This window comes from Nycticebus coucang, chromosome 18 (genome assembly GCF_027406575.1).
Source record: "Nycticebus coucang isolate mNycCou1 chromosome 18, mNycCou1.pri, whole genome shotgun sequence".
In the NCBI taxonomy this organism is placed as follows: Eukaryota; Metazoa; Chordata; class Mammalia; order Primates; family Lorisidae; genus Nycticebus; species Nycticebus coucang.
In genome coordinates, this window is record NC_069797.1 from 38,480,251 (window position 1) to 38,763,632 (window position 283,382).

The 283,382-nt window shown below is 44.0% G+C and overlaps 13 protein-coding genes, 1 long non-coding RNA gene and 2 pseudogenes across 24 annotated transcripts; 7 read left to right on the top strand and 9 right to left on the bottom strand.

The window, feature by feature from the left end:
• The first annotated feature begins 4,181 nt into the window (after positions 1-4,181).
• C18H17orf50 (chromosome 18 C17orf50 homolog) lies at positions 4,182-7,988 on the top strand. The gene is made up of 4 exons (XM_053570355.1): positions 4,182-4,194; positions 5,915-6,227; positions 6,315-6,478; positions 6,859-7,988. The coding sequence occupies exons 1-4, from the start codon at positions 4,182-4,184 to the stop codon at positions 6,891-6,893; spliced, it is 525 nt and encodes a 174-aa protein (XP_053426330.1). The 3' UTR covers positions 6,894-7,988.
• A 139-nt stretch (positions 7,989-8,127) lies between these two features.
• On the bottom strand, positions 8,128-34,101 carry MMP28 (matrix metallopeptidase 28). 3 transcript variants are annotated; one of them, XM_053570353.1, is made up of 8 exons: positions 33,445-34,101; positions 18,140-18,219; positions 17,795-17,982; positions 14,453-14,677; positions 11,907-12,152; positions 10,347-10,496; positions 9,527-9,664; positions 8,128-8,673 (listed from the first exon to the last, which is right to left on the bottom strand). In XM_053570353.1, the coding sequence occupies exons 1-8, from the start codon at positions 33,553-33,555 to the stop codon at positions 8,279-8,281; spliced, it is 1,533 nt and encodes a 510-aa protein (XP_053426328.1). In that variant the 5' UTR covers positions 33,556-34,101; the 3' UTR covers positions 8,128-8,278. The 3 variants fall into 3 exon arrangements, with proteins under 3 accessions (XP_053426328.1, XP_053426327.1, XP_053426329.1); XM_053570352.1 differs by having other exon boundaries at positions 9,527-9,694; positions 33,445-34,099; XM_053570354.1 differs by lacking the exon at positions 11,907-12,152 and having other exon boundaries at positions 9,527-9,694.
• Positions 34,102-41,666: 7,565 nt separating this feature from the next.
• Positions 41,667-45,390, bottom strand: LOC128570850 (MAU2 chromatid cohesion factor homolog). The gene is given in 1 exon segment (XM_053570384.1): positions 41,667-45,390. A coding segment is annotated over 1 exon segment (1,836 nt). The 5' UTR covers positions 45,385-45,390; the 3' UTR covers positions 41,667-43,548.
• A 1,456-nt stretch (positions 45,391-46,846) lies between these two features.
• Positions 46,847-108,629, top strand: TAF15 (TATA-box binding protein associated factor 15). 3 transcript variants are annotated; one of them, XM_053567735.1, is made up of 16 exons: positions 46,847-46,963; positions 55,895-55,934; positions 59,454-59,505; positions 59,594-59,678; positions 59,762-59,864; positions 62,575-62,768; positions 64,305-64,425; positions 96,429-96,463; positions 97,085-97,117; positions 99,065-99,174; positions 101,111-101,240; positions 104,744-104,836; positions 105,787-105,868; positions 105,983-106,071; positions 106,179-106,719; positions 108,298-108,629. In XM_053567735.1, the coding sequence occupies exons 1-16, from the start codon at positions 46,957-46,959 to the stop codon at positions 108,335-108,337; spliced, it is 1,755 nt and encodes a 584-aa protein (XP_053423710.1). In that variant the 5' UTR covers positions 46,847-46,956; the 3' UTR covers positions 108,338-108,629. The 3 variants fall into 3 exon arrangements, with proteins under 3 accessions (XP_053423710.1, XP_053423711.1, XP_053423712.1); XM_053567736.1 differs by lacking the exons at positions 59,594-59,678; positions 59,762-59,864; XM_053567737.1 differs by lacking the exons at positions 46,847-46,963; positions 59,594-59,678.
• Positions 108,630-114,231: 5,602 nt separating this feature from the next.
• HEATR9 (HEAT repeat containing 9) lies at positions 114,232-126,914 on the bottom strand. 2 transcript variants are annotated; one of them, XM_053567738.1, is made up of 15 exons: positions 126,827-126,914; positions 125,720-125,770; positions 123,718-123,898; positions 123,314-123,419; positions 123,047-123,103; positions 122,808-122,864; positions 122,079-122,136; positions 121,560-121,690; positions 117,871-118,053; positions 117,416-117,508; positions 117,218-117,337; positions 115,830-115,903; positions 115,338-115,389; positions 114,820-114,906; positions 114,232-114,585 (listed from the first exon to the last, which is right to left on the bottom strand). In XM_053567738.1, the coding sequence occupies exons 1-15, from the start codon at positions 126,912-126,914 to the stop codon at positions 114,232-114,234; spliced, it is 1,692 nt and encodes a 563-aa protein (XP_053423713.1). The 2 variants fall into 2 exon arrangements, with proteins under 2 accessions (XP_053423713.1, XP_053423714.1); XM_053567739.1 differs by lacking the exon at positions 123,314-123,419 and having other exon boundaries at positions 123,705-123,898.
• A 606-nt stretch (positions 126,915-127,520) lies between these two features.
• Positions 127,521-136,515, top strand: LOC128569578 (uncharacterized). Its single transcript, XR_008375427.1, has 3 exons — positions 127,521-127,644; positions 127,852-127,887; positions 136,161-136,515. It is a non-coding gene; the product is annotated as an uncharacterized LOC128569578 (long non-coding RNA).
• CCL5 (C-C motif chemokine ligand 5) lies at positions 129,606-135,186 on the bottom strand. The gene is made up of 3 exons (XM_053567740.1): positions 134,969-135,186; positions 132,990-133,101; positions 129,606-130,106 (listed from the first exon to the last, which is right to left on the bottom strand). Exons 1-3 carry the CDS (start codon positions 135,042-135,044, stop codon positions 130,019-130,021), a joined length of 276 nt encoding a protein of 91 aa, XP_053423715.1. The 5' UTR covers positions 135,045-135,186; the 3' UTR covers positions 129,606-130,018.
• A 14,715-nt stretch (positions 136,516-151,230) lies between the features above and the next one.
• LOC128571086 (cytochrome c oxidase subunit NDUFA4-like) lies at positions 151,231-152,650 on the top strand. The gene is made up of 2 exons (XM_053570747.1): positions 151,231-151,244; positions 151,421-152,650. The coding sequence occupies exons 1-2, from the start codon at positions 151,231-151,233 to the stop codon at positions 151,728-151,730; spliced, it is 324 nt and encodes a 107-aa protein (XP_053426722.1). The 3' UTR covers positions 151,731-152,650.
• A 17,814-nt stretch (positions 152,651-170,464) lies between these two features.
• Positions 170,465-174,757, bottom strand: CCL16 (C-C motif chemokine ligand 16). Its single transcript, XM_053568978.1, has 3 exons — positions 174,585-174,757; positions 171,717-171,837; positions 170,465-171,309 (listed from the first exon to the last, which is right to left on the bottom strand). The coding sequence occupies exons 1-3, from the start codon at positions 174,658-174,660 to the stop codon at positions 171,168-171,170; spliced, it is 339 nt and encodes a 112-aa protein (XP_053424953.1). The 5' UTR covers positions 174,661-174,757; the 3' UTR covers positions 170,465-171,167.
• A 2,501-nt stretch (positions 174,758-177,258) lies between these two features.
• CCL14 (C-C motif chemokine ligand 14) lies at positions 177,259-180,053 on the bottom strand. The gene is made up of 3 exons (XM_053568979.1): positions 179,871-180,053; positions 177,912-178,026; positions 177,259-177,498 (listed from the first exon to the last, which is right to left on the bottom strand). Exons 1-3 carry the CDS (start codon positions 179,956-179,958, stop codon positions 177,411-177,413), a joined length of 291 nt encoding a protein of 96 aa, XP_053424954.1. The 5' UTR covers positions 179,959-180,053; the 3' UTR covers positions 177,259-177,410.
• A 7,961-nt stretch (positions 180,054-188,014) lies between these two features.
• CCL15 (C-C motif chemokine ligand 15) lies at positions 188,015-198,358 on the bottom strand. Of its 5 annotated transcripts, none has more exons than XR_008375524.1 (5): positions 198,204-198,358; positions 194,825-194,884; positions 194,241-194,352; positions 192,275-193,830; positions 190,687-191,882 (listed from the first exon to the last, which is right to left on the bottom strand). XR_008375524.1 is itself a non-coding variant. In XM_053568977.1 (4 exons), exons 1-4 carry the CDS (start codon positions 198,277-198,279, stop codon positions 188,219-188,221), a joined length of 363 nt encoding a protein of 120 aa, XP_053424952.1. In that variant the 5' UTR covers positions 198,280-198,352; the 3' UTR covers positions 188,015-188,218. The 5 variants fall into 5 exon arrangements, 3 of the variants coding, with proteins under 3 accessions (XP_053424952.1, XP_053424951.1, XP_053424950.1); XR_008375523.1 differs by having other exon boundaries at positions 190,687-190,755; positions 191,793-193,830; XM_053568977.1 differs by lacking the exons at positions 190,687-191,882; positions 192,275-193,830 and adding an exon at positions 188,015-188,333 and having other exon boundaries at positions 198,204-198,352.
• Positions 198,359-239,895: 41,537 nt separating this feature from the next.
• On the bottom strand, positions 239,896-241,716 carry LOC128570637 (C-C motif chemokine 18-like). Its single transcript, XM_053570003.1, has 3 exons — positions 241,551-241,716; positions 240,681-240,795; positions 239,896-240,327 (listed from the first exon to the last, which is right to left on the bottom strand). The coding sequence occupies exons 1-3, from the start codon at positions 241,612-241,614 to the stop codon at positions 240,237-240,239; spliced, it is 270 nt and encodes an 89-aa protein (XP_053425978.1). The 5' UTR covers positions 241,615-241,716; the 3' UTR covers positions 239,896-240,236.
• Positions 241,717-250,511: 8,795 nt separating this feature from the next.
• LOC128571087 (C-C motif chemokine 3-like) lies at positions 250,512-252,044 on the top strand. The gene is made up of 3 exons (XM_053570748.1): positions 250,512-250,587; positions 251,283-251,397; positions 251,789-252,044. Exons 1-3 carry the CDS (start codon positions 250,512-250,514, stop codon positions 252,042-252,044), a joined length of 447 nt encoding a protein of 148 aa, XP_053426723.1.
• Positions 252,045-266,853: 14,809 nt separating this feature from the next.
• LOC128570304 (NAD-dependent malic enzyme, mitochondrial-like) lies at positions 266,854-268,545 on the top strand (annotated as a pseudogene). The gene has a single exon (XR_008375546.1). The product of XR_008375546.1 is annotated as an NAD-dependent malic enzyme, mitochondrial-like (transcript).
• Positions 268,546-274,423: 5,878 nt separating this feature from the next.
• LOC128570247 (C-C motif chemokine 3-like) lies at positions 274,424-276,478 on the bottom strand. The gene is made up of 3 exons (XM_053569197.1): positions 276,155-276,478; positions 275,339-275,450; positions 274,424-274,922 (listed from the first exon to the last, which is right to left on the bottom strand). The coding sequence occupies exons 1-3, from the start codon at positions 276,228-276,230 to the stop codon at positions 274,832-274,834; spliced, it is 279 nt and encodes a 92-aa protein (XP_053425172.1). The 5' UTR covers positions 276,231-276,478; the 3' UTR covers positions 274,424-274,831.
• Positions 276,479-279,513: 3,035 nt separating this feature from the next.
• Positions 279,514-281,788, top strand: LOC128570583 (forkhead box protein M1-like; annotated as a pseudogene).
• The last annotated feature ends 1,594 nt before the right edge of the window (positions 281,789-283,382 follow it).

Genomic DNA, 283,382 nt, shown 5'->3' on the forward strand with positions numbered 1-283,382 from the left:
AGATGAATTTAGAGAATGTTACAGCTGTGTTGTGTGTCTCAATATAGACTCAAAAGACAGCCACTTCCAAATCCCCAGGACCTCTGACTGTCATCTTATACTATGTATAGCAAAAGGGATTTTGCAGATATAATTAAGGATCTTGAGATGGGGACATTATCCAGATTGTCAGGATGAGCCCTAATTGTAATCACAAGTACGGGGCAGAGGGAGATCTGACAATAGCAGAAATTAGAGTGATGGGGCCACAAGCCAGCAGTCTCTAGAATTTAGAAGAAGCAAAGAACAGATTCTTTTTTTTTTTTTTGAGACAGAGTCTCACTTTGTCACCCTCAGTAGAGTGCTGTGGCGTCACAGCTTCATAGCAATCTCCAGCTCTTGGGCTTAGGCGATTCTCTTGCCTCAGCCTCCCAAGTAGCTAAGGAACAGATTCTTTTCTTGAGTCTCCAGAAAGAACTAGCATTCCTGCTGTCACCTTGATCTGAGCACCACAGGACTCGTTCCAGATTTCTGAGCTGCAGAACTGCAAAAGAATGACTTTTGTGGTTTACTGTGGTTAAACTGTGGTTTACTGTGAACCTCTTGTCAGAGAGAAGATGAAGAGAGACTGACATCGTGCTCAGTGGGGCCTCCTGGAGGTGAACAGGACTCTGTGGAGGGGAAGCTGGAAGTGGACCCTCCTGCATCCTGGGGATTGCAGAGGGAAAAGGGGACCCCAGAATTCAGTGTGTCCTGGATCCAAGGAGCTGCCTGGATTAGGGAAGGGAAAGAGAGAGACCAGTGTTGGGCAGCTGAGGAGGAAGGAGAGGCAAGGAATGAGGGTAGAGGGATCATGTCTTTGGGCCCTGGCATCATCCTATTAACAGGCCACTGGCCATGGCAGGCCCCAGCCAGGAGGAAGGAAAGATGTAGTACATGCTAACTTTCAGTGACCACAGGGTTTTCTGTGTCCTAAGACTACTACTCTAAACAAGTCATAAGGTCTGTCTGAGTTGTCCGTCAGGGATGAGGGAAACCCTTGAGCAGGTTTAAAAGGACAATTCGAGGCAAAACTGAAATTGTTTGGGGCACACCTCTTGGAGGCAGGACATAACTATGAGATGGACTCTACCTAACAAATCCAAACATTATAACCTAATTCTTTGTACCCTCAAATTAACCTGAAACAAACAAACAAAAACCTGGAATTGTTTTTATAACTATAGTCCATGAGTCTTGATCAAAGGTATCAATTACAACCAAATAACTAGTCTAGGCCAATCTTGGCAATCCCTTTTTTTGCCATTGGTTGGTTTAGGAGTGGGTTTGTGCCCTAGTTCTGGCCAATGAGATTCAAAGAGAAGTCTGCTGGAGAGCTCCTGAGAAGTCTCTGCTTGGATATTTTTCTTATATGTTATATTTTTTTGCTCAACTAAAATTAATATTGCAGGCTTGGCACCCATAGCTCAGTGAGTAGGGCACTGGCCAGGTTGGAACCTGACCCGGGCCTGCTAAACAACAATGACAACCACCACAACAACAAAAAAACAGCTTGGGAGGCTGAGGCAAGAGAATCACTTAAACCCAAGAGTTGGAGGTTGCTGTGAGCTGTGACGCCACAGCACTCTACTGAGGGCGACATAGTGAGACTCTATTTAAATAATAAATAAATAAATAAAATTAATATTGCATATCTGCATTACACCTGGATATTAGAAGTTAGTGAGGCTGGACACCAGGGCTTGTGCCCATAATCCTAGCACTCTGGGAGGCTGAGGTAGGAGGATCCCTAGAGCTCAGAGTTCAAGACTAGTCTGAGCAAGAGTGAGACCCTATCTTTACTAAAAATAGGAAAATTCAGCCGACTATTGTGAGTAGTCCTAGCTGTTTGGTAGGCTGAAGAAGGATTGCTTGAACCCAGGAGCCTGAGGTTATGTGAGCTGGGCTGACACTACAGCACTCTAACCTGGGCAACAAAGTGAGACTCTGTCTCAAAAGCCAAAACAAAACAAAACAAAGAACAGAAGTTAATGAGCTATTTATACTATTCATTTTTAAAGTGAAGGGTTAATATAAAAACAATTGTAGGTGAATTTTTGATACCTGACCTCATCTTGTCTTCTAGGTATGATTTCTATGAATGGCAGAAAATAATGCTTGAGCTTGCCAATAAAATATATCTCATTCTCTTCTGGTTTAAAATAGTCTCTTTTGTATAGAGATATGAGTCTACATGCATCATCGGTGTGGTTTCTCCCCACTCCAGGGGTCTGCCAAGGTGGTGTCTGAGGGCAGGGGGCATGTGTATGTTCCCAGGGATGGTGGGATTACCCGCATGCTCTTATTTTCACTGAAGACTGTATTACTACTCTGTGAGATCAATTTCCAGTGTGCTTGTATGCTGGTATAGGTTTGTTAAGGCAACATAACTTTTTATAAAGATCCTACAAAACTCACAATAGCCCTAAGCAGAGGAAATGCACATCCTAAGAATGGATGGCAAAGGGCTGCTGAGAAGACTGGGGTTGGGTAGGCAGGTGAGATGAATGACTGGGCCAGAGGGACACTCTGCTGTGGTGACTTGGTGAAATGCCTCCTACAAGCCACAGCACAGTCTTACTGATTCAAACATGCCTGCTAAAGCACTACATATTAGGGAGTGTCTCACGGAGATTGCTCATGGTGCCAGTGTCCACTTGTGGCCCCCACAGTGGCCTCCCCACTGAATTGTTCCTATAAGGTGATCTTGGTTGTGTTTATAGTCACTTCTTTGATTCCTATTCAGTTTACAGGGAAGAAGGCAACTTTGGTCCCCTTCTGGTCATTCTGTGAGCTCCCACTAATCTTTCTCTTTAACTTAGCCAGTGTGAGCTTTTGAATTTTGCAGTAAAGAGCCATGGTAAATATGTTTGAAGGAGAATGGGTTTGTTGGGAAAAAATTCTCCACGGCATTTACTTTTCAAGAATTTTTGTATAGTAAATAATCTTGGAAGATGGAGTTTATATCTCCTTCCAGAGCAAAGAGCAGGTCTGCTTACTGCCTGTTATAAAAGATTCAGGTTCCCTAAGCTCATGGTTTCTCTTATAATGCAAACCATTGCTATGCAGGTATCCATTGGCACTCATTTATGTCACATTCGTGGGACACTGAGGCAAGGAAAATCGACACAAATACCCTGATGTTTCTGTGTCAGGAGTAATGAAGTCTTTTGTTTCTGACCTAGGAGTCTCATGTTTTCTAGCAGCACCCATGAAACAACAGCAGATTAATTTGGTAGCTTACAAGTAGCGTAACATTTCACAGTTCTTGACAGATTGCCCCCATGTGACTTGGAGATTCTTAGGGGCTGGGTTCTGTGTTCTCCATCCCACCAACTTGCCTATGCTGAACTGAAAGATACCCAAAAGAAGGGACTCCACAGCCCTCCACTCTGAGTCTTAGATGAAAGGTCATATCCTATTTCCCTCTGAGACTGGGATCTCCTTGAGATTAGCAACACATCCTATCAGACTAAGGGCTTTCCAGAGTGGAGTCTACAAGCACATTTCTGTCTCTGCCAACATACCTCACTTTAACGCCAGGAAAGGAATGGATTTTCCTGAATAGCCATAATTTTACTACCACCCTCCACACACATAAACAACATTCAGTAGCTACACCTGCCTCTTTCCTGAGCTCTGCTTCCTACTGTTCTTGGCACCCTTCCCTTCTGTTCCTTGGAGCTAAGGCAAAGAGCTGGAAATAGGAATTGGAAATATGGGGTGAGAAAGGACAGGGATAGGACAGAAGAGGGAGGATAGACTATAATGATACAAGTAAACGCAATGCTTTTTATGGGCTAGGTAAAGTCTGATACTGACAGAAGAAGAGACTGAAGGTAGATGACATGTTGGAGATCAGATAATGTTTATATTTATGTGGTAAAGCTGAGATTTAAATCTAATCTATTGGGGACCAAAGCCACCTTCTTCCCTTTAATGCCTTTTCAAGAGGGAAGGTAGGGGACACCTGGGTTTTGAGTGCTTCTGGATGCTGTAGAAAAGGAAGTTATTACTGGGTAGAACCCTATGGGAGGTGAGGTTCTAGCTCCGCCCCTTTGAGATCCAATACCTAGAGACCAGACCAAGTTCTACGGGTTCAGAGGACCCCCTCACATCCTACTCCCTGATCAGGGGAAGCGGGCAGCACAGCTTTGGTGAGAATGGAAAAGCATGGTAAGTTGGACTGCAGGTGGGCTGGAAGACAGAGCCTCTTGATTCTAGCTTGGACTAACCAGCCAGTCACCATGAAGTTGAGCCTTTTCTCAATTACTCATTCAGATCGCTTAGCTACAAGGTCTCTCCTTTCTCCTTCCTGATATTCTTGACATCTGCTCCTTCATCTCCACTTGCTCCTGTTCAGATCTCTGTCCCCTGGACTATAATGACTCCTAAGTGGGTCTTCCTCTGAACATGACACTCCCCAGTGCCGAGGGACAAAGTGCAAACTTCACAGTCCAGAACTTAAAATCCCTTTTCTTGTTCCCCCTCCTCCTGAAATGTTCCCATGACTCTTTTCTTGCTGTGTACTAGGCCTGGTTTTCCACAATTGTAAGGTTCCCTATTGTGTTTTCTTAAACAAAAGTGCAATTGGACCCTGTTTCTCCACCTTTAGCAATACCAAGAATTTTTGAAATAACTTCTTTCTAAAGGTTTCAGATGTTTTGAATCAGATTCAGAGGCACATCTATTGCCCGTTTATGAAGATTAAGGGATACAATGTACAAAGAGAGTTGGGCACAGGGCCTGCATGCAGTTGGTGCTCAATATACATGGGCTGGGACACCAATTATCATTCTCTTTGCTCTCGACCTCTTTAAACAGGTTGGACTGGGACCTATAGAAAATTTTCTTGACATTTCCAGAGCCAACTCCACAAGTTGTGCGTTCCTTCCTCACCTCCCTCCTATTTCCATTATAAACCCAGCTACTGGGGTGTAGCAGACAGCAGGCACGTGTGCTAATGGGTGGGGGACACGTCCCTGATAACACGGCTTAGCTTCCACGACAGCCTGGGAACTTCCCATCTGCCAGAGGGAGTGCCTGGAGTTGTGGAGTCTGTGTCTTCAACAAAGGCACCAGCAAGGGGGAACCTGGTGGCTGACATCCAGCTGACAATTGTGATCAAGCTTGGAAGGAGGGAGAGGCTTTTCCTAACTGGTTCACCGGAAGGGCAGCCTTTTCCCATTTGGTCTGCGCATAGACGCGGCTTTTTCTATGCAGCTTGCCCAGAAGAAGGGAGACTTTTCTAATCCCACAGAGGCGCTGTAGGCCCATCCGCCTGCCCACCACCAATGATGCTGGCTTCCTTAAGGCAAGACCCACTTGGAGGAGGGAAATCTCATTCAGAAAATAAAAGACCCTAACGACCACCTATTCAAATGATGATCAGGGCAGTTAATGATTTTTGATAGCTTATAGAGATGGGTAAGGCCCCAGAGCCAGTTAGAAGGAAGGCGGTGATGACCCATTATTTCCACCCGGTTGGCGCAATCCTCTTCTGTACCTTTTGTTGATTGATTCCGGATCGCTGAGCCCTGGGCTGGGTGATTTACACAGACATGATCTGATGTGATGTCAACCTCACAATCCTTGAGATAGACCCATTTTAGAGATGAGGGATCTAGGCTTGACAGAAGTGAGGTGACGGGCCCCGAATGACCTGGGTAGTGCAGAAGCCTGGGAGGTTGGGAGCAGCCAGGGAGGCCTCCCTGGCCCGCCAGGGTATCCTGCGCTCTCTGCGCCTCCCACGGAGTCCCCGTGGCCCGGTGCGTCTCCTACACACTGTCCTTCAGGCACCTGCCTTTTTGAGGAACCGGATTGTGGGCAACAGTCGGGGTACCCAGGCCTTTCACTGGGGACAGCAGGACTGCGCTGACCTCCTGCCCCCCCGCAGGCGTGAAGGCCCCCTTGTGGAAGAAGGAACTGGAGGAGCCCGGGGCCGAGGAGGCGGAACAGGAGAACGCAGAGCAGGAGGCGGAGGACGAGGACCAGGACGAGGAGAGGCCGCGCGAGGAGAGCGCGGGCGGGGACGCGGAGCAGCGCCCCGAGGCGGAGGGGGACGAGGGCGGGCGCTCAGTGAGCTACAGCCCGCTGCGCCAGGAGTCCAGCACCCAGCAGGTGGCGCCGCTGCGGCGCGCAGACAGCAGCTTCTGGGCCTGGTTCAGCCCCTTCGCACTGCTGGGCGGTCTGACTGCGCCCGCTGACAGGTGAGGAGGACGCGTCCCTCTGCTGGACGCGCCCCAGGGAGGGCAAGCGCGGCACCCGGCACTGAGCTCTCGGGTCCTCGCCCGCAGGAAGCGGATCCTCCCGGAGGAGCCGTGCGTGCTGGAGACCCGGCGGCGACCGTCGCGTGGTGGGGTCTGTCCGCGCTGCGAGATCCTTTTTTGCAAAAAATGCAAGACCCTGCACAGCGACCCGGCCTACGTGGCGCACTGCGTTCTGGATCACCCGGATCTGGGTAAGGCGGTGGCGGCTGGGGGCTCTTGGGCGCCCCCATTCTCTGCGTCTGTGCTATCCATCCTTGCCTGGTCCCAAACTCCCTAACACAGAGCCCTCTCCCCGCCTCAGAGCCACAGAACTGTCCCGTCTCAGAGCTGCCGGCCGGAGAGCAACCCTTAGGCAACAAGACCCACTGTCGATGTGGGGTCTAGCGCTCCCCTTACCCAAGGTGGAACCCAGTATAAACTAGAGCCCCGGAGCTCTACTGGCGGCCTCCCCACTCCGTGATCCCCCAGGGCTCCCGCCCCAGGTGGAACCAGCGCCTACTGCCCACCTGACTCGTCTCCCACCCTCCACCCTGCACAGCCTCATATTCATTTTTTTTTTTTGGTACTTCAGGTCCTTCTGGTCCAGTGGACAGGAGCATCGCCTAGAGAAAAGGACCTCCGGGTTCCTTCATCCCTCTGAGAAACTTGCCCTCTTTTCCCTGAAATCATTCAATAAAGCCTCCAATTTAAGTGTCAGTGCCTCGAGGTGGCGGCAAGGTGGCGCCAAGTGGGGATGGTGAAGATTGGACCCTCCCGGGATTCAAGCCAGAGGGAAAAGGGCTGGCAAGGGGGTCCCCGCCCTCGTGTCTCCAGAACAGTAGGAGGACTTGCATCCAAGGGCAGTCAAAGGCCATCTCCCTATTGCACAGAGAAGAAGATGAAGTCCCTGGCCTAGGAATGCCCCTGGGGAACTGAGGGCTGACCACCACCACCCCACTCCCCAAGCCCTGGCTTGCTGAGGTTACTGTGTGTGCAGAAGAGACCCTGGCAGGTTTGTGTAGGGGGTGCTAGAGAACCAGATGTTAAAATAAATGCTGAGACTGGCTAAGGCAGAAGACTGGGAGGCTGGGGAGCTGGTTCCTTCTTCTGGAATCCCAGCTATTCTTGGCCAGACAGCAGGAGCCTTGGGAATGCTGCGTGTGTGGCCATTGTGAGCACAAGGCTTCCCCCCACCTGCAGAGCAGCAGTTGTGAAGGCTGCATCCCCAGCCTGCGGCATTGCCCACCCCCAGGGAAACCCCCCATGCATGTGGTTCTCCCTCTGGCCTGGGGGACAGAAGGGGAGGCAAGGACATTTAGCTTTTTGAGGAAAGGAAGGCCCCCTCTTTACATCACAACCCCACAAGCACAGCTGGTTGGTCCTGGCTTGGATGGAAGAGCACAGTCCTGGTCTCCCCCACCTGGTGCCATCTGCTCTCCCTGGAAAGACGAAAGAACCATTCCAAGGAAGGCTGCTTCTCGTCTCTAGGCGCACCAGCTAGAGGCGCCTCTTTATTCCAGCCCCAGACAAACAGCCACGACCCGGGAGGCCTGCATCAGTCTTCCTCCTGTGTTCTGACCCCACAAAGAGCCTCTGAGGTTGGAGACACCACGCCCTCACCCCCATCCAAGCTTCCTCATGAAATAGGACACAAGTCTCCAAGAACGGAACCAGGAGATCCTCAGAAGGGAACCAACCTCTCTGTTGAGTTTTGCATCCGCCTGGTTGGATCCCAGTGCTGTCGCCTCTGTACACAATCCCCCAGGCCTGCAGAGGAAAGATGTCTTTGGAGAAGGGCTGAGGAGTCTGGGATTCTTTTTGCTTCTCTTAGGATGGATCTCACCCCCACCTCTATGTGATAGAACAAAGGCAGATAAACCTCCTGGTGGAGGCCTTGCTGCCTGGTCTTCTGTAGGGAGGCTCAGAGGCATCCAAGACAGGTTCTGCCCCTGGGGCAGGGGAAACACGTTGGCTCTGAGGGCACCAACAGCTCATCAGGTGGGGAGGTGCCTTCAGAACAGGGCACCCCCTGAGTTGGCATGCCAGCAGCCCATCCAGGGCAGCTCAGTGGCCCAGAGGCCAGAGGTGGTCACCCGCAGTTTGGCCTGGTCAAGGTGCCAATAGCGGTCATCTCTGAAGAAGATGATGGAGCCATCAGGCCTCGGCAGGGCGCCGCTGACCTCTTCAGGGACGCCGCCCCAGTCCTGCAGGCTGCGAGGGTAGTAGGGCTCCACTTGAAGTCCCCCTCGGGCCAGCACGTAGTAGTGGGCACCCTTGAAGAGGATGAGGCGGCGCAGAGGAGTGAAGAAGAGGGCTGCATTGGGATGGCGGGGCAGGCCTCCTGCCCTGCACAGCTGAGGGAAACCCCACACTAGCTTGGGGCCCCGGAACCTCCAGCATCGGCTCCCTGTGGGGCATTGGGAGAGCCAGAGTGAGCTGGAGGTGCTCACCCATTGGCCCTCCATCCCACCTCTGCCCCCCATGCCGCTCCTCCTCCTCCTGTTGGAGCCAGCGGTTGTTTGTAGTTATGACTTTCAAAACAGATTATCCAGTAATTATAACAGTAGGGGAGGGACTGTTATGGGGTAGACTTCCAGCAGGTGTCAGCAGAAGGCAGATTGAGCAGCCCACTTCTTGGTGGGGGGTGGAAAGCCAGAAGGTACAGATCTGTCTTCGTTACCCTTAATATTAATATTTCCATGTTTTGTTCACTGCTTTATGCCCAACAACACCTACCATGTCTAGTGCATACAAGGCACTCAATGTTGGTCGAATGAATGAACAAATGAATACTACTTACTGAAGGACTGCCCTGTATCTAGTAATATATTGCCCACTCTTCAGTCATCATTCTCTTTTAATCCTCCTTCACCAACAAACCTGAGATATTATGTTTCTCATTCAAGAAATGCTTGCTTCAAAAGTCAAGTGACATGCCTAATCTCACACAGCAGGATTCCAAGGAAGATTGGCTCTTTTCCCTGAATTGCAGAGATTAAGAGCAGTCCTCTGATCCCTGTCTAGACTCTTCTCTGAAACTCTCCCAGGGACAACCTTGACACCCACTGCTCCCCACTTCATCACTGAAAGGGGTCTTCTGGTCATGTCTTCCCTGGGGTCACAGGTTCAGACTGGAGCAGAGACTCCACCATGGACTCATTTGTTGTGTGAGACTCCTTCCCTCTCTTCTTCTTTTGACCGTGGGCAGGACACATGCCCTCTCTAGGTCTCAATTTTCCTAGCTTCCCCAGGGCTTGTACCTTTGAAGAAGTAGAAATCTCCATCCTCCAGGGACACTGCAGCAGCCTCAATGTTGGGGGGCAGCCCCACCCACTTCTCCTGTAGAAGGTTGGACTCTGAGACGTTGCCATCAGCTGCCACCTCCCAGAAGTGGCTCCCTTTAAAAATGTACAGTCGCTGTTGACCATCTGCCCAGACACAAGAGAGAGCTAAGGAATGACGGTCAGCCTCCTGCCATCTTTCCAAGGAAGGTTCTATTGTAGAACCTGTTTCCTAAACTGGTAAGCATAGCACATGCCATGCATAGTTAGGATAGAGGGGAAAGTAGGTGGCAAGAAGCAGTGATTTTTGTTTTTTTGGGGTTTTTTTGAGACAGTCTCACTCGGTTGCCCTGAGTAGAGTGCCATGGCATCATAGCTCACAGCAACCTCAAACTCTTGGGCTTAAGTGATCCTTCTGCCTCAGCCTCCCCAGTAGCTGGGACTACAGGTGCCTGCCACAACACCTGGTTGGTTTTCTATTTTTAATAGAGATGGTGTCTCTCTCTTGCTCAGGCTGGTTTTGAACTCCTGAGCTCAGGCAATCTACCTGCCTCGGCCTCCCAGAGTGGTAGGATTACAGATGCGAGCCACTGTGCTAGGATTAGAGGCGTGAGCCACCATGCCCGACAAGAAGCAGTATGTTGCTTGCTGTGGGCTTGCTACTTTGCAGATTGTTTGTGGCTTGGAATTACTGAATTTTATAATCCATCTGCCTCCTTCATAGTCCAGCTCTGGAAACCCCAGGAGATGTGGGGAAGAAGGGAAGAAAGAAGTTAAAGCACAGGCAAGACCATCTTACCTACAGTGATGGCATCAAAGGAAGAGTGGCAGTACTTAGGGCCCTGGGTTTCAGGGTGCCTGCCCTGGGGACTGTGGGAGTCCCAGGCCTCAAAGTCAGTAAACCGCTTTCCTTGGAGCTGGATGGCCACTGAGTCCCCCAGAGGTTTCCCTTTATGGGGAAGGAGAGAAGAAAGTGAGAACACATAGGGGAGGGGACATTGTTCACGCAAGACCTCCCTTTGGTTCTTTTTATGATTATCTAATACAGCGGTTCTCAACCTGTGGGTTGCGACCCACAGGAAATGTATTAAAGGGCCATGGCATTAGGAAGGCTGAGAACCACTGATCTAATAGGAGGGGGCAGAAAAGGCAAGTGGAATGGGAGCTAAAAGTTGTCCCTGGTTGTTGGTGTTAACTGTAGAATGAAACTCAGGAATCTTCTACCCAACAACCTGAGGAAGAGGGTCCTACAGCAGTAAAATTGGAGTGGAGGACCAAGCAAGGGTTTGAAACTAAGAAGGGCAGAGGGGCCTTTTCCTGGAATCCTGGGCAACACAGGTATCATGAGGACAGAGTTCAGGGACCTGTGTGATAACTACAGCAGTTCTAATAATTGCATCACTGTCCTTCACTTATCAGGAGAGTCCATCAGGCTTAGAATTTGGTATCAGTTCCCAAATCCTGATCTGCAACTTCCTAGCTGTGTGACCTTGGGCAAGTTACCTAACCTCTCTGAACCCTATTCTCTTGATCTCCGGACAAAGATAAGTACTTCATGGGTGTGTGGTGAGTATATTATGTGCCTAGCCCATATGAGACTGGCAGCCATTACTAGTATGTTGCGTAGTTTTCTCAAGCTACAATGCATGCTCATACCCACTGGAAAAACAGCCCTGTGAGGAAAGCAGGGCCTCAATTATTATCCCTTTTCACAGAAGATAAAACTGAGGGTCCTCAGAGGGAAAATGCTTTTCTCAATAGCAGCTGCTAATCAGGGATGGAAGGTGACTTGAACCCAGGCCTCCTGGCTCTGCCCGTGGGACTCTGAGGGAGGTAGCCCAGGTTGAGGCAAGTACCAGGGAAATGACACTGGTTCATTCATCTGACTCTAACACGAGCCAGACAAATGAGCTTGGGGGAGTGGCACCAGGGTCCTTGAGGGAAAGGTTAAGGGGAGAGCTAGTGAGGCTGGGGGCAGAAACAGGCCCTTAAGCTACATCATGGGGAAAGAGGTGAGCCCGAGGATTGGGTGTGAAAGATGGGGCTGGAGTATGATGTGAGGGGAACTGCCAAGGCTGGGAGTTGAGGGGTTTGAGGGGGAATCCAATAAATGGAACGCGGAGTTGGGGGGGGGCATCTGTGCACAGGAATTGGTTGGGAATGATGGCGAAATTGGGCAGAGGAACCTGAGGTTTTACTATTTGAAGGATCCTGGGGCTTTAGGATTGGGCAGGGCAGCTGACAAAGAGGCCAGATCCCTGTTAGTGTGGGAAATCTTATTTGAGGAGCAGGTGCCTAAGACTGGAGGCGGGGGCGGGGGTGTGGAAGGCAAGGGTGGGAGGCGTGGCCAGGGGCTCACCATACAGGCTCTGCACAGCCAGCACGTCGTCCCAGCTGAGCAGCGCGTCGCGGCCCAGCCTCTTGTAATAAGGTGCCATGAGCGCGCGCGGCGCGGGCGAGTGGGTGAGGCCGAGCGTGTGGCCGATCTCGTGCGCTAGCACCACGAACAGGTTGCGCCCGCGACGGCGGCTCAAGGACCAGCGCTCGTCTTGGTCGAAGTGCGCTTCACCACGGCGGGGCAGGAAGGCATGTGCCAGGGCGCCCCCTGCAGGCGGCGCAGAGGATCAGAGAGAGCCGCTGCCCATGGTGCACCCGAGTACTCAGGGCCCAATGCAAATGACACTGGGGTGTGTGGGCTGTTTTCGGCTGCATAATTTCTTTCCTAGTTAAGTCTTGCAAAAGCTAAAGCATCCAGAGGAGATGTCTAGGTAGGTAGTGGGACATGAATGCCTAAGCACAGAGTGGAGTAGATACAGCGTGGGGCCAAGCTGCCTGAGTTCAAACCGTAATTTTATCATTTACTAGCTGAGTGACCTTGGTAGGTATCTTAACCTCTCTGTGTCTTACTTTCTTGATTTGAAAATGGGAATGATGAGGGCGGTGCCTGTGGCTCAGTGAGTAGGGCGCCGGCCCCATATACCGAGGGTGGCGGGTTCGAACCCAGGCCCCACCAAACTGCAACAACAACAACAACAACAACAAAAATAGCCAGGCGTTGTGGTGGGCGCCTGTGGTCCTAGCTAATTCGGGAGGCTGAGGCAACAGAATCGCCTAAGCCCAAGAGCTGGAGGTTGCTGTGAGCTGTGATGGCACAGCACTCTACCGAGGGTGACAAAATGAGACTGTCTCTAAAAAATAAAATAAAATAAAATAAAAAAAAGAAAATGGGAATGATGATCATGAGCTTCTTCCTTACAGGAAGTAAGGGGTATTGTGAAGAATAATTATGTATGTGTGTTTACATTTATATTACAAACAATGCTTGGAACAATGCCTTACAAAAATCCTACATAAGAATTATTTTCAAAAATATCTGGGAATAGATAGTGTTTACCCCTAGAAGTGGGCATGATAGGACCTTTAGTTCTGTTTTTTGATCTGGATACTGGGATATGTTTGGTGTAAGAAAGTTCAGCAACTGTAAACTTATGATATGGGGCACTTTTATGTGTCTGTATAATTTAATAACAAGCCCTCCTCTGCCAGGACTCCTCTGTGAGCCTCTATCTCCCTGCTTGTAATAGGTAATAGAGAGTTGGGTTGGCTCAGTGATTCTCAAGCTTTTAGTATGTCCCACATGGAGCTTATTAGATGTGCAGTTTCCAGGGCCCCACCCTTCACAATGCATTTTCCCTAAGAAGCAGGTGACCCTGACACAGGGGTCAGCCAACTGCACAGTCATAATGTTGGCCTAGAAGACTGTTGAGGGTCCCTCCACCTTTGCCTTCTCAGAGCCCAGGCCCACTGGGACTGACAGGTCAGAAGGCTGGCATTATAAGAAGAGCCTTATGGGGCATGGAGAGTTGGCCATGTTAGGAGGAATTCATGTGTCTCCTATTTTGAATAGGCCTTGAGCTGTTTCAAGCACTGTTCTCTCCATTCAGCTCTCGCTGGAAGAAAGGTGGGTAGGTTTCAGAGGGAAGAAGACCTCACCTCAAAACATAAAGCATCTGTACCAAATCAGAATGCTGCTTGAGGAGCCCAATGTCCTGACATCCAGTGTAGTGCTGCTGTCTTAGCGACCAGACTCTCCCTAGGTATGGACGTAACCATCTCTATAGATATCATGGGTGAAGTGAGTTACATACAATCACATGTGGATCCTTGTGAAGCTTAGGTTCTCCCAGTGCCAACTCAGGCCCCGCAGCAGGGCCTGGAATTGGACTGTGCTGTAGATGGCTTTCAGGAGGGGGCAAAGGGTGGATGGTGGTGGTGCTACATTCCCAGCCACCCTGAAGGGGTCTAATCTGGTTTTCTTTCCTCTTTAGGAGAGAGGAAATGAACAAATAGCTCATATTAAGGTTCTGATGGCCAGTGTTAGGCAGTTGGGAATAGAGTGGTTTAAACTGCAGCCAGAAGCCTCAGGTTGAGGACAGACACCTGTGGTGTGGGTGTATGAAGCACTTCTGTGGTTGTCAGAGGGTGGGTGCCTCTTAGGGCAGGGGAGGGGAGGCAAGAGTAGGGCAGTTGGAGGAGGAGGAATAGTTGGGGCGTGGGTGGGTGAGTTTTAAGGCTCTGATGTGGAGAACATCTACCCTTGGAGAACAGGAGAAGCACAGGCCTGTCTAGAGGCAGGGGGTGGATGATGGGACCTCTGGAGATTCTCCCAGAACACATACTACTCTCCAGAATTTGCAAAGCACTTTCTGTGCAGACCCTTGGACCCATGGCACCTGACAGGGCAGGGACCACATTCCCATTTTATGATGAGGAGACTGAAGGGTTCTGCAGGGGAGGTCACTCAGCCAAGGCCACAGGGAAAGTGAATGCTTCATTGCCACACCAAACTGCTTCTCCTAGTTGGGATCCCCTTTTGCTATGTGGGGAGAGGCTTTGTGTCAGCACCTGGGCCATCGAACGCGTTGCTCAGTCCATCGTTGTGGTCCCCTTGGAAGAAGGTGAGGCGGATGTCAGCAGGGCCCGTGGCTGGGGCCTCCCAGAACTCCAGTGCGGAGACGTTGCTCCACAACTGGAAGGCGGCACGCACGGCCCCCCGAACTGCGGGCTCAGGTAGGTGCTCGGGCCAGTTCACCAGGCGGTAGGAGAGATGCTGCTTGTACCATTTGTTGCCTGCCACCCAGAAAGGCCACATCAGTCACACCTGCTGCAGAGCCTGAGTCTGGTCCCCACAGACCCAGTGTGATGGGGAGGTGGGCCCTCCCCACGGGAGCCCCTGATCTGATGGGAAGACATGGCCCTAGCCCCAGGCAGCCCCCCATTTGACTGAGAGATACCGCCTTACGGAGGAGAACCCTCAGACTGAGAGGACTGCCCTTAGCCTGGAGGGTGTCCTGTACAATGCTTTGGGCTGGCAAGGTCCCAGTGTGATGGAGGGTGCAGCCTCCACCCAGAAAAGCCCCAACCTGAAGGAGCTGTGTGGACCTGGTCCGGGGTCTATTCCTTCCCACAGCCTGGGCTGAGTCTGAAAACAGCTCTGTGACTCTTGTTGCCAGCACATACCAGCCCCGGCCTTACAGTGTCAAGGTGGAGGAAAGCTGGGGTCACGGAAGCCACAGCTGTGACCCTGCCCCGCCATCATGCCTCACACCCTCCTGTCCCCTCCTGATGGCTTCATTCTGCCCTTTCCAGGGCCTCAGCCCGCTGCTGGCCAACAAACACAGGACCCATGTATGTGAGGTCCTTTCCTGACCCCTTGCTTCCCTCCTCGCTTCCTCAGGGACTCTGGAGAGCTCTGAGGTAAAAAAAAATAAAAAAATAAAAAATAAGAACAAAGGGTGTGTTTTGTCACTGATTGAGAGAAATTTTTCCATCTGTGCCGCAAACTGTAATTCCTCCCTTAGAGCTGAGACTCTGGCCTCTTGCTGCAGCCCCGGGTCAACTGAGTCTGGGTCCATCTGCAGTTCAACACGCACCCGGGAGCAGGGTGGCCAGGAGGTCCAGATTGCAGAGTTCTCATGAACTATTTCTGAGCCCAGCAAGCTCAGGGGTGGAGATTGTGACCTCAAGCCAAAGACAGGATGTGTAGGTAGATGTCAGGTAGCTAAAACCCACGGGAAGATGCCCACCCTGGCTCACAGAGTGAGTAGCTGAGGTAGGCCTGATTTAATCCCACACACTGCACAGAAATAGGCAGGCCTATTTGCTCATCTCCAGCTTATAAACCTGTGTTTTGGGTCAAAGCATGAGCTGAAACTCTCCAGATGGAAGGGAGGGTCTTAGCAGAGGAGCTGGACTCCCTGCCCCTCCTTGCCCGTGGACAAAGCGGGGGGGTGGGGCATGTCTCTTCTCCCATCCTTGAGCCAAGCTCCATTCAAGGCAATGCTGCCTCCCTGGGCCTGTGTGGCCTGGCAGCCACCCAACCTTGCCTCCCAGCCAGTGACCAACCCCTAGGGAGGGGAGAGGGAATGATTCTAAGGAAGGGAGAGAGACAAGGAAGGTGGAGGGAGGGCCTGGGGTCCAGAGCATGGCTGAGGGTTCGTTTTGTATCAGTAACACGGCCGCTAGTCACTCAGTCTTCACTGGGCACTAGACTGGCTGGTGCTGGGCTCTTTCACACCCTGCTGTGAACGACAAACTCCTAGCCTCTTTCCCCTCATGAAACTTTAATCCTCTACCATAGATGGCCCCTTCTGCCTCTGTGCAGCTAGGGGAACCCCTCATTCCACAGGTGAGGGAGAGAGTGGACAATTTTTTAATTCTTAGTAGCCAGTGAAGGTGACACATCTCAGAATAAAAATCCTCTGTGAAACTCTGTGTGTGCGTGTGTGTCTGTGTGCACAGGAAGGATAGAGAGGATGACAAGGAACAAGAACTGAGAGGAATGACTGTTTTCCTTGGGAGGGGAGCAGGGAAGGAGTTGCTAGTGTGCCTTCCAGGAAGGAAGGAATGGCTGGGGGCCAGGAGCCTGGGCCACTCCCTGTCTAGCCCCAGACTGCTCCCTTGGAGAAGGTTGACTGCTTTGGGCCCCAAATCCTGGGTGAGCAGAGCTGGCTTTATGGCCCCCTTAGGCACTCGTATCACCTGGCACCGTACCTCCTTCCAGAGGTTGCTCCAAAATCCAAAGAGGAAGAGGGAAGAAAAAGGAGTGGAGGGGCGAGGGGAGAACAACTAGAAGCTTCTCTTGGGCAGGACCCTGGAGTTCTGACTTCCAGCAGGCCCCTGCTACTGTAGGAAGAATGTGTTACGTCCACTTGCAAACTTACACAGCAAATTATAGAATCTCCTGAAGCCTCAGCAGAAGCTGCAGTGTGTAAAATGCGTTATGATGAAATGTTGAGAACAGGCAAATGGGTAGAGACAGGAAGCACATTAGTGGTTGCCAGGGGTGAGGGGAGGACAGAATGGGAGTGCCTGTTAATGGTGTGAGGTTTCAATTAAATGTACTGGAATTAAATGGTGGTAATGGTTGTGCAATTCTGTGAATATTCTAAAAACTGCTGAATTGTATACTTTGAATGAGTAAGTTGTATGATACATGAGATATATCTCAGAGCTGTTAAAAAATATTTTGCCAGGTGCAGTGGCTCATGCATTTAATCCTAACACTCTGAGAGGTCAAAGCAGGACGATCACTTGAGGTTAGGAGTTGGAGAACATCCTGAGCAAGAGTGATACCCTTATCTCTAAAAAAAAATAAAAATAAATGAGCTGAGCATGGTGGTATGCTCCTGTAGTCCCAGCTACTCAGGAGGCTGAGGTAGATGGATCACCTGCACTCAGTAGTTTGAGATTGCAGTGAGCTATGATGACATCAAGGCAATCTAGCCCAGGTGATAGAACAAGACTCTCTCTCTCTCTCTCTCTCTCTCTCTCTCTCTCACACACACACACACACACACACAAAAGCACTATAGACAAAATAAATCTGATCAATGGAACTCATCTTTGTTGAATGATAGTTACAAAAAAGAATTGATTCAGATGAAACTAACCAGTAAAATATAGACTGCTCTGCATTGAAAATTGATAAAGGAATTAAGTGGGCTCCATTGGGTTTAATCTAGAAAACACTTGCACAATGAAAATTCATCAATATGTGTATCATTCTGATTTAAATGTCTGTATTTAAATCATGACCTTCAAGTCAAGAGGTCCTGTCAACCCATCTCTCCCTATCCTGGAGAAGAGAGGTTACTGACAAAGCCCAGTCCAGGCCTGGCTGTTTTTCTAGCCGTGGGCTTTAAACTTTGGGGAGCCTCAGCCTAGCTGGATTTTAACAGTGCTCACCTTGCTTTGCAAAGCGTTTCTTACGCCTCATTTTGGCCCGGCGTCCAGCAAACAGGACACTGATCCTCTCAGTCCAGGCCACGTGAGTGTCAATGTCTGCAACCCCACAGCGGGGGCGAGTCATCTGGCGCAGGGTGGCACGGTCCAGCACACCACTGACCGGTAGCTGGGATACCCACTGAAACTCTCTGTTGGGAGGAATTGAAATAAAGGACCACAGAGGGAGGGTGGGTAGTAAGCGTGAAGGCAGGGAGGGAGGCTGGCCAGCCTTCCAGGACAAGGGAGAAAATGTTTTGAGCTTTGCATCCCCAGGACCCCCCAAGCCTCCATATCCCTCCATCCTACCTGATGGCATTGCTGAATCGAGTGGAGATGGGACCTTTGAGCCGGTGTTCACTGAGGTATCCATACTTCTCCAGGAATGCCTGGCAGAGAGAGGAATATCAGCTTTTCTTGCCATGCAGTACCCTTTCCCTGCCCTTAGTCTCCAAGGGCCCATGGCACGTACATCTTGCTTAATCTCACCTCTTGTCTCAAGAGGGTCTGTAAACCATAGTAGAAAGAATCCTGAGATTAAAGCCAAAAGGACCTGGACTCAATTCCAGGCCACCACTAACTAGCTGGATGATCTCAGGCAAGCCGCTGAATATTTCTGAACCCTAGCTTTGTTGTCCCCCAAACTGAGCCAGCAGTATACACCCTGTGAATCTCATGGCACTGTTAGAAATCTGGTCAGGCAGGCAGGACAGCAGAGCTACATGCTGTACAATCAGGAACACTAAGGTTTGAATTCCAGGAAACCCTCGTTTTCTCAACTGTAAAACAGGCTTAACACTAGTACTTACCTTACAGAGTCTTTTTTTTTGAGACACAGCCTCACTCTGTTGCCCTGGGTAGAATGCTGTGGCATCATAGCTCATAACAACCTCAAACTCTTGGCCTTGCACAATTCTCTTGCCTCAGCCTCCCAAGTAGATGGGACCACAGGCATGCACCACCACACCCGACTAGTTTTTCTATTTTTAGTAGAGAGGGGGTCTTGCTCTTGCTCAGGCTGGTCTCGAACTCCTGAGCTCAAGCAATTCATCCGCCTGGGGCTCCCAGTGAGCTAGGATTACAGGTGTGAGTTACCATGCCTGGGCTGCCTTTTTTGTTTTTTTTTTTTCTATGAGAATTGATCATAATAGTGCTTATAAAGAACTTAACACAGTGCGTGTCACATAGGAGGGACTCCTTACAGGTAGCTACCGTATATAATACACATACACACTATTCATATGCATCAAATTTGTTCCTGAAACAACTAAAGGCCTAGACAAACTACCACCTGGCATTGGTTAGGAGCTAATCAGGTGCTGGCTCTGCCATGCCCAGACTGGGAATTATCTAATTCTGGCTTTTGCCTAAACAATTCTCCTTCAAAATGCAGACATATTGAAGGCCCTATGAACGACAAATGTACTTACCCCCAACCTTATAATGGGTATGAAAAACTTAACTCTCTAAGGATGTATTCTTTGAATTAGAAACCTACAACTTCCTTCTTCCATCCATTCATTATTACTTCATGCAATGCTCTGCTAAGTGTGATGGTAAATAAGACATCCCTAAACCAGCGTAAATGCTAATGGGTAGAGACAGACGATAGAAACAGAAGTAACAAATAAATAAAGGAAATAAACTGGTACGATGTAGAAAGGTAACTGAGAATGATTTAGAGAAACTTCACATCAGGAGGTCAGGGAAAGACTGTCTGAGAAGCTGCTATTTGACCGGAGTCCTAAAGAAGGAGAAGCTAGCCATGCGATGAGGTGGGAAAGGAAGTTCCAGGCAGAGGGAACGACAAATGCAAGAGCCCTGAGCTCAGAATGACGTTGACATGTTTAAGGAACAGAAGGAAGGCGGGAGTTCAATGAGTGTAAAAAAGTAGTGTGTGTGATGGAGTCAGAGAGAGGCAGGGGTGTCAGCCAGATTAAGAAGTGCAGGCTTATTTTAATCTTACTGATAGATTAATTGTGCAGAATGAAAGAAAGGAATCTGGAACAGCCCCTAAGCTTTCTGCTTGGAAGGGTGGGCCATTTACTGGATGAGAAAGCCCAGGGAGGAACAGATGGGGGCTGGTGGGAATAAGATTAACGTGGCAATATCTAAGTGGCCCTGGCTGTTATCACCCTAGAGCTGAAAGAAGCAGCCGGAATCTTTCAGCACATAGATAATACAAAGCTGTGGACCTGGATGAGATCCTCTGGGGAAATTAGGGCAAGCGGAGACCATCCCACGGTCCAAATGCCTTTGACTCCCTGCCTGCCCTTACACACCTGGAAGCTGCTCTCCCAGAGACCAAGTTCTGTGAGGCCACTTGTCACCTGTCCTGCCCTTTGGGGAAAGGATGAGCTTGGCTCCGTGCTTGCCCGTCTCACTGATAAAGTCATACAAACATCACCTTAAATAAAAAAAGAATGTCACCTCAGCTGCTTAGTTCTTACAGAGACATACAGTAAGTCTCTTACTTCTTACCCCTCCTTGTTATGTGACCTATCCAGAAATAACTTTCTGTCTTCCTTGTCCTCTTGCCCCCACTTTTCTTTTTTGAGACAGAGAGTCTCACTCCATCACCCTGGGTAGAGTTCTGTGGCATCATAGCTCAAAGCAATCTCAAACTCTTGGGCTTAAGAGATCCTCTTGCCTCAGCCTCCCAAGTAGCTGGGACTACAGACACCCGCCACAATGCCCGGCTATTTTTTGTTGCAGTTGTCATTGTTGTTTAGCCGGCCCTGGGCCGGGTTCGAACCCTCCAGCCTTGCTGTATGTGGCTGGGCCCCGCCCACTGAGCTATGGGCGCCGCCTCTTTGTTGTATTTCTTAACTCAAAAGAATTCCACGCACAGCTGCTGCCTCAGAGAAAAGGCACAAGTCAGGAATGAAGATAGACACAAGGGGCAGGATCAGTAAGCTCCTAAGTCTTTGCAAGGCCCCAGCTCTTCTTTGTGGATTTAGAAGTGTCTTGGGTGACTTCTGCTTTCTCTCCTCAATAAAGTCGCTTTCCACGAGGAACCTTCATCCTCGACAACAGAACACTTTCCAAGTCCACCTGATCGTTTTTCTGCAATAACTTATCAGTATTTCAACACTGTTTTCTTTCTCCTCTTTGCACATGTCCACTGGTTTTTTGATGCATAACAAATTAAAGGGGTTCCAGTGGCTTAACTACTGCTTAAAGGAGTGTGGCACAGGGGAATAGCCACTAGGCTTGGGATTGAGAATCTGTTTCCAACTCTGACTCTGCTGGGTGGCTGAGGACAAATTATTTAACCTCTCTGAGATTCCATTCCTTTACCCACAATAGGAGAATAAGATTAACCTCACAGGATTCTCAGGAGGATTAAATAAAGCAACGCCCATCTGGCATACATGAAAAATGGTCAATAAACAGTTGATCTAATTGATTCACGTTAGAGAGAAAATTAACAACAGACTTTTGGAATACAACCTATCCGTAAAATGGGAACTGCTTTGAACAAGGCACTTACATCTCTGTTCTCAATTTAGGTGCTTCTATCTCCAACTTGTCTCCCCTCAGCCAGGTACCTCCTTCCCTTCTCCTGATGAGGATGGACAGAGGGCTTTCTAAAGGTAGCCAGAGCAATTTGCTGGGAAAGTGACTTGGGAGAGATTGGGGGGGGTGTTGAGGGGAGCTGGGGTGGTGGAGGGTGGTCACAGGTCAGCATGGCTGGCATTCCTTAGTGCCTCTTTCCACAAACCCGCCCAGCCTTATCAGGGAGTTGGCTCAGATATTCTGGAACTGTGAAGCCTTGGACAGAGCAGGAGGGAGGGGAAATTGGCTGGCGGCGTCTCCTGTTTCCTGGCTGGCCTGCTGTGCCTGGTACTCTGGCAGGCGAGGGGAGTGGAGGGCAGGATGAGGGGTGGGAGGCTTTCTCAGAGGTCCCTTGGAGGGGAAGTCCTAGGCCTTTCTTCCTCACTCTCTGGGACTCTGTAGTTTGTAAGGTGGAGTTGAAGTCCTAGCAAGTGGAATTGAGCACGTGCCCAGAACACCAGCCAGTGAGAGGCACAAAAAGAATGAGAAAAAGAAATTTTGAAAACTTGACATTTTATATTTCCATAAAAGTGCTAAAATATTATAATGGAGATTTTCAGGATTTATGGACTCCTTTATTCTCGTTTTACACTTACTACGCATATATTCAAACATTTTAAATTATCTATAGGAAGGGCCTCAATACCGTCAGTGCTGAGGCCTCTAAAGCTCCATTCAGTAGAGGCAGATCCACATCTTTGCGTGAGGAGGAGATGGAGTTAAAACTACCTCTGCTCCTGGAGCGGTCCCTAACACTCTTCTGAGTCCATTTGCTGTGCCTCCATCTGCAAAAGCGAGATGCCCTACTCTGCATGGGAGAAAGAGCAGAGGGGTGTGGTGAGGATACAGGGGCGGCAGCGTGGCAAATGGATCCCAGGAGAAGATGTAGGACTGGGAAGCAGAACTCCAGTGCTCCTCCCAGCTGAACCGCCATCCCCCGTAGGGAGTCGTTTCCATTCTAGGCTTCCATTTTCCTGGGGCCTTGTCCAGTGTTCTTGGAGCTTTACCTGGGGCTCATCCCTACCCCACTTCCTGCTCTTCCCTACCTTGAAGTTCAAGCCCCAGGTTTTTTCTCTTCCCTATTCTCCACCTATCCTTCTCCTGGGGGAGCCTAAGGCTTAAACTGAATGAAGAGGAAGCTGGAGGGCTGTGCCCCTTAGGTGACTCACCCCACTCTGGCCTAAAAGCTTGTGCCAACATGCCTCACCTACTTGCTTAGGGCTGGGGCCACTTTCCTGGGGAGGTGCCCCTGAACGTCCCTGGGAGTGGCTGTGGTATGTGAGTAAAATGAATATGGTTCTCCCGGGCCCAGCCAGCCATGTGGAGTAACAACTCTGGAGGTTCTACTCCTGCATGGGTCCTGACTTGCCCCGGGAGGGAGTGTAGAGCCTGGTCCATGGGAGTGCCAAGGGCAGGGGAAATTCTGGCTATTTCTGAACAGAGCAAGACTAGTGATGAGGTGTAGCAAAATTAACAGTGAGTCACTGGACTGGCAGAGCAAGAGCAGCAAACTGACATCCTTGAGTTTTATTTTTGGTGCTGCTAACTGCATGTCCTTAGGCAAGATTATGCTTCTCTGGGCCTTAGTTTCCTTTTCTATTAAATGAAGAGTTTGTATTAGAGTGCTAATACATATTCCAGCTCTCCTTATTATTCTAGCCCTACTTCTGCAACTGGCTAGCTGTGTGAACTGCAAAATTACTTAACCTCTCTGTGTCGCATAGCATAAAATGAGGGAAAGAATACAGTTTTACTTTTCTCACAGAAGCATCATGAAAATCCAATAAGAATATGTTTTGAGAAGGTTTTTTTACAGTTGTCCCATTTAAAATGTTATTTATTTATTTATATTTTTTAGAGACAGAGTCTCACTTTGCCACCCTTGGTAGAGTGTCTTGGCGTCACAGCTCACAGCAACCTCTAGCTCTTGGACTTAGGTGATTCTCTTGCCTCAGCCTCCCGAGCAGCTGCGACCACAGGTGCCCACCACAAAGCCCGGCTATTTCTTTTGTTGCAGTTTGGCCAGTTGCCAGGTTTGAATCTGTCACCCTTGGTATACAGCGCCGGCGCTCTACTCACTGAACCACAGGCACTGCTCTAAAATGTTATTTTTTACCTCTGTAGTCACAGACCTTTATTGCTGGAATGGACCTTTGGTAGATGAGTCTGGGACTCACCTTCCTAGACATCCTCGTCAAAGGATTTTAGCAGCAGAAATGAAAGCAAGAATTTAAAAATTGCAAAATGACAAAATCTTGGCTGGGTATGGTCACTCATGCCTGTAATCTCAGCACTCTGGGAAGCAGAGGTGGGAGGATTGCTTGAGCTCAGGAGTTCAAGACTCCATCTCTAAAAAATAGCCAGGCCACAGGTGGCGGGTTCAAACCACCCCTGGCCAAAAACTGCAAAATAGAAAATAATAATAAAAAAAAGCCAGGCATTGCTTGAGCCCATGAGTTAGAGGTTGCTGTGAGTTATGACACCATAGCACTCTACTCAGGGTGACAGGGAGACTCTGTCTCAAAAAAAAAAAAGGCAAAGTCTTCTAAATTCTTCCCCTTGTAGGTGATGGTTTTCTTTCATCTGGCTGCTTTCAGAATTTTCTCCTTCATATTAACTTTAGTGAAATTGATTATGATGTGTCTGGGGGATGTCTTATTTGGGTTGAATCGTGCTGGAGTTCTAAAACTGTCTGCTATCTGAATTTCAGAATCTCTTGGCATGTCTGGAAAGTTCTCCTTCATAATCTCATGGAGAAGAGACTCTGTGCCTTGTGAAGCCACTTTGTTGCTTTCAGGGATCCCTGTAAGACGAATATTGATTTTCTTCGAATTATCCCAGAGCTTTCTGAGAGAGTGATCTGTTTTTGCCCTCCATTTCTCTTCCTCTTTGAGAGTTTGGGAGCGTTCAGAAGCTTTGTCTTCAATGTCAGAATCCTTTCTTCTGCTTGCTCCAATCTGCTACTGAGGGATTCTACTGTGTTCCTCAGATCTTTGAGGGATGCAACTTCTTGTCTCAATGTGTCAAAATCTTTGGTCATTTGGTCTTTGAATTTGTCGAATTCTTGAGATATCTTTTGGTTTACTGCTTGGAGTTCTAATTCCATCTTATTTGCTATCCAGATTCTGAATTTGATTTCTGACATCTCAGCTATTTGTCTGTGCATGGGATCTTGTGCTGTGTCTTCCCCATTGATCCTTGGGGGAGTTAATCTACTCTGATTGTTCATATTGCCAGAGTTTTTCTGTTGATTTCGCCTCATGATTGTTTTTCACCGTTGCCTCTGGCCGTCCTCAGAGTTGGGGAGGTGTCTCTCCAAGATTAGACCATAGCGGGATCACTTTATTGTTGCTGGATCTTTGTAGGGAGTGACCCTGTGTAGTTCCTCTGGGGCTGACCCAGGTAGGGAGTTCTGTTTGTTTGTTTGTTTGTTTTTTGCAGTTTTTGGCCAGGGCTGGGTTAGAACCCACCACCTCTAGCATATGGGGCTGGTGCCCTACTCCTTTGAGCCACAGGTGCCACCCAAGGTAGGGAGTTCTGGTTGTGGAAGCAGCTCTGGCATGTGACAGACCGGGATCCAGCAACAGGGCGGGAGGTGGTGCACACAGTTCTGGGAGTGCCTGGCGCCCAGTGACTTTGGCACAGAGAGCCCAAGGCTCCAGCAGTCTCTGGCCAGGAGAAGGGCTCTGTGCAGAGGCAGGGAGGGCTCCAGAAGGCACGTGGCTACCAGTATCCCTGGCCAGATGAATGAGCCAGTGCAGAGGCCTGGAGGACACAGGAGGGAGGACGCAGGGTTGCGCAGCTCCTGTAGTTCGTGGTCAGGGCATGCGGAGGCCCGGTGGGTGCGGGTCGCGGGTCGGGGGTCACGGCACAGCTCTTATGGGTGGCACCAAGCCCAGGAGTTTGAGGTTGCAATGAGCTGTGACACCACAGCACTCTACCCAGGGCAACAGCCCCAGTCTCCAGTGTGCCAAAACCTGGTCTCACTCTGCCTCTGAGGGTTAAGGCTGTAAGGCAGCTCAGTCCCCACCTTTAGGCTGCTGAGTCACTAGGTTACTAGGTCCCACCAGATCCTTGCTCTGGGATCCTGAGGGCGGAGCTTGCCAGGGCAGTTCTCTCACAGTGGCTCCCTGTGACCCAGCTCAGTGGCTCAGTCTGGGGCCCTAGACAATGCCCAAAGTTCTCTGCACTCCTGCTCAAGCTGTCCCCAAGGCAGTTCAACTGAGTGCCAAGTCCAAAAACACCAAAACAGTTCATAGGTAAGGCCTTTCCGGTTTGCAGTATCACTGCTGCTTGTATTTACGGTTGCCGGCGGGATTAGGTCGATCGAACACATGCAACCACTTGCCAGTTTTCCACTGTTTTTGTCCTCCTCTTGTGGTCCAGAAGTCCCTTGCTGACTCCCTGTATGCTCAAAGCGATGATTATAGGCAGATCCCACCAGCTAGATATGCCTGGAGACTCACTGTGTCCAGTTGCAGGGAAGCTGTTACTCGGCCGCCATCTTTAATCCCCGATCAAAAAAGGCAAAGTCTTGCAGAAACTGTGTTGCTTAACTAGCAAAACTGTCCATCTCGTATTATGTTTCATTATGATTTTAGTCTTTCTGTAATGCTGTAGTGACTTTGTGAGATTTATGCTTATTCAAGTACATCTTTAGCATTATTATCTAAGACAAGATGCATAAGATGATAGCTAGTTTCTGCCTCAATATGGCCTAGACATAAAAATATTTCCAGCTAATCAGGAGCATAATAAGCCCTTAAAAACTGCAGGGCTGCTGGGCTGACACCTATAATTCTAGCACTCTTGGAGGCTGAGGTGGGCAGATTGCTTAAACTCAGGGGTTTGAGACCAGCCTGAGCAAGGCTGAGACCCCATCTCTAAAAATAGCTAGGAGTTGTGGTGGGCACCTGTAATCCCAGCTACGTGGGAGGCTGAGGCAAGGGACTCACTTGAGCCCAAGAGTTTGAGGTTGCTGTGAGCTGTGACACCAGAGCACTCAAACTGATGGTGACGAAGTGAGACTCTGTCTCAAAAAAAAAAAAAAATTGCAGGACTTTTAAAGGTATTATAGCTTCTTTGACCCTCACATTCACCTTGCAAGAACATAAATAGGACAGGTGGTGTTATTCCCATTTTTAAGGAAATTAAGTCTCCGGGGAGTGCAGTATTTTGCCAAAGTGTCCCAGTATGTGACACAACCAATATTTGAATCTGAATTCTCTGACACTTACCCCAAGATGTTTTATTGCACATATAAACCAGCATCTCAGAGGCTTTAAAACCAAAGGAGCAGGGGACAAGTTGCCCTCTCCACTGAAGAGCTGATTCTCAACTAATAAAAAGGTAAAAATGGGGTATTTGTAGCTGGGTCTCTCCTGTCTTCTCTGCAGGAAGCTGCTCTGGCAGTGGACTCTGGCTTTCAAATAGAGTCGGGAATCACTTCTTCCATCACACCTTAGACAGGTTGTCTGACAAGCCATGTACTCAACAGGAGTGAAGCATATTCCTTTATAAAGACAAATATCTGCTTCCAGAATGCTTCACTTTTGCCCCCTGGCTCCTGGGGCCAGTGAAGGCCTTAGAGTAGTGGAATCAGCTCAGCTCCTTTTTCTTATTTTGGGAAAAGGGTTCTCCTTCCCTTCTGACTCCCTTTCTCCTCTCCTTCTTTCCTCGTCCCCAGTCTTATATTCACAAAGTTCTGTCTGGGTGTAACCTACATATCTCTTGCTATAATTCCTGTTCCTTCTTTCATTTTCTGTCCTTAAGGAAAGCCAAAGACATTAGCTGGCCAGTCTTCATCTACACCCCATCTTGTACTCTTTTTCTAATCCACCATACTGTGTCAATTCATGGTTCTTACTAGGCCTGTGGCACTAAGTTTAGGGTACATAATAATACCCCCTGACCAACTCTGGGTTTAGGGAGAAGTTGTCCAATTGTCTCTCCCTGCCATTGATGTTCATGCTTTCACTACCTGGGCCTTGTTAGATTTCTTTCTTTCTTTCTTCTTCCTTTTTTTTCTTTGGCTAGTTAAGTGAAGCAATGGGAGTGGAGCAGGAACAAAGGAATCTATGAAGCTGTGATCAATTAGTTAATTAGTTGTAAACACCACTGCACTCGGACCAGCCTTGCTAGATTTCTTCATTTTCAAACTGCCTTAACAAATGCTTCTCCACCAACTTGTGGTCCTTTGGGACCCTTCAGATCCTCTTCTGTACTTCTATCAACTCTGTGCCCATGAATCACTAACCTGAGCTCTTGGGAATGGCTTCCACACCCAGACTTCTGGGTTTCTGACTCACAAAAAGTCAAATGAATGGCTCTGGGCTATGAGAAACAGCACTGCATACTCCACGGAAGCTCCAACATCTCCCTGGAGGAACAGACTATCCAACTCCTTATTGTACTGATATACTGGGAGTAACTACACAGATGTGGATAGACCACCAAGTAGAAGCCAGTTCCAGGAACTACTACCTGGTTGTTCTAAAGAAGGTCCAAGCAAAGCAAGTGGTAGATAGAGCCCTTGAAACAGTCCGTGTCGCTGAAGCATAAGACACAGCCTGTCTGGGAATGAGAGGGGGCCCGGGCAATGATGTCATTCCTCAACTTTCAATCTTCCAACTCAGCATCAGCTGCTCTTCCTACTCACTAGTGTTGGGAGCAGCTCTAGTTTTGCTAAGTGGGCAACAATGAACTTGTTCATAATGCAACTTGTAAGCAGTAAGTCTCCTCCCCCACAAAGCCTACTCTGGAAAGCTCTCAGCTTTGTTTCTTTGTGTGCACACAGCAGACACAAAGCCATGCACACAGGGTACAGAGATACACACAGTGACTTGGGAACATGAATACATCCAGATGACGGACAGACACACAGGCAGATGATATGCACAGAGGTACACACACACACACTGGCACAGGCATACAAACACTCTAAAGCCAAACAATGTTACAGCCAGAGAGACTCTCAGAAGTTTCAAGATTAGCACCTTATTTTACAGAGGAGGAAAGTGCAGCCCAGAAAAGAAAAGCCTATCATCACACGGCCCATTTTTGCTATTTCTTTCCTTTTATGCTCTTTTGGTTTAATATATTCTTTTCTAGCTTCTTAAAGTGGAAGCTTAGATCATTGACTTTTTCTTTACTCCTACTGACATTTATTTATTTTATAAATGGACAACTTCTCTCTATGGTCAGGGTATTATTTCATGCCCTAATCTTAGTGCCACAGGCCTAGTAAGAACCATGAATCCACACTGTGTGGTTATTTGGCATTAGAAAAAAAGTACAAGATGGGGTGTAGATGAAGACTGACCAGCTAATGTCTTCTGCCTTCCTTAAGGACAGAAAATGAAAGAAGGAGCAAGAATTACAGCATGAGATATGTAGGTTACACCCAGACAGAACTTTGTGAATATAAACTACTACTGACATTTATTTATTTACTTTTCTTTATTCTTTTCTTTTCTTTTCTTTTTTTTTTTTTTTTTTTGTTTGAGACAGAGCCTCAAGCTGTTGCCCTGGGTAGAGTGCTGTGGAATCACAGCTCACAGCTACCTCCAACTCCTGGGCTCAAGTGATTCTCTTGCCTCACCCTCCCAAGTAGCTGGGACTGCAGGCATTAGATACCTTATTGTTACAATTTCTAATGTAGTTCTGTTGGGTAAAGGAACATAATCTGTAAGATTTCAACCTTTGAGATGTATTGAGACATATTTTATGGCCAAGCATATGGTTTGTCTTGGTAAATGATTCACATGCACTTGAAAAGAATATGTACTCTGAAGTTCTCAAGTGTAGTTTTCTATCAATATCAGTTAAGTCAAAAAGGTTGACAGTGTTGTCCAAGTCTTCTGGCCTTCCATATGCTTATTTGATTTTTTTTTCTACTTGTTCTATTTATTATTGGGAGAGGGCATTAAAATCTCCAACTATCCACATATTATCATGATTCCATTTAGATAGAATGTCCCAGGTATGCAAATATATAAAGACAGAAATTAGTCTACAGATCTAGGGAAGGTTTGATTTTTAAGTTTTTGTTTTTGTTTTTGTTCTGTTATGACTCCTGTAACTTATCTAAGTGCATCCTTAACCTACCTTAGCCCACTTAGACTTAATGTTATACCAATACTAGAACATTTTACACTTCCTGCTTGACACCCCATTTCCCACTTCACATCTGACATATCAATTACATGATTGTATTATTGTTTTACTTTAGGTAGTCAGCTGTCTTACAAGGAAAGTATGACGAGGAAAAACGTATTTTAGGTTTACCCGTTTCCAAGCTTTGTTACAGTAGGTCTTACTTTACTTCGTGATCCTTCCCCCTGAAACATGGGCTCACTGGTGTTTCCAATGGATGCCTAGGTCTGAAAGAGGTTTGTTTGTTTGTTTGTTTGTTTCCATTTTGGCTGGTCCAGACTATCAACATCTTCCTGAATGTCTCAACCTTTAGAGTCTTTTTTCTGTTCCTAATCAATTAGGAGCTGTTCTCTGATAAGCCTTGCATAGTCTCACCATATATGAGCCGGCATGGTCCTCAATGAACCCCCATACAGACTTAGGGGAACCCCCTTTAGTGCAGCTCTCTCTTCTGTGATACATTGCTCCACAGATTCCAGCTGCTTCAATGGCCCTAAACTCTGACCTCTGCCACTGGTCAGCAGGACTGCTGTGCTCAGTGTGGTGTCTAGCTCTCTGCAATGCAGTCAGGGAATTGTCCCTGAGCAAAGAGCTAGGGTAATCATGGGGTCATGTTGTGGGTTTTCCTTCTTTGTATAGTTGTATTTCCCTAAATGACCACAGTGACATCTCTCTTTACTGTGCTCTTCCTACAGTGTGACTTCAGCATTCCTCCCACCAATTGTGGGGTCTATGGTTCCTCCCCTTGAACTTGGGTTGGAGCTTGTGACTGACTGTTCTAGCCAATGGAGTGTGATGCTGTGGACCTCCCAAGACTATCTAAGTAATAAAAAGGATCTCTCTCCCTCTCTCCCTTCAGAACACTTATCCCTGGGACTTAGTTACCACATTGTGAGGAAGTCCCAACTAGCCCACACAGAGAGACCATAAGGATAGGCCTACATGGGGAATTGAGGCCTCCAGCTGACGGCCAGTATTAACTGTCAGATATGTGAGTAAATAGCCTTCAGATGATTCCAGCCCCAGACACCGTAGAATCATGACAAGTTACCCTGATGCATCTGATTTGAAATTTCAACCCACAATATCTGTGAACTTAATAAATGGTTGTTTTACTTTACTAAGTTTTTGGGCAATTTATAATGTAGCCATAGTAACTGTAATATTGTCTCTTTGGAATCTGTTGTCCCATGCTGAAAATAGTTGCTTGCATATTTCATCCTGTGTTATTGTTGTAGAGAGCTAGTCTCTAACCCAGGACTTTAATCTGCAACTCTGATCTTTAGAATATTGGTAGAGACAATTATAATGTTAATGAGGCCAGGTGTGGTAGCTCACACCTATAATACGCCAGGCACAGTGGCTCACCCATAATCCCAGCACTTGGGAAGCTGAGGTGGGTGGATTTCCTGAGTTCACAGGTTCCAGACCAGCCTGAGCCAGAGTGAGACCTCGTCTCTAAACATAGCTGGGCATTGTGGTGGGTGCCCATAATCCCAGCTACTTGGGAGGCTGAGGCAAGAGAATTGCTTAAGCTAGGAGTTTGAGGTTGCTGTGAACTATAAGGCCACACCACTTTACTGAGAACAAAGTGAAACTCTCTCCAAAAAAAATAATAACAACATCAACAACATTGAGAGCAACCTTTTTTTTTATAGACCACTGTCTATAAACTAGGCACTGTGTGAAGCATTTTACATATACAGTAGAACCTCTGTAAGCTGACCACTGAAGGGACTGTAACAAACTGGTCAACAGATGAAGGTGGTCAACATAAGGAACTAGGCCTACTGTACAGATACGTACAAGTGGTGCACGGCTGTCTATGAAAATTAGGTTAATTTAAGGGGGTAGTTTATATAAGGAGGCAGTCAACTGTGGAGGTTCTACTGTATAATCTCAATGAAATCACACAACCGTCTTGTGAAACAGGCATTATTAATTCCTCATCCTACAGAGAAGTAAACCGAGGTTCATAGAGGTTAAATGATTTATCCATGGTTTGCATTCAGGTCTGTCTGGCACTGGAACCCATGCAATTAATCATATCTAGAACCGAGGCTGGGCGAGGTGGCTCATGCCTGTAATCCTAGCACTCAGGGAGGCTGAGGTGGGTGGATTGCTTGAGTTCCAGAGTTCAAGACCAGCCTGAGCAAGAGGGAGACCCTGTTGCTAAAAAAAAACCAGGTGTTGTGGCAGACACCTATAGTCCCAGCTACTTGGGAGGCTGAGATAAGAGAATTGCTTGAGCCCAAGAGTTTGAGGTTGCTGTGAGCTATGATGCCATGGTACTCTACCAAGGGTGATAAAGTAAGACTGTCTCAAAAAAAGAATCATATCTAGAATCACATATATACACAGACACACATGCACACATACACACATAACTTGTGCATATCATGCATAGACATACAGAGACCCGTTCTTTACACATTTCCAGAATTTGTATACTTTCAAATTATTTTTTGTTCTCAGAGTTAAAAATTCCCTTCCCCAAATTTATGTTAAGTAGACTGAAAGAGATTCAATCTGCTAGATATGAAGTTTCCCAAGCATACCCTAAGATGAAATTCCCTCCATCTGGGGCCACCACAGGCATGGGCAGCAAAGATACTGCCTCTGTTCCCTTGCCAAGGATTGTCTGCAACCCCGAACTTTGGGGTGGTGGAGTGGGACTGTTAACAAGACTTGGCTTGGTAGACAGAAGCCTCTTCCTGGGGTTGCGAGGACTCCATACTTGATGCAGTAAGAGTCTAAATTCAGAGAAACAAAGTGATGCCCTGAATATGCAAAAGCAGAGAGCTCAGAGCAAGTGTGTGTGTGGGGGGGACAGCCATTCAGAGGGGGCCCTCCTCATTCTGCAGGTTCCCCAAATTCAGCTGGCCCCTTCTAGGGGAGGGGAGAAGGGAGTTTTAGTTCAGATATGATGCTCTTAGAAGAGCAGGCGTCTCAGAGCAGAGCCTTGGGCTCAGTAATTTATAACTCATTCACACCCCTTCTCCTTAAGATAGTGGAGACTCCTGTCCTATTCTTGAGAGGAGATAAGAACACAAACAGAGGTGCTTCTCTGGGGAAGAAAGAAATCATACGTGGCCTCACACAGCTCACAGCAACCTCCAACTCCTGGGCTTAAGCGATTCTCTTGCCTCAGCCTCCCGAATAGCTGGAACTACAGGCGCCCGCCACAACACCCGGCTATTTTTTGGTTGCAGTTCAGCCGGGGCCGGGTTTGAACCCGCCACCCTCGGTATATGGGGCTGGCGCCTTACCGACTGAGCCACAGGCGCCGCCCGGAATGGGAAATCTTTAAGGTTCGCCTCTCTGCCTCCTTTTCTCAAATTCAGTCCTGAATCCCTATTTGAAAATCCTTAGAAGAACCTTTTGCGAGTGCACCATTCTTACTCATTTTTATGGATGAAGAAACTAATGTGAACAGTTTAAATGGCTTGCTCAAGCCGGCCAGCGGCAGCTGGAGGCCGAGAAGCCAGCGATCTGTCCCGCGTCTCAGCCAGTCCAGCAGTACCCTCTCCACCACACCAAACTGGGGGCTCCCACCGCGTTGGGGGATCATCTGACGAATAAACGTCGTCTCCGCAGTCTAGATGGTGAGGGACTGTGGCTCCGTGCCAAACAGGGGTGGGGAGTCCCCGTCAGCTCCTGCCTTCTGTCCGTCCCCGACCCCCACCCCTGCCCATCAATGCGGGTCCGCGTGGCGGTACGGTTCCAGCCCTGGCATGGGGAAGAATACCGCCCTGACTCTTTGTGTGCAAGTGTGAAGCGGTCAGAGGACGAGGGGAAGGCAGCGCAGAGTGTCCGCACAGGGGGACTGCCGAGAGGCCTGCCTGTGAAGTCTGGCGGGTCCCAAGCAAGCGGACAGCTGTCCTCCGGCGCCCATCCAGTACCTCCGCCTCCTCGCGCAGCTCCCGGCCTACGTGCTCCGCGGGCTCGGCGTCCAGGCGGCGGCACAGCAGCAGCGGCAGGGCGCGCAGCAGGAGGACCACACGCGCGACCATCTCTCCGGCTCCCCCGCCGCCAGCCGTCAGCCCTGCCTAGACCCCGGGATGCGCCGGCTCTGCGCCGCCTGAGCGCGTACGGGGCCGGTCCCAGGAGCTCGTCGGCGGCCCCGCTCTTCCGCTGCGCTTCTCCGGGAGCCGGCCGGAGGTCGTCCAGTCTGGGCAGGGCCTGCCCGCGGGTCCGCCGGCCCGGGGACCAAGGGAGGGAGGAAGGAAGGGCGGGAGGAGGGAGAGGGAGCCGGGCACTCCCGCCCCACCCACCCGTCTCCGCCGCTGGCACGCGCGGCGGTGCGGGAGCCTCTCCCGCCGGCTGTACGGCCTCGCCCTGCGCTCGCCGCCGCCCCGCGGACCCGGGTTCTCGCCCGCCACCTACGGTCGACCCGGAGCTGTCCAGGGAGGGCAGGTGAAGAGAGATCTACTGGCAGTTGTGGCTTCCTGAGCCTTCGACGAAGATGGGTCCTGGCCTAGCTGGAGGTCGCCGGTTGCTTCGGTCCGGCGGGGAACAAGGCCCTGGAGTGTGAGAGAGGAAGTCTTGGGCTGGGGACAGAAGAACTGGGTCTGAGTTCCAGATCTGCTTTTTTGGCAGCTGAGTGAATCCTGCCTCAGCCTCCTGCTGGCTGCATGTTCTTGGGACAGTCATGCATCCTCTTTGAACACACTTTTCTACCAAGTAATGAGGATAAGAATACAGACATCATGTGATTATTGAGAGGCTTAAGGGAATAACAATGCCTGTAAATAACTGATCTTGCCGTCAGCACTTAAAAAGTGGTAGGCAGCAGCCTGTGACATTGACAAAGGATTTAACTACTTCAAGCTTCAGTTTCCTTGTTAATAAAATGAAAACATATAATGTTTAGTTTTCAGAGTTGTAAGAGGATGAGAAGAGAAAATGAGTGTTAAGTGCCTTCCTTTATATATTCCATACAATTATTGTAAGGATGAAATGAGGGACAGAGGCATGGCTCACGCCTGTTTTCCCAGCACTTTGGGAGGCCAAGGGAGGAGGATCACTTGACGCCAAGAGTTCTAGATTAGCCTGGGCAACACAGCCAGATCCTGTCTCCAAAAAATAAATAAATAAATAAATAAATAAAATATAGCATGGCATGGAACAGTTTAATAATCAACCCTAAATTTATACTGAACCAAAGTAAGCTGTTTTCATATCTATTGTCCTACCTAATAGCAGGATGGTTTCTTTTAACTTCAATTCATCAATATGTAAAGTGCAAATGGAACAATGATATTGACCTCTTGGGCTCCTCATGGGATGGGATGAGTTAACCTGTGTAAAAATAATTTGAAACATAAAGTGCTAAACAAAAGTAATGCAGCATTCTAACCCTCAGTAGCATACAATGTTTTTGTGCCATTTAGAAAAAAAGACTCCACTGGGGTGGAGAAATTGGAAAAAATTCTTTGAATAGACATTCTTAGAAATAGGCATTCCTTGGGGGGAGATTAATTGGAAACAGGCCCAGCTTACTTTACAACCAACCAATGAAAAAAGGGCACCCATCCTGGGTGGACCAATTAAAAGCAGGTGCTCCTCTGGACAGCCCAATGAGAAAAAGAATGCCCAAACATTATCCCTGTGTCAGGAATCTCTGCTGGGTCTGTATAGTTGAAGATGGGTGTCTTTGCTGATTTGAAGGTGCTGTTATGCATATTTGTAAGAAGCATCCCTGACTGAGTCATTGCCCTAGAGATCAGGGACTCGAGGACTGGGCCTTGCCCTCAGAGAGCTTCCAGTCTAGCCAGGCAGACTAGAAGAGGTAAGGAAGGAGGGGAGCTTGCTGTGTACACACTTGAGGGGATTGGAGGGGAGTGGGGGGGTGAAGAAAGAAGAGAAAGGCAAAGTAGTTTATTGGAAAGAGGCTCAGTTCATAGTAAGTGCATCTGGAGAGTGATTGGAGAGCGGCTTTGTAGGAGGGATTCTCAAAGTACAACCTAGAGATTACCCGCATTCAAAACAATACTGTGGTGACAAGACCCTATGTTAATCCAATGCCATTATTTCTTCCTCTGGTGGGAGTGGACGTGAGGATGAAAATGAGTAGTTAGAACAAATGATAATGATTAATACTCCAGAAATTAACACGTGCCAAGTATGTGCTATGTCCTTCATGTAAATCATGTCATTGAACCTTTGCAACTCCCTTATGAGAAAGCTACTAGTATAAGTACCCTTATGTGAAAGATGAGAAAACTGAGACAGGGAGAGAGATTATATCACTTGTCCAAGGTTGTGATTCTAGTAATGGAGCCACTAATTCAAACCTGGATGATATAACTGTACATGTTGGGGCCTTAAATATTACTCTTCCTTACCTCAAATAGAATTTCTAAAATGTGAGTGAATCTTGGATTACTTGCATTGAATCACCTGGGGACACCTGTTAAAAATTTGGATTCCTGAATCCTACTCCAGACCTACTGAATCACAGTGGTATCTAAATACCAATGTCCAAAAGGAAGCTAGCTCTAGATTTTCTAAGATTCCTTCTTTCCCTCTGCAGCTTGGCCCAGCAGGTTCCTGACCCAGCTTGGCTGGTAGCCCTCTTCACACCTCCTATTCAAAGAAAGCTGCTTCTCCACATTCTTGGCTCAGATCCACAGTGTCTTCCAGCTCTCCCAGAATTGACAGGACTCTGTGGAACTCATGCCAGGGCCTGGGCATGCTGCCTGCTCAGGGCAGTATCTGGTGGCTGCCCCTCTCTGGCCATTCCTCCTGTTCTGACAGAAGGCACCAGCAGGACCCCTTGAATCAGGTAGGATGTGAACCTGGACAAGGCTACCCTGGGCCTCAGTTTCTCTCTTCGTAGTGTGAGGAACAATCAGCTTTGTCTATGTCTCTTCCTGCTCCTCAGGAAGTATGCAAAACACAATGTAGATTTTATCAGAGAGAATTCTGGGCTCCAGAGAAAGGCACTCATAAGAAGACCAACCTCAAAAACCATAATGGTAGGAATAATAAAAGAACTCATGAGGACATGAAATTAGCTTGAAAGAGCTGGAGAGGAGGCTTTCTCCAGAGTTGTGAGGACTTTAGCTGTGATAATTTGGACCCATTTACTAAAGCCTCTGCATTTTTAGCTCTGATTCAGTTCCAGAAGCCCCGACTTTCTAGTAGGCATCTCTGCTGCTGCAAGAGAAATTTCCTCTCTTTTGTACACGGGGATGTGGTCTTAGCAGTTTGGGTGACATTTGTAAGTATACCTAGCTATCTACTTCCCTGTCCATTTACACGCGCATGTGCTCGTTCAATGGGACTAGAAAAGGCAAGCAATTCAGAGCAAGACAGACCTGGCTTTCAATCTTGACTTTTTCACATTCACTGTGACCTTTGCAAGCCAACTAACCTCTCTGAGTTTCTGCCATTTTAAAATGAGAGGAAATGGGCCAGGTGCGGTGGTTCACGCCTGTAATTCTAGCACTCTGGGAGGCCAAGGCAGGTGGATTGCCTGAGCAATCACCGTGTTTGAGACCAGCCTGAGCAAGAGCAAGACTCCATCTCTAAAAATAGCCGGGTGTTGCGGCAGCTGTAGTCCCAGCTACTCAGGAGGCTGAGGCAAGAAGATCACTTGAACCCAAGAGTTTGAGGCTGCTGTGAGCTATGATATCATAGCACTCTATCAAGGATGACAAAGGGAGATTCTGTCTCAAAATAAAATAAAATAAAATAAAATGGTAGGAAAATAATCCCTGCCTTTTCTACCACCCTATGTGCTATGCTATGTGCTATGGGGAGCAAGCTAGGCAATTAGAAACTATTAAATCCTACAGAGTGCTGGATATTGGGCATACAGACCCTAAAGTGCACCCATGTGTTCTATGCACAGGTTCACACTCAAGCACGCTCACCTCCAGATGACATACACGAGCCTATCCCAGGACAATCTCACGAGCACCTCCTCACCAGACAATGCTCCGAGCCACCCCGTCTATCTCCCCTAACTCATGGCTCAGCAGGACATTAGCTGATTCTGTTTTGTTTTTTACTCACATCAGGACCCAGGGGACTGGCAAGGAGCACAATAAAAGCCTGGCCAATCTGGCGCTGTGCCTCACTTCCCTTCAACATAAAGGCTGTCTAACCACCAAGCATCTGGCCTGAAAGGCTGGGCCAGGACCTGCTCTGCATCTGGTGCTTTGCTTAAAAGACTTGCTAGCAGGAAAGCGTCTGGTTCCTTTCCACCCCAAACAGGAAGCGCCTGCCACTGTCAGGAGACTGGGTAGCCCGGTCATTTACAAGGATATTGCCACTGTAGCTCTGGAGCCTCAGAGTTGTCATGTTGGGAGGCCTGCTGTCTAGGAAGGGATGCCTCCACTGGGATGGGGATGACATGGTGACAATGGCTACACCCCGTCTGTGACACTTGGCACAAAGTAGCTGTCAGTCTTTCAACAACAACATGCACTGAATATTTGCTTTTTGTCCCATGGGGAACACAGGAATGTCTCAGATAAGTCCTGTGAGCTTGAGGTGTTCACAGACAAGACAGATAGACAAGTCATGCTCTTAAAACATTATTTATTCATTCATTGAATATAATTTTTTTTCCTTTTTTTAATAAATGCCTACTGTCAGCTGGGCGCAGTGGCTCATGCCTGTAATCCTAGCACTTTGGGAGGCCAAGGTAGGAGGATCCTTTGAGCTCAGGAGTTTAAGACCAATCTGAGCAACATAATGAGACCCTGTCTCTACTAAAAATAGAAAGCTAGGTGTTGTGGTGGGCGCCTGTAGACCCAGCTACTCAGGAGGCTGAGGCAGGAAGATTGTTTGAGCCCAGGAATTTTAGGTTGCTGTGAATGAGGCTGATGCTACTGCACTCTAGCCTGGGACAACAGAATAAGACTGTCTCAACAATAACAACAAGCCTGCTCTTTCAGGCACTGAACTAGGCACTGGAGGTTCAGAAAGGAATTATGCAACCTAACTAGACACCAAATAAGCAAGGCATGTGAATTATGTGCTCCAACTGTGAGTATCACAGGATTTCAAAAGGAGCAAAAATCACTGTGGTCTGGTTTTACTCTGGTCTGTCCAAGTATGGGCAGCTGCCAGGTTATGGACAAAATAGGTTCTATAGGTTTGCTCTTAAGTTGAATTTGTACATAAGTTGGAACAGGTGCATTTACCTATTATACTTGTAATATCCTCCATTCATAAATGTGAGTCATACATCAGTTGGATGTTGTAACTTGGGGACTGCCTGTATTAATAATAACCTGTCCTTGATTCTGGCCTTGCCCCTTCTTTAAGCAGCAGCCCTATTAATCCTGGTAAAACAGGTCAGATCATGTCAGGCTTCTGCTCTAATGGCTTCCTCTAAGGGCTTCTCTCTCACTCTAAGTAAATTCAGTTTTTTGTTTTTTTGTGTGGGTTTTGGTCGGGCCTGGGTTTGAACCTGCCACCTCTGGCATATGGGACCGGTGCCCTACCACTTTGAGCCACAGGCATCACCCAATTCAGTTTTTACAATGTCCTTACAAGGGGAAGTCAAACAGGGGATGGAGGCAACTCAGAAATTATCAGTAGCAAGACCACTTCACAGGCCATAGATGGAGGGATAAAGACAGCCAGGTTACCTAAGCCAAAAATCCAGGGTCACCAGTGGAAGCTGGAGCTCTGAGACACCACTGAGGCAGGCAAGGAGGAGGAGTAACAACTCTCACTCCTCTCTTTCTCTCTTCTCCCATCTAATTTCCCACCAGATCTCCCATTGGCCAGTTTTAGCTGGAAGCCACTGCCTGAGGGAAATTCTAAAACTGCAAAAAGGCAACCCTGCTCCTCAAGTGAGGACATAAGGAATGGATCAGGGGCCAATAGGCCAAGCCCTTCCCAGATACAGTCTGTTAAGCTAATGTGTAACATGTACTTGCTGTCTTCCCTAAATATACAGATTGAGGCCAGGGTAGAGGATGTAAAGAAAGCAGGATTGTGCAGCACAAAGACTGGCTGAAGAATAAAGCTTCTTGCAGATAATCATTACCCATGGAATCATTTCCAAGCAAAAGCCTGGAAGGGAAGAGAAAATAGGAATCAATCTGTGAGTCAGTCTGTGGTGGGAGAAGGAAGACCCCTTGGAAAGAAGCCCCAGAGCCATGCTGACCTGGGAGCAGTTCTCTGTTGCAAGCTTGGGAGACCAGGGACATTGTGAAAAGACAGTGAGCTCGGTCCAAAGGCCTGTGTGAACTTGCTAAAGAATTTCACCTCCCTGAGCTTCAATGTCCTCATCTACAAAATGTGAATAACAGCAGCATCTATTTCACAAGCCTGTGTAGAAGATTAAGAGATAATGGATATCAAAAACCAAATGTCAGTCCTTTGATTGAATTCCTCAGAATCTATAGTTTTCAATTTAATGTCCAAACTCCTCTAAAAGGCACACAAGGTTCTACAGGATGTGGCTTCTGCCTACTTCTTTCATGCCATTTATTACAGTTTCCCATCCCTGCAACTCCACAGATGAGCCAGACCAAACCACTAGCAATTCTCAGAACTTTGTCCTCCCCCAGGCTTTACAAATACAGTCCTTTCTGCCTGGAGCATGATGTTCTTGGTATAACCTTGCTGGCTAATTCCTGTTCTTTCTTCAAAATTCTGTTTAGGAGGCACCTCCTATAGGAAGTTTTCCTTGATATCCCCATCCTTTATGATGGCAAGGTCTTCTTTTGTGTTTTCAGAGCACCATCTGTATCTTCCAATCCTAGCACATTCAACAGCTGATTGAAATCACATTTTGGCATTGTCCTTGTTACCAGACTGGAGTTCTTGGAGGGCAGAGATCATCCTTTCTATTTCTCCACCTCGAGGACCTTCCAGGGTCTGACTCATATAGCAGATCTTCAGAAATGGCAGTTGAGTGAAGAGTGAATGGGTAAATGGTGGTACAAACTTAAGGATCAATGATGAGCAACACTTCCTGCATTTCCTTCTTTTTTTTTTTTTTTGAGACAGAGACTATGTTACCCTTGGTAGAGTGCCGTGGCATCACAGCTCACAGCAACCTCCAACTCTTGGGCTTAAGCGATTCGCTTGCCTCAGCCTTCCAAGTACCTGGGACCACAGGCACCCGCCACGACACCCTACTATTTTTTGGTTGCAGTTGTTTAGCTGGCCAGGGCCGGGTTTGAACCCGCCACCTTTGGTGGACATGGCTGGCGCCACAACCATTGTGCTACAGGGGCTGAGACCCATATTTCCTTCTTTAAAAAAAATTCTAAAAAAATATTTTAAAAGACCAATCCTCTAGGTTCCTCTAGGGCAGCGGTTCTCAACAGGAACTGTATTAAAGGATTGTGGCATTAGGAAGGTTGAGAACCACTGCTCTAGGGATCTTCTAGGATCCATTTTCTTCCCTTGTAAACTAATTCTCTCCTGCTATTGCAGATGCCCATCTCCTCCTCTGGGTTGCCCTCCTCTCTCTCTCTCTCTATACATACAAGTGAATCTCTATACTTGACCACCTCCCTACATTGACCACCTCCTTAAATTGACCTAATTTTCATAGACCAAACATATACCACATGTCCTGTACATGTCAGTACAGTAGGCCCAGTTCCTTATGTTGACCACCTCTATATGTTGACTAGTTTGTTATGGTCCCTTGGGTGGTCTACTTACAGAGGTTCTACTGTATGCTACACAGTTAAACGGTTCTTAGTCATGAAATAATTTTTATTACTTTAGCTTTGCTTGTTTGAACCTGTCTTGAGGGTTCTGTGACCCTCTCTATCTAGAATTGGGGGTGCAATTACAGCTGGTATAATGAGGAGAGATGACCTCATGCCTTTCTTCTGACCTGAAGGCATTAATTCTGAGCTTACCTCTCCACCCTCATTACAATCTGCTCCTCCTGTTGTTCCCTATCATAGTAAACCATACTGCCACAGGGCCCCTTTTCTAATGGGAAACCCAGAATTCACCCCAGACTCCCCTCTCTTTCTGTAGCCCCTCCCACCCAAATTGATTGCCAGCTCTGTCCAGTCTACCCCTAAGATCATCTGTGGAATCTCTTCACTTATTTCCATCTCCACAGTTACCATGTAAGTCCAGGGTACTATGATCTCTGTCAGTACTATTTCTTTTTTTTTTTTTGAGTACTGAGTTTTTAATTGTAAACTTGAAGATCTCATCCTTAACTTTACATATACATAGATAACAAGGTGGTCAAAAAAAGCACTTCAATATCGAGACAAATGTTAAGTTCTGAGGTTCTTTTTCCAATTGCTCTACATATAAAACGCCCTAGATAAAGCAAAGCAAAGCTTAAATAAATAGGCAGAGACAAACATGATGTACAATGTGATTGAGTTAATATGGGTCTGGAGAGGTTGGACACTGTGGGGTGCAAGCTGACAGGAGTAGATTGTAGAGATACAGGGGTGCCATCTCAGTGGTGGAGGGGAGGACCTGGGGGCTCCTTCGAGGTGGAGCAAGCAGAGGATATGGCTCAGGAGGAAGACCTTATGGGGACAGCTTGTCAATCAGGGCCACACACTCTTCTATTGGCCTCAAGGGTCTGGGGGTGTTGGCTGAGGGGACAGGGTTTCAGGGCAGCATAGGGCAGGGGCTGGCTCTCCCTGGTGACCTAGATGCCAGGCAGTGGCCCAGTGAGAATGGGACCTGTTGGTGGCCTGCTTGTGGCTGAGGCATGCCCAGGCCTCAGAGCCCTGAGCAAGCCTAACATCACTTCAGTGACAGGCACCAACACTCTGAGAAGTAGCCTTTACAGTGCCATGGTAACAAGGCATGAGACAACTTATCTACCTTGCCCAGAGAGATCCCACCACCACCACCCTGCAGTAGGGAGATGTTCCCAGGTGCCAGAAGCTGGAGAAGGTGATGTCTTGATTGCTGATACTAGCTGCCACCATTCCCAACACCACTGTCACCTCTCTTGATTATCCAAGAGCATAAAACCAAGCACTGATCTTTGGGCCCAATAGAGGCTCCCTGGGGCCTGGCTTGGGGAATAGGTTTTAACACTGTCCCTCCAGAGTCCTAGCAGGGGAGGTAAGGAGGTGTGTTCCTCTCTCCTGAGAGGAAGGTAGGAGACAAGGAGCCTGAGCTGCTGCCCACAGACATCCTTTGTACAGGAAGCTGCAGACCTGCTAGGAAAAAGGCCCCTTTGCTCCAGGTCTGAGGGGAGCCTGTGCTCTATATCCAAGTGAGGAGATGATCTTAAATTTGGGCAAGATGCCCTTCTCTTACTGCTGCTTGCCCTCAGCAGCCACACGATGGGGGGAGGTGGCTGGCACAAATAATTGGTCTCAGCTCTATTAACCTCACATCCCCCCAATACTGGTATTTATAATCACACAACCTCCCATGGCAGGATAGTGAATCCAGTCAAGGAGCAGATGTTTAGAAGATGAGTTCATCCATCCCCAAGGGCCCCTGACCAGAGGTTCTGGTACTGGAGAGAAAGGCAAGCTGGGAAAAGTGCTGGGATGTCAGCTTTGTCCCACATGTGGGCCATCACTTCTTTTTTTCTAGATTTGGGCCAGAAACTGGTGTCTTGCCTTTATACTCTGGAAACTGCTTTGAGTAGAGGAAACATGCTGGCCCTTGCCTTGCATCAAGGCCCAGGTAATGGGAGTCAGGGGATGATGGCCCTGAGGTATGGCCCACCTGGCACACAGGATGAGGCCTGTACCCCAGACAAGCGCCCTGGCAGGTGTGACTCAGACGTGGAAGTGGACTGACAGGTGAAGTTCACTTCAAAGGATGGCTCTGGAGAGTCAGCTCCAATGTCCCACCTGTAGGCCTCTGCACCAGGGTCTTGGCACAAGGTGGGAATGGCCAGCTGCACCCTCCAGGGAGGGCAGGAACTGGGCTCACACACTCCCCAGGACTTGGAAGTTCTAGGGACAGGAGGAAAGGAAGCACACTTTTGGGGAAAGCTCAAGGCTCAAGTGCCATCTGGGTAGAAGATGGAGACATGTAAGGCCTTGAGATGCTGGGTAGCCCTTCCGGGATCCTCATAGGAGACTGGCAAGGCTGGTGTTTGGTCCATTCTGAGCTTGAAACTGCACTGGGGGTGGGCCATCTGTCCACGTGATGAGGTTGTGTTCGGGAAGGCTGCAGGCCTCGATGTGGTCTTGGAGCAGCTGCTGCGAGAAGTTCTGATGCATCTGGGCAGCTTCGTGGGCATCCATGGCGTTTCCACAGGCCTTATTCAGGTCTCTCAGCAAGGCCGATGACCACAACTGCACTGACATGTCTGGAATCTTGCTGGCCAGTTGCATGGCAGGCACCACCATGTTATTACTCTCCCTGTGGTTCCCTAGCACATAGATGTGGCCCAGGAGAACGAGGGAGCAGACTGTGAGCCAGTTTAGGTCCTCCGCATTGGACATCTTCAGAGTTTCTCGTAGAAATCGTTTGGCTTCATTGTAGCGTCCCTGGAAGAAAGAGAAGAGTCCTCGAACGTAGAAAGCCGCTGCTCGGAGGCAATGTGAGCTGACAGGGAAACTGTGGTCTGGGTTTATCCTCTCCAACAAACTATACAACTCTTGGTGTCTATTTCCTTCCCGTATATACACACTTGCCAGGTTGGTCACGATGAAGGCCCACAGCTCTTGGTGGTTCGTGAGCCGCAGGGCTGTGGTGAACTGGGCTTCTGCGTTGTCCATGCAGTTGACAGAGACACAATACAGGCCCAGCAGTGTGTGCAGCTGTGCTGCGTGGTTGGAGAAGAGCAGGGGAGACTGCTGGCACAGCTGGCAGACCTGGGAGATCTCTTGTAGTGCTGTGGCCTTGTGCCCTGTGACGAGCCGGCACATGATGATGTGCTCCAGAAGGATCACTTAGAAGGAGGACAGAATGGGGCTGCAGTCAAGCATCTTGAGCTTCTCCAGCTGCATGAGGGCCTTGTCAGTGTACTTCTGTGCCTTCTCCAGGTAGCCAGCCTGCATGGAGTGCATCACGGTTACCAAGTAGACAAGCACACACATGTGCTCCTTGGGCAGCCAATGGAAGAGGTCAGTGGGGTTGCTAGGCAGAATCTCATCATCATGCAGCGTGGAGATGGTCTGGATGCACTGCTGCAGCTGCTTCAGGCACGGCTTCACACTCTTCGCCTGTCCTGCATCCAGATAGTGGGTCACTTGGAGCACTAGGAAGAAGACACGCAGCGACTCCTTCTGGATGGGGTTCCCCTGCCAGTTGTCCACCATCTGTCCACAGAGGGTCAGCAGTGGGTGGACTTCCTGCAGCTTGTGCTCCATCAGCAACAACATCCCCTTGCTGAGGAGGAACAGCGCCCGTGTGTACTCAGATCCCACCACCCGGGCATACTCTGCTCCCACGCCCAGGAGGTCACAGGCTGACACCAGGTCTTTCTCAAGCGTGTGCAGTTGTGCAAGCTGGAAGAGCAGACGGCAGTGCCAGTATGGGGTCTGCTGAGAGATCTGGATTGCTTTCCGCAGCAGTGGCTTTGCTGCATCAACAGAATTCTCTTGACAATATAATTCAGATAACAAACTTGCTGCTTCAAATTTAACATCTTCAAACTGCGGGATTTGCTGTGATATCAACCACGCCTTCTCCAGGTGGCTGCGTGCCTGCTCACTGTTCTTGGTGTGGTGGTAGAGTACAGAGCCCAGCTGCAGGTGCGTGCGGGCCTCGATGCGCTGCGGGGGCTTGAAAGGGAACACGGCCTGCAGGCAGTGTACACACAGGCGGATCTTGGGCGGACTGGAAGTGCGGAAGTGCTCGGCGAAGCCCAGAAGAGCCAGATACCACGACTCGGCCGCCTCGGCCTGCGCTGCCTGGGCCGCAGCCGCTTGGGCCGCTGCAGCTGCCTGAGCCGCCATTTTAGCCTTCACCTGTCAGTACTATTTCATTGACCACCTAATTTGTTTTTCTTTACTTTACTTTTCTTTTTTTTCTTTCTTTCTTTCCTTCTTTCCTTCCTTCCTTGCTTTTTTTTTTTTTTTTTTAAGAGACTGGTCTTGCTCTGTTGCTCAGACTGGAGTGCAGTGATGTGATCACAGCTCACTGCTGGCTCAAGTCATCCTCCTGCCTCAGCCTCCTGAGTAGGTGGGACTACAAGGATCACCATCAAGCTGGGCTCCCTGTTTTTAAGCACCTCTCATTTCCATGCACTCCTCACTCTGTCACCAGAAAATACAAATCTGATCTTACTGTTCTTTAAAATCCTCTGATGAGAGGTTCTCATTGCCCTCAAGATAAAGCACAAACTCTAATGTACTTTCACAAGGCTCCAGCTACTCAGTCCCCTGCTTTTCAGCATCATCTCCTACCACCACTCTCCCACGAGGATCAATATTCCAAACATATTGAATTACTTGTTCTACAACTGGTCTGGAAAGCACTTTTGCCCACTTTTTTCACTCAGTCACCTTCTCATCATCTGGGTTATGTGTCATGTTCTCCCAGAAAATGTCCTTGCTGGCTCTTTGAGCTGTCCCAGGCCCCTTTCCTACTTTAGATCCTAGGCTCCTCGAGGTGTACAGCATGACGATAGTTAAACCCAACAGGCACAGCGTACAGTTACCAGGCTTCATATTTCACGTTGGCGGTTTACTGGCCGTATGACCTAAGGCAAGTGAATTCTATCTTCTCATCTGCAATATGGAGAAAAGAATTCATCAGTCTGTTGTGAGAATTAAGTGAGATGATGTAAGGTGCCTAACAATTAAGAGTTTGCTGTTACTGTAGCGCTGAAAAGTAAAGCTTAGTCTCTCTGCCCCACCAAATTCTCAATGTCAGATGCGAGTGTGTGATTTCATCTTAATGCACGCCTTTGTTCCTGTATCTCCTTGTTTTTCTACTCGGCAAGGTGGTTACAACAAACCCGGAGGCGGTCAGGTACTAAAGCTAGTCACGACTTCGCGCCCCGGAGCTTTCAGACTCCGAACGCCCCCAGGCGGCTCAAGCGCTCTGCAGCTAAAGCACGTCAGCTAGAACATACCATTCGAGATTTTAGGTGAAAAAAGACCGTTTAAAACCAAATAGTCTGTGCTTATAAAGCCCCTCCTCTTTCGCTTCCTAACCTCCAATTTTATCAGACTCAATAAAGTGAGAAATAGTATTTTAAGTAGGAAGGAGCAAGTAGATTCAGCTTCTTCCCCCATCACGACAGTGCCATTGGTACTTTCTCTTCTCAATTCCCTCTCAATAATGGTATCGTTCACGGAGGGGAGAACAAAGAGGGACTCAGGTTCGGAGCAACCAGTGCAGAATCACCCCTCCTGCCTTGGCTCTGTGGTACCGTCCACTGCCAGTTGATTGGCTGCCGAGGCCCCGCAGTCGGCCTCAGTTCGCCGCGCCGCCCTCAATACAGCTCCGGCCGCTGCGCCGCCTGGCTGTCGTATTCCTTGTTCTCGGCGGGCTCTGGGGGCTCCGTGCCGCGGCCGTTAGTCATGTCGGGTAGGTGACTCTATCAGCGAGCAGCGGCAGCGGCGAGAAGGGACTGGCGTGGTTGGGCCGTCTTCCCGCCCACCGGAGGGCCCCGAGAGAGAATCCGGCCCTGAGGGAGGCTTGGGGTGGGGGGGGCGGCCGAGGCCGCCGCTGCCGCCATGTTGGGCTGGTGGCACGCACGCGCCCAACGCTCTTTGGCTGCAAATCACGGCGGGAGCGCTTCGGGCCTCCAGTCTTTTGACCCTGTCCTTGGAACCTGAGGAGACTTGGCGCTCCCAGGAGAGGGTGTGTGTGAGTCGGGGGGCGGAGGCGGTCTACGCCAGCATAGGGGCGGGGGCAGCTGAGATCCGAGCATCAGTCTAAAGGAATCGATGCTTGTGGTTCTCCGCTCCGCCTCAGATCTTCCTGCGAGGCCTCAGGCCAGTCTTCTCGCCGCCTCGTATCTCAGTTTCCCCATCTGTGAAGTGGAGCTGGGACTTCCTGACTCACCTATTCATCAGGTGGGGGCCTTGGCGCTCTGGGAGCCCTTTCAAAGAACGTTGCCTCGTTCAAAGTCGTACTTACCGTCGTTTCCTCAACCGTGACCATGCGGATTCGAATTGGGGGTGTTTGCATATAATTCGGCTTCCTCTTCACTTTCCTGCCATTCGTCTCGCCCCTCCAGTTCCAAAAGAACTTGAAAGACAGCCTTGTCTGTTATTGATAATGTCCTGTAGGTGTATGTGGCGTTTCCCTTAAAACACGCAGACCAAAGCAAAGGCTTCCCCTTCCACGAAGCGATTAAATTGGCAGAGGCTACCGTTGTGTGGAAGAGAAAAAAAGGCATTGGTATGATCAGGACAGGCGGTTCGGATCCTGCTAAGTCAGAATAAAAAGCCTGTAACATGGGTGTTCTCTTAATATAGCAGACCTAGCTGATCACACGAGGTCCTCTTTTGGGCTACATCACAGGCGGAGAAGACCCACGTATCCACTTGCCAAAAAACGGTCATGTGAGTTAGGTGTCACTTTTTTGAGAAAAAAAAATTTCCTGAAGCCATGTGGTTGCAGTGAAACATACGCCTTCTGGCAGTCTTACATTTTTATTAAGGGTAAGCCTGTTGTTGTGGTATTTAAAAACAAAAACCATTTACCCAGTCTTGCAGAAGGATAGATAGAAATGTGTGATCAGGGCGCCAGTCCCATATACCGATGATGGTAGGTTCAAACCCAGCCCCTGCCAAATTGCAACAACAACAAAAAAAATAGCCGGGCGTTGTGGCGGGCGCCTGTAGTCCCAGCTACTTGGGAGGCTGAGGCAAGAGAATCGCCTAAACTCAGGAGTTGGAGGTTGCTGTGAGGTGTGATGTCATGGCACTCTACCAAGGGTGATAAAGTGAGACTCTGTCTCTAAAAAAGAAATGTGTGATCAAAATGAACTAGAGAAGATGACAGATTAGCAAGAAAGATGGGACAGAAGACTGTACACTTTAGGTTAATGTTTATGTTAAGGAGCCAGGATGCTGTTTTGGCTCCTTTTTTTTTTTTCTTAAGGGAACCCATGTAGATGATGTAGGAGGCTATAATGGCACTTCATCTTTCAGTTTCTGCTTAATCCTTGCTCAAACAGAGAATAATTTCTTACTCCAGTGTCAACATTGGTACATTATTTACCAGGTTCATAATTTGGGGTGACAGCTGGTAAAGCTTACAGAAGTATATAGACATATAATCTAAGCATGGATTTTAAAAAATTAAAATTTTACTCCTGGGGAGAAGTTTACCAAGTTTCAGTGGATATAGGGTCTTAATTTTAAGCATATATTGATATAAAACAATGTTTTTTTTTAATAGGACTGGGTAATTTTGGGATGGGGAACCTGTGAACTTGGGGCAAGTCATGGCCTTCTAGATCTTTGAGTGAATGCTTTGACTAAATCCACATTTTATAGAAGAAATCCCTGTGAAGTTTAGATTTGGTCAAGGGGCCACACTTGGGAATCTGGAGGGCCACACGTGCCCTTGAGGCTGCATGTTCCCCACTTCTGTGCTGGTTTACCCATTAATACTGATCTTTAATTACCAACACACCAGATATTTGTCACTTCATAGTTTGAGGTTTGCTTTTTTTTAATACCAAGATAGACTTTTTTCAGGAGGCTGAGGCAAGAGAATCGCCTAAGCCCAAGAGCTGGAGATTGCTGTGAGCTGTGATGCAGCGGCACTCTACCAAGGGCAACAAAGTGAGACTGTCTCTAAAAAAAAGAAATAAGAAAAAAAAAGATTGGCTTTCATGTGTGAAAAGGACTATTTAATAGATACTTGTTTCTAAATTAACCATTAAGGCTAGACTCTTAAGTTTTTAGTGTACTATTTATACATTTTGTAATATGTTTATCAAAAATAATACTTTTGACTTGTTCTTTGAATGTTTACATTAATAAACTTTCAGATTAAACTTTCTCTAACCAATGACATTAATACTTTCAGTTAAGTCCTTTAAACATTCCTTCTACATTTGTAAATTTAATCTATCAAGTTGACTCAACCACTCTGAATGCCTGACAGGGCAGACTTAGACACCTAATAAGATAAAAGTACTTAGGAATCAATAAATTAAAAAATGCAGATATTATAAGTTGGAGTCTGACATTCAGATATGGTTTACAAATGAGAATTACTGGACACCTTTCAAATTAAAATCACAAGCATGGTATTGGTTATACATAGAAAAATTACGAAATCAAGATTCTTCTTGTTGTGGCAGTATTGCAAACAGATTACTTAAAAATACTAAACATAAAGAAAAAGCAAAAATTTAGAAAGAAAGAGCAAACTCCCACTGCCAAAAAATGAGTAGAAACCAGTGCAGTAGGGGGTAGGCATAGAGGTAACTTTGGGGGCTACCCCAGAAAAGAAGGTATAGCTTCATGTAAAGAGTTGGGTTTTATTGCCCTCGTAACCTGGAGATTATTAGAGTCAGGTAATTGGAACTGAAACTTATATAAAATCCTGGACTGACATATCATTCATTGAAGGACTGTATCTTTGGCGAAGGAATGAACTGGAACAAAAACCTTTCTTCTAACATCCTGGATACTGAAAAAAAAAGTTTTCCCTGAGACTTTATAGCCTGAAGCCTGTGCTTCACACAATTTGGATGTTCATTTAGGCTCTAGGAAATCTTATGACAGGTGAACATAAAAATAGTTTCTGCTGGTAATAGCCTTGTTCTGGTAAAAAACAGATGAATAATCTATTCTGGAGGGAATTTACAGTTTAGATCACAAATCTCAGAAAAACGCCTCGCAAAAGATGAGTTCATAGTGAACATTGCAGAACTTTAGGAAATGAGTTAATGACAAATATAATTATAGCCTCTAAAAGATAGTCTAAAAAGTATTATAGGTTTAAAATTATTAAAAACCTAAAAGAAGGAATCCCAATATTAAGATGTTATTTAAAAAAAGCCATGTAAGGCGGCGCCTGTGGCTCTGTGTAGGGCCCCGGCCCCATATGCCGAGGGTGGCGGGTTCAAACCCAGCCCTGGCCAAACTGCAACAAAAAATAGCCGGGCGTTGTGGCGGGCGCCTGTAGTCCCAGCTGCTCGGGAGGCTGAGGCAAGAGAATCATGTAAGCCCAAGAGTTAGAGGTTGCTGTGAGCCATGTGACGCCACGGCACTCTACCCGAGGGCAATATAATGAGACTCTCTCTCTACAAAAAAAAAAAATAAATAATAAAAAAAAAAAGCCATGTAGATTTGAAAAAGAACCAAATATAACTTCTAGAATTGGGAAAAGTGGTTAAGTTGAACAGCAGACCTAACTGAAGAAATATAGATGTGGAAGGTGGGTGTGATCTTACAGAATTCATTTAAGAAATAAAGAATTGAAAGTTTAAGAAACATGGGAAATAGACCAGCACAGTGCCTCATGCTTACAATCTTAGCACTCTGGGAGGCCCAGGTGGCAGGATTGTTTGAGGCCAGGAGTTCAAGAGCCTGAGCAAGAATAAGACCTCATCTTTACAAAAAGTAGAAAAGTTAGCCAGATGTTGTGACATGTGCCTGTAGTCCCAGCTACTCAGGAGGCTGAGGCAAGACAGTCTGAGCCCAGAAGTTAGAGGGTTCAGCGAGCTATGACAGTACTATACTCTATCCTGGGCAGCCCCCTGACTCAAAATAGAAGAAAGAAGCATGGAAAATAGATTGGGAATTCCTGTCATACATCTAATACAAATTTGAGGAAAAGTGGAGAAAAAAATTAGTGATTAAGAGAGTTGAAACCGGGCCTGGTGGCTTACTTCCTTAATCCCAGCACTTTGGGAGGCTGAGTCAGGAGAATCATTTGAAGCCAGGAATTTGAGACCAACCTGGGCAACATAGAGAAACCTTGTCTTTACAAAAATAAAAAGAAGATAATTGAGAATTTTCCAAAATAGATACACATTTTTGAATCAAGAAGCACTAGTCTTAAACACAAGACATAAATAAATTCATATCTAGATACATTGATACAAAACTGCAATCTATAAAATACCAATAACAAAACCTACCAGAGAAAATAGGGGAGCATTGGTAAGATTAATAACATTTCTTAATAGTTTTAAGAAGCTGGAAAATAATGAAATGATCCTTAAGAATATAGAGGGAGAGTAACCATTGACTTTGAATTTCCCCTCCAATAAACTATCATGTAGCTATGTATCTCAGAAAAACTAAGAATACCACTGTCATTTGCTGAAAGAACCTGTAAAGGAAGCTAAATCTAGTAGGGAGGAGTGGGATGTAAAAAATATACAGGAAGGAAACATGGTAAATAAAAAGCAGATATAAGCTATAGAACATTAAAGATTAAAATGATTAAATGTAGAGATTAAAAAATGAGTAAAATAATGGGTGAAGGCGATCGGCATGAGGCCATTAAGGTTCTTAAAGTATTCACTGGAAGATAATTTTGAACTTTGTAGGGCTGGGCGCGGTGGCTCCCGCTTGTGATCCTAGCACTCTGGGAGGCTGAGGTAGGCAGATCTCCGGAACTCACGAGTTTGAGACCAGCCTGAGCTAGAAAAAGACCCCTGCCTCTAAAAATAGCTGGGCATTGTAGCAGGTGCCTGTAATCCCAGCTACTTAGGAGGCTGAGGCAAGAGAATCACATGAGCCCAGGAGTCTGAGGTTGCCGTGAGCTATGATGCCACGGCACCCTACTGGGGGCGACATGGTAAGACTCTGCCTCAAAAAAAAGAAAAAAATTGAACTTTGTCTGGAATGCATGTGAAAAATTGAAAAAAAAATGTGCATGGTAACATTACAAGAAATTGAATGCAATTTCTAAAGCAGTAGGAGGAAAAAAGGAAGTAAAGAAAATCTTTTTTTTTTTTGTAGAGACAAGAGTCTCACTGTACCGCCCTCGGGTAGAGTGCCGTGGCGTCACACGGCTCACAGCAACCTCTAACTCTTGGGCTTACGTGATTCTCTTGCCTCAGCCTCCCGAGCAGCTGGGACTACAGGCGCCTGCCACAACACCTGGCTATTTTTTTGTTGCAGTTTGGCCAGGGCTGGGTTTGAACCTGCCACCCTCAGCATATGGGGCCGGCGCCCTACTCACTGAGCCACAGGCGCCGCCTAAGAAAATCTTAATAGCAGGAAAGGAAAAGAGGAAAAGAAAAACCATAGTAAATAGAAAATTCTAATAGAAAAGAGTAGAAATAAATAACCTAATAATAAAAGTAGTAAAACACTAATTAAAAAAAAAAGATTTTCACATTGGGAAAAAGTGATCCAGCATGCTGTTGAGAAATGATGTACTCAAAACACATAAAAAATACTGAAAGGGGGCTGGGTGTAGTGGATTATACCTGTCTGTAATCTTAGCATTCTGGGAAGCTAAGGTAGAAGAATCCTTTGAGCTCAGTAGTTTGAGACCAACCTGAGCAAGAACAAGACTCCATCTCTACTAAAAATAGAAAAATTAGCTGGGTGTTTTGGCAGGTGCCTGTAGCTCCACCTGCTTGGGAGGCTGAGACAAGAGGATCACTTGAACCCAGGATTTTGAGGTTGCTGTGAGCTAGAGTGAAGCCACGGCACTTTAGCTTTGGTAACATAGAGAAAATAAAAAATCCAACCATACCTTTGTTTAGTAGGTCAGGCAAAACAGTGGGAATAGGACCAAACGTTAATAGAATATAAGTGATGCAACTAATGAGTTTGATAATATTACGACCTGGAGAATTGGCTCAAAATTTAGAAAAACTTTTTTTTTTTTTTTTTTTTTTTTGAGACAGGGTTTTGTTCTGTTACGTAGGCTAGAGTGCCATGACCTCAACCTAGCCCACAACAACCTCAAACTCCTGGGCTCAAGCAGTCTAAACTAGCTAAAGTAGCTGGGACTATAAGTGCCACCACTATGTGCAGCTAGAAAATGTATGATTATTTTCAAACACATAAGGGACATGTGCTGAAGGGAAAAGACCAAATAGCAAATCCTAACAAATACCAAAAATACAAGAAAACACCTTAATGTAATATTAGAAAAAACAAGAATCAACACCCTATGTATTTGGAAACTTAAAAGCACTTCAGAATAATTCTTGGATCCAGACACACAAGGCTCAAGTGTCAAGTAATCATATTGAACAGTTTGAAGTGCCTTAAATAACTTTGAAAAGTTTGAAATGCCTTAAATAACTATAAACTGATGAATATAAAATTTGCACTTTTATCACTCAGGTGTTTCTATGAGTGTCCAATAGTTTTTCTTCTTTCCCACAAATGGGAAGACTAAGAGTTGCCTTGGTCAAGTTGAGGGGAGGGGTAGAGGGAGGGAGATGGTGTGTTCCCACCTAATGGGCACAAGTAAGAGTATATGACACACCTTGTGGGTGAGGGACACAACTACAACAGGGACCTCTTCTGACAAAAGCAAACATTGTGTAACCTAATCGTTTGCATCTTCATATTGACCTGAAATTAAAAAAAAAGGGGGGGGGGTTTGCCTTGGGCCACACATTAAATACACAAACACTAGTAAAAAAGAAGAGATTTGTGCACACTTTTTGTGATACCTGACACCAGAGATGAGAAAAACAGTCCTCAAATAACCAGCATGAGGCCCATGACTGCAGGTCACACGCCCCTGTAACTTATACCATGTTTTGGATAGAATTCTGTCTGCAGCTTTGTGTGTCTCCAGGTATCTTAGTATCTTGATAAGTTTTGCTTCTAATACTTTTTCCCTCATAACCCTTTTCAATTTCTGGTTGGGAAAGTGTAATTTCCTTTGCCATTTCACAGATACATCTAATCTCTTTATGGTCTAATTAGATTGTGTATTCTTTCCCTATTTTTCTTTTGTTAGCTATTAATGCAATATGAGCTTTTTTATTATCGTGGGTCTTTGCAGTGATGGTATGGTATTTTCATTTTAGTTTCAGGTAGCCTTATAACCTCCACATTCATACAAGAAGTGGTTTCATTTAATATTCTTGCAAATAAGTTTTAAAAATTTTGTTCAGTCTGATGGCAGAAAGGTGTCAAATTTGATGTTGCCCACCTATACAACCAGTGGCAATATTTTTGTATTGTAGTTTTGTTTTTTTTTTTCAAGACACAGTCTCACTATGTCATCCTTTGTAGAGTGCTGTGGCATCACAGCTCACAGCCATCTCAAACTCCTGGGCCTAAGCGATTCTCTTGCCTCAGCCTCACAAGTAGCTGGGACTACAGGCGCCCACCACAATGCCCAGCTATTTTTTTGTTGTAGTTGTCATTGTTGTTTGGTAGGACTGGGCCAGGTTCAAACCCGCCAACTCTGGTATGTGTGGCTGGCGCCCTAGACGCTACAGGCACTGAGCCAGTATTGTAGCTTTATATAAATTGAATGAAAAATAAAGTTACTGATTTATTTGATTTTTGATTGGTTTTAGATTTTGTTTTTGTTTCATATTAGATGAGGTAGGGCCTATTGGTTAGCAGTTTGAGAGATAAGAGCCAAATTTTCAATTGCAAAGTGTTTCACATAAAATTACTTTTTAACACAAACTTAGGTCATTCATTTGATTCTGAGTAGAAGACTAGAGGATGGATAAAGCCTCTTCAATTTTTTTTATGATGGACATTTGGAAGTATTGAGAAAACCTCATAGTTCAAATTCTTTTTTATTTATTTATTTTTTTGATAGATGTTACTCAATTCATGCTTTCCTTGGTAGTTTTTATTGCCAAAATGTAGAGTATAAACAGATAACTATTGACTTATTACACTAGTTGGCTTAGTCCTTGAAAGCTTGGTAAAATCAGACTTACACAACTAACTGACCTTTTGGCAAGTCTTTGGAAATTGTTCTGTTGTTGTGGACAAGCCACAGTAGTCCAATACAGAGGAATGGTGTATACAGAGGGTGCAAAAACAGTATACACATTTTAAGAAAGCAAAAAACTGTATTGTAATACTCAATATATACCTATAACAAAAGATGCATATAAGTAAGAAATCAAACATGACTTACAAATTTAATACAAAATTTTCCTTTCTTAAAATGCATTTTAATTTTTTTGGCACTTCTGAATATATTGGGGTGGTGAAGATACACAAGTAAATACAATCTCATGGATGTCAAGAGTGTATGTCTTTCCCCTCTTTGGACCTGATTAGTTTTAACAGCTTTTTGTATATAAAGATAGTATAACTTGAATGTTTAAGGGATTGTCATTTGTTCACTTGCTTCTTATGACCATTAGCACACATTTGTAGAATAGTTGTTTTCAAATAACATAGTTATTATAAAAAGAAAGTACTATTTGTATAGATTTCTCCTTGCACAGTATTAAACTTGTAGTTTTTCTTTCTGTAATTCATTTTTGATATTTTCTTAGCACATTTATTCTGTTTGACCTCAAATCAGCCTTTGAAAAAATTATGCTTAATTTTCAATAAGATTTAAACTTGTTTTTGTGTGTTCTAGATTCTGGAAGTTACGGTCAGTCTGGGGATGAGCAGCAAAGGTAAAGTATATGTACATTTTATTATTACAAAAGGATAGAACTGAGGGAAAAAAGGTGAATTTATCCAAGCTTCTTTTTTGAGACTTATCTTGTCTTAAGGATAGATATTAGCGCGGGACACACCTATGGAGCATATTGCAAGGGTACAAATCAAATCTGTCAAGTGTAGAACATAAATGTCTTAACACAATAATCAAGTAAATGAAGTGAAAGCTATGTTGATTGGTTTGGTGTAAGCATGTCAGATTGTATAAAGAAATCAACACATTGTACCCCACATATGCATATATGTATTCATGATCTATGTGTATATGACTTAATTAAAAAAAAAGATATTAGCTTGTTGCGGGGGGTTGACTTACATATATAGGTATTCTTAAACATTTATTCCTTTTCTTTTTTCTTGTGTTTATTTTATTTTATATTTTTAAGAGATAGGGTCTCCCTCTGTTGCCTGGCAGGCTAGAGTAGAGTGGTATGATCAGTATCGCACTATAGCCTCAAACTCCTGGGCTCAAGCAGTTCTCCCTCCTCTGCCTCCCAGCAGCTGGAACTGTAAGCATGTGCCACCACACCTGTTTTTTTTTTTTTTTTTTTGCAGTTTTTGGCCAGGGCTGGGTTTGAACCCACCACCTCCGGCATATGGGGCCAGCACCCTACTCCTTTGAGCCACAGGCGGTGCCCTCCTGTTTGGTTTTTAAATTTTTTATAGAGATGAGGTCTCAATATGCTGCTCAGGCTGGTCTTGACCCCTGGCCTCAAGTGATTCTCCCGCTTTAGCCTCCCAAAGTGTTAGGATTATAGATGTGAGTCTCTGCACTTGGCTTTTATTAAAAGTGATTTTTTTTTTAAAGAGGGGTTTTGCTATGTTGCCCAGGCTCTTTTTTTTCTAAAGAAGGGTTTTGCTATGTTGCTCACAATAGCTCAGCCTTCCAATAGCTGGTACTACAGGCATATGCTGTTGTCCTGGACTTACTCATTTTCTTAAACATCTGTTTGCATCAGTAAATATTGATGCCTTGTAGAAATTAAAACAAATCTCCTAGATATTTTAAAATTTATGTTTTCTTTAAGAAATTTCCTAGAAGAAATAATTACTAAGGGTATTTAAGCAGTTAAATTCCATAACAGTTTCTTAGAAAAATCTTTGCATTTTTTGATGGTATAATACATAGCAGATTTTTTGAAAGCATCATAATAGAAATGTTTAGCACTTTTTAGAGTTCTTATCATGTTCACAATGAAAAGACAGTTCTGGCTGGACATGGTAGCTTGTACCTGTAATCTTAGCATTCTGGGAGGCTGAGGTGGGAGGATCCCTTGAGCTCAGGAGTTCAAGACCAGCCTAAGTAAGAGCAAGACCTCATCTCTACTAAAAATAGAAAATTTAGCCAGACGCCTTGTAGTCCTAGCTACTTGGGAGGCTAAGGCTGGATGATTGCTTGAACCCAGGAGTTTGAGTTTGCTGTGAGCTAGGCTGATGCCAAGGCACTCTAGCCTGGGCAACAGAGTGAGACTTTGTTTCTAAATAAATAAATAAATAAATGTTATGTGAATGTATATATGTTGTAGGCCTCTCTTGCTTATCATAAATGCAACCTTTAACTTAGACTGTAAATTTTTATTGTTTGGTTTTTGGGGACAGAGTCTCACTTTGTCACCTTCAGTAGAGTACTGTGGCATCATAGCTTATAGCAACCTCAGACTCTTGGGCTCAAGCAATCCTCTTACCTCAGCCTCCCAAGCAGCCTGGACTATAGGTGCCTACCACAATTCTCAGCTGTTTTTTAGAAATGGGGTTTCCTTCTTGCTCATGCTGGTCTTGAACTCCTGAGCTCAAGCAATCTACCCGCCTTGGCCTCCCAGAGTGCTAGGGTTACAGGTGCAAACCACTGCACTCGGCCTAGACCGTAAATGTTTTGCAGGTCAGTGTGTGAGATATTCAGAATAGCATCTCAGATATCTTCTGTCATCAAATTTTAAGCTTTCTGAAAACAAAACTGATTTGACTCTTAATTCTGATAAGATAGTGCTTACCTTCTAATACATATTTAGCAAATGCTTATCCAGTGAAATATATTTTCAAAAGTTAAGGAATTCTGTTAGCCCTTGATAGCTCTAAAATAATAAAAAAGATTTTTGCAGATGTTTTATTTCCTTTGGATATAGAAATTTATAGGCAGCGCCTGTAGCTCAGTGGGTAGGGTGCTGGCCACATACACTGAGGCTGGCAGGTTTGAACCTGGCCCAGGCCAGCTAAAAACAACAATGACAACTGCAACAACAACAACAAAAATGGGTGGAAAAAAAAAAATAGGTGGGCATTGTGGCAGGTGCCTATAGTCCCAGCTACTTGGGAGGCTGAGGCAAGAGAATCACTTAAGCCCAAGAGTTTGAGGTTGCTGTGAGCTGTGACGCCATGGCACTCTACCCAGGGTAACAGCTTCAGACTCTGTCTCAAAAAAAAAAAGAAAAAGAAAGAAATTTATAGTATATATTCAGAAAGTTTGTTTCTGAATTGTTAGTTTGTATACTATAAAATTAAAGAAAATTTTAATCCTACGAAGATACATTTATTCATTATCAGTCAGCAAATATTTATTGAACTACATGTCAGACTTCACTGTGACACTTGGGATATGATAAAATTTCGTTCTATGATAGTACTCTGGAGGTATACCTACCTTTAATTATAAATATATTTAAATTAGACTTATCACTCTGTGCCTTTCTAGGAAGTTAAAGCCATTTAACTAAAGCAAATGGTAGGAAGAAATTAACTCTTCCAAATATAGCTAACTTGTTTAAAGTGCTAAACTTAAGAAGTCATTGTTTTTCTTCTTTGTGTATTTATTGTGGGTCTTGCCATGTTGTTTTTGTTCCCCCACCCACAGACATAATTCTCTCAGCATTTTCTAGCTACAGTGAAGTTTTGTTGATTTGTGGGGGATTGTCAAAGCAAAACTTTGAGTATTTGTTAGACATTCAATAGGCCTGGGAGTGACTTTGTCTTTAGTAGTCTTTTATCATCATCTTACAACTTAGACCCTTTTTTTGGCCGGGGCTGGGTTTGAACCCACCACCCTCGGCATATGGGGCTGGCGCCCTACTCCTTGAGCCACAGGCGCCACCCTAGACCCTTTATTTTTTGAAATAGATTCTCAGTCTGTTGCCCTGGGTAGAGTGCTATGGTATCATAGCTCACAGCAACCTCCAAATCAGGCTCAAGCTATTGTCTCAGTTTTTTTTTTCTATTTTTAGTAGAGACGGGGTTTTGCTTTCGCTCAGGCTGGTCTTGAACTTATGAGCTCAAGCAATCTTGAGCACCCAGAGTGCTAGGATAACAGGTGTGAGCCACTGTGTCCGGAGCCAACTTAGACTCTTAAGAGACAAGAAGTTGACAGTTTCTCAGAAAAGGGTCTTGTATTTGAGTTGAAAGTTGAAAATCAAGGCAGTGTTCTTCATTAAGCTTTTAAATTTTAGCACATTTCTTTCAAGTATTACTTTTTTCTTTTACAGTTATTCTTCCTATGGAAATCAAGGCAACCAAGGATATGGACAAGCACCACAAGTAGGTTGAAATATAAATTGTGTTTTTTATAAGTAGTTATTTTTATCTTAAGTAGGTGATGAAACTTGAGTATTTACCTAAATTTCAGAGATATTCTGGTTATGGGCAAACGACTGATTCCTCATATGGACAGAACTACAGCGGTTACTCCAATTATGGACAAAGCCAGTCAGGTTGGACTAGTTTGTTAAATTTGCTGTTTTAGAAATTGAAAAATTAGAGCTTTCACTAAATGGTATACCCATCCAATCTTTAGGTTATTCACAGTCCTACGGTGGTTATGAGAATCAAAAGCAGAGCTCATATGGCCAGCAATCATATAATAACCAGGGACAACAAAACATGGAGTCATCAGGAGGGTAAGGAAACAGTAAAGTACTGAGATGGTTATGGGCAGTGGAAATGACACTGGATATTGAACAGATTTCACCAACAAAATCTTAGCTTCAAACATTTTGTTTTTTAGAAAAGTTTTAATGAAGTGTAGATTTCACAGTTTTGTATCATGGAGAGTGAAAATAGATAGCATTGTCATTTGGTTCTTCTTTTGATGTGTCATTTATGAAATCAATGCTTAGCTGTAAATTAAAGTACATTATTTAAATGTTAGAGAAATTTGAATCTCTATACCTGAGATTAAATAAAAACCTGCCTGTAGATTGAGACTTCTGAATATTTACCTTTTCATTTCCATTTTACTTTTGAGTCATGTGAATATATTACCTTTACAGGGCAGAAATACTGATTTTTATCATAAAAAGTGCCAAAACTTATCCACATATGTCAGATATCCCAAAATTTGTTTTATTTGTTAATACAGGTAGGTGAATATTTACCAACAAGTTTAAAAGGAGGTTTTTGTTTTTGTTTTTGTTTTTTTAAGACAAGATTTTGCTCAGTTAACACAGAGTGAAGTTCAGTGGTGTAATCAGAACTCACTGTAGCCTCGAACTCCTGGGCTCAAGCAATCCTCCCACTTCAGCCTCCTGAGGAGCTAGGGCTATAGGAATATGCCTCACATCTGCCTAATTTTTTTATTTTTAATTTTTAAATTTTTTTGCGGAGATGTAGTCTTGCTCCATAGCCCAGGCTAATCTTTGGCCTCCCAAAGTGCTAGGATTACAGGTGTGAGCCACCATGCCTAGCCTAAGTTGATAGTTTTTATAAAGTTTTTTTTACTTTTCAGATTTTAAGAACCTGTACCTACTTTTGTTTTTTTAAAACAGTCTTGCTATGTTGTCCAGGCTGGCTTTCTCACCTCAGCCTCCTGGGATTATAGGCATATGTCACTATGCTTCATTTATACTTAATTTTTAATAGCAGGAACTCTTTTTTTATGTTTTATTTATTTGAGATATAGTCTTGCTTTGACACCTAGGTTAAAGTACAGTGGTGATGTCATAGCTCATAACAACCTCCGACTCCTGGGCTCAAGCGATTATTCTGCCATAGCCTCTGAGGTAGCTGGGGCTAAAGTGCATGCTGCTATGCTTAGCTAAATTTTCTATTTTTTGGTAGAGATGGGGTCTCATTTTGGCTCAGGATAGTGTCGAACTTCTGCCCTGAAGCAATCTTCCCATCTCAGCCTAGCCTTTTTTTTATTGTGCTTTACATTTGTGAAATACCTTTTTATTCTCTGATGTATTCTCAGACATCACTATGAGATAGTGTCAGTTATTATCCCCATTTTATAGAGATAAAGAAGTTAAGATTATCTAGTTTTTAGGTTACACAGTTAAAAAATAAGGCAAAAATTAAGGTCTCTTGTTTTCTGTCTGCAGTGAAGATAATTAATTCTAAGTTAAATTTAATTAAATAAAAAATTTGAGAAATGATTTTTGAAGTTAGATTATCAGTCCTGCAGATATGAGTGCTGCTTTAAAAAGTAGATAGTGGTGATTGCAAGAGGGACTTTACCTAACAAATGCAATCAGTGTAACCTGGCTTACTGTACCCTCAATGAATCCCCAACAATTAAAAAAAAAAAAAGTAGATACTAGAGTACAAATATAGGGAAGAATATTCAGAAGGTATCTTTGGGGAGTAACTCTTCAGGCTCTGTTGGTTAGCTTTAAGGATTTTCCTTTTACCAAGGATGTGTTTTTGGAAGCATAATATAAATGTAGGCCAAAGAACAAATGTGTTAAGATTGATTTGACAACCATTTTAAAGTAAAGTGCTAAGGTTAGGTCCATGGTTGTGTTGTGTTTTAAATAGAGAGTTGGGGAACATATACTAATCTTTATTAGATTTTTCTGATCCTCTGATGTAGAATAAGATGGGACTGTTAAGGTATGATATTTTTTGTCTCCCCCCTTTGTAAAATAAACCTATTGGAACTCAAATCTAATTGAGTGTTGCATTTTAATGTTCCTACCCTGAGAGCAGGTAATTAATGGCAGTCATTATTGCTTAGAACATACTTAGAATTTTCCTTAAGATGGTAATCTTACTACTTGGTATATTTCTTTTCAGTTAAAAAATGGTATTACAAAGCAAATTCCTTCCTCTTACATACTTAAAATATGAATGATTTATTATTTTCTAAAAATTTATTAGGATTGAAGCTGTCGAGAAGATGTTTAGATGTTTAGGTTCTGAAGAGAATTCTAACATAATAGTTCTACAAATACTTTAGGAGATGACATTGTTGTTAAAGTTCAGTGATACAGAGCCTTTCAGTGTAACTATTAAAAGGACTCAACACTTATGGCATGTTTGGTAAAGAATCAGCTGTGTTACTTAACTTTGTAGCATCTTTTATCTTTTTTCTCTTTTTAATTTATGGAGATAGCAAAAACGATAGTTATTTTTTGCTTTACTGTAGTTTTCAAAGGTGTATATGTTTTGTTTTTTTTCATAAAGTGGCTCCTCTTTAATGATGGTAAAATTGTCTTTTGAAGGGTATTTCATTGGTGACAAGGAGACTTTGCAGATAAAAGAGCTAAATAATTACCATGAGAAAATAGTAGTAAATAAGATTGATGTCTAATTGGTCACACCTCTTATATCAGTCTGACTTGCTACAGTAAACATAATCCTCCTCTCAAGTTCTTGATTTCTGTTTAGCCAAGGTGGAAGAGCGCCATCCTATGACCAGTCAGATTATGGTCAACAAGATTCGTATGACCAGCAGTCAGGCTATGATCAGCATCAAGGCTCATATGATGAGCAGTCAAATTATGATCAACAGCATGATTCCTATAATCAAAACCAGCAGTCCTATCATTCACAAAGGGAAAATTACACCCACCACACACAAGGTAAGATATACTGACCTCTGTTGTTTTTCTTTTTTCCTCTTACAGAATTATTTTCATATTAAGTTTTTGTTTGTTTGTTTTTGAGACAAGAGTCTCACTTTATCGCCCTTGGTAGAGTGCTGTGGCATCATAGCTCACAACAACCTCCAACTCTTGGGCTTAAGCGATTCTCTTGCCTCAGCCTCCTGAGTAGCTGGGACTATAGGCACCTGCCACAATGCCTGGCTATTTTTTGTTTGTTTAGCAGGCCTGGGCCAAGTTCTCACCTACCAGCCCCAGAGCATGTGGCCAGTACCCTAACCACTGAGCTATGGGCTCCTCCTGTATATTAAGTTTTGGATTAAAAGACAGGATTTCACCTGTTTGTAAAATTTGGGGTTACCTTGAATATATTATCTTTTCTCGTGGTCATCAAAAGTAGTTCATTAGATTGCTGTTTCTGAATTTCTAGATGCCCAAATGATCATACAACTTTTTGATGGCTGATTTACCTGAATTTTCTTCATTGTGGTCTCAGTGAAGTCTAATCTTTTAACAATGTTCTTTTCGTGATGTTGGTGTACTTGCTAGGGAGAAATTATTCTACATTAGCCTTTTCTAATCTTATCTAAGAAGGGTTAGTCATTATTTCCTCTTGTTTTCCAGTAGGACTTTGTATATACCACTGATACTTACACGTCCTTATCATGAAAATGAATGCTTCAAAGGCAGAGGTCCTGTTTTTTGTATCTTTAGGGCCTGGTATATGGTTTGATTCATAAAAGTGGTCAATAAACATTTGTTTAATAATTGAATGAATGAATAAGTGAATGAGTAAAAGTGGAATTTCATTTACTGAATATATTCTCTCAGTTTGAAAATCTAGTTATTTCTAGATCGGCACCTGTAGCTCAAGAGGCGCCAGCCACATACACCAGAGCTGGTGGGTTTGAATTCAGCCTGGACCTGCCAAACGATAATGACAACTACAGCCAAAAAATAGCTGGGTGTTGTGGCAGGCACCTGTGATCCCAGCTACGTGTGAGGCTGAGGCAAGAGAATCACTTAAACCTAGGAGTTGGAGGTTGCTGTGAGCTGTGATGCCATGGCACTTTTCCCAGGGCGACAGCTTGAGGTTCTGTCTCAAAAAAAAAAGAAAGAAAGAAAATACATTTATTTCTTGTCCATGTTTGATTTACACATAATTGTTTTCGAGGTGAAAAAAGTAATAACTTTTAAGGTTAGGGTTTTCTTAACTTTTTTTTTTAGGGTTGTTATTTTCATCTAAGAAATGCACCTAGACTGTATTTTAATTCAAACTGTTCTGTATTACTCTTTTACTCTGACTTTTAACAGAATGGAATTTGGCATAGATATAATTCTCAACCATTTAATTGCAGATGATTTTATGATGATTTGTGTTTGAGTTCTGTACATATGTACCATTTTCCAAAGGATACAATGTGTGACCTAAAGAGCCATATAAGATCATGTCATTTGAAGTCTTTCTAGGAAAGAACAGTGCTGTTCATTTATGTAATATTTTCCTTTTTACAGATGACCGTCGTGATGTGAGTAGGTATGGAGAAGATAATAGAGGATATGGCGGGTCACAGGGAGGAGGTAGAGAGCGTGGGGGATATGACAAGGATGGAAGAGGTCCTATGACAGGATCAAGGTAAGTATTTAGATTTAGATGCCTACATTTCTTTCTTTTTTCTCTTCTACCTTTTTTTCCTCCACTGCTGTTATTAAGCTGGTTCAATTCCAGCATTTAATTTAGTTGAGAGGCTTAAAAAAAAAAAGGATGGTGTTGTGGAGAACGGCAAGAATTTCGAAATTTATTTTCATTCCTAAGATCTCACATAAATTACCTTGAAATAGGCATTGTTAGAAGTTAATTTATGTGGTATATCTTAAATACCAATAGAGAAACAACTGTTGTGGGTTAAGCCACTTGGCATTTTTCTTGCAGAGATAGAATCTAAACTCCTTTAAGAAATGACTCTGGGAAATTAAAAATGTGTGTATGTAAAAAAATAAAAGGTAAGTTAATTCTAGGTTGAGGGACTGGAAGGCTATTTCTTAATCTTTAATCCCATGGGGATGGGAAAGTATTAGAGGCAGTAGTAGAGTAGAAAGGTGGCATTAGTAAAGAAGAGAAAAATTTAATGGTAACTGAACTATTTTGTCCCTCTCCTTAAGTAATTATTGAAATAATTAGTGTGATATCACATATTTTATGTAGACTAAACTGTGGTAAAGGAATGACTTTTTAATTCAAGTTTTCTTTTCCTATCACTAGTGTTAGGAGGTTTTGTTATTTACTTACCAGCATACATTATGAAACTAGTTTTAAAACTCTAAAAGTAATTTTAAATTACTGTAAGAATCTGTAAGTTTAGCACTTTGACTCTAAAACCAAGAATGAAAAAAAGTTGTCACTGTTTGTCTTCAGATTAAATTTACAGGTTGCAAATTTGTGTGTTAATATGGTCTTAAAGATAATTTGTGTTCCTTGAGAATTGGGATTCTGAGCAGCCTGGGATTTAGGATATAGTACAGGCTGCCATTCCTGAAGATCTGCTGGCAACAGCCCGGATTCCTCAACCCCTGCCCTGTACTGAATGCAGTACCTGTGGGACACCGCTAGGGTCAGGAATTATCAGCAGTTCAGATAAGAGATCTGTGGGTCACATGCTAGAAAAGGTTCAAATGTTGAAATTGCTTAAGTATTAAAATATATATTAGCAGCATAGAATAGAAAAGATAATTTACCCCTGAAGCACTGTAACTGTTTCTTACTTTATAATCTTATGATAATTTCTTCCGTTTTTCTTTCCGTCATATCCTCAGTTCACTGATGTTGCAAAACTTCTTTGTTTTTTGGCAGTGTAGTTAGAAGGTTCTTTTTCTTTATAATGCACTTTGTATGTTCCATACTTCTTGCACGTATGCATTTGTCCTGGATCAATAAAAGACCTTTGAGGTTTTTGTTCAGGGCAGCACTTCCTTGCTACTGCTTGGCATGTGAAGTTGGTTGCCTATCTGAACCTCATCGGTTGTTTCTTTAAAAATAACTGAGTGTAAGAGTTTACTTTTCGCGCCGTCCCCTCGCCGTTTCATCCCTAGGAGCAGAACAGCAACAAGTGGTACCCTTGAGCAGGGACCCAGCAAACAAGTGATGACGGTGACAGTCTCCCAGAGTCCAGGAGGAAGGGAAAAAGGACGTCTGTTTAACCCGGTAAGGGACAACGGGTGCCAAGGAATAAGCCCTGGAAACCCTCAGCGAGATTGTGATTTTAGGGAAAGGCTCGCAAGATCATCCATTTCTCTTTCAGTTTTATTTCATCGTGGTTGTCCCATCACTCAGAAGGGAGGTTTCAATTGAGAGACTCTGGCTGGGGTGCTCCTTGATGTATGGAAGGGTGCTTCTCAGGTGGCAGTAGTCGGTGCCTGTTAGGGCAGCAACTAAGGCTTTTACTGTACTCTTGTTTCCCATGGGAAATGGTCGCTTCTGTCACAGGGAGTGGTCCAAGCTGGGGGTTTATTCTAGCCTCCCTTTGTATGTCTTTCTTAAGCTTTATTTTTATTTTTTATTTTTTGAGACAGTCTCAGTATGTTGCCCTCAGTAGAGTGCTGTGACGTCACAGCTCGCAGCAACCTCAAATTCTTGGGCTGAAGCTGATTCTCTTTGCTCAGTCGGGATCCCAAGTAGCTGGGAGTACAGGCACCCACCACAACGCCCCGCTATTTTTTGTTAGTTATCATTGTTGGTTAGCTGGCCTGGGCTGGGTTTGAACCCGCCAACTTTAGGGGATGTGGCTGGCGCCATAACCACTGTGCTACTGGTGTCGAGCCTATTTTTATTTTCTAAGATGGCAAATACTGTCCCTAAAGAACAAAAGGCTCAGAAGCTCCATTTGCAAGGTCTGCTCTGAGCAGTAAGCTGTAAGGTATCAACCAGTTGACAGAATCTTTAATTATAGTCCAATATCAATGTCCTTGGTATCCTAGGGAGGGAAGGCTTAGTTTGGAAGATTGGGAAAAATTGGGATGATGGCTATGGCAATCTCTGGGCCAGGTAGCTGTCCAACATCTTATAGTATGGAATCAATGCTGTCTAGCATTGATTATCAAGGAGATAATCTACCAGGTAAGCTCCCCCGGATGATCCCAAACCAGACCCTCCTTGTTATTTACCTCCCAAAAAGGGAGCAGAGGAGTCTGGGTTGGAGCTGTTGTTTCTTCCTTTTCTGCTGATTGTTTGGCCCAGCCTTTTCCTAAATTTGAGAGTATTATGGAGAAATACTTAAGAGAAAGAGCTGCTCAGGATGGCAAATGTGTTTAGGCCTTTCCTGTGATAAGAGTCGGTGGCCAGGGACCCTACCGTGAGAACCTCTCGTTTTCAGTTTTTAAAGAACATAGAGCATCACCGAGAACAGTTTGCAGAGCACTTTGATTGGGGATACAGTAGGATCCATCACTAATGTGTATGAAATGACACCCTGGGACTGGGACATTTTAGTTAAGACTGTTATGTCCCATGCCCAGTATAGGCTTTGGGTCCAAGAGTTTCAAAATCACTGCCGGATTATACCCACAGGTAATTGCCAGGTAGGAATCCCTGTTGAAATTGACATGCTCACAGAAAATGGTCCTCATGCTGACCCCATGCTCAAGCCAACTGTCATTCTCAGAGCTCTCAAGGGGCCTATTGGGTGTGGACAGAAATTCCTGATTCTCAAGTGCCTACTGGCTCCTTTGCCACCATTTGGAAGGAAGCCACAGAGTCTTATTTAGATTTTATTGACTGGTTACAAAATGCTGTCAGCTGTCAAAATGAGAATCAATAGATTGCTGAAATTTTAACCCTTCAACTTGCTTATGAGGCTGCCAATTCGGATTGTCAGAAAGTTTTAGCTCCTTTAAAAAGGCACTTTCCTTTCTTTGCTGATATGATAAAAACTTGACAGAATGTAGGAACTGCAAGCCTTAAGCACGGGTATTGCTGGCAGCTTTACAAGCTCCCCGTTATAAACGTAGCCAAGTGGGAAACTTTTCAGAAGACCTGTCTTAATGATAATTCTCCACATAATAATAATGTCCTCCCTAAAAACAAATGTCCCTGATATGTTAAAGGATTTTACTTGTTAAATCAGTATCGTTCAAAATTTAACTCCCACGGCAATCATATTTTGGGAACCTGGCAGAGGGATCCAGGCTTCAGCATCTCAGAAAACCCAAGTAGCCAGACTCCCTCATAAACCATCCCCAATTACATCCTAGATTTGGCCCAAAGTTTTACCTTAGTGAATGATTAATAGCCCTACTTTATGCCAACTTTACTTAGCTAAAGAATTACTGATTTGACATCCCCTACTGAAACAGTTCTTTCTTATGATTTAATTTTGGTCTAAGACACAGAAACAAATGTAGAAAAGGAAGTTATAGAGGCCCCCACTACATTATGGGGGCTCCTTTACCCTCTGTTGACTGTGGCAATTCATTATTGTTGGGAAACCAATACATCCTGACCAAAAAGTTTAGGAGTTCCCCGAAATTATAGCTATGATTATGGGCCTTATCGATTCCTCCCAAAAGGAACTCTAATTGCTTGGTTAATTCTAATACCTAACACTTTGCCTGGGCATTTTTTTTTTGAAGACCTCTTTAATGAACAAGAAAAATGAGGTCTTGTGGGACATGAATCTAGACCACAGTTGACTATAAATGAAACCAGAAAGGTATAACAGGTTTAATGAACTCTGGGGCAGATGTACCTATTATTGCAGCTAAAGAGTGGCAAGAGGCTTTGGAGATGCAAACTTCACATTAATCAATTACTGACTTGGAGAAATCCTAAGTGCCCTAGCAGAATAAATTTCCTCTACTTTGCAGCAGCCCTGATAATCAGCCGGCAACCCTCTACTCCTATGTATTGGACTTTCCTTACATTTTATGAAGCCAAGATTTGTTGACTTAATGGAGTGTTCAAATTACTACTGTGTCAGATTTATCCTAATGGCCATTTAAGTCGAGCCACTCCAACTTCAGTGTGGAAATTTGGTGCCCTGGTTAGGGGGAAATCACTGGCCACTAAAGCCAGAGAGACTTACACAAACTGGGCAATTAATTTGATAACAGCAGGCAGGTCATATAGAATCACTGGTTAGTGCCTGGAATACTTCAATTTTTTGCATACCAAGAAAGTGTGGAAAGTGGAGGTTGATAAATGATCTTAAGGTTAATAAATGCTCACATTGTTCCTGTGGGAGTTCTACAACCAGGGACTCCTAATCTAGCCTTAATTCCCCAAGAACATTTCTCATGATTATTGATTTAAAAGGTTGTTCTTTAAATATCCCTTTATATCCTTCTGATAAAGTAAAGTTGGCATTTTCTGTCCCCATTATTAACTGTGGGGCACCAGTAGAACTTTACCAGTGGAAAGTTTTACCTCAAGGAATGATTAGAAAGTGTTACCTCAAGCCCTACTTTATGCCATCTTTACGTTGCTAGAGCTCTAAGCCCTATCCGAAATAACTTTCCAGCTGCTGTAATATATCATTATTTGGATGACATTTTAATAGCCCATAAAAATGAAACTGTTCTCTCCCAAATGCTTCAATTTTTAACTAGTTCTATGGTCCAGGCAGGCCTTCAAATAGCCCTGGAAAAGATCCAAATTCAGGCACCTTGGGAATATTTAGGTTATATTTTGGAGACTTTTTATTATTTGGCCCCAGTGAATCTCCTTCTGTATCTCTAATAACATCAATGATTTACCAAAAATATCAGGATATATCAGTTGGCTGTGTTGCTCTGCTTTGTACTATACTTTTAATACATTAAAAGGAGACCGTGCCCTCAATTCCCCCTTTATTTTATCCCTTGAACCTAAACAATAGCTAAATTACATTGAATAACTAATTGAAAAAGATAGCTCACTTGCAGTGAAGAGGTTCAATTGCTTGAACAACCAATTGCTTTTATTATTTTCAACAGTCCTTATGGTTTAACTGGCTTGTTTTAAGAATTTAGTACTCAATTAGGAATAATTGGCTATTTTTGCCTAACATTGCAAGAAAAAATTATTTACAAAAATCGACCAATGATTCTCTAATCCACCAAGGCAGACTTAGATACCAACAATTGACTGGTTATGCTCCTCATGTTATTATCCCTGGTGCAGATGAAGAGAGTTTTATGGCAGCCTGGAGATAAGGAATTGTTACAAATAGCCCTTGAAAATTTTTTTGTAAAATTACAGTTTACAAATTTTCCTCTCAAAGATATATATGCACTTCAACTGCTTCCTTTAACTCAATTTAATTCCATCTTATACACCCCTAAAAAATGCCTTTACTGTACTTATTGATGGATCTGGAAAAAGTGGCAAAGGATGGTCTCATGGAAAAACTTAGATAAATGAGAACATTCTATTACTATTGACAAGTACACCACACAATATACAGAACTTATTGCTGCCATCTTAGCATTACAGTTATTCCCTTTACTAAATTGTGGCATACTCTGCATATATAGTCAAGTTGTAGTTATCATACACTCATTCATCAAACTTTTAACAAAAACTTACATGACCCTTTTTCTTCTCTTGAATACCTTTCAGGAAAGAAGACACCTCTTAACTCATTACATTCATTCTCATTCCAATCTTCCTAGTCCCGTTACAGAAGGAAACATCCAAGCAGCCTCTTTAATTTTATTTAATGCTACTATATCTGCTGCTATCCAGTCTCAGTAATTCTTCCACCAGGGAGCCTGAACCTTAACTTGATCCTTCCCAGTTAAACTCCCAAGCTTGAGACATTTTCTGAGCTTGCTCAGAATGCAAACATGTGCATCTTTTTCTATGGGAGTTAACCCCTATGGTTTACAATCTAATGCCCTCTGGCAAATGGATATTCCTCATTTAAATCCCTTTGGAAAAGTCAAATACATGTTTGTGTTGATACTTTTTCCAGCATGATTCATGCCACTTGCCAAACAGGAAAAACTGCAAAACATACTAAATGTCATGTATTAACAATTTCTACTTTACTACTTCCTCAACAAATAAAATCTGACAATAGTCCTGCTTATACTTCCTACTCTTTTTTTTCTGTTTTGCCAAAAGTGGCAAATTAAACATGTAACAAGGTATCCCCCATAACCCCACAGGCAAAGCCATCATAGAACCTTGTCATTCACTTTCAAAATGCCAATTAGTGAAAAAGAAGGGCTTATGGAGGATAAGCTTATGCCACAAGAACTATTACATAAAGTTCTCTTTACTCTTAATTTTTTGAATTGCTCTAAGTTAGGCACTACTGCTGCTGAAAGATATTTTACTCCCCACAACAAATACCCCAGACTGTTGGTGCTTTACAAGGAACACCTAGGCAGTCCTCAGTGGTTGGAGCCAGTAACATTATTAATGTGGGGGGAGGGGTTATGCTGCCGTTTTCTCGCCAACAGGTCCCTTGTGAGTCCCAGCCCGCCTTGTCAAACCTTACCATGAGTTTGCATCAGCCAGAGAAAAATCCCCTTCCAGAATTGGACAGTCTGGATACTGAAACACCTCTGGGACCAGTTCCACGGAGTCGGAAGAGGCGAAAGATCACTGCGACACCTAACACCCAAAAAGCGTCCGATATCACTTGGGGAAGTTTAAAACGTCTCACCAACCAAGCAGGAGGGGTCTTGGAACATACAGGAGCACCTGTAACACCAGAAAATCTTTTTCTTTCTATGCTGGCTAATGTTACCATCAATTCTCAGGGCGGACAGGTAATCTTTATCTTCCTTTTCTTTTCTGTAGGACAGGTAAGTGCTACCCCTCATTTTTACTTGGCCCATTTATTAAAGCCACTGTTTTTTTTCCCTTCAGTTACTTGGGAGGACCCTCAGCCTCCTCTTTACACCACTGATAGGAACACCATTGGTGGCTCTTGGCTACCACCTTTTGGCCTTTTATGGGAATGCACTTCTAAATCTTGTGGTAGTCAAATGTGTAATAGTAGATGGCATCAATTAACTCAAGACTGATCCTTACCTGAGGACATACCTTTATGTTTGCAGAAGTTTGAGTCTGAATTTCTTACATATTGTACTTTATTTACTCTCAATGGTGTATGAATTGTATTTATCACAATAATTCTAGAATCACTGATATATCAAATTTTCATTAATGGAGTGAGAGTCAGTGGTGGCCCAGCTTCTGGGAATATTTTCTCTAAACCTATCCCTCCCTATATGTAACCATACTCGCCTTAATGGCTCTGATGCCCCTGCTTTGGATTTAAGTTCGTCCTGATGTTCTTCTAACTTCCCCAGAAATTATCTGCCAAACAATTTCACATTAGAAAATTTGGAGCCCCGAGGACTTTGTACTCTTGAAACCCATCAAAAATGGGGATTCTTTTTGCCTACCATTATTTGGCCGCAAAGGTTAGAATCCTGGCTTCGCTGTCCCTCTTTAAAGGATCCACTGGTTCCTTCCACAACCTATTTACACTCCTATTATAAAATATATTTGGAGGGCTGCTCTGTCTTGCCACGATTGGTCCGCTGAGGACACTAAGTTCATTTTCCTAATCATCCTCCGTGATGCATTGTTAATGACTCTTACGCTTAAGTTATGATTTGTACTTGGAAACTTTGTATTTCTGGGCAGCGCCTGTGGCTCAGTGAGTAGAGTGCCAGCCCCATATACTGAGGGTGGCGAGTTCAAATCCAGCCCTGGCCAAACTGCAACAACAACAACAAAAAAATAGCTGGGCGTTGTGGCGGGTGCCTGTAGTCCCAGCTACTTGGGAGACTGAGGCAAGAGAATCGGCTAAGCCCAAGAGCTGGGGGTTGCTGTGAGCTATGATGCTATGGCACTCTACCAAGGGCTACAAAGTGGGACTCTGTCTCTTAAAAAAAAAAAAAAAAAAGAAAAACCTTGTATTTCTGCTTTGACACCCCCCCCCCAAATTTACTTAAATTTGTCAAAAACCCATTCTTCCAAGTAAAGCATTTCAATTTGATTTTAAAAGACAACAAAATTTGACTCCTTGTTTTACTTATTCTAATGTGACCCAGCTTGATTTTAACTCACTTATGTATTTTAACACAACATGCTGAGTCTTGGATTCCGGTCAAACACACCCATCCTTGGATGGAAAATTAGAGCAAATTATGTCAGCTTTGAGAAAACTCCAAGAGAAACATTTCCTCAGAGTCCTTATAGCTTCTATAATTTTAGCCACCGCCGTTGCCGCTATAGCCACAATCGCCGCTGTAGCTTTATCTCATTCATTCAAACAGCCCATTGAGAAACAGCTGTCTTCAAAATATCACTTCAGAAGTTCAATCTTTAGCCACCATTGATCAGGAAATTTTAAAACAACTTAATGCTCTCGAGGCCGTTGTGTTTTGGATGAGTGAAAGGCAAGAGGCATTGTGGCCTAGACAGTTAATATGTGATACCGCTTGCCGATCTATGTGTGTCACACCCATTCTATTTGATATTTCTGAAAGTTGGAACTCAGTAAAACTACACCTTCAAGGCACATCTGAAAGACAGTTAGCTCAAGATGTATCTGCCTGGCTCGGCGCTGTGGCTCAAGTGGCTAAGGCGCCAGCCACATACACCTGAGCTAGCGGGTTCAAATCCAGCCCGGGCCCACCAAACAACAATGACAGCTGCAACCAAAAAAATAGCCGGGGGTTGTGGGCGCCTGTAGTCCCAGCTACTTGGGAGGCAGAGGCAGGAGACTTGCTTGAGCCCAGGAGTTGGAGGTTGCTGTGGTTGTGATGCCATGGCACTCTACCCATGGCAACAGCTTGAGGCTCTGTCTCAAAAAAAAAAAAAAAAAAAAAAACCCAAAAGATGTATCTGCCCTCCAAAATCATCAATTTACTGTACAACTGAAGCAAGTATAAGATAATAGCCAGAAACAAAGTCTGAACCATCTTAACAATGTCGCTAATTGGCTTAATCTAAAGACCTGATTTTCTGGCCTCAATTTATATATTTGGAGTTTTGCTGCCTTCGCTTTCATTTTGATCTTATGTTTTCTTACAGTGTTGAATGCTGTTTGCAAGTTATTCTACCGGACAGCCTGCACTGAAGCAATGGTGGCTTTCCAGTTTTCTCAACTCCCAGAATCTCTTGCAACTGTTTTCCCTTTTAATTAAAGTTAAATGTAGTAAGACCAAAACGTGGGAAATGTGGATTAGGGTGTAGTGCAGGCTGACATTCCTGAGGATCTGCTGGCAAAAGCCTGGATTCCTCAACCCCAACCCTGTACTGAACACAGTACCTGTGGGACACTGCCAGGGGATTATGAATGTTCAGCAGTTTAGATATACATCTATGGGACACGAGCTATAAAAGGCTCAAAGGTTGAAAGTGCTTAAGGGTTAGAATAGAGATTAGCACCATAGAATAGGGAAGTTAAAATTTATCCTTGAAGCATTGTAACTGTTTCCTTTTTACTTTATTATCTTATGATAATCTTATGATAATCTCTTCTGTATTTCTTTTCATTGTCGCTTCGGTTCATTGAAGTTGTAAAATTTTGTTTTTTGGCTATGTAGTTAGAAGTTTTTATCTATTTCAATGAACTTTGTACTCTCTGTAAGTCTTGCACAAACACGTTTTTCTTGGTTCAATAAAAGACCCTTGAGGTTTTTGTTTGGGGCAGCACTTCATTGCTACCACTTGGCATGTGAAGCTGCTTGACTCTCCGAGCCTCTTGGGTTATTTCTTTAAAAATAACTGAGTGTAAGAGTTTACTTTTCGCGCCGTCCCCCTGCCGTTTCATCGTATGAGCAGAATGACCAGTACCCTGTTATTGATACTTTATATTAGTACCTGTTTACTCTTTTGCTTCTTAAGGACTGGCTGAGTAACAAGAATAGTTGAATGTAGATCGTTAATTCTTGTGAGGAATTTCATTTTACTGACTTGTATTTCTCCATTTTTAGTTTACAGTGCTTTGGTATTATGGAAAAAGTAGTCTAAAACATGTTTTAAAAATTTTAAAATACTTGGACATTTAGTCTTTGGTCGATAGCCAAAATTAGTTTACCATGGTAAAACAAATTATATTATGTGCCTCTCCTTTGTCAGAGAGTTCAGTCTGCCATCATGCAGCATAAAGGAATGAGGTAAATTGACATGGTGCTTATTTCCTATTTTATAGCTTACCTTCTACCTATAGTAGAATCCAAAATAAGATAACCATCAGGTATATTTAATTATTCAATTTTTTAGTTAGTATTGTTTTAGGTAATTGGCTGCCTTGACATATTGTGTGTTTTATAGTACATCAAATGTTTAATTTTCTTAAGGAAGTAATGATTGTATCCTATTAAGCTATGGCACTGTTATCTCAATTTCTAACTGAGAATGGTCAAATCCTACTTTTCAGGAGGAAGAGGATGGGATATGGTTAGGGAAATGTTTATGTTTTCACTTGTGGGTGATGACTCATCTTACATCTATAGGGTTGATAGGACCTTGAATGATCCTCTTGTTAAAGGAGAGAAAGAGTGCCTTAACTAATCCTGGAGTCCATTTTTAAGTACTTTTATAACCTTCTTGAGAATGGATTTCAGTATAATTTGTGGTCCAAATAATGTCTCATGAACTAAATTTTTTATTATTATAAAACCCCTTTATAGAAAACACTTATGCTGAAGCCCAATAGTTTGTCAAAATGATGCTGATCTGGTTTAAGTTGGAGTAAGATTAAGTGAGGAATCATCAGTAAATCAATAAATGGGATATTCGTGAAAGGTGTTTTTTAGAAATCTATATGGATGGTGATTACTCTCTAATCTGGGTTGGCAGATGTTTCTTGTGAAAGACCAGATAATAAACATTTCCGGCATTTTAGGTCACATGGTTTTTGTTGTAACTGTTTAACCTTGCATTTGGAGAGATAGAGCAGCCATGAGTTATATATTAATGAGTAAAAATAGTTGTATTCCAATGAAACTTTTTATGGATACTGAAATTGGAAGTTCATGTAGTTTACATTTTCACATCTTGTTCCAAGATGTGTTTTTTTAGCTTATTTGTTGGAGTGAAGCAACTTTCATATAAACGCCCAGTTTCAAGGTTATTTTTTTCACACTTGGTTTTGCATTTAAGTACCAAAAATATTCAAATATTTTTCATTAGTCTTCATCAACACTTTGATTTGTGTTTCTAATTACCTAACTTAGAAATAGCTAGGCTGAAAATGTATTCTTTTGGGGGGCTGTTTGAATATCTGGCATTAGTTGGGTTTATATTTTAAAAAGAAGGGGTGCAGTTTCTGGGTGAGTAGGATGTGTGGTAAAGGATGGTACATTCTTAGACTTACAGATTGTGTGATTGGCTAGAGGAAGAATTCAGACCAAAACGAAGTTGAAGTCATCAACTTTCCAAATATGGAAGATGCATGTGAAGATTGTAGGGTCTACAAGACAGCAATTATAGCAAAAAAGATCTGAGTTTCTTATTGTGACCCAAAATTGGCATTAATAATTAGATTAGAATCTAAGCTGTAAATTCTTAAAATGTTTTAGTTTCCCTTTTTGTTTTTAGGTTTTAGCATTGTGATTAATTCCTTGCAAAATTGTTAGAACTTAATAGCATTTTTCATCATTACTGTGTCTTCAAATTTAGCTGTTTCAGGTTTTGATAGTTCAACCGTAAAATTACCCTGAATTTTGATTTAATTAACTCTGTTAAAAATGTGCATATATTCTGATGACAGTCTAGAATAGGATAGGATTGCCAAATAGATACATGATATGGCCAAATGTGAGCCAGGTGTTTAATTTTAAATTCTCTAGTAGGTACATTAGAAAGAACCCTGTGGCTCAGTGAGTAGGGCACTGGCCCCATATACCAAGGGTGGTGGGTTCAAACCCAGCCCCGGCCAAACTGCAACATAAAATAGCCGGGCGTTGTGGCGGGCGCCTGTAGTCCCAGCTACTTGGGAGGCTGAGGCAAGAGAATCGCCTAAGCCCAGAAGCTGGAGGTTGCTGTGAGCTGTGTGATGCCATAGCACTCTACTGAGGGCGATAAAGTGAGACTTTGTCTCTTAAAAAAAAAAAAAAAGAAAGAACATAACAGAAATAAACAGGTGAAATTGATTTTAATAGAATGGTCTGTTTTACCTAATATATCTAAACTATTTCATCATTTAGTCAGTGTAAAAGAATTTTTTTCTCATATCTCTTTAAAGGCAAAATAAATTGTTGGTTTTTTTTTTTTTTTTGAGACAGACTCTTGCTTTGGAGTTGAGGCTACAGTGCTGTGGCATCAGCCTAGCTCACAGTAACCTCAAACTCCTAGGCTCAAGCAACCGCTTACCTCAGCCTCCAGAGTAGCTGGGACTACTGGTCCATGCCACCATGCTCACCTAATTTACCTATTTTTAGTAGAGATGGGGATTGTTCTTGCTCAGACTGGTGTTGAACTCTTATGGTCAAGGGACTCTTCTGCCTCAGCCTCTTAGAATGCTAGGATTGTAGGCATGAGCTATTTTTTCTGGCTACCCCCCCTCAAAAAAAAAAACAAAACAAACCCCCCAACTGTTAATGAAATAGTGTACATACTTAGAAATCTATTTTGTGTTTTGCATTTACAGCCTACGTTTAGTCTCAATGTAGACTAGCCGCATTTCAGCTGCCTACTACTCACATGTAGCTAGTGGGTGTGGTATTACACAGCACAGCTCTAGGGTGATATTTTGGCCTCTTGAGGTATTGATAAATGCTGATTCTAAAAAGCCTTTACTACACATTTAAGTCATGAGAGGAAATAAAATGTAAATCCAGCTGTTTTTGAGAATATTTAAATCCAGTGAGCCATTTACATTTGGATTTAATGTTGGTCTTTTCCTCACACCCCAAAAATTGTATTCTGAAAACTTAAGCACAGCATGGATTTTAAAACTAATCTGTTCAGTTTTTAGCTAAGCCTCCTTTTCCTTCTGGATATTGAATTTTCTAGGAATAAAGATTACTGCATTGTGCTTTTAATTATTGACAATTTTTTGTCCTTAGATATTTTATAAAATTAAAACTTGGGAGTAGAGATTCTGTTAAATAACTTGTTGTTTATTGAGTAGCATCTGAAATTGAATCTTCTCTAAATATGCAATTAGGGTAAAAACCCTCATAGTGTACCATAGCATAGATTGCTTGTTGTGGTTTTGAGCAAAGGGAAACTCTCCTTATTTGTGTTAAGTATATGCAACTAGTTTTCTTACACAGGGGCTACTCATTGATAAAGTTGAGTATACTTGTATTATGTTTCTGTTAAATATCTCTACTGCTTCACTTTATTTTATTTTATTTTTTTTTGGTTGCAGTTCAGCCGGGGCCGGGTTTGAACCCGCCACCCTCGGTGTATGGGGCTGGAGCCCAACCAACTGAGCCACAGGCGCCGCCCTCTACTGCTTCACTTTAAAATGTCCTTATTTCAGATTATGTATATGTGTTTTTTGCTTTATTGGGGAATGAAAACAAATTTGATGTGGCAACTTCTTAACTCATAAATGTTCAGTTACCTTTGCATCTTAATTTGCCTGAGTATGTGGAAAAGGGACTTGTAACTTTACTGGAGATTTGAAAAAAGAGATTCTTGAACCTATGGCCCATCTTACATTACTGTCTAATAGTGAGTGCTACTTGTTGTTTATTTACTGTATTCAATATAAAAAATTTCCTAATAAAGGATTGTAATGTAACTAGTTAATGCAGAATTTCCTAAAAAGAGAGAAAATGATTGAAACATTTGAACTTGAAAGAAGGCTTCACATGAAATTACTCAGACCAGTGCTTCTCAGACTGTAATGTGCATATGAATTACTTTGGTGAGCTGCAGATTTTGATTCAGTAGGTCTGAGGTGGGGCTTGAGATTCTTCTTTTCTCTGGAGCTGCCAGGCTGTGCTTATGCTGCTGTTCTAACACTGTTTGAATGGTAAGGATGCAGATCTTGTTGTGTAAAGGAAACTGAAACTCAGGGAGAATTAGTGGGTTGTCTAAATTTTCAAGGTTGACTAGTGATAATTAAGACTATTCCCTAAGTCTCTTAGTTTGAAGACTGGTTCTTTTTCCAATGTTCTTGGTATTTCCATATTTGTGGCCATTGTGTTGAAATCCTTAGCTGCTTTATTTCAAAAAGAAATGCTCAGCAAGGTGACAAGTTATAATGTCATTTTATGGAGGAATAGGAACTTGTAAACCTATTCCTATGACACTAGTTTTACATCCCTTTTTTGCAGGTGTTTGTCTTTTTTGTTGAAAGTTATATGGCTGGCAGAATGGAAATTAATGGGAACTGACATATGTTCATTGTGGCCAGATAAACAATTTGATACTCTGTTAAGATGACAGCACGGTAATTACGAGGTATTTCTTCTAGTTGTTAACTTCCAATTTTTTCCCTTCCTTTCCCTTTTCCTTTCCCCTCTCCTTCCCTCTGTTCCTCCTCTTCCTCCCTCTTCTCCCCTCTCCTCCCCCCTTTTCCTCTCGTTTCCCCCTCTTCTTCCCCTCTTCCCCCTTCTCTTCCCTTCTCTTTTCTTGTAACTGGGACTCATTCTCTTGCCCAGGCAACTGTGCAGTGGCTCACCATACTTCACCACAACCTCAGACTCCTGGGCTCAAGTAGTCCTCCTGCCACAGCTTCCCAAATAGTTTAGACTTACCTGCACATGGCACCATTCCTGGCTAATTCTTTTCATTTTTTGTAAAGATGGTGTCTCCTTATTGCCCAGGGTGATCTGGCCTTAAGTGATCCATCCGTCTTGACTTCCCGAAATACCAGGATTATGGTGTGAGCCACCATGCTCAGCCAATTTCTTATTTTAAGTCTTTTTTTACCCTGAAGACATTAACCACCTGATACAAGAATGGGAGCTTAATATTTTCACTAGTTCTCTCTTTGCTTTTGTGAGTTAAAACCTTGAATTGTGTTGGTTTCTAATAACATTGTTAGCAATTTAATGTCAAGAATTCTGTTGGTCTCCCCCCCCCCTTTTTTTTTTTGAGACAGTTTCACTCTGTTGCCCTTGGTAAAGTGCTGTGGTGTCACAGCTCACAGCAACCTCCCGACTCTTGGGCTTAAGTGATTCTCTTGCCTCAGCCTCCCAAAAAGCTGGGACTATAGGCACCCGCCAGAACGCCCGGCTATTTTTGTTGTAGTTGCCACTGCTATTTTAGGGCCAGGTTCGAACCCGCTACCCTCCGTATATAGGGCCAGTGCCCACCCACTGAGCCACAGGTGCCACCCCCCCCTTTTTTGTTTTGTTTTGTTTTTGCATCCCTGAGTGGGCACAAACCATGGCCTCCCTTTCTTAAAGAATTTAAACAGTGGTATACATATCATTTAGTAGTGTAGGAAGAGTTTGGTGCTATTTTGAAGCAGGAGTCTGAGAAACTCAATACTATACTATAAATATAAGGGACTTGATTTTGTATTGTGTATATAACCTTGAAGTAACCTTGTTTTCCTGCTTAAAAAAGCTTTTGGGGAATCTTATATAAATTAACAAGTCAATTAAAGTGTATGTGTCTGTATCTAGGTCATTTATAGGGGACAATATTTTTATATTGTAGTAGAATTATTAATGAGGGAGAATGCTTTTTCATTTAGAGTGTTTTTTTTTTTTTCAGGAGGCTCAAGAAAGCTATCTATAGGGTAGGATAATTACTAAAGCACAGGTTTTTAAGCAGTAGAAAATTTTATTATATTGGATTAGCTTCTTGGGTTATAATAGAATAATAATACTGGTAGTAGAAGATGAGGTATCACCATCTGAAAACTTTGGGTGTTTTTATGACCATGTTAGCACATGAATTTTAGAGGATAATATAATTCAGTCTAGAGAAACACATTTTTATTGGATGAGTATTTAAAGAGTTTCTTGACAAGAGAAGCCCTCTTAAATTTCTTATATAAAGCTGTGCTGCCAAGGACCATTGACTCATCTGCAGTGGTGATTTGCCAGGTAAAGTTGTAGTCTTGTGGATAGTGATGACACTGGAAATGTATTCTGTCTCTAATTCGTGCCACTGCTTGGTGTGTTGAGCATTTGGCAACCTGAACTGTGGTTTGTTTAGCTCCTCGGGATAAAACGGAGAGGGCACAGTGCATAAAGCAAACTGTTACAATGAGTTATGTGGCTCAGTCGGTAGGGCGCCAGCCCCATATACCGAGGGTGGCGGGTTCAAACCCGGCCCTGGCCAAACTGCAACCAAAAAATAGCCGGGTGTGTGTGGCGGGCGCCTGTAGTCGCAGCTACTTGGGAGGCTGAGGCAAGAGAATCGCTTAAGCCCAGGAGTTGGAGGTTGCTGTGAGCTGTGTGAGGCCACGGCACTCTACCGAGGGCCATAAAGTGAGACTCTGTTTCTACAAAAAAAAAGAAAAAAGAAATAATGTGCATAAAGCAAACTGTTACAATGAGTTATTTTAAAAGAAATAATAGCTGAGGCTTGGAGAGTCAAGCAGCTTCACATGCCAAGTGGTAGCAAGAAGTGTTACCCCAAACAAAAACCTGAAGGTTTTTTAATTGAACCAGGAAAAATGCATTCGTATAAGATGTATGGAGCATACAAAGTTCATCAAAATAGAAACTTCTAACTACGTAGCCAAAAAACAAGGAAGTTTTGCAGCATCAGTGAACTGAGGAGATAGTGGAAAGAAAAACAGAAAAGGTTTTTTTTTTTTTTTTTTTTTGAGACAGAGTCTCATTTTGTCACCCTTGGTAGAATGCCGTGGTGTCACAGCTCACAGCAACCTCATGCTCTCGGGCTTAAGTGATTCTCCTGCATCAGTTTCCCAAGTAGCTCGGATTACAGGCGCCTGCCATAATGTTTGGGTATTTTTTAGAGACATGGTCTCCCTCTTGCTTGGGCTGGTGTTGAATTTGTGAACTCGGGCAATTCACCTGCCTCAGCCTCCCAGTTGCTGGGATTAAAGACATGAACCACTGCACCCGGTAAAAAACAGAAGAGATTATCATAAGATTGTAAAGTAAAAAAGAAACGGTTACAGTGCTTCAAGGATAAACTTTAACTTCCCTATTCTATAGTGCTGATCTCTATTTTAACAATTAAGCACTTTCAACCTTTGCCTTTTACAGCTCGTGTCCCATAGATGTATATCTGAACTGCTGAACTTCATGATCCCCTGGTGGTGTCCCACAGGTACTTTGTTCGGTACAGGGCTGGGGTCCAGGAATCCAGGCTTTTGCCAGCAGAGCCTCAGGAATGTCAGCCTGCACTACACCCTAATCCACATTGCCCACATTTTGGTCTTACTACATTTAAGTTTCATTGAAAAGGAAAACAGTTGAAAGATGATGGTTTTGTAAAGTGGTAAGAGGTTCTGGGAGTTGAGAAAACTGGAGAGCCACCATTGCTTCAGTGCGGGCTGTCCAGTGGAATAACTTGCAAATAGCATTCAACACTGTAAGAAAACAAGATCAAAATGAAAGTGAAGGCAGCAAAAGGCCTAGTATGTAAATTGAGGCCAGAAAACCAGGTCTTTAGATTAAGCAACATTATTAAGATGGTTCAGACTGGGCAGCACCTGTGGCTCAAAGGAGTAGGGCGCTAGCCCCATATGCCAGAGGTGGCAGGTTCAAACCCAATCCTGCCCAAAAACTGCAAAAAAAAAGATGGTTCAGACTTTGTTTCTGGCTATTATCTTATAATTGCTTCAGTTGTGCACTAGGTTGATTTTGGAGGGCAGATACATCTTGAGCTGTCTTTCAAATGTGCTTTGAAGGTGTAGTTTTACTGAGTTCCAACTTTCAGAAATAGTAAATGGAATGGGTGTGACACACATAGATCGGTAAGTGGTGTCACATATTAACTGTCTAGGCCACAGTGCCTCTTGCCTTTCACTCATCCAAAAGACAACAGCTTCGAGACCATTAAGATGTCTTAAAATTTCCTGATCAGTGGTGGCTAAAGATTGAACTTCTGAAGTGATATTTTGAAGATAGCTATTTCTGAATGGGCTGTTTGAATGGAATGAGATAAAGCTACAGTGGCGGTTGTGGCTATAGTGGCAACGGTGGTGGCTGAAATTACAGAAGCTATAAGGACTCTGAGGAAACGTTTCTCTTGGAGTTTTCTCAAAGCTGACGTAATTTGCTCTAATTTTCCATCCAAGGATGGGTGTGTTTGACCAGAATCCAAGACTCAGCACGTTGTGTTAAAATACATAAGTGAGTTAATCAAGCTGGGTCACATTAGAATAAGTAAAACAAGGAGTCAAACAAATTTTGTTGGCTTTTAAAATCAAATTGAAATGCTTTACTTGGAGGAATGGGTTTTTTATAAATTTAACTAAATTAGTGTGTGGGGGGTCAAAGCAGAAATACAAGGTTTTGAAGTATAAACCATAAGGTAAGTGTAAGAGTCATTAACAGTGCATCATGGAAGACGATCAGGAAAATGAACTTAATGTCCTTGGTTGACAGACAGAGCAGCTCTCCCATATTTTTTTTAAGAGGTATGTAAATAGGTTGTGGAAAGACCCAGTGGATTCTTTTTTTTTTTCCTTCTTTCATAGATACACAATTTTATTTGCTGTTTTCAGGTAAAACTTGGGCATTAAACTATAAGCTGATAAAATATGGATATCTAAAAAAGTGTAAAAGTATCCGCTTCGAATAGATTTCAGTGACTTAAATCTTAACATCTTTAAATTTAAAAATCCACAAGCCGATATATTATGTCAAGGTCATAAACAATGCTAAGTGGCTAGCAGCTCCCCAGAGAGCATACCTTGTGTCCCCCAAACTGGCCACTTTCCTTCAGGGGCTTCACTTGGGAGGACAGGTCAATGCCAGTGGCTAAATCTGCACTATAGAAAGGCTTTTAGGAAGTGTTTAAGCCAAACGTAACAATTCACAAAAACGAGGAGGTAATTACTCTGTGCTGGAGAACTTCCTTAATAAGGTTATTGGCAAAGAAGAACAGGAAGAGGCCTAGGCAGAAAATCTCTGGAAGCATTTGACACTGGACATTGTCAGAGCCTCTGACTTACATGTGGGCCATTCCCAGCAGTCAGTTTTCATAGCTCTCCTTAGGAGGCCAGAGTTCAAGAAACAAAGAGCTTGCTCATTTAACTAGGTCCCTCCCACTATGACAAGTCCCACAGTGTGCTAAAAAGACTGTGCTCAATTCGTGCAGGCAGCAGTTACTAGGGCATCATAGCATCTCCAATGCCATGACAGATGGCAAAGCTTGTGCGGGCTGTGTGAAGTCTCAAACATCCCAGAGATAGAAGACTGCATAGTTAAATACAGAGAAAATGAGAAAGCCAGCAAGAGGAAAGAGAAGCTTTTGTGATACTTTGTAAACATCTAAAATAGTCAATGTAATGCAGAGTATTAGCTCCAGAAGCCTGGTGGACGGGCCTCCACCCCAACCTCCCATCCCAGCTGCAAGAAAGCACTGGCAGGTGCCAGCTCCCCCAGAGCTGGAGAATGAGGCAAGGCTTTACCCCCGTGATTATTAACAAATCAACCCAATTGGAGCAACACCTGTCAGCATTTCTAGGGCGTGTGAACAGTGGAAAGATGACCACATCTGAAAAAAGGGATACAAAGTTCTCTCGCCTGGAAAATATAAATTGAGAAGCTTTAACCATTGAGGCTGGAGTCTTTTGGGCTCACAGTCTGTTTCCAAAGGAGGCCAGGTCCTGAGAGCAACACCAGGATTTAGTGATGACGGAAGCCATCTGTGTTTGGAGCTGCTGCCCAGATTGAGAAACCATCATGTGACACACTTGGGATGCAGCATGGACTTCCTAACAGTGGCCTGGAGTCTGACACTGAGTGGGTCATCAGTAGACACCTAGCCAGAGGCCCATAGCACTGGATATTTGATGTGACTGCTGCCTTTCCTGTTAGTAAGGCCTAGGCTGCCTGTGCAGGATGTCCATGTAGTACCAATAATGCTGTTATTTAAAGGTATCCATTGATCACACGGACACCTTACTGGCAGATTCTTGAATGAGGGCCAGCCAGGCCAGGATCCAACTTTGGGGGCCAAATAATGGTAAGGCAAAGAGAACCTCCATATTTGATGGGATAATGTCCAGTTGTTTGGCAGATAGTTTCTGGTGTAGTTGGAAGAAGAACAATAGGACCAACTTAAATCCACTGCAGGGGCATTGGTCCATTAAGTCAGGGATGGTCATGTATAGGGATAGAAGGTTTAAAGAAAATGTTTTGACATTGGGACACCTCTGACTCCCACTGTATTAATGAAAACTTGATAGGTTATATCAGTGATTTGGGAGTTATGATAAAGATAATTCATATACCATTGGGGCTTAAAAGGAATACAATAAGTGGGAAGTTCAGAATCCAACTTGGGCAAACATAAAGGTATTTCTTCAGTTAAAGAAGAGCAGTCCTGAGTTAACTTGTGCCATCTACTGTTACACGTTTGACTACCACAACATTTAGAACTGCAGTTTCACAAAGGGCCAAAAGGTGGTGTTCCTATCATTAGTGGTAGAAGCAGCTCTCAAGGTCCTCCCACATAACTGGGGAAAAAAGGGGTGGCCCAATATCAATGTGGGGAAGCACTTATGAAAAGAAAAGGAGAACAAAGATTACCTGTCCACCTCCATAATTGGTGGTAACATTGATAAGTATAGAAAGTAAAAAGATTTTCTGGTGTTACAGGTGTTCCTATTTGTTCCAAGATGTTTTCTGCTTGGTTGATGAGATGTTTTAAACTTACCAAAGTGAGGTTAGAGGCTTTCTGGGTATTAGCTGTCTCAGTTGTTTTTGGTCTTTTCCGACTGCCCTGCATCTTCTCCTGGGGGGTTTCCAAACAAAGGTTGTATAATTCAGGAGGGGTATTTTTCCCAGGCCAGTGCCAATTCATGGTAAGGTTTGATATGGTGAGCTGGGACCCACAAAGGACCTGTTGATGGTAAAATGGCAGCATAACCCCTCTCCTATGTTAATAATTTCACTGGTCCCAACCATTGAGGACCTCCCAGGGTTTTTTGTAGAGCACTAATGGTTTTGAGTCTTTGTTAGGGGGAACAAAATGTCTTTTGGCAGGGGTAGTGCCTTTCTTAGAGCAATTCAAAAAATTAATAGAGAATTTTTGTAATTGTTCTTGTGAGCTTATCTTTCATACTCCCCCCCTTTTTTGTTTAATTTGGCTCTTTAAAAGTGAATTCTATGATGGATTGGCCTGTGATGTTAAGGGGGATACCTGTTACACGATCAATTTCCAATGTTGGCAAAATAGAAAAAAAGAAAGAGAATTTTAAGGAGGGCCATTGTCTCTTTATTTGTTGAGGCAGTCATAAAGAAGCCATTGCAGGTAATACATAGTGCTTAGCATGTTTGTTGTCTCTTTTCTTTGCAAGTGGCATGAATCATGCCCAAGTAATTTAAGCTTTCCAAAAGGGAAGAAATGAATAATATCTATTTGCCAAAGAGCATTAGCTTGCTCAAACCATGGGAGTTAACTAACATAGGAAAAAGTGCAGATGTTTGCTAGCATTCTAGGCAGGCTCAGACAGTGTCTTGAGCTTGGGAGAGTTTAACTGGGAAAGACTGAGCTAATGCTTGGGCTCCTTGGTTGAAAAATTGGTGAAATTGGATGGCAGCAGACATAGTGACATTAAATAAAACTGAAGTAATCTGCTTGCTTGTTTCTCCTTCTGTAGTAGGACCAGGGACATTGGAATGAGCACAATCGCAAGTAATGAATATAAGTTGCCTTCTTTTTAATAAAAGATTTTGAAGGGAAAAAAAAAGGTCATATAAATTTTTGTCAGAAGTTTGATTGGGGTATCAGTAATAACTTGAACTGTATGGACTACATATGCAGAGTCTGCTACAATATTTAAAGGTTGTAAACGGAGTAGTTGTAATGTTAATATGGCAGCGGTAAGTTCTGCACATTATGTGGTGGAGTGATCAGTAATAGAATGTTCCCATTTACCCGATTTTGTCCATTTGACCATCCTTTCACACTTGTTCCAGATCCATCAGTAAACACAATAAAGACATTTCTTATGCATACATGAGAGATGGGACTAAAATGAGTTAAAGGAAGCATTTGGAGTTCATATATATCTTTGAGAGGAAATTTTGTAAACTGTAATTTTACAATAAAATTTTCAAGGGCTATTTGTAACAATTCCCTGTGTCTCCAGGCTGCCATAAAACTCTTATCTATACCAGGAATAGTAACATGAGGATCATACTCAGTTAATTGTTGGCATCTATGTCTGCCTTGGTGGATTAAATAGAATCATTGGTTAATTTTCGTAAATAATTTTTTCTTGGAATGGTGGTCTAAAAGCCATTTAATTATTCCTCTCTATGTCTGCCTTGGTGGATTAAATAGAATCATTGGTTAATTTTTGTAAATAATTTTTTCTTGGAATGGTGGTCTAAAAGCCATTTAATTATTCCAATGAGGGGCGTAAACTGACATAATAAACCAGTTAAACTATGAGGAGTGGTTAAAATATGAGAGTAATTGTTTATCTTTCTTTAATGCAATAAATTATCTTCTGTCAAATTAATTTTCTATATATTTTAATTTTTGTTTAGCTTTTGGAGAGAAAATATAATAGGGAGAATTGAGGGCAGGGTCTCCTTTTTATGTGTTAAAACTATGGGACAATGTATGAGTAGGAATACTCAGGAACATAGCCAATGTTCTGAATTATTATTTATATGTCCGAATTTTTTTTTTTTTTTTGCAGTTTTTGACCAGGGCCAGGTTTGAACCCACCACCTCCCGTATATGGGGCTGGTGCCCTACTCCTTTGAGCTACAGGTGCTGCCCTATGTCCGAATTATTTTTTTTAATTCACTGAGAGTAATGTTATTAGGGATATGTAAGGAGATGCATTGGGGCCAAATAGAATGTGTCTCTAAAACATAACCTAAATATTACCAGGGTGTTTGAATTTGGATCTTTTAAGGGGCTGTTTCAAGACTGGCCAGGGCCATAAAATTAGTTAAAAATTGAAGTATTTGGGAGAGAGCAGTTTCATTTCTTTTTTTTTTTTTTTTTTTTTTTTGTAGAGACAGAATCTCACCTTATGGTGCCGTGGCGTCACACAGCTCACAGCAACCTCCAAATCCTTGGGCTTAGGCGATTCTCTTGCCTCAGCCTCCCGAGTAGCTGGGACTACAGGCGCCCGCCACAATGCCCGGCTATTTTTTTGTTGCAGTTTGGCCAGGGCTGGGTTTGAACCCGCCATCCTCGGCATATGGGGCTGGCGCCCTACCTGCTGAGCCACAGGCGCTGCCCAGCAGTTTCATTTCCATGGGCTCTTAAAATGTCATCTGTATAGTGGTATATTATAGCAGCTGGAAAGTTATTTCAGATAGGGCTTAGGGCTTTTAGCAATGTAAAATTGGCATAAAGTAGGGCTATTAATGATTTCTTGAGGTAAAACTTTCCACTGGTAATGCTCTATTGGTGTCCCACAGTTAATATTGGGGACAGAAAATACAAACTTTTCTTTACCAGAGGGGTATAAATGGTTGATTTTTTAAAAAACATCTTTAAATAATCTTCTAAGTCAGTAATTATGAGAAAATATTCGTGGGAAATTAAGGCAGGATTTGGAGTCCCTGGTTGTAGCGCTCCCATTGGAACAATGTGAACATTTACTGATCTAAGGTCATGAATCAACCTCCATTTTCTAGACTTTTTTGGTATGCAAAAAAGTGAGGTATTCCAGGCACTGATTGATGGTTCTATATGATCAGCCTGCTGTTCTTGAATTAATTGCCTGGTTTGAGTAAGTCTCTCCCCATTTAGTGCCCAGTGATCTGCCCCAACCAGGAGACCTGATTTCCTTTGAAGTTGGATGCCTGTTAGGCCTCTTGACAGCTCTGAATGAGTGTCTGAGGATGACAGTTGGCTTGAGCATGGGGTCAGCATGAGGACCATTTCCTGTGAGCATGTCAATTTCAATGGGATTCCTACCTAACAATTATCTATGGGTATATCCGGCAGTGATTTTGAAACTCTTGGACCCAAAGCCTATACTGGGCATGGGACACAATATTCTTAACTAAAATGTTTCAGTTCCAGGGTGTCATTTCATACAGGGATCCTACTGTATCCCCAATCAAAGTGCTCTGCAAATTGTTCTCAGTGATGCTCTTTCTATGTTCTTTAAAAACTGAAAATGGGAGGTTTTCACGGTAGGGTCCCTGGCCACTGACTCTCATCACAGGAAAAGCCTGAACACATTCTGCATCCTGAGCAGCTCTTTCTCTTAAGTATCTCTCCATAATACTCTCAAATTTAGGAAAAGGCTGGGCCAAACAATTAGCAGAAAAGGAAGAAACAATAGCTCCAACCCAGACTCCTCTGCTCCCTTTTTGGTAGGTAAATAACAAGGAGGGTCTGGTTTGGGATCATCTGGGGAAGCCTTAGCTGGTAGATTATCTCCTTGAATCAGGCGAAGGGCTGGACATCATTGATTCCATACTATAAGATGTTGGATAGTTACCTGGCCCAGAGATTGCTGTAGCTATCACCCCAGTCTTTCCCAGTCTTCCAAATTGAGCCTTCCCTCTTTACAATACCAAGACATCGATGTAGTATAAGTAAAAATTCTGGCCAATTATTGGTTTGCCGCTTCACAGCCTGCTGCTCAGAGCAGACCTTGCAATTGGAGCTTATGGACCTTTGTTCTTTAGTGAGATTATTTCCATTTTATAGAAAAAAGGAAAAGAGTATTGTAGAAAACAGATGGGGGCAGGCCAGCAGACAGCCCCAGCTTAGGACCACTCCTTGTTAATAGCAATGACTACTGCTTATGGGAAGTAAGAGAGTAGTAAAATCCTTAGTTGCACCCCTTTTGGGCTACTGACTATGGGTAGAAAAATAATGCAGGTGGACATTTGAGGGGACTTCCATGGAATGGTCCCAGGCCTCAGCCCTCTGCTGCTTAGCACACTTAAGATGGTGAGGGGGTTCAGAATGTCTGCCATAATATAAAGAAAACTAGTGTAGGGACACATAAGTAAAATGCAACAGCTTAGTGAGACAGTATCCCATCAGAGTTAGAAGGTGATTTAAAAACTATTCTTGAGTGGAGACAATCTAGCCTGAAGGTGTAAGCATTCCTCTCCCATTCATTCCCTAAGGCAACTTTGTTGTTACCTACTTAGTTCTGCCCTTGAAAATTGTTCTCTGAGTTCATGGCTCCACCCTGATGATCTTTTTCATAATCAGAAGACCAACTGCGTGATTGAGTCATGAGATCATTAACTCTTTATTCTTGATCTGTAAACACAGGACCTAAAATCTTAATAAGAACCTCTTGAGATTTTGAATCAGGGTGGCACTTAACATGCCTTGTTACAGGCTGATATGGCGTTCTTCTCCCTGGGTCTCAGCAGATTGATTCACAGAAACTCTGCATGTTTATTTCTCCTGCCGTTTCTCCCTCCATCTCCAGACCCTGGTGGTCAAGAAAGTTCCGCCCTTGGGCGATTCTCAATTTGTGGTATTGTGGCCCTACCTGCCCTGCAACTGCTGTTGCTCTGTCTGTAGATCTCTGAGGATTGATCTCAGGTCACAGTAACAGAGAGGTAGGAGTTGTGTCCCAGTCTCCCAAAGCCTGGTCAAAGGAAAATAGGACATCCCCTACATCTCAGTAGGAGACCACAGATGCTGTGAGGCTAGCTCTGGAAATCTGCAGTGAGAACTAGATATTAGGTGATGATGTGTCAGATTTCCTCCCTATCTGTTCTCCACATTTTCTACCTTGCCATTTCACTTACTCAACAAGGAACAAAGCCAACTGTAAGACTCAAATTATGGTATCTCTCCTCCTCTGACTTTAACTCTTTATTTCTCGTCCTCATAAGGCATCAGGTAGTCTACCACAGCTTCCCCCTAAATGAGAACTTCTATGGGGAAACATTCTAGTCAGGGGTTTATACTGACCTGTTAGTAGCAAAGAGGACAGAAATTTTCACTCCTTTGTTTCCCTCTTTATCTTTCTCACTGTCTCATTTCACTGGGGAAAGAAGGTCCCAATGGAGGCAATTCCCCAGTGTGCTTCAAAGAGTGCTCTCTGGAAGGAAGGCAAATGGATAGCCCATCAGGATGGCAGCTGGTAGTTTTTTGTTTTTTTTTTATATCTGGGTTTCCTGCTTTTTCATCACTTACTGGCATATTAAAATAAAGGGAACTGTCTTCCTGTTTATCCGTTAGTAAATCAGTTATGGCAAGAAATGGCGGGTGTCTTTTTTCATTCTGATTACCTTAGTTTCCATCCTTCATTATGAGAAATACATGAACAAAGGAACAGAAGGCACACAAGCAGCAGTTGCAGGGCATGCTTAAGCGTGCTGGGTGTAAAGTGTTAGGCCACCAGCTAACTGGAGTTTTAGTCATGTTACAACTCCACTGTCCTTGGTACCCAAAATCAGGCTGCTTAAAATTAGAAGATTGGGAGCTTATTGAATGCTGGTTACACCAATCCCTATTACCTGTGACCATCCGACATTTGGTAATTTGGAACGAATGCCATTTAGCTATTTGTCTCATAGAAGACCTAAATTCCCTCAGGGACGAATACCAGCTCAATTCCTCAAATATTCCCCTTCTCCCTCTTTTGGCACAACTTTTCCTGCCCCAGTAGTTGAAGAATCCACCCCTCCTGGTCTTCTCTTAAATCAGTCTTGCAACCTTCTACTCCTGACACACATACTGATGCAGTCCTCTTAGCTGTATGAAGGTGTCATCAAAAAGTGCATAAGGGAAGTGATAAGAACAGAGAGTGCATTCATGTCTTCCCTGTTATCTGTGAGGCAGGACAGGGACCCAGACACCAACATCTCCCATATTTTATATAAAGAATTAAGAACAAGCATAAAGGGTAATGGATCTCAAAAAAATAAAATAAAATAAGGGTAATGGAATACAAAGCAATTTTACTAGAAATCTTGTGCAGTCTGTTATAGATGGTTACAAGATGACCTTCTGGAACTGGAAATCCCTGGTAAGATCTGTGTTGAGTCTAGGCCAATATGTGTGTGGCATCAAGAATATTATAATTTATAATTTTATAATCATTGGTATGCTGCTTCACCACCCAATGAGCCAACAGGTGGACATTTTCCTTATGACATGCTTGTTGGAGAAGGAAACTGTTCCAATCCACAAAAACAAGTCTCCTGTGATATTCAGGCCCACTATAAAAGCTCTCTGGTTGCTTTCAGAGCCTGAGTTGAAATCCCTGAGGTTAATAAACCAGCCTGCTTTTTTTCCACCATCTGCCAAGGAGCTTCTCAGTCTTATTTAGACTTCACTGACCTGCTGTAATCAGCCATAAAGAGGCAGGTAGATAATCCAGATGCAGCTGAAATTTTACTCTTCCAGCTGGCCTTTGAAAACACAAATGATGATTGCAAAAATGTGATAGCCTCTTCAATAGGCTGAAGCCCCCTCATGGGTTGGCATTAATGATAATTGTGGGCAGGAAGGACATTTTCAAAAGGCTTTTCCCCTTAATAACTCCCCAGGCTATGCACTCGGTGGCTCATGCATGTAATCCTAACACTCTGGGAGGCCAAGGCGGGTGGATTGTTTGACCTCATGAGTTTAAGACCATCAGCCTGAGCAAGAGCAAGACCTCATCTCCTAAAAAAAAAAAGCACTAGCTGGGCTTGTGGCTGGTGCTTGTGGTTCCAGCTACTTGGGAGGCTAAGGCAAGAGGATCACTGGAGCCCAGAGTTTGAAGTTGCTGTGAGCTGATGCCAGGGCACTCTACTGAGGGTGACAAAGTAAAACTCCGGCTCAAAAAATAAAACAACACTTTCCAAACCCAAATTTGCCCAGAAATAAATGCTCTCAGTACAGCAGAAGATTTCATTGGGCCAGTCAGTGCCATTCTAAATTTGATACTCAGAGCAATCCTTTAATTGGGAAATGAGGTGCAGGCTTCAGTGCCCCACAAAACAAATAGAGCCAGTCCCTGAACAATCTGCCAGAGAACTCCTCAGACCAATAGCTGTGCTAAAAAAGGGAGGTTTAATAAATCCAGACCTATCCAATGGAGATGAAATCGAGCCAGGTAGAATAATATTTACTCATGAAACAATATCAAAAAATGGGGAATTAATGTCTTGGCGCCTGTGGCTCAAACAGCTGCGGCGCCAGCCACATACACCTGAGCTGCCGGGTTCGAATCCAGCCCAGGCCCACCAGACAACAATGACGGCTGCAACCAAAAAATAGCCAGGCATTGTGGCGGGCGCCTGTAGTCCCAGCTACTTGGGAGGAGGAGGCAGGAGAATTGCTTGAGCCCAGGAGTTGGAGGTTGCTGTGAGCTGTGATGCTATGGCACTCTACCTAGGGTGACAGCTTGAGGCTCTGTCACCAGACCATGGTAACAAGAAAATGCATGAGAGCAAATAAGTACAGCTTTTGGAAAAATTAATTACAAGAGTTTTCTTGGTATCTTAATAGCTTCTGTAATAGCAGCCACAGCCCTTGTAGCTACAGCTGCCACTGCTGATATTGCTCTCTCTCTCTTTTTTTTTTTTTTAGACAAGAGTCTCACTTTGTTGTTGCAATAAAATGCCCTGGCGTCATAGCTCACAGCAACTTCAAACTCATGGGCTCAAGAGATTTTCTTGTTTCATCCTCCCAAGTAGCTGGGACTACAGGCACCCACCACAGTGCCCGGGTATTTTTTTAGAGATGGGGTCTTGCTCTTGCTCGAGCTGGTTTCAAACCCATAAGCTCAGGCAATCCACCTGCCTTGGCCTCCCAGAGTGCTAGGATTACAGATGTGAGCCATCATGCCCTGAGGGTTTTGCTCCATCAGTCCATTCTCACTGCCCATCAGGTAAATGAATACTTACAGAACATTACTTCAGGACACTAATCGTTACCTATAATAGATCAGGAAATCCTAAAAAGGCTTAATGCCCTAGAAGTGGCAGTACTTTGGGTGAAAGACAAGAGGCTGTAACAAAAACTGGTTTGTTATGTGGAGTACAAAACCATGTGTATCACTCTCGTCCCATTCAATGCATCAGAAAATTGGAACAGAGTTAAATAGTACCTCCAAGGTACCTTTGAAAAGCCTCTTGTTCAAGATCTAGCTGCCCTCAGGGCAAATTAACTCAAGAACTAAAACAACTCCAAGATGTGGATTAATTGAATGATGTGGCTAATTGGCTCAATCCAAAAATTTGGGTTTTTGGCTTGAATTACAGATTTGGATTTTTGCCACTTTCATTATTCTATTTTTATGTCTTATCAAAGCAATGAATGCTCTTTGTTGACTCCTCCAGTGGGCTATGCTGCAGAGGCAATGATGGCTGTTTACTTAAATTAGCAAAGGCCTGAATCCCCACAGATTTTAACCACTTAATCATATTGATTTTACTTTATTAGAGGATGATTCTCCTCAAGGCTCTTCTTACTTAGAAAACAAAGAGATGGGAAATGTGGGTAGAAAGATAATGTAGGTGGACATTCCAGAGGACTCCCGTGGGAATGCTCCATGCCTCAGCCCCCCCCCCCTGCTTAGCATACCTACTGTGGCGAGGGGGCTCAGAATGTCTGCCAGAATATATAGAAAACTAGTTTAGGGGCATGTGAGTAAAATTCAACAGCTTAGTGGAGATGATATCCCAGCAGAGTTAGAAGGCGATTTAAAAATTACCCTTGAGTGGAGACAATCTAGCCTGAAGGCTGTAAGTATTCCTCTCCCCTTCATCCCGTAAGGCAACTTTGTTTATTACCTACTTAGTACTGCCCTTGAAAATTGTTCTGTGATTTCATGCCTCCACCCTGATGATCTTTTTCATAATCAGAAGACCACCTGCCTGATCGAGTCATCATTAACTCTTTATTCTTCATCTGTAAACATACTCCCTAAAATCTTAATAGCCTCTTGAGATTTCAAATCAGGGCAGCACCTACTTGTCTGGCTTATAGGCTGATATGACGTCCATCTCTGTAGGTTTCAGAAGATTGATTCACAGAAACTGCATGTTAATTTCTTGCATCATTTCTCCCTCCTTTTCCTGACCAGGGTGGTCAGAAAAACCCCCATTTGGGGAAATCTCAGTCTGCCAGGTTGTTGGCCTACCTGCATTGCAACAACTGACCACCTCCCTTCTGAGAAGCTTCCTTTGAGATACACCAGGGGTACCCTGGCCAGTGTTCCTCTATTAAAACTCTTCTTTCAAGCAACGGGATAAGCAGGATGAAAAATAGAACAGAAAGAGAAATGACAAATCTTATGAGCCTTTCCCTAAATTTGTGATTGCCAGGGGTTTCCCTTGGCACCCATTGTCCCTTACCGAGATGAATGAATGCGTCCTTTTTCCCTTCTTCCTGGGCTTTGGGAGATTGTCACTGTCACTGTCACTGCTTGTCTACTGAGTCCCTGTTTGGAGGGTGCTACTCGTTGTCGTTTACCTCCTTGGGATGAACCACTTGGCGCCCAAAGTAAACTCTTACAGTCAGTTATTTTCAAAGAAATAACTGGTGAGGCTAAGAGAAGCAGGCAGCTTCACATGCCAAGCAGGTAGCAAGGAACAAAAAGCTACCCTGAACAAAAAGCCTCAAGGGTTTCACATTTATTGAATGAGAAAAAGTGGTTATGTACAAGATGTATGGAACATACAAAGTTGATTATAGATAGAAACTTCTAACTTCATTGTTAAAAAACAAGTTTTGGAACATCAGTGAATTGAGGAAATAATGGAAAGGAAAACGAGAGATTACCATAAGAGTGTAAAGTAAGAAAGAAAGGGTTACAGTGCTTTGGGGGCAAACTTCCCTATTCTGTGCTGTTAATCTGTATCTTAACCCTTAAGCAATTTTAACCTTTGAGCCTTTTCAAGCACTTGACCTCTATAGATCTATATCTAAAACTGCTGAACATTCCTGACTGCTTGGTGATGTCCCGCACATACTGTGTTCAGTACATTGTGGGGGTTGAGGAATCTGGGCTGTAGCCAGCAGATCCTCAGGAATGTCAGCCTGCACTCTACCCTAACCCACACTGAACCTCAGTAGCTCTGATGAGATCTAGTGTATTATAGTGGGTATGGAGTAGGATGATAATTTCAAGTTTGCTTTTTTTAGTCCTCATTTTATCAGATTTCTGAATGACTTGAAATTTTAAGACTTCTCATTCAGGCTCACTTCTGTGTATATCACAGCAGAACCTTAACATTCATGTTTTTACCTCTCCTTTTCTACTATCAGAATGTTAGTCTTGTTTTATACCCTTCTGTTTTTTTTTTCTTTTTCTCACATTTAAAAAAAATACCCCTTTGGAAAGAATACTTACTGAGTTTAGCATTCTTCATGGTGTGCCTCTCTACCTTTAAGTTATGGTTTAAATAGTATCCCTTTGACTTGGGGTTGGTAGATTTAAAAATACGAGTATATTAGATACGTAGTAAGCTTGAAAAACCATCTTGTGGAAATAGATTCTTGGGAAAACCCTTAGATGGAAACAACATTATGAAGTCTGTGAAATGGAATTTACTGGACAGTTAGAGGTGCTACTGTTTTCCTAGGCACTCTACTTGTGACAATTAAGTGTAGATTGAGCCCAGGGCTCAGCACCTTAGAGACTTATGGAAGAAATCATTTCTTCAATTTTTCCTCTGCAGTGGTGGTGACCGCGGTGGCTTCAAAAATTTTGGTGGTAAGTGCTGAGTATCCCAAAATGTTTCAGTGGAAATGCTATATAAATCTAAAAGCCACCAATATCCCGCAGATGTAGTCAAAACCCTTCTTTACTCTACTGAGGTTGGTGTGTGTTGTGTGCTTTTAAAAAAAGTTTACATGTATATATATATACGTATATATCAAAGTAAACATTAAAAAGTCAAAGTTGATCTCAAAACAGTCCAATCAATGGGTTTCTACACAGTGAATTTGCATGAAAGAGTCTGGTGACCAATGAATGACACCTTCACTGGATTTTGACAATACATTTTTAAATAAAGGTAGCTGACTTGGTGTTTTTAAATTATTAGGGTTTTCTAATCAGCCTTCAGAACCAGAACATAACAAAAGTGATCTAGCATAATACCAAAGTGGCAGGTGTGCTGTCTAGGACAAGTTTAAGGAAATGTTTACATTCATCTTAATTTCTTAAAACTTTAAATAAAAATTTATATATTTACTTTGTAAATCTGTCATGGTTGACTTTCAAGGATTTTGGAAGTATTGACCTTTCATGGTATATTATTAATTTTTTTTTTATGATTTTAAATGAGTTGCCTTAAATAGCTTTTTTTTTTTCTCTTTTCTTTTTCTTTAGGTCACAGGGATTACGGACCCAGACCAGATGCTGGTAAGGTTTATGGTAGTTTGTGACTTTGCAGTTAAGAACATGATAGTTTATTTTTTGAAACAAAAAATATGTTTATTGGGAGCGTAAGATTAAATTGGATAATGTTGCCAGAGCTGGAGAGCTTCATTTCTATAAAGAAATACCAAAAAGAATAATTTAGGGGAGTTGATAGGCAAGTTTTCTGGGGAAAATTGTTGTTTGTGCTTTCCTGTATTCTTTTTTTCTTCCTTAAAGAAATACTTGAATTTTTACTGCTAATGAGCATCATTTACTCTTTGCAAATCAGATTTAATGAAATAATTGATGTCATTGTGGAATTGAAAGTAGAAAAACTGTGCTTAAGAAAATCCTACATTGAATTGGTAGTCTGCATAGTGGGCCTAACAAACCTGAGTTCATAAATGAGAGAATTATCTTATTCTGGGTAGAGGTAATTTTATGTGGCTTTTTATTTTTGAAAGAAATTCAAAGCTACATGTATACCTTTAGAGCCTTTTGAACATTATAATTTAGAAGTTAAAATTTTATTTAAGCCGGGCGGCGCCTGTGGCTCAGTCGGTAAGGCGCTGGCCCCATATACCGAGGGTGGCGGGTTCAAACCCGGCCCCGGCCAAACTGCAACCAAAAAATAGCCGGGCGTTGTGGTGGGTGCCTGTAGTCCCAGCTACTCGGGAGGCTGAGGCAAGAGAATCACTTAAGCCCAGGAGTTAGAGGTTGCTGTGAGCTGTGTGAGGCCACGGCACTCTACCGAGGGCCATAAAGTGAGACTCTGTCTCTACAAAAAAAAAAAAAAAATTTTATTTAAGCCAAAAATGTTTAACATATATTGAAATCGGAACTTTTGTTTTTATTAAGATGCCAAAGTATCATATACGGGTGGCAATTTTTGAATTATCCCTTGATAGACTGAATTTTTGTGCATCTTTCTTATTTTGTCACTAAATCCAAAAGTACACGTAAGATAAAGTGTGTGTACAAAGTGCTTTTCTCTCTGGTATATACAAAGCTTATTGCAGAGAATGGGAAATGAGCAATACTGCTTGGCTTGCCTGGAAATCAGAAGTATCAAATTTGGGGAATTTTCCACAAGAGAGTCGTTAAAATAGTGATTAGCCATAAAGGAATTAAAGTTCTCCAGTGGGCATGTTTCTAATACCAGCATTTTGTGACACCAAGGCAGGAGAATTGCTTGAGGCCAACATGGATGATATAGTGAAAGGCTGTCTCTGCAGAAAAAAAAATTTAGCCTGGCATAATGGCACACACCTATCATCCTAGCCGCTTCAGAAGGAGAGGTGGGCTTGAGTCCAGGGGTTTGAGGCTGCAATGAGCTCTGATTGTAACACTGCATTCTACGCTAGGTGATACAGTGAGAACCTGTCTGTACAAAAAAAGTTCTCCAGAGGAACTAGTTAATTTAAGCTAATTTTTTCCATCTCTACATAAGCTTCAGTCCTGGAATCTGAAAAGTGAGATTTTTGAGATCTTCCTTAATTTATTGGTCTTACATGTATTTTACATAATGTAGATTGGATCCACTTTTCCTGAAATTTAGTTGTAGTAGTACAACTAAATTTAATTGTTCAACTATTTAATTGTTCTACTACTAAATAACTATGAACACTTGCATGTATGTAAGATTATTCTTAATAGCCGGGCGTTGTGGCAGGCGCCTGTAGTCCCAACTACTCGGAAGGCTGAGTCAGGAGAATCGCCTAAGCCCAGGAGTTGGAGGTTGCTGTGAGCTGTGTGATGCCACGGCACTCTACTGAGGGCAATAAAGTGAAACTCTTCTCTACAAAAAAAAAGATTATTCTTATATTGGTCCTTCTTTCGTTCTTGGAAAGAGTTGAATATTGAATAATAAATTATTATTTTTGATGATTGAACAGGATGTAATAAAATCAAAGAATATGTAAAATTAACTCTAACTTTTTTTCCTCTTAGATTCAGAATCTGATAATTCAGATAACAATACAATCTTTGTGCAAGGACTTGGGGAGGGTGTGTCTACAGATCAAGTGGGAGAGTTCTTTAAACAAATAGGAGTTATCAAGGTGAGTAAACAGTGTGGCTTTTTTATTTTTGAAAATCTCATAATTATTAACATTCTTAAGATACATAGCCTACATAAAAATAAATATACTTCAGTAGACTTGTCTCTTAAAATCCTCTGATGCATGTGCTTATTCATGTCTATAGGACTTTGCTAAATTTCCTAAATATATAAAGATTTTATTGCTTGCTTGTGTTTACCTTCCCACAGTCTACTTGTGCTTTAGCTTCAGTCCTAGGTCTCTGAAAGTAGTCTCTGCTTAACTCCTAAAATTCTGAGAAACAACGGAGATCGTCAGAACATTTTATAGAGTCTGAAATGCCAATATATGCAAACTCAAGTTGTTACTAACAGCCTTTTTTTTTCAGGTATTTAATGTCTGTACTACACATAATGCATTATTTATAATTGTTTATTGTTCACTTAAGTGTCTTGTATGCTATTTTATGCATATATTTTTAATCTCTTCAGTTAGAAAGCAACCTTTAGAGCAATATTAAGTAAATAGTTTCAGTTGGTTGAAATCAGTTTACATTTGTCGTTGGTGTCTGTGGAATTACTCATTTTTTCTTTATTGGGAAGTTATAATTTTTTAGAAAATTAATTACACATGCAATATGTTAAAAATTCATACTGTTTTGATAAAGTAAAAATTCTCCCTGTCCTAGCCAAATCTTAGTGTACTCCTTAGTGGTAACCTATTGGTTTGCTTGGTGAATATCCTTCTTGATTTCTTAAAAGTGTTTTACAAGTTGCATATTTACATGAAGGATTATCTATATTTTTTTCACATTTCCTCATACATATATGTGTGTGTGTGTATTTGTTTTTCTTCTTTTGTTTTGAGACAGAGTCTCACTATGTTGCCCTTAGTAGAGTGCTGTGGTTTCACAGCTCACAGCAACCTCAAACTCTTGGGCTTACGTGACTCGCTTGCCTCAGCCTCCCAACAGGTGCCCTCCACAACACCTGGCTATTTTTTTTTGTTGTTGTTGTTGTTGTTGTAGTAGTTGTTACTTAGCAGGCTTGGGCCGGGTTTGAACCCACCAGCCCCAGTATATGTGGCCAGCACCCTAGCCACTGAGCTACGGGCACTGAGCATCTCATACATATATTTTTATGTTTTTTAACCTTTTGGGGGGTATATACAGTGAAACATCTGATTAATTTTTGTGGGTTTAGAGAAATTATACATATATAAAACAGTAACCTATATTATTTTTATTGCTTGGTTTTCACTTACTTGTAGCATGGAGAGTTTTTCTTGTCTGAACCTATAGTTGACTTCATTTTTATAGTAGGTAAATAGAATTTTATAGTACAGATGTATGAATTACCCTTTTAAAAAAATATCAACTATTAAACATCTGTGAATTCCTTTTTAAAAAATAAATCTTTAATAATCTAAATGGTGCAGGATCACTTATTCTTTTTTTTCTTTTCATGCTTTTTATTGTTGGGGATTCATTGAGGGTACAGTAAGCCAGGTTACACTGATTGCAATTGTTAGGTAAAGTCCCTCTTGCAATCATGTCTTGCCCCCATAAAGTGTGACACACACCAAGGCCCCACCCGCTCCCTCCATCCCTCTTTCTGCTTTTCCTCCCCCCCCCATAACCTTAATTGTCATTAATTGTCCTCATATCAAAATTGAGTACATAGGATTCATGCTTCTCCATTCTTGTGATGCTTTACTAAGAATAATGTCTTCCACTTCCATCCAGGTTAATACGAAGGATGTAAAGTCTCCATTTTTTTTAATGGCTGAATAGTATTCCATGGTATACATATACCACAGCTTGTTAATCCATTCCTGGGTTGGTGGGCATTTAGGCTGTTTCCACATTTTGGCGATTGTAAATTGAGCTGCAATAAACAGTCTAGTACAAGAGGATCACTTATTCTTAAAGTGCTAACACATAATTGTTTTCCCTCAGACAAACAAGAAGACTGGAAAACCAATGATAAATCTTTACACAGACAAGGACACAGGGAAGCCAAAAGGGGAAGCAACAGTGTCATTTGATGACCCCCCTTCAGCTAAGGCAGCCATTGACTGGTTTGATGGTATACTTCCTTTGTATAGTTTTCAACATGAAGTTTGGGTAAATGTTTTTTAGTCTGAAAGTCACACTATATTCTGGGAGACAGTGGTTATATTCATGTTTACTTTTGAAGATGATAGAAAGAATACAGGCCACATTTTTGTATACCTTTAAAAATGAGACGAGCTCTTATCTTTTTTTGTCTAGACTATTTCTTATTTCATGCCATGTATGAGGCCACCCTGATATAAGTGTAGGTGTAGAGAGTTGGCCTGGTTGCATTTCTATTCTTTATAAATTTAGATTAATTTATCTCCAAAGATAAAGTTTAAATGTACTTAGAAGAAATAGTATGACTTTTTTTTCCATTGAAAACAGGGGAATGTAGAAAGTAAAAGAAATGAATAAAACATTCATAGGCCTCTACTCAGAGATAGCCACTGATAATTTTTTTTTTATTAATTTTCCTTCCAGTCTTTTAAAACATTTTTTAAGTTTATCATTCTAGCTACTTAAGAGTCTCAAGCAGGAGAACTACTTGAGCCTAGTAGTTTTAAGACTGTAGTGAGCTTCGACTGTGCCATTGTACTTCAGCCTGGGTGACAAAGCAAGACCCCATCTCTAAAAAATAAATAAAAAGTTCAAAAAGTTTATAATGGTACTCCAAATTTAGTTTTGTCTTATGGGTTTTTTATTTAATATTTTAACCCAGTTAATTCGTGGTGTTTTAAATTTATTGTTTTTGTTGTACCCTAATTTAAAGAATAATAATTAAAACTTGCTAGGGCGGCGCCTGTGGCTCAAGGAGTAGGGCGCCGGTCCCATATGCCGGAGGTGGCAGGTTCAAACCCAGCCCCGGCCAAAAAAAACCCACAAAAAACAAAACAAAACAAAAAAAAACTTGCTGCATATTTACTGTGGTTTATAAAAGAGGCACAGTTTTAAGAGCTTTACTATGCATTAACTCACTTTAGTCTTCATAGTAGCTTTATGAGACAAATGCCTTGTTATTCCCATTTAACAGATAATTAAACTGAGGCAGCTAAGTAACTTCCAAGATCACAGTAGGTGGCAGAGTCAGGATTCAAATTCAGTCAGACTGGCTCTATTGTCTCCAGAGTGTTAAATCATACTGGATTTACAGACACTTGTCCCTTCCATTTACATACTTATGCTTTCTAAAACATAATTGAATATCTTTATTTTTACAAAGATGAGATTGTGACACCACATCTGTTCCCACCTCCATATTCTGTACATTTTTGCACTAATTTGTCAGGCCTCATCACCTTACTCTCAAAGGCTAAGTCCGTTCTTCCTCACTTTTTTGCTTCTTTTATAGTTTCTGTGAACCTCTGGACTCCTTTTGCTTATCATATGTTTAGAAATTATTCTGAATTTTGCCCAGAAGACATATGAGCCTTTTGAATATAACTCCATAGTTCCTATCTTACCTGGTCTTTTAGACTACTGATCTGCGAGTAACTTCCTGTGGCAAAGTATTTGTTGTACCAGCTGACATCATAGGAAGTTGCCAGCTATAATGATTAGGGCTTTGTTTAGGGAGCTAAGGCTCCTGAATTTATAATCATTTTAAATAATCATGAATCCTTGAGTGTGTTTCCTTATACATAGATTCTCTTGTTTAAATAAAGTAAAAAAAAAAAAATTAATTCCTGTCCCGAAGTCCTTGGGCAGCAGAATATGCGTATGTGTATGTGTATATATATGTAAGTAATCACATATACACACATTATTTTTAAATGTACTATTTGCATCAGGTAAAAAAATTTCAAATTATATCAAGGGTATATGATAAGTGAGTTTCTTTTCTGCCTTTAACCCCTAATGATCTTGTATCCCCTTGTAAACACAGTGGGCAAAACATATATAAAATTATGAGTATAGAGGTACACCATGCAGGTGTACACACCTACCTTCCCTTTAAAAGAACAGAATGATAGCATACTTCACATGTTGTTCTATAGTTGGCTTTTTTCTTTTTTTTCTTTGTAGAGACAGAGTCTCACTGTACCACCCTCGGGTAGAGTGCCGTGGCATCACACGGCTCACAGCAACCTCTAACTCTTGGGCTTACGCGATTCTCTTGCCTCAGCCTCCTGAGTAGCTGGGACTACAGGCGCCCACCACAACGCCTGGCTATTTTATTTTTGTTGCAGTTTGGCCAGGGCTGGGTTTGAATCCGCCACCCTCGGCATATGGGGCTGGCGCCCTACTCACTGAGCCACAGGCGCCGCCTATAGTTGGCTTTTTTCATGTAAAAATATTAATATAGGTTCTTTGTGTTTTGTTTTTTTATAGGCACAGGATGAAATGTGCCCTGATTTCTTTCTCCTTTTTTGTTTTTCTTACTCCCTCACCCAGGTTGCTCATTACAACCTCAAACTCTTGGGCTTAAGCAGTACTCTTGCCTCAGCCTACCAAGGAGGTTGGACCACAAGTGCATGTCACCATTCTTGGCTAAGTTTTTCTGTTTTGGTAGAGATGGGGTGTTATTCTTCATCAGGCTGGTCTTGAAGCTCCTGACCTCAAGTAATCCTCCCACCTTGACCTCCTAGAACGCTATGACTACAGATGTGAGCCACCACGCTCAGCCTCTTTTTAAAAAACTTTTTAGAGGTAGAGTCCCACTGTGTTGCCCAGGCTAGTCTTGAATTCCTGGGCTCAAGTGATCTTTTCACCTCAGCCTCCTGAGTAGCTAGACTATAGGCATTAGCCACTATGTCTAGCATTTTTGTGTTTTTTTTTAAAGCTTAGTAGAATTATCACTCACTGGCAGATTTCTATTCAGTAGTGTGCAAATCTATTTTATTTTATTTTATTTTTTTCGAGACAGAGTCTCAGGGTGTTGCCCTGGATAGAGTACCCTGGAATCATAGCTCACAGCAACCTCCAACTCATGTTCAAGCGATCCTCTTGCCTCAGTTTGTATATTTTTATTGGAGGCAGGGCCTCGCTTTTGCTCAGGCTGGTCTAGAACTCGTGAGCTCAAGCAGTCCACCCACTTCGGCCTTCCAGAGTGCTAGGATTATAGGTGTGAGTAACTGTGCTTGGCATATACCACTTTTAGCACACTAAAATTACCTCGACTCTGGAATACTAGTATGTTTGAATTTCTGTGAGGATGTATCAGTTATTCCTCTGAAACTAAAAATTTCCAAGATAGTTTTTGTTGGGAGGTGGACGTATGGAGTTGCATTTCTTTTTTTGAGACAGAGGCTCAAGCTGTTGCCCTGTGTAGAGTGCTATGGCATCATAGCTCACAGCAACCTCCAACTCCTGGGCTTAAGTGATTCTCTTGCCTCAGCCTCCGAAGTAGCTGGGACTACAGGCGCCTGCCACAACGCCCAGCTCTTTTTGGTTGTAGTTGTCCTTGTTGTTTGGCAGGCCCAGGCTGGATTCGAACCCACCAGCTCAGGTGTATGTAGCTGGCGCCTTAGCTGCTTGAGCTACAGGCGCCGAACCAGAGTTGCATTGCTTTAAAACCATTTTGTTTTTCATTAGGAAAAGAATTCCATGGCAACATCATTAAAGTGTCATTTGCCACCAGAAGACCCGAATTCATGAGAGGAGGTGGAAGTGGAGGTGGGCGGCGAGGTAAGATCTTTGCTGTACACAGGCCTGTTACTATTCAGAGGGTTTGGATTTAAGTTCATGTTCTGTTCCCCTTTCACTTCCTGGGTCTTTTTCCTTCTATCATACAATAAGAATGGATCCTGAATAGGAAATTAGGCAGATGAGATGTCATAATATCTAAGAACGTAGTGGGAGACAGTCAGAAATCTCTCTGGAAAGTTGTGTAGCAGTTTTGTCATTAATCTGGGCAACTGTTGTAACATTACCTAATGAATTATAATAGTTAATAGGATCAGTTTTTAAGCTCCCGATGCAGTTACTGTCAGCTTCTTTATTCTGTTTGGTCTGTTTTCTCAAATTGGAATTTGTCTTCTCAACCTGAGATTCTCAAACTAAGTAGGTAAGGTACAGGTTAAGTATCCCAAATTCAAAATTTGAAATGTTCCAGAATCCAAAAACTTTTGAGTGCTGATATGATGTTCATAGGCAGTGAATGCTCATTGGAGCATTTTGAATTTTGCATTTTCAAATTTGGGATGCTTAGCTGATAAGTATAATGCAGTTATTTCAAAATCTGAAAAATCCAAAATCTGAAATACTTTTAGTCCCAAACATTGTGGATAAAGGATACTCAACCTGTATTGTAGAAAGTGGCCTTTGAAGTTTTTGAATACATTATTTGCACTGTAATGTGTGCCTGGAGTCTCTTCTCATATACACATTACATTTACCAAGTAAATACAGGAAACTGAAAATTTGCAAGACAGTTTTATGTTTTTGGTGAGAGGTGGAGTAGCATTTCTTTAAAACAATTTTCTTTTTCCTTAGGAAAAACCCAAATCAAAGAATTACAGTCTTGCTATGAGGGGTTAATTTTGTGGGGGTTGCCTAGCTATTGATAGGCTTATTTCTTTCATCTAGTGCTTTTCCTCTCCTTTGTCTGCTGCTGATTTTTCTCCTTTTTTCCCCAGGCCGTGGAGGATATAGAGGTCGTGGGGGCTTTCAGGGGAGAGGTGGAGATCCCAAAAGTGGGGACTGGGTTTGCCCTAATCCGTAAGTATCCCATTTACTTTGGTGGGAGTAGGGCTTGGGATTGGGGTTGAAGGGTGTAAGAAGGGGTTCTGAATTTGTTGGGAATTATCTAGGAGCATTTTATTTTTTCCTCAGGTCATGTGGTAATATGAACTTTGCTCGAAGGAATTCCTGTAATCAGTGCAATGAACCTAGACCAGAAGACTCTCATCCCTCAGGAGGAGGTGGGTAGCCCTTTAGTAGCATTTGCATGGTACTTATCTTCTGACTAGCATTAATGAGGCTTTCCATTATTCTTCTCGCCTCACTGGTTTACCTTTCTAACTTGCAGATTTCCGGGACCGAGGCTACGGTGGAGAGAGGGGCTACAGAGGTCGTGGGGGCAGAGGTGGAGACCGAGGCAGCTACGGGGGAGACAGAAGTGGGGGGGGCTATGGTGGAGACAGAAGTGGCAGTGGTGGTTTTGGTGGAGATAGAAGTGGGAGTGGTTATGGTGGAGACAGAAGTGGGGGGGGCTATGGTGGGGACAGAGGAGGTGGCTGTGGTGGGGACAGAGGCGGTGGCTATGGTGGGGACCGAGGAGGTGGCTATGGAGGAGATAGAGGAGGTGGTTATGGTGGAGACCGAGGAGGCTATGGAGGAGACCGAGGAGGCTATGGTGGAGACCGAGGAGGCTATGGAGGAGACCGAGGAGGCTATCGAGGAGATCGAAGTCGGGGGGGCTATGGAGGAGACCGAGGTGGCAGCGGCGGCTATGGTGGAGATCGAAGTGGAGGCTATGGAGGAGACAGGAGTGGTGGCGGCTATGGAGGAGACAGGAGTGGGGGCTATGGAGGAGACCGAGGTGGCTATGGAGGCAAAATGGGAGGAAGGTGAGTATTACAATGTACTTGTTAATCTTTTTACCTCACTGCTCCTAGATTTTAGGATTTGACCCCTTTGCCACATGTCCTTCTCTTCCAGCTTTTTTGAACTTGAATTTCTTACTGCCAACTCTCTCAGGATGGAGAATGTCTAGTTTACTGCTTAGCAATTTCTAAAATTTATTTTGTTTTGGAATCCTTACTCATAAATTTTTACATTTGTTTGGGGGTGTACATGTGTGTGTATTTCTCATAGCTAAAAATAATTGAGATTGAGAGGTAATTGAATTTGAGGATTCTTAATCTAAGTGAGGGGAGAGCACACCTTTCCTTTTTGTAGGAGTGCTCTTATTCAAACCTTACGTGCTACCCTGCAGTTGTTTTTCTGGGCATTTTGGATTCCAGAATATCTTTTCCAGCTGAAGACCACTAATGGGAGTTTATTATGCACATGAGTGGTGTGGAAGCAGCAAAAATTGAAGACCAGTGATGTAAAATAACTTCAATTATTATACTAAGTAAGGATCTGTATGTCAGAGGCAGTACAGAGTAATGAGAATTAGTATAGAATGTGGTTAAGAGTATGGAGTTGGGAAAGTCCACCCAGGATCAAATCCTGACTCCACCGCTTACTAGATATGTGACCTTAAACCCTCAGGATTGTTAGTACTCTTATCTGTAAAATGAGCTAAGAGTACATCCTTTGTAGAGTTGTATTAGATCACATTGTAACAGTTGCTGGTCCATAGTAAGCACTGTATAATTGTTAGCTATTAATAATTAAATAGCCTAGTTACCATCTGTTGAACACTTCTTATTACGTGGCAAATACTGTAAAGTGTCTTTATACATTATACTTTTTATTTATTTTTTGAGGCAGAGTCTCACTATGTTGCCCTTGGTAGTGTAACAGCTCACAGCAACCTCAAACTCTTGGGTTTAAGCGATTCTCTTGCCTCAGCCTCCCAAGTAGCTGGGACTATAGGCGCCCGCCCCAGTGCCAAGCTATTTTTTGTTGCAGTTGTCATTGTTTAGCTGGCCTGGGCCAGGTTTGAACCTGTCAGCCTCAATGTATGTGGCTGGCGCCATAACCACTGTGATAGAGGTGCCGAGCCTACATTATACTTTAGTTCTAGTCCTTCTGTCAACCCATGAGGTAGAAGTACCTCCCATTTTACAGAGTCAGAGTCTTTTAGTAACTTTTCCAAGATCACACAGAAAGTGGCAGATCCAGAATTCACCCAAGAAAGTGTTGGCTTGCTTATTCTACTACAACACTCTTGTTTAGAGTGCTGGAATTGGCATAGTCTGATCTCCTGAAATATCACAGTGGTTTCGAGTCTTATTCTAGGTAGAAAATTTTTAAGAGAGTTAGTGGTAACAAAGCTTCTAGGAACTTGGTGAGTCTTAAAGTTAATAAATTGGACATTAAGTACCTTCTAGGAATATAGAAATAAGTTAGGCATAGTGTCATCCTGATAGAAATTTTTTAGCTGCTGCCAATCACCAGTACCCTGAAGATGTGTCTTTTGCTCCTCCTTGGTAGAAAATTAGAATTTAGTCTGGCTCTTTATTTTTCATTCCTAGAAACGACTACAGAAATGATCAGCGCAATCGACCGTACTGATGACTGTTTTGAATGTTCCTTTGTCTCTGACATGATCCATAGTGAAATTGCCAGAGTTTTGCCTGCTGCTTTCCTCGTGGCCTCTTCTTGGGTAGTGAAATTAAGTGACATTTGGATTTTTATTTGGGTGGGAGGGCTGGAACAGTTTTTCCTTTAGAAATGTCCATTGAAATTTACCCCCTTAGATTCCAACCTTCTCCTCCCTAACCCCTAAAGCTAAATGCGTTGTAAAATATTGCCAAAATGAAAAGTGTTTTGTAATACTGCAATAAAAGCTGCTTGTTTTTGTGGACTTTTGTACATATTAGTGCATTGTTCTGTCACACTCACTACTTAGTTATAGCAGACTCAAACCCGAATTAGGAAATGAATTCTACTTAAATAAATTAAAAGTGTTACTTTCACCAATATTTATTGAGCTTCTACTCTGTTTAGAATAATGGTTCCCAAGAATGACTGCAAGTCACAGTCACCTGACAGTTTGTTAAAATTATAGGCCCCTAGGCCTCACCTCAGGTCTGCTGGATAAGAATTTGGTGAAGTGGCTCAGTGGTTAGGTTAGGGTGCTGGCCACATGTACTAGGGCTGGTGGGTTTGAACCCTGTCCAGGCCAGCTAAACAACAATGGCAACAATGACAAAAAAATAGCTGGGCATTTTGGTGAGTGCCTGTAATCCTCTACTTGGGAGGCTGAGGCAAGAGAATCTCTTAAGCCCAAGAGTTTAAAGTTTCTGTGAGTTGTTATGCCACAGCACTCTCTTGAGGGCGACAAAGTGAGACTGTCTCAAAAAAAAAAAAACCAAACAAATTTGGCGAAGTGCAGGGAGTTAAGGCTGGGAATCTTTGTTTACAGTTGAGAATCTTTTATTTAGGGCAGTGTTCTAAATGCTGGGAATGTGGAGTTCTAAGGGCAGGTAGGATGAAAAAACATTTGACAGGCTGGGGTTAAGATACTAATGTACGTGTGTATTATTTGCTGTTCATTAGAGACCTATTTATCCTCCCCTTAACTATGGGTAAGGCACTCAGATTCTTGGTATGTCGCTGATGAAATAAACAGAAAATAGAGTCTGATCAATGCTCCAGTAAGGATAAGAACAAGGTGCTTAGAGGGCTATTTTGAAGGACACTTAATCTAGTCACATGGCAATGGGAAAGCCTCAGTGAGTCTGGAGGGAAGATTAGGAACTGGCCAGCTACAAAGGCGGAGGTGAAAAAATTGTGTTTCCAGCAGGAATAAGTGACCACAAATGAGAAGTTAAGAGAAAGGGAGGGAGCAGGCTTTGTACTGTAGGAGTAATGTACATAGTTTGCTGTGACTGGAGGAAAGACTTTCAGTGCAGGCGTGCAAAAGAAGACTGGAGAGGGCGGCGCCTGTGGCTCAGTGAGTAGGGCGCTGGCCCCATATGCCGAGGGTGGCGGGTTCAAACCCAGCCCCGGCCAAACTGCAACAACAACAACAACAAAAAAAATAGCTGGGCGTTGTGGCGGGCGCCTGTAGTCCCAGCTACTCGGGAGGCTGAGGCAAGAGAATCGCGTAAGCCCAAGAGTTAGAGGTTGCTGTGAGCCGTGTGACGCCACGGCACTCTACCAAGGGCAGTACAGTGAGACTCTGTCTCTAAAAAAAAAAAAGAAGACTGGAGAAGTAAACATGTTCTCATTTTTCACCTGCCTCCAAAGAGGGAGTCACTAAAAAATTATGAACAGGGGGGTGGAATAATCTGATTTGAGTGGTATCAACTGAAAGATGATTGTGTCTGCCTTGTGGAAAGGCTGGACTTGAGTCAGAAAAGCTGAGTGAGAGATTCTATTGGCCAGAGTGCAGATACTGACTGGGGGAAAGGAGATAACTAAGTATGAAAAAATGAGGAAATTTGATGGGAGTTAGTTGGATGTCAATAATAGTGGGTAAGGAAGAGTCAAGTTTCTGGCCTGGGTGATTGGGTGGGTATGATGTTCCTTGAAGTAAGGAGCACTGGGAAAGGGACATACTGCACATACAATGGGAATGAATTGAGTTTGGGGGTCTGTTGAGTTTGGGGCACTTGTGAAACTTCCAAGTGGAGACATTCTGTAGGCACCTGGATATACAGTTCTGCAGCCCAGAAAGTGGCATTCAGTATCATGTTCCCCTGATTTTCTGCCTTACTGACCTCTGCCTACCTCTTCTTTTCAACTCGACCTTTCCACGTTGGAAGTTTCTCAGGGCTTGTACTAAATAAGCCCCTTTCTCTTTTCTGTTTATAATCCACTTTTACCCTCAGCAGGCTTATTCTGGCTTATGGCTTTAAATACTGCCTAATGTGGTGATAACTACTAAGTTTATGTCTCCAGTCCTCACCTTTCCCTTCAAGACTCCCTTCTCCCAGTTACCTACTTGACCTTTTCAGTTGGACGTAAAATAGGTGTTTAAAACTGAATATGTGCTTCCTAGTCTCCCTAACCTTAGTACATGCCTTCACTGTCCACCCAGATCAGATCAGTTCAAAAATTTAGAACTTTATCCTTGACTTCTCTCCCATTCATTTCTGTACCTATAGGTCCTTTTAAAATTCAAAATATATCTGAAAACAACCTTATATTCTTGGTTACAATCCTGGTACAAGCTATAATCATCCCTTCTGGACAATTGAAATAGCCTATTCATAGGTCCTCCTACATAATCTTGCCCCTAAAATCTGTTTTTCACAAAGCAGCCAAATGATATTGTAAAGGTGTAAATCAGACCATATGACATGCCTCTTTAAACCCTTTTAATGACTTTACATTGCACGTAGACTATAAATTCCTTACCCTGACTTAAAAAGCCCTGTAGAATATGATGTTTCTCTTCCCCTCCAACTTCATTGTTAGAACATTTATTTGTATTTAGCTTGCTTCAACCACCTTGGTCATAATTCTTGATAGTGCCAAATACGCTTCTATTTCAGTATCTGCACATGCTCTTCGTTCATGATTCTCTTCTTCAGATATTCACATGGATGACTTCTCACTCCAGCAATGGGTCAAAGTCTTCTCTCCCAGGTCTTCTCCGACCATCCTATCTAAAATAGCACCCCTCCCCAGTTACTCTCATCTTTTATAATGTCTTTGCAGTACTTGCCATTACTTGAAATGATCTTTCCTGCGGATTTTAATTTCTCCTCCCTCATTAGAATTTAAGCTCCAACAGAGTAAGGAACCTTAACTGTTCACTGTTGCAGGCCATGCCTATGACTCTTGGGCACAGAATAGGTAGGTACTCAGTAAACTTTGATTAAATTCATAGAATAATGAATGAGTCTATTACAGACAGATTTGAGAATATATATTATCAATATGGAAATAGGTATTAAAATGATGAGAGTGGATGTAATTAAAACAAAACGGCCTAGGGTAGTAGTTCTCTATCCTAGCCATATATTAAAATTAGCTAGAAAGTTTTTTGAAACTATCTAGGGTATCTAGGCTCCGCTCCAAGACACATTTGGGAGTGAGACCTGGGCATATTTTATTTTTTTTTTTTTGTTTGTTTGTTTTTTTTTTGTAGAGACAGAGTCTCATTGTACCACCCTCGGTAGAGTGCCGTGGTGTCACACGGCTCACAGCAACCTCCAGCTCTTGGGCTTACGTGATTCTCTTGCCTCAGCCTCCCGAGCAGCTGGGACTACAGGCGCCCGCCACAACGCCCGGCTATTTTTTGTTGCAGTTTGGCTGGGGCTGGTTTTGAACCCGCCACCCTCGGCATATGGGGCCGGCGCCCTACTCACTGAGCCAGAGGCGCCGCCCAAACAAATACCTGGGCATATTTTAAAAGAGCCCCAGGTGATTCTAGTTTGGTGGGACAGTATGTAGAGAGAGAAGAGCCTCAAACGGAATCCTGAGAAAATGCTGATATTTAAGAGAGGATCCTGAAACACTGAGAATGATCGGAGGTGTGGTCAGTGGAACCCAAGGAAAGAGTAGATTTTAGGAAAAGAGGCTAGTGGTGATAAGTACTCAAGCCAGGCTAAGTTGTGTAAAGGATAGATAGAATTGCATTTAGCAATGTGGAGTTATGAATTATTCTAGCACAGGGTTTTTCTACCTTGGTTATTGACGTTTTGGGTTGGAAATGAACCCAGACATTCTCTGGAAACATTCAGAAATGAGGAGGATGAGGAAGGGTTGGAGCTGTCTGGACAAGTTTTTGCAGAAATGGAGAGCCTGAATTATGTAGTTAAGAAGGCCATGTTTATATCCACTGGCTGTTGAGGAACAGGAATTTGGGTTTTATTGCTGATGGACCCAAAGCTGAAGAGTGTGTAAGAGAGGAAGAACCTCTGTCCCAGGCAGTGCTGTTTATACTTCAAACCACTCCTTGGGTTTTAGTTACATTTTTGAGACAAAACATAAATCTAGAAGCGGTGGGACAGGTTGGGAGGTAAATCTGAGTGACATATTATACAGATTGAGTATCGCTTATTCCCAAATGTTTGGGCCAGAATTGTTTTAACATTCACATTTATTTTTATTTTGGAATATTTATATTAAGCTCACCAATTGAGTACCAAATCCAAAAATGTAAAATTCGGAATATTCCAATGAGCATTTTCGAGTGTAGTATTGGTGTGTAACAAATTTAGGAGTGTTTCAGATTTGGGGTTTTTGAATTAGGGATGCTTAACCTGCACTGAACTCACAATTATTGGGACTACTGTAGAACTTAGGGTATGGGGAAGTAGAAGGGAACATCTATTTAGCTTTGACCTTTTCTATGCTTGTTGAGAAGAACTTGACCTCCCATTAGATCATTTCAGAAGGATTAGGGAAGTAAGTTGGAGTGGTAGGAGACTGCCTTTTTTGATTTCCAATGGTCATAGGCTCACATGACAATACTGAAGAGAGGAAAGGAGAGAAAAGTTCATTTTTGAGCGTTTACTCTGTAATGCCAGGCACTGTTGAGCCTTTATATTAGTCCTCATAGGAGATCTTTGAGGTAAAAGACCTATTCTCTTCATTTTATAGGTGAGGAAACAGAATCAGAAATGTTAAGTAACTTGTCCAAAGTCAAAGATTAAATAGTGATGAACCCTAGGATTTGGTACCAGATTTGTCTGATTCCAAAGTCTAGGCCTTTGCTTCATCTTTTTTCTTTTCTTTTTTTCCTCCTTAGAGCCAGGGTCTTGCCCAGGCTGGAATGCAATAGCACAGTCATAGCTCACTGCAGCCTCAAACTTCTGGGCTCAAGCAATCCCCCTGCTGCCTTCCAGAGTGCTGGGATTACAGGCATGAGCCACTGTTCCTGGGCTTTTCCTTCTTGATATGGGTTGTGATTGTTGAGGTTGGTGTGATAGATTCTGTTAGCAAAGGGAGATAGAAGTTTCGGTAGAAATAAGAAGTTAAGGCAGTTTTAGAGAGCAAATAGGGTCTCTCAAAGGGAATGACATTAATGTAGGTAGAAAGCAGTTTACTTAGTTCGAAGAGGCAGCACAGAGGATGGTTGGTTATGATTAAAGCTTAATTATTTCCTGACCACAGCTGAGGAGGTACAGGGACAAGTTAGTAAGAGGCCCAAGCTTTCCAGCATTTTTTGTTGTTTTCTCTCAGCAGTCCTTTCAAAGGCAGGGACTCTGGCTTTGCCATCATATTCTAGACACAGATAAGAACATGATTTAGGGGAGCAGGCTGGCTGTCCAGAGAAGTTTTCCTTTATCATTCCCTTTTTCCTCTGGTGAAACAACTTTTGGCTTAGTGGAAAGAACAGCCAAGCAGGTGTGAGACCTCTGATGAAGGGAACAGAAATGGCAGTAGTGATGCAGAGGCATGGTTGGAAGAGTGACATTTGTTTATTCACAGAAGGTAAGTACAAGTTATTTTCTCAGGGGAGTCTGAGAAATGTCCTCAGGGAGTGGGAGTAGGCCCAAAGAGCTGGCTTATTTGGCATTATCCGTAAGGATCTGGAACTCTTGGCTGAGCTTTAGCTGCCAGGGCCCTGTAGCCTGTGACCTGTGTTTTTGTGGTGTAGAGCACAAAAGTGGTGGGAAGGCATACAACTTTTTCTTCTCATCCTCATTGGGGCTAGACTTGGCAATAAACAAAGGGTTTAGCTTTGCAAGTCGAAAGTCTTGGATATTTAACTCTTCCAGGTTATCAGTCTTCTGACAGATCTTTGTAGGCTCTGCCTTCACCGGGGTCTCAGTTGCCTCACATACAAGGAAAACCTTGTTCTTCAGCTTCCTTTGGATCCAAGGATCAGTTGAGGCACAAAGGATTAATGTTTCTTGTAGCTGCATTGAAACAAAGGCTCTAGGGCTAGCTTACTTTGGGCTTAGGCTGAGAGAAGGGACACCCAAGGGAGGGGAAGAACTAGCCACAGGCTCCTATGGTCCCGAGGAACAAGGTCAAGGGACAGTGTCGGAGGGCTCGTTTCCCTCTGCTCCTAACAGAGCAGATGTTGAGATGGGTAGGAGAGGCTTAGAGGAGGGCTGGAGAAGAGGAAGACATGGTCAGGAATGTCTTACACTTTTCTTTACATCCTGATGGTCCTCTGAATCTAGCATGTCCAGGAGCAAGTGGAACACGTGTGATCTGTGGATTCCCAGGACACCCTATCAGAGGCAGAGTGAGAGGGCCTAAGTAGCCAGCCCTAGCAAAATTCCCTGTACTCTTTCCCATTCTGGTTCCTTTGTGAGAACCTGCAGCCTCAAGAGAGGGGAAGATCTGGTTTCCTAGCTGAGACATCCTTTTCCTTGCCATTTGGGACCACTGCATGGGGTTTCAGTGCCCATTATTTGCCAGAAGGAAGACAATTAATGCAGGGGGTCTAACCAACACTCCTCACAACTATCTCCTGTCCCTTAGCCCACCCACTCCCAAGCTTGAAGGATAGTTTACCATAACTCAGTAGGGCTGGAATTCTAAAACAGCCTCCCCAAACTTTATAGCCCTTCCTTCCCCTCAGCGACTCAGTTCAATTGCTGTCTCCCTGGGTCATCAGCACATCTCAGAAATTGGGTCAGAGAAATAGAGGCTGCCTTACCAAAGAAGTGACTGCTTCCTTGCGTACAATGGGATCTGGGTTCGTCAGTTGCCTGTGTTGAAGGGAGTGAGCGGGTTATGGTTCAATTAAGGGATAGGGGAGTGGGAGGTAGGGTGGTTCCTTTTTAGGCCAAAGGTGAGTTGGGACAATGCTGATAGGTAATGTTCCTTTCATTCATTTCTCTGTGTTTCTCAGGTCAGAAAAGGGGCTGGGAGGGGATGGGGAGAGAGATGCTACAGTTTACCAGGAGACACTAAATGCTAATGAGAACTCACCTTTTAAATATTCTTTTCATGTATTAATTTGAGCCTTACAGTAACCTTAAGTGGTAGGCATTATTAACCTCTTTTTACAGATAAAAAATCCCAGGGGTCAAAGAGTGACTTGGTCAGGGGCACAGGCAAGAGAGAGTGGGGAACCTCTCACTGAACCTCTGCTCCCTTCCCACAGCCTAGGAGTTGGCCCTGACAGCTCCCAGCCTAGGCCACTCACGCTTCCACCATGTTCATCATCATAGGTCTCATCTTGAGCTCTTCCACAGTTTCAGCCACAGCCCGCCTTACAACCTGCAGAAGGTTCAAAGTGGGACAACAGAGGGAATGCACCACGTACATTTAAGCACTTTATAAACCTTTTTAAACTTATTTTGTGCTGCATAGAGTCAGGTTGAGGAAACACAAGTAAATAGGCAATTATATGCACTAGGAAGGTCTGACAATTCAGTCTTGAGTGGTAGAAAGATTTCTTGGAGGAAGTGAAGCTCCAGCTGAAACATGGAGGGTGAGTGGGAGTCAATCAGGTGGAGGGTTAGGGGCAGGCATATTTTCGGGGCTGAGGGGAGAAAGTGTATGGAAGCCTGGAGGCCAGAGAAAGTGCAGAGAGGATGGGGAGCTGAAAATAATTTTTGTGGTGACCAAGTGGACTCTTTGAGTGCTCTGAGTAATTACACTGTGACATAGCTAAGTCAGGACATGGTTGTCCTAAGGATAGCTGAGGAGGGTTGAGATGGAGAGTGATGAGAGATGAAGCTAGAGAGGTAAGCAGGGCTTGAGTTGTGAAGGCAATATAACACATTCTGAGGGCATTGGGAGCTAATGAAAAGTTTTTTGCAGAAGTAAGACAATCTGATCTTCATTTCAGAAAAATGTCTCTAGAAATGCTTTGTCAGGTGGCGCCCAGTGGCTCATGCCTGTGATCCTAGCACTCTGGGAGGCCAAGGTGGGAGGATTGCCTGAGCTCACAGGTTCGAGATCAGCTAGAGCCAGAGCAAGACCTCCTTGAAAATAGCCAGGCGTGGTGGGCACCTGTAGTCTCTTGGGAGGCAGAGGCAAGAGAATTGCTTGAACCCAAGAGTTTGAGGTTGCTGTGAGCCATGATGCCACAGCACTGTACCAAGGTGACAAAGTGAGACTGTCTCAAAAAGAAAAAGAAAAAAGAAATGCTGTTGTCATTTTTATAATGAGCTATAATGAAGATAAACTTAAGGGAACATAGAGAAAGGCAGGATTGATTCTGATTGGTGATTTGGGAAAGCTTCCCATAGGAGGTGTTGTTTGGACTGGTCTTGAAGGATTACTATGGTATGTTAACAGGAAGAAAAGGGGGGTAACATCTCAGTGGGAGTGAATAGTATAGGCAGTTTTTTACCTTATAGAAGATGGAGGGATGACTTGGTATTTTAGGCTGAGACCACTGTCTGAGCAAAGGCAAAGTGGCTTGAAAACATGGACTGCATTAGTTGAACAGGGAAAAATAGGTTAGGGTGAATGTGATACTATGGGGTGGTGAGAGCCAAGCCAGGAGATGTCTCCAGAGAAGGGAAAGGAGGCAGGTTTGGGCTGTCTGGGGAGCCAGAGCTGGGGAGCTTTGGTCTGACTTACGAGGAAGGGTTCATTATGTGTCTTCTTCTTGAGCAGGTCAAACGTGAGTTCTTCTAGTCCTTGTGCCTGAATCTGTTCCAGCCCAATGGTCCTCAGCATCTGGGTGGCTTCAGAGCGGTCCTGAGGCCAGGGGTGGGGGAGGTATGAAAGATATCCTAGTGCTGGGAAACGAAGGGTCCAAGGCAGCCCAGAGCTTACCTCAAGGACACTGGAAGAACACAGCTGGTCTAGGGTAGCCTTGATGACCGAGGCTGAGTGTACATGCATCTTCTTGACCAGCATCCTAAGTGCCTGTGAGGGGCGGGGTGGGGCAGGGAATACACAGCCTAGAAGTGTCTGGGGAGCTAGATGGACTTGAGTGTTGAACCTAGAACTGGTAAAGAACATGTGAGGTCTTTTCTCTTCCCTCGTAAGAATACAAGTTCACATGTGCACACATACACATATGTTAAGTGAACACCCATTCCTATCAAATACACACAGCTACATATATACATATGTCCACACGACCCTATGCTCAGACACATTCGTAAACGTGACAGAGGGCCCTGCAGTGCCCTGCCACCAGGATGATAGGATCCAAACTGCACCCAATCCAGACGGGCCTCTGTTCTCCCAGTACTCCCTGAGGGAGCCTAGCCTGTCCCTCACACCTTCATCTGCTGCTTCTTGAGCCCTTGGCACAGGCACTGCAACAAGAACTCTCGGGCCATGTCACTGTAGGGCCTCAGGAAGCCCAAGCACAGGGCTGCCTCCAGGGCAATTTCATGCGATGACTTCTTTATCAGCATCTGTAGCTCCGGTACCAACTTTTCTTCATACCCAACTTGACTCCTCTGAGAGGGAGAGAGGAGGTGAAGTGAGAGGCTATGTCATCAACCAGGCTTTGTGCTTTTTTTATTTTTATTTTTAGAGACTGGGTCTCCCTCTGTCACCCAGGCTGGAGTGTAATAGCTTGATCATAACTTACTGCCACCTTGAACTAATGGGCTCAAGCCATCCTCCTGTCTTAGTCTCCTCAGTAGCTGAGACTACAGGCACACACCACCACTCTGGGCTAATTAAAATTTTTTTTTTTTTTTTTATGGATGGGGTCTTGCTATGTTGGCCAGGCTAGTCTCAAACTTCTGGCCTCAAGTGATCTTCCCACCTCAGCTCCCCAAGTGCCGAGATTGCAGGCATGGGCCGCTATTCCAACCTAGGCTCCATGCTTTATAAGACGACAAGGCTTCCAAACTTCTTCCTCCCTAAAATCAATCTCATGCCATCACATTATTTCACCCACTTAATCTTGTCTTTGCTGTCATCTACTCACTCCTAGGTCATATCTCCTCTTTTTTTTGACTTTATCTCATGAATGGGTGTTTCTTTCTTTTCTTTCTTTTTTATTTTTATTTTATTTTATTTTATTTTATTTTATTTTATTTTATTTTATTTTATTTGAGACAGAGTCTTATCCTTCGTAGAGTGCAGTGGCATCACAGCTCACAGCAACCTCAAACTCTTGGGCTTAAGCAGTTCTCTTGCCTCAGCCTCCCAAGTAGCTGGGACTACAGGCATCTGCCACAATGCCTGGCTATTTTTTTTGTTGCAGTTGTTATTGTTGTTTAGCAGGCCTGGGCCGGGTTCGAACCTGCCTTCCTCGGTGTATGTGGCTGGCACCCTAATCACTGAGCTACAGGCACCAAGCCAAGTGTTACTTTCTTTAACACTTCTACTGTCTTAATTCTTGGCATGTGAAAAATAAATAATGAAAGTGATCCAACACCCCTCTTCCAATAGTCTTGTCCTCCACTCTACCTCAGCCACTAATCCCTCAGATGTGATAGTTACCCACAAGTGCAATTTCTCCATAATCTCCATTTTATGGATCTTGTTCTCTGTCGCCTGTTTTTGCAGCTCACTTCCCAGTGCCAAGGATTGTTTGACTCCACAAAAAAGTAACAATCCACTGAACCTGCCCTGGCCTCTCACCTCCTTCCCTCTTTACCCAGCTTGAATTCCATGGTCCTACTCTAACCGCTCCCCTGCCTCACTCTCAACTCCTTTACCCCTCTTACTTCCTTGTGTTCCCTTGACAACTACACTCCTGGTCAAATCCAACTCTCCACTTAATTCTGTGCCTAAACTTCCTGGGGAAAAACACGTCGTGATGACTGTTCTTGCTTTAAAGGCATAAGCACAAACCTCACCTGCACCCTTAATACACCCTGGTAATCAGACTTTTTTCCTGGGCAGTTCTCTTTCTCACTCTCCTAATTCACACCTTTTCCTCTGGAACTGCTAACACTTATTCCTTTTATTATTTTTTTTTCACTTATTCCTTTTAATCTCAGCTGATGATCTTGGTTTCTACTTCACTGAGAAAACAAAAGTAATTAGGCTGGGCACCCCTGTCTCATGCCTTTAATCCTAGCACTCTGGGAGGATAAAGTAAGATGATCACTTAGTTTGAGACCAACCTGAGCAAGGGCCAGACCCTATCTCATTGTTTAGCAGGCCCAGGCCAGATTCAAACCTGCCAGCCTCAGTGTATGTGGCCGGTGCCCTACCCTTTGAGCTATGGGCACGGAGCAAAAACTGGACTTCTAGTATTTCCTCTAAACCTGTTCTGCCTGCACCTTTCTTGACCTTAGTGGATGACAAAGTCATCTTTTCTGTTGCTAGGCCAAAAACCTTGGCTTCATCCTCGTTTCCTCATTGTCTTTTACTGCTCACATTCAACCCATCTGAGTTTTGCTTTAAAAATATATCTAGAATGTAATCACTTCTTAACGACTCAGTGTGACTGCTGTGGTCTAAGCCACCATTACCTCTCACCAAGATTGTTTCAGGAGCCCCTAAATTGTCTCCCTGCTTCCACTTTTGGACCCCCACCCCCAGTCTTTTTGCAACATAGCAGTCAGAGAGAACCCTTTGAAATATAAATTAGATCATATCATAGCTCTACTCAAAAGCCACGAGTGGCTCCCTATTTCACTCAGAGTAAAAGCTGGAGTAAAGGCCATGATTGATCTAATCTCCTGTTAACTTCTGTAACCTGATCTCATTTCCTGCTGCCCTCTCTGTTTCTACTTTACTTCAGCCACACTGGCCTTCTTGCTGTCCTTGCCCATGTCACGCATGCTCCCGCCTTGCCCTGGTCCTTCTGCCTGGAATATCACCTCAGATATCCATAAGGCTACCCCCTCACCTTCTCTATGCCTTTGCTCAAATGCCCCTTCTAAATGAGGCCTGCCATGTCTACTGTATTTAAAATCACAACCCATTCATCCCCATTTGGCACTCCTGATCACTCTCATCCTACCACGTAACTTCTCTTATTGTACTTGTCACCTCTAACATACTATATAATTTTCTCATTAAATTCACTGGTTACTGTATGTCTCCCTCCACCAAAATATAAGCTCTACAAGGGCAAAGATCTTCATCTGTTTGGTTCACTGATGTACCCTGAGGGCCTAGGACAGTGACTGGCACATAATAGCTGTTGAATGTGTATTTGCTGAATAATGGGTGAATGGTGGAGTCCCTTTTATATGGAGCAGTGATGGGCTCAAAATAAGAGAATCCTAAAAGGGAAAAACTGTGAGTAGTGCCAGAGAATTCTCTTTTTAGGCCCCCTTTCCTTTTGACAGAGGTTTTACATTAATAGATTATTTTAGTGATAATAATGATGGTTACCATTTAAAGGGCATAGGCAACGTACTAGGCATTTTACATACATGACCTCATTTAATCTTCTCAACAGTACCCTAAGACAATTACAGATGATCCTTGGCTTATAATGGCAATATGGCCCAATGTACCCATTGTCAGGTGAAAATATCATTATTGGTATGTAACCTTATGGTAAGCTGAGAAGTGTATTGAATGTGTGTTATTTTTAATTTAAGACCAAGTCTCATTCTGTTGCCCCCAGACTTGCTCAGGCTGGTCTTGAACTCCTGAGTGCAAGCAATTCGTGTATCTAGACCTCCCAGAGCACTAGGATTTCAGGCGTGAGCCACTGTAGCTAGCATGAATGTATATTGTTTTTGCACCATTGTGAAGTTGGAAAATCCTAAGTTGAACCATCGTAAATCGGGGCCATCTGTACTGTCTCTATTTTAAAGATGAACAAAGATGGAACTCTGAAAGTTGGTTTTTCAAGAGGTTGTCTGACTAGTCAGTTGTTAATCCATATTCTTTCTGTTCAACTCCAGAGGGAATGCCACAAGAACAATGGCATCCTTTGTCAAAGCTGAGAGCTAGGTTATCTTCTTCCTGACCCAACCCCCAGCCAAACTTTTCAATTACCTTGACCTGCTTTGTCCCAATTACAGACTCTGCTCCTAATTACCTTATCTGTAGGGAGAGCAGCCCAGGAGTTCAGAGCCATTCGCAGCCCCACCAAAGTCTCCAACTTTTGATCCTCATTTTGTTCCTTCAACTGTTTGATGAGATACCGGATCACATGCTTATTCAGGCAACCTGGACAGGGAGAGTTTTCAAGGCAGGCAGAGCCTCAGGTACTTTCTTCAGGGACCTGCTGAATTCCACTGTTCCTATAAGAGTTAAGTTCCAAGAACTAGGTACCAAGTGTTGCCCATCCTCACAGGACACCTGAACAGCTGGCTGAGCATGAACACAATTCCAGGAGCTCTCCACCCTCCTTCCAGTCTCTTCTCCCTTATCACCCCACCTTCCTGTCTCTGTTCAGCATATGTCTACTTCATACCTAGGATAATCCACAGACTTTGCCAAAGGCTAGGTTAGGCGTACGTGCCCCTCCCTTTTGTCCTTATCCAAAGGAGAAAGAGACTGTACGTTCACTTCTCACTTCCCCAACTTCCCTCCCAGAGGGAGAGGCTGTACTCACCCAGGATGGCCAGGGATCGATAGGCCTCATACTTCACTTTCTCTGGACCAGTATGGGCCTGATTTAAGAGGCGGTGGTAGAAACATATAGTAAGGTGATGGAATGTCTGAGCTTCAGGGGTTATCTCAGCCTAACTTTTCCTTGGACAGAAGAGGAAACTGAGGCCTACAAAATGACCTATCTATGCTCAAATACTGAACACAGCAGGATGGTACAATGGAAGAAACAGTAAACTTGGGAGTTAGACATTTGTTTAAGTCTATCTGATGTCTAGTAGCTACTAGGCATTCATCAGGTCCCTTGGTATCTCAGAGCTTCCATTTTCTCGTTAGAAAAATACAGATACTAATACCTATTCCTAGTGTTGTTGTAAGATTTAAATGAGGTTATGGATAAGAATGCAGGCTCCCGATGGTAAATATAAGCACGGGATGTTTTCAGTTAAGTTAGAGAATGTTCTCAGTCCTGGATTTTCAGTCCAGTGTCTTTTCTCTTAGACCAGGGGGATCTTCAGATGTTCCCTCCCCCATCTGTTAGGTCCAGCTGCTGTTCTAAGTGGCCAAGGGTTTGAGATGGGGGCGTTCCACACATGGGGGGGCTCTCTCTTTATTCGATCTGGCCCATCATCCTGTCACCTTAGGGAGCCTTATCTGTGCCCAGATGCCCACACTGTACACGTCTCAGACCTTGCTTCTTCCTTCCTGAACTCCACATGGCTCCCAGACTCACCACCTGCCATAATGCCTCCATGACAAAGTTGTCACTGATGCCCAAGCACCCCAGAGCCTGTAGGAAGAGGGGTGGAAGAAAGGGAGGAGAACTTGGATACCACCTCTGGACACAGCTGGAGTGTGTACTTGGAATACCACCCCCATTCCAACCCCCACCATCCACCTCAAGCAGCTTTTTAGGTTCCAGCTCAGCAACCCTAGCTGTTACCATCCTCCTCCTCCCTGGCCACTTCTCACCTGTGCTGCATACAACTGCTCATCCTCTGTGGGAGAGTTCAGGCTTTTTGTGAGTTCCTGCCCATCAAGGCAGCCAGTAGAAAGGAAGAACAAGCAAAATATGGGTGAGAACTTCAAACTGAAAGGAGCTCATTCAATCCAATCCCTTCTCCTTCCTCCCTCCATTTTGCAGGCAGGGACTGAGGGCTTAAGGGTAGTATGAGCCCAAGGCAAGGGCACGCACAGGGAGGGAATCCTCCCATTTCCTCTTCCCACCATGGTCCTGACCTTTAATCTTTGCCACTTCAAGGTGTCCCCAGTCAGCTCTAAGGACCCGGATCCCACCTGATATTTGCTCATGGGAAGATGGGCTTGGGTATCCTCTTTGAGGTACCTGTGTGAGAAATTGCACAGGTAGTTTTGGTCCCCTTGCACTTTTCCTCTGGGTTGCAAGCCCGCCTTTGCCATGGGGCCTCAGCCCAGCAGAGGGGCTCAGAGATGGGACTAAAGGAAGACAGATGAGTTCTCGGTGATATTCACCGGAGCCCAGCCAAGCCACCCTTCTCCCCCAGGGCCCTCTCCGAGACCTATAGGCTGACTTACCCACGCCGTGGCCTACCCCTTCCTTGTCCTTCCTCTCTTTCCTAGAAGATGTGGCAGCTGAAAAGAATATGGAAGCAGGTAAAACATACCTAGAATGATCTCTCATTTTCCGTAACATCTTCTGGGCCACTCGTTCCTCCCGCTGGTCGTATAGGATACGCCAGTGCGTGTAGACTTCAGGCTTGTTGAAGTAGCAGTAAGGGACTGCATTTGGCTTGCCTGGGTACTGCCTCCAGCACTCCGGACTTGGGGGAAGTTCTTTCTTTGGCACCTGGAGGGTACAAGTGGCAGAGCAGTCAGAGAGGCATCCTAAGCCCTTCCTTGTGGGGGTAGAGGGAGGAAGAGGGGAAGGGAGGGGAGGGCAGGGTGAGACAGGTGCCCTTCAGCCTCTCATCTGAGCTGGGTCAGAGCTACCACCTAACCCACTGCATGATGTGCACAGGTTACTTCATCCCACCATAGTCTCAGTCTTCTCATCTGTAAAATGGAGCTAATGATCTTTGTTCCATTCCCCACCCAAGGTCGTTGTGAAGATCAAAAGAGATCCAGACTGTGAAGCCATTGGTGATCTGCAAATGGATATGTGTGCAGTTTGGTTAGCTCAACATCTCAAAGCATTTTGGAAAGGTCATTGGGCAGGGAGATAAAAAAAACAATGGGTGGGGGAAATGTGGAATATAGGTTGGGGATAGACAGTCTGCTGCTCATTCAGATATTTGAGTATCTGCTCTGTCCCAAGCACAGTGCTAGGTGCAGTTATCATCCCTGCCTCCATGGAACTTAATAGTTTAATTGGGAAAACAAACCTTCCCTCCCTCCCTCCCTTCCTTCCTTCCTTCCTGTCTTTTTTTTTTTTAAGAGATGGGGTCTCACTCTGTCATGCAGGCTAGAGTGCAGAGGCACAATCACAGCTCACTGCTCAACCTGAACACCTGGGCTTAAGCAATCCTTTTGCCTCAGCCTCTGAGTCACTGAGATTACAGGTGGGAGCCACATACCCAGCTTCAACTTTTTAAAATAATCCATCTCTTAAGCAACTTTGAAACTGCAGCTCTGATTGCAGTGGAGTATTTGGGTGGGTCAGGGGTCATCCTCATCTCAAGCCTTTTTATCTTTACAACAGATTTCTCTGGGGGTGGGGGGGTGGTCCTCAGCCTATTCCCAACTTGGTGACAGATCATAATAAGGGTTCTCAAGTGATTGACAGGATTTCAGAAAATGGAGCATTAATTCACAGTGAGCAGCGGTGCTAGATTTAGCAAAAAAACAAAACAAAACAAAACTATCAGACCCCCTCCCCCAGACAGGACAAAAGTTAGATTTTGATTTCAGGTAATGGATGAAGTATTTGGGACATGTTTATAATAAAAAAGTGTTGTTTATCTGAAATTCAAATTTAATTAGGTATCTCCTATTTTATCTGGCAACACTAAAGGTTAACTGTGTTAACGAGTAAAATTCATTCCCATTGAAAGAACCAGACCAGCGCCATCTCAGGAGTTAAGTTTCGCTCCCCCCACCATTTCACTCAGTAAGTTTAACTTTCCAGGCAAGCCCAGGCAATTCCCCCAAATCATGAGACAACTGCCCACCAATCAGGGACCCCCCCCCCCACTTAACCAATCCAGAAGTGCCCCCTTTGTTTCAAGCTGTGCACACCCACTCGCTGTGTGGGACCATTAAAACCCCCTGCTCCAGAGCTCGGGGCTCCTGGCTCTGATCCATTGTAACGGAGACCCCGGGAGCCCAAGTTCGAACTTGCAATAAACGGCCCTTTTGCTTTTGCATCGGACTCGGCTCCCTGGTGGTCTTTGTGGGATTTCAAGATCTGGGCACAACACTATTAGTAGTCAATCCCAGCCTAACCTAGGCCTTACAGACTTTGTCTCATAGTATCTTTACAAAAGGAGGTTGGCCTGTGTCAAAGGAAGCTCCTGAGGCCTAGAAGGAATGTGATTTGTCCAAGGTCATAGAGTTAATGGCAGCCTCGAGGTGAATGTCAGTGTTCTGTGAGCTGGCCTCAGTTGGAAGGGACATTTTGCTGTCCCACTTTGACACAGCTCCCAGGATAGCTGAAGTTAGGGATCTTAATCTGGTAGTAGAACAAAGGCAAGTAAACGGGAGTTGTAGCTTTTCTGAGTTCTGGCAAAGAGGGGGTAAGAGTGTGTGGGGTACTCATGAGAACAGTTGCAATGGTGGGTTAAAAAATCATTCATCCAGCATTTAGTGAATATTGGTACCAGGTACGTCATCAGGCACCAGGAGGTAAGGCATAATACCTGCCCTTGAGGGGCTTGTTTCTTGCCATAGCCTGGGAAATTCTCTAAAATGCAGAATCTTGGGCTCCACCTCTGACCTACTGAATCAGAATCTTAATTTTCACAAGATCCCTAAGTGATTCCTTTGTACATTGAAGTTTGAGAATCTCTGGGTCTAGTGGGTTGTTCTCAACTTTGGCTGCATATTAGTTCTTAGAGATAACTTTTAACATATCTAGGCCCTATGTCAGGCTAATTGAATCAGATTCTGTGGGGTTGGGACCTAGGCATTTTGGAAACCTCAAGATTCTAATGTATAGCTAAAGGTGAAAACCATTGGTCTCTTTCCATTTCTTTAAACTGAGTGTCCATTAGAATCACCTGGAGAGCTTGGTTGACACAGGTTTCTAAAACTCATCCTCACAGCATCTGATACACTAGATCAGGGATGGGGTCCAAGAATTCACATTTCATTCGCGGGGCTAGGTTTGAACCTGCCACCTCTGGCATATGGGACCAGTGCCCTACTCCTTGAGCCACAGGCGCCGAAGAATTTGCATTTCTAACATGCTGTTGCTGCTGCTGCTGGTCCTGGGACCACATTTTGAGAACCAGTGGTCTAGCTAGTGAGATGGAAATGTGTCTTAGTGATTAATGGAGGGTAACAAGTGTGAAGATAGATGTAGGCACAGGGGGTACAGATGAGGGCCACCTAACCTGGCTGGAACAGGGAACACACAGGTGTCCCATCTCAGGGGCCTGAGGAAGCTGGAGACTTACCTTGAGGGCTGTGGGGAGCCCTCAGTGTCCAATGGACTGTCTTGTCCTTTTCCATGGGTTTGCTGAACTCACCTAGACCTTTGCCTGGGAGTGGGAACCTGGTAGCATTTCTTTTTCAGGCCCCTGGCCCTGGCCCCATTCCTGACCTTAACAGCCTCACCTTTGGTGTTCTTTTGGTATTCCAGCCATGGGTACGCAAACATTGACCCGGAGGTGTCAAGGATGTTGACTGATTTTTCACAGTCCATCCCCTTCTCCCGATAGGGCCTGAGGGAGCCTGAGCTGTGTGGAATACAGGGCCTTTGGGGGAGTATGGGCACAGCTGGAGGATAGCTATCCTCTGTGGCATAAGAGGCACTAGTGAGGTGTCTAGACTTCTGGAAGTAGGAGCTCCCAAATGCTAAGCAACGAGATTGCTTTGGTAAATAGAACACTCAAGTTCCATTCTCGAGCCCCATCCCTAGCTTCTATTGGCCTGTGGACTTGAGCTAGTCACATTACCTCTCAGCTTCAGTTTCCTCGCCTGAAAAGTAAGAAAGTCATGCCTGCCTGGCTAACTAGAGGGGCTACAGTGAGGCATAAATTGGGGGGGAGGGGAGAATTAAAGCATTTAGTGTACTGTCAAGGTCAAGTTGGCCCATGTTATGGGCAGGGATTGCTCTCAGCATTATCCATCATCAGAAAAATGATGGGAAAGTCCCTTTTATACACACACTCAGCAAGAGACTGAATTCTTATCTGTGGTATGAGGAGTTGCCTTTCATACCGCCCAGTTCTGCATATGCTGTTCCCTCTACCCGTCAGCCTTTCCCTTCCTTTTCTTCTCCCCAACCTTTTTTTTTTTTTTTTTTAAAGAAACAGGGTCTCACTCTATTGCCAGGCTGGAGTACAGTGGTGCGATCACAGCTCACTGCAGCCTTGAACTCCTGGGCTCAAGTGATCATGCCGCCTCAGCCTCCCAAAGTGCTGGGATTATAGGTGTGAGACACCATGCCTGGCCCTTTCCCCTTCCTTTCCTAGCTGTTAACTGCTCCTCAAATTTTTCAAAGTCCACCCAAATGTTATCGCATCTCTGAAGTCTCTTCTCCCCAAGGCTCTCTCCCACCCCACTGCCTTTTGTACAGTGATCACTGCCTTTTGTACAGTTTCTTCCATGTGTTTATCATATGTTTAATCTATTCATAGGTCTGTCTTCCTCACTGGACTGTGAGCTGCCTAAAGGTAAAGACTGTGGTTTGTGGCTAATTTCTCTCCCTCCTGCCCAGTACCTGGCACATAGCGGGCAGCTCACTGTAGCAAGAAAGCATGGGTCACTAAGTCATTAGATTTAATGTCCCCAGTAAACTGACATCATGTGCTCTGATGTGATGTGCTGAGAAAGACATCATCCAGGTGGTCCTATCAGAAATGAATCGAGTTATGAAGAAATGGGCAAATCCCAATTAAGAAACAGTCTACAAAAATGTGATCTGCACTTCTAAAAAATACCAATGTCCTTAAAGATAAAAAAGTGTGGTAGAAGACACTAAAAAGGCATGATAGCTAAATTCAATGTGTGTACTTAATTGGATCCTTGATTTTAAAAAATAGCTATAAATAACATTATTGGGTCAACTGGGGGATTTAGTTATGGACTATATATTGTGTCACTGTTAAGTTTCCTGAGTATGCTACACATTTTGTGGTTATGTAGCATGTCCTTGCTATTAGGAGACACATACTGAAACTTCTAGGGGCAAAGTATTATCACAATTGCAACTTACTCTCAAAGGGTTCAGCAAAAAATGTATATACTGACCACACAAACACTCCTATCTGACCACACAAACACTCCTATACACACATGCACACACACAAAGCAAATGTGGTAAAATGTTAATATTTGAATCTAGATGACGGATATACGCTTGCAAATTTCTATAGGTTTGAAATTTGGCCAATTAAAGGTAGAAAAAGCAAAAGCATGGGCTTTGGCATTTAGACCTGGTAGCTTTAAATCTTAATTGTAAAACTTCCTCCCCCACTTATTTTTGTTTCAGCCGCAGGGCTTTGGGCAAGTCGTGTCCCTGTCTTGCTAAGGGTTTTCTGATTATAAACAGGAATAATCATAGTACCCACTGAATAGGGTTTTTGAGGCTCTGATGATTGATGTGTGTAAGGACTGAGCCAGTGCCTGGCACATAGTGCTCAGCTAATGTTAACTATAGTGATAACTATAAACAGAAGGTGCCAAGAAAATGTGCACACATTTTAAGAAAGGAAAAACGGTATTAAAATCATAATATATACCGATAACAAAAGATGAATACAAGTCACATTTGAGCACCTCTTGTAATTGCAGAAGTCGGAAGGACTAGAGTATTTACAATTTTAATACAATTTTCTTCTTTTCTTAAAATGTGTATACATTTCCTTGGTGCCTTCAGTATATTATTAATGTATATTCACATGAAGAGATACATAGATGGGAAAGTTGGAGTACTCCCACCTTACAAGTCTTGGTGCAGTTGTGGAAAATCGCAAAGTACCCCATTCTCCTTCTTTGAAAGACCTGAGGCATTTGGCATTGCCATCAATTCCTATTATGGGGCAATGGTGGTGTTATCCCCCTGGAGATAAGGTACAGAATGAGCTCAGGTGGAAAGACCAGCCAGAGTCTGAGGAATTGGGGAAGCCCTATGGCAGGGAATGAGATAAACTCTTGGGGTCTTGGGGGGGAGGGTGTAGTGATGGTTGTCATTCCCCCCACCCTACCTAGAGTGGACAAGTCACTAGTTACTTTAACTGCTCTGCCTGCCCATATCTCCTTCCCAGAGAGATTTTGCTCTCAGCTCTGCTGACTAGGCAGGGCCAATGGCCCCCATATCTAGGCTGGACATCAGATGTGTGTAAGCCTTTGAACCCTGAATGTTTAATGCTCATGGGGAAGGAGGGTTCTCGAGGAGGAAGTCAAACCAAGAGCCTGCTTTGTAACTGCGTTGAAAATTTTAATGGAAAGCTGAATTTTCACGTTTGCCAGTCAGCCCTTGGGAGGAGCTGAGATGGGAGCTCAGGAGCCCCGTCTTCCTTCATTCCTTGCTTCTAGAGACACGCTGACTTCCTTCCTGGTCACAGAGCCATGGCCAAGTCAAGGAGCCTGAAGCTTGGAGCCTAGAGGCTTTGTTTTGACTGAGCAGAGCCTTGTAGCTTATCCAGGCTTTAGGTGAGGAACTGCTGCTGTGTGGTGGAATCTGTGTCCTTCAAGAAGGAGGTGGAGGTGAGGGATTGGGAGGAAGCCTCCCAAGCTAGTTAGGAAAAGAGCAAGCAGCAACAGGAGAGTTTGTGCAAGTTCAGGTTCAAGGTGCCCTCCATTCTAGCTCATCTCCAAAGAGTTGATGTACTCCCGAACCCATTTCTTCTCTGGGTTGGCACAAACCTGGCGGTTCTTTCGGGTGATAAAGCTGTGGGAGAGAAGAGGAAGGTGAGACCTTGTCAGCGCTGGGACAGTCAGTTTGGAGGATGAAGCAGATTAAACATAAAGGAAAATAATGATGGTACCCAGGTAGGACATTTTTGGAGCTCCATAAAATTTTATTTGTGGCTTTTAAGGAGGACATTTCTTGCACTGTTGGATCAAAGGGCTGCAAACCTGAAACAAATGTGTATGCATTTTACCCCTCAGACGAATGCATGCAGCCTTGAAAGCTAAGGGGAGATGGAGCCTCAGAGCACAAGGTTGAGTCAGCCAACCACAAGCCTTTTCACAGCACTTCCTCTGTTCTAGGCCCTGTACTACACACTTAAGATGAAGAGAGAAGAAAGTGTCCCCCAGAACAGAGTTGTGACTAAGTGGTAGATAAGAAGTACTTAAAAGAACATACGATTTTTTTTTTTTTTTTTGAGACAGAGTGTCAGTCGCCCTCAGTAGAGTGCTGTGGAGTCATAGCTCACAGCAACTTTAAACTCTAGGTCTTAAATGATTCTCTTGCCTCAGCTTTCCAAGTAGCTGGTACTACAGGCACCCACCACAATGCCCGGCTAGTGTTTCTATTTTCAGTAGAGCTGTGCTCTCTGTCTTGCTCAGGCTGATCTTCAACTTCTGAGGTTAAGTAATCTACCTGCCTTGGCTTTCCAGAATGCTAGGATTACAGGTGTGAGCCACAGCTCCTGGGCAAGAAGATACGATTTAACTTTAGACAACACAGTGCCTGGCACAGAACAGGCACTCAACAAATGAATACATGGGGGCGGCGCCTGTGGCTCAGTGAGTAGGGCGCTGGCCCCATATGCCGAGGGTGCTGGGTTCAAACCCAGCCCCGGCCAAACAACAAAAAATAGCTGGGCGTTGTGGCGGGTGCCTGTAGTCCCAGCTGCTCGGGAGGCTGAGGCAAGAGAATCACATAAGCCCAAGAGCTGGAGGTTGCTGTGAGCCGTGTGACGCCACGGCACTCTACCGAGGGCAGTAAAGTGAGACTTTGTCTCTACAAAAAAAAAAAAAAAAAAAATGAATACATGGATATGACTATGAATGTGTGGGAGCGTGAAAGAAGGTCACGAACATAGAGTCTTAATTTCACCACTTGGTTGGATCACCGTGCAAAAAACACTTAGGCCTCTGAATTTAATTCCCACTTTGCACAACTGTTCTGATGCTCAAATGAAAATATTTGTTTTTGTTTTGGAGACAGAGTCTCATTCTGTCACCCTGGCTAGAGTACCGTGGCATCATAGCCCACAGCGAGCTCACACTGTTGGGCTCAAGCAACCCTCTTGTCTCAGCCTCCAGAGTAGCTGGGACTATAGGCACCAACAACACCCAACTAGTTTTTCTATTTTTAGTAGAGATGGGGTCTCACTGGTCTCAAATTTCAAGGCTCAATCAATCCACCTGCCTTAGCCTCCGAGAGTGCTAGGATTACAGGAGTGATCCTAGCGCCCGGCCCAGGAAAGTACTTCTGTTACCCCATTTTGTAGACGAGGTAATTGAGGCACAGGGAAGTTAAGGGGCCAAAGCTCACCAAATGGCATAGCTGGGGTGGTAACAAAGGCAGGCTGGCTTTGGAGCCAGTGGTCACCAAAAACAAGTTGCATTGCCTCTTTTTCAATGGAAGACCCTTTCCTCCTACAAAGGAATGTCACATCTCTGGCTCCTTTCCTCAGCTACCAACCCTTCATTTCACACTCCCTGGTGGACGTTTCCACAGAGCTATCTTGCTGGCATCTGGGCTCTTTCTTTTTAAAATAGCTCTTCCTTGAGACTTACGGTGGTTCCACATTTCTTCAGCCTTCTGGGTTAAAACCTCAGCATCATCCTCAACCCCTCTCGCTTCCTTAGTCCTGACCTCAAATCACCTATTAGGGTTTGCTAATCCCACCTTCAAAGGCTTCTAACTCCTGGGCCAGGCAAGGTGTATCACACCTGTAATCCTAGCACTCTGGGAGAGTAATGGAGGAGGATCGCTCAAGCCCAGGAGTCTGAGGTATAGTGAGGTATGATAATGCCGTTACATCTAGCCTGGGTGACAGAGCAAGACTCTGTCTCAAAAAAAAAAAAAAATTTCTCACTTCTCTGTCTCTTTTTCTCCAGGCACTGTTGAGTCTCTAATACTACTCACATGGATAATGACAACAGCCTCTTTACTGTGCTAGCATCATAATAGCTCACTGCAGCCTCTAACTCCTGGGTCAAGTGGTTCTCCTGCCTCAGCCTCCTGAGTAACTAGGGCGACAGGCATGTGCCACCAAGCCTGACTAATTTTTCTATTTGGTATAGAGACAGGATCTCACTCTTCTTCAGGCTGGTCTTAAACTCCTGGCCTCAAGCAGGCCTCCTGCCTCAACCTCCTAAAGTGCTAGGATTATAGGTGTTAGCCATTGATTGGCCTGGCCTGGATAGTTCTTTTGTTTTTCTACTTGACTGCAATTAGGCCCCTGACCTCTGACCTCTCCTCACTAGTTCCTCTGAGGTTTAGGTGGATTTGACTTGGTGTGTGAGTATGGGGGCATTTTAAGGTTCTTAACAGGAAAGAGATGCCTGAGTTGTTCTCCACGAAGGGGCACTGCAGACCACATTCAAGAAAAAGCCACAGTAGTAAAGATCAGAGTCCTAGGAACCTAGTCCATTAGAGTAGGCAGGATCCTCCAAGAATATCTTGTGTAGTTCGTTTACACTGTAGCTGGGGACTCTGAGGCTGGAGATGGAGGAGCCATGGTTAGTTGAGCCGCCAGGGGCTGGGTGGGAGTGGGTAAGCTACACTCTCAGAGGGCTCCTAAGAAGATGGCCCCCAGAAAAAAAGGCATCCCTTCTTCACCCCCTTAGAGGGCTCAATGGGGCTTGAACTCACACGACTGCTGGGTTGGAGCACTTGCCACTGGTGTAGAAATATTCCTTGACATGGCTGCGGGGCAGTGGGCGGGAGATGTAGGCAAAGCAACAGGGTGTGGTGTCCGAGGCATCTAGGAGAAGGGAAGAAGAAAGGGGGCCATTCATAAGGACATATGCACTGGGATGTTTATTGCAGCTCAATTCACAACCACCAAAATGTGGAAGCAACCCAAGTGGTCATCGACCCATGAATGGATTAACAAACTGTGGTATACGTATACCATGGAGTGCTATTCAGCTATAAAAGACTTTACATCTTTTTTATTTACCTAGGTAGAGCTGAAATACATTCTTCTTAGTGAAGTATCACAAGAATGGAAAAAATAAGTATCCAAGGTACTCAATACAAATATGAAATCAATATATAAACAACTACATGCCCACATGAAAGAAAAACACCAGTGGGGCAGTGCCTGTGGCTCAGCGGGTAGGGCGCTGGTCCCATATGCTGGAGGTGGCGGGTTCAAACCCAGCCCCGGCCAAATTAAAAAAAAAAAAAAAAAAGAAAAACACCAGTGGGCAGAGGGAAATGGGGAAGGGAAGGAGGAAGGGGAATCAGCAAGTTATCACCTAATGTGCACAATGTGAGGGTGTCCAGCACACCCCCTGGGTGAAGGGCTCAACTACAACTTGAAATTTACCTTGCAAAAGAAAACAATGTAACCTAAATATTCGTACCTTCATATTAATCTGAAATAAAGGAAGAAAGGAGACCCTTTTACATGTATTCATTGCTAGTAAATGTTGAACATTGTACTGGGCACCTCTTATGATCTGTCTTGAAAGGACTGTTATCTTCCTTAGCAGAAACTGAGGCTCAGAGAGGCAAAGTCACTTGGCAATAGATACACAGTGGTGGACTGGGGACTCCATCAGAGGATTGAGAAGGTCTCCCAAACCCTCTAATTCTTGAGCCAAGCTTGCCTCCTTTCCTCTGCGTCATAACTCCTTGCCCTGGGTCTCAGGACATGCTGGCCTCCTCTTGGTTCGTCCTGTGTTGCCTACTCTCCTTCTTGCCCTTCCAGGATCCTCAGTGGATTCAGAACTTGGTGTCTTTGAGACCTAGAGTGGATTGGAGGAAGGCTTCCAAAACTCAGGCCTCATGGCTCAGCCAGGATCCTAAAAGGGAATTCCTGTCTGAGCTCTAGTGAGAAGGGCTCTGAGAACAGAGAACATCTTATTGGTCAATTAATTCAAGAGGACATTGGGAAGCATGAGCTGCCCCTCACTTCCCAGCAGAACAGTAGTATTTATCTCCCCAGCCAGATAAAACTGGGTTTGAATACCAATTTCCCCATTTCCTAGCTGTATTCCCTTGGGCTTGTTACTTAACTTCTCTGGGCTTCTGTTTTCCCATCTGTAAGTTAAGGGCAGCTACTCAAAGAATAGCTGTATCAAATAAGATAATATGTATATATATAGTATGTAAAACAATCAGTACAATGCCTGATCCATAGTAGGCATTTAATTAGCTTTTATTATCCTCTAACAAGCTTCATTTTTTTTTTTTTCATTTATGAAATGAAAAAGAATGTGACTGTCTCAGGAGGGTTTTAGTTCAGTGTTTAGAAGTTTCTTAGAAGCCCTGCTAATGACAGGCATGAGTCAGTCCTGTTTCAAGATCAGTTTGAGCTACCCATGACTATTAATATCCCCAGCATCATTCCACACTCAGCACTTGTGGGGCTGGAGGGTGTAGACCTTGAAGACACAGGAAAGTTGCTCAGGGGTTCCTTGCCATGAAACAGCTTAGGGATCTATCAGGGGCAATAGGACATCTGGGTAAAACCATGCATAAGGATGTAAATAATGGGGTTCAGGCAGAATACATGCCACAGTTGAAAAGAAAGGAAGGTCCAGACAGTCACTGGGATGGGGGAGGCATTCTAGGCAGAGGCTCCAACTCCATGGGCTGTGGGGGTCAGGACCTGGACTTACATGGGGAGGCCAATGCAGGAGCACAGAGGACAGCAGCAGTAAGGATGATGGCAAGGGCAGCCGCGGAGACCTTCATGGCACCTGTGGACAGAGGCTGTGAGAGATCCACGGGCTGTCTCAAAATCCTCTGCAGGAATCCTCTGAAGGGCAGGCTGGCCCTTTATAGAGGGTCAGGGCCAGTAGAGGGATAACCCCACCCCCAGGGGAGTTTCCAAAATAACGGTCAAGCCCTGGCTGATATTATGAGTGAAACTGCACAAAACGGAAAAGAAAACTGAAATAGCCTCCGGAAATTTGAGTGTCTCTCCCCCTTCACTGCCCTCCCATCTAGAGTGAGCTCATCGGTTCCCCCTTTGCCCAAGCATCAGTGGAGTAAAGCTTCCTCTGCTGGCATCACCAGCTTTTCATCTTCCTCCCTGGACAGCAGAAAGTTGCTTTCTTGGGGGAAAGGAGGAGGGGCAGTTAGGACAGGCTCAGAGGCCACGGGGCTTTATTTGGTTGCCTTCAGAGTTCCTGCTTATTCATTACATATCTTTCCTCCCTTTTCTAATTCGTGGAAGGATGTTTTTTACAGGGTGTTTTATCAAGGAGGGTCCTCTGGACAAATAATCCCCCAAAGAAGTGAGAGGACTCACCCTATAGTTGGGGCAGTGCATCTGAGCTGGGGAGCTTTTTACCAGATACAGGTTGGAGTGATTCCTCTTGGGGGAGCTTCTTGCTTTCATCATGGCCACTGGGTCACCCCCATTTACTTGCTAAGTGATCTTTGGGAAAATGCTTAATGTCTTTAATGTCTTTGAATTCTCTTTCCTTGTTTATAAAGTGGAATGTTTGGTTATAGACTTGCTGAGAAGGTGGGAGAGATCTCTTACAGCAGCTATTCTCAACCTGTGGGTCGGGACCCCTTTGGACTGTATTAAAGGTTTGCGGCATTAGGAAAATGAGAACCACTGTCTTACAGTATATACGGGTATTATAAGCTACCATTTACTGAGGGCTTATCTGCCCTAGTCAGTATTGTATGGGCTTGGCATGTGTCAGCTCATTTACTATTATTATGCCCATGTGATGTGTAAGAAAATTCAGTAAATTCTGGGATCCCATCTCACTTCTGAGGTCTTCATGGGGACAAAAGTTACAGAATATGAAAGCTTCAAAGGACTTTAAGGATCATTTTTTCCATATTCTTCAGTTGCCGAGGAGGAAACCATGGCCCAGCAAGCGAGAGTGATTTGCTTAGAACACACAACAGAGTTTGGATCAGAATCCAGTTGCCCCGGCTCCCACTTCAGTGCTCTGTCCGCAAAATACTGCACAACATTGAAGCGTTCCTGGCTGGGAACATCCTTGATACTGCACCTGTGTGGAACTTCTGCATTAGAGCCAGGGTCCTTCCTCCATTCCAAAGAATTGGATACAGTAAATCTTCATTGATTCCTATTTGAGTAGTTCAAAATTAGTGACACTTTGGCCTGGCTAGGCTGAAACTGGCTTCTGAATTATCTGAGACAAAAGTGTTTATTGACAGTGACAAAAACAAGCAAATTAAAAACAAATGTAACCCTAAACTGAAAATGATTTCTGTTAGCAACGGTCACATATGTAACTCAGTGGCCGAGGGTGACTCAATCAGCCAGATTCGAAAGACCTTGTCACATTTCTTCCTCATGATGACTTTGAGGCAGAGTGGTGGTGGTTCTCACTTTACAGGAGAGGAAACTGAGCCTCAAAAGAGGTAAATGACTCCTCAAGGTCCACAGCTGATGAATGGGATTTGAGCCCCAGGTGTTTCTGACAACTGTGCTCGACCTCTTCTCTCAGGGACGCTTATCAGTAAGGCAGTTAACGGTCACCCAGGCCTTTCCAGGGGCCAGCTGCTGTTCTAAGCTCTTCACAGCAATCCTCTCATGCCCTCCTTACAACTCATTCATCAACTAACAGTGGCAACATAATTTTGGAAAGCATGGCCATTTGTTGTTAAAGCAACAAACTGCAGGCACTTTAGAAACATTCATCCATCCATACAAAAATTTTCTGCCTATTTTAATCATTTCCTTCACATAGCCCCCTTTAGTCTAACTTAAATTATCAGACATGTGGAAGGCTGTGGAAAAGGTGATGGTTAAGAACGGGGACTTTTAGAAGTTTCTCATTTATTATCCAGGTGGCCTTAGGCAAGTTACTTAATCTCTCAGGTCTCAGTTTTTTCTTCGAAAATCGGTGATAATAATAATGGCCTCTCACACAGATGTTGAGATATCTTCCTATAAATGTGCTTACGCTTGCAATGGGCTTAAACACTCTTAGCATAGGGTGGACATCAAGTTCATCTGCAATTTACTATGTTAAACTATTTTAAATCGCACATGAACTTTATGTCCACCCTGTATAATTCCTGATACATATGAAGTACTTGGTAACATTAGCTATTTTTATTTTTTTTTATTTATTTTCTTTTGAGACAGAGTCTCACTCTGTTGCCCTGGATAGAGTGCCATGGTGTCATAGCTCATAGCAACCTCAAACTACTCCTGGGCTTGAGTGATCCTCTTGCCTCAGCCTTCCCAGTAGCTGGGACTATAGGCACTCACCACAAGGCCCAGCTAGTTTTTTCTATTTTTAGTAGAGACGGGGTCTGACTCTTGCTCAGGCTGATCTCAAACTTCTGAACTGAAGCAGTCCACCCACCTGACCCTCCCAGAGTGCTAGGATTACTGGTGTTGCCTTTATCATGGGTTTTAAAACATTGTTTTAGAGACAGAGTCTTGCTCTGTGACCTAGGCTGGAGTGCAGTGGCACGATTATACCTCAAACATCTGGGCTCAAGCGAGCCTCCTGCCTCAGCCTCCTGACTAGCTGGGACTACAAGCTTGTGCCACCCTGCCAGGTTAATTTTTCTTGGTTTCTCAAAGGGCTAGGATTATAGGTGGAAGCCATCATGTTCTGCCTATCATGTTATTAAGAGTAAAAAAGATGCCAATCCCTGTAAGGATATTTTATACTTTATGCTTTTCAGCAATCTAAATTAGACTCCCAGTTAATATTAGTGAACTTTATTACAATAAATCTTTATTTATTACATAAAGTCTGTCTTTAAACAGATGGGTCATTTGAGGCTTAAAGAAGTAAAGGTCTAGGTTAAGGTCATTGTCTACCATGGTAGGAATCAACATTGAACCTATGTCTGTCTGTGTTCACGGACTTTCTACCAAACTTCTACAGAAATCCTGAACCTTTTGCTAAGGCTCAGTTTTTCCCTATGAGTTCTACTTCTGTTTTCGTTCCTTGACCTCAGTTTCCCTCTTTAAAGAAGAAAACAAAGTATTTTCCCGGATACCAGATATGCTGAGTTAGACATTGGCTGAGGACCAAGGGGAGGAAACCACAGTCAGGACCAACATGCTCCACATCTTTAAACTCGGTGAACCTTTCCGCTGTGTGTAAGTGTGTGTGTGTGTCTTTGGATAAATGGTGGTGGGGACAGGGCTATGGGTGGAAGGGAAATAGCGATGGGAAGTCAGAAGAGTTTTTCTTCCCTTTTGGTAGTTCTAGTGGATTGTGGGGAGCAGAAGATTTTATTCCATTTCTGCCACTTACTTCCTCCTGTGAAACATCGTGTTCAAACTTTATTTTTGAATTTCAGGTGAATTTGAGGATACAAAGAATTAGGTTACCATGTTTCATTTTTTAGGTAGAGTCCCTATGGTCAGTGTTCAAACTTGATGGGCTATCTTTAAATTTTTCTCTGGCTCTAATGGACTGATTCCACGAGGAAATTAGAAAGCCTGTATAAATAACATGGTTCCTGGGACAGGGTAGGTTTTCAATGAATGACAACTGTCATTATTATTCACTCAGCACTTTATGTTCCTGAAAGCTAGGGGCTCCTGCCTGTCTGATCCACTGCACTGAGTTGAGAGGATCAAGGGAAGTAGTGACCATGGATGTGCTCAGGAGACTGGACGGTGAGGTACAAGCACCAGCGGAGCCATCTCTCCCCTCCCTGTCCCTTCAGCATGCTTGGACTGCCACTGCTCCATTGCTCCTTATCTGTTACTGAGAATCACTGTGAGCCTGGCACTGTTCTAGGCACTGCAGATACCATGGCAAGCAAGACAGGCGAAATCCTATCCTCTGGCTTGTTTGGATGGGGGTGGAGGGAGATAGAAATTTACACTTCTTTACTGTGACTCACCATTTCTCCAGTCTTGTCTTAACTCCATGAATGCAGGAACAATGTCCTGCGCTTTTTCTTTTCTGTTTGATTTTTGTATTTCCCCCCTGCTTTCCAACAGATAACCTGGACATGATGCTGAATCAATGCTGGGTTAGGCTTGACAACTTCTTATAGCATCTTGAGTAAGTACACGGGCTCTCTAGTGTCTGATGTCTAGGTTCAAAATCCAGCTCTATTACAAAATACAGCTCTAATACAGCTGTATTTACTGATAATAAAAGTTATGTATATTTAAGGTGCACAGCATGACATTTGGATAGACATATATACAGGGAAATGATTATTATGGTCAAATTAATAAACCCATCTCCTCACCCAGTTACCACCGTTTGTGTGTGGTGAGAGCACCTGAAATCTCTTCTCTTTGCAAAATTCTAGTATACAATGCAGTCTTATTAACCATATGACAGTCTGCCCTTTATGTGTGGTTTTACTTTCTGTAGTTTCAGTTACCCTTGGTCAACCATGGTCAAAAAGCACTAAGTGAAAATTTTCAGAAATAAATACGGAACTTTTATTATAGTATATATTTCTAATTGTTCTATTTTATTATTAGTTGTAAATCTCTTACTATGCTTAATTTATAAATTAAACTTTGTCATAGGTATGTTCAGTACCATTGGTGTGGTTTAGGGCATCATTGGAGGTCTTGGGAGGTGTCATGCTGTGCCTCAGATCCTGGATGACTTCAACTTAGATCCTGCAAACTGCCTTTGACCAGTATCTCAGATCCTGCATAAGTGCAACTTAGATCCTGCAAACTGCCTTTGACCAGTATCTCAGATCCTGCATAAGTGCAACTTAGATCCTGCAAACTGCCTTTGACCAGTATCTCAGATCCTGCATGACTGCAACTTAGATCCTGCACACTGCCTTTGACCAGGATCTCAGATCCTGCGTAAGTGCAACTTAGATCCTCAAACTGCCTTTGACCAGTATCTCAGATCCCTAGTGACTGCAACTTAGATCCTGCAAACTGCCTTTGACCAGTATCTCAGATCCTGCATGACGGCAACTTAGATCCTGCAAACTGCCTTTGACCAGTATCTCAGATCCTGGATGACTTCAACTTAGATCTTGCAAACTGCCTTTGACCAGTATCTCAGATCCTGGATGACTGCAACTTAGATCCTGCAAACTGCCTTTGACCAGTATCTCAGATCCTGCATGACTGCAACTTAGATCCTGCAAACTGCCTTTGACCAGTATCTCAGATCCTGCGTAAGTGCAACTTAGATCCTGCAAACTGCCTTTGACCAGTATCTCAGATCCTGCATGACTGCAACTTAGATCCTGCAAACTACCTTTGACCAGTATCTCAGATCCTGCGTAAGTGCAACTTAGATCCTGCAAACTGCCTTTGACCAGTATCTCAGATCCTGCATGACTGCAACTTAGATCCTGCAAACTACCTTTGACCAGTATCTCAGATCCTGCGTAAGTGCAACTTAGATCCTGCAAACTGCCTTTGACCAGTATCTCAGATCCTGCATGACTGCAACTTAGATCCTGCAAACTACCTTTGACCAGTATCTCAGATCCTGCGTAAGTGCAACTTAGATCCTGCAAACTGCCTTTGACCAGTATCTCAGATCCTGCATGACTGCAACTTAGATCCTGCAAACTGCCTTTGACCAGTATCTCAGATCCTGCATAAGTGCAACTTAGATCCTGCAAACTGCCTTTGACCAGTATCTCAGATCCTGCGTGACTGCAACTTAGATCCTGCAAACTGCCTTTGACCAGTATCTCAGATCCTGCGTAAGTGCAACTTAGATCCTGCAAACTGCCTTTGACCAGTATCTCAGATCCTGCATGACTGCAACTTAGATCCTGCAAACTACCTTTGACCAGTATCTCAGATCCTGCGTAAGTGCAACTTAGATCCTGCAAACTGCCTTTGACCAGTATCTCAGATCCTGCATAAGTGCAACTTAGATCCTGCAAACTGCCTTTGACCAGTATCTCAGATCCTGCGTGACTGCAACTTAGATCCTGCACACTGCCTTTGACCAGTATCTCAGATCCTGCGTAAGTGCAACTTAGATCCTGCAAACTGCCTTTGACCAGTATCTCAGATCCTGCGTAAGTGCAACTTAGATCCTGCACACTGCCTTTGACCAGTATCTCAGATCCCTAGTGACTGCGACTTTGTGCCCTTTGAGCGTATCTTCCCATTTCCCCTACATCCTCACCATGCATAACCACAGTTCTGCTCTTTGCTTCCACATATTTGACTATTTTAGATTCCACATGTAAGTGAGATTATGCAGTGTTTTTCTTTCTATATTTGGCTTGTTGTTATTAATTAATGATAACCTTGAGCAAGTTGTCCAGAGAGGGCAAGGGGTTCATAGACCCTACGGGCTCAGTGACAGGCCTTTCAAATCCGTAGGCCTGGTTATTACTAACCTTCAGACCTTGGGCACCCTTTTTCAAAGTAGAATAATCCTCTCCAAAGCCACACCCACATCCCCTCCAGCCTAGCATGATCCCTCTTCTCCCTGTCCTTTCTAGTCCAGTCCTGCTTTTTTCTCTTTCATTTCTTTTTTCCTAAACTAAGCTGGCTGCCAGCCAAGTCTCAAAGTGTGACGTTGGGAAACCAGATCCTGGCAGAGCAAGTGAAACCTCATTCCTCTGGATTCCAAAGCTTTGATTAGGCATGGAGTTTCCCTGAGGACTGTGTGGGGAGCAGCTCTGGCTGTTCTGGCTGCTTTTTTAAAAAGGAGTAAAAGTTCACCCGTTCTCTGGGAATCTGGGGCCCTAAGGGAAGTCTGAGGTAAAATCCTGATAGACCTTAATTTGCTCTGTCTGCAAATGGGAGCCTTGCTTCTGTTTCCTGTCTGTTTCCTTCCTCCGCTTTATTTACTAGTCTAAATATTTCCCACCGAAGACTTGAGACAGTGAGATTTGTCTCACTCTTTGCTTCTGTAGGACCCTCCTGGGGGTCGGTGCTCCACTGGTGCTGGCTGGAGGATCTGCTGAGGCGGCAGGGTGCAAGCGGAGGCCTCCTGGCAGGCTCAGGGCACTCGTCTAGGTGGAGGCAGGATTCGAACCCCATCTAGGACTCTTTCCACAACATCCTGCTCTCGTCTTTTGGTCCAGCTGTATTTGTTCTTTCTGTGTTATTCTAGTCTGCCTCTTTCCCTCCTTTCCCTCCTTTGCTTTCCTCCCCTGCCACCTAACACCTATTGCACTCTGTCAGGAGTACTAACTTAGACAACCGCTCTCAAAGTTCCTACCACATTCAGTCAGAAGCTTGCAGCTCAGCCTCCCCCACTCTTCTCACCTTCACCACACAGGACAGTGGCTGTGCACACTCCCTTGTTTATTACAGATGGAGACCACATGTCATGTGTTTGATGATCAGAATGGTGCCACTGGTCCCTGGTTACTGGAGGAGCCCACCACAAGGTACCTTGGGGGAGGGGTGGCCGTGGGAGTGCGCCCACAGAGAGGCTGCTGGGTGACAGACGGCTTCAGGCTATGCTCCACCGGATACTTTGGAGTTTAGTTTTTTGTTTGTTTTCTGCATGTTTCTGGGCGGCTTCTCCTTCCCCTCTTTCTGGGGACCAAGCTCCCTATCCTCCTCATAAACTCTTATTGCTGGAGCACCTGGCCCCTACCCTGCCTTATTCCAGCCCTAAGAAGAAAGCCTGGTGAAGCAGGACAATCTTGGGGTTGAAATCGAACAGCACATATTCTCTGAACAAATTATTGTTCGCAAATTATTGATGTCTTTCAACAAATTATCAACTATTCTACACTTTGGTTTTGTTTCTGGAAATGGGGCTAAGAATACCCAACTCCTAGACTACTTCAGAGGATTCAATGGAGTAAGCAGTAAACTGCCCAGCACAATTTCTGGCATAAAGTAGATGCTTGGGAAACAATTCTGTCCCTTCCTTTCCCCAAATGTCCAGGCTCCGGCATTCCCCCTCAAGGCTGTCTTCTCCCCCTACAGTGGAAGTGTTCTGCTCCTCTCAGCTGAGACTCAGGAGGCAGGGGGCAGCGGAGGGGAAGTTGGTGGTGACACTTCACACTGACACTTCAGGCATTATTTCACTTGCTAGGAAGAAACACATAGAAAATAGTGATGACTCAGACCTGCCCCATCCGTCCCAGCCTGTGTGCAGCAGACTTCAGACACTAGCCCAGGCTCTGCTCCTCACTGGATTTCTGTCTCTTGGTGCTTGGCCATACTATAAGACACGGTCCTCCCTTCTGCCTTCCTGGCCAGTACACAGACCTGTTTTCAAAGAGTTCTCACAGACAGGCCTATAAAGGAAGTGACCAAAGTTTCAGAATTTTACAGGATTCTGTGGTTGTTGTCTGAATCCGCCCTGTTCTTGAGCTAGTCCCGGGAAGCTCCTTGTGGCTTCTTGCCCTTGGCTTCCTTTCTCAGGGATGGGTCCCGCTGTCCGGTTTCTCTACTCTGCTGCTTCTCCTGCAGAGCACCCAGGCTGGAACATTAGGGCACTTAGAACCTTCCTAAGTGTTTGCATTTTTTGGAGACCTCTCCTTTGTGTGAGGAAGTCCCCTTGGGGAATTTCCTCAATATAGAGTCTGGAAATTCTGCATCTTAGTCATTCCTTCTAGAGTCAGTTTTGAGTGGTGAAAAGAGTAAGGGATTTGGAATGTGGAGAGCTGAGCTCTAGTCCCAGTTCAGTTCCAAACCTAACAGTTAAGTTGTGGCGAACCACTTACCCTTTGTGGGCCTCAGTTTCCTCGTCTGTGAAATAGAATTCTGACGATACATGTACTACTTCTGAGACCTTTTCCTTCTCAGTTAAAAGATACAAAGGTAGGCTCAGCGCTTGTAGCACAGTGGTTACAGCGCGAGCCACATACCCGGAGAGTGGCAGGTTCAAACCCAGCCCGGGCCAGCTAAACAACGATGACAACTGCAACAAAAAATAGCCGGGTGTTGTGGTGGGTGCTTGTAGTCCCCACTATTTGGGAGGCTGAAGCAAGAGACTCGCTTAAAACCCAAGAGTTGGAGGTTGCTGTGAGCTGTGATGCCATAGCATTTTACCAAGGGCAACATAGTGAGACTCTGTCTCAAAATAAATAAATAAAAAGACAAAGGTAAAGGATTTCCAGTGTTCTACAGGGAGATCTGGGGGTTCGTATCCTGTTGCCCTTAAAATTAGTTCATATTACTCCTCCTAAGGAAGTTCCTGTCATCCTTCCAAGGCCTGGCACAGACCTTGCCACTTAGCTCATGCCTCCTTCCCTGAGTAGCACTGAGCTCCCCCAGGCACCAGTCCTTACCGTGCCAAGTCTCCACTCACTCCTTTACTCCCTCCAGGCCTCCCCATGTTGTTCCTGCGTCTCCTCGTCATCTTGTGTCTGTTGAAATTCTGTGTTTGTAAGTGGAGAAAACTTTTGCTATTTGGGAGTATGGAACAAGCAACACTCAGTGTGGGTTTATCCTTCCTTCTCGCACCACAACACACTGTGTTTCTGATGTTCTGTTGCCCTGTGTCACAGACATGTGGGGGTTTGTCCCCACACGCCAAGCAAGCAATCAACTCTGCAGCTGACACCAGCCAGGTGTCTTCCAGTTAGTTCAATTTTTTTTTTTTTGGAGACAGAGTCTTACTTGGTCACTCTCAGTAGAGTACTGTGGTGTCTTAGCTCACAGCAACCTCAAACTCTTGGGCTCAAGCAATCTTCTTGCTTCAGCCTTCCAAGTAGCTGGAACGACAGGTGCCCACTATAACACCTGGCTATTTTTTAGAGACAAGGTCTCGGTCTGGGTCAGGCTGGTCTCGACTCATGAACTGAGGCAAATCCACCCGCCTCGACCTCCCAAGTGCTGGGATTATAGGCGTGACAGTCAGTTCAATTTTGATGCTATCTATCTGGAGCAGTGATTTTCAACCACTGTGCCATGGCATACTGGTGTGCCATGGGAGGATCTTAGGTGTGCTAGGAAAAAATTTAAAGACCATTAATTAAATTATTTTTGAAAGAAGTTCAAAGCACAGTAAGTATATTCTTTTTTCTTACTCTTTTTATTTTTTTTATCAACATAATTCAAGTGTGCCTCGGAAGTTTAACTATAGGTTCAAGTGTGACATGAGATAGAAAAGGTTGAAAAACACTGATCTGGAGAGAACCTCAGAAACCACAGGTTGAGGGCTCTGTCTCATAAGACAGTTCCCTCCTTCCCATCAAGTAGTGAGTGTCGGCCTCCAGAATGTCTGAGTGACCAGTTTCAGGCAGAGATACCACAACCTCTCTCTGGGTTTGATTAATTTGCTAGAGGGGCTCACGGAACTCAGGGAAACATGTCCGTCAGTTTGTTACACAAAATGTTTTTGTTTTTGTTTTAGCCCACAGCAACCTCAAACTCCTAGGCTCAAGTAATCTCCTTGCCTCAGCCTCCCGAGTAGCTGGGACTAAGGTGTGCACCACTCTGCCTGGCTAGTTTTTCTATATTTAGTAGAGATGGGGTCTCACTCTTGCTCAGGCTGGTCTTGAACTCCTGAGCTCAAGCCATCCGCCCATCTTGGCCTCCCAGAGGGCTAGGATTACAGGTGTGAGCCACCACACCTGGCCTCACAAAATATATTTTAATGGTATAGAAATAAACAGCCATATGAAGAGATGGATAGGGCAAGGTCTGGAAGAGCTTCTGTCTTGGTGGAGTTAGGGTGCACTACCCTCCCAGCACGTGGATGAGTTACTGTTCACCTTCCCATTAGCCTCACAGGTGGAGCTAATTGGAAACTCTCTGAACCCTGCCCTCTTGGGCCGTTTATGGAGAAATCTCATTGGATAGGCATGATTGAAGCATGGACAACCATGCCGGGACATGACTGGGCAAAAAGGGTCTGATCTAGTACTAACAGACTGAGCAAGGACACCCAGGAAAGCCTGTCTGTTCAGAGTTTTCTTGGCCATTGTGTGCAACATTTTTTTCCCCAGGCAGGACCTTCTCTGGAGTGAGAGTTTTATAATTCACAATCAGATTAGTGTCCAGCCTTAGGCAGGTGAAAGGAGGGTAGGGGAACATCAGAGAGATCAGGATTCTGATTCTTGAAGTGCCCCAACATAACAAAAGACTAAGACCAAACAAGAGTTATGAGAATTGTGAGCCAGGAACTATGGATGAAAAACAATATGTGTGTGTGTGTATATAGAGTGTATACAGTCTGTATGTACACATATCATAATGTCGCCCTTCTTACTCAGGAAGGTAACGTTTCAGGGGTACTGTTGAGTAGCTCATAGAATGGGTAGGACACTGGAGAAACCGGCTTGGAAAAAGGACAAGTGGGAAACCAGAAAAACTCTGGGTGCCTGGGCAAAGAGAAACTACTTGACAGTCTCGTCAGAGTATTGTTAAAATAAATGTCCTTCAGCTAATTTTCCTATCCTTTTCTCCCTCTGTCGATGATTCAGTCCTGGGAGAGAGAGCATGATCAGCCAAGCTCCTGTCATTTGCTTGCTTCCTGGCTGGGAGAAGACAGAGCCCTTGAGCTGCTATCCCACTGAGACTGTCTACCCTGATAAGGACAGGCATTCCATACAAGGATGTCAATGTGCTATTTGGAAGGGAGAATGAATCCTAGTAGAAAAATAAAAGCAAACAAATGATCCAACATCAGCCCACCAGCCACCCACTCATCTGTCCTCCCATCCACTCATCCATCTAGCCAGCCAAGAAAACAACATACCTTTCTTGAGTACCTATCGGGTGCCAGAGGCCCTGACAGGCACCTGGATACAGGGCAAGACCAGCGGTCAGAAACACCCTAAGCCTCTCCTCACAAGAGATTCTTCTCTGGAGCTAAAAAGATGAGGATGTAGGGAAAGAAATTCATACATGTCCCTGTATTGGAGGGTTCAAAACAATATTGCTAGGGACATGGTGACTCCTTCTGGATATGAGCAGATAGGAGATGGTTTCTTTTTTTTAATATCTCGTACTGCCAGGAGATTGCTTAAATGTGGCAGAACAGGATGTGGCCAGGGTTAGGCACCAAACAACCTGGTCTTGCCTCTAGGCAAGTCATACCTCCTTTTTCTTAGCTATAAAATAGGAAGAATGAATATAAGAATCCTGCCTAGCTAAAGCACTGCTGTGGAGGTGAATGAGTTAATGGATGTGAAGGCGCTTTCCATGTACAGAGAAAGAGAACTCTTCACCATGGCTTCTTCCATTTGCTGAGTGGCTGATGATAACGCCCGTGGCCCATGTGGTCATTCGACATTTTTCACACCCTCCCTGCCTACCACCCAGTAGTTGCCAGGGAGAGGATCTGTTGAGCGTTTCAGTTCCTTAGGCCAGTGAATGAATGTCCAGGGTAATCATTGCTACCCACCTCGGAGAAATAGACAGTCCAGGCTCTGTGGGCCCCAAGTAGGCTGGAAATAGCAGCTGGCTAAGTATGTGTGGGGGATCGGTCCTGGTTCCTTATGTGTGGGAGTGAAAAGACCAGAGGAAGCTCTGAACCATGCAGGAGGCCCAGCTATTTTCAGCTCACAGTAGGAAAGAACTGGATTCTCCAACTTGCAGCCAAGACATGTCACCCAGGAGACCACAACTTTAGGTCAGAGGGAAAAGCATGCATTTTTTGGAGGAATTAGCCCTGGACATACAGGGTTCCAGGCTATGACCCTGAGTAAGGCATGTCAACTCTCTGAATACTCAGTTTTCTCACCAGGGAAATGGGCTTGCCCCTCTGGAACAGCCTGTTGGTGGTGGTGGCTCATCTTCTTCACTTGTTGCTCTAGGATGGATTTCTGGGCCAAGCACAAGCCTGTCTGCCTGGTCTCTTCCAGCTAAAGGTTTTTCTTCACATAGAAAGCGCTCCCTCAGCTGCCTTTCATCATTGGTGGGGTATGGACTGCTATAGCCTCTATGGAACCGGGCACGATCTATTAACATTTTAAAAACACATACTGTATTTAATAAGCACTAGTAATCCTACTTCTTGGAATTTATCTTACAGGTATATTCACACAGGTACAACTTGATCTATACAAGATATTAATGGTTTGTAATGATGAAGATGGAAGTTCATCAATAAGGAACTGATGAAGTAATCTGGCTCTTCCATGGACTGGATTGTCAAGCAGCTCCTAAAAAGCACAAGGCAGCCCCTACACATGGCTATGAGATGATGAGAAGACACACCTAGGTAAAGGGGCAAGGGGTAGAATGGCTCAGGTAGTGTGTGTAAAAAAGACTCTGCTTGGCTCGGCACTCGTAGCACAGTGGTTACGGCGCCAGCCACATACACCAAGGCTGGCAGATTTGAACCTGGCCTAGGCCAGCTAAACAATGACAACAGCAACAAAAAATAGCTGGGTGTCGTGGTGGGTGCCCGTAGTCCCAGCTATTGGGAGGCTGAGGCAAGAGAATCACTTAAGCCCAGGAGTTGAGGTTGCTGTGAGTTGTGATGCCACAGCACTCTGACCAGAGCAACATAGTGAAACGGTCTCAAAAAAAAAAAAAAGACTCTGCTTGTAAATGCTTTTGAAGGCTGCCTAAGTAACTGGTCATAGCTACTTTCCTTTTAGAAGGGTAACGGAAGGGAGGCCTGGGGGACAGGGTAGGAGGGAGACTGCTTTTTTTCTTTTTATATGGCACATCGTATCTTTAGAATTTTGTATCATGTGCATAGTTGGTCTATTTATAAAAAGTCCACAGGCAGTGGGTACCCAGGCGCTGGAGGGAGAATTCCTATGGAGCTCCAGTCCTAGTCTCTGAGGCTCTTTTCTCCCTCAGACCCACGAGGTATCCAGGTCCTCTTAGGAGAGGTTTCCTGAGGCAGCATCACTTACCAGTGGCCCAACCCTGCCCCAGCCCCTCTCCCCACCCTTCACTGCAGCAGGGAAGTGGGCTTTTTAGAATCATATTTTGGCACCAAAAACACAACCTTCACACAAAAGAAGAAGGGAGACATGTCATCACTGGGAAGGAGGGGAAGGCTGTTACGTCCTCTGACCCGGGATATTGCATAGTGAAAACAGCAGGCCTCGGTGCTGCCTAAACTTTGATTCAAATTTCAGTCTCTGCTGCTTCTGCTGTGAAAGTTCAAGAAACTGCCAGGCTGTTGCTAGACTATTTCCTCATCTGTAGAATGGGCTGACTTTTTGTGGAACTCAGGTGACTGGGAAGATGAGATGAGGTCATTGTATACAATTCCTGGCACATAGTTGGCGCTGACTAAATGGGATCAGTTGTGCTCACAGCCACGGAGGTCAGCCTAGCCTGCTGGAGCCCTTTATCATGAACAAAGGAGGAAACATCAGGGGATGGAATTAGACTCAGTTCAGCAGTCTGGGCCCAGCAGAGGCGAAAAGGCACAGTGCCTGCCTGCCCGGGATGTACATTGACTAGAGTGATCTGGGAGAGCCTCAAGTTTGTAGCTGCCTCTCTGACACTCTGAGGTCTGTGGTCAGTCCCCAAGGCAACTGTTTTCAGGGCAAACTCAGCTTTGGTGCTTGCCATGGGGGCTCTCTTATCAGAAGAGTCTGGCTTTGGGAGGAACAGGAACCCTGGACGTTGGTCCTTGAGGATGGGGCATCAAACCAGTAGGAAACAAGTTTGGAAACGTGGAAACAAGTTTATTCAACATCAAGGACTACCGTCTCCAGGCCTATCCCCACCACAGAGGACCCTGCAATACACGGGACTTTTCTGCCACCAGGGAATTGGTTCTCAGCATGGGGTTTGCCTCCCAGCTACCGACGCACCAGACACACAGCTCTTTCTCCAGGACAGGCATTGGTGGAGAGCATGGGAATTTAGAGTAAGGCAGACCTGGGTCTGAGTTCTTGCTTGGCTGCTCAGTTGTTGTTTCACTTAGCAGCTATGCTTTTTTTTTTGAGACAGAGTCTCACTCTATTACCCTGGGTAGAGTGTCGTGGCATGATAGCTCACAACAACCTCAAACTCTTGGGCTCAAGAGTTCCTCTTGCTTCAGCTTCCTGAGTAGCTGGGACTACTGGCACCGGCCACAACCCTCAGCTAATTTCTCGTGCTATTTTTAGTAGAGACTGCGTCTCGCTCTTGCTCAGGCTGATCTCATCCAACTCCTGAGCTCAAGCAATCCATCTGCCTCGGCCTCCCTGAGTGCTAAGATTACAGGCACGAGTCACTGTGCCTGGCCCAGCAACTATACTCTTTAACTTTGCTGAGCCTGGGTTTCTTTTTTTTTTTTTTTTTGCAATTTTTGGCCGGAGCCAGGTTTGAACCCACCACCTCCGGTATAGGGGACCGGTGCCCTACTCCTTGAGCCACAGGCGCTGCCCAACCTGGGTTTCTTTTTTATGAAATGGGGACCAATAATAATACTTTCTGCTAATTGTGAGGATTCAAAAATATACCCCATTACAAAAATGTTTTGAGGCCTTACAAAGATGTTTGACTAGGCATTACAAAAGTGTTTTAGTAGAGCTGGCTAACGTTGAGTTGATTGGTCTAAAATGAGGGCAAAATTCTTCTTAGAGTGGGAATTACTATCAGGTTTAGGGGAGCAATAACTTAATGAGCATATTTGATTATAAAAAGGGAGACTGCTCCGTGCCATCCCACCCCACCACTACCTCATGTTGCCTAGAGAGAGCTAAACTGCTCTGTGTAAGAAAGAAAGGGATTGGAAGTTGCTCTCGGTCAGTGTAACAGACCGGGTAGAGTATGAGGTGGGGAAGGGGAAGTGGAGAGATGTGTGGGCGTCCCAGAACACAGCGGATCAGGTTCTGGGAAGAAAAGGAAAAAAGTCTTTTTCTGTCTGGAAATGGCTAGCAGATTTTTAAGGCAGAGATTTTTATGGCTAGACCCCAACTTCAAGTTCTTACTGGAATTATTCTGTGCTGCATTCAGTACATACCTGTCCTATGCCTGAATCTCCAGTAAACAACTGTCACATCCAACAGTCTTACATCACAGGTCTTTGGGGGGAATGAAGAAATGAGGCCCCTGACTCACATAACGAATGAAAGGATTCTGTGGAAGCTGAGACTTGGAGGAAGAGGTGCCATGACATAACAGGAGCCCGGGGAGATGGATGACCGAGAGTCTGACTACTCACAGGATCTGAGATGGAGAATGGAATGACTTTTTGGATGTGCTGGCGAGATTCCAGATAACCACGTAGTAGAAGCTGTCAAATGGGCAGACAGTTCAAAAGTATAGAGGGGAGGTCCTAGGTGACTTTGGATATCCACATATCCTCAGTACAGACTTAGTCCAGGTCTTGGCCCACAGGTTTATTTTTCTTTCCCTTTAGACTAAAGGCCGCTGCCACAAACATCCTTTACCAGATCCTCGGTCAGGCCAAGAAGCATCCGAGCCTGATTCCCCTCTTCATGTTTATTGGAGCCAGAGGTACTGGAGCAGCACTGTATGTCTTGTGTCTGGCATTGTTCAATCCAGATGTTAGTTGGGACAGAAAGAATAACCCAGAACTCTGGAACCCTCTGGGTCCCACTGATCAATACAAGTTCTGCTCAGTGAATGTGGATCATAGCAAACTGAAGAAAGAAGGTCCAGATTACTTCTAAACCAAATGTTTCACAATAAAGCTGCTTAGGATGGTCTTCCAGAAGCCATCTGCACAATTTTCCACTTAACCAGGAAATATTTTTCATCTAAATGCATGAAATCATGTTGATGTGTTGAGCATTACACTGATTAATAAAGATCCGAAACTTAAAAAAAAGGACAGAGGATGTGCCGAGGCTGAGCCCATGAGAGCTGGGTGGGGCAGTGAGTGACCAGGTGTTCTGGCCACACCAGGAAAACAGACCACAGGGTCCACCAGCTGTGGCAACGCAGCATCAGAAGGGAGAGGCTAGGCGGGATGAGTCTCCTCTCAAAGCAGCATCAGGTGGAGTCAGCAGGGGGAGAACCACGCTCCAACCCCAAGCAGGGCCAAAAGGCCCCGCATCCTGAAGCCTTTTGGAAAGTAAGAAACAGCCCTGACAAAGAGTTTGAACTTCACGCTGGTCATAAATATTTACTTGAAGAGAAACTGCTTCATTTCAGAGGAGCTGATCTTCCTTAATTGCCATTCTCTGTTTTTTTTTTTTTTTGAGACAGAGCCTCAAGCTATCACCCTGGGTAGAGTGCCGTGGCATCACAGCTCACAGCAACCTCACAGCAACCTCCAACTCCTGGGCTTAAGCGATTCTCTTGCCTCAGCCTCCCAAGTAGCTGGGATGACAGGCGCCCGCCCCAACTCCTGGCTATTTTTTGGTTGCAGCCATCATTGTTGTTTGGCGGGCCGGGCTGGATTCGAACCCGCCAGCTCAGGTGTATGTGGCTGGCGTCTTAGCAGCTTGAGCCATAGGCGCCGAGCCAATTGCCATTCTTTAAATGTTTCTTCCAACCACTGGTGGGAACGGGTTCTCCAGCGTGAGATCGGGTAGTGAAAATAATAGCAATAGTTTTTTTGTACATCCAAATTGCAATGTGTGAATTTTTTTTTTTTTTTGAAACAGAGTCTCACTTTTTTGCCCTTGGTAGAGTGCTGTGGCATCACAGCTCATAGCAACCTAAAACTCTTGGGATCAAATAATTCTCTTGCCTCAGCCTCCTGAGTAGCTGGGACTATGGGCGCCCTCCTCACCGCCTGGCTATTTTTAGAGATGGGGGGTCTCACTCTTGCTCAGGCTGGTCTCGAACTCCTGAACTCAGCCAATCCACCCACCTCGGCCTCCCAGAGTAGCTGGCATTACAGTGTGAGCCACCGTGCCCAGCCCACAATGTGTGGATTTTCGACACTGCCACGTGATTAATGCTAAAGAACCACCCCGTGGTCACACAGACACACACTCCTCCAGCCATGAGACTTCCCTCTTGTATTGCAGACACACAGGCTGCTTTCTAGCCTGATCGCCGCCACAGACACTCTGACCACCGCTTTCTGTCTGCAAAGCCCTTTCATGCTTTGAAGCACTAAGGGAGAGAACCTCTCTCTGACAGCTGCTATCCTTGCTTTTAAGTCCTACAGCTGTTTCTTGATTGCTTCTTGATGAGGCTTAAGTGCTTTCCAGGGACCAGCCAGGAAATGTTCAGAAACTGGGATATGGAATTGTTTTGTTAAAAAAAAAAAAAGAAAGAAAGGAAAGAAGAAAGAAAAAGGAAATGGAAAACACAGAGGCTGAATCTGAGTCACAGTGAAGTGTAAAGTTGGCTGGATTTTCCCTTGACTGTCCTGTGGAATTTGCCCTTTTCTCCCTTCTGTTAATGGAGGCGAATATGAGCTAATGCTTCCCTTAAGCCTTATTGGGAAGATGAGGTGGGATGACAAATCCACCACTATCTGCACTTTCTGTCCCATCCTCTGCCCTTGCGGTCTCTCTTTTCTCCTTTCTCCATCTCCTCCACTTTCTCTATCAGTGACAAGGTAGATGTTAGTACCATTAAGAATCTCTACCATGAGGAAATGGGAACTTTCCAGCTGGGAGGAAGGGGCTGGAACGTGGAAGTCGGGAACACCATCACCCCACATTTTGGGCGGCTGAGCCAGAGCAGTGTAGTCTGTTGATCTCCCTCACCTCCTGCTCGTTGAAAACCAGCTTCACCGCTCACTAGCTGCCTGACCCTGGGCACCTGGTTAACTTTTCTGAGCTTGTTTTCTTACTGGCCGTACGGGGGTGATCCTAGCCACAGTGCAATGTGGAGTTCTCGTTAATTGGCACGCTGTATGGGACAGGTCCAGCGCGGTGCTTGGCGGATGCTCAATCCACGTCGCTATTTGGGCTAAAAAGATATAGCTCAACTGGTCAGACCCACGACTGAGGAGTTCTTCTTACACTTTTTTAAAGTTGGGGTCCCTCAGGCAGACCCTCGGGTAAGGATTTGAGTGTAAGTAGTTTATTAGGAGGGGATCCCAGGAAGCTCCAGTAGGGAAATGGAAGTGAGACCCACAAGGGAAGGAGGCCACTGCAGGTTCTCCAGTGAGCCGGTTGGCTCTGTAATGGGGCGACTCAGTCTCAGCCCCACCAGGGACTTCTGGGAGACTGTGTAGAAAATATCTCAGAGTCGTCCTACCCAAAGACCTACCTATCCATCAAGGCTTGTCATCAATCGAGGACTTGCTTTCAGGGATATCCCCTCAGTGTCCCCATGTTGTCAGGTGTGGGCCAAGCTGCAGCCAGGCAAGGCTCTCACGCCGAGTCGCAGGTGCTTGCAACAGCAGGGACGTGGGCAGGGCTCTGACTAACATATTAATGACTCCTGACAATTCGGCCTCCAACACAGATGTTGAACTGGAACACTTTTTGTCACCTCCGTAACTAATCTGGTCCTGGCTACCGGCATCCCTCCTACTTGCGTCCAGTAGGTTCCTACCTGGCCTCCTCTACTCTGCTCTCGCCTCTAGCTCACCACACAAATCTATTTCTGCAGAGAAAATGGGGTGATTTAAACATGCCTAAGTGGATGAGGGCATGTCATTCCTCTACTTAAATCCTCCAGCGGCTTCTTGTTATACCCAGAAACCCAAACTGCTACAAGGCCCTACCCAACCCAGTAGTTCTCAGCCAGGGGTGATTTTGCCCCTCCCAGGGAACATTTGGCAATGTCCAGAGATATGTTTGGCTTTAGAGGAAGTGGGCTGCTACTGGTATATTGTGGATAAAGGTTTACCGCTGCTAAATGCCCTCCAATGCACAGGACAGTTCCCCCAACAATCATTTGTCTCAAAGTATCCGTAACACGGGCTGACAAATTTTATCTAACCCTTCTGGCTTTATTTCCTGTTATTTTCTGCTTTAGTCACTCCCCTGCCTTTTGGCCATTCACACCTAAAGTGACTTCCTCCCTCCTTGGGGCCTTGGCCCAGGCTGTGATCTCCCCTCTGAAGCAGCCATCTCTCAGTGCTCACACGACTTGTTCTATCACCACTCTCTAGTCTCTGCTCAAACATCACCTTCTCAGAGAAGGCTTCCCTGACCACTGATGCTGAAATACTATGTACACCCCCAACTCTCTAGCCATTGTCTCTGCTTATTTTCCTTTATAGCACTTCTCCCTGGCTGAAACTATATTGTTTGTTTTTTAGTTTTTAAAAAATATTTTCTTTTTTTTTTTTGTTGTTTTTTGAGACAGAGTCTCATTTTGTTGCCCTCGGTAGAGCAATGTGGTGTCATAGCTCACAGCAACCTCAAACTCTTGGTCTCAAGTGATTCTCTTGTCTCAGCCTCCCGAGTAGCTGGGACTACAGGCACCTGCCACAATGCCTGGCCATATTTTAGAGGTGGAGTCTCACACTTGCTCAGGCTGGTCTCGAACCTGCGAGCTCAGGCAATCCACCCACCTCGGCCTCCCAGATTCTCTAGTTTGATCTCCTTCACTACACCAAGCTCTATGAGTGCAGAACTTTTCTTCCATGCTCCAGCCTTAATACTTGCCTGTGTCGGGCACATACTAGGTGTGCATTAAAAGCTTACTGAATGATGAAATGAACGAACGATGGAATGATAGTGGCCTGCAGGTTGGGGAGGATAATTTCCTGAGTTCACTTAGGAAGCTAACAATAATAAGATGAGTGGTTTTCAGTTTACCCCTGTTGGGTAATGACTTTGAATAGACCCTGAACAGGGCCTGTGTCTCTCATGAGTCTGAGGAGCTCAAACAAATTCCTCTGTCTCCCTCCCTGTCAAGTTCTGGCTATGTTGACCACTGCCTGCTTCACTAGCATCCCCTTCCAAGGAAGTTTGTTCCCAGGTGCAAAGCCTGCAGAGTCTTTCAACTTCCCCAGAAGAGTTAATGTGGTATATGCCTCCCAGCCCCAGAGGGTGTTCCATAGACCAGTCAGGAGTTGTGTGTCTAGATTGAAAAGATAAGTTAGACCACTGAGATTCATTATTCTCATTACCCTGTTGGGGCTTTGGAAACTGGGAAACAGACTGGGCAGTGGGCATAGGGTCATTCCTAGCTAGTGACCCTAGGAACTGAGCTGGAAGTATGGATTCCGGGAAGGTGGCTCATGGGGACCTCGGGGGGTGCTGGATCAGGCAACAACGGTCCCGTGATGGGGTCTTGGAATCAGATAGATATAGATTTGAATCCTGGCTTGATCACTTACTAGCTGAGTTGAAGCAAGTCACTTAGTCTGAACCATGCCCTTCCCGTGTCATATGGCACAATCGGGTAGAAACAAGCAAAGGGACACATGTGAGCGTGAGGTCCCCTTTCATTTCCAGCTGCCCCTCCTCTTGCTCCTGCAAGCTGGGCTGTGGAGGGATTGCTGGGTTGGAAATGAAGACAGAAACACATATTTCTTAGAAAGTGACAGAACTCTGACTAGAAAAAAGGGAGCAGAGGCCCTTTCATGACTCGGAGTTTCCATGATAGGGCTCGAGCTCCCTGCCATTGTGACCTGTGAGCAGACAAGACTCAGCAAGGTCAGGGTTGTCACTCAGTGGGGGATTTCCAGAGCTTGGGCGGAGGAAAAGGCCCCCAAGAGGCTGTCAGGGACCCTGTTTTGAGGTAAGGCAAGAAAGGAGGCTGGAGGACACCCCTCTAGTCCTGCAGTTGGCAGCCTCAGCAGCTCTGAGCCCAAGAGGGAGAAAGGTATTGGTCCCCCTGTGTTTCAGCCTTGGGATTGGATCAAAGAAGTCTATGGTGAGAGGAGAGTCACAGGGAAGCCACCAGCAGGGGCATCCTCAGCAGATGCCTGCCTCCCTAGTGGGTTTCCTGCAGGGACACTGTGTAACAAAAATGTAATGAAAATTACCCAAGGGGAAAAACGAACATCTATAAGATTCAGATGAAAAAGATTCAAGTCCTTAGAAGAGAGTCAAATGATGCACAAGTACAGAGTTGTCACAGGAACCTGAGGCTGCAAAGTCAAGTTGATAGGAAATAAAACTTGACTCCTGTAACTTAATTTGATGCCTATTTTTATCCAGTTGTTTTGTTGACCCCTCGTGGGAAACTTTAACTGCAGTCTTTCTGGGGTGTGTCAAGATATTTGGGGTTTATGATTATCTGTTTCCAGAGGCCACCGCTGAGCCATCCTCCTTGGAGTGGGTCTGGTGGCTTTTTGATCTTTTGGGATCACATCTGGGAACACGAAGACCTTCTTCAGGGCTGCTGTGGCCCACCTGCCTGGCTGTTCCCAGTAGCTCATCCTCTTGGGAGTCTCCCTGACTCCGAGCAGTGCTGCTGGAGTGTGCATGAGGCCCCTGTCTGTGTCCAGCCCCAACTGGGAGGCTCCTTTTGGCTTGGAAGAAATCTATAATCCTTAATGTTAGGGGGCCTAATGCAGCCCCGCACAAACCCTTTCCCCCTCCCTTTCCTCTTCTCTTTCTAAAACAAAAGCACGAAGGATCTGGCTAGCCCACCCTCCAGAAGTTCACATCAAAAGACCCTAAACTAACAAACAACATGTGGAATGTGCCCACCCCATAGCCCCATCTAAAAGTGGTCTCTAACTGCCCTGCCCCCAGCACAGATGCCATCTTTGCACTGCCCAGGCCAGTCACCCTCCCCCTTGAGTAAACCTGGCCTGAACGTCTCCTCTGCAGCCCCGTCTCTGGGTGCCACCATTTACACCTTTCACTTAATAATTCTGGCGAAGGCATTCAGTATGTATCTATTCTTTTCTGCAGCTCAGGCCTTTAGAACATACAGGCCAAAGAGGCCCCTAGTTTTGCCTCTCTGAGGCGTGGAGGAGGTGTCCGGTGCTCACTGTCTGCTTGAATGAGGAAGGGAAAACGGAGAGAAAAATAAGAAAATATTTCAAAATAGCCATCTAGAGAGTAAAACACAAAAGAGCCCCTTCCAACAGCGCTTCCTTTCCCACAGTGAAGCCTATGAGCAGTTTTTCCTGCATTTACATGTGTATGTATTTGGTAACCTGCATCAGTCCCTAAGAGGGTAATGCTCCTCTGCGCCCTCTCGTGGTGGTGCAGGAGATAGGTGGGGTGGGATGGGGAGAACTAGTTCTGACTTTCCTCATATCGACTTGCCCAATTGGCTGAGAGTCATTAGCTCTCCACTGGTCTGTAATTCCTGTCGTTATTTCTCCTTTTCCTTCTCTTCCTCTTCCTCTTTGGTGAAGTCCGTGAAGATGATAATAACGATAACTCTAATAAATAACAATGACTAAAAAATCATTGAAATTTATTGAGCTTTAATTTACCACTTTGCAGGCACTATGCCAAGGGCTTTAAACGGATCAGCTCAGTTAATCCTCAGAACAGCCCTCTGGTAGGACTACAATTACTAGTTCCCCTTTATAAATGAGAACACAGAATCTCAGGTTGCTGTGAGCTAGGCTGATGCCACAGCATTCTAGCCTGGGGAAGGAAAGAAGTGAAGTGAAGTGAAGTGAAGTGAAAGAGTGAAGGGAAGGGAAGAAGTGAAGTGAAGTGAAGTGAAGTGAAGTGAAGTGAAGTGAAGTGAAAGAGTGAAGGGAAGGGAAGAAGTGAAGTGAAGTGAAGTGAAGTGAAGTGAAGTGAAGTGAAGTGAAAGAGTGAAGGGAAGGGAAGAAGTGAAGTGAAGTGAAGTGAAGAAGTGAAGTGAAGTGAAGAAGTGAAGTGAAGTGAAGTGAAGTGAAGTGAAAGAGTGAAGGGAAGGGAAGAAGTGAAGTGAAGTGAAGTGAAGAAGTGAAGTGAAGTGAAGAAGTGAAGTGAAGTGAAGTGAAGTGAAGTGAAGTGAAGTGAAAGAGTGAAGGGAAGGGAAGAAGTGAAGTGAAGTGAAGTGAAGAAGTGAAGAAGTGAAGTGAAGTGAGTCAAACTGTGGGCAGCCACATAGAACTGGAGTTATGATAATACATAGGTCATTACGAAAATTTTGACATAAACAAAAGTTAAAAAATATAAAATCCGCATGGACAGAAATAACGAGGCCCTCCCAGCAATACCAGTAAGCCCATCAAGTTGAAATTTGCACAGGTGATCAGAAAGGGCACTGTTGACCGTGTCTCTTGGAAGTGAAATAATGGTCCATAACACACTCTGTCTCAAAACTGTCTTCATGACCCACTATACTATATGCTTAATCTTGTTTAAGACTTATGTCAGCCCTCTTAAGATAGATACTGTTCTTCATATTCCACAGGTGAGTTAACTGAGATTAAAGTTAGGTCCACAATTTTATGTTTCTCCCATCAAGTGGTGGAGGGTATATTCTCTGTTCTTGGACTTCTGCAACATTCTCAGCAGAGAGATGTGAAATGGCTCTTACGTCTAGATTAGAAAAGGTCACACAGGTTCTTGCTGTGTGAGATTTTGACATGCCTAAACACAGATTTCTTTGGCTGTATTTTGTATGGGGTTTGTTGACCTTGAATTTGTAAATTTATACCTTTTGCCAAATTTGGGGAGTTTTCTGTGATTATTTCTTCATAGTTTTCCCCATTCTATTATTGCTTGAAATACGTTCAATCTCTTGAAACTATCCCATGGGTCCTGGAGACTCTGTTCATTCTTTTCTAATCTTTTTTTTCTTTTTCCTAACTCAGATTATAAATTTATACTGATGTGTCATCAACTTTCCTGACTCCTCTGTCATCCCCATTCTGCTATTTCATTTGGGGGATTTAAAAATTTTCAGTTATATTTTCATGTTATTTTAGACAGCAATTCAAGCTTGAAAATTGTATTTCTTTGCTCATATTTCCCATCTTTGTGTTCATTATAAACAGAGTTTCCTTTACCTCGTGAAATATAGTTACAGTGACTGCTTTAAAGGCGTTGTGGGACAGTGCCATAGTTTGATCTATGTCTCTTCCCTTGAGACTGTGTCACATTTTCCTGTTGAATAATGTTGGATTCTGTCCCAAAGATTGTGAATATTTTGTTGTAGAGATTCCAATTCAAGGACACTGGTATGGAGAGTTTTGCTGTTTTTATTTTAGCAGGTTATTCGTTAACTTAGAGTCAAACTGCAAACTTCCATGCCTGCAGTAGATGGCAACTCAGATCTTAGTTCAGTTGTTTGGGTTACAGCCGCAAACTGCTATGGGTTTTCCCCGAATTGTGCGTGGCTCAGGAGTCAGCCAGAAACATGGACTAAGTTTGTAGGAAGAATTTGGGATTCCCCTCTGCTGATTTTCTCCTTTCTGGGCTTCCCCCTCACCTCCCAGTGGTCACTTTTGCCTCAGGCTCATTCTCCTTTTGCATCTGGCCAGAAAGACCACAAAGCTTCTATTCGAGCTTTAGTCAACCCTACAGAACTGTCCACAGCAATTGAGCTGCCTTTAGGCCAAAGCCACCAAAACTAGGAACTCACTCCGTTCCTGCTGCTTGCTCCAATTTGGGGCGTCCTTCCAAAATCTGTCTGCTTTCATCCAGTCTGTCAAGTTCTCTGTTGTATTTTTAACACTTTGCGCAGAGTTTACAGCTTTCACTTGTAGAACGGTTAGCTTCTTAGGTGTGGCAGGGGCTCAGCTTGCCATGCTGGAAGCAGAATGTAGCTGCTAAATTTAATAAGAACTTCCATAAGATTCTACTAAAAATTGTTTTTCCTGGTGAGTCCTATCCAACAGTACAAATTTGTCCTGTGCACGCCTCACTCTCACTCTTAGCCTGCTTTATCCTTTATAGAACCAATCGTTGTGCGTAGTCTCTGCTGCTCCCCACCAAAAGGTAAGCTCTTTGAGACGGGGATCTTCATCTGTTGTGTCCCTAGTGTGTACTGAACACCTTGGCTCTCCTCAAAAGGGGAGAAGGCAGAGAGAGGTGGGAAGCTGCAGGTACCAGGAAAGCCTAATGGCCAAGTTAGACACAGTCGAATTTGCCAGTCCTTAAAGAACACTCAGAGACTAGTCACTGTGACTTCTAACTACTGGGTGGTGCTGCCCATTAATTTCTCCAAGATGGAGTCAGACTGGAATTGCTTTTCAGCAACTCTAAATCCTTACCATCCTTTGGGACCCAGCTTCAAATCCCATCTCTGTGATGATATGCCTACCCTGACACCCTGACCGTCAGCCAGAGGGCTCCGTCCCATTCGTTCCCAACTCCTGCCTCCACACCCAAGCCTCTGTGTGAATTTCATGAATAGACAGTTGGTGAGGCCTGCAGGGTGCAGAGGGTCCTGGACGGGAGCAGGGTAAATGAGAAGTGGTCCCTGCCCTCTGAGGCAGCCCTTTTTGAACTGGGTTCAACTGGTTTAAGACATGCATTGGATGTAACGGAGTAACTTCTGTCCATCCAGGGGGGTTCTGGTTATATATCATCTTTAGGAGAAATGAGAAAATAGAAAATAGTCACTCAAGTCATCTGAGTTCTGTGGTTCAGACCAGAAACCCCAAGGAAAGGGTCTGGAGGGAAAGACTCCTTTTTTAGTCAGAATGCAAGGGAAGGGAGAGGAGGAAGTTCTGAGTGTGCTCTCAGGGAGGAAATAGCTGTGTTTCTAGAGTCAAACAATTTCTTGAGTCTGCTGTTGGTAATACGATTCCTTTTCTGTGGCTCCTCTGTTGTAATTGTGGGAACTGAGAACTGTCATCTGACATCTTGCCTTTTCCAGCAAGAGCTTTCTGGGCTCAAGCAACATTTCTCGGGAAGGGAGCCCCTAAGTATTATTATACTAAAATTTCTGCTCTGAGCCAAGCCCAGTACTAGGCACTTTACACATGTTAACCAGTGAAATTCTCCTAAAACCCCAAAATTGTTGGTGTATTGGTCTCCATTTTATAGGAAATGAGGCTCAGAGAGGTTGGTTGAATGCTTTACACATCAACACACAGACACGCTCTGAATTCTCACATCTTTAAAAATCCTCCCTTGAACCCACACCCATTTCTGGCTCCTGTCCTAAATTTTTCTTCCCTTCACAAAAAAATCTCTGGTTGCCTATGGTGCTGGCCATACTTCCAAAACCCCCATTCTCTCTCTCATCCCCTTTGGTTGGGCTTCTGTCACCATTTTCTGCTGAGACGTCCCTCATCAAGATCCCCAGTGGCCATTTTTCTAGTCTTCCTTTACCTCTTGACAGCACTCACCACATTTGACTCTTCCCTCTTTCTTGAATCACTGTCTTCTTTTTGCTCCCAGATTCCCACATTCTCCCCATCTTCTTGCTATTTCTCTGGCCACTCATTAATTCCATTTTCGTGCTGTTCCTGCTCTGCCCAGCCACTAAGTGTTTGGATGTGCCTGGGCCTGGTACTCCCTGCACACTCCTCCTAACTGACTCTGTCTGGTCCCATGGCTTTGTATCTTCAACTCGGCCTTTTCCTGGCACTGAAGACTTACAGAGCCAGTTCCCTGTTCAGTGTGGCCATATGGACACCTAATAAGCATCTTCAAATTATTGTTCCCCCCCCCCCAAGAACTCCCGATTCTGCCTCTAAATTGCTTTTTTCCTAGACTTCCCCATTTCTATAAATTGTACCAACATTCCCCTAGTTGCTCAAGCCCAAATCTTTCTCAGAAAGTCTTTTCTTTTTCTTTTTTATATAAAAGAATCTTTTACTTCTTCTCTTTGGAAACTGCAAAGACTACACACGATTTGGAAATAAGACTGTGCCAAACAAGGGCCAAAGATGAGGCGTCCATTCTCCTCCTTCTCTTTTGCCTGGTCAGAAATATAATGTTATCAGCCACGATTGCTGTTGCTTGCCACCTCACATTATTCTTACCCGTGTATTCTCCATAGTCTACTTTCCCTTCCACACAAATTCGAGACCCCCTTTTTGCGTACTGATCTGCCACATCTCTGCCTGTCTCATGACAGGGCCCTGATCCACTCGTCCCCGTAACTGCGCACGACTCGAGGAACTTTCAAGAACCGAACTGCTAGCTATTTCAGACTCCTGTTGTACAAATTGATGAAGTACCTGAAATGCAGGTCTTCGAAACCTGGCTTCTACTTTCTTTTCTTATGATCTAATCTTTAGGCTCTTCCTCTGGGAAAGGCGGGTGCCCTTTCTCAAAGGAGGTGCTCCCACCCAAGCATGCAGTAGAAGTCATAGTATGTCTTTTCAATTCTATCCCCCAAACAGTTCCCCCATCTGCTCACTTTTTTTACTTCCCTGGTCCAATCCACCACCATCTGTAGCCTATACTGCTGTGGGGGTCTCCTAACTGGTCTCCCTTGCCTCCAGCAATCTATCTCTGTACAAAGCAGCCAGTGCTTTTTTTTTTTTTTTTTAAACATGTAAATTGGATGATCTCACTTGGTTGCTTTAAAAATCATCAATGGCTTCCCACCTCCCACCTCCCTGGAAGTAAATTGCATCCCCCTTACTCTGGTTTACAAAGCCCAAACTGACTGCTTTTGCCTTCCTTAACACTCAAGCTGTTTTCCACCTCCTCCTCCAGGCTCTGGCCATACTGCTGCTGTTATGCTAAGCTAGCTCCTGCCTCAGGGCCTTGGCACAGGTGTGTCCTCTGCCTAGAAGATTCTTTCTTCTCCTGGTCCCCCTGTGGCTGATATGCTCTACACATTTAGCTCTCGGGTTACATGTCACCTCATCAGTGAGGCCTTTGTCACTCCCCAGTCTAAATGTTGTGCCCAGATCTTGAAATCCCCCACCAAGTCCACCAGGGAGCCGAATCCGATGCAAAAGCAAAAGGGCCTTTTATTGCAAGTTCGAACTTGGGCTCCCGGGGACTCCGTGGCAATGGATCCGAGCCAGGAGCCCTGAGCTCTGGAGCAGCCAGTGGGCGTGCACAGCTTGAAACAAAGGGGGTGCTTCTGGATTGGTTAGGTGGGAGGTCCCTGATTGGTGGGCGGTTGTCTCATGATTTCTGGGAATTGCCTGGGCTTGCCTGGGCTTGTCTGTAAAGTAAACTTACTGAGTGAAATGGTGGGGGGGAGCGAAACTTAACTCTTAAGATGGCGCGCTGGTCTGGTTCTTTCAGATAGAAGTCATTTGGTCATGTCCTTGGATCTTGAAAGCTGCTTGGGATTCTGTTCATCTTTCCTCATCTACAATCTAAGCTTCCTCAAGACTTCTGGGAATGCCCATTGATTTACTTCACAATTTTCATTTGTTTTATTATTTATTTATTTTATTTCCTTGCTTATTTTTTTATTTTTATTTCTTTGCTTTTTCTGTTGTTGTTGTTGAGACAGGGTCCCACCCTATGCCCCTGAGCAGAGTGCAATGGTGTCATAGCTCACCACAACCTCAGACTTGGGCTCTGGGCATCCTGCTGCCTCAGCCTCCAGAAGCCCTGGGATCACAGGCACTAGCTGAGGCGTCCGTCTGGGTTTTTCCATTTCTTTAGGAGTCAGGGTCTCACTCTTGCTCAGGCAAGTCTTGAACTCCTGAGCTCAAGCAATTCTCCCTCCTCAGCCTCCCACAGTGCTGGGATTACAGGCGTGAGCCATCACACCCAGCAATTTTTTTTTTTTTTCTTTTTAGACAAGGTCTTTCTCTGTTGCCTGGGTTAGAGTGCAGTGGCACCATCAGAGCTCACTGCAGCCTCCAATTCCTAGGTTCAAGAAATCCTCCTGCCTCACTCAGGCTCTTGAGTAGCTGGGACTACGGGCAAGTGCCACTGTACCCAGCTAATATATTTTTTAAATTTTTTATAGAGATTGGGGTCTACTTATTGCCCAGGCTGCTCTTGAACTCGTGCCTCAAGCAATCTTCCCACCATGGCCTCCCAAAGTGCTAAAATTACAGGTGTGAGCCACCATGACTGGCCTCAATTTTCAACCTTTAATTCCTCATTCTGGGGGTGCTAGCTATATCTTATCTATGTTCTACTTGATGTGAAATGATTCCCTTTATCATTTTGCCTCAAACCACTCACATCAAGTGTTTAGGAGCTAAATAATTGGTGGGACTTTGGAGGGTTCTGGAGGGAGGGAGTCCTGCTGTTCACTGCACAGTCTCCAGCTCTTCCCCCCAACTTCTCTGCCTCCCTCCCCTCTGGCTCTCAGGGCCCAAATATTCTCCTTCTTGATTCACTTGTTGCAATTTCCCTGCTTCCTCTGAAATCTTGGCCTCAGCCTGTAGCCATGTCCTGAGTTTCCTGCCTTAACTGGGGTTACCAAAGTTTTTTCTTTTTCTTTTCTTTTCTTTTTTTTTTTTTTCTTGAGACAAAGTCTCACTTTGTTGCCCTCAGTAGAGTGCCGTGGCTTCACAACTAACAGCAATCTCAAAACTCTTGAGTTTAAGTGATTCTCTAGCCTCAGCTTCCCACATAGCTGGGACTATAGGCGCCCACCACAACACCTGGCTATTTTAGAGACAGGATCTTTCTCTGACTCAGGTTGGTCTCAAACTTGTAAGCTCAAGCAATCCACCTGCTTTGGCCCCACAGAGTGCTGGGATTACAGGCGTGAGCCACTGCACCTGGCCCAAAGTATTTTCTTAACAAAGACTGTTTCCTCCAGGAGAAGGATTCTTACTTTAGCTGGTAAGAGGTTAGCAGTGTTCACCATTTCCTTATAATGCTTGTTCCAGACCCTGTGCCAGGGGCTGGGAGTTGTCACAGCAGCCCTATAAGGTGTCAACTCCATTTTCAAATGAGGAAACTGGGCTCTGAGAGGTAAAGATCACTGCTAATAAATACCAGGCTCGGGTCCTTTTCTGCATTTGCCTGTTGCTTTTTCAAAATCTTTTGGCAGGTGCCAAAAGATACCTGAATGAAGGCCAGACTCTCCAGGGGGCCCAGGTCATGGAAAAGGAGGCCTCAGACTCTGAACTATGACTCCCTTCATCAGATGGCCTCAGTCTTCCCCATATTCATGCAAACGTCGGGTTTGGGTAGATCAGACGTTTCTTCTGTTGAAACTATAGTCCCTGGTTCTAGTACCAGATTTGCCAGTGACTTGTAGTAAGTGTGACCTCGGGAAAGTCACTTTCCTTCTCTGGGTTTTAATTCCCTTGGCTTCAATGATGGAAAGCTCCTCTCTGTCCTACATGCTTTGGTATTAAAATAAAAGCTAGATACTGGAGTCATAAGGTCTGTCTATTGAGAACTATCTGCTAAGCACGCTCTCACATTGCTTTTTAATCCTCTCAACACTGGGAGGCAGGTACTATTATTGATCTGTTTTACAGATGAAAAAAGCTCAGAAGAATTAGTAGTTACCTAAGACCTCAGAATAAGCGACAGAGTCAGGATTTGAATGTAGATTTATCTGTATGAGTTTGGAGTCAATGCCTTTTTCTATTTTTCTTGACATGGTGGAGTCTCGCCGTGGTGCCCTGGCTAGGGCACAGTGGCTATTCACAGGTGCATTTGTGGTGTACTGTAGCCTCGAACTTCCAGGCTAAAGCAATCCTCCTGCCTCAGCCTTGTCAACCCAAGTAAACGACAAACTTCAGTGGAAGTTTATTAAACCATAGTTGAAGAGGGCCCTGGGAAAAACACAAACCGCAGATGAGCTGTGGTGGCTTTTTCCAAAGGGGAAGTTAGAAACTTCAGCTTTCAAAGGCCTGTAGAAGGAAAGGAAAATGGGATTGAGTGGGGGGAAGCTGATGAGGCAAAATGGTTACATTCGTGTTAGGCCCAGGAAATTTATATTTTACATAAAATAAGGAGAATGTTAGAAGAGGAAAAAGAAAGTGAAGGAAGCTTCAGTTAGTAGATGTCCTTGGGTAAGTGGAAGAATGCCTGATTCTTTATTGTTTCCAATTCTGTGACCTAGAAAGATAAATTTTTAGTTATGAAGTGTGAAATCAACAGGCTTCAGTGTTAGGTGTTAGACATAGTTAACAATTTGCATGTCCCTGCTTATGGGAGGTCAGTAAGGATTTTCTTAATGAATGAACTCTGGGGCAGTTATTCACGGTGTAGGAGGCCTTTATTATCTTCTCTTTTGCATAAGAAAGTTTTTTTTTGGGGGGGGTGTGGTGGCCCTACAGCTTCCCAAGTAGCTGAGACTACAAGTGTGTGCCAGAGCACACAGCTCGGATACAAAGCCTTTAAACCAGTCGTGTCCACCATTTCCCTTGGTGGCAGCTCAGGCTGCTGACAACTCTCCACGGTTGTTTCCACACGTTCAAGCACACGTGTACTCTCACAGGGAAGGAAATTTATGCTCATGTGGCGCATCTCAGAAGGCTTAATAACATTTCTAACAGGCTTGCTGAAACTAGCCTCAAGACATCAGGCCATCTGGTCCAAGTCCTCATGGCTATGTAGAGAAGATACGTGACTGGTCTTCTGTGACTTCCAGAAAATGCTCTTTTTACTACCCAGAGTTGCTTCCTCACTTTCTTCCCTTCCTGTCCCAACTGCCCCCTCATGTGCCCAGCCATTCCACAAGTCAGACAGATGGTCATGTAAGCTGTTTGGGGATAGGTTTATGTGGGCAAAGTTCTTGCTTTGGGATGTCCTTGGCTGGAAACCCCTGTATATCAGAACAAGGAGGTCCTTCCTATATTGGGGTGTGTGTTTAGAGTCGGGCATCTGGCTACCCATCTTGAAAAGATTAACAATATTCTTCTTTAAAAACAGTTGAATGCTCCATGTACCTGGGAAAAGATTTTCTAGTTTTAAACCTGCAGGAGTTTCTGGCGAGGTGTATGTTATGCAGTGGGTGGAGATTTGGCTTTGTGTATGTAGATTCTCAATTGGTCAGGTTTAAGACTGGCATTTCAACCCTGAACTCCTCTGATGGACAAAAACAAAACAAAATGAAACATGGCCTGGAGCGGTGGCTCACATCTATATTCCTACCACTCTGGGAGGCTGAGGCAGGTGGATTGCTTGAGCACAGGAGTTCAAGTCCAGCCTGAGGAAGAGAGAGACCCCCTCTCAAAAAATTAGCCAGCCATTGTGGTGGGCACCTATAGTCCCAGCTACTTGGGAGACTGAGGCAAGAGGATCTCTTGAGCTCAAGAGGTTGAGGTTGCTGTGAGCTATGATGCCATGACACTCTACCAAGGGTGACAAAGTGAAACTCTATCTCAAAATAAATAAATAAGTAAGTAAATAAAATATATAAACAAACGAACACACAAACAACTCCAAACAAAACAAAAACAAGCCAAAAAAACACAGCACATTCCCGTTGTGCTTGCCGGAAACCTGGCCTTCTGCTTTTTGTTCAGCTCTGTCCTGTCTTTTAGGCCCTTGGACTCTGATTATCTGACTTTGACCCTGGTGCTAACTAAGGACTTTGAAACTTCCTGCTGCCTCTGATGTTGTTCCGACTCCCGTGTCAACCTAGGCCCTACCACAGTCTCCACCCTAACAGGCTTGCTAGGTCTGCTCTGGCCTCGGCAAGCAGAGTCCAGGCCTCATGACACTGTATATGTTAGTGATTCTGTTATCCCCAGGTTGTGAGCTCCTGAAGAAAGGAGTTTGATGACATTTAGCTGTAACCCCTGATCTTTGTTAGCAAGGAAGATGGAGAGAAATTCTTAGATCCTGGAGCAGGAGCTCACAGTCCAGGGAGAGACTGAAGCAGATAGCACTGGTGTGTGCAGAAAAACAAAGGCAGCAAGCACCTGGGGGATATGGGACAGAGTCTCCAGCCTCACTCGCCTCTGAGCCCCTGCCTGGCCATGCTAGTGACTGAGGGGCCATTACACAAGTTAGGGTGCTTTTGGTGCAAGTACCAGAAACCAAGGTCTGCTGACTCTGGCTAGCAAGAAAAGGGGAATACCACATGTCCATCTCCAGATGGCTGGGTGGACCAAATCTGGTAGCTGTGAACAGTGGACTACTTTGTTACTCATAATTAAGGATACATCACTTAGGTTTAAGAAGGAATGACGTTCTGACAGATGCTACAGTGTGGATGAACCTGAGGACATCACACTAAGTGAAATAAGCCAGTCATGGAAGGACAAGTGCCCTGTGATTCCACTTCCCTGAAATACCTAGAGCTGTCAAATGCATGGTCAGAGAAAGCAGAACGCTGGTTACTAGAGGGTGGGGAGCAAAGAATGGGGAGTTGGTATTTAACAGGTACAGAGTCTCAGTCTGGGATGATGAAACGGGTCTGAACATGGATATTGGTGAGGGTTGCAAAACAATGTGAATGTTGGCTCGGCGCCTGTAGCTCAGCGGCTAGGGCACCAGCCACATAAACCAGAGCTGCAGGGTTCAAATCCAGCCCAGGCCTGCCAAACAACAATGACAACTACAACCAAAAAATAGCTGGGTGTTGTGGCGGGTGCCTGTAGTCCCAGCTACTTAGGAGGCTGAGGCAAGAGAATCACTTCAGCCCAAGAGTTGGAGGTTGCTATGAGCAGTGACGCCCACAGCACTCTACCCAGGGCTACACAGTGAAAAAATAAAATAAAATAAATGTGAATGTACTGAATTGTACCCTTAAAAATGGTTAAAGTGATAAATTTAATGTTTTGCATACATGAGCACACACACATGCACGCCCAGAACTGACTTAAGCCAACAAAAGTTACTTCTGAGGTGCTAACAGGCCATCATGGCCCTTTAGGCATTTTTTTTTTTTTTTTAAGAGAGGGATGATGGGAAATTTGCTGGAGCTTATCATGGGACTGAGAGACCAGTTCCCAAGCCTGGAGCAGGGGCAGGAAGTGAGGCAGCTTCAGGGACTTCAGGACAACAGTTCAGTGACCTCTTCCCTTAGGACACTGCCAGAAACTCACTTCTCCTCCAGCAGCAACAGTCTGTGCTTCTCGGGTCCAAATTTCAAATCCCTCCGAGAGTCTGGTTGGGCAGCTGGGTCAGGTGGCCATCCTGGGTAGGTTAGCTTGGGCAGGAGTGGGGAGGCAGGCTTGTGTACTAGCAGCCTGGCCTATGGGGACAGTTGTGGGTCAGTTTACTAGAATCCCATTCTCTGAATGGACAGTGCTCCATGGAATCACCCCACTACATTTATCTGTTTCTTCTAATTATCTGGCATCAATTGCCTGATTTTTGTTTTGCCTTCACAGTAGCATTTTAGGACAATGTTGAATGCAAGGCAACTGAGTTAGCTGCCAGCTATTGAGCTGGAGATAGAAGGAGAGATTGAATATGTATATCTGGTCTTGGTGCCGTGTAAATCTGACGCATTCTCAAGGAATGGGGAGAAGCCCCTAAAAAAACTGAAATTAAGCTTCTTTTTTTTTTTTTTTTTTTTTTGAGGTAGAGTCTCACTTTGTTGCCCTGGGTAGAGTGCTGTGGCATCATAGCTCACAGCAATCTCCAACTCTTGGGCTCAAGCGATTCTCTTGCCTCATCCTCCCAAGTAGCTGGAACTACAGGCACCTGCCACAATGCCCAGCTATTTTTAGAGATAGCTTGCTATCTCTCTCTTGCTCAGGCTGAACTTGAACTCCTGAGCTCAAGCAATCCACCTGCCTCGGCTTCTGAGGATTACAGGCGTGAGCCGCAGCACCAGGCTGAAATTAAGCTTCTTTCACCCTTGCAGAAAAAAGCCAGGAAGTAAGGAATCAAGTTGGCAATTAAGGAAATTTTATTTATTGTATGCTTGAGTTTTAGATCAAGAGTTTACCCCCAACCTTGTCTAGTGCCCTTCCCTTGCTCCACAAAGCTCAGCATGGGAGGCAGAAATTTGTGCCTCTTCCTTTTCGATCAGGTACACTCTGTATCTGCGCCACCCTGGGGAAGACAAAAGTGACCATGGTCTAGCAAAGCCTCTGCAACAAGGACAAAAATGATTAATGTGAATATCCCTGGCCTGCTAAGAGAAAAGAATAACGGAAGAAAAAACTACATCCAGAAAAGGGCTAAGTATGGACAGGAAAAGTCAAGAGTTCCGGGTGGCTCTGGATGGGTCAAGACCGAGAGGCCAGACTCTGGCAGGCTGGAGACTGGCTAATTATTCAGAATGGCTGGAGTATTGGTGTGGGGTGAGGAGTTGCAAGCAGAGCCCGGGGAGGGATGTGAAAGAAGTTTTCTTGTGTATTGAGAATGTATTTCTGCCTACCTCCCATAATGCTGGCATTTCCTCCCGAGACTGAGAAAATATTAGAAATACATTTTCTTTATTTCAATCATCAGCCTGTTTCTCTGAATGTGGTTTTGCTAGTTTCAGACCATACAGTTGCTCCATCTCCATAGGTTTGTTCCTTCGTTCCATAAGTTTGGGCTTCTACTAAGGCCTGGTTCTCGTGGGGACTTGAGGAGCTAGGGTTAGTCTTTCTTTGATGTAATAATTTTAACCCTGCCCACACTTCTGGGGGGCAGCAAAGGTAGCCTGGGATCCTGGATGTACTCTTGGACCCATTTGTCGCTGGGGTTGGCGCAGACTTCTCGGTTCCTTTTGGTGACAAATCTGCAGAGGCAGAATTAGACTGTCATGGGCTGCACACTAGGGTGGGCTTCCAGTACACCCCTGGTTCACATGGGGCTTGCCTTATGTTCTCTGTTACCTCCCTAGACCTCCCCTGGCTGGGTTCCCTCTGAAGACCCCTCCCTCCGGTCTCAAGACCTCATTATCCCTTCTCTTCACCCTTTCCCCACTCAGCCTAGACCCTCTGGCTTGGGTTTCATAATGGCTACCATCTATTGGACCACACAGCTATAAGTGGCAAAATCAAGAATCAAACCCAGGCCCCCGGGATCTAAACCCTTAGCTATGATTCCACTGCTTCTAGCATCGAGACCTCATGGTCCTGGGATCCCATTTCTGTCCCCAAGCTCCCTGGCTCTCCAGAGCAGTATCTGTAGCAAAGTACTTACATGATTGCTGGCAGGTGACAGTTGAGGGCCTTTCTGTATCCTGCCACCAGTTTCCTTGGCAACACTTTCTCATGATACTTCAGGCAGCAGGTGGGTGGATGGTTCACCGACTCAGGAATTTCTGAAGGAATCACAATGCAGGCTGAGCCAGGGAGGCAGAGAAGGGAGACCAGAGCTGCCTATCTCCACCTCCCATTGCATTTCACTCCTCCGATAGCAAAACCATCTGTCAGCAGGGACTGATGATAGCTTGATGTGCAACAAAGAAAGTGAAAAAGATGAACTTGTACCCTCAATGAAGCCCCAACAATAAAAAAAAAACAAAAAAAACAAAAAAAGATGAACTCCTCTGGAGGGTATAAAAAAAAAAAGAAAAACAAAAAAAGATGAACTCCTCTGGAGGGTATATATGTAGAATCTTCAGCCTCTGAACTAAGTGTCCAAGGACAAATGACTTGGTTATTCACATTTGGTGATGAACTAGAAGGGAGCTGCCTCACTTTTTTGTTTGCTCATGAGTTGATCGGGCAAATATGTTTGGAGCTCAAGTTGCATGCCAGCTCTGTGGGGATAAAAACATGAGGAAGACACAGCCACTTAGCCTTGAGTCGCTTAGACTAGTCAGGGTAAAAAGGGAAAGGGAAAGATTATTAAACGCTACACTAGAATGTTGTCCAGGATAGAATCATCTCTGGCGGAAGGTTCTGTAGGAACAGAATGAGCGCACCTGACCCATCCTTGGTGGTTGAGAAACAGGTCCCAAAGCAAGTGTTGCCTGAGTTGATTCATTTTTTTTTTTTTTTTTTTTTTTTGAGACAGAGTCTCACTCTGTCCCCCTGGGTAGAGTGCTGTGGCGTCATAGCTCACAACAACTTCAAACTCTTGGGCTCAAGGGATCCTCTGGCCTCAGTTTTAAATTTTTAGTAGAGATAGGATCTCACTCTTGCTCAGGCTGGTCTTGAACTTGTGAGCTCAGACAATCCACTGGCTTCAGTCTCCCAGAGTGCTAGGATTACAGGCATGAGCCACCGCACCTGGCCATGTGAATTGATTCTTAAAGAACAAGCAGGATTTAGACAGATGAGGGTGTTATAGGGTCTGGAAGAAAGAAATGTAGGAAGGCCCAAAGATGGGGAAGCTCAGTGTGTTTAGGGAGCCCTGAGCATTTGGGGGTGGCTGGGATGCAAGGTGAGAAGGGAGGACTGGAGAGAGGTGCAACTGGACCTGGTCACCCACTGACTCAACTGTGGGGTAACTTAGACTATCCTAGAGGTACAGGAGAGGCTGAGATCAGAGAGAGAAAGGGTGGAGCCATGAGTGAGGGAAGTTAGGACAGGAGGAAAAATGTATGATTTAGGCTTCAGGGTCAGACAGCTTGAGTCAGAATCCTGACTTGATTTGAATTTTGCTTTGAATTTTGGGCAAATTTCTTCACTGCCATAGCTTTAAGTTTCCTCATCCATTAAATGGAGGTAAAATGATGGTTATATCCTAGGATCATGGTGAGAATTAGTTGAGAAAATGCTTGTAAAGCCCTTAACCCAGAGCGTGGCACACAGAAAGACTCAATTCGTGCTTACTCTAATTAAAAGCAAGTGGTAATAATGATAATTCTTCTTGCCTTGGAAATGGCCTTTCCCCCTCTCCCCTGCCTTCTCTTTGATACTTGCAGGTTACTGGACTTGACTGGTTATTGTCACTGGGTTTCCCTTGAGCTCCTCTGACTACCCACCAGTTTGGGGATACAACATAGGAGGTTAGACCAGAGACCTCCCTGAGTCCCCAAACCTGCAGGGTACAAATCTCTTTGTAGCCTGACCCCTTGCCTCCAGCTGGTATCAAAGCTTGGGACATCTCCAGAGCACCATCTGGCTGACCCACGTTTTGTGTGGGCTATTTTCTCTTCCTTTAAGCCTGAACCCACTGCACTGGCCTGACTGACCTTCTGGAAAAACACTGTTGCCCCTTCCCGCTCACCACACACACATAGTTCCTCCATAAGTGACCCTACACCAGTCCCATGTCATGAGTTCATGTCCCTGGTTCTTAAAACAAAGTTTACAGAGACCAGGGCTATCCTAACAGCGTGGCAGCAGATTATCAGGTGCACTTGACCCTCGCTCCCCTCTGTTTATACAGGCAGTCAGCCCACATTACATGCCAAGGGTAGACTTCAGGGAGCAAATTAGGGCTGGGCAGCCTTAGGCGGGCATGTGGATGGCTGAATGTCTTTGTCCCTCCCCCATCACCAGGTCCTCATAAATGATAATAGAGGCAGAAGGTATAGAGTGGGCAAAACAGCCCTCTGCCCCAAAGGTCCCAATTCTGCCTCTTATCACAGCTCCCAACCTTTTAACCCCTTCCCTCTTTCCTGCAGACTGTATTTAGTCTTGGGCTGGAGATGGAAGACGAGCACTCTTGGCCATCCTCCGGGACTCATTCTGGGTGTCTAACAGTCCCAGACTGCCACTGAGAGAAGGGGTGTCTAGGTTCATTCTCCCCATTCCTGGGCTTAGTCCTCGTGGTGTCTTCAACCTCTCTCTCCCAACTCATCCTCCCAGAGCTCTTGCTCCTTTTCTCATCTGGGTGTCTCACCCTCCTCTTCGTTACAGACAATCTTTATTGCATTTTCTATTACTTCCTGGGCACTTCCTTCCAAATGATCATCCTTGCTCTCCTAATGCTGAAAGGCTCTGAACCAAGCCCAGCTCTACTCACAAAGGGGAGAATTTGAGAACAGAAGCTAAGCATGAAGGTGGGGGAGCCCTCCAGGCTGACAAGGCCAGAGGCCTCCCAGCACGCTTGGCGTTACATCCCTGCCACCTGCCCAATTCCCCTTTCTCATCCCTGATCTGCAAGTGGACTTACTCGGCTGGCTGCAAAAAGTAAAAGTAGTGGTGAGGATGAAGATGAGGAGAAAGAAGGCAGTCACAGAGACCTTCATCCTCTCAGTGGGATGGTACAGCTTCAGGGAACAGCTGAACAGAGTTGTCTTTCTTGCAGCAGGTCGTCTACTCTCTGACTGCTCTGTTCTCTGGACTCTGACCGGGCTGGGGGAGAAACAACAGGCCTTGGTGTTTGCTAAAAGGGAGGGTTGGGGAGGCCGTGGCCTGGTGCAGAGTTGAGCTCAGTAATATTGAATGTAGGTGAAGGAATAGCTGGAGAAGAAACGTGATGAATGTGCCTCAGTCAGCCACCTTGCAAGTGAAATAGCAGATATTACTTCACTGAGGCTTAGAGAGGTTAAATAGATTGTCCAAGGTCACATGGCTGGAAGGTGGAGAGACAGCGCTGAAAACTGGATGTTGGATTTTATCGTGTTACCTGCCACTATCTCTCTAATGGGGAGCGACGAGGGAGGGATGAACTTCCTGTTTCCCCAGGTGATCTGTCTTGGGGAGGGTGAGCATAAAGCAGGATCAGAGCACAAATGAGGCATGACTAGGGTTTGGTGGCCACTGAGAAGGGTGGCTCCACCCCCAGTCCAGGGACACACTACTGAACTCACGTTGTTTCATGTCACAGATTATGCTACTAATACTCTGACAAAGCAGTATGCTTGATCCTTAGGTCCCCATTTGTTACTGAAATGTCTGGATTACTTTTCCGTGTTTTGTTTCTCTCCCATCGCCTTGGACTTCAGACTGATTTTTATGTGTAGTTGGCTGGTCCTTCCTGGGTATGGCAGGCCGGGTTTATCCAACCCTGCCGCCGTGACCAGTTGCGACCAGCAGAGGGCGCTCTGACCCCGTGCACCTGGACAACCTGCAGCGCCGTCCAGAGTTCAGCTTATGCAGGTCCCTGTGGCCTCGGCCTGGCCCACACTCAGATTGCCTCTGGAGCCAGGTTGAAGACAGTGACAGAGAAGAGACTGAACGCACAGGGGATCTGACATGTTTCCAGAGTTGAGAGGAGCAGGAGGCAGGACAGAAAGGGGAAGTGCACATCCTTACAGGGTGGCATGAATGCTCATAGATAGGTAGACCATATAATGCTATTAGTACCCGTGGGTTCAAGGCCGTCAGAGGTGGTGAGCCCTTGGCCTACAAGCCCTTGTCTGTGGAAGGTGAGAGGCTAGGGAATAGCAGTCGTAGTCCCTTCCCTGGCCCACACTCTTACTCCAAGCACACCAAGCTCCTTCTTGAGGCCTGAAGATAAGTTTGAGAGTTGATTGTTGGGTGTTCTTGGAGCATAGGCATCCTCTTGATTCCTGTCTCATTTCATTTATCCCTCCTTCTCTACATTGTCCATCCATCCATCCATCTGCCCATCCATACATACACTCATCCATCCATCTACCTACTCATCCTCCCACCCATTTGCTCATTCATCCATCCATCCATCCATCTACCTGCCCATCTGTCCATCCATCCATCTACCTGCTCATCTACCCATCTACCCATCCACCCACCCACTCATTCATCTGCTCATCCATCCATCCATCTATCCACTCATCCATACAGCCATCCATCCATCCATCTATCATCCCACACATCCATCCATCCATCTATCCATCCACCTGCTCGTCCGTCCATCCATCCATCCATCTACCTGCTCATCCACCCATCTACCCATCCACCCACCCACTCATCCATCTGTTCATTCATTCATCCATCTGTCCACTCATCCATCCATCCATTCATCTGTTCATCCTTCTATCCATCCACCCATCCACCCACTCATCCATCCACCCACCCACCCATCCATCTATCCATTACCTGACCACCTGGTATGTGCCAGGCTTCCTGCTAGGCCTTGTGGAGGATATAAAAATGAGTAGATGAGTAAAACAATAATAGTACACCCTGGTGTATGTAAGTGAAGGAGTGGGAGAGATTGGATAAAATGTGTCCATGAATCATTCCTATCCCAGACAGCAGTGAGGAAAGGCCTTGGAAACAACACAGGAAGAAAGGGCTATGGAACTTGACTGAGATGAAGAGGCCTTTATGAAGTTTTACCTGTAAAATCAGATGATGATTCTTAGCTTTTACACTTATTGTGAAGCTTAAAATTAAAAGAATGCATATTAGATTGCTCAGCAGAGTGCTTGGAAAGTAGAAAGGCCTAAGGAAATGATGCTATTGTTTCTGCTGAGGAAGTGGCCTTCACACTTCATTTCTTTCTCACCACCCCCATCATAGACCTGGACCCATTTTTTGCACCAGGCTCAGGCAAAACTTCTGCAGAGTAAAGCTTGATGCTGAGGGTGACACACCCAGGCTGGACTCACTGGTGTCCTCAGGCTACAGCCGAAGAGTTAATTCAGCAGAAATGAATGAGGCCAATGTAGAGCATGAATGTTTTTTTTTTTTTTTGTAGAGGCAGAGTCTCACTTTACAGCCCTCTGTAGAGTGCCGTGGCCTCACACAGCTCACAGCAACCTCCAACTCCTGGGCTTAAGCGATTCTCCTGCCTCAGCCTCCCGAGTAGCTGGGACTACAGGCGCCCGCCACAACGCCCGGCTATTTTTTGGTTGCAGTTTGGCCGGGGCTGGGTTTGAACCCGCCACCCTCGGTATATGGGGCCGACGCCTTACTGACTGAGCCACAGGCGCCGCCCGAGCATGAATGTTTTTTAATTCAAGGCAGGGCAGCTGGCAGGGGGTGGCTGGGGATAAGAGCTGGGGGCAGCAGAGGGGCCTAGTCCTCTTTAGAGCTCTGATCTGCACCTGTCCCACTGCCCCTGGGTCACTCAGTTCTCCTCCATGTCCTTGACGTAGTCCTGGACCCACTTGTCACTGGGGTTGCTGCAGATATAATGGCCTTTTTTAGTGATGAAGCTGTGGAGCAAGAGAGAGAAGGATTACAAACTGAGGGGTCCAGCAGCTGGAAGGGACAGCCTGTCCTCCCTGCCTTCCCAATTCCCCACCTGACCTAGACTGTTTCTCCTTTCTTTGATAGAGGCATCCCAGGCCCAGGCTCCTCTCTGAGACATGCTCTTCCCTAGGACCCGCAGACCCACAGTCTCTGTGTCCGCCTGAGGAAGTGCCTCTTGCTTTCTCCTTCCCTGACCCCTCCCCATGCCAGCTTTCCCACAGCTTTTGGAGGCTCCAGCTGGAAAGCCCCCACATTGCCTCTTGGCTGCCCCTCTCTGTGTAGTCTCCCCTGGGAGGTGCCCTGGGGGTCCCCACTCTACATCCTCCAGACCCTGCTGGTCCCTCTCCGCCCCGTGTGGTGTGTGAGTGCCACCTACACAATTCCAGGCTTGGAGCACTGGCTGCTGGTCTCATAATAATCCGAAATGCGGTGCCGTGGGAGCTCATGGGTAACGTAGGTGAAACAGCACTCAGCGGGGTGGTAAGGTCCTCCTGAGGGGACACGGTGGGGGACGCTGAGGCGATACTGCTGGCTGCTTCTGCAGCCCAAAGGCGTGGGAGAGAGGCAGCCGTGCAGAGCTCAGATGGGAGCTCTGGAGAAGCTCCATCCTCTCTTCCCACTATAGTGCTCCTTTGGCACCTCTGTCCCTCCGTAGTCAGCAGTCACCCTCCCTCCTCTTCTTCAAGTCCTGCTGGAGAAACTGGCTGATGATTTTCCACCCTGGGGCTGAAGAACAGCAAACCTAGGTCTTCTGGGTGAGCGCACACCCCCTCTGGGGGCTGACTCACAGGGGAAGCTGGGGGCTTGGCCAATGCCACACAACCTGTCAAAACGTTTTAGACCATGAAACCTTATTGCCTTATATGCCTTATTCAGAAAGGATAGAAGGACTATTTGAAAGAAACCCCAACAGGGATTAGGCGACATGCCCTTTGGGAATGCAGAGCCACTTCCTCCTGGACCCCGTCCTGCCCGTGTCCTGCGCCCCCCTCCCCGCCCCATTGAACACTCAGCTTGCAGAGAGGGAAGGATGCCTATCCCGAGCCCCAAGGACTACAGTTGTAGAGTCGGTTGTAGAGTCGGGACACCCAAATCCTAATCCAGTCTTGCCCTTGTTCTCTTCCTACTGTGACCGTTTCGCTTTTCCTCTTAGTTTCCTCCTCTGTAAACGAGGCCTTTGGCCTTTGGTTTTTACACTGAGCTCCTTGGGTCTCGGGGGGCCTCAGAGACTCTCTTTGAGGTGTTCGTGCATTTGAGAATGGTGTCTTGGGGATTGCACCCCATATAACTCCTTCTTCAGTTTTACATACTGGGCTTCTGTGGGAGATCTTTGCTTGAAAAAAGGTTTCATGGTCTAACACGTTTTGAAAATCACCAGATTAGGTGATATTTCAGCTTTTTCCTGACCGTGGAATTTCATGGCTCTTATAGGAGGAATGATTACAGTTATGGAGGTTAGCAGGAAAGGCATTGCTGGCCAAGGGCCCTATACAGACCAGCACATGTTGTGGTCATGGAGGAGAAACACCAAGTGTCTGCATTGTGTGTGACCAACTTGGACAGAAACAAGGGTGCACAAGGCCATGGCCTCAGCGGTCTCTGGGGGTGGCCAGGTGCTTAGGTGGGAAGAGAAAGGCCTGGTCCTGCTATCCAGCACCATTCCAGGCAGCATCCTCTCTATCCAAAGGGTGGATTAAGGATCCCTGGTCCCTGAGACCTGCTCAGGGTTTTGACTCTCCCACCTTGTTTCTCATAACTGACAAATGACTTCAGAGAGGCCAGTCACATTGGCCAGGTTCCTATTAACTTTAGACTAACTTTATTTCCACAACTTTCTATGTTTCCCTGCAGATTCTGAAAGGGAAAAGAGGTAAATAGAAGGGTGCGAAATGGTTTTGGCTGTCAGTAAAGGCGGGTCCTCCTGAGAAAGAAGCTGAGGAAAGGGGGCCTGGGTCAGGGACCCCAGGAGGTGGCCTCGTGTTTTCCCCCAGGCCAGACCCAAGCGGCACTGCACTCACAGGCACAGGGGGCTTGGGGAGCAGATGGACCCACATCTCAGGGGGCTGGTAGGCAAAGGGGCTTTGAGGGGCTCTGGGCACTGCTCGTCAAGCTGGGGACGATATCCCCCCAATGGGTGGGCCACTCTTTTGCCTAATGGGACAGCAATGGGACAGGCTTCCCTCTGTGGCCGTGAGAGGAAGGGTCCTACAGAAGGTGGGGATGAAACCAGTTGGAGAAGCCCCCCAGCTGCTGCTCAAGCCTTCCTCCCTGTCTGCCCGCCACCTTGCCATTTCCCCACAGGGCCTGGGAAGGAGGGAAGACAAGGTGCACTCACGTGAGGAGGACTTAGCTCTGGCCTCTGGGGTGGTGGTGCTGAGGAGCAGGAGCGAGAGGAAGAAGACGGCAGCCATGGAGACCTTCATCCTCTGGGGTGCTGCTGCAGGAGGGAATCTGGCCTGCGGGGTATTCTGAGACTCCAGGGGTGAGGACTGATCATTGAGGCCAAATATTTTTTAAAATAAGGGAACTAAGATTTTGCACGGAAGTAGAAAAGCAGCAATGCCTCAGCGATTTCACATCCTGCAGATTTGTTGAGGGTGGTGTGAGGGAAACAGGGAGACTCAAGGTTCAAGGGAGGACGTTGCCTCCCATCCTCAGGGGTAGTAAGTTTAACTCCTTTGAGGTAAGCCAGCCCTTCCTTAGGCATAGGCTGGGGACACTGTCTCTGACTTAGCAAAAGATCTCAAAAGCTGGTGCGTCCTATGCCTGATTCTGGTTCCAGGCCTCCTAACAAGGCCAAGTGGGGCCTGGAGATTTAGGATCTGTTCAGCTGGAGATTGGAGGGTATTTGAGGCAGTGGGATGAGGTCTGCAATCCCCCAGGCCAGGTCTTATGGAATGGGGCTGGGAAATCCTCATTTAAACTCTTTAGCAGAAGCTGTAGCCTTATCCCCACCCTTACCATTCCCTGGGTGCAGGAGGGCTCTAATGCTCAGTAGAGAATTTGCTTATATAATGGTGGCTGCACATCCTAGCCACTTTCCCAAACACTTTATGAATATCGGCCCATTTAATCTTTATAGCAGCAGCTGAGGAAACTGAGGCTCAGAGGCAAGGCCTCAGCTTTGGCAATTGGTAAGTGGTGGTGGGTTCAAACTCAGGCCATGTCCTTGATGCACTATGTAAGGTCTGTGTTCCTAACCACTCTGCTGTGAAGACACAGGGGAGCTCTCTAAAAGTGTCCTGGTTTGCTTGGGTTCTCTATACAGACTTCAGTCTTAGCTTTTTCTGAGCCTCAGTAGTGGATCCCTTTGAGAACCCTCTCCTGGTTTCTGAAGTTCACTACAGAGAAGCTTGGTGGGGACCTTAGGAAATGCCTTGTTCAGGGGTGGCTACTAGGTTTTGTCAGTTAGTGGTGGACTGGAACTCTGTGTTGAAAACCATCTGAGGCCCCGTCCAGGCACACTGGGAAGAGGTGCTGTGACAGCGACAGTGCAGCTTGCGTGACACGTGCTAGCAATTTCTATATCATCTTTTTACCTATATGAAAAGCCAAAGTATATAGCGCTACTTCTGATTCCAAGTCAACGCTGGAGTTATTTCAGACATCCCCTTTCTGTATGTTTCCCTCTCTCCTCTAGCAGTGAGAAACTTGGCTCCCATTAACCTCATTCTACCTACTTACTTGCTCAGGCCTCTGTATGTAGCAGATCTCTGGGCCACATTGATGATAATCTTTTTTTTTTTTTTTTTTTTGAGACAGAGCCTCACTTTGTTGCCCTGTGTAGCATCAGAGCTCATAGAAACCACCAACTCTTGAGCTCAAGAGATCCTCTTGCTTCAGCCTTTGGAGTAGCTGGGACTACAGGTGCCGGCCACCATGCTGGGCTACTTTTTCTATTTTTCTTTTTTTTTTCAGTTTTTGCCCAGGGCCGGGTTTGAACCCACCACCTCCGGTATATGGGGCCAGTGCCCTACTCCTTTGAGCCACAGGCACTGCCCTAGTTTTTCTATTTTTAGTAGAAACAGGGTCTCACTTTTCCTCAGGCTGGTCTCAAACTCTGGAGCTCAAGCAATCCACTTGCTTTGGCCTCTCAGAGTGTTCGAATTACATGAGCCACTGTGCCCAGCCTCATGTTGGCTGTAATCTTGATGCTAGCCCTCCTGGCCTCAACTGTGTGGGTCACCCCCCACCCCACTGCCCCTGCCTGGTTGGGCCCTATTGAACTAAATTGCTTTAAAAATCTTATCTCCTGTTCTAAAAGTGACATAGTAAAACTATGGATGTTTCCATTTACTATTTTATGCTTTGATGATTTGGGTGATGCTCTTTTTAAATTGTTTTAATGACTTTTAAGCACATTTTTCTCCCCAAACTATTTTATACAACTTCTGAGATTTATATTTTTGAAAATTCTAAGTTGGTCGTTGAAACTTTTTTTTTTTGAGACAGAGTATCACCATGTTGCCCTCAGTAGAGTGCTGTGGCGTGATAGCTCACAGCAACATCTAACTCTTAGGGTTAAGCAATTCTCTTGCCTCAGCCTCCCAAGAAGTTGGGTCTACAGGTGTCCGCCACCACACCTGGCTTTTTTGTTGTAGTTGTCGTTGTCATTGCTGTTTAGCAGGCCCGGGCTGGGTTCGAACCCTCCTGCTTTGGTGTATGTGGCCAGCACCCCACCCACTGAGCTACGAGCGCTGCCTGTTGGACCTTATTTAGCCATGTTTAAAACTTTTTCCAATTGTATGTTTCTTTTATAATTAAGCAGGTTTGATACACTTCATCAGAAAAAAAATCAAATTTCAGCACAATTGAAGAACTGGCCCATTTTGTTAGATGTTGTTGAAAAGACAATGATGATTCATTTTTCAACTCTTTTACATTATCCTTTGATTACTAAACAAATAGGTGCCTTTTATAAATAGTATAATCAATGTTGACATTACAAAGTCAGGAGTGAGAGTTCCTCTCAAATTTCCACTCCACTCTGCAGCATCAGCATTACCTGGAAGCTTGTTAGATTTGCTGATTTCTTTGGTTCTCGCCCCAGTCCTACTAAACCAGATTCTAGGGGTGGAAGCTGGCAATCTCCTGATGGTTCTTACACATGCTGAAGTTTCAGATGCCCTTATCTATAATATAGCTTCCTAATTGATGTCCTGCAATGTATGGTCTCTTCAGCCCCTGTGCAATCCAGCTGGGGCATAAGGCTTGAGTCCCAGTTGCCTTCAATATAAACATCCTTATCTTTAAAAAAAAAAATATATATATATATATAATTTTATATATAAAATATATATATATATTTTTTGAGACAGTCTCACTATGTCACCCTTGGTAGAGTGCTAAGGCATCACAGCTCACGGCAACCTCAAACTCTTGGGCTTAAGTGATTTTGGTGAAGCCTCCAAAGTAGCTGCGACTGCAAGTGCCCACCACAACATCTGGCTATTTTTTTTTTTTTTTTTTTGCTGTAGTTGTAATTGTTGTTTGGCAGGCCCTGGCCAGGTTCAAACCCGCCAGCCCTAGTGTATGTGGCTGGCGCCCTAGCCACTGAACTACGGGTGCCAAGCCAATTTTATATATTTTTTGAGACAAGTTTTGCTCTGTGGCTCTGGCTAGAGAGCAGTGGCGCCATCATAGCTCCCTGCAACCTCAAACTTCTGGGCTCAAGCGGTCCTCCTGCCTTAGCCTCCCAAGTAGCTGGGACAACAGGTGTCTGCCACTATGCCCGGCTATTTTTTCTATTGTAGAGACAGTGTCTTGCTCATGCTCAGGCTGGTCTCAAACTCCGGGCCTTAAGTGATCCTCCCGCCTCATCCTTCCAAAGGGCTAAGATTACATGGGAGCCATCATGCCTGGCTGAGCCTCGTCTTTTTACTCCAAGGTTGCATGATGATTTGGAGACTTAGTGATGAAAAGATAAGGTTTTTGCACCCAAGTGTTCTATCTTATGCTTATTTTCAGTCTTCTCCTCAGACTGAAATAGTTCGTTTACTTTTTGTGGTTTTCCTAAGGCCTAGCCCCTAGCACATTGCATAACATAAAGAACTCCCTCGTTCTGTTTGAGTGATGATATATCATCTATTACAAGATTCCAGAGGCAAAGAGATGGGTCCTTCCAGCTGTGATGATGGGGGAAGGTTCTATGGTAGCATTTAAATTGAGCCCTCGGGATTTTAAAAAAATTAATTAATTTTTATTTCAGGTTAATATGGGTACAAACAACTAGTTTATAATATTTGCATTTATTAGGTAGAGTCCCTCTTGTAGTCATGTCCTGCACCCAAGAGGTGTGCTGTATACCCTTCCATTGTGCCCATTCAGGGGGAGCACAGCAATCCCCTATTCCCCCCTCCTCCCTCTCATTCCCTCTCACCCCAGCTTGAATTGAATTGAGTTTTTCTCCTATGTGGGCTTGTATTAGAACCCTCGAGATTGCGTTGAGTTTTGCTGGGCAGAGGTCAGAGAAGGGCATTTCTGGCCAAGGACACCACACAGAGTAAGGAAGCACAAAAGAACTTGCTGTTTTTGAGGAACTGGGAAACTTGAATATGTGAGTATTATGCAATTACCCGGGATATAACATGTTTCTGTCCCCGCCAAGAACACAAAGAGCTCTGTGAGTGAACAGATGCTTGGCGGGAATGGGAAGTCTTGGCTTTTATCCCTTACTCCTGTTCAGCTGTGATTGTCATGACCCAACACTTCCCTAAGCCACCCCCTAGCACCCACACTGTTAAGATGCTACCCCCATCTCACCCCCCATTTCATTCTTCCAAGCTAGCAACTTGACCTGTCAGAGAACACAATGAAACTACGTGCATTCCCTTAGGTTTAGCACAGTTTTAATCTAACAACACTTTGAAAATTTCCCAAAGTCTCTGAAACAAAATCTCCATGCAGAATTCAGAAGCTTCTGGGTTGCCATTGCCCAGTCGTATATTTAGGCCTTACTGGTTGGTTTCACGGCAAAGTTTCTGAATTCAACAGTATTCAGTGAAGTAAGAAGCATGATCATAAATGGATCAAAATACAGGCTAGAACCTGAGCATCTGTGTTTGCCTTTTTTGAATCTCTTTAAATCCCATACAAATGATAGAAGTGAAACCTAAGTTCATAGTAGCAGTAGGGAGTCAGAAAAGACGACGTTAACCTCTTATAAGGTGAGGCATTTCTGTTCTCTATAAAGGACATGGGTCAGCTTGATGGCACATTACAAGAAGTCTGACAAAGGGGGTATCCTCATGGAGGTGAAGGAGATCACTGAGGAAGAGGATTTTTTCTTTTTGCAGTTCGTTTTTATGTTTGTAACATAGAAGAAGCTGTAACATAAAAGAACCAAAGAAGTTGGCCCGAACCAGGCGTGCCAGGCTGCAGAATAAGGCTTCATCCCTGAGGAAGAGGATTTTTCTCATCAGAGTCAGTGGGTGCTGGGAAAGGAAACCTGGCTTGAGTGAACAGCTATGCCTTTGCCAGTCCCCGTGGCAGGACATTCACGTGTGCAGTTTGCCCCAGGCGAAAGCTGTAAGTACAGTTCTATAGATAAGGAAGGAATTCTGCTATGGGAGTCTCCCAGGGGGACAGGGGGATAGAGAGAGAATTGGGCAGTTCCCTGGATCACTTCTGGTCAAGGATAAGAAGTCCTAGTTCCATCTCTTTACTCTGTCTCCCAGAAATTAAGCTGACAGCCTCAATGAAAGCCTGGCCACTGCACCCCCCCTTTCACTTCACCCCCAGAGCTGGGGCTCCCATAATCAGAATCTGCAACTACAACCAGGGAACTAGGGACTTCTGCTGAGAAAGGTGTCATGGGGAAAGAAATATAGTGAGACAATCTTCCCTTGCATGGGGCCACCAGCTAACCTGCCCACCTGTTTACCCACAACTCCCAAAAGAGAATCTCTAAGCAGAGTCCTAGGAACACCTGCACAGGAATCACCTGGAATTGGGATAAGGATTTACCCCTTATCCCAATCATCTCCTGTCTATCGCTCCATTCCCACATCCAAAGCCAGGCTTTCATTCAGGGAAAGAGGTCTGCAGGCATAGACCTATAGAAGCATAGAGAAGATCCACTCCTGTCATTTGTAACTATAAACCACTCATGACCTGTGATAACTAGGCATTGGAGAATTACTGATAGCATGGGGTGGGGTGTGAGGGGACCAAGATTAAAAAAAAAGAAGACACTCTAAAGGAAACAACAGGATAAAAAACGATAGAAGTTTAGAAGATACTCTCACAATTTTTTATTCCCAGAAAGATTGAAGAGGATGTTGCATCTATAAAACAATAGTAAGTTACTGTAAAAGACTAATCCAAGGTCAGCAAAGAAGCAAAGAACTCTGAATAGTGAAATGTATTATAGAAGGAACATGGCTAAAGATCAATGAAATTTTCTTTTTTTCTTTTTGAGACAGATTTTCACCCTGTTGCCCTGGGTAGAGTGTTGTGGTGTCATCACAGCTCACAGCAACCTCAAACTCTTGGGCTCAAGTGATCCTCTTGCCTCAGCTTCCTGAGTAGCTGGGACTACAGGCGCCCACCACGAGGCCTGGCTAATTTATATGTATAAATATATATATTTTTTTAATTTTTAAAATTTTTTTTGAGACAGAGTCTCACTCTGTGCCCTGTGTAGAGAGCTGTGGCATCGTCATAACTTACAGCAACCTCAAACTCCTGGGCTCAAGTGATCCTCTTGCCTTAGCTTCCTGAGTAGCTGGGACTATAAGCGTCTGCCACCCTGCTGGCTAATTTTTCTATTTTTAGTAGAGACGAGGTGTCACTCTTGCTCAGGCTAGTCTTGAACTCCTGAGCTCAAGCAATCCATCCACCTTGGCATCCCAGAGGGCTAGGACTACAGGCATGAACCATCATGCCCAGCCTCAAAAATTTTCTATCACACAGAATAAAAAGTGCAAAATATGAGAGGAAAGTTAAGATTTATGAAAGATAGATGTATAAAATCCAATATCTACCCGTTCCAGAAAACAGTATAAATGGACAGAAGAAAATTAAGAACTGACAGAAAAAAGTTTTCGTGAGTTAAAAAATGGGTTGAATCCTTAGATTAAAAAGCTAATCAGGCCAGATGCAGTGGCTCATGTCTGTAATCCTAGAACTTTGGGAAGCTGAGGTAGGAGGATTTTGCTTGAGCCCAGGAGTTCAAGGCTGCAATGAGCTATGACATCACAGCACTTTAGGCCAGGGCCACAGAGCGAGACCCTATCTCAAAAAGCAAAAAAGCTGGCTCGGCACCTGTAGCTCAAGGGGCTAAGGCGCCAGCCACATACACCTGAGCTGGTGGATTTGAATCTAGCTCGGGCCCACCAAACAACAATGACGGCTGCAACCAAAAAATAGCCGGGTGTTGTGGCAGGTGCCTGTAGTCCCAGCTACTTGGGAGGCAGAGGCAGGAGAATCGCTTGAGCCCAGGAGTTGGAGGTTGCTGTGAGCTGTGATGCCACGGCACTCTACCCAGGGTGACAGCTTGAGGCTCTGTCTCAAAAAAAAAGCTAGTTGAGGACATAGTTAGGGATAATGAAAAAAGATACATTTTGGTAAAATGTCTGAACTTCAATGATAAAAAGAAAATCATAAAAACTTCTAGATTTTTTTTTTAAACTAGGAACTAAAAAATCACTGGCTTTGGAATTTTGGCACTGTATCAGAGGCAAAAGACAGTTGAGAAATGTCTACTGTATTCCGAGTGAAAAAGATCTTAAACATGGACTTTCATATTCAGCTGAACCATTATTCAAATTTAAAGACAGGTTTTTAGACCTTACATCCCAGAAAACTTATTATTTTGTTACTCGCAGTTCTTTGTTGGGAAGTCGTAGACTTAAGCAAAAAAAAAAAAAAGTATTGCAAAGATTTTGGGTACTCATTTTGGAAAATGGGTAGAAACCTGGAGAGACCAGCTCTAGTGTTATGTCCCAAATTGTGCCACATGGGCCAACTGGTGTGGATGCTGCTGCCTCTGCTGGGACCGCTAGTGCATGGTGGCCCTCCTGCTGCACAGCCTGCAAGCTGTTACTACCACCACCGTCACCTGCATGGACTCCTGTCTTCGTTTGCTTCTCTGTAACACTTGCTCCAGGCTCAAAGCTCTGGAAAGGAGCATCAGATTGGTCAGGCCTGGCCCTGGCTCCTAGGGGACAAGAGAGAGTGTTTGCCTTTAGCATCTTTCACAGGAGGAGGCAGTTCCAGGATGTATTTTTGAAAAATGAAAAATGAACCCAAGGAAGAGGAAGCCACGGATTACATGTCATGGTGGAAGGAACTCAGGTGCATGATGAGAAGAAATCCCAGTATGAGTATGTTTTTGGCAGGTTCAGAAAGCATTTCTCCAAATTGGAATAGGAAATTAGAAGGTCCTTGGAGATTGTCTCTGAGAGTGAAGCAGTTGCCATGAAATAAAACGCTGCGCATAGACACGTGCAGACACAGAGGCTGACCAAACAGAGGTAGTTCTCTTTTGGTTAATGATTCTATTTCAGTTTATTTCCGTTTAAAGTTCAAGCCAAGTTACATTGAACAATCTTTATTAGTTTTTACAATGAGAGCATAACATGTTTTTTCACTTTTTAAAGTAATTCAGGTCAAGAAACTGATAGGAAATGTTGGCACAAGAGAGTTGGAAGTGGGGTAGCTGGCCCCTTTTGTTCCTTTTCCTCAAGAAAGTGTCATCATCAGCTCCTTGGAGGAGGCCTGCAGCTTTCTCATGCAATCTTGAACATCTCTGTCTCTGGGGTTGGCACAGACACGTTTCCCCTTCTTGGTGAGGAAGCTGGGGAACAAGTGGGAGAAAGATCACACCCTGAGGTGTGTTCAGCTAATGGAGATGGGGAGCCCCATCCTCCATGCCCCTCAGATTCCCCATTCAAAACAGCCTGTTCTTCCCATTCTGTGCAGCTGGCAGCTCAGGGCCAGTATCCTGGTGCCCCTCCCTCAGCATGTGAGATTCCCCAGTGACTCCTGGGCCTGGCCTTGGGCAGCCTTGTGCCTGCTCTCTCCTTCCTTCCCTACACTCCTCTCTTCTGGGGACAACCCTTTCTTGATGCCCTGGCAGAGTCCTAGGAAGCACAGAAGCCGCCCCTTACCTGGCAGGATCCAGAGGATGGGACTTCTCTGGAAACCCCTCCATAGGGTGTCCCCTGAAAGAGCCTACAGACTGCCTGTCCCCAGTACATGGTCGATGAGCTTGGCACTTACATGACAGCTGGCCAGGAGCACCCACTGCTTGTTACAAAATAATCTTCCATGAATGAACACCGGATACTTCGTGGGGTATAGGAGAAGCAGCAGTCAGTAGGACGCTGAAAGCCTACAACAAGAGAAAAGGCCACTAAGAGCCCAGCCCATCCTTTTTCCTCAAGCATACTGTGGAGGGTGACAAGGTACAGGACTTGGGAGAGATTCCTCCTCCTTGGCCAGACCTTGCTGGCATCTCCTTGCTTCAGGCCCTCTCCAGGGTTGAGCTGTGTGTCTGAGGACACCCAGGTGGGCCACAAGAGGGCCAGAAGCATTTCCCCCAGAAGGGGAAGGCCTTTGAAGACACCTGCAGGTATCAGAGAGCACCCTCTGCCTGAGGGAGCAGGCTCTCGGGGCAGCTAGGGCCTGGGTTGATTGTCTCTGGAGATGTTCACCACCTCTAGAACCCTCCTGTTCTCCTCTGTCCAGTAAGTGGGCTGGCTGGAAGCCACAGGGCAGACCTGTACTTCCTTGATGCTTTTAAGTCTATGCCATATCTAATTATTTACCGTGTTGAATTATTGGAGGTTCAAATTGATGGTTTGCCACCAGAAGTTCTGTTGCCTCTGAATCTGGAAGAAACAGACAGGGATGGGAAAGAAATCACTGGAAGGCAGCTTTATTTCAGTGTCTCCTCCCACTATGTCTTATTCCCATCAGAGGCAGAGGCTGTGATGCTGGAAACTGCCATCTGCCTGGTCCATTTGCTCTATTAGGCCCTCAAGATTCTTCAGGGACCTTTTAAAAATATTCAAATATTCTGAAAATATTTAAATATTTCAAAATATTAAAAATATTTAAATATATTTAAAATATTTAAATATGTTTAAAACTATTTTAAAGATATTTAAATATTTCAAAATATTTTGAAATACTAAAAGAAAACTTTTGAAAATATTTGAATATTTTTGAATAAAATTTAATATTTTATATTTTTGAATATAAAAAGTATTCAATATTTTTGAATATAAATGTATTTAAATATTTCAAAATCTTTTGAAATTCTAAAAGAAAACTACAAATCTAACATGGTTGAGTTAATCAAATATCTACCTAATGTAATAAAATCCATAATTTGTTCTATACATTCCTGGAATACACAGGGCTCTGGAAAGAAAGTTTTTCAGCAACCCAGTTGGTGGCACAATGTCACCTGCTGTGAAGTGAAGCTATTTATAGTCTTTATTTATCCCATTTAGTATAAAGTAAATACTGAGGGTGCCAGAAAGTATACACACATTTCAAGAAAAGACAAAACTGTATTAAAATTGTAATATAGCTACAAAAATAAGTGTTTTGTGGTTTATCTAGAAATAATGTGGAAAATATTCCTGTTATTTTTGGTGAAGAAAATCGATTTTGTATAGTTTATTTCAATCTAAATAAAATGTGAATTGTGGTTATAAAAATAAAATTGTAATAATACATACTGATAACAAAACTTCAATACAAGTAATTACATATCTAATTGAAGAAGTTACATGTACAAATTTAATGTAGTTTTTTTCCTTTCTTAAAATGTGTACTCATATATATTTTTTGGCACTCTCTGTATTTGCATATGTTTGCTGAAGAAATATTGCTTTGTTTGAGTAAAGTATGCTTCACAGACCAATCAATTGTATGAATTTTTCTCCAGGGACCAAAGGTTGCAGACAGAGGCAGATCTATACCCTGCTGTTAATTTTCAACTAGTGCCACGATCATGTCTGGGACAGACAGTAGTCGCAGCAAGGCCATGGTGTCCCTCTGCATCTCCTCCCCAGACAGTGAGATCTCATGGCCCCGGCCACCAGTGAGGAGGCTCACTGGACTCACCCTGTGTGACCCAGGCCTGGGATCCAAGGACAGCAGCCAGGATGAGCAAGGGGAGGGCAGGCTTGGAGACCTTCATCCTCCTGGTGGGCAGTGAGAGCTGGCCTGAGGACTCCTGGGCTCACTGGCTTCAGAACTCTGCCCTTGTATTTATAAGACAGGAGGATCAGGAAGTCACAGGGCAGAAGTCAGAATGCGTTCTTTGACTACACAACCTGCTATTTCTGAAAAGGGGAACAAGGCTGCAAATGCAGTGGGAAGTAGAGCGCAAAGTAGACTTGGGTGTCTCAGTGGACTCCGGGAACTGTTGGGATGTGTACAGGCAAAGAGAGTAAACATTTCAAGGAAGACTCTTCCCTCTAGGAGATTCCTCCAATTCTCTAAATCTGATCTCAGACGGTGGACACTGCCCTGTGTCTGTTTCCGTTTCTATTCCCAGAACCCTGGCCAGAAGGAACTTTAAAGATAAGAGCCAGTCAAGCTGGCTACCAGAGTGGAGAGCTGGAATGTCTTCAGAGTAGGGGCTGGGAGATCTTCCCAGCCACTTGATCTCAAGTCCTGACCACTCTCTCCTGAACTTTCATGTGTCCCGAAAGCCTGTAATCAAGAGTGACCGCCAAAGGCAATTCTCTAACCTGTAACCTTGGCCTTGGGACTCAACAAACAAAGTCCATGGGTGGCCTCTCATGCACTTAGGGCCAACTCCTAAATTTCTGTCTGTGTATAGATGGCCCTTCAGAATAGGGTTTTCTTTGCCTACATAGCTTCGCTATTTTTCAATCTAGTGACATTTTAATACATATTAAGTTTAACAGTTAATGATGCAACCATTAATTTAGATTTTGTACTTTTTGTGTTTTCGAGTGAATACATTTTTTTAAGGACCCCAATACTAAGTGCCTAGCGGATAAATTGGTCCTGTGTGATACGAATGCCTACTAACCTGTCAACTCTGCCCAGAAGTCAGTCACCTCTGGCCCAGAGACTTCTTGGCTGTCCTGCCTGGTAGGCTGGGCCAATGTCTCCTAAGTGCTTCTGCGCTGTCTGATACTTAAATTTACTATAGCACCTGTCACACTCTATTTTAGATGTTTGTTGACTTCATGGCTCCCTGCTCCCACCAATATAACAAGTTCATTTGTGTGTGTTATTAGAAAAACCCGCATAACATGAAATCTACCTTCCTAACGAACTTCCCAGTGTACAGTTACAAGGTCCTTGAAGAATGTCTCCAAGAACGAGTTAGTTACCGTCAAACTCTGGTGTGACTCTGCAAGCACAAATGCAGATGACAATAATGAAATGAAGACAAGTATTTCTCTTTTGGTTACTATATAAGAAAAGTCAGTTAAGACTTGGAAAAGAAGAATCAACATGACATTATTGTGGGTTAGGAATTAAATAAATGAAACTAAGTCATTAGAGGAAATAGTGGTATGAACGAAAATAAAATCTTTATCTCTCCAGCCAACTGAATGGATCCCTCTTGGCCACGGGGACCCCAGAAATACCCTAAAGCTGAGTTGCTTTGGAAAGGGACATCAGACAAGCCTAGACATGCCCACCTCCCTTCTTGGAGATGTCCTTCGTAACTTATTAACAGACAAAGGGCTATGTGAGGCAAAGCATCAACCACACCTGCAGGTCATTCATTTACTTAACAGATCACGTGAGTCTGAGTATATATCTGGTGACGTGTCTCTGATTAACAGGGCATGTCTTCCATGCATTGATTTATGCCTTTATGAGTAAAAATCCATTTCCCTGAAATGTATAAAATCAAATTGTAACCCAACCACCCCAAGGCCACTTGCTCAAGACTTCTTGGGTGCAGCTCTCCTGGTAAGGCTCAGAAGAAACCTCTAAATTGTTTCACACAGTTTGAGTTCTTTTCTGTAACAATGGTCAAAGACACTGTTTTCTAAACTGTAGTCAAACCTTCCAAGATTAGCTGTTTTAGCAGGGAGCAGAAGATGAGACATAACGTGAATTCGTGGTTAATCTCTTTAGGGTCATAATAATTCCCAACTTTTTTCATTATCTCGAGACATTTTTGCTCATACAGTAGTGATTTGGCATTATAAAGGTTATTTGGTTATCAATCAGTTTTCTCCTCTTGATTTCATAGGCAAATCACCTTAAAAGTAAGCATAAGATTTTAGACTTTTTTACAAATGAACAATAATTTTGTTGTTGTTTAGAGTTCAAGGCTATCTTTTGAATTTTATGAGATAGTTGACCAGGATGTACTAAATATATATACATAAACTTACATGCTTTAATGTATATAAAATTGATATGAACTCCATCTTTAAATGTTTTTCTTAATGTCGTTTAACTTCAGGGATGAAATTTCTTAGAAATTTATACCTATTAAGAAAAATATCCAAAAATTAGAAGTGGACAAAAGGGATGACGGTGTACTTTCCAAAGTCATATTGGAACATTGTCTAATAGGCCCGCACCAGGATTCCTAAAATCTATAGGGGAATGCACTGATGTACTTTTGATTGATGTTCTGTTTTTATGGATTAGGCACTAGACATTATGAAATGACATATTAATTTGCAAATTATTGGCTAGCACAGATGCAAATGATTTTGGTCAACTAGAAAAGATTATCCTAAAGGTTACAGTTTTATTACTGCCCTATACACAGGATATTAATATATGTTCTAAATAATTTCGCAAACATTTTTCAGCATGTCCCCGCCAACTTACATCTGCTTCTCAAACGATCTTTGAATTATTTTAATGGCTCCCTCACTAATGGGTTAAATACATCTTTGACACATTACTCAATCTAAATTTGAATGAATTGTGTTTTTAGCTTTCAAGATATTATACTATGACTGTTGGGAAATCAACACTTATCCAAAGGTCAGTAATTCCTTCAGTGTCTTTTTCCTCTTAAAGTTCAAGTGAAGTAAATTAGATATTCTTTATTAGCTGCATTGCTTTAAAACCAGAACAGAAGAATAAATGTTGTTTTTTAATTGTAATTAAAGTTATAATTCAGGCCACGATGCTCAGAATCTGGTAGTTGGGACGAGAGAGCACGAGGCTGGTGGTCTGGCGACGTGCGTCCTTTCTCTTCAACAACCTTTATGATTCCTGGGTCCTCGATTATTGGGCCCCGCTTCAGTTTTATCATGCAGTTCCAAACTTGCTCGTTACTGGGGTCGGCACAGACACGTTGCCCCTTCTTGGTGAGGAAGCTGGGGAACAAGTGGGAGAAAGATCACACACTGGGGCATGTTCAGCTAATGGAGATGGGGAGCCCCATCCTCCCTGCCCCTCAATTCCCCATTCAAAAAAGTCTGTTCTTCCCATTCTGTGCAGCTGGCAACTCAGGGCCAGTGTCCTGGTGCCCCTCCCTCAGCACGTGAGACTCCCTAGGGAGTGCTGGGCCTGGCCTTGGGTAGCCTCCTTCCTTCCCTACGTTTCTCTCTTCTGGGGACAACTCTTCCCTGATACCCTGGCAGGGTCCTAGGAAGCACAGAAACTGCCCCTTACCTGGCAGGATCCAGAGGAAGGGACTTTTCTGGAAACCCATCCATCAGGTGACCCCTGCAAGACCCTACAGACTGCCTGTCCCCAGCACATGGTTGAAGAGCTTGGCACTTACATGACAGCTGGCCGGGAGCACCCACTGCTTGTTTCAAAGTAATCTTCCATGAATGGACACCGGATGCTTCGTGGGGTATAGGAGAAGCAGCAGTCAGAAGGGTGATGAAAGCCTGCAGCAAGAGAAAAGGCCACTTAAGGGCCCATCCTTTTTCCTCAAGCGTACTGTGGAGGGTGACAAGGTGCAGGACTTGGAAGTGATTCCTCCTCCTTGGCCAGCCCTTGCTGGCATCTCCTCGCTTCAGGCCCTCCACAGGGTTGAGCTGTGTGTCTGAGGACACCCAAGGTGGGCCACAAGAGGGCCAGGAGCATATCCCCCGGGAGGGGAAGGCCTTTGAAGACACCTGCAGGTGTCAGAGAGCACCCTCTGCCTGAGGGAGCAGGCTCTCGGGGCAGCTGGGGTCTGGGGGTGGATAGAGACCGCATCTATGAAGGAGATTGTCCTTGGAGATTGTCCCTGGAGATGTTCACCACCTCTAGAACCCTCCTGTTCTCCTCTGTCCAGTAAGTGGGCTGGCTGGAAGCCACAGGGCAGACCTGTACCTCCTTGATGCTTTTAAGTCTACGCCATATCTGATCATTTACCGCGTTGAATTATTGAAGTTTCTAATTCATCTGCCACCAGGAGTTCTCCTGCCTCTGTATCTGGAAGAAACAGACAGGGGTGGGAAAGAAATCACTGAAAGGCAGCTTTATTTCAGTGTCTCCACCCTTCCTTTATTTCTCACCCCCATCAAAGGCAGAAGCTGTGATGCTGGAAACTGCTCCCTGCCTGGGTTCCAGGCCTGGCTCCTGGCCCTTTTTTCCCCTTAGGGGCCTGAAATTCTTGAGACATGTAGACATTCTCTAACTTAGTAATGACAGCAAGCTGCACATCTAACTTGGTTAAGTTAGTCGAATATCTGCATAATCTGATAAAGCCCACAATTCTTCTTACACATTTCTGGAATCCACAGGGCTCTGAAAACACAAAGTTGATTATCAGCTCAAATTGGTGACATAATGTCACTGGCAGTGAAATGAGACTATTTATAGTTCTTATTTATCCTGTTTAGTATAAATATTTGGATGTGTTTGCTATAGAAATAGTGCTGTATTTGCTTCCCTAACCCCAGCAAGGATAAATCCCAGCTACGTATGTATTACCCTTTTTAATTCTTTTTTAAACCATTAATAAAATAGACCTATGATTACCTCTTTACAACATTCTTCTTCTTTTTTTTTTTTTCACCCTGGGTAGAGTGCTGTGGAGTCACAGCTCACAGCAACCTCTAACTCCTGGGCTTAAGCGATTCTCCTGCCTCAGCCTCTCTAATAGCTGGGACTACAGGTGCCCGCCACAACACCTGGCTATTTTTTGGCTGTAGTTGTCGTTGTTTGGCAGGCCTGAGCCGGATTCGAACCCGCCAGCTCTGGTGTATGTGGCTGGCACCTTAGCCGCTTGAGCTACAGGCGCCACCCCAAAACAATATTTTTATCACATTTTTTTGAGGGATTGTTTTGCCCTGGGCTAGAGTGCAGTGGTGTCATTGTAGCTCACTGCAACCTCAAACTTCTGGGCTTCAGCAGTCCTCCTACCTCGGCCTTCTGAGTAGCTGGGACTATAGGTGTGCACCACTACACCCAGATAATTTTTCTAATTTTTGTAGATAAAGGTCTCATTCTTTTTCAGACTGGCCTTGAACTTGTGGCCTCAAAGTCATAGCCTCTCAAAATGCTTGCATACAGACAGGAACCACCATGCCAAGCCTATTTTTCTTTCTTTTTTTTTTTTAGACATAGTGTCTCCCAGGCTAGTGTGCAGTGGAGCAATTGTAGCTCGCTATAACCTTGAATTCACAGGCTCAAGCAATCCTCTTGGCTTAGCTTCCCAGGTAGCAGGGCAGGTAAATGCCACTGTGCTCACTTAATTTTTCAAAATTTTGTAGAGCTATGATCTCACTCTATTGTCCATGCTGGTCTTGAACTTCTGACCTCAAGCAATCCTCCCACCTAGGGCTCTCAAAGTGCTGGTATTACAAGCGTAAGACCCTGCACTTGGCCAAAAATTATTTTTTAAAGTTGTGGTAATATGTACATGATATAACATTTGCCAATCTAACTATTTTTAACTATACAGTTCAGTAGCATCAAATACATTCAAATTACTGAGCAAATATCACCACCATCCATTCACAGAAATTTTTTTCACGTTGCAAAACTGCAACTATGTACCTATCAAACAATAACTCCCCACTCTCCCTCCAGCTCTAGTCCCTGGTGACCACCGTTCTGCTTTCTCTCTCTATGAATTTCCCTGCTCTAAGTACCTCATATGAGTAGAATTATGCAATATTTGTCCTTCTTTGACTGGATTATTTCATTAGCATAAGATCCTGATGTCCATTCATGTTGTAGAACATGTCAGAATTTTCTTCCTTTTAACAGGTATATAATATTCCATCATATGTACCAACCACATCTTTTGATGGATATTTGCACATGTGTTACTGCCCCCTTTTGGTTATTGTCAGTAATGCTGCTATGAACCTGGGTGCATAAAAATCTCTTCATGTACTTGCTTTGAATTCCTTTGGTTATTTACCCAGAAATGGAATTGTTCCATCATACCACATTCACTGTTAAAACCTAAAAACTTCTGCATCCCACAATTCATCTAGCACCAAAGCTTTGACTATAGGATTGTGGACGGCATTATGCTAATTAGGCAAATAAAACTACACTTTTAGGCTTTTTCCCTTTCCATCCTTTTAAAAAATTCTTACAGTTAGTTTCTTTCCACAATTGACTATATCACAGAATAAAGCTAGATTTAAAATCAATATTTACTTTTCAGAGTGAAACAAAGATTTCAGCAATAAGGATTTAGCATCTGACTTTGTCTAATAATTGCTTTCCACTGTTTCCACTTGTTTCTTATTTAGCTATATATAAATATTACAAATTATATTTAATGAAGCATTTGAGTATATTTTAAAATGCTCAGTATAATTTGGGTAGGACTTGCAAAACAATAAAAGATTTTAAATGGCCTTATCTTTCCACAACTACTTTCTAACTAGTCCATATTCTAATCTCACCACTTAACTAGCAATGTGATCTTAGCAATTTATTTAAGGATTCTATGCCTCAGTTTTTTCATTTGTAAACTGTGAATAATAATATACAAAGCCATGTAAAATTACTGGTTTTCTGTTTTTTTCCCTACAAAATTGGTAAATTCATGTCCAGCCTAGGTATTAGGTGGCTTGCCTGGCTGGTTCCATTTCCTCTCCAAAATGATATAGATTATACTAGAAAGTATAGAATAGTTCTTTTTAAAAAAAAAATTTATTTTATTTAATTAATTTTTTTTTTTTTCAGAGATAAGAGTCTCACTTTGTCGCCCTCGGTAGAGTGCTATGGCGTCACAGCTCACAGCAACCTCCAGCTCTTGGGCTTAGGCAATCTTCTTGTCTCAGTCTCTGGAGTAGATGGGACTACAGGTGCCTGCCACAATGCCCAGCTATTTTTTTGTTGCAGTTTGGCCGGGGCTGGGTTCGAACCCACCACCTTCGGTATATGGGGCCGGCACCCTACTCACTGAGCCACAGACGCTGCCTGAAAGTATATAACAGTCCTAACATCATGGAATTCTGTGCTTCTACCTACAAATTTACAATTTTGCTACAGTTCTTTTGATCTAGCATTTAATGATCTATGCCACCTAAGGAAAGGTATTAAATATTTTAACCATGAAAAGGGAAATAATTGGCTTCAAATGAGGAACATTTTCCCCCAGGGACCAAAGGCTGCAGACAGAGGCAGGTCTATACCTTGCTGTTAATTTTCAACTAGTGCCATAATCACATCTGGGACAAGTAGTAAGTAGTCACAGCAAGGCAATGGTGTCTCTTTGTGTCTCCTCCCCAGACAGTGAGATCTCACAGCCCTGGCCACCAGTGAGGAGGCTCACTGGACTCACCCTGTGTGACCCAGGCCTGGGATCCAAGGACAGCAGCCAGGATGAGCAAGGGGAGGGCAGGCTTGGAGACCTTCATCCTCCTGGTGGGCAGTGAGAGCTGGCCTGAGGACTCCTGGGCTCACTGGCTTCAGAACTCTGCCCTTGTATTTATAAGACAGGAGGATCAGGAAGTCACATGGCAGAAGTCAGAATGCGTTCTTTGACTACACAACCTGCTATTTCTGAAAAGGGGAATGAGGCTGAGAATGCAGAGGGAAGTAGAGGGCAGAGATGACTTGGGTGTCCCAGTGGACTCCGGGAACTGTTGGGATGTGTACAGGCAAAGAGAGTAAATATTTTAAGAAGGATCTTTACCTCTAGGAGATTCATTAATGTTCTAAATCAGAGGAGTTTTTCCCTCTGGAGTTAATCACTTTCAGGTGTCCTTGTAGCCTCTAAACATGGGGATCCCAGAGAGGGCTCTCTAACTTGTACCCCTGGCTGTGTGCTTGTTTGCAGTGTCTGGGGGTATCTTTGATTCTTCTTTTTTCTCTCAGACCCCTCATCTAATTCATTAATCAGTGCTTTTGGCTCTACATCCAAAAATGCGAGCAGAATCCTATTATTTTTTGAGAGGAAAACGCTTGCTTCTTTACTTCACTACTGTCCTCACACTTCATTCCTGACACTAGCCACCCAAGGCTAGCACAGACCCTACAGGTTAAGGGCTCAGTCCCCACAAGACTGTCTCCACTGCAGATGCCAGCCACAGATAGGGGGTCCCAGATTACCCACAACTTCTGTCCAACTTGGCATTACCATGACCCCCCCCCTCAGGTTCTTACATTTATTTGCTAGAATGGCTCAGAGAACTCACAACAGTTCACATACTGGAGTGCCACGTTATTATACAGGACGCAACTCAGGAGCAGCCTGGTAAGAGATACCTGGAATGTGGTCTAGGGAAGGGGCACAGAGCTTCTGGGCCCTCTCCAGGAGTACCACTCTCTCAGCACCTCCCTGTGTTCACCAACCAAGAGCTCTCTGAACCCCATCTTTTTGGGTCTTTATGGAGGCTTTGTTACAGAAGCACGATTGATTAAATCATTGGCCATTGGCTATCAAATCAATCTCTAGCCCCCCTTTCCCTCCCTGGGACTTAGGGTGTAGAACTGAAGCCCTAATCCTCTAATGGCTCACTCCCCTGGAAACCAGCCCTCATCTTCTCAAAAGTCACCTCATTAACATCAGTTCAGGTGTGGTCAGGAGTACTTGTCCAGTATTCCAGCTTGTACATGCCCGGGCTTCCCATAGGCAACTTACATCTCAGCATCAGAGAATTCCTAGTGCAGGAAGAGAGCGGGGTGCATGCTGGCCAATGTGAAGTGAGGTGAGATTATACCCATGTGAAGCTGGCAAAGCCTGCACACATTTGGTGCTGTAGTGATGGCTAGAATAAGAGACGGGGCTGATGGGATAGAGCAATGTACAGAGTGTCTGACACAGTATTAAATGCATATTGGTTCAGTGAAAGGAAACAGGGAAACAAATTTCAGAACATTCATCAACCAATGTGTTTGATTTAGTAACATCTGGCCATTTCTTGACCTCTCCAGTATAGAAAACACTTTGAGAGTGGTGTCTGTGTGCTTCCTGAGTTTTTTGTTACCTCTTCCCCACTCCACCAAGCATCCTTGGTGACATTTAAGAATCAGATGAGCTGACTTGGTGCCTGTAGCTCAGCAGCTAAGGCGCCAGCCACATGTACCGGAGCTGGCGGGTTTGAATCCAGCGCGAGCCTGCCAAACAACAATGACAACTATGACAACAACAACAGAAACGAAATAGCTGGGCATTGTGGCGGGCACCTGGATTCCCAGCTACTTGGGGGGCTGAGGCAAAAGAATCGCTGAAGTCCAAGAGTTTGAGGTTCTGTGAGCTGTGATGCCACGGCACTCTACCCAGGGCGACATAGTGAGACTCTGTCTCAAAAAAAAAAGAATCAGATGAGTTCCATTTATCACTTAGCTTGGCATAACCAAGGGAGCAGCCAGGCTGTGCTCTCCGTAGGGCTGCTCTGGCCGCAGAGGTCCTGGCAGGCCGGTGAAAACAACGGCCGTGCTCCTGGGCCCCAGGCTTAGCTGGCATCATTTCACAACTGCCTATGCGGTGTTTACTGTAATTGTTTCACAATATTACCTCGCACACCCCACGACTCCTTCCCTTACAGAAATAGCAAATATCCTGTCATCTCTGTAAACACAGCTCTGACCACATCCCACGATACGCACTCGCCCGGCACGTTTCTGGTATACACACGTATGCTTCCCTATCCTGGAATACTGCCAGGGAGCGTGGGGCAAGCATCGGAACATTTGAGCCAAATGTCCCCTCCTTGCTGTCGTCTATTTGCTTTCTCAGTCCTGCACTCAGGACTATGGAAATGTTCTTGATTTCGCCTCTCACTCCTTTCTCACAGTGTGTCCTGAGAAGGGCTGCCCCAAGTACAGCTCCCTTCAGGGGAAAAGGGCCTGAAGTTGTGGCTCTGCCCTGCATAGGATGCTGTCTTGAGTTTCCAAGTGAGACCATCCCAGGCACATGACTTCATCTGATGGACGAGGGATCGTGCAGAAGCCTGTATAAGGAAGGCAGAGCGTGAGCCAAGCCAGCTGTCTCTGAGCTGGGCGATATGCAAAGCATCTTGAGTAAAAGTGCTAGGTGAGCAAAGAAGGTCCCTTGAGCTCAGATTGTTGTCACAGAGTTGAGGGAGTGTTGTAGTTCTCTCTCAGGCCAGCTGCACCTGCTGGGAAACGTGGTCACGTGTGCAATCTTCCAACCTCAGCACAACTGCACAAGAGTGGCCTTGGGTGGCACACGCTTCCTGAGCAGGAGAGAAAGAGTGTCTGCGCCCAGCTGCACTCATCGCCTGGTGGCGGAGTATCTTTCTCTGTTCTAGACTCAACTGCTTAAAACAGTTGCCAACTGTTTTGGGGGTGCCAGGTACCGACCCCACCAATGGTTTTCCCCCCGCATTTTCTGTTGTCTCACTTAAACAGATGCACAAAAGTCTCCACTGGTTAGCGCCGGTTTAAGCAGGTGTGTTGTATGGGACCTGGCAGACCTCACTGCTATATCCACTGTGGGTGCGGAGGGAAAGGCGTCCTTTTTCTGCAGCACAAAAGTAGAGCATATAAACTAGTGCCCTCCGTGGGCCGCAGATGGGACCTGCTGGCTGTGGGGCCCCAGCCCACCTGCAGACGCTGGCACCCCTCCTTCTCTTCTCTGTGTGAGTAAAGTTCCATCTGATCCAGCAGTGTCTGTGTAAGTCCTGTCTTTCTTGGTGACCCCAACACCTGTACACCGTGTAGTGGGTTGACATGCCGGTATTGCTGCTTTTGGTGTTAGATAACAGGTGCCACTTACTTGACACATCCCAAATTTCAAAGCACCAGGACTAGTGCTATTTTAAGACCCAGGCAAGAAGTGCCGCTGTCCTGGGCCTCAAGCCTTAGAGGTGAAAGGTGGTCTTACTCATAACCATCTAATAGAGGAAAAATAAACAAACAGAAAGTAAGGGGAATGAACTCACAGCACATAATTGCCCCTCCAAAGAGAAAACTCACAACTACCCCCTTTTTGTTTTATTTAATTAATTGTTATCTTTAAGAATTCTTTTGCTCAGCCTTGAAGGGCTCTAAGTGGACAATAGGGGTGCCAGCTCCCCACTTCAGCTGTCTGCCTCAGTTCCGGCTAAAAACCAGATTTCTTTCTTTCTTTCTTTCTTTCTTTCCTTCTTTCCTTCCTTCCTTCCTTCCTTTCTTTCTTTCTTTCTTTCTTTCTTTCTTTCTTTCTTTCCTTCTTTCCTTCTTTCCTTCCTTCCTTCCTTCCTTCCTTCCTTCCTTCCTTCCTTCCTTCCTTCCTTCCTTCCTTCCTTCCTTCCTTTCTTTCTTTCTTTCTTTCTTTCTTTCTTTCTTTCTTTCTTTCTCTTTCTCAAAGTCTCACTTTGTCACCTTTAGTAGAGTGCTGTGGCATCACAGCTCACAGCAACCTCCAACTCTTGGGCTTAAATGATTCCCTTGCCTCGCCTCCCAGGTAGCTGGGATTCCAGGTGCCTGCCACAATGCCTGGCTATTTTTTGTTGCAGTTGTCTAGCTGGCCTGGGCCAAATTTGAACCCGCCACCCTGGTGCTATAACCACTGTTCTATGGGTGCCGAGCCTAAAAACCAGATTTCAAGGACTCAGATAAGCCAGCCTCACACAGAAAAGAGAAATAATAAAGCACACTTGCAACAACTGCCCAGCCGCTTCTGTTATCAGTCCGTTAAAACAGAGGGAAAAAAAAAACAAACAGCCATTTTGCCCTTTAAAACACTGAGCCCCTTCTCCTTTATTCATTTCCTGTGCTCCCTCCTTCCTTTTCCCCTCCCTCTCTCCCTACCTTCATCCAAAAAGAGTAAAATAAACTTTTGCTACTTTCTATTCTACCCGTGGTGTGAGACCTGAGTCCCCACCCCAACAAGATGATTCTTCATGACACACACACCCACCACAACCTTGTCACAGAGCACAAAGGCACTGTGTCTCTGGGAATGTGGCACTCAGGGTTGTCCCCCCCACAGCTCTGTAAACATCCGCTGTTGTGATGGACACTCTTCATGCTCCAAGGAAAAATGCTTCTCTGCTTCTCCTGCTCTAAGCCCTTTGAACGAAACCCTCCTGAGTTCAAATGCCATGAAAGTCTCTGAGGGGTGCCCCTGCTGACACTGGGGACAGACTCTCCTCTGGGCTACAGGGAGGAGTTGGGCTGCAGGAGTGTTTAGAAGCTTGGGAAGATAAGTCGATCGACTTGCCAAAATCTTTCCTCTCAGATAGCATGAACCCAATACAGTAGTTACCCCCTTATCTACATTTCCCCTTTTCATGATTTCATTTGCCCAAAGTCAATCACAGCCTCAAAATAGTAAATCGAAAATTCCAGAAATAATTCATGTTTTAGATTGCACACTGTTCAAATCTATCACCATCCCCAGCCCACCCGGAACCAGTACCATCTCTTTGTCCTGTGTACCCACCCTGTATATGCTACCCACTGTTAGCCACTTAGTAGCTGTTTGGGCTAGCACATTGACTGTTGTGATATTGTAGTGCTTATATTTATTCTTTTTCTTAGGAATAGCCCCCCAAAGCAAGAGTAATGATGCTGTCAGTTTGGGTAAGCCAAAGAGAACTGGAAAGTGCTTCCTTTGAGTGAAAAGGTAAAAGTTCTCAACTTAATAAGGAAAGAAGAAAAATTATACACTGAAGTTTTGCTAAGATCTACTGTAAGAATGAATTTCTATCCACAAAATTGTGAAGAATGAAAAAGAGACCTGGCACAGTGACTCATAGCTATAATCCCAGCACTCTGGAGGCTGAGATAAGAGGATTGCTTGGGCCCAGGAGTTCAAGACCAGCTTGAGAAAAGTACTGAGGCTCTATCTCTATAAAAAATAAGAAAAATTAGCCAGGCGTGGTGGTGCACACCTGTAGTCCCAGCTACTCAGGAGGCTGAGGAAGGAGGATTGCTTGAGCCCAGCAATTTGAGGTTGCTGTGAGCTATAAAATGACACTGTACTCAGCCTGGGCAACAGAGCAAGACCCTGTATCAGGAAAAATAAAATAGAATCAAAGAAAAGGAGATAAAGTGAAATTCATGATAGTACGAAAGTCAGTCCTATTTGAGGTTTCAGGCATCTACTAGGAGGGGTCTTGAAATGTATCCCCCATAGATAAGTGAGGACCCTTGTATATGCACTAGTGGCACATGGTTGCAATATTGAGCAATTCATTTTACTCTTAAATTTGTTAGTTAACTTCACTTGTAAGTTTAAAATATTGACAAAAAAACAAAAATAAAATAAAATATTGACACACCTGATATGGGAAGTTCCTATTGGATTCTTGGGTTGGGCCCTGTAAATGCCAGGGGAAGGCCTAATCGTGACCTAAAGAGATAATGTGGCTGATGAGGAGAGTCCCTGGGCCACATCACTTCCCATATGTCCTTATCAGTCCTTACCATAAAATTGGAAGTAATCATGTGCACTTCTTCCTTGGGCACGATCTTAAATGGCCTATTGAACGAAAGAACTTTTCTTCTTAAGTAATAAGGCCAATAAAAGAGCCTACCAACTCATCTTCTTCTTTCACTTATGTCTGTAAGACTGGACTCAGGCCCTGCTTAGAGACGCAAAACAAATCCAAACCCATACTGGAGATGATATCCATTTGAAGAGGCCCATAGGAAAAGTCTATGCTATGCCATGCAATTGAAACTGCTCTGGGGTTGTAAAGAGATGGGATCCCTTAAATATATTTTGACCATTGCTGTTTACCAGCTGCTGTATTTGTCTTGGGTGATACCAAGTCAAATGAAGAGGTTTCGATTTTGCACCAAACAGTTCTTCAATTGTTATTTGAAATTAGATCTTGGTTTAATTATTTAACTCGTTCTTTTCTTTGGTAGATAGTTTGCAAAAATGGGTGCAACGATTTCTACTAATGAGTGTGCACGCCCTTGGAGAGTTCCTTCCCATACTGAGTCTGTCTTGGCTATGTGATTCTTATCGGTCAATGAGACGATTAAAAATGTGATGAAAACAGAGACTTGAAAAGTGGTGGTGTGGTGAGACTTGCAACCACCATGTGTGCCAGCCCATGCTGATCTCCCAAAGGAGGAGAGAAAGATGCCCAGAGAGACATCCCAGCTGTCCTGCTGAGAGGTCATCCTAGACCATCAAAATTAACTGAGCTGAACTCTCCATTCAACCCACAGAATTGCGAGAATTTGTAGATGTTTGTTTTTATAAGCCCCTACGTTTGGGGGTGATTTGTTATACAGCAAAAGCTAACTGATAACCCTCTGTTTGGGCCATGAGAATGGATTTATTTTCTTTATACGTTTGGTGAAAGCAAAAGCAATAACTCCTAATTCAAGAACAGGCTCATTGGTTTTAATTAAACTAGGTCCTTGTTACAGAAGCACTATGTAAATATTAGCAAAGATACTTGACCCTTGTTAGGGTAGAGGTAGAGGACTGAGGAAGTTCTGCCATCCGGAGCTGTGGAGCCTTTGTGTCCTATGAGGATTTCAGAGGAGGATGGGGTAGACCCCTTTGGATTGGGATGATGAGATCAATTTATGGAAAGGATAGCATTTGACCAGGGTCTCAAAAATTGGACAGAGAAAAGAAGATTTCAGTCAGATGTAAGTGTAAAAAATAGGAATAGCAAATAGTTGCAGTGAGATATGGGCTACTTACTGATTTATGTGTTTTACAAGTATCTTTTCATTAAATCCTAACTACAGTCTTGTGAAATAGGAACAATCCTATCTCTTTCTCCAGACGAGGCAATGGAGACATAGAACAGTGAAGTGATTTGCTAGAGTCTGCTGTGTGCCCTCACAGCTTAGGGAAGGGCAGAGCTGGGATTTGTTGTTTTGGTTTTGTTTTGTTTTCAGACAGAGGCTCACTTTGTCACCCTCGATAGAGTGCCATGACATCATAGCTCAGAGCAACCTTAAACTCTTGGGCTCAAGTGATTCTCTTGCCTCAGCCTCCTGAGTAGCTGGGATTACAGGCGCCTGCCACAACACCCAGCTATTTTTAGGGACGGGGTCCCACTCTGGCTCAGGCTGGTCTCGAACTCCTGAGCTCAAGCAATCCACCTCCCTCAGCCTCCCAGAGTACTAGGATTACAGGCATGAGCCACCGTGCCCGGTCCAGATCTGGGATTTAAACCAAAGTCTATCTTGTACTAGAGCTCACCATTTAAGACAAAAGCATGGAAATGATAAAATTTGGTGCATATTTTGGGTGTGTCTATAGTATACAAATAATGTGTAAATAAGCATACTCACTAGCATTTTTAATAAACTTTTTATTTTGAGATAATTACAAGATTTACATGCTGTTATAAGAAATAATACACAGAGATCCCATGTAGTGTACCCTTGACCCAGTAAAAAAAGTTGAATGGCTCATTCAATTGGGTCATTCTTGTCATGCTCAACTGAAACAGAGCTGAGAGGCCAGGGGGAAACCCATTCAGGGTATATGAACATTGTTGCAAGAATTTAACTCTCTGCAAGCCCAGCTGCTGAAACCTGAAACCAGTTTTATCCAATAGCCACTGAAACAGCCCAGTGCAACTAATTTTAAGACTAATTTTACCCACTGCCTTCACTCACCAGTCAGAACTTGCCAGTTCCCCAAAACTTCACTAGTATCACTGAACTTTCTCAAAGAGTGATTTATAACGTTTCTCTTTTTAAGACAAACTCTAACCTTCTGTTTGTTCTTTGGACACGCTGGAAGACTACCCAGTGAGTGTGTATGATCCCAACTGCAATTCTTGATTCCCAAATAAAACATTTTTAATTTAGAGATTCATCTTTATATTTTGACTCCACACCAGTTTCTTCCAAGGTGTTTTACAAGTATCTTTTCATTAAATCCTAACTACAGTCTTGTGAAATAGGAACAATCCTTATCTCTTTGGATAGTTGCAAAACGGTAAGATCTTGCAAAACTACAGTACGATGTAGTAGGTGACGTTGACATTGATACAGTCAAGATGTAAAATAGTTACTTCACCACAAGGACCCTTCCTGTAGCCTTTCATGGCCTTACCTTCCTCCTTCTCCAGCCCTTCCTCAATTCCTGGCAACCACTAATCTGATCTCCATTTCCATAGTTTTGTCATTATAAAAATGTTATATAAAGGGAGTCATATAGGATGTCACTTTTTAGTAAAAGGTAGCTTTCTTTTTTTTTTGAGACACAGTCTCATTATTTTGCCGTCGGTAGAGTGCAGTGGCGTCACAGCTCACAGCGACCTTCAACTCCTGGGCTCAAGTGATTTTCTTGCCTCAGCCTCCCAAGTAGCTGGGACTACAGATGCCTGCCACAACGCCCGGCTATTTTATGGTTATGGTTGTCATTATTGTTTGGCAGGCCCGGGCTGAGTTCGAACCCGCCAGCTCTGGTGTATGTGGTTGGTGCCCTAGCTGCTGAGCGACAGGCAGCAAGCCTAAAGGTAGCTTTCTTAATAAACTAACAGAAAAAGATAAACTATCAAATGGAAAATAAGAGAAATAAACTCATAGCACATAATTACCCCTTTAAGGAAAATCTCACAACACAACTGCCCTTCATTTTGTTTTGAATAAACACCTGGGAGTCAACTCTTCTTCAAAACCTAACCTGTTATTTCTAAGAGTTTGTTTCACAGCCTTACGTGGGAAAGAAATCTTCATGGCCCTGACAAGAGTACAGCCATTTTGGGAGACAGCTGGTGGGAAAAAGCAGGCCAGAAACCCAACTGCATGAGCACAGCAACCCCCCCCCACCCCGTCCACCCTCTGGAATGCTTCAAGGCTGGTGTTCCTTGGAAATGACAGAACAGTAACTTTTTTTCTGGCCCCAGCTGGTGGCCAAATGAGAGAGTAACTCCTAGATTTGCCCTGTGCAAAAATTAGTTTCTTTAACTCCCTCTGGGAACCCCCTTCTCCATTCAACTCTACTGATAAGGGATGAAAAAAGCCTGTGTATAAGAGCTGAGCTGACTCTTAGTCACACTGCACTCTGCTCTTTTTCTGCCTTTTTCTAATAAAGCCTTCCCAATCCCTGGACTGACCTCTCCTTTTTATGAACTTTCCTCCAGAACACTACCCGTCATCTTAAAGAACCTTAAGCAGACAGTAGTAGTGTGAACTCCCCAACTCCAGCTCTTCCAGGACTACATTTCAAGGATCCTGATAAGCCAGCCTCCCAGAGAAAAGAAAAAAAGAAGGAAAATTGGATGCCAGCCACTCTTGTAATCAGTCTGAAGCAGAGAAGGGGGGAAAAAGCGACTTTACCCTTTAAAAGGTTGAGCAACTTTTCCTCAGCTGCCGGCACTATTCACCACTTTCTCAGTCCTCTGCCATTTTCTTTCTCTCTTTCTTTCTTGAGAAAGTAAAATAAACTTTTTACTGCCTTTTAGCTTAATCTTTGTGTAAAACAATCTGTCTTCATTGGGGTGTGAACTCATGAATCCCCAACCTAATGCTTTGCCCCCCCCAGTCTAAATTCTCCGGAGATTCATTCAGTTTTTTTTTGTTTTTGTTTTCTATTTTTGTTTATTTATTTTTTATCAATAGTTCATTCTTCTTATTGCTGAGTAGTGTATGGACGTACCAGGGAAGGACATCTGGGTGTTTCCAGTTTGGGGCTGTTACAAATAAAGCTGCAATTAGCGTTCACGTACTATTTTTTGTGGGAAAATAAGTCTTCATTCCTCTAGGATAGATGCTCAAAACTGCAAGTAACATTTGGCAGAGTTATCAACATCAGTACTTTAGAACAGTGATTTTCAACTGGTGTGCTGTGAAAAAATTTAAAGATCATTAATTAAATTATTTTTGAAAGAATTTCTAAGTATGGTAAGTATATTATTATTATTATTTTTTTTTTTTTTTTTTGAGACAGAGTCTCACTTTGGTGAGTGCCATGGCCTTGTAACTTACAGCAACCTCAAACTCTTGGGCTTAAGCAATCCTCTTGTCTCAGCCTCCCTAGTAGCTGGGAATATAGGCGCAGGCCACAATGCCTGGCTATTTTTAGAGATAGAGTCTCACTCCTGCTCAGGCTGATCTCAAACTCCTATGCTCAAGCAATCCACCTGCCTTGGCCTCCCAGAGTGCTAGGTTTACAGGTGGGAGCCACGGCGCCTGGCCCAGTATAGTCTTTATTTATTTATTTAAGTGTACAGTGGAAGTTTAACTGTAGGTTCAAGTGTGCTGTGAGATAAGAGAGGTTGAAAAGTACTGCTTTAGAACAATTCTTGATTAAGAGTTTGTTGTTTGGGGTTTTTTTAAGTCAAGTAGGGGGCTTGTGTTTGTTTTTTCAGTATCCCCTTTTCTTCTGGAAAAATGCTCCTTCCCTGAGGGAACCACTCCGCCTATTTAGCTATTAGGTTCTGTTGGTGGGGAAAGAGGGTCTCGCCAAACGCAGTATCTGCTCTTTCGTCATAGCTATCGATCTACTCCCCACCGGAACCCCGGCAGAATTGGATTCCCCAGAATCTTTCAGAATATAAGAGAAGAGCAGGGAGCGGTTCCCTCAGGAGGGGAAGGTTCTCTGAGGGCGGAACCCTGAGCAGGTGCTTGCCTTGGGGTTGGTTTTCCCTGAGCTGCGCCCCTGCCATTCTCTCTGAGGATATGAATCAAGAGATGATTTCTGGTTTTCGTTTTGAAGGAGGTTTTGAGGTTTACTCAAAGTGAAGGATCTTCCATTCCCCGCTCCTGGACTCTTTCTCGCTTCCTGCTTCGAGTTCTGCTTCTCGCCTGCTCCAGGCCGGAGATCCTGACAGACCCAGGCGCAGTGAAGCCGCTCGGGTGGCTGAAGCGGTCACAGAGCCACCTGCGCGCTTCCTCCAACGCTCTGGCAGCGAATCCACACCGAGGCCCGAGCACCCTGGATTCCTTCCTCCAGAGGGCTGGGAGTCCGAGCAAATCTTTGGGAAAGACCAGAATTCAGCACAGTGAGTGCCAGCGGAGAGAAAGCGGCCCCGGGTTAGATTCAGGGTGGGGAGATTCCCAGGCCCGCGGAGGGAGGAGAGCAGGTGGGAGCGCCCTGAACCGGGTGCCGTGCTTTGACCTCAGGATCAGGGCTGGCGTCACGTTCATGTGGCCTCTGCGGTCACCCAAGGCCTTGCTCCGCTTTTTGTGCTCTGCTGTCATTGTTTTGAAATTAATAATTTTTGAACAATGGGCCCTGTGTGTTCATTTGCTCTGGGTTCTCCCCAGGGCGGTGCGCGGTGGTGAATCCAGGCACTGCGAAGGCGGCGCAGGTGCCCGGCGCCCTTTGTGTGATGATGCTGAGGAATAAGAGGCTGAGGATTAAGAGTTGAACCTCCATTCGGCTTCCTACCTTCCTTACGGAATCCTGGTATAGGGCAAGTCATCTTTTGGAGGGATTGTTCCCTATTCCGCAGGATCCAGACACGCCCGAGCCAGCAGCATACGCCTCACTGAGCCACGTGAACCTTTCAGGGAGTTCCTCCCCTTCTTGTTGTCCCAGACTTGGCCCCTCTTTACCCACTGGGGCCAGCTCCCTCGTCTTCTAGAGAGAAGGCGCCCAGCTGACAGGTGTTCGGAAGTCTCCCTCTGCCCACTCGCTGGAAAGTACCCAGCCCTGTCCCTCCTTGGCAGGCCCTGCTTGTTTTATTTACTTCCCAAAGTCAGTGGTTGGAATCCAAGCCTGTGATTGTCCGGTTACACCTGGCTCTTCTTGATACAACAATAATTATTTTCACAACAGTGACCATTAATTAAGTTCTTACTTATGAGCAGGTTGGGACCAGGCTGTGATAAGTAAGGCACTAGCCTTGGGTATAAAACTTAAGAGGACGCCAAGAGACTCAGTACTCAAGATAAGTAATATTCTAATGAAATATTTTAAAAATCAAAATTACTGCCTCCTAAATTCACAATGAATAAAATATTAAAAACACTAAATAAAGACAGGGTCAATAAATGTGCTATGCCAGGGCATTGTGGTGGGCGCCTGTAGTCCCAGCTACTGGAGAGGCTGAGGCAAGAGAATCACTTGAACCCAAGAGTTTGAAGTGCTGTGATCTGTGACACCATGGCACTCTACTGAGGGTGACAAAGGGAGACTCTGTCTCAAAAAAGAAAAAAAGAGGGCATAGTAGAACTTGGGGCAAAAGGAAAAATTAGTGAGAGCTTCTTGATAGACTATTTGTCCATCCATCCAACCATGTAATATGAATTTACTATACGTCTACTACACAGGAGTCATCTTGCTCAGCACCAAGAATGCCACATGGAAATCCAAAAATATTATGTTTATTTTCTCCTGGACACAAGCATGAAATAATTCCACATACACATATACACAGTAATAAGCAACACAATGAAAAAGAATTTATCAGGGTCTCAGAGAATGCCTCTCTGAGAAAGCAGCATTTAAATTATAAAATAAGCAGTGTTAGCTAAGTTGAAAAGTGAGGAAAAGGGCAGCATAGGTAAGAGGAATAGTCTGTGCAAAGGTCCTGAGGCAGGAATTCCTAGCACTTCCCAGGAACTGATTGGTATTAACAGACAACTAGAAAAATCATGGGTCTTGTCTTGAGTTTTATCCAGAGGCAGAGGAAGAACCAGCCTTCAGATTTAGTTTAAAGACACAGAGGGAGATAAAAACTAAAGCTTCTATATAATTTGCTCCCAGAGTTGTTCTTGTTCAAGGAATCGGTGACACATACACAGAGGGCTCTGAGCTGTGGCCATCCCAGGGATCTGTCTCTCTTCCTGGGAGGGGAGTGTGAGACTCATGCCAAAAGCTTAGCTGTGGTTCTCGGGGCAGGCTTCTCTAGGGCTACACTACATGGAGAGGCCCCTTTGAGGCCCTTCAGGTCCTTGGCTCATTTTCATTAAAGCATGGCCAGGTCAGCTCTGGACCAGCATCACCTGCAGTAACCACCAGCAGACCTGTCGCCTATCTACCAAGCTATCTTCCCAGCAAACTTCCCACCAAGACCTTCACCTGCCTCAGTCTTTACCAACAGACTTTCTTGTATCTGGGCCTCTGGAGGCTTAAAGAGGAACAGAACAGAATCCCTGACTCATCCAGTCCATCCCTGGGCTGGGTCTTCTCTGACCTTTAGATAACTACCTCCCTTCAGTCAAAAGTAAAATACTTCTCTTGTTAAAAAGAACACAGGCTTGGATTATTGCTTCTGCTTTTCACAAAGCCATACCTTAGGATCTGGAGAGGAGGGACGAATTTTATGATCATACTTTTCCTTTGGCTGCCAGGCAGGATTTGGGGAAGGAGGACCCTGTTATGGAACAGGCCCCCCAACTCTGCCTTCAGGGAGCTAGACAAAATATGGTGGTGGCCTGGAGTGGGAGAAGCCCACCACATAGGCCCTGCCCCTGGGTTAACTCCAGTTGGGGTGGGGATTTACAAAAGGTCCTTGAGTCTCCGCCACATTAGGCAATGAGGGACAGAAGATAAGTGAGCATCCCTCTCCATACCCTCACACCATGCACCCATCAATAAGTTGGTTCTTTCTAAAGATTCTCTGTAACCTGTTGCCTCTTCTCCATTTCCATGGCTCCTGCTTTAGTCCAGTCTTTCACCTGGACCACTGCAATGGTCTCCTGATTGGTCTCCTTGCTGTCATGCTCCATCCTGAAGCCAGAGTGAGTTTCCTAAATCCCACATCAGGCCACGTCAGTCTACTGACAACCCCGGACCACACGCCATTGTCTCTGTCCTCCCAACCACACTGGTCTTCTCGGTGGAGGAACACACCAGGATCGTGTCAACCCCTGGGCCTTTTGTCTTTACTGGTTTCCCTGCCGGAGCACTTTCCTTCCTCTGGCTAGTGTTATGGTTGGATAATCTTCTCCTATTTTAGGACTCAGGCCAATTGTAACCTTTGCAGAATAGCCTTCCCTGGCCTTTCCTAGAGAAGCCACACATCCCAGCCTGCTCAGGGTTTTTCAAAGCACTGGTTATCATCAGAAATTACCTCGTTTACTTGTTCACTTGAGGACCAGCTCCATCCTCCCCACCCTGCAATGTGAGGTCCCTAGGGCAGGGACTGTGCTTGGCTAGGGTACCCTAGTATCTCCAGCACCTGGAGCAGGGCCCAGTAAATGTGGAATGAGGCTTCACAGTCTGTGGGCCATCAGAAGAGGCAGGGATGGGCCTCTTTGGGCAGAGAAGGCAGTGAGATTTCGGAGAAGATGTGCATTTGAAAGAGATCTTGAAAAGCAGACAGAGAAGCTGTGAAGTTGCAAACTGCAGAAATGGAAGGAAACACAGAAGGGCTCAGCTTGTTGGGTAACCCAGCACTGAGCCCATTCACCTGGATGCCCAAGCCCCCTTCCAGCAGCTTCCTCTCAGCCTTTTCTTTCCCTTCCTGAGTGCCACTCCGTTTACTGGGATCTGCTTCTTCCTGGCAGACTCCAGCCCAGGCCACAGTACCCCTAGACTGGGCCTCCACTGCTCCCCTCTGTGTCTGCAGCACCTGGCAGGTACCCTAAGAACTGGCCCTGCCTCAACCCAACAGGCTGTGCCCTCCTGTGCTTCCTTCCGTCTCTGTAGTTTGCAACTTCATGCCTTCTTTGTCTGCTTTTCAAGATCTCCTTCAAATTCTGCAACTTCTCTAAAATCTCGTAGTCTCCATCCCATTGATTCTAATGAATGAAATAAAACTCACAGAATGGTGGGCTTGGAGCACACCTTATGGGTTAGGTAGATAATAATGTATCACATACTTGTAGAGGATCCTCTAGGATTTATTATTTATTGGTGTCCTCATTTATATCTGGAAAGGAGTAGGTGGCAGTAACGCTAAGCCATTTTGTAGGAAACTGTCCCCCAAGAATGGAGGGGTGTTGCCTTTCACTCAAAAGAGGAACAGACCTAAAGCTAAAATGCCAAGTTACCAGCATCTGCCTTTTTCCTTGTTGCTCACCCCAGCCCCACCAGGAACATCACTCTTGCTTGACCAAACCCATCATCCTTTTTTGTAGGAGAAAAAAATAAGGATCTTTATTTGAAGGACTTAAAAATATGTCACTCCAGGCTCGGCACTTGTAGCTCAGGGGCTAGGGTGCCAGCCACATACACCAGAGCTGGCAGGTTCTAACTCAGCAGGGGCCTGCCAAACAACAATGACAATTACAACAACAACAAAAAAAATAGCCAGGTGTTGGGCGGCGCCTGTGGCTCAAAGGTAGGGCACTGGCCCCATATGCCAGAGGTGCTGGGTTCCCAGCCCCGGCCAAAAACTGCAAAAAAAAAAAAAAAAAGAAAGAAAGAAAAAAACAGCCAGGCATTGTGGCGGGCGCCTGTAGTCCCAGCTACTTGGGAGGCTGAGGCAAGAGAATCTCTTAAGCCCAAGAATTTGAGGTTTCTGTGAGCTGTGACACCATAGTACTCTACCGAGGATGACATAGTGAGACTCTGTCTCAAAACAAACAAACATAAAAAGGAATATGTTACTCCAAAATAGTTTGCTCTGGCATATTGACTATTTTGAATTAAAGGCACTTAGAAAAACTGCAGGTGCTAAGAGAGGCTATCTGAGGAGAATGTATTCAGACTTGAAAAAAAAAAAAACATGACAAAAGGCCTGTCACAGAAGCCCAAGGACATTCCTAGAAGGTCCTCCCATGGTAACTCAGCTCTGAAGAATTTATAAAACTCAGCTTCCTGGGTACTTGAAACTAATGCTTGCTGCTTGCTTCCACGTCTATAAACCCTGCACATGATCTGAATATAGTAATTTCTTTGTCTACTTGTGAACCCAATAAAAGGACAGGGACAGAGCTGGTCAGGGAGCTTGGCCATTTTGGATTCTATCTGCCATGGCTCCGCTGGCTGAAATAAAACCTCCTCCTCTTCCATCATCAGGTTCAGGTGGCTCCTTCTCCCTGCTTTCTCTCCACTGGTCCTAGATTCCTGCAACAGTGCAGGATCATTTTAAACTTCATTCTGTTTCTTAACAGCAGAAGATGAAATTCCCACGTGAAAGATAACTCTCCTTATACCAAAAGGAAAGTAACATTCTTATCATGGACGATGGGAAGTTGAAGCTGAGAGAAATATGTAAAAACAAGCCTTGTTCAGCGAGCCCTCATTGTCCTAGTTACTTCTCCACCCAGTTCACTCCCCTAGCCCAATCTCCTTGGCTTTAGCACATTTTGCAACTTACTGTTTTTTGTCCAATTCAGTATGTAAGAAACTGACTGTTTCTTTGCATCTTCATTTCCTTATGAGGGCCCTCATGTCACCTAAAACTTGCATTAAATACTAAATAAATTTAGGAGCTTTTCTCCCATCAATCTACATGAAATTCTTGAGCTCGGCTGGGACCCTAAGAGGATGGAGGTGAAGTTTTGCCTCACCTACATTGGTGGATGCTGTCTATGTAATATGCTATTTAATTCTTCCCAAAACTCTCAGGGTCTGAGAAGTTTATGGTATTGTTCCATTAGCAACATAAACTTGACAAGGCTTGGTAAGCTTAAGGAATTTGTTGGAGTTACCTAGTTATTAAGGGGCTGAGATCTGAAACCAGGATGCCAATTCCAAATCCCCACACCTGACCTCCCACATGGACGTTACCAACTCATATGGCTGCCTGTGTCATTTAACCTTTCTGAATGAATTTCCACACCTGGAAAAAGAAGACGGATGAAGGCTTGGCACCCGTGGCTCAAACAGCTAAGGGGCCAGCCATATACACCCGAGCTGGCAGGTTCGAATCCAGCTCAGGCCTGTCAAACAACAATGATGGCTGCAACCAAAAAATAGCCCGGCATTGTGGTAGGCGCCAATAACACCTCAAATGTTCTTTAGCAGATACAGGCAGTTGATAAGGGAAAACATTAAAAGAAAGGAACATTAACACAAAATGAATGACCAATAAAAATCATTAAAACTATTAAGAACACTACTGTTGAATATTTAAAGTTATTCAAAAATGAAATTTAAAAACACTGAGGGCACTGATTGCCCTATTTTAGTCAGGGTCTTTGTGTTGTAATAAATATTCTAGACATCGGACTTTTTCTTTTTTTTAAAAAATAAGTCTAATTGTTGAAAGTGTATCTAGAAGCATCTTCATGCTGGACATTTGGCTACATAGAGCTTCACATAAGCGCCCTGCTCTTTTAACAATTGATATGTTTTGTCTCCTGATTTTGGTTTTGCCACTCAAATTGATATTGCTTTTGCTAATTTTGATTTAAAGTGTGTCTTAGAGGATGTTTTGGGCTTCATGTCTCAGTATTCCATGACACGTGTTTTCTTTTAGTGTTTCTTCTGTTAAAACATTTATGAGGAACCAGAGCCTATAGTAATTATTCAAACACTGGGCAATGCCAGTGAACATTATTGTTCAAATAACTCAATACTCAGATCTAGTGAGAATCATGGTTAAAATTGCCGATTTAAGGACTTATTTTGCTTCTACAATATGTTAATTCTTGAAATACCACTTGTATCCCCCGTATAAACTGTGCTGTGTGTATAAACTCATTTGCACGCACTTACCAGCAGACGGGACCAGGAACTCACATGGACAGTGTGGCCAGACCTGCAGGCTGATGGGCTGTGACAACATCCCCCCTGCAAGCTCCTGTCCTGTTCTCTAAAATTCTGGCCTTAACCTTGAACGTCACACGTCAGGTGTTTCTTGCTCTTGCACTTGATGTCAGTGGATCCTTTCAAACCAGTAACACCTCTAGGTAAATTGTTAAACTTTAATTCTTGCAGGAGAATTATCAGAATAGTTTTCTCCATTATCTCAATTTCTCAACTGGGGTTTCTTGGCACTTGGATATGGAAAAACATAATTTCTTGAGAAATGCTGGGAAGGAATTCCCATTTGTAAATGCTAGTGGATGTCAGAGTGGGACACCACAGGGTGGGCCTGCTCCCCTGTTCTGGAGAGGTTCCTCCCTCACGAGCCTTAGTGAGGGCTCAAAGAGGGAGGTTTGTCTGAGAACGGTGCTGTGGCTTTGAAGTAGGAAAGCGAGGCCTGGGCTTGCTTCTGTTCCTGAAAGCTGTGTGAGCCTGGATGGGACACTTACACTTCTTGAACCTGTGTCCTTAGTGTGGGGAAGAAATCCTCAGGACTCTGACACAAGTCCAGCTATTTGGGAGACAGGTAGAGAAAGAAAGCAGCCAGAAACCAAATTGCATGATTACAGACGCCCCCTTCCCATACTCCTGTAAATCCTCTTGACCTGATAAGGATACAGCCACCCTGGGAGGACGGCTAGTGATAAAAAGCAGGTCAGAAACCAAATGGCATGGTCACAGCAGCCCCCTCTCCACCCTCCTGAAATGCTTTAGGGCCAGTGTTCCTGGGAAGCATCAGGGTCTCCTACCTCAGTGCCAGGTTAACACCTTTTGTGGAAGGCAGTAATTCTAAAATCAGTCTTAACACAGCATCGTTCACTCTGTCACCTCTCATGACCCCCTCCCACATTCCAACTACACTAATGAAAGTCCCTTGAAACTGTGTGAGGGGGCCTGACTTCTGGTCAGACTCCCTTTTGCTCCTTTAAAATAAAGCCTATCCTGCTCGGTGCCTATAGCTAAAGCGGTGAGGGTGCCAGCCACATACAAGGGAGCTGGTGGGTTCAAATCCAGCCTGTGCCCACCAAACAACAATGATAACTACAACCAAAAAAAAAAAAAAAATAGCCTGGCGTTGTGGTGGCTGCCTGTGGTCCCAGCTACTCGGGAGGCTGAGGCAAGAGAATTGCTTAAGCCCAAGAGTATGAGGTCTCTGTGAGCTGCCACGCCATGGCACTCTACTGAGGGCAACAAACTGAGACTCTGTTTCAAAAAGAATAAATAATAAAAAATAAAGCCTATCCTTCATCCCTGGACTGGTCTCCTCTCCTTCTTGCAGACTCTGGCAGAACTCTATCCCTAAATCTCTCACTTAGAACTGCAAATAATATTGGGTGGGGCAAATACAGTGCATATTGATTTACAAACTACCCTAGATGATTTGTGCAATAAAGGCCTTCTTGCCCCTCACAACAGATGAAGAATCCGAGGCTCAAGACACCTAACTGAGTCATAGAAGGTCACAGCGGCTAGAGCAGACTATAGCTGCCATTCACTCCCTTCCCTGAAGCCGCACAGCCCCTAGGGGGCATCGCTTACCATGTGCTGAGAGGATCTTGGCCTAGGAACACAACACCCAAAAATACAATTATACCTTGTCACCTTTGAATGTGTGCCACAGGGTCCCTGCACAGGGACGCCACAAAGCTTTGGTACTGGGTGGTGGGAAGACCAACCATCCTGGATTGCCTGGGACCAGGGGGTTCCGGGGATGTGAGACTTTGAGAATTAAGAGGAGTGAGCCAGTCACCCCTTGCAAAGTCGGGCAGATGTGGCTGCCTTACATCTATCTCCACCACATTGAGATTAAGCACCCGGTTAAAAAAAATTGTTTTTATTATGCTAAAACATGCGTAACACAAAACTTTACCCTCTCAGTCACTTCACATGTACAGTTCAGTGGCACTAAATGTGTTTTTACTGTGCGACCATTGCTACCATCTCTGAAACTCTTTTCAACTTGCAAAAACTAAAATTCTGTATCCATTAAAAAGTAACTTATTTCCTCCTCCTGCCAGTCCCTGGCCACCATCATTCTGCTTTGTTTCCATGACTTTGACTGCTTTCAATACCTCATATTATCTTTTTTGACAGGCTTCTTTTTTTTTTTGCAATTTTTGGCCTGGGCCGGGTTTGAACCCACCACCTCCGGTATATGGGGCCAGTGCCCTACTCCTTTGAGCCACAGGCACCGCCTGACAGGCTTCTTTCACATAGCAGTAACATCTCCATGGTTCATTCATGTTGTAGTGCGGGGCACAATTTCCTTTCTCCTTAAGGCTGAATAACACTCTATTTTGTGTATACGCCACATTTTATTTTTTCTGCCATCCGTGGGCACTTGGGTTGCTTCTACCTCTTGGCTATTGTGAATAATGCTGCTCTGGACATGAAGATATAAAAATCTGTGGGAGATTGGGTGGCCCCTGTGGCTCAGTGAGTAGGGCGCGGGCCCCATATACCAAGGGTGGCGGGTTCAAACACGGCCCTGGCCAAACTGCTGTGACACCACAGTACTCTACCGAGGGTGACAAAACGAGACTCTGTCTCTAAAAAAAGAAAAAAAAAATCTTCAAGACCCTATTTTCAATTCTTTTGGTTATATAGCCAGAAGTGGAATTGCTAGGTCATATGATAATTCTATGTTAAAGTTTTTGAGAAAACGCTATATTACTTTTTATAGGGACTGCACCATTTCACATTCTCACCAACAGTGCACAGGGCTTCAATTTTTCCACATCCTTGCCAACACTTGTTATTTTCTGTTTTTTTTTTCTTTTATTTTGAGCGCACCTCATTTTATTTTCTGTTTTTTTTTTTTGATTGTGGTCATCCTAACGGGTGTGAGGTGATATCTCATTGTGGTTTTGATGGAAGCACCTATGTATTTATTGGTTTTATATAGTGGCATTCCAAGTAAAGTTTGTTTGCAAAGAAAGTGTTCCCCTGCTCAATTTTTCTTCTTTTTAACTTATTCCAACACAAAGAGCAAGCAGGAGCTTTTAATCTAGTCATTGTTTTTAGTCCTGGAATCTGCACGTACAAGCTATGGGAACTTTTGAGTCATTAAATTAAGTGTTTAAAGCTTCACATGGTCACTGAGAGGAATGTGTAACACAAACAATTTAAGTACGTGGCATCTTCCTTCGGTGTGCAAGTCAAGGCCATCCTCAGGGCTCTGAGGGTTCATTTGTTCGTTCGTTCATTCGTTCAGTAGAGGTTCACTGAGCTCCTACTTTGTGCCAGGCAGTTTCTAGGCCCTGGTGACCCAGAGGCCGACAAGGAAGGCAAGGCCCCTGCTCTTCTGGTGCTCAGATGCCAGTGGGGGAGTCAGGTAAAGGAGGAAGACTGAGTGAGAGTGCGGGAAGGGAATAAACCAGGGGAGGGGATGACAGTGGCTCAGCTTGGGGGCGTTGCCCTCTCTGATGGTTGGACTTCATGCTCCCTCCTGGATGTGGACGAAGAGAGTGTCTGCTGCCTGCTTTCTCCCAACAAATCAAGCCCCTGAGTGTGGGGCAGGGTCTCCCAATCCCTCATGAGCTCAGAGGTGCCTCCTGCTGGCTGTCTTTCTCCTTCCTGCTAACTGTGAGCTACTGTGTGCAGGATGGGGAGGGTGGCAGACAGGGGCTCTGTCTCCTTGTGTAGAGGAAAATCAAATGTGGGGATGCGGGGAGCACGCATGGGCAGGTTAGAAGATGCTGAGTCGTATGATGGTGTGGGTCTGTATGCCAAATCCTGGACTCCCAAGGCCAAGTCACTGATGGCACTGAGTCTTCTGTCCCCATGCTTAGTCAGCAACATGTGCCCTACTCCCAGAGCTTCAGTCTCACTGCTTACTTTGCTTCCTCTGTTCTAAGGATAAGGGCTGGAGTGGGAGAGGCAGCTGGGGAGGATTGAGGCTGAAAGGTTTAGCAAGATTGTTTTTGTTTTTGCACACTGGCCCATGCAGCAGTGGTACAATGGATCGGATATTAGTGCCCGGAGTTATATTGTTTCCACAGCCAATCTCAGAGCACTTTGGTTAAATACTGAAACTCAGACCCTTTGTCAACAGCTCTCTCCATCCCACTCTTCCTCAGACATCTGCCGCTTCCAGAGAAAAAGGTGGGGTTGGTCCAGCTTGAGCTATCCTAACTGCACCCATGCTGACTCGCAGCACCACTTCCTATTGTGAATGCCAACAAAGGGTTTTTTTTTAAAATAAGAATTGCGGAAGTATGCGTAAACCCGTGCATAAAATAAAGGATTCTGACCCATCTGTAGTTTGTAGTATGTGCCTTCTTTCCCCCTCTGTATTAGGAAAGCTGGTGGCTATTTGCCCTTCTTCAATATTTCACAACTCCTCTGCCTCCCAAGAATCTGCAAAAATCACCTGTCTCTATAGTGCATTGTCTCAGCAGCTGGAAGGGACTTTATCCAAGCCAAGGGACTGAAAGGCTTTAACTTCTTCTTATCTATGGGAATTGTGCCCTTTAACGCTTTAACTTCTTATCTATGGGAATTGTGCCCTTTAATGCTTTAACTTCTTATCCATGGGAATTGTGCCCTTTTCTAGCCTGCCATGGATAGAGATGGGACAAATAAAAACCGAGACCAAGTGTTCTGCTTTATCTCTTTTGCCTGTTCAGTTAATGCTCGTTATTCATTCGTGAGTTTACTTATTCTTTATTATCTAAATATTTACTGAATATGCACCATGAACTGAGGACTGAAGAGTCAGCCAAGATCAAGACGCATAGGGTCTTCTGTGAGTTTAAGCAAACAGTAGGCCTTTGGCACTTCTTAAAACCAAGCCAACAATTTCACCGTCATTGATTGATTGATTGATTGATTGAGACAGAATCTCGCTTTTTGCCCATCACAGCAACCTCAAACTCTTGGACTCAAGCGATTCTCTTGCCTCAGCCTCCCGAGTAAGCTGGGACTATAGGCGCTCACCACAATGCCTGGCTATTTTTTGAGATGGGGTCTTGCTCTGGCTCAGGCTGGTCTTGAACCTGTGAGCTCAGGCAATCTACCCGTCTCGGCCTCCCAGAGTGCTAGGATTACACGCGTGAGCCACGGCGCCTGGTCTCACCATGAATGCCCGCCCTCACGGTCATTTATTATTTAAAAAGCAACACTGAAGAAATTTAGAAAATACTTAAGCAAAAAGAAACAAGCAAAAATGCCCTGTAATCCCATAATAACATTTTTTAGATATATCTTCATCTTTTTTCTCTCTATGCTTTCTCCTGGCTAGGATTATGCCAAAAAAATTAATAATTTCATGTCCCATGGACATACTGTGAACAACTTCATTTTATTATAAAATTCTTACATATAATTTAAGATATTTTTTTAACAAAAATGGTGCATGCTTTCTAACCATTTTAAGAACATCAAAGAAGAGAAAAAAAATCTTACTGGTTACCACTTATTAATATTTTGATGTGTGATTTGCCAGTCATATTTCCATATGTAATCATATGTATTATGTGCACACCACTAAATAAAGAATGGGGTTTTCTAGAACGTAAGTTTTATTATTTTATAATTATTTTGATTTAATAGTGAATAGACACAAACTACGGATTAAGAACAAAGAGAAAGACTTTATATCTTTTCTGTTAACCCGAATAGAGTTGGAGAACATTCTCTTTAGTCAACTATCACAAGAATGGAAAAGCAAGTATCCAATGTATTCAATACTAATAGGAAGCCAGTAGGTGAACCAATACATATCTACACAAAAGAAAAACTCAATTTAATTCAAATTGGGGGAGAGGGGAGAGGCAAGGGGGAAGAAGAAAGAGAGGAGGGAGAGGAGGGAGGAGGATTGGTATGTTCCCACCTAATGGGCACAATGTAAGGGGATCTGGCACACCTCCTGGCTGCGGGACACAACTACAACAGGGACCTTACCTAACAATGCAAACATCGTAACCTAATCGTTTGTACTCTCATATTAATCTGAAAGAAAATAAAAATAAAAATCCTGAATAAATGAGAGGCAAAAAGAAAAATTACAGGGTGACAATACAGCAAGCACCCCTATACCCAGTGCTCAGAGCGATCTCTGTCTTGAATATTGCTCGTTTTTCACGTAGTTTTACAACATGTATTTGAATCTTACATTTTTTTAGCTTTGTATATTTTTGAACTTTATGAAAATGAAATAATTATATATATTCTTCTAAGCTTTTTCTCTCTAGCAACATTATGCTCCCGCGTTTCACCCACATTACGTATTATTGTGGTCGCTGTTGTGTGTGCATTTGCTTGGCTTTTATTCCTGGTGCTATTTCAGTGTATGAACAGACTACAACTGAGTTTCCACTTGCCCCCTTTGATTTTTGTGAATGCCAACACCACTGCTCTGCGTGTCCTTGTGTGTGTTTCCCAGTGCGTATGTGCACGCGAGGGGTCTGCAGGCTGCATCTAGGAGTGGAAGCACCTGGTCCCTGGCTGGGCACACCTTTGCTATACAATGTGGCAACAGAATTTTCCGAAGCAAGAGGACAAATTTGCACCCGTTGCTCCACACCCTCTCTAACTTTAATACTTATCAAACTTTAGAACGTGTATTAATTAAATTTGAAGCTAGAGAGACAGGGAGACAAAGAGGAATGGGGGACAGGAGGGAGGGAGGAAGGGAAGAGGGAAGGAAAGAATGAAAACTTGATTATTTTCAAACCCAGAACCTAGAACCAAGTACTCATGGCCAATTACTGATTTGGGTGGGTTTTACCATAACATTTTGGTGTGCGTGTCTCTCTCTCTCTCTCTGTGCGTCTCTTTATTAAGGAATATAATCGACATAAAATAAACTGCTCAAGGCCAGGCCTGGTGGCTCACACCCGTAATCCTAGCACTCTGAGAGGCCGAGGTGGGATGTTTGCTTGAGCTCAGGAGTTGGAGATCAGCCTGAGCAAGAGTGAAACCCCGTTTCTACTAAAAATAGAAAAATTAGCCAATGTTGTGGGAGTGAGTTCCAGATACTTGGGAAGCTGAGGTAGGAGCATCACTTGAGCCTAGGAGTTTGAGTTTGCTATCAGCTATAATGCCCGTCTCAGAAAATAAGAAAATAAAATAAACTGCCCAAATTGAAAGAGTACAATTTGGTAAGTTTTAGGTTATGTGTATGCCTGTAAAACTATCTCTGCAATCAAAATAATGAGCATATCTGTCACCCCAGAGAATTTCTTTGTGCCCCTTTGTAATTCTTATCTCCCACCAGCCCCTCCCCAGTGATCACTGATCTTCATTTCTTAGAAATCTCTATAAATGGAAAAAAAAAAAAAAAAAAAGAAATCTCTATAAATGGGATCTTACACCATGTATTTCTTGGGTCTTATTTGTTGTATCTAGCATGATTATTTTGAGATTCATCTATGTGTTTGCCTTTAAAAATTTATTTTATTGTTCTTTTTCTTTCCTTTTTTTGTGACTCAAGTATCTCTTACTATTTCTTTTTATGTTCATGCTTAGTTTTATACTATTTTATGACTAATAGAAGGACATTACAATGTACAACTATTTTTTCCATCCCATGGTTTGCATAGTTGTTGTCTTTAAGGTTTGATTTCTGTAAATACTATACATCTTACAACACACTAATGTTATTTTTGCTTAAACAGTTGACATTATTATATGGTATTATCTTATATAAAGATGTTAAAGTAGAATCTTTTATATTTACCCAGATATTTATCCTTCCTAGTTCTCTTTATTACTTCCTGCCGATTCAGCATTCTATCTTATACTATTTCCCTTCACCCTTAAGAATGTCTTTCAATAATGTTTGTGGTGTAAAAATGTCTTTATTCTGCTTTCTTTTTTGTTTTTAAAAGCCCAGCAAAATAAGAACTGTCTTCACTTTTGAAGGTTATTTTTGCTAGATACAGAATCCTAACTTGACTTGGAAAATGTTATTCTATTGTCTCTGCTCACATTGTTTGTGGTAAAATACGATCCATCATTTTTTTTTTAAGAGACAGAGTTTCACTTTATCACCCTTGGTAGAGTGCTCTGGTGTCACAGCTGACAGCAACCTCCAACTCCTGGGCTTAGGTGATTCTCTTGCCTCAGCCTTCCAAGTAACTGGGACTATAGGCACCCACCACACACCCGGGTAAATGTTTTTTATTTTTTGCAGTTTTTGGCCAGAGCTGGGTTTGAACCACCACCTCTGGTATATGGGGCCGGCGTTCTACTCCTTTGAGCCACAGGTGTGACCCCCCTGGCTAATTTTTTGTTGCAGTTTGGCCAGGGCCGGGTTCAAACTTGCCACCCTCAGTATATGGGGCCAGCACTCCTCCCACTGAGCCACAGCCACTGCCCCATGATCCATCATTTGTATTGTTTTCCTATATGTAATATATCTTTTTAGACTGTTTTTAAGATTTACTCTTTATCTTACATTTTTAGCGATCGAATTTGTTGTGCATGGCTGTCATTTTCTTTGATTTATCTTGTTTGGGATGCCTGAGGTTTTGGATCTGTAAAAATATTTGAAAAACATTTTAAAATATTTTAAAAATATTTGAAAAATATTTTTTCTTCCCCTTTCTTACTCCTCTCTTTCTGGGATTCCAGATATGTATGTTATTTTATTTGATATTTTCCTTCATGTCTGGGATGTGTTTTTTTCCCAACATTTTTTTTCTCTTTTTGTGTTTTAGTTTAGATTCTTTCTATAGCCATCTTCAACTTTGCTGATGCTTTTCTCTGCCTTGTTTATTCTGTTACTAGGCCAGATAAAGTATGTATATCATGTAGAAGATCATATTTTTATTTGTAGTTTCATTTTTCAGTTTTTTTGAAAGCTTTCAATGTCTCTAATGAAATTCTCATCTCTTTATTCAAATTAGTCACCTTTCCTTTAATCTTTTCTTTTTTTTTGAGACAGAGCCTCAAGCTGTCACCCTGGATAGAGTGCTGTGGCATCACAGTTCATAGTAACCTCCAACTCCTGGGCTCAAGTGATTCTCCTGACTCCGCCTCCCAAGTAGCTGGGGCTACAGGCGCCTGCCACAATGCCCAGCTATTTTTTTGGTTGTAGCTGTCATTGTTGTTTGGTGGGCCTGGGCTGGATTTGAACCCACCAGCTCAGGGGTATGTGGCTGGTGCCTTAGCTGCTTGAGCCACAGGCGCCGAGCCTCTTTAATCATTGTTATCATAATTTTTGAAAAGTTCCAATACGATCATTTCAATATCCAGGCCATCTCTAGTTAAGCTTGTATTGACTATTTCTTCTCCTGATCACAGTTCACATTTTCTTGCTTTGTATGTCCCATAATTTCTGAACATTTGATATAGCAGAACAACAGGGACCGACATAAATAATACATCCAAAATAGGCATGCCTCTTCCTTCAGGCTGCTAAAACATGACACTGATTCAGTCTGATGTATATTTGAGTTGGAGCTGGGCTTTGTTGCAGATTTGGCTTCAGTTTTCACTGGCTTTAAATGTTTTGAGGGCAGGATTGACTTTCCTTTCAGCAGAGATTGGGATATGAGTATTGGAAAGATTTTCTAGATTCCTTTGTGCTGCCAGCTTCCCAAAGCATGTAAGTTTTATTTTATTTTTTTTAAAGTTTGTAATCTCTTTTCCCATCTGGGTCACTGGTAACTTCTCTTTTCTTTATAGCTCTTTCTCAGCTCTCTGGAACCCAAGATACTTCTGTTTGCCTCTTTAGTTTAACCATAGATTTTAGAAGACAGTGCCTTACAATTTTTGAAGGTCAGTAATGCCCCCACAGGGGTTTCTCTAAGCTCTCCTGCACTGGACTTCAGAAGCTGAAAGCTCTAAGAGTTCCAAAATGGTTCTTCTCAGCCTTCCTACCCTCTACCTTCAATAGCCTAGAATGCCTTGGATAGATTCATATATTTCCTGCCATACACTCTACCTCTGGTAGCTGAAAATTTGGAGAACCTTGGATGAACTTCTTTCTGCTGTCCCATTCCCTTGCCATTGGAATGTAGTTGCTTTAAACTTAGTGGCAGCCCCACACATCTCTGGGGATTCTCTCTTAACTCTTTGTCCCCAGCCTATATTATGCTAACTATACTCTTGGTAAACACTTCTAGGAAAGAGTTGGCAGATGGGTGCAATCTTGCTCCTTGATGGAATTCTAATCTATTATGCTAACCCACCCAGAGCTATTAAAAATTAAAGTTCAGTGGATCACTTTTTGGAGTTTAGTTCATTTTGCTTTTTTCCCCTTCAATCTACAGTTCTCTGATTTATTTTTTTTTTTTTTTGAGACAGAGTTTCACTTTGTTGCCCCTGGCAGAATGCTGTGGCATCACAGTTCACAGCAACCTCAGACTTCTGGGCTCAAGTGATTCTCTTGCCTCAGCCTACTGAGTAGCTGGGATTGCAGGCACCTGCCACAATGCCTGGCTATTTTTAGAGATGGGGTCCCGCTCTGGCTCAGGCTGCTCTTGAACTTATGATCTCAGGCCATCCGCCCGCCTTGGCCTCCCAGAGTGTTGAGATTACAGGCATGAGCCACCATGCCTGGCCTACAGCTCTCTGATTTTATGTGTATGGGGAGGCAGAGTCAGATTTATTGACGTATAATTTAAATGCAGATACAATTGATCATTTTCATGCATACAATTTGATGAGTTTTGACAAATGTATAAAGTCACGTAACTAACACCAATAAAAATTTATAAAATTTAGAACACTTCCATCACTCCAAATTTACTTTAGACAGTAAAATTATAATGTTCAATACATTAAGGTATGCAATATTTATTAATTTGTTCTTGATATATGAAGGTTATTAACTTATATAAGTTGTACATATCTTTTCTAAAATTAGAGAAGTAGATGTACATTTCCTATCTAAATTGCAAAGTTCTGCAGCAATTTGATGAGTAATTGTTGTTTTTTATTTTTCAGTGTTAGGCAATTTCACTGCTTTCTGTTTTCCTGAAATTTTTACAAGATGTTGAATGAGATTTATCCTGTTGCAAAAAGCTATCATCTTATTCTAAAAAAGACCATAACCAATACCACATCTAGGAATAATGTTCTCTGGAGATGGAAAGACTAGTTCTGTGTCTCTCCTAAGCCCTCCAGTCTCTAGAAGTAGGATATTGGACCAAGGAGAGAGTCACAGCTCAGAGCAGGGAGTGCTATAACTCTGCTGCTCCCATAAAGGCAAGTGAGAGAACTTCAGGGAAAAGGTCATAGAGATTGGAGGTGCCACCAGGGAAAGAGGGAGTTCTTATTATCTTGTTACATTTTTCTTTCTTTCTTTTTTTTTTTGTGTGTGTGGTTTTTGGCTGGGGCTGGGTATGAACCTGCCACCTCCGGCATAGGCAACATATTTGTTGAAGTGTCTACAGTATACCTGGGTAGGAGAAAGGAGAAGGGAGAGAGATGGTGAGTAGAGAGACTTTGCCTTCACCCTGACCTTTAGCCTGACAAGCACAAGACAGGAGAAGACACAGGAATAAGCAGAGGGACTGGATTAGTTGGAACCAGAATGCCCTTGTTGTGGAGCAGCAAAGAATGTTAGATTAAATCTATTTCAGGTGGAACAATACCTTGAGAGGCAAAGGTCTGATGGACACAGACCCAGGTTTAAGTCCCACTGCCACTAATTACATAGTCATGGGGAAGTAACTTAAACTCTCTTAACTTCCATTCCATTTCCTCATCTATTAACTGGAAAACAGTGGTCATGCATCATAGCAATATTTTGAAGACAAAATGAGCTGATGCATGAAAATTCCTAAATTGTATTAAATTCTTAACACATTGTTGACTGGTAATTTTATGAAGAAACTACCCTGTTACCAAGTAACTCGTGACTGGTCAGCAAAGTGTTAACAGACAGTGAGTCATTATTCTAAAGAAACCTTGATTTATTTTAAAAAATGTAAAGGTGTATGAGAAGGAATGTCTCTTTTCTTTTGTTCCTATAAAGTGATGATTTTATTTTAGGAAATGTAAATTATGGGTTGATTATGACATTGTTACAGTTTTGGCTTTTTGGGATGCATCTCCACCATAAGGTATGGCATCATTGCTGTATGGCCCGGCTTCTCTTTCTTCCGTTGTTCTTCACTTTTCCAATTTACCTAAACATCCCTTGTCATTCCAACCAACCAGTCCTGAGGTTCAAGAGAACAATGAAAAAAAATTCTAGAAGTCCAAGGCTTACCTTCAAATAATGAAAAAGTCTTTATTATGAAAAAGTTGATCACATGGTACAAAGTTCTTGTGGTTGATGGATTTGGTCCAAAAGGTAGAGAGAGGATCCAGCACAATCGTTCAACACCACTTTGAATCACTGTATACTATGTGATTACTTAGAGAAAACATTCAATAAAAAACATAATTCAAAATTAGAAATACATAATAAAGATGAAATAAGTCAAACATTCACTACCCATAGAGGGCCTAGCAAGAGGGCAGCATGAAAAGAAAACTCTTACCCTTAGTTATTCTCAGCGCAATAACCCATGAGGCTTGGAGAGGCAAGCAATTCACCTGCCCAGAATAAAAACCTCAGGGGTCTTTTATTGAACATGAAAAATGTATGCATGTAACATAGCACAGAACAAAAAGTTAATAACAAACAAAAAGAAACTCTAACATCATTACTCAACATAAAGATAAGGGTCATTTTTTACCATGATAGTAAAGAACAAGGTAGTAATAGGAAAAAGCAAAAGAGAACATCTTAAAAACATTATCATATAATCCTAAGGTCAAAATTTACAAAAGAAATGGACATGATGCTTAGGGGGTAAAGTTCAGCTTCCTTGACTCTCTGTTGGTCCCATTCTATACTTTGACATGTCCAGTAGATCTTAATTTATAATTGCTAAAAATTCTGTTTAAACCCCCAGGTTGTTTCCAACCTGCGCTGTGTGCAGCGCGGGACTGGGGGTGGCAGGAGTCCAGGCTGTTGCCAATGGACTCAGGAATGTTAGCTTTGGACGGTCTTTTATTTAACATTCCATTTAAACCCCCAGATTGTTTACAATTCTGCACTGTATGCAGCAAGGGAGGTCTCAGGAATCTGGGCTCTTGTCAACGTACCCTCCAAAACGTCAGCCTAAGCTATATGCTGTCCCTGATCTTTCAGCTATATCTCTAACCCCTGTAAATACATTAATATTTAAGTATAAAAGTTTCCATAATTTGGTCAATGTTGGGGGCATTCAGACTATTCAGAAGGTAGCCTCCAGGGTTATAGGTGCCATTCTTCTGGCTCAGGTCTCTGCTCTCCAATCTCCTAGTGGATTTAGCTGTTTCTTTCTGGAATTCTCAGAGTCAGGTCCAAGTTCCTAATATCTTATCTTATCCAATATCTTGGATCTAGGCATCTCTGGGGTTGTCACAGACCAAATGACCTCTTTTAGTTTGCAAGCTGTGGTGAAAGGTCAGCAGGGAAATTTCTGGGCCCATGGTTGTCCCTATTTCTGATCAGACATCTCAGGGTCTGTCTCCTTCTCAGCAATCAGCTACCATGCTTTAGGCTCCCAGTCACCCAGAGTATCTCATTGGAGTTCTCTGCAGACTACTTCTTTCCTCCTGCTCTTAGTCCTCCTCCTCTGCTGTACTTGTCCAGCTATTTCTGACTTTCTGATGGCCCTGGACTGTCTCAGAAAATACCCCAGGACTCCTCTGTACAAGCAATGAGCCCAGACTTCTGGATTTGCCCAGTCTACCACCCTATACTCATGGGGGATGCTCCCCTCACTGGAGCCTCCTATTTCTTTCCCCAGGAATGGGCAAGAGGACTGGACCTTACATGACACCTGGCTTAGAACACTGGCTTCATTTCTCATAACAATATGCTACACATTGAGGGATATTCGGTGCAGGGAGGTAGAAGAAGCAGGAGGAGGCTGAGGAGTTAGCTGCATGAGAAGCCAAGGCAAGAGATGGAGTCATTCAGAGGCCAAAGAAAATCAACTTCCCCTTTCTATGCCTAGAGGAAGTGGAAACACACACCATTTCTAAATTTAGGGAACTGAAACAGGTGTTTTTTTTTTTTTTTTTTCCCTAGAAATGTCCTTGTCTTTGTGTTTATCTCTCCCTTTTGGTTTTTTATTCTTCCTCTTTAGGGGTCCTAGCCTGCTAAAATGTCTCACCTTTCCTCCCATCTTTTTGGGGAGGTAAATTCATCTACCCCATGAAGTCACAATACAAGAGAAATAAAGCTGGGCTCTCTCATATGTCACCGATAGGACAGGGCTCTTGGGAATAGCTGACAGGAATCCTGACTTACCTATGTCAATGGGAAATAGAACTTGTCAATTACTCAGTGAATTACCCTCAGTTCTTTTATTTGCAAAGTGGAAATTAACCTCCCCTGCTCTCACTTTCTGATCTATATGATAGAATATGATAGTCTGGACCCTTTTGAAAGAAAGACTTTTTGAAGCAAATGATGAGGGTGATTCAAACTCCTATTTTGAATGCCCTATTTTCACTCAGGTGATCTTCATCAGGGCGTGGAGTTTTTGCTTGTTTGTTCATTTGTTTTAGAGATGGAGGTCTCACTTTGTAACCCAGACTGGAGTGCAGCAATGTTGTGATAACTCACTGCAGCCTTGAACTCCTGCGCTCAAGTAATCCTCCCATGTTAGCCTCCTCAGTAGCTGGGAGTGCAGATATGTGTACTATGCCTGGCTGATTTTAAATTTTTATTTTACATTTTTGTAGAGACAGGCTCTCTATAATAGTTTCTATAAGAAATAGAGGTTTGCTCTGTCACTGGAATAGATTGCTGTGGCATCAACCTAGCCCAAAGTGACCTCAAACTCATGGGTTCAAGGGATCTTTCGGCCTCAGCCTCCCAAGTAGGAAGTGTAGGCACACCTCGCTGGTTTTTCTGTTCTTAGTAGAGATGGGGTCTTGCTCTTGCTCAGGTTGATCTCCCAATTCCTGAGCTCAGGTGATCCTCCCACCTCAGCCTCCCAAAGGGCTAGGATTACAGGTGTAAGCCACCATGCCTGGCCTGCCTCTTCTCTTAAAATAGAGCTCCACGGTGCTGGAAGATGGAAAGTGGCTGATGAGAGGGGAATATTTTAATCATAGTGTTATTGTTATGCTGTGAGTTGCTTAACTCAGCACTTGTCAGCACCCTTTGCTCAACACAAAAGCTCAGAGCATATGGAAGAAAAGCTCAATTTCTTCATTGATTGGGGCACTTCTGAGAAAGTATTTCGCCAAGTTAATTGAGAACATTCTGAAAAAATAATTTCCCTGGTGAGTGGACAAGTTTGTATGGCCACAGGCCTCCTCTCAGGAAAAGATATATCTATGAACCAAGGGCTGAACATTTTTCTCAGGTGGAGCAGAAGGTGCTGATGTTCTTTCACAGCCTCTCTGACCACACAGATGTGATAGAATTGATGATGCCACAAGCAATCTAAGTTGTAAATGCCCCTCGGCATCTGGGGGTTGGAAAATTCACTTTAAGATGGCTGCTTTATTCACAGGTCTGGTGCCTGAGCTGGGATGTTTGAAGGACAGACTCAGCTGGGACTGTCAGTAGGAGCTGTTGACTTGTGGCCCTTCCAAGATGAAAGCGTTGGGGCTCAAAAATAAGTGTTCCTGGTGAACAAATGGAAGCTCATGGCCTTTTATGACCTAACCACAGAAGTCACAGAACATCTCTTCCACTATAGTTTATTGGTGAAAACAGTCAACAAGCTTGTTTAGATTCAAGGATAGGTAACCTTCCTTGAATGTGAAAAGACCTTCATTTCTTTTCACATTGTATTCATCTGATATTGACACTCCTGTCTCCCTTATAAGAATGCTTGTGTATAGTGAAAATTGTGTCCTGACCAGAGCATAGGCTCACTTTCTGCTTGAGAGACTTAAAAAGTTACAAGAAAGGCATGTGAGTTGTGTATGTGCAGGAGGGCAGAAAACTCCTCAGTGAGAGGAGAATCAAAGGCATTATGGCCACCTTTTAAAACCACTACAGTATCATTTTATCTGTATGTGTTTGTGCTAGTTTCTCATTGCTGCTGTAACAAATTGCCACAAACTTAATGGCTTAAAACAACACAAATTTATTCTCTTACAATTCTGGAGGTCCAGAGTCTGAAATGGACCTCACTTGGCTAAAACCAAACTGTTGGCTGGACTAACATTCTTTTTTGGAGGCTCTAGGGCAGTGGTTCTCAACCTTCCTAATGCCACAACCCTTTAATATAGTTCCTCATGTTGTGATGGCCCCCAACCATAAAATTATTTTCATTGTTACTTCATAACTGTGATTTTGCTACTGTTATGAATCGTAATGTAAATATCCGATATGCAGGATGGTCTTAGGCGACCCCTGTGAAAGGGTGGTTCGACCCCCAAAGGGGTCATGACCCACAGGTTGAGAACCACTGCTCTAGGGGAAAATCCATTTTCTTGCCTTTATTGGCTTCTTAGAGACTGCCCACATATCTTGGCTTGAGCTAGCAATAGACGGTTCAGTTCTTTTCACATTGTGGTCATCTGATACTGATACTCCCACCTCCCTTATAAGGATGCTTGTATGTAGGGAAAATTGTTCCCTGACCTTGAGCATAGGCTCATTTTCTGCTTGAGAGACCTAAATAGTCATGAGAATGTCATGTGAGTTGTGTACGTGCAGGAGGGCAGAAAACTGACCTACAAGAGAGAATGTACCAGGCCTAATGGCTATGGTAAAGATTCTCTAGATTCCAAAGGTTTCTTGATGCTGGAGGCAGAGGTTGTCCTCAAGGTCTGCGGTGTTGCAAAAACAAAGGTAGAAACATTCTACCTGATTTCCGTGTTCTTCCTATCAGTTCTAATGTCTGCTAAGCAGCGTTTGTCTACTTCTTCCTGTTTTATGATAATAATTACAGGCCTGAGGTTTGCTCCAGAGGACTCCTCCCTGAGCTCCTCCATTCCCTGGCACAAATTCTGTGTCAAGCCTCTTCATTACTCACACCAAAACCCCTTCACTTGCGGTTACGTTGGGACCACTCAGATAATCCAGGACTATCTCCTTGTCTCAAAATCAGTTGATCAGCAACTTTAATTCCTCCTTGTTGTGTAACATAGTTATTGCTGCCCACCCAGGTTTCTCTGTTGCCCAGAGAAAGCAGGGTTTACAGCAAAGAAAAGAGTTTTTTGCACCTAGCACTAAGCAGGGAGATGGGAGAAATTTCTCAAATCCACCTCCCCAAGAAGTGGGAAGACAGGATTTTTAAGGACAGTTTGATAGGCAGGGGGTTAGGTAATTAGGTTTGCTAATAGGCTAAGTCTGGGGCAAAATTATAGAAGTGTGAACATCATTATAGGGGGTCTGGAAATGATCTTTTTTTGCTTCAGCCCAACTTGCCTGGGACATGATTCCAGGCAAGTTGGTTTCTTGGTATGAGCTGCTGGTCTGGGCGGGTCAGCCAATCCACTGGAATGTGGGGCCTGGCAGATATCTTAGAAACTACCTTTAGGTTTTCAAACGGTGATGTTGTCTATGGAGAAAAGTTAAAAATCGTTAAAACTACCAGCAATGTGGAAAAAGCAAAAAATCTTTATAACAACCAGCTGGAAGCAAACAGGGGGCAGGGGTGACTATTAATCCAGTGAAGGAGGGGACAGTGACAGATTATTATCATTATTTTAGCTAAGCTTGCTCCTCCACAGTATTGGCGGCCCTCACTCTAGTTTTTGCCTTGGTCCCTTCATTAATCTGTAAGGGCAGTTTCATACTTATAGGTTACAGGAATTAGAATGTGGACATCATGGGGGGAAGGGTGTTATTCTGCCTACCATAACATTTCAGTATGTATCTCTTAAAATAAGGATTTAACACACACACACGATCAAAATATCACTGCTTATTTGCCATGTGTGTATCCTCTTCAGTGAAAGACCTGTTCATGTCTTCTGCTCATTTTGTAACTGGATTGTGTTTGTTTGCGTTTAAGTTTTATATATTCTAAATACGAATCCTTTGTTGAATATGTGGTTTGCAATTATTTCTGTAAGTCTGTAGCTTGTCTTTTCATCCTCTGGACAGGTACTTTTGAAGAGCAATGCTTTTAAATTTTGATGAAGTCCAATTTATTAATTTCTTCTTTTATCTATCTTGCCTTTGGCGTCAAATCTGAGAACTCTTTGCCTAGCTTTAGGTTCCAAAGGTTTTCTCCTATTTTTTTCTACGAGTGTTATAGTCTCATGTCATATACTGAAGTCCATGATCCATTTTGAGTCAATTTTTGTATAAGGTGTGAAATTTGAGATTGATTTCTTTGGTCCGTGGGTGTCCATTTGATCAGGTACTATTTGCAACAAAGATTTTCCTTCTTCTGTTACTTTTTCCATCAACATTTGGTAGAACTTGCTTAGGAAACCATCTAGGTATAAAGATAGTTTTTTGCGAAGGTTTTTAATCACTGATTTAATTCCTTAGTAGAAATAGGACCATTCATATTTTCCATAGCTTCTTGTGACACAATCTTCTTGTGTCAATAAACAATATTTCTGATAAGACAGAAAAGGGACTATACTCTGAAGAAATAGCAAAATTTAGCAAGCATGTACCTGCCCAATCTGGGGGAGTACCCTTCAGTTTGGATTTTGAGGGTGATTTTGATAAGAATGACTTTGTAGTTCCCTTTCTGAATATGGGGTATAATTTTCAACAAGACTAGTGCAAATTTGTTGCCAGGAAAGCTCTAGAGGCCTGGAGGAGGCTATGGTTCACGCTGAGTAAAGTTAAAATGCTGAATAAGAAAGGGATTAAGAGGTTCATGGGAGGTGGGCATGCCGGAATGGATATATTATGTGAGGCCAGAAGACACACTAGTATATTTCACCTTTTCCCAGTGAGAGAGGCACCAGCTTCTTTAGGTTCAGTGGTAGCTCTCCTACAGGCAAGGGCTGTGGTAGTAGTAGCTGTCGCAAAACTTGGCCCATTGATAGCAATGGGGATGATACCCTCTGTCCTTGAAGCAGTAGAGGCCGGGTGGTAACCTTTAACCACCAGGAGCCAAGGAATTCTAGTATTGTAATAGCTAACAAAGTGGGAATGACATCCAGAGAGAGCTGGGATGCCTCTAGCACCACTGTACCATCCGTAAAATCAAAATAGCAGCATAGGCAGGGAGGGTGCGGCTTAATATATGCGATCAAAATAGAGCAAGAATGGATGGGGTGCTGAGGGATGTCACCCCAGTAACAAGGCATGATCCCTTGCCCAATTCCTGCACCTGAGATGTTTTCAGAACCTGTTGAATGAAGAGGTGGCCACGCCCTTACGAGGAAGGGTCCTGCAATACCATGGCAAGTACGTACTGCACTGATGCACTCCTGCTTCCCCAAAGGGACCTACGGCCATTTACTTGTTGGCTTGTACAGTGTTGGAGACAGGAATACTCTGACATCTTGAGCGATATTAGACACGGGGATGAGCTGACTTAAGACATGGAGACCTAAAAACTCCTAATGCCCCCTTCCCATATGGAGGCATATGGTTTCTAGGCAACAAATAGAATCCTAGCCGAAATCTGGTCTGCAGGCCTACTCAACGGTTATTTCTCTGGTCCTTGGTGGTATAATTGGGATCGAAATATTTGGCAGCTGGACTAATTCCCTCCAATGGGTCTTTGGGCTTCATAGGGTAAAGTAGAAATCTCTGAAACTATTCCCTTTACCCAGCCAAAAAAAAAAAAAAGAATAAATCGAAAGCAATATTGCAGTCCAGTGAGGGGTTGGTGGAGACAAATGCCACCCTTAAACACATAAAGGATGCAAGGATGATGGTTATTATCCTATCTGTTTAATTTGCAAGTCTGCCCTTGGCAGAAACTGGATGGATCCTGGAGAATGACTATAGGATCCTGCAAGTTCAACTAGGTAGTGTGCTGATTGCTGCTTCTATAAACCATGTAATACATGCCAGCCACACAGGTACATGGTCTGCAGCTGTTGATTTTGCAAATGCATTCTGTTTCGCAACAATGGGAAAAGAAGATCAGAAAAAGTTCCGGTTGACATGAATGGAAAATATTTATTTATAGTTTCCCCATGGACTAGGTTGACTCTCTCACCTTCTTTCATGCTATGGTCTAAAGAGATCCATATTTTCTGGGCATCATTGCTGCATTACATTGGTGATGTCAGGCTGGTCAGGCAGGATAGACAGGACAAGGGTGGCTGCGTGTTGGAGACCTTCATTAGACACGTGTGCTCCGCAGGGCAAGAAATAAACCTTATGAAGATTCAGGGAAGGTTTTGGGGCAATGGACAGAGGGATGCTGGAATACTGCCTTCAATGTGAAAGACAAGAGAGACTGATTTGAAACAGCTTCTCCCCTTCTCCCATCAAGATGTCTTTTGTCTTAAAAATTCCTTTCTTCCTCGGCAACCCTTGTTGTTTCAATATTTAGGCCTTTGTGTAATGAGCAATTAGACCTAAGCCCACCTTCCTCATGGTTTTGATAACGGCAATCACGGAAACATAGAGGCCTCGCCACCCTCCTCCTCATCCCCGAGTAAGCACAACTTGGAGAAAAATTCCCTCTCTGACCTGGCAGAGGAAGACGTATTTTTAGGTGAATAGATATGTATCTTTGGATTGATTGTCTGAGCGGGAGCACTGGGAATCCATGGAGAGGAGGCAGAAGTGAAGTGAAGAAGACAGAGGTGGGACCACCTGCTCAGCAGGACCAGAGGCAATTAGGGGAGGTGCCCACTCTTGGGAAAGGGACAGAGGAGGGACTCCCTGGCTCCACAGTTCCCCGAAGGATATGCAACCAGAGTGATGGGAGGGCACAGGCGGCTTCGGGACTGATAGAGCCATGCCAGGAGGTTGTGCATCTGTGTTGCTCCAGAGAGAAGGGATGACTGGCTTGTGACGCTGGGTTCTGCCACTGGCACCATTGTAACATCCAAGCCCTAGAAGTCACTTTTGTGACTGCTGCCTCTCCTTGCCCCTGTGTGGTGGGGAAGGAGTGTAGAATCGCAGCACTTGTGTGGGCCCCGCAGGCAGGTATTGTGCACCTCTGCTGCTGCCACCACCCCCCGGGGACAGTTCAGCTCACTCTCACAGTCACCCATTCTGACCTGCAAACATTTCTAGTCTGGAAGGGGCCTATCATGCCAGGATCACATCTGTGGATGTCCATCCTTTGGGGGACCTCAAACTTACAATTCCTTACTAATTTTTAATTTTCATATGTTTTTATGAAGGTTTAATAAAAAAGTTTAGTCTGCTTACTTCGTTTTCTTCGGTTTTATCCAAATAACTTGGTTTGGCATGACCAGAAGCAGCAGTCTGACTGCGATCGCATTTTCTTTCTTTCACTCCACTTTGTACTGTCTTAGTTAGTACAGACCAGTGTTTTTCTTTTTTCTTTTTTTTTTATTGTTGGATTCATTGAGGGTACAATAAGCCAGGTTACACTGATTGCAATTGTTAGGTAAAGTCCCTCTTGTAATCATGTCTTGCCCCCATAAAGTGTTTTTCGACCATTTTATATCTCACGGCACACTTGAACCTGTAGGTAAACTTCCAAGGCACACTTAAATTATGTTGACCAAAGAAGAGTGAAAAAAAGAAAAGACTTACCGTGCTTTGAACTCTTTTGAAAATAATTTAGTTGATGATCTTTTTTTCAATTAACGATCTTTAAAATTTTGGGCAGCACCCCTAAGATCCTCTCGCAGCACACTGGTTGAAAATCACCGGTATAGACCAAGCTACTTGATTACTTGCCATTTTTATTCTAAAGGGCTAGCTGACCCGGTCCAGGTGAAGTTTATTTTCCTTTCTCAGGGTGGTATAGAAGGGAAAGAGAACATTTTAATTTCTTTTACATGTGAAATTTTTGCTTAGGATCCATAAGTGTTTCCTACATGTTTAACTTCTCATTTGTTCGTTACGTACATAGGAAAGATGTTACTTTTCTGTCAATCATATTTCCCCTCCTCCCCCGAATTGTGGGGAATGGAGTGGAGCTATTCTGAATTCTTTACCAGTCTGGAGTTAAAACTCTATCAACAAATATTTCTTCCCCTTTTTCCTTGAGCATTTGGCAATGCAATTGTCCTCTGACTTCCTGAAATTCTCTGTATGGTAATGCAAGATGTTTTCATGTTGCAATTATTCTAAAGCTATAGTCTGCCGATTGGGGGCAGATACATTTTGCAGGCTGAATAGTTGTTGGAGACAGTAGGACAGGCTTCTTCTTCCCTACCCTTGGCCTCTCCGTGACTCCATCTCCCTAAGCAGTGATTAGGTGTGGGAAGGAGAGAATGATTGACCCTAGTACAAACTTTTGTCACTCCTCTACCCAATGGAGCTAAGAGGGGGGATTTATTTTGGAAAAAGAGTCACATATAATAATTTGTCTGCAAGGAGGGAAGACTTTCTATTCACTCCCAAGTTGTAATTTCTTTTCTTTTCTTTTTTTTTTTTTGAGACAGAGTCTCACTTTGTTGCCTCCGGTAGAGTGCCATGGCATCATAGCTCAGCAATCTCAGACTCCTGGGCTCAACTGATTCTCTTACCCCAGCCTCCCAAGTAGCTAGGATTACAGGTGCCTGCCACAGTGCCCAGCTTTTTTTAGAGACAGGGGTCTCACTGTAGCTCAAGCTGGTCTTGAACTTGTGAGCTCAAGCGCTCCGCCCGCCTTGGCCTCCCAGAGTGCTGGGATTGCAGGCATAAGCCACAGCACAGTGCCCCAAGCTGGAATTTCTACACAGAGAGCAGACACGCTGCCAGCCTACTGGTGAAGGGGAGAAAGTAATTGGAGATGAATGACTGAGTACAGAGACTTTGTCAGGTTGGCTAGTCAAGGAGGAATGGATTCCCTGTGGATCAAGTCCTGTGCTGGGAGTTAGTGAAGGCCTGAGTCATCTTGCCAGTCTTTAGAGCTTGGTTCTTGCTTGCTTAGAGGAGACTATTATCAAGGAATTGTGCATTCCTGATAAATCTGTTTCATGTGGAACATGGGCACAGTGAGTGATACTTTCCTTGATTAAAGAGTGTGGGACTTGCTCTGGTCTGTAAATTTAATCCAACATTATTAGCTGTCTAATCCCAAGCAAGTTTCTTAAATGCTCTAAACTCTGCCTCCTCGAGTGACCAATGAGGATAATCAGAATCTATACAACACAATGATTTAAAGGCTAGACAATACATGTAAATCTCTTAGTATAGACTGTGGTTCATAGTGAGTCCTCAAAAACTACATTCTTCACTGAAACCTTAAGAAAATGCACAAATACACGTGAAAGAAGGCCTTGTTTTGGTATTCATTCAAGAGGTAGATTTCTCCCGTGTACATAAATTTGTGTTTACTTTGAATACTTTGTTTCTTTTTTAGCCTGTGACGAATGTGTCCCCAGTGTAAAGCCTGGTGTCATTGGAATGACAGTCATCCTCTCTCTTGCCTTCCCTTCCTACTTGGGTGCCCAAGGCATTCCCTCGCCTTCCTTCCAACCAATGAACATGGTTTATCAGGAAAACCAAAACAAAAGGATAGCCAGAAGTCCAAGGTTTACTTCAGAAAACAAAAAGAATCTTTATTTTTCTGACATTTTTAACAGAGTCAGGGGCTCATAAAAACTCAGTAAGCATGTGCGGATGGATTTGGGCTGAAGTCTACCTAGAGAGAGGGGCACAGTCGTTCCTTACCACCAAAGCATGAGTCTACTACTGTATGCTGGGAGAAAACGTTAAGTGGATAAAGTGAATTACAATATTTAAGTAGCCTAAGTTAAAGTTAAGAAAGATTTCAGCATACGGTTAGTGGAGAGGGAAGGTACCCAAAGAAGAAAGGACTTCGGGGGTTTCAGAGATGTTCCCAGTCTACCCACGCCTTCCACTGGTTTCTGCTGGACCCCTCAGGAGTTCTGGTCCAGGAGCTTGATGTATCTCTGAACCCAGGCATCCTCGGGATTGGCACAGATGTGCAGCCCCTTTTTTGTGGTGAAGCTGTGCAGAGGGAGAAACGTGACACAGAGCATGAGAAAGGACATTCTTGACCATGATGGCCCCTACATCTTCATCCCTGCCAGCAGCTCAGGCTCATCCACCTTGTCAATAGATCATCCCCCAAATCTCAGGGGCCCTCAGTTCTTCTCCGAGTGATTTACAAGGACGTCCTGGACCACTTCCTTTCTGCTGTTTCTTTCTCTCCTCTTCCCTGAGTCCCTGTCAGGACAGCTCCTCATCCCCCAGCTGGTGCATACACCAGCTTCTCCCAGATTTGATTCCTGCAGGCACCCCCACCCCTGGCCATCTGAGTCTTGCATCTCCCCAGGATGGATGGGAGGACTGACACTTACATGATAGCACGCTTGGGGCAAGAGCTGCCAGTGTCACGATAAGAGACCACAAATTGTAGGGGGATTACCCGGGAGACCAAGGTCCAGCAGCAGGCGCCTGGGTTGGGGGCTCTGTCTGGGGGAACAAGGGTAAAGAGTTGCTCTTTCCCGAGAGGATCAGGAAGTGGAAAGAGAGAGCATAGCTCAGAGTTGAGGCTTGGGGGGGGGCGGGGAGAAAACAGGGAATCGTGGGCCTTTTGTTTGTGGGTTTGCTTCTCATTAATTTCCCTGGTCTTGCTTTTTATTTTCTCTCTCCATTTTGGTCTTTATCTTACTCTACAGCAGTAGCTCTCAACCTGTGGGTCGCAACCCACAGGAACTGTATTAAAGGGCCATGGCTTTAGGAAGGTTGAGAACCACTGCTCTACAGGGAACCAAGCTTTCTAAATAGCATACTTCCTTCTCCTAACTCTCTTTGGGGTCATTTCCCCTTTATCTATTAAATCATAAGATAACTGAGAAATGTAGGAACATCTCTTGTAAGTCACCCATGGACTGGAACTCTGGGAGACCACTGAGGTGATTCTAAAACTTAGTATCTCAGTGGGAACTAAAAAAGATCTAGATTCTGCCTAATGCTAATAACCCAGTGACTTAGACTTCAATCATCTCACCTAAAAAGTAGGATAAAAATCTCTCCCAACTCCCGTCCTGCAGCCCAGATCAAAAGACTCCCTTTGATTCCTCTTGAAGAAAACGAAGATGTCAGTGTGAAACCCCATTCGACGTTCCCTCATCTCACAGGGGCTTCTCAGGCCACACCACTTGGGAGAGATGGTCCGACTTCTGGCCAGGGAGCAGCTGTTAAAGGCACATGGATAGCAGACTCACCTTGGCTCCTGGTGAGGACCACGGTGCAGAGGAGGATAAGGAGACCAGCCGTGAGACCCTTCATGATGCTGGACGGGCAGGGGAGTGTGGCAGCTTGGGGATTCACTCCTGCTGGCTCCTTCTGGGATCTGAACCATCTTCCCTCCTTTTTATAGGCAGCCCTGGACCACAGAAACATAGACATTAGAAGTGCCTATCCAATAAATTTTAAAAATAGTGGTACCATGTGACTGGGCAACCCAGAGTTGCCCATGGTTACTAGAAAGGTTTAGGGTATACACAAGAGTAGCCCTGTTGCTAAGGTGATTGGCCTGCTAATGGGGAAGTTGTGTTGGCAGCACCCTGGATCATGCCTATGTGTTTCCTCTTCACATGATGGGTCTCTCTCTCTGAATGATTGGTCACAACCGCCCTGGACAGAGAAGAAAGCTCGGTGGGGCTTCCACAAGTGTTCTTAATTGTAATGAGGTCAAACATACCTTTTATTTATATAGAGTGTTTTTGTAATCTGATGAGAAATCTTCCCCTCTCCTAAGGCAATACAAATATCCTCCTAGGTTAACTTTTGGAAGATTTCTTGTTTTAGCATTGATATTTGAATTTACAATCCATTTGGAGTTGGTTTTTATGTTTGGTGTAAAGAAGAGTTACTTTTTCCAGTGCTGGGCTTGGTGGCTCACACCTGTAATCCCTCTGGGAGGCTGAGGTGGGTGGATTGCCTGAGTTCATGGGTTCAATACCAGCCTGAGCAAGAGCAAGACCCCCATCTCTAAAAATAGCCATGTGTTGTGGCAGGTGCCTGTAGTCCCAGTTACTTGGGAGGCTGAGGCAAGAGAATCACTTGAGCCCAAGAGTTTGAAGTTGCTGTGAGCTGTGATGCCACAGCACTGTACTCAAAAAAAAAAAAAAAAAAAAAAAGAAAAGAAAAGAAAAAGAAAAACAGAAAAGAGATTTGGGGTAAGTAAAATAAATAAATAAAATAAAATAAAGATTTACTTTTTCCCATGTGGATATACAATGGACCTAGCACCTTTTATTGGAAAAACTATCATATTAATCAGGGATATCCAGAGAAACAGAAGAAATAGGGTGAGTGTGTGGGTAAAATAAGAAACTAGGCTGGGTGTGGTGGCTCACGTCTGTAATTCTAGCACTCTGGGAGGCCAAGGCAGTTGGATTGCTTGAGCTCAGGAGTTGAAGACCAGCCTGAGCAAGAGGGAGACCTTATCTCTACTCAAAAAAAAAAAAAAAAAATAGCCATGGTGGTGCATGCCTGTAGTTCCAGCTACTTGGGAGGCTGAAGCAGGAGGATCACTTGAGTCCAGGAGTTTGAGGTTGCCATGAGCTATGATGATGCCACTGCACTCTAGCCTGGGTGACAGAGCAAGACCCTGTCTCCTCCCCTCAAAAAGAAAAATGGCGGGAATCGGCTCGCATGATTATGAAAGGTAACAAGTCCCAAGATCTGCATGGTGAATTGGCAGGGAGAAACATAAGATTCTTGAGAGTGTAGTCCCAGTTTGAGTCCAAAGGCTTGAGATTGAACAGGCTCAAGATCTAGGAAGAGCCGATGTTTCAGTTTGAGTTCAAATGTGGGAGAAAAACCAATATTCCAGTCTAAAAGCAGCTAGGCAGGAGGAAGTCCCTTTTACAGGCAGGAGGGTCAGTCTTTTTGATCTACTCAGACCTTCAGCTGATTGAACATGGCCCACCACATTAGGAAGAGCAATATGCTTTACTTAGCTCATTGATTTCAGAGTTAAGCTTATTCAGAAATGCCCTCATGAATACACCTAGAATAATGGTTGATCAAATATTTGGGCACCCTAGTCAAGATATTTGATCTTGATCCAGGCAACTTGCCAAACACGAGTAAACTTAACCATTCTAGCCAGCATTTCCCCATTGCTCTGCAGCGCCATCTTGGGTCCATATAAGTGTGGTGTGTTTGGGGACTGTTGAGTTCAAGTGGTTTATTTCCTTTTCCTTGTGCAAGTTCCACATTATATTAATTTCTGCAGCCTTATTAGAAATCTTGACAATTAGTATGGTATATCTTCATGCTTTGTTCTTTTTTGAGAATGTCTTGGATATCCTTGGTCTTTTGCCTTTCAGAATAAATTTTAGAATCAGTTCCTCAATTATATAAACAACTATTCAGTTCAAGATATTTTCTAATTTCCATTGTGATAGCCTCTTTGCCCCATATTCTTTTTTAATTTCCAGACATATGGGAATTTTCTAGGTACTTTTAAATTTGATTTCTAAGCTGGGTGCTGTGGCTAATGCTTGTAATCCCAGCACTTTGCTAGGCTGAGGTGGGAGGATCATTTGAGCCTAGGAGTTTGAGACAAGCCTGGACAGCATAGTGAGATCCCATCTCTAAAAACCAAAACAGCTGGCATGTCTGTAGTTCCAGTAACTCAGGAGACTGAGGCAGGAAGATCACTTGAACCCAGGAGTTCAAGGCTACAGTGAACTATGCTTGTGCTCTGCACTCCAGCCTGGGTGATAGAGTAAGGCACTGTCTCTAAAATAAAATATATAATTGATTTCCAGCATAATTTTATTGTATTCAGAGAACATATTCCAATTATTTTAATCTTTTGTGGCTTAGGATATGGTCACTTTTGGTATATGTTTTGTGCATATTTATTAAAAAATGTGTATGCTGCATTTGCAGGATATATGCTATGTATGCTCATTATTTAAAATTTGTTAAATATGGTCTTCAAATCTTCTATGTCCTTACTGATTAAGGTTTTCTTATTTTATCAGTCGCTGAGAGAAATGTGTTAAAATCTTCTGTTAAGACTGTAAATTTACTAGTTCTTCTTTCAGCTCTGTCAATTTACTTCATATATTTTGAGGCTATTAGAAACATACAAAGTTAGAATTATCACACACTTTTGGTGAAATGGACATTTTTAACCGTGAAATACCTCTTTATCCTTGGTAAGACTTTTTTTTTTGTAAGACTCTTTTGACTTAGCTGTCTCCGTTTTTTCTTTGTCTTTTTTGGTTAGTGTTAAGACAGAAAGGTTTTTCCACCTTTTTGCCTTAATCTTTCCTAATTCGTATAAAGTGTGTACCTTTAAAGCAGCATATAGTTGAAATGTTATTATAAAAAAAATCCATCTCTCAAACTTAGTTTTTTAATTGCAGTGTTTAGTCTGTTACGTTTAACATAATTACTGATATGTTTAAGTCTATGGTCTTAATATTTACTTTAAATTTGTTCTGCTTATTCTGTTTCTTTTTATCTTTTTCATAATCTTCTTTTGGATTTTGTTTTTATTGTTCCATTTCCACACTCTATTTATACGTGTATCCTATATATATTTGTACATTCTTTTACTATTATTTTATTTATTTATTTATTTATTAAATCATAGCTGTGTACATTGATATGATCATGGGGCATCATTCACTAGCTTCACAGACCGTTTACCAAGTTTCACATATACCCTTGTAAGATGCACCGCTGGTGTAATCCCACCAATCCCCTTCCCTCCCCCCACCTCCCCCCCTCCCTCCCCTCCCCTTCCCCCTTCCCCCTATTCTTAGGTTGTAACTGGGTTATAGCTTTCATGTGAAAACCCTAAATTAGTCTCATAGTAGGGCTGAGTACATTGGGTACTTTCTCTTCCATTCTTGATACTATTATTTTAGTGTCTACACTAGACATTAAAATAGGAATTCTGAACTTAATGAACTTCATGTAATGTAGTATTTTTATCACTTCCCATACAATGCAATAACCTCAGAACATGTTACACCACAAACTCCTGACTTCTATGCTATTTTTGGCATATTAAAATTCTATCTAATGAAAATCTTATAACATATATTAATTGCCTTATACAGCCAGTGTTCGTTTAGTTTTCACTGCATCTTTGCTCTTCCTACTCTCTTAAATCCTTCTGCATCGCTGAGCTCCAACTGGAATCCTTTTTCTCCTGCTTGAAGGAATCGTCTCAGTGTTCCATTTTCTTTACTGTGGGTCTTCTGATGATGAAGTCTCCAGTTTTTGTCTTCCTGGAAATGTCTTCATTAAACCTTACTTTCAAAGGGTGTTTCCGCCGGGTAAGCCCCCACCTCCCTTCCTCTGCCTTCCTACTCTTTGCCACTGTCCCACAGTTGTCTCCTCCACACTCCTGGCCATCCGCAGGCAGGAGGACTGGTGCTGACACGACACCAAGGCCGGAGCCCTGGCTGCTGCGGTCACAGTCATCACCAGTACATTTCCAATTCTGGAGAAACATAAGAGCAGCAGGAGGCAGTGGGTGTCTCTTCTAATGTGCAGGAATGGGCATGCAGAGCCTGAGAAAAGACAAGTTAACTTCTTCCAGCCTCTGAAAGGGCCAGCAAAAAGTTGCACAAAAGGAACAAAGGAAGTGAGACATTTAGTCTTTACCCTGAGATTTGATTTGATTTGATTTATGTTGAAACAGTCTCACCTGGTCACACTGGTCAGATTGCCATGGCATCATAGCTCACAGCAACCTCAAACTCTTGGGCTTAATAGTCTTCTTGCCTCAGCCTCCCGAGTAACTGGGACTATGGGCACCCACTACCATGCCCAGCTAGTTTTTCTATTTTTGGTAGAGACGGGATCTCACTTTTGCTCAGGCTAGTCTTGAACTTTTGAACTCAAGCAATCTGCTTGCCTCGGCCTCCTGCTAGGATTATAGGTGTTAGCCACTGCTCCCAGACTTGAGTTTTATTTTAAATCTCTGCCTTTTTCTCACTTTCAGTTCCTAGCTTTCTCTTCATGGAACATAACCATTGGAACAGCTATCCCTTGTTCCATTTCTTCTTCTTCTTCTTTGTTTTTTTGAGACAGATTCTTGAGCTGTTGCCCTGGGTAGAGTGCTGTGGCATCAGAGCTCACAGCAACCTCCAACTCAGGCTCAAGCAATTCTGTTGCCTCAGTTTTTCTATTTTTAGTAGAGATAGGGTCTCACTTTTGCTCAGGCTGGTCTTGAACTTGTGAGCTTAAGCAATCCACCTGCCTCAACCTCCCAAAGTGCTAGGATTACCGGCATGAGCCACCACGCCCAACCCCTTGTTCCATTTCTTCTGGGGGAATTTCATCCAGTCTATGGAGACATTTCCCAGGAAGAGACCATCTTCTGAAATCACCCTAAGAGTGGAGCTTCCCAGGAGAATTTTAGCGTTATCTGCCATTTGCTCACCCTAGAAACCAACAGGACCTGGAGTCTATGTCTCGTTAATAGCTGAGTTAGACCTCAGTTTTCCCCACTAAAAATGAGGCCTAGCCTGGGCAGCAGAGAGAGAGACTCTGTGTCAAAAAGAAAACAAATTCTGTGGCATCATCATATATGTCCCATCTCTTGTCTTTCAGATCTAGAAACTAGATTAGATAAAAGACCTTGGAAAATATCCCAGAACATTTTGAAACCTTGTGCAAAGTTCTTTGCTTTCACTTAAAGAATCTGAAGCCAAAGGAATTAAGTGATAAGGTTTAGATGGGAAAGAACTCTAAAATGAAGAAGGGAAGAAAGGTTAAGAGAGTCTCACGGGACAGAGGAGACTAGTAAGGTGAGGACCATGGTGAGGACATGGTGGACAAGAACATCTATGGAAACCTGTTCAGTGTTGGGCAGGCAGATGGGTGTGGACAGAGCCAAGAAGGACTGGGCACTCACTGCTGCCCAGCCCTGCTTCTGGGCTCCAAACCATGTCCCTCTCCCTTTTTAGGCAACCAGACAATGAGGAGCTGGAAGTTGGAGATGACCAGAGGGGAAGACGTGATGTGCATCCTGTTATGCTGAGTTGCACATGCTGGGATCCCACAGGGGTTCAGGGTGTACAGGAATAGCTCAATTGCTCACTTGTTGGTGACTATGTGGAAATGTTTTTAACACTGAGAGGAGGTGAGATCTTAGTGTTAAAGCTATAAGTACATGGAGAGAGCTACAGATCTGATTCCTCCCCAGAGCAGATCTCTGATGCTGGTCTGGCAGCTTTTCTGAACACATGGCGTGATGTATACAGCTATGCCACAATGTTCTGGACAGCAAAAGTCACACTTAAGCCACACTGTGGGTGAAAAGGACCATGACATCATGTTGACTGGAGTGCTTCTAAGAAGTGGTTAACTAGGGAGGGCAAAGTTAAGAGCTGGTGTCACCAAGAGGGTGAGCTTAGCTGGGACCTTCTACCAGGAACAGATACAGCCATGAATAGCATCCTTCTCATTCCTCCCATGCAGCAGATATGTCTAACGCTCTTCACAGGTGTTTGTCTGCACAGATGGGCCATATGTGATGATGCCACAGAATTTGTTTTCTTTTGGACACAGAGTCTCTCTCTGCTGCCCAGGCTACAGTGCCATGAGTCAGCCCAGCTCACAGCAATCTCAAACTCCTGGGCTCAAGCAATCCTCTTGCCTTAGCCTCTCCATCTGCTGGGACTATGGGCACCCATCACCATGCCCCGCTAATTTTTTAATTTTTAGTAGAGATGGGCTCTCCCTCTTGCTCAGGCTGGTCTCTGCCTCCTGACCTCAAATGATCCCCCTGCCTCAGCCTCCCGAGTGCTAGAATTACAGGCGTGAGCCACTGTGCCTGACAATGCCACAGAATCTTAAGTAACCTGAGCTGTGTTGGATCAAGACCCAAATGAACAGAATGAAATAGGGAAATTCTGGGCTATAGGAGTGACAAGAATGATGAGGCCAGCCTTTTAATTGGTGTTTGATTCATCAAACATTCACAGGTCCCTACAATATGCCATACTTGGGTTGACACTGAGTAACAGACCTGTGTATGCATTAGCTAAGGGAGTTTATATAGGCCAGAATCCTTAAATGTCCTTATTTTTTGACCCAGGAAGCCTATAGCTAGGATGTTCTTAGAAACACAAATACTTGCCATTGTGTTGCAGTTGCTTACAGTATTCAGTACAGTAACATGAGCTCCAGGCTGTAGCCCGGGGAGCAATAGTCTATAAGATATAGCCCAGGTATGTAGTAGGCTACACCATTTGCATTTGTATAAGTACACTCCATGATGTTTGCGTGACAATGAAAGACAAAAGTACTTAAAGACACATTTCTCAGTTACACAGTATTCTTGTTTTAAGTGACCCATGACTGCATAAAAAAGAAAAATACAAAATTATATCTTGACAATGATAATGTCTTCCCCCCACTAAAAAGAAGGAAAAAAGCCAGTAAGCAAACAAAATTATCATAAGCCTAGAAAAAAATTTCCCTTGAAGGAAATAAACTAAACTGTTAAAAAGTGGGAAGGTTTGGATAATAGAATTTTTCCTATCTTCCAGGAAAAATTTTTTACTCAGAATTCATGTGTGCCACAATAGAAAAGTAAGAATGTAGAGGAAAAATCCCACATCCTTACACACATTTGCCCTGTTGCCTATCTAATTTACATATATAAATTAGCTTTTATTCTTTTCTATATTTTTAACAATAACTTTTACTACTTAGCTTTTATTCTTTTCTATATTTTTAGCAATAACTTTTACTACTTATGGATGTAATCTATATTTCACATTTTATGTCATGTAAAAGTAATTTGAATAAAAAACACTAGTAATTATTGTTCTTTCTGTATTCCTATGAGACCCCCCCCATGCCCGTGGATGAGATGTTGTGATGATGTGATGACTGAGAAGCAGCAGTCATTTTGTGACCATGAGGTGACAACACCAAAGAAGAAAAGCCAATGACATGAAGGGGAAAGGGGAGATGTTTTAAGAAGCTTGAGTTCTTGGCCAGGCACAGTGGCTCACACTGGTAGTCCTAGTACTCTGGGAGGCTGAAATGGATGGATCCCTTGAGGTCTGGAGTTGGACACAAGCCAGATCAAGAGCAAGACCCTGTATCTACCAAAAATAAAAAAATTATTCAGGCATTGTGGTGGGCGCCTGTAGTCCCAGCTTCTCCGGAGGCTGAGGCAAGAAGAGTGCTTGAACCCAGGAATTTGAGGCTGCAGTTAGCTAAGCTGAGGCCACAGCACTCTAGCCTGGGCAACAGAGTGAGACTCTGTCTCACAAAAAAAAAAAAAAAAGAAGAAGAAGCCTGAGTTCTGGATAACGTCATTGAACTGCAAGACAAACTCTGGGAATGGCCACCTTGACTTTACAATAGGGAAACAGGAAATATTCTAGGAATCTTTTAAAATTTCTTTACTTTCTCAGTTTTAAATGCTAAGTGTTATTATAAGAGGTGAATATACCATAGTTTATTTGATGATAGGTCATCTTTTAATCGTTACAAATAAGCTGGAAAAAAAACTTCCTTCATCTTTGTGTTTCTATCCACAGCTTAGATCCCTGGCAGAGTGCTTTGCTGATCAAGGGGTAGCAATATGTTAAGGCTCATCATTCATATCAGCCTCCAGATAAGCCAGCGATGAGTCAGTGTCTGAAAGGCCCACCTCAACCTTGCCCCTCCTAAAGCTGAGGCCTCCCCGTCTCCTATCTCCATCCAGGACATGGTTTAATCTTGGGTTGCACTTCTCACGATTCTGTGGCGTTATCAGTGGCACATCTATGCTGTTGGAGCAGATGGGGAGGATATCAGAAGGTTCAGCCCTGTGGGAGAAATGTTTTATCTACAGATCTGCGCTTGTGAAGAGGCATTAGCTAACCCGGTCTTGGGGTGACACCAGCATCTCACCTCCTCTCACTGTGGAAACCATTTCCCTACCAAGTAAGCAACTGAACCCTTCTTGGAAATAGACTAAACTTGTGTGGTGACCTAAAGCTCTCCTGGTCTGTGCAACATACAGTGTGATACCCAAATGATGATTAAAAATTCCCCCCTCAGTCTCCCCAAGTTTATCTAATGTGCCAAGGCTTCTTATAAAGAGAAGAGAGGGCTTAAGACCCCAGAAGGAGGCAGCAGCTGCAAGCCCTCGAGTTGGCCTCTACTAGGCCACCACTTGGGCTCACACTCTGTCCAGTGTCATGGAGGTGCCTGTTGCTGCCCTTGCTGTCCTGTCCTTCACAGAGGCCCTCTGCCCCCAGGCCTGCTCTGCCTCATGTGAGGCTGTCTTTTGCTCTCATGCCCCTACTTGCTGGCCATGCTTGGACCACCATGCCAAAGTCTGTGCCCAATACCTTCCAAGTGAAAAGAACTTCAGGAATTTGTCTTCCTAAGGGGTTCTAGCAATTCTTTTCTCTCACTCTGGGAGACAGAGGGACAGTGAGTCTCAGTCTATGCATGACAAAGTGGAGGCCCAACTCCATGGGCAAGAGATAGAATCTGGGTCCAATTGATGGAATCTGAGTCCGGGTGATGTGGCCTTGGCTCTCCTCATGAATTCCAGATGGAACTGCCCAAAAAGAGGAGGATAAGAAGTAATTTGTTCAGAAAACTAAATTCCCTGTAGAGAGACACAGGTCCAGAACCAAGACAGAAAATGAGAAACATCAAAAGAGAGAAGGAGGACGGTGCTTGCGGCTCAAAGGAGTAAGGCGCCAGCCCCATATGCTGGAGGTGGCAGGTTCAAACCCAGCCCTGGCCAGAAACTGCAAAAAAAAAAAAAAAGAGAGAGCGAGAGAAAGAAAGATACAGAAATAAAAATGCCAAGGAAAAGAAGAAATGCCAGGTTTTTTTCTGGATCTCATTGTCCCCACTGTGGGCAGTGCTGTCTCCTTCCAGCTCTTCTTGACTCTGGAGGGGAGGGCTGGCTCAACTTTTCTTCTGAGCAGTGACTTGAGATCTTTCTCTCATAGTTGGTGCTAACACCCCAACTGCCTGCTGCTTCTCCCACATCTCCTGGCAGATTCTACTGAAATTTGTGGGTGACTATCATGAGACCAGCAAACAATGCTCCAAGCCAGCTATCATGTAAGGGCCAGTTTTCCTGCCCACTCCCAGGGAGAGAAGCCAGGAGGCTTCTGGTGAGGTCCCCTCAGAGCACTCAGTTTCTTAGGCCCTTTGGGGTGCAGGACTGCAGGGGAGGTCCTTGAAGTATTTTCTGAGCTGGCCTAGGGCCTGCAGAGTCAGGAAGGACTTGCCCTGAGGCAGTGGGAAGAGAGGGGAAGGGACAACAGGAAGCTGACGTTCTGATGAACCCCCATCTGAGGCACTTGGGGAAGGTGTGTGAACCCCAAGTTAAAGGGGAAATTTCATGAACGTGTGAATAGGCCCTGAGATGTCTGAGGCAGAGAAGGATGGTGGGGCCACAGATTTCCCTGCTGGGTTCCTCAGTGCTTAATCCATCCACCCTTCTCCACAGCTTCTTAACCAAGAGAGGCCGGCTGGTCTATGCTGACCCCAGTGAGGCCTGGGTCCAGGAGCACATCACCAATCTGGAGCCAATGCCTGAGTGGCCCGGTAGCAGTAAGCAACCTAGTGACCTCAGTGGGCCTGCTGGGGAGCAGGAGCCTGAGCCAGGCAGTGATCTTACAATCTTGGCAGCCACCTCTTCTGTGGGTCCCCACCCCATGCCCTACCGCATGCTGGGGCCCTCCTTAACTTCAGCTTTATTATAGTTTATGTATTATAATCCTGAATGTTTTCTCTGACATATCACAACATCCTCTTCACCATCTTTCCCGTTCCATCCATGTGGATGGATGAGTGTGATTAGAACTCTCAGCAGAAACTGTACCATATACAGCAAGTGACAAATGCTTATTAAATGGTTTTGCCCAGCACTGCATTTTAAAATATTGATGGCTCTTATACGAAAGGGAAACTGGCATTTTCCTTATGATGACTGGTTCTATTGATTTTGTTTTCCCAACTAATCAGAATCACAGACTGACAGGAATACTGGGAGAAGGGTCGAGAAACATGAAAAAGGGCAGAAACCACAGGAAAGGGACAGAACACTACTGAAGCCACACCAGGTGTTTCCCTGAAGACACATTCCTGGACAGTTAAAATTGACACCATTATTTTATAAATCAGATCACGGTGGACACACAACAGGAGGATTTTCTACTTAAATACATCCCATGGTGATGCTAACTGGGATGTATGTTTATGCACATAAGTTCATTTTCATAAATGAAGCTTCCCTCAGAATGATGACTAATTTTTGCTAAGAATTTACTGAGCGCTGGGCTTTGTACTAAGCGCCCATACTAGTCACAATCTAGCAAATCTTGCACACAATTTATCAAGGATGCCCTACTCTTGGCAGTTAGCTGAAAGCTTTGGTCAGATTCTCTGTTGTTTTCTGCTCTGCTTTTAGGGAAAATATTTTCCATGGCTCTCTCTGAGGCTTGGGGGCTAGAGTGGTCAGAGTTAGCAAATAGAAATACAGAGGGAATACCATTTTAGTATAAGTATGTTCTATGCAATATTTGGGACATCTTATGCAAAAAAAAATTGTGTTGCACTGAAACTCAAAGTTAGCTGGACATCCTGTTTTGCATCTGGCAACTCTGCTAGGAATGAAAACCACTTCTTATGAAGGGTCCGTTTCCTACTGGAGAAGAGAGCCTAAGGATTGGCTTAAGTGTTGAGCTGTGTTTCTCAACCTTGAAGTAACATTAGGATCACTTGGGGGAGCTTTCAAAAACTCTAATGCCAGGGGTGGCATCTGTGGCTCAGAGGAGTAGGGCGCCAGCCCCATATGTCAGAGGTGGCAGGTTCAAACCCAGCCCTGGCCAAAAACTGAAAAAAAAAAACAAAAAACAAAAAAACCCTCCAATGCCATCAGGGCCTTATCACCAAAGTTAAAAACTTAATTGGATGTAGGTGAGGCCTGAGGTCAGTAGTTTTAAAACTCCCCAGGTAATGTTAATGCACAGCCAAGTTTGAGAACCACTGTTGGGGTGCAGTCATAGCCAGTTTGGGCCAGCCTATGGTTTCAGAGGTAATGCAACTCCCAATTTTTGAAGGCTTCTGATCTACATTAGAACTTCTGCAGTTTTACCACCCAAGGGACCATAACAAACTGGCCAACATACAGAGGTGGTCAACATAAGGAACTAGGCCTACTGTATGAAAATGAGGTCAAGGTAAGAAGGTGGTCAGTGTAGGGAGGTGCTCAACTATGGAGGGTCTATTGTATGTAGTCTTTGATTAACACAACTGAATGGTTAATCAGAAAATCTGTCAAATATAATGTTATTTTTAAAACTGGGTTTTGGAATATCTCTGTCCCACACAACCTTCACTGCCACACTTATTCCTCCCCTTTTCACTGATTTCTTTCTCCACGTTGCCCTCTACTGGTGAAAATGTGCTGCAGGCATCAAGGCCAATATAATTAGCTCCCTGCCTCTGACACATCCAGTTGCACCTTCACAAGCTGGTTTTATCCCAAGGTTACAAGGTTGGTTCAACATACATAAATCCAGAAATATAATTCAACCCATAAATAAAATCAAATACAAAGACCATATTATTCTTTCAATTGATATTTTGATAATATCCAGTATCCTTTCATGATTAGAACACTTAAGAAAATAAGCTTATGTGGGACATTTCTTAAACTGATAGAGTCCATCTACAGCAAACCCACAGCCAATATAATATTGAATGGAGTAAAACTGAAAGCATTTCCACTTAGATCTAGAACTTGACAAGAATACCCGCTGTCAATGTTACTATTCAACATAGTACTGGAAGTCCTAGCCATCACAATTAGGCAAGAGAAGAAGGTCAAGTGTTTTCAAATGGGAACAGAGGAGGTCAAGCTCTCACTCTCCGTGGATGATATCTCATACCTGGAAAACTACAGGGACTCAACTACAAAGCTCTTAGATGTGATCAAGGAATACAGCAGCATCTCAGGATACAAAATTGGTACCTACAAATCAGTCGCCTTCATATATGCCAACGATAGTCTATATAATCAAAGACAACAGAATATAATCAAATACTCTATTCCTTTTACAGTAGTGACAAAGAAGATGAAATACCTGGGAATATATCTAACAAAGGACTGAAATATCTCTATAAAGAGAACTATGAAACCCTGAGAAAAGAAATAGCAGAAGATCTTATCAAATGGAAGAAAATACCATGGCCATGGTTGGGTATGGTATCAACATTGTTAAAATGTCCATACTACCCAAAGCAATCTACAGTTTTAATGCAATCCCCACCAATGCACCAATGTCATACTTTAAAGAACTTGAAAAAAACTGAATAGCCAATACAATTCTTAGAAATAAAAACAAATCTGGAGGCATCAGATTACCAGACTTCAGGTTATATTACAAATCTATAGTGATTAAAACAGCATGGTACTGGCACAAAAATAGAGATGTAGATATATGGAATAGTATAGAGAATCTAGAGTTGAACCCAGCCACATGTCATCATTTGATCTTTGATAAGCCTAACAAAAACATGCACTGGGGAAAAGAATCCCTATTTAACAAACGGTTCTGGGAGAACTTGTTAGCAACTTGTTAGTCACTTACAGAAAACTGAAACTGGACTCTCACCTCTCACCATTGACAAAAATTGTCACTGGATAAAAGATTTGGATCTAAGACATGAAACAAAAATTATAGAAGAGAATATGGAAAAAGTGATTGAAAATATTGCCTGGGAAAATATTTTATGAGGAAGACCCCTCCCACCCCCAGCAATTGCAGCAACACCAAAAATAAATAACTGGGATTTGATCAAACTAAAAAGCTTCTGCACAGCTAAGGGTACCATAACCAAAGAAAAGAAACAGCCTTTGGAATGGGAGAAGATTTTTGCAGGTTATGAATCTGACAAAGATGTGATAACTAGAATCTATAGAGAACTCAAATTAATCAATAATAAAAGAGCAAACAACCCCATCTCTATGTGGGCAAGGGACTTGAACAGAAATTTCTCTGAAGATGACAGATGAATGGCCAAGAAACATGAAAAAATGCTCATTGTCTAATAAACAGAGAAATGCAAATCAAAACCACTTTGAGATATCACCTAACTCCAGTAAGATTAGCCCACATCATAAAGTCCCCCAAATGCAGATGTTGGTGTAGATGTGGAAAGAAGGGAATACTTCTATACTGCTGGTGGGATTGCAAACTAATACAGCCTTTATGGAAAGAAGTATGAAGAATTCTTAAGGAACTAAAAGTTGACCTTCCATTTGATCCCACAATTCCATTACTAGGTATCTACCCAGAAGAACAAAAAGCATTTTACCACAAAGACATTTGCACCAAAATGTTTATAATTGCCAGGTCATGGAAGCAACCCAAATGCCCATCAACCCACGAATGGATTAACAAATTGTGGTATACATATACCACATAATACTATTCAGCCATAAAACAAGATGGAGACTTTACATCTTTTACGTTTACCTGGATAAAAGAGTACTGAAAGAGTTGTAACATATTCTTCTTAGTAAAATATCTCAAGAATGGGGAAAAAACAGTATTCAATGTATTCAATACCATTCTGAAACTAATATATACCAATATATAAACACTTACTCATACGAATGATAAAACACAAATATAATCTAGCAAGGGGGAGGGGTGAGGAACGTGAGAGGAAAGTAGGGGGAGGGTGATTGGTTGGAGGAGGGAGGGCATTTGGTGGGATCTCACCTAATGTGCACAATGCAAGGTTATACTTCAAAATAAGTAAGACTAAATTTTAAATGTCTTACCACAAAAAAATTAGTGAGGCGGTGGCTATGTTAATCAGTTGGATTTAAGCATTCCACCTTGTATATCAAATCATCACATTGTACCCCATAAATGTATACAGTTATGCTTTTTTTTTTTTTTTTGGCCAGGGCTGGGTTTGAACCCACCACCTCCAGCATATGGGGCCGGCGCCCTACTCCTATGAGCCACAGGTGCGGCCCCAGTTATGCTTTTTAATTACAAATAAATTTTAAAAATGAAAAAAACAAACAAAACAGGATTGTTTTTCATCAGGGTGGTTAATTTGATGTATCGATTTGACTAAGCTAAGGGATGCCAAGATAGGTGGAAAAGCATTAGTTCTGAGTGTGTCTGGGAAGTGTTTCCAGAAGAGATTAGCAATGGAATCAAAAGACTAAGATGATTTGCCCTCACCTCACCCAATTCACTGAGAGCCCAAATAGAACAAAAGCTGGAGGAAGGGCAAGTCTGCTCTCTTGGTCTGAGCTGCGACATGCATCTTCTGCCCATGTATGTCAACGCTCCTGGTTCTCAGCCTTCAGACCCCACAGGGCCTTGCACGATCACCCTGCCGTCCCGTCTTCTCCAGATATTGGACTTGGACCAGGACTTACAAAATCGGCTGCTCTGGTTCTCTGACTTTTGGACTATTGGTTCTATTTCTCTGGAGAATGCCAACTAATCACATTCACTTTATCAACATGATAAATATTTTAAGAGAGGGAGGTGGGTCAGGCTTCTACTAAACCCAACTTCCATGTCCTGTCTAGTCTCTCACCTTCTCATTTCTGCTTACACTAACATTACCCTGGAGTGGAGAACTCTGCTCATCCAGTCCTGTGAGCTCCAGATTACTGAGTTTTCACTCAGTTTACAGGCAGCAAGTGGAAGAGTTTCTCTTAAGAAAACTTTTTTTTTTCTGTTAATCTATTATCAGATGAGTCAGTTTCAGAGTAAATTCATCTCTTAACGAGCCTGATGCAAGAAGTAGTCAGCTGAATTTTCTTTTCTGATGAAATCTTGGCAGGTAGACGGTCTTAGAATAGATAACAGACGATGGGGGTAAAACCAGCTGATTTGCTAATTAGAGGTGTCCTCCTGGACCTTAGCTCGTGCCCTCCACCAATTCCACTCTTTGGGGTCTATTATTTACAACATTGCGGTCTGTACCAGTTAGGGATTTTTAAATCATAATATCAGAAAACTGACTTGATCTGGCTTAAGTGATAAAAGGCATTGTTAGCTCAAATAACTGAAGCTTCAAGTACAATTAGCTATGGGCAAACCTTGATCTAGTTAGTGGTCCTTAAGTATCACCATAGACCATGTTTCTTCCTGAATTTCTGGTTTCCCTCTGATTTGAGAGCTTCATCCTAGGACTAGTTACTATATTGGACAGAAACTTCCAGAGCAATGGGAATCTGGTAAGAGAACATCTGTATACTTTAATACAGATGAGCCGCCTAAAGTCTATGTTTATTGGTCTGGCTTTGGTTAGGAGTCCATGTCTTAACCCACGCATCAGCAAACCATGGCCTGCCTATGGGCTAAATTTGACCTTCACTTGTTTTTGTGTGCCCTGCAAGCTCCGAAGATTTTTACAGTTTTAAATGACTGAAAACAATCAACAGAAGAAGAATATTCTGAGACAAGTGAAAATTGTACGAAATTCAAATTTTAGCATCCATAAAAAAGTTTTATTGGAACACGACCAGGCTCATTTCTTTATGTGTGGTCTAAGGTTATTTTCACACTACAACAGCAGAGTTGAGTAGTTGTGACAGAGACTGTATGACCCACAAAACCTAAAATGATTACTATTTGCCCCTTTAGGGAGCAAATTTGCCACCGTCTCTCTTAACCAATCTTTGTGGCTAGGAAAATAGACTCATTGATTTGTTTGAACTGATTAATGTCTACAGAAAGGCAGTGTTGATGGACTCAAAAGTACACAGACTATAAGAGGGGGTGGTATTTTTCAAAGGACCATTTAAGGACAAAAGAGGAAGAAAGAGAAAAAGACCTGAGGACCAACCAAGTATCTACCAACTGTGTCTAACTTTCTTATATTAATTTTGTCTATGTATGTGAAGACAGCTAATCATGTGGCTTCGATCTCACCTCCCATTTTGTTCCCCAAATTGGGGTTCAGTCTAGACTCTCAGTGTCTAGGGATTTCCTTACTTTATTCAACACATTACTCTATTTTTACACCAGTAATGCCATTCTGTACCTTACTGAATTACTTTATTGGTTGTAAAAGGATTTTGATTAGGATATATAACCTGTTGCCCCACAAATGATGGCTTGTTCCCAAATCTGAAGCTAAAGTTCTATTAAGGATTTTGTATTCTAAGTCACCAATAGCTGAGGCCAGACAATCCTTCCAAGGCATTTTATACCTAGGAAGAGGAAAGAAGTGGCCAGCCTAGCAGACCCCACCTCTGTGGAGGAAACATCATTTCTACTAATTCATCTTGAACAGTGATTTTCAACTGGTGTGCCGCAGCACACTGATATGGCGTGAGAGGATTTTAGGTGTGCCACAAAAATTTAAAAATCATTAACTAAATTATTTTCAAAAGAAGTTCAAAGCATAGTAAATATATTCTTTCCCTTTTATTCTTTTTTTTTAATCAATATAATTTAAGCATGCCATGGAAATTTAACTATAGATTCAAATGTGCTGTGAGATAAAAAAAGGTCAAAAGACACTGCCCTTGAAGCCCAAAGAAGGGGTCCCAAAAAAGGTAACTTGTAGGCTCGGCACCCATAGCACAGTGGTTAGGGCGCCGGCCACCTCGAGGCTGGCGAGTTTGAACCTGGCCCGGGCCAGCTAAACAACAATGATAACTGCAACAAAAAATAGCTGGGTATTGTGGCGGGCACCTGTCTTCCCAGCTGCTTGGGAGGCTAAGGCAAGAGAATTGTTTAAGCCCAAGAGTTTGAGGTTGCTGTGAGCTGTGACATGACAGCACTCTACACAGGGCAACATAGTGAGACTCTGTCTCATAAAAAAAAAAAAGGGGGTAACTTGCAAAAACTGGAAGTGCCTTCAAGCAAGGTGACTCACTTTCCAGTTGGGTATCTGCACCATGACATCCAACTTGTTGATTTGCCCGAGGCAAAATGGCAGGGGAGAAGAAAATAAGAGCTGGGAGACAAAGCAGAGAAAAGAAGTGTCAGGGGCTGCATTCCCACTACAGGAGATGACTTCTTCATTGGCCCAGCGCCATGTGGAAGGTAACTGGGCTTCAGTCTTTTTTCCATTGGCCCTCTATGTAGGTTGGAGGAATTTTATGTCTGAGGAAGACCCAATTTATGCTGGTTGTGCTGCATAATTATTCATAGTATCCCCTTGGACTCTGGAAACGGTCATCCTAGCAATAGAAGAGCCACTGCTTATGGGAACCCTAACGGCAGTAGCTGGTTGGGATGGTCTCAGGGCTGCTGTCCACAAAAGTCCCTGGATGCCTGGGTAAGAGGGTGCTGAGGTCCAGTCTGCCCTTCACTTGTAAAGTTTTGCACTTGCACAGGGCTGGGTGTGTTCCAAGAGGCTCCCTTTCCCGTGTTCTCAAAGTTATCTTCTAGGCTAGCAAAAGCCCAGGGTGTGCTGCTGGTGGCATGAGCTGAAGGCTGTTGGCAGATTGAGATCTCTCATGTAAGAAACTGTGCAGAGAGAGGACCCACATGACTCCACTCCATCCAAAGAAAACTTACACATGCTGCCCATCCTTTCGATATTAAAAATAAATGCAGAAAAAAAGAGAAATGTTTGAGGTGATGAATATCCTAGTTACTCTGCTTTGATCATTACACATTATACAGGTATCAAAATGTCACATGCACCCCCCAAACATGTGCAAAAATATGTGTAGCAATTAAACAAAGAGATACAGAGATAACCAAGCAGTGATGGCAGGGACCACAGAGAAATTTGCTCTTTCTATCACCTCACAAGGACAGCCCCTTTTCCTATTGCGCCAGAGGAGCTGGAAAGAAAGGGGGAGACAGTGTCTCAGAACTAAAGCTTCATCACACTCTAACTCCCCTGAGCCTGTTTTGCTCTGGTAGAGAATGGAGAGAGTGGAAGAAGAGGTCATAGATTTAAATCAAATTTAAGACTGGAATTTTGAAATGAAAGAATTTTAATAACTGGAAGTGACCAGAAAGTGATGGACAGGATCTGTTCAAGACGTGAAGGTGGAGTCAATGATGGGAGGAAAACATTCTATGTTTATGCTCTATAATAGTCAGGACAGCATAGGTTATATTGGTCACAAACAACTCCCCCCAAAGGATTTACAAAAATAAAAGTTTTCCATTCACACAAACTCTGATGTGGGTTAAGTCATTGGTTCACAAAATTAATTACATCAGAGTCCCCTGGTGGGCTTGTTCAGGCACAGATTGCTGGCCCCCCCCCAACAGACTGTGGTTCAAAAGGTCTAAGGTGCAGCTCTGGGTTCTGCTTTTCCAAGGGGTTCTCGGGTGATGAGGGTGATGATGCTCATGAACTAAACTTTGAGTAGTACTAATTTCAGAGCAGTGCTCCTCCAAGTGGTGACTCAGGAATTCAGACCGCTTCCATTTTGTAGCTGTGGATTCTAGAATGAGAAAGAAGAGAGAAAAGGCATACTGCTCTTAGCTGTCTTGCTCCAGAGGGACACACTTCACTTAATCTTACAATTTATTGAGCAGAATTAGCCCTATGAGCCCAGTGCAGCTGCAATGAAGGGAACACACGGACCCCTTAGTGAGCACTACCTTCTCTGCTGACTTACTCTTAAAAAGAGGCTACCCAGGGAAAGAGCCCCAGCCAATGTGAACTATTAAGATCTTTGCTTTTCCTTTCCCCCGATTGTTACAGGCTGTCAGTTTAGTATTCATCTTACATATAAAGAGTTCATGCAATATTCATGCTGTTAAGATGTGAACTAAAACCTAGATCTGTTGGAAACATTTCGAAGTTCATGGGTCAATGATGTAGGACATCAGATGTTGAGACCACTTAGAAGAAGAAAGGATGAGATCCTCTGGCTTTATCAAGGCACAGATTGCCACTATGTTGATTCCTAATAATGTGCCACACTTGTCCTGGCAGGAGGGGGAATATTTCAAAATGGGAAGGGATTATAAAATGCTGCCTGGTAGAGGGCCGGTGTGTGTGTGTGTGTGTGTGTGTAACAGAGAGAGAGAGAAATGAAAGAGAGAATTTTGAGTCAAAATGTACCTGTTAGAGCTATACAGGGTATGTTTTTTGCCTTGATCCCTTAATGGGTAACAGGACATGAGTAAATATTTCTGAAGTTCTCTGAACCAGACTGAAATCTAAAAGACTCATGTCCTTAATGGGGGATCCAGAGCAAGTGGTTCAAAATATCTGGACTAGCACACGTCACCGTGGGGAGTTGGTTGTGAGGGGATGAGATGAAAATCAAAAGAACCAAGACAAACACAGTGTTTAGGGACAGCCCCCAACTTTTAAAATCCTCTCTTTTGAATTAAAAAGACAAATAAAAATCACGTACTCATGAAAATCAGGGGACAAGAAATGGAAAATGAAAAATAAAGACCTCCATTTCTTAAAAGTCATTTTTGCCAGAGGAAATAACATCTGACAGTTTAGGCTATAACACATGAAATGCTCCTCTTATGTTTATGTAAATATATATAGTTATCAAAGTCAAATATCATCTATGTAGTTCTGTAATAGATATGTGGTAATATAATATTTGTATAGAGATATACATTTGGAGATATAGAGATACACATATCTTTCTATATAGTTTTATATCGATATCATAAAAACATATACTTCATTCTTTTCAGTGATTTAATGTTTACTATGAGACTATACCATGATAGTCAAACTATTGACCCTTTGAAGAATTTATTTCTATTTGGTTGTGTTCTTTGCAACAAATACAGTTGTCTTATTTCTAGGAATCTATTTCAAGAAACACAATCTTAAGACCCAAAGGTATAGGCTTACACCCATATGCCTATACCTTTGGGTCTTAAGATTGTGTTTCTTGAAATAGATTCCTAGAAATAAGACAGATTGAAGAAGATGTGAGTTTTTAAATTTTCTAGAAACTTTATTATTTCCCTTCAAAACATACTGAGTACCAAAATTTCACCTTTTCTTTTTTCGAGACAGAGTCTCACTCTGTCACCCTGGATAGAGTACGTGGCTCACAGCAATCTCAAACTCTTTGGGCTCAAATAAGTGATCCTCTTGCCTCAGCCTCCCCAGAAGCTGGGACTACAGGCGTGAGCTAGTTTTTCTGTTTTTAGTAGAGAAGGGGTCTCGCTCTTGACTAGGCTGGTCTCAAACTCCTGACCTCAAGCAACCCACCCCCCTCAGCCTCCCAGTGTGCTGGGACTACCAGCATGAACCGCCATGCCAGGCCAAAATTTTACTTTTGGTTACTAAAAGCCTGATTATTTAAAACCAATGAAGTAAGTGGGTCTTATCAAAAAGTTAACACATTTTGCATTTCTCACAATAGGTTGAATTTCTCCCTCTTGCATGTTATAGCAGGGACCCTGGCTCAGTCTAAACCCAGGAAATTCTGTTTTGATCACGTTAAACAACCCGTCAGGTGGTTCTGCTGATTCTGGGAGACTTAAGCAGCACTGTCTGCGTTTGCAGCTTATTACACTGTTTATTATTATAGTGGTGTGACCGTGACCACAGGCAACTGGTTTCAACTTTCTCAGCCAACATTTCCTCTTCTATCAAATGAGACTATTACTAGTACTCAGCCCTTGGTGAAACTGTCAAAATTGAAAGGACAATAAATAATATTTAAGAAAGCCTGGCTTATAAGAAAAATAGACGTAAACTTCTCCTTTTCAGATTTTCTTGCTCTTCCCGCTGCTTTGTAACAAAACAGAACAAATAGAATCACCAAAATTTTAAGACTGATTTGCTCAAAACCAATTCATTATTTCACACAACTGAATACAGAAATGGTAAATAACATTCTACACATATTTGTTGGTTGATGGTTTGGGAACAACTTCCTCTGCAAAAAACCTACCTACTGAGTGCGTATTGACCACTGTGTGATTGGGGGGCCTGAGGCAGGGGTGTAGAGACGGCTGTGGGGTCTCTTCCAGCAAGCAGTTGAGAACATGTGGAAATACATCATAAACATTAAATAGCTCGGAGTCTCAGAGGGTAGTTGCTTGGCAACCAGTCCATAGTAGAGGTAGGTTCGGGAATTGAAGGAAGTCCCTAGGCTCAGGTTGCCGTCTCCTAACCTCTCCACAGAGGTAACTAACTGGCTTCTTGTTGTTTCCAAGTCACTTGGGGATTCAGCTCTCAAGCCAGGGATGGATTTGGCACCAGAACTCAGTAGGGTTAGCACAGAAGGCCAGCCTCTTCATTTGAAGCTGTGAGAAAGGACAGAGTTATAAAAAGTGAGGAATCAGCAGAGGAATTCCTGGCTCCAGGCTATCTCCCCTCTCTCCTTGGGCAAGCTTAGGGCTTGTCCACATTCTCAGGACTATTTCCCCTACCTCAGGCCCTGGATCTTTCCTGGGTGACATGGGGGAAGGAGGGGTGTCCTCTAGCAAGTTCTGCTGCTATCACTTCCTCCTCTCTTCCCTCTATCTGGGGCAGCTCCTCCCGGGCTCCTTGCAGGGTCCAGGCCTGGCCAGAAAATACCTGTGTCTTGCCACCAGCTAGGGCTTCAGAGGTCTGGGCTCCCCAGCATGGCCCTCATCTACTGGCTGGTGCCCCTGCAGGCTGCTTCCTACTCCAAATCCTGTTGGCTTTATCTCTACACGTCCCACCCAGCCCATACCTGGCCCAGGCTGTGGGTCTTGTCATAGTCTTCCACACTTTGCTAGGGGTCTGCTGGAGGTCAGAGAAAAAGCAACAGATGCTCGAGGGCCTGGCCACTCCGAGGGAAAGGTCAGCACGAGACTGAATCATTTTTCACTGGGACAAGTGAGCCAGCTCCTTCTGCCCAGTAATGAAGACAGTAGATGGAGATAACACTGCTGGGGGGTGAGGACTCAGAGATGAGAAGAACTAGGCGGTTGGGTTTTTTTCATTTGACTCTTTTCTCCTTTATTTCTTTTTCTTAAGTTTGGTCTCTATCTCCCTCTGCAAGCTAATTGAACAATCTGTCGTTTGTTCTAGCTCTATTGGGGGAAACTTAATGTGATCTAAGGAGGGATTTTTCCAGCAAGAGACTGTTTCTGTAAGTGACCTATAAGGTGAAGCTGAGATGATTTTATTACTCAGCTGACCACTGGGAAGCAGTCGTAGCTGGATTCTGCCCCTTGTTGAAAACCTCCTCAATTTTCTCATTCCCCAAACAGGACAAGACACCACCTTGGCTTCATGATAGAATTTGAAAGCTGTATGTAGAAAGCTAAAACTCATTTGGGAAAATTTTAAAAAGCCCTCTTAACAGATAGCCCAGGTCCTTTGAAAATCTCTGGGGAAGTTCTCTGTGTTACTTGCTACCTCTATCTGTTAAGACTTTAGTGATGGAGTCTGACCCTCATCAGAGAGTGGGGGATGACAGCAAAAGGCAGGAACCTGAGAGGAGATCCAGGAACACAGGACCAGCATGAGAGTGTGGGCAGAAGGAGACGGGCCTTGGGCATGCCCTGTCACCAACCACCTTCAGAGATCCAAGCTCTGTCCCCTTCTCTGAGCAGGTAAGCCCTGGGCCCCAGAGAGATGGAAACTGAGGGTGATGAGAGAGGAAGTTTTTAAGCACGATGGTGTCTTGTTGACTTGTACTCTCCAGGGGGTCTTGGGTAACCACAGGGCTGAGGGTATTTGCAAGAGTTCACTTCACTTGGGGCTGTTTATAGGGAAGTGGTTTCTATAGTGAGAGGAGGTGAGATACTGGTGTGACCCCAGGACCACACATAGCTGGTTCCTTCACGCTACAACTCTATAGTCATAGTTTCCCCTGGCAGAGCAGAAACTTCTGTGTCATTCCACAGCTGTTGCAACAGTAGAGATGTGACCTACGCAATGACCTATGCCAGGAGTCCTGAGCAGCGCAGCCCAAACTAAAGCACACCTCGGTGGACAGAGCTGCATGGAGCCCAGACTACAGCATGGTGACAGTACAAGCCAGACTTTAGGATATCTGCTCACTCGGAAGAAATTCTTCCAGGGCTCCCAATGTGCACTAAGCAAAGGATATGGGTGCTGATACCCATAGAGAACCTTAGAATGTGCTTAGCCTTTGACCAAGAAAGTCTGTGTCTAGGAATCTATTTCCTATATAAATAAATCAGAATAGGGAAAAAGGTCAATGCATAAGAACATTTGGTCCCCAGCAGATTTACAGCAATTGAAAATTTAAATGACCTATTATATGGAAATGGCTAAGAAAATTATGGCATCTTCACTTAATGGAGTATTAGGCAGTATTTCCAAAAAATGCAGTGACATGAAAAATCTTTATGTTATAATGATTACATTAAAATCCTGAAGATGCAAATTGGCTTGTTTTAATCAGGACCTACCCAGCGTCTGGGGATATGGTAAAAAACTATTTTTTTGTGTGTGGGTGCCGTTCCCAGGAAAAAAAGGGAATAGAAGCTGCCAGTATGAGGTGTCACCTCCCCTCTTACCCTATAGTCTATCCAATATCAAAGGACTCCTCTCTCTTCCTAATATGGGCAATCTCTACTGATGACTCAACGTCCTAGGAGTTCTCTCATCCCCCACCTCCTCCTGCCCCTGGTCTCCTGCTTCTATGAAGGAGGGTGGGCAGCTTGCAGCAGGGCCCATTCTACCCTCATAGCTTCTTCTAGACTGGGTATGGAACCCCATTTTCTGGCAGTGACCTTGACCTAATGAAGAGTTTAATGTCTCTTTAGCCTCAAATTTGGGCAATCATCATTTATAAGGCAACAGGAAATACACAAGCCAGCAGGTTTTCTTTTCTTTTCTTTCTTTTTTTTTTTTTTTGAGACAGAGTCTCACTTTGTTGCCCTTGGTAGAGTGCTGTGGCATCACAGCTCACAGCAACCTCCAGCTCTTGGGCTTAGGCAATTCTCTTGCCTCAGCCTCCAGAGTAGCTGGGATTACAGGTGCCCACCACAACACCCGTCTGTTTTTTTTTTTTTGTTATTGTTGTTGTCGTTGCAGTTTGGCTAGGGCTGAGGTTGAACCTGCCACCCTTGGTATATGGGGCTGGTGCCCTACTCAGCCACAGGCGCCGCCCAAGCCAGCAGCTTTTCTTAAAAAATAAAATAGTTGCTCTCTCTCTCCCCTCCTCTCTCCGCCTCTCTCTTCTCTTCTCTCTCTCTGTCTCTCCTCTCTCCCCCCACTCCCTTTCCTCTCTCTCTCTTTCCCCCCCCCCTCCTTTTCTCTCCTCCTTGGTGCTGCTCTGCAGCATCCCTCCCTCGCAAATAAAAACCTTTCCTACAAGCCTTGGTGGTCTGTGAGATCTCTGCCGGTCGAATGCCACCCCCCTTTCAGTAAGATTCAGGAAAAGTATTGTCACCAGCCCAAGAGAATTTCTTCTCTCTTCAAAAGAATGAAAGGGCTCCGTGGCTCGCACCTGTAATCCTAGCAGTCTGGGAGGCTGAGGTAGGTGGACTGCCTGAGCTCAAGAGGTTGAGACCAGCCTGAGCAGGAGCAAAACCCCATCTCTACTAAAAATAGAAAAATTAGCCGGGTGTTGTGGCACAAGCCTGTAGTCCAGCTACTCAGGAGGCTGAGAGAATGGCTTTTACATTACAGGAAAGACAAATGCTTGGTCTTCAAGGACTTCTCCCAAAATAGAGACACAAGATATTCAAGCCTTACGATTCCACAGAAATTTGAAAAAAAATGACTAGCCCTTTGGAAAAATACATCTATATAATGGGAATACAAGAAAGAAATGAGAAATTGTTTTATAGAACACTGCAAGATGATATCAAAAGTCTAATGCCTATTGTATATACACCAGCAGTTGGGCTTGCCTGCTCACAGAATGGACACATCTTTAGAAGACCTAAGGGATTCTTTATTTCGATCTCAGATAGAGGTCATGTTAGATCAATTGTGGATAACTGGCCAGAAAATCACGTGAAGGTGTTGTGGTGACTGATGAGAGAGAATTCTGGGTCTTGGAGATCTGGGTGTTTATGGGATGGGAATACCAGTAGGAAAACTTTGTTTGTATACAGCTTGTGCAGGAATACAGCCTGATAAATGCCTGCCTATGTGTATCGAGGTGGGAACAGATACTGTAGCACTCTTGAAAGATCCATTTTACATGGGCTTGTATCAGAAACGAGATTGCTCACAATGCTATGATGAACTGATTGATGAGTTTATGAAAGCTATTACTGACAGATATGGCCAGAACATACTTATTCAGTTTGAAGACTTTGGAAATCATAATGCATTCAGGTTCTTGAGAAAATATCGAGAAAAATATTGTACTTTCAATGATGATATTCAAGGGAATGCAGCAGTAGCTCTGGCAGGTCTTCTTGCAGTGCAAAAAGTTCTTAATAAACCTATCTCAGAATATAAGATCTCATTTCTTGGAGCAGGAGAGGCTGCTCTTGGAATTGCAAATCTTATAGTTATGGCTATGGTAGAGCATGGCCTCTCAGAAGAAGAGGCACAGAAGAAAATCTGGATGTTTGACAAGTATGGTTTATTAGCTAAGGGACGGAAAGTCACAATAGATAGTCATCAAGAACTATTTGTTCACTCAGCCCCAGAGAGCATACCTGATACTTTTGAAGACACAGTAAATATACTAAAGCCTTTGACTATAATTGGAGTTGCAGGTGCTGGCCGTCTTTTTACTACTGACATAATCAAAGCCATGGCCCATATCAATGAAAAGCCTATAATATTTGCTTTAAGTAATCCTACAGCACAGGCCGAGTGCACAGCTGAAGAAACATATACACTTACAGAGGGAAGATGTTTGTTCGCCAGTGGCAGTCCATGTGGGCCAGTGAAACTCAAGAATGGGCAAGTCTTTACACCAGGTCAAGGAAACAATGCGTATATTTTTCCAGGTGTGGCTTTAGCTGTTATTCTCTGTAACACCCGGCAGGTTAGTGACAATGTTTTCCTAGAAGCTGCAAAGGCCCTGACAAGCCAATTGACAGATAAAGAGCTAGCCCAAGGGAGACTTTACCCACCACTTGCTAATATTCAGGAAGTTTCTATTAGCATTGCTATTAAAGTTACAGAGTACCTGTATGCAAATAAAATGGCTTTCCAATACCCAGAACCTGAGGACAAGGCCAAGTATTAAAGAAAGAATATGGCGAAGTGAATACGATTGCCTTCTGCCAGATGTGTATGAATGGCCAGAATCTGCATCATGCCCTCCCCGATCACAGAATAGAAGCACTCCCACTGTGAAGTGTTTTCCATGCTTCAGGGAACTCTTCTTTTCAGACAAAGATACAGTGTTCTCGGATTTGTGGTATTTTATGTTATTTTTTTCTCCCCCACCACTTTGCATGAATTACTCTTCCTCATGGAAGAGTAGATGTGGGTAGATGTGTTATTAATGCCCACCAATACCTTTCAGTCAAATAACTGTGATGCTTTAAGTTTAATTTATAATGCATACCACATTCTAGGAGATGTTTAAAATGTATTTGTAAATGGCTTTACTCATATGTGCTCTTATGCACACTTGCCAAAGTTTTTGCTATTCACTGCTATAGGTAATAATCTTCTCTTACCTACTATTTTTATTCAAAAAACTCTCCTTTGATTCAAATTTCAATGAATTGAGTGGGCCTTATTAGGGAATAACTTCATTGCATAATTCCCTTAATCCTTACCAGGAGTTCCTTAGATTACACTAATGTTTCCATTTTTAAACATCAATTCTTTTCCTTCTTAGATAAGGAACATCATGCCACTGAAAGAGAAAAGTAAATGTGGAGTGTGTTCATAGTTGCAAACATAGACACATTAATTCAAATGATTTGAATGCTTTGTAACTTTCTGTGAGCAGAATTTTGCCAGCAATGGGACTCTTTTCATATGGCTCTTTAATCTTGTCTTTTCCAAGTAAAAACTTACTTGCCACTTTGCAATTTGGGAAGTTATTCCTACATTCAGCATGCTTTTTTAAGTTTTAAAACAAAGAAATGTGTGGGTATATAATCCTCAGTTTTCAGGATTTTATGTCCTAGAAAAAATATTTTATCTTTTCTAATTTTAAGTGTGTATTCTAGCAAATCGTTTATTCTTACATAGTCATTGAATTATCACCAACACATTTGGTATATACAGTTGGCGAATAAAGACAAACTAAATTTTATTAATTGTACCTACTGTGTGGCAGATGTTCCAAGCATCTTACACACTTAAATCCTCACCATGCCTTGTTTCTGTGCCTGCCTAGACCAGGACAGAAGCACAGAGAGGTTGAACCACTCGTCAGGGGTCTCCTGAATGGCAGAGCCTGGACTCTTAGCTCAGACCCCTCTCAGAGAAGAAAGGCTTTTTGTAGGCAGATTTATCTGGATCTTAAACACCTTCAAGAACTGTCATTTCAGATGAAATTCTTCACCTATTCTTATGAGTCTTAGGTTTTTCTTAGTGCATTTTACCAGTTTGTTCCCATTTATAACTCAAATGTAATATAAACCTCTTTTATTCCTTAGTCTTCAGCATTTTAAGTACTGGATGGAAATATTACAGATTTGATTTTGAACTTGAAAAAATAAAATAAAATAAAATAGTTGGCCTGGTGTGGTGGCTCACGCCTGTAATCCTAGCAAGCTGGGAGGCTGAGACAGGTGGATTGCTGAGCTCAGGAGTTCAAGACCAGCCTGAGAAAAGGGAGACCCCTATCTCTATTAAAAATAGAAAAACTAGCCGAGCGTCCTGGTGGATGCCTGTAGTCTCAGCTACTTGGGAGGCTGAGGCAGGAGGATCCTTCAAGCCCAAGAGTTTGAGGTTGCTGTGAGCTCTGATGCCATGGCACTTACCCAGGGTGACAGAATGAGACTCTGTCTCTAAAATAAAAAAAAAATAAAATATTGAGGAAGGTGGAAGACTAGGTTTCTAATCTAGAGAGCAAACGTGAGGATATGTTCATCACATGCAAAGCATTAGTGCCCTTTATGTATCACGAAAGAAAAACTCAACAGGAAAAAGACACATACATTATAGTGCAAATGTATTTCCTGACTAGCGTCTATTCTACATCCTTCCTGATACCAGAAACCCATCTCCTTTAGAAAGCCACCTTTCTCCTCAATCTCAGAATTAAAGTTTATGTAAAAAAATTATCCAACTCTTAGATCCAAGCCTTGAGCAAATCAATGAAACCCATCCTTATAACTACAGCTATTGGTTAGGAACTGGGTTCTAAATCAGTCAAATCTGAAAGAACATGGTGATTCCCCACCTCCTGCACCCCCCACTGGGGACCCAGACACATTCTTCTCTGTAGGACATGAACAAGGATCCAAGTAACATGAGCAGGTACTGGCAGCCACCCTGGACCTCTCAGATGGAAAGGAGGTTCAGAAAGAGAAGCAAACAGGGCCTGTGGGATACCACAGGGAGGCTGCCTGCAGCAGCCTGGAGCCAGAGCCCTCTCAGCAATTGGAAGCCACCTGGTGCATTTATTCAAGCCTCTTTGAGTTAGGCTTATTTTCCTCCATGAAACTACCAGCATCCTGAGACACACAGAGATTGGCTGAACTAAAGAAGCAGGAGGTCATTTGGTGAGGACCTTTTTACCTGGAAGTCGTTTTTAAACTTGGTTGTGCCTCTGAGCTTAGGCAGGTGGATAGCTTGAGCTCAGGAGTGCAAGATCAGCCTGCATAACAGCTATACTCCGTCTCTACTAAAAGTAGAAAAAACTAGCCAGGCACTGTGGCAGGCTCCTATAGTCCCAACGACTTGGGAGGTTGAAACAAGAGAATCGCTTGAGCCCAAGAGTTGGAGGTTGCTGTGAGCTAGAATGCCATGGCACTCTACCCCAGGTGAGAATGAAACTTGGTTAAAAAAAAAAAAGAAAAAGAAAAATCTTGGGTGTGCACTAGAGTTATTCAGAGGCTGGGTACAGATTTCTGGGCCCCGCTGCCTGCAAGAAGGGAGAGGAGCTTAGACTTTGCATCTCTAGCATGTTCCTAGGCCACGCTCACAGCGCCGTCTGTGCACTGCCCGTTGAGAACCACTATTACGAGGTGTTGCAGCTGCTGGTTAACTGTGGTCTGTCGTATTTTTAGCACCAAGGCCCTGTGCCAGCTACTAAGGCTACGGCATTAGGGAATTTGATAGGAAAGATTCTGAAAATTGTAATTCAGTAGCTACTTCTTGGTAAAGTCCTTAAGAAAGACCTTTAAAATGGGCTCATCTGAAATCAGAAAAGGAAAAAAATTCAGCTTTGTTGAAAAAGGCCTTTCCAGCCTGCTGTTGTAGAACCCAATAATCTGGAGTCCCAAAGGGCTATAAATGCAGGTTTTTCTATACTGAGATAAAGTGAGTGTGAGCAGAGATGGGGAGAGGAGACACCAGCATAGCCCTAACTCCCCTTCCTTACCCTTTCCTGTGTGGCTTTGGGCCAAAGGGCAAACATTTATCACCTCCACATGTGGCCCTGTACCTACATAGGGCCCAGATTTAAGCAGGAGTCTCTCACCATGGCCTGGGAGGTAGGAATGACTACAGTGCAAGGACCATGGTAGGATGTGTGTGGTCCCAACCCCAGTAAAAAATGCAAAATGTATGACCAGGCAACCTCTCTCCTTGTTACCTAGCCCAGGGAATTGATCAGAAGCAAATAGGAAGAAGCCTACTCCCATTAGAAGGGTGTCACATCACTAAAGAAACCACAAGACTGGCCCCAAACGGGCGTTGATTGCTCAATACCTAAGTCAACCCCGGGCTAATTTACACAGACAGGAAGCCAGCAGCCAGAAAGTAGATCCTCCCCAGTGCACATCTCAGATGTGCCCAGGAAGGACATTCCCCCAGGGAGGAGAGTTAGTGACTGCCAGAGAGGCTGATCAAGGATCTCAGTGAGTCTCAGACCCTGAAACGCCCCAGGAACTGGTGTAATCCCCATTCTCCCTTTTTCCTAACAGAGGTCTGTGTTTAATGTACTCTGTTCATGCTTGCATTTAGGAAATATTGGGCATGGTTTAACTTCTTATTTAGCTTTGGGTTCTGGACTTTGAGGAACAGTTCAGTGCATACAGGTAAATTTTGTATGGCCCAAGGTTTCTTTTCTGAAAGCCTATAAAGAAGAAATGATGCCACCTTCACTGCTTCTTTGGGGACAAAGGCTGCTCTTCCCTCTCTCCTGGTAGTACCCTTATACTTAGAATGGGTGTGGGTAATAATGTAGGGAGAATGGGGCCCTCGTAATGGAAGGAGGTTGTCAAATGCTGTATAGGAGAAGGTGTGAGTGTGCGTGCGTGTGCGTGAGAGAGAGAGTGAGAGAGAGAGAACCAGAGACAGAGAGAAGAGAGATGAAGGCCTTGGTCTAGAGGACTGGTTTATTGCTTTATCCTTATGCTCATGACATCAAAACTCTATAAACCAGGGTGAGCTACATCCTCTCCGTGTCAACTCAGAGTCCCCACCAGAAAGTGGTTCCAACAGACGGAATATCACCCGTCAAAGGATAGGGTAAGACGAGACCACAGAGATAAGCAAGATAAGTTCACTGAAAAATAAATCACATTTTTTAAAGTGCAGAAAACAAAAAGGAAAAATGCCTATCCCTAAAAATATAAAATCTCTTTTCCTCTAAGAAACTATAGTTAGCTATTTGTGTATCTTTCCAAATACCTACTTATGTAAATACATAGATAGCTTTTTAAAAGAAAAGCAAAATAATATTCTATACAGATAGGTCTATGGCACATATATAGAATATACATGCGAATATGAATGTAAATAGGGATACCTTTAGCATGTAATGTTACAGACACTTTTCATGGACATAGATGTGTGTTATCCTTTTTTACTGATTGCAGACTATTTTATTGATAGGCATCTTAATCTTTTACTAATTTAATCCCTGACCGATGGCTGTTTCCACTTGTTTGCTCTTTAACAATCATGCTACAAAGAATATCCTTATGTCTACATATTCCTGTATCCTGGCAGTATTTCTATAAAATAGAATCCTAGAAACGGGATCAGGTCCAGTGGAATTTAGATCAAATAGCATGTGGATTTTTATAGTTGTTAAACAGGGGTGTTCACGCTTTAAAGAGTCTGAGCACCACAATTCTGTACAATTTTGGACCCCCAAATTAGATTATCTTAAAACAAGGAAATCATCATGGCTCATAAAAATTGATCCCTATTTGATTTTCACACAAGTCTTGTGAATTTCTCTTTCTTCAGCAGAAAGGACCCTAGCTCTGTGTACGTTTCTTGTACTTATAACTGAAGCAGTCCACCTATTAAATAACTTACCTTTTAGATTCTATAAATAGAATCCTGCTCCACATAGAGGCTGGCTGTTGTCTTTTCCATCTCTAACATTGGCCATTTATTTTGTGAGATGTGGAGTCTAGAGAAATAATGTACAAAGCACGTGTTACCACATACAGACATGCACCACGTTTAGGAAAGAATGGTGAGTCCTACTGACTAACTCTGTGGCTCTCCATCACCATGGGGCTGTGGAAGCCCTGCTGAGCTTGGTAAAAACATCCATCCCCAGGTCCAGACGTAAAGATTCTGATGTGAATGGTGGAAACAACCATTGCTTATGATTTGAGTGTAAGTGGATCATGTTTTGGGAAATAATTTGGTTGGTGGTTAAGAGTATAGTCTGTAGTATAATAAAAATCTAGTTTGGGAACTCAACTGGACCATTTAATCTGCTGTTGATCTTGGCCAAGTAGCTTAACCTTTCTGAACCCTGGATTACTTTTCTGTCAAATGGGGGTTATTTATAGAGCCTAAGCTGCACTGTTGCAGTGTAGGATTAAATGGACAACGCATAAAAAGCTGTCAGCCTAGAGTGCTCAAAAATGTTAACAATTGTTATTAAGAAAGTTTAATGTATCATAAATATGCACAAATACTGTGCTTAATGGTATTCATTCAAGTACTGAATTTTCCTAGAGCCTGTATGTTATGATTTGATTTATAAAATATTTATAATTTCAATGCTCCAGAACTGTGCCTCCAGCGTAAGGAGATGTGACTGTGGTACTCCCTTCCATCTCTCTCAATTTCCCTCCATTTCACATCTTCCTATTAGCTGTTTATTCCTCTCAACCCGTGATTCTAATTCTCCAAAAAGAAAACCAAACTCAATGGGGGGTTACTTTTTAAAAGAGCATCTTTATTATTTCCCTGGGCTAAACACAGTGCTGAACAAAAGCATCCAATACATTCTTGTCAGTCTGGTGGCTTCAGTGCCATGTCTGCCTAGAACAAGTTGATGGCCCTTCAATTGTCACCAACCACAGTGTGAGCCCAGGGGGAGGGGATGGGTGGCAAAGAAGGGATCTCTTGGACTAAGAAAACAGTCACAAATACAGTGTGATATCAAAAATAAATTATAAAAATTAAATAATATAAATAAATTAAAATTTAAATTAAGAAGAGTCCTGGAGTATGACTGTTTGGCAACAGCCAGCCCATAGGAGAGGTAGCTGTGGAGGTTGCAGGCACGTTTCCAATGCTTGGGCTCCTGTTCCCAGGCCCACCAAGGTCACTGGGTTCCTTGCTGCTCCCAGGCCACTCAGGCATTCAGCTCCAGGTCACTGATATATTCCTGGACCCAGGCCTCAGTGGGGTTGGCGCAGATCTGCCGGTTTCTCTTAGTCAGGAAGCTGTGGGAAAAGGTAGAAGGATCAAACACGGAGGAAACCAGCAGGGGAGTCCTAAGGCCACTGTAGCCCCTTCATCCCACTCTGTCCTGGGCAGCTCATGCCCTGCCCACTTTCCCAGGAATCCTCTGTCTGTTACAGTCTAAAGAAAATCCCTCAATGACTCAGGGAGGCCCTCAGAGGATGCTACTGCATTCTTCTTCCCATCCCTTCCCTCCGGGCTGCGAGCACTCCCTAAATCTGTAACATCCTCTCGCCATCCCCAGGTCAAGTCACACCTGGGAGACCTGGGTCCCATCAGGCTTTCCAGGATGGCTCTTCTGGCTTACGTGTGCCCTTGGGCTATTCTGGCCTGTCTTGAGCCCCCAGCCTAGACCCTCCCCAGCTTCCCTGAATGGGGCAAGAAGACTGGCACTTACATGACACCTGGCTTGGGGCACTGGCTGCTGGTCTCAAAATAGTCAACTACGAATTTGCGTGGAATCTGCCGGCCATAGGAGAAGCAGCAGGCTGACGGGGTGTCAGCACCATCTGTGGAGGAAGGGACAGAATGAGCTTGAGTCATAGTTCAGAAGGAAAGGCAAGCCAGATTCTTAGCCCTGAAGGGGTGAAGAAGACAGCCTTGCTCAAGTTGGGCTGGGAGACCAAGCTCTAGGACATTTTCCCCCAGAAGCGTCCCTGTCTCTGTCTTTGCTTCTGTCTATAGTCTTCTTTCCTTTGACTCTTCATAGTGGACTCTCTCTGTGTGTGACCCAGGTATCTGAAAAGACAGTTCTCCTTTCTGATCTCTCTTTGGGAAATTTTATCTGATTCAAGAAATCATACCCTAGCAAAAGAGAATTGCTAAATATTTCTCATACGACATCCAAGGGACAGAGCTCCTGGGAGACCTGGGGTGAGCAGGTGTATGAATGACACCACTAGGAAGCAATCAGACCTGGATTCTGCCTTTTGCTAACCCACTTGTTTAGAACATTGTGTTCTATCTGTACAAAGGACTATCACTCCCCTCCACCTGCCTGGACTCTCAGACCTGGGGACAGGAGAGCTAAGACCCCTTAGAGAGATGAACAGAGATAAAAATAGAAGTCTTGAAGAGAAAGACCCAGATGTCTTATAGTCCTTTCAGAACTTCTCTATTTTATCCTGGGAGGCTCTCCGGCTATAAGAAAGGATGGATGTGGTCCAATCCTGGTGAGAGAGTGGGGACACCCAAAGTAACAACATAGACTCACATGGTGCAGCGAAGACCTGGTTGCAGAGAGCCATGGTGCAAAGGAGGATGGCAGCAGCAGCCACGGGGACCTTCATGATTCTGAGCAGAGGATGGAATGTGAGCTTGAGTGTCAGCAAAGCCAAGAGAGTCCTGGGCACTATCTTGCTGCCTGTGTCCTCTGGAGTCTGAAGCCATCTCCCCTTCTCTTTATAGGCAGCTGTGGCAGATGGGGAAATGGAATCCGGGGGTGAGGAGGGAAATTTTTAAGCATAGTGTTGTTGTCATGCTGACTGTTGCACAATTCAGGGTCTCTGGTGACCACAGGGGCTCAGGATATCCAAGAATAGCATCTCTCAGTTATAAGTCTCAGCTCAACTCATGACTTGTTTCAGCTATTTGGAGGGAAATAGCTTTTCTTGTGAGTGTGAGGAAAGGGGTGTGTGTCAACCCAGGGCTATTCTTAGCTGGTCTCTTCTCATAAGAACTGATCTATGCATGTACTCTCGTTCCTCCCTTTTAGCATAGAGCTAAAACTCTATGCTTCCCAAGGCACTCTAACCACACAGACAGGGTAGACATGCTGATGTTGTGGAAGGCAGCACCCCCCTCCTTCCTGGATGTAAGGGACTGAATTAAGGAATTCCCAGCTAGAGGGAAGAAAGTGCGAAGTCACATTTCAGTCATTTGTCTATTCATCAAACAGTCATAGAGTGACTAGGGTACTGGGTTAATCACTAGTGATTCTTTATAGGTGGGTGTCAATATGTCAGGAGCCTAAAAATAATTTTAGCCATTAAAACCTAGAAAAAAGCATTTCTAGGAAAGAGTTCTGTAGAAACAATCCAAATATGGAGGCATCTTTAAACATAAAGATATCTCACCCAATATCATTTATAACTCTTAAATAAGCAAACGTAAAATAAAATACCTAGGAATAAACTTAACCAAAGAAGTGAAATATCTCTGCAATGAAAACCATTAATAAAACATTAATAAAATAAACATTAACAAAACATTAATAAAATAAATTGAAGAAGACACACACATAAATGGAGAAATATTTCATGTTCATGGACTCAAAGAATCAATATAATTAAAATGTCCATACTACCCAAAGCAATCTATAGATTCAATGCAATCTCTATCAAAATGCCAATAACATTCTTCACAGAAACAAAAGAAAATCCTAAAGTTTATATGGGACCACAGAAGGCCCAGATTAGACAAAGCCATCCTGAGCAAAAAGAACAAAGTTGGAGGAATCACATTACCTGACTTCAAATTATACTACAAAGTTATAGTAACCAAAACAGCACTCACATAAAAACAGACACATAGACTAATGGGTTAGGATAGAGAACCCAGAAATAAATTCATGCATTTACAGTCAACTCATTTTTGAAAAAGGTGCCAAGAATACTCATTGGAGGAAAGACAATCTCCTCGATAAATGATATTGGAAAAACTGGATATCTGTATGCAGAGGAATGAAACTAGACCCTTATCTTTTGCCATCTACAGAAGTTAAATAAAAATGAATTAAGGATTGAAATATGATACTTGAAACTAAAACTACTAGAAGGAAACATTGGGAAAACACTCCTGGACATTGGCTTGGGCAAAGATTTCTTGAGAGAGACCTCTAAAGCACAGGTAACCAAAGCAAAAATGGGCAAATAGGATTATATCAATCTAAAAAGCTCTGTACCTCAAAGGAAATAATCAACAAAGAGAAGAGACAATTCACAGAATGGGAAAAATATTTGAAAACTATCCATCTGACAAAGAATTAATAACCAAAATATATAAGGAGCTCAAACAACTCAATAGCAAAAGAAACAAATAATCTGATTTAAAAATGGGCAAAAGATCTGAACAAACATTTCTCACAAGAAGACATACAAATGGGCAACAAGTATATAAAAAATTGCTCAGCACCACTAGTCATTGGAGAAATGCAAATGAAAACTACAATGAGATATTACCTCATCCCTGTTAAACTGGTTTTTGTCAAAAAGACGGGCAATAACGGATGCTGGCAAGGATGTGAAGAAAGGGGAACACTTGCACATTATTGATGGGAATGTAAATTAGTACAACCACTATGGAGAATAGTTCGGAGGTTCCTCAAAAAACAAAAAACAGAACTACTATATGATCTAGAAATCCCACTGCTGGTATATATCTGAAAGAAAGGAAATAGTATGTTGAAAAGATACCTGCTGGGCGGCGCCTGTGGCTCAGTGAGTAGGGCGCTGGTCCCATATGCCGGAGGTGGCAAGGTTCAAAGCCAGCCCCGGCCAAAAACCACAAAAAAAAAAAAAAAAAAGAAAAGATACCTGCACTTCCACGATTCTTACAGCATTATTCACAATAGCTGAAATTTGGAATCAACCTAAGTGTCCATCAATGAATAAATGGATGAAGAAAACATGGTGTATATACAAAATGGAATATTATTCAGCCATAAAAAGAATGAAATCCTGTCTTTTGCAACAACATGGATGAAAGTGGAGGATATAAATGAGAAAAGTCAGGTACAGAAAGACAAATAGGACATTTTCACTCACATGTGGGGACCTAAGAAAAAATTGAACTCGAGGAGATAGAGAGTAGAATGATGGTTATTAGAGGCTTGAAAGGGTAGTGGGAGGGAGGGGCTGGTAATGTTTACCAAAATATAGTTAAAGAAAAGGAATAAGTTTAGTAATTGGTAGCATAATGAGGTGACTTATAGTTAACAACAATTTCTTTTTTGAGAAAGAGTCTCAAGCTGTCATCCTTGGCAGAGTACTATGGCATCACAGCTCACAGCAACCTCAAACTCTTGGGTTTAAGTGATTCTCTTGCCTCAGCCTCCCAAGTAGCTAGGACTACAGGCACCTGCCACATTGCCCAGCTATTTTTTGTTGCAGTTGTCATTGTTGTTTGGCAGGCCCTGGCTGGATTCAAACCCGCCAGCTCCGATGTATGTGGCTGGTGCCCTAGCAGCTGAGCTATGGGCACTGAGCCAACAATTTATTGTGTATTTTAAGATAACTATAGTGGAATCAGAATGTTCCCAACACAAAGAAATGGTAAATGCTTGAGGTGATGGATACTCCAACTGCCCTGATTTCATCATTATATACCATATGCCCGTATCAAAACATCACATGTTCCCTATAAATATGTATAACTGTTATGTATTTATAATAATTGAAAATAAAAAATTATAGTATCAGGCCCTACCTGCAGCCCCAGCCGGGGACTCTCTCCTCTCCCAGGATCCCCTGAGGTTCCCACCCCTCTCACACTGCCAGGGACTCAGCTGGCCCAGTGCAAGTGTCTGTCTGGGGCCCTGGCTTGGCCCCCAGGTTGGAGGAGCCCAGAGTTGACCCTCTGAACCACAGCCCAGCAGCAACAGTGACAGCTGCCATCTGGAGAGTTCATGCTTGTGATTCTCAATGGAGAGTGAAAATATAGTTTCATAATGAAAACCAGCCCTCGCTGGCCACTTACTCTCAAAAGACAGAGGCCTGTTCAAAATGCCCCAGGTGAAATATCAAAGGAGGAACCTAAGAGACTCCCTGCCCAACAGGGGCCTGGTCAAGCACAGGCTTCCAAGGAAGTGACAGAGTTGAGCTTCCACAAGTTTCCACCTGGGTCAAGATTATTGACCATCCCACCATGCGCAAAACCCAAGTGGTGGCCATCCCCAGAAATGCCAGCATCCAGAGCATCATCACAGCATTGACTGCCAAGGTCAAAGAGAGTGGCAGCAGTGGGCCCAGCAGATTCATCTTCATCAGCTGTGGGGGAGCCCCAACTGATGCTCCAGGATTCCAAACTCCAGCCCAATCAGCAATGATACTAGGAAGATAGGAATGATCACCGAGACACTCAGACCAAAACCTGCAGCCAGGGATGTGAATCTTCCTAGGCCACCTGGAACCCTTTTGGGACAGAGACGGGAGAGCTGTGGTGATGAGGCAGCAGCAGGCTACACTTTTGACGACAGCTTAACCAACATCCAGTGGCTTGCAAAGATGAGCTCTAATGGACTGGGCTCCTGGGCATCAAGCAAGGTATGGAGGAAATGGAGAATTGTCACCTGGAGGAGAGACCAGTGAAAATTGAGGAGCCTTCAGGAGCATCAACATCCTGGCATGACTCTGTGTCTGAGCAGCCACTCTACTCTTACATGGCCATGATACAATTTGCCATCAACAGCACAGACAGGAAGCACATGACCTTGAAAGACATCTATACCTAGATTGAGGACCATTTCCCCTATTTTAAGCACATTGCCAAGCCAGGCTGGAAGAATTTCATTTGCCACAACCTTTCTCTCCATGACATGTTTGTTGGGGAGACATCTGCCAATGGCAAGGTTTCCTTTTGGACCATTTACCCTAGGGCTAACCACTACTTGACTTTGGACCAGGTGTTTAAACAGCAGAAATGACCCAATCCTGAGCTCCGATGAAGCGTGACCTTCAAAACTGAACTCCTATTGGGCGCCCAGCTGAGGATGAAGCCACTGTGGGTCAACTCATATCTAGTGCCTATCCAGTTCCCGGTGAATAAGTCACTAGTGTTGTAGCCCTTGGTTAAGGTGTCGTTGCCCTTGGCAGCTTTATTCATGAACTAGGAGCTCACCTGCCATAATAAGTGAATCTGCATTGCCCCCAAGGTACTGCTGGCTGATGAGGGCATAGTCCCCTTTCCCTGCTGGGGGAAGGGCTATCTTCTTTGCTTCCAGTTCAGTCCATCAAGGAGAAAGAAACCCCTCCTGGGGAGGAGACACCACACTTAGCAAGACCCATCAAAGTGGAGAGCCCACCCTTGGAAGAGTAGCCCTTCCCATCCCTATCTTTCAAAGAGGAATCATCTCACTCCTGGGAGGACTCATCCCACTCTCCCTCCCCAAAGTCCAAGAAGTCCCACAGTGGCATCAAGACCCCAGCCCGGCGCATCTCGGAAGGGCTCAGTGATTAAATGCAGGGAGAGGAGGGAGATGAACTGGTTCGGAAGGAAATAGCATCTGCTGCCTCCCTGCCTCCATGAGCCTGAGCTGCTCTTCTCAGAGGGCCCCCAGCACTTCCTCATGTGCCACAGAGCTCCCTTTCCTAGCAGATTCTGAGCCTGCGCCCAGCTAGGCTACTTCCAGGAGGAGGGAGGACATTTTAAGACACCCATACAGGAGACACTGCCCATCTCCTGCACTCCCTGAAAATATGTCCTCCCCAGAACCCCTGCATCCTAGAGGCTCACACCCCCAGCCAAGGGGAGAGGGCTAGATTTCACCCCGGTACAACCACCCCATGGTGCCTGACTCCCTGGGGTTGATGTATATCAGCACCACCCTGCTAAAAAGTGTTCCCCTCTTTGACTCACCCCAAGAGCTCCTCCATTCAGAACTCTTTGATCTCGCCTCTGACACCTTTTGCAGCTCTTCCCCCTCAAATATGGAGGTCTTCAAGCCAGGCTTCCCAGAGCCACACAATCCCAGCCTTTCAGGCAATCGTTCTATGACAGAAGGCCTGGTTCTGGACATGATGAATGACAGCTTCAGCAAGATCCTGCCGGGCATCAGCTTCCCTGGCCTGGAGGAGGCCCACTGAGCCCTGACAACATCAACTGGTCCCAGTTCATTCCTGAGCTGCAGTAGAGACCTGGTCTTGCTCTTGTGCCCAAGCTGTCCATCATCCTGGGAGCTCATGTGTTTCAGCGATCCAAGGTTCTGTGAGCCCCAAGCCTCATAGTGAGGACAGCAGTAGGGGCCATCCTGCATCTCCTCACTTTACCCTGCTTGATTATGCCGAGGCAGCCATCACTCCTTCACCTTTGCTGAGACCTTGTGCTCCCAAGAGAATCTGATCCCTCAGTTCTTCCTTCTAGGAGCTAATAGGAAGGGCAAAGGTAACAGATGGAAAGAGATTAGGAGCTCCCTCCCCAAACTATTTCCATTCTGTGCCCGGCCGTCCCTCACTTTCCCCCATCCTTGCACAGTAACTTTTGTAAATAGTGTAAATTCTCGAAATTCTTCTCTAATTATAAAAGTAAGCTTATTTCCTTAGATCATCATCTAAAGACTGCCAGAAAGTGGGTAGGATGACCATGGGTTTCCATTTGCTTTTGTTCCTTGCTTTTGGTTCCTAGAAAATGGAGGACGTGCCTTCCAGGCCATGGTGCCTGCATCAAAGGTTCTTTATTGAAGGCACCCAGATGAGCAGATCCACTTACCAGGGTCCCTTTTATTGCCCGTCCCTCCCACCTCCCCGTATTTCCAAGTCAGCTTTCCTGCATGAAGAAATCCTGGTTAAAAAGGTCTTTTTGTATTGGGTCAGGAGTTGAATATAGGGTTGGGGGGATGGATGCATCTAAAGCAAAGAGTGTGGGTACTCAGATGTGCCCCCACTGGAGATTTCTCGGATAATGTCCCTAATCGTGCCAGAGACTTGCATTGATGAGAACTCAGGCAGAGACTTGAAAAGCATGAAAGGGCCCCTGACCTGCTTGGCGTCCCTTCACTTGCACCTCAGCTTTGCAAAGAACCACCCTAGGCCGCAGCTGACCACAGGAATATGAGCCAGCTCAGAAACACCACTGCAACCACCTGCTCAATAAAATCCAGGGTGGAAAAAAAATAAAAAATTATTTTTAAAAAAAGGCCAGGCAAGGTGGCGCATGCCTGTAATCTCAGTGGATTGGGAGGCTGAGATGGGAGGATTGCTTGAGGCCAGGACTTTACAGCCTGGGCTGTTAATAAAGCAAGATCTCATCCCTACAAAAAAATAAAAAATAAAATAAAATAAGCAAACCTAACTTCTTCTCTTTTTTATTTTTAATGCTTTTAATTATGAATAAATGAATGTTGAATTTTGTCAGATGCTTTTTCTGCAACTTTCAAAATAATATTAATATTTTCCTCGTGAAATGCCTTAATATATTGATTGATTTTGTTTGTTTCTCTTTAATTTTTTTATTAAATCATAACTGTGTACATTATAAATGTCTTAACACAATAATTATGTAAGTGAGGTGAAAGCTATGTTAACCAATTTGATGTAAACATTCCAAATTGTATAAGGGTTTCTCTATCAAGGAATGATAAAGTAAATTATAGTATATCCACTGGATTATTTATTATCAAGCCCTTAAAATGAAGGAAGTGGCATAAATATATTCAGAAAATCAGTAGTAAAAAAGCAATATTAAAAATACCCTATTTCCTCGAAAATAAGACATCCTCCAAAAATAAG

Coding starts and splice junctions, on each gene's coding strand:
- MMP28 (XM_053570352.1), bottom strand. CDS start 33,555: ATGGTCGCGCGTGTGGTCCTCCTGCTGCGCGCCCTGCCGCTGCTGCTG. Junction 12,153..14,452: donor CAACGCGTTCGATGGCCCAG/GTGCTGACACAA, acceptor CGCCGCCTGCAG/GGGGCGCCCTGGCACATGCC. Junction 9,695..10,346: donor CTTTGATGCCATCACTGTAG/GTAAGATGGTCT, acceptor GTGTCTGGGCAG/ATGGTCAACAGCGACTGTAC.
- CCL5 (XM_053567740.1), bottom strand. CDS start 135,044: ATGAAGGTCTCCGCGGCTGCCCTTGCCATCATCCTTACTGCTGCTGTC. Junction 133,102..134,968: donor TCCTGCATTGGCCTCCCCAT/GTAAGTCCAGGT, acceptor CCCTTCTCCTAG/ATGCCTCGGACACCACACCC. Junction 130,107..132,989: donor TGCTCCAACCCAGCAGTCGT/GTGAGTTCAAGC, acceptor TCTCTCCCACAG/CTTTATCACCCGAAAGAACC.
- CCL15 (XM_053568975.1), bottom strand. CDS start 198,279: ATGAAGGTCTCCAAGCCTGCCCTCCCCTTGCTCATCCTGGCTGCTGTC. Junction 194,885..198,203: donor CCAGGCCTGGGTCACACAGG/GTGAGTCCAGTG, acceptor TGTTTCTTCCAG/ATACAGAGGCAGGAGAACTC. Junction 194,353..194,824: donor AACTTCAATAATTCAACGCG/GTAAATGATCAG, acceptor CTCTTGCTGCAG/GCTTTCATCACCCTTCTGAC.
- CCL16 (XM_053568978.1), bottom strand. CDS start 174,660: ATGAAGGTCTCTGTGACTGCCTTCTTTCTCCTCATCTTCATCCTCACC. Junction 171,838..174,584: donor TACTTTTTGCAGCCAGCCGA/GTAAGTCCACTT, acceptor TGATTCCTTCAG/AAATTCCTGAGTCGGTGAAC. Junction 171,310..171,716: donor TGTCACCTGCCAGCAATCAT/GTAAGTACTTTG, acceptor CTGCCTCTGCAG/ATTTGTCACCAAAAGGAACC.
- HEATR9 (XM_053567738.1), bottom strand. CDS start 126,914: ATGGACTGTGAAAAATCAGTCAACATCCTTGACACCTCCGGGTCAATG. Junction 114,907..115,337: donor AGGAAGCAGTCACTTCTTTG/GTAAGGCAGCCT, acceptor TGCCTCTGATAG/GGTGTCCTGGGAATCCACAG. Junction 114,586..114,819: donor ATCAGGATGTAAAGAAAAGT/GTAAGACATTCC, acceptor GTTTCAATGCAG/CTACAAGAAACATTAATCCT.
- LOC128570637 (XM_053570003.1), bottom strand. CDS start 241,614: ATGAAGGGTCTCACGGCTGGTCTCCTTATCCTCCTCTGCACCGTGGTC. Junction 240,796..241,550: donor GGTCCTCACCAGGAGCCAAG/GTGAGTCTGCTA, acceptor TTGTTCCCCCAG/ACAGAGCCCCCAACCCAGGC. Junction 240,328..240,680: donor TGCCCCAAGCGTGCTATCAT/GTAAGTGTCAGT, acceptor CCCTCTGCACAG/CTTCACCACAAAAAAGGGGC.
- LOC128571087 (XM_053570748.1), top strand. CDS start 250,512: ATGGAGGTGCCTGTTGCTGCCCTTGCTGTCCTGTCCTTCACAGAGGCC. Junction 250,588..251,282: donor CCAGGCCTGCTCTGCCTCAT/GTGAGGCTGTCT, acceptor TTTCTCTCATAG/TTGGTGCTAACACCCCAACT. Junction 251,398..251,788: donor TGCTCCAAGCCAGCTATCAT/GTAAGGGCCAGT, acceptor CCTTCTCCACAG/CTTCTTAACCAAGAGAGGCC.
- CCL14 (XM_053568979.1), bottom strand. CDS start 179,958: ATGAAGGTCTCCATGGCTGCCGTCTTCTTCCTCTCGCTCCTGCTCCTC. Junction 178,027..179,870: donor CAGAGCTAAGTCCTCCTCAC/GTGAGTGCACCT, acceptor GTGTCCCCTCAG/GAGGACCTTACCACCCCGCT. Junction 177,499..177,911: donor TGCTCCAAGCCTGGAATTGT/GTAGGTGGCACT, acceptor CTTGCTCCACAG/CTTCATCACTAAAAAAGGCC.
- LOC128570247 (XM_053569197.1), bottom strand. CDS start 276,230: ATGAAGGTCCCCGTGGCTGCTGCTGCCATCCTCCTTTGCACCATGGCT. Junction 275,451..276,154: donor CCAGGTCTTCGCTGCACCAT/GTGAGTCTATGT, acceptor CTTCCTCCACAG/ATGGTGCTGACACCCCGTCA. Junction 274,923..275,338: donor TGCCCCAAGCCAGGTGTCAT/GTAAGTGCCAGT, acceptor CTTTTCCCACAG/CTTCCTGACTAAGAGAAACC.
- C18H17orf50 (XM_053570355.1), top strand. Junction 6,228..6,314: donor CTGACTGCGCCCGCTGACAG/GTGAGGAGGACG, acceptor CCTCGCCCGCAG/GAAGCGGATCCTCCCGGAGG. Junction 6,479..6,858: donor TCTGGATCACCCGGATCTGG/GTAAGGCGGTGG, acceptor TTGGTACTTCAG/GTCCTTCTGGTCCAGTGGAC.
- TAF15 (XM_053567735.1), top strand. Junction 64,426..96,428: donor GGTCCTATGACAGGATCAAG/GTAAGTATTTAG, acceptor TTTCCTCTGCAG/TGGTGGTGACCGCGGTGGCT. Junction 106,720..108,297: donor GGAGGCAAAATGGGAGGAAG/GTGAGTATTACA, acceptor TTTCATTCCTAG/AAACGACTACAGAAATGATC.